This window comes from Equus asinus, chromosome X, assembly GCF_041296235.1.
Source record: "Equus asinus isolate D_3611 breed Donkey chromosome X, EquAss-T2T_v2, whole genome shotgun sequence".
In the NCBI taxonomy this organism is placed as follows: Eukaryota; Metazoa; Chordata; class Mammalia; order Perissodactyla; family Equidae; genus Equus; species Equus asinus.
In genome coordinates, this window is record NC_091820.1 from 4885801 (window position 1) to 5174158 (window position 288358).

Sequence of the window (288358 nt, forward strand, 5' to 3'; positions counted from 1 at the left end):
CCGTCACTGAGCCTCACAAGGCCAGTATTCTGTGTCTGGTCCTGTGTGTGAGTCACTCCAGCTCTAGACACATCTGTACACACCTGTTCAGTGCTGGTGACATACCTTAGCATGGACGCATTATTTGAATGATGTTAAAGCAGTGAATCTTTCCCAAACCTGGCAGGACATCCCAGTTAGCCAGGCATCTTTAGAAAAATTCTGATTCCATTGCTCCACTCCAGGGGTAATGCAGTCAGATCACTGAGCAGAATCCCAAATCTGAATATGTAGACAAGGACCAGTGTGGCATTTGGAAGCTGGCTGTGATATAACTCATCCTTTCATTTCAACAACCTCCTCCATCCATATTGGTTGTTACCCCTTATCTAATCAATTTCCATAATCGATACATCGGCTGAAAGGATTGGAAGACTATTCCAGGTTTCCAGTCACTGTGTGCATTAGAATGTGGTTGGGCAGCCATCTCCTGGAAAAGATGGAGCGATATCCCCAGTGACAGGAGATAGCTGGACGTGTTACAAGACCCTGGGCTTTGGGTTCAGACTCCAGTTCCAGTCCTGACTGTGTGTCCTTCTGCAAGGAAGTTAACTTCCCACTTGTTTCATCTACAAATTACATCTAACCTCAGCATGTTTCTGTGAAGATGAAATGTGCAATAAATGTAAAATGTTTTTCACAGAATCCACTCAATAAATATTAGTGCCTCACAAATCTCCATCAGAGACCCGGGGAAAATTAGCAGATACCCTCTATTCATTTTTTTATTACAAGAAAAAATGAAATTGAGCATATAGTTTACTTCTTAAGCAGAAAAAAAAATAGGGGAGACTTCAAAGTCTGGATCTTATACACAGACTATTTCTAGAAGTATTTAAATATGCTCAGTTGGAGTCTGAGTCTCTGTAATGACCCACCTAACACGTTTGAATATTTAAGAATCAGTGTTGATTATTGGTTGATCAATTCAACTGTTGGGAATGGTGGTCCTACAGGCAGACATGCTGTTCATGAAACCCTCTCTCCTGAACTACTCTTGAAAGCCTGTTTGTGTCAAGAATCCTACCCTGACCTCTGCATTCACAAGTCCATCCTACAAGGCATGTGTGCACAGGCACACAGGCACGCACATACATATTCACACAGTTTTTACTCATGTAGAGCTATGAGTAAACAGTTTTAATCAGTGCTGAAGGCTCTTTTATAAAATTCTAAAAGATGACATTAATGAAACCTCCTGGTAATTAACTAGTTTCCGGTCTTGTGATTTTAGCTTATATAGTTCTGGATGACAAATATGCTTTCCCTTCATTTGTTTTATACACTATTCTGTTTTCTGTGCTTCAGGAAAAATGCCAACTGAGTTTATTTTTATTTCCTTCTGTGAAGAATTTTTGCAGAGCTACGAAGGAAATATAGAAAATAAAAGATAAGCTACTGCATGGAATAAAATTCATAAAAAAGCCCTTCCCTAGTATTTCTCCAAGTAGCATCAGCTGCATCTTTCTGCAAAGTGTTAAGTTTCTCTCTTTGATGATTCAGGGGTACAAGCCACCCTCCAGTTTCATCCTGCAGATGCAGGGCAGTTTACTTTTCAAGTAGGTCATAAAACACACCATTTATAAAGCACTTAGCTGCAGTGCGCTACACAAAGAGCAACAAGCCAAAGCACAGAGAAGCCTTTCTTAAGGAATTTGATGTTTAAAGCATCACACTCCATCCATTCATTCTCAAAGCCTGCCTTGCAGAATTCATGGTTTAGATGAAAGACCAGTCTCGTGGAGGAGCGCTCCACAGTTTGCCAAATTTGGGGGACTTCTGCTGTCACATTTGATCTGATAATAGAACTAAACACAGAGCTGGCTATTTGCTATTCCATGTCACACTTAAACGAAGCCATTAGCAACACTGTGCTCAACAAGACTGTTTCCACATATATTAATATATTACATAGTTACATATTACGTAATATTTTTCCATTCAATAATTACTCATCAGTCAAGTACGGCACAGTCACTTTTACGGTGTGCTAGTGAACAGCAGATGTACCAGGCATGCTTGGAGCAAGAGCCTCCCTGAGGATTTCTCAACCTCAGCACCATTGACATTCGGGGCTGGACACTGCTTTTTCATGGGGCTGTTCTGTGTGTTGCAAGATGTTGAGCTGCATCCCTGGCCTCTCCCTTTTCTATGTCAGTAACCACTTACCCCTGCCTACGTTGTAATAACCAAAAAGATCTCCAGATTTTGCCAAATATCCACCGGGAAACAAAATTGCCCTGGTTAAGAATCACTGTAATTCTCAATTTGCTGGTTTTTAAATTAGTATGTGAAAGCACTCCAGGGGGTTCCAATTTGCAGCCACGTTTGCAAATCAGAGGTCTATTCCTTTGCAGCTTGCAGTCTGGTCCGCAAAGCAGGGGCATCGGCATCACCTGGGAGCTTGTTAGAAATCTATATTCTCAGACCAACAGAAGCAGCATCTGCATTTGACCAAGCCCCCAGGGCATTCCTATGCACACCAAGTTTTAGAAGCGCCACCCTCTCTTCGCTGAGAAGTCCCCATAACTCCCATGTCCTACTGAATGGGCATTCCAAGCAAACTACCCTCAGAGAAGGTGGGATTGGGAAGACACCTGGCCTAGGGGTGGGTGGTGGGGTGGGATCCAATTGCTAGGTCGAGGCAAATCATATTTTCTCTGGAGTTTATGTTACCGTAAAGGGCTCAAGAGATTGTGTTGGTTCTTGTTGGAAAACAACAAGGAAAGGATGCTTTGGGCAAAGCTGAGTGAATGAACTGAGAGATGATGATGGAGGAACCCCTCTGCTCAGCCCTGGAGATCTCTCAGGCCCTCCCTTTCTTCCTTCCTTTTCTTCCTAGCTCTGCATTACAGACCTTCCTTGGCCTCCAGCTGCGGGTGTCCAGTGAATCAGTGGTTCTTGAGTTAGTCTGACAGGGTTTCTCCCCTGGCAACCAGTGATACCCAACAAAAGAATGAGAATCTGTTTTACTTCAGTAAAGTTGGGTGGGAGGGATATAAAATAATGGTAATACACTATGCCATTAAGTTTATAATGAAAATTCTATCATCACACATTGTTTATTGGTCAAACTCTTCTGAAGGGCCATTTAATAAGGATGACTAAAGACGAATAAAAATGAATACCTGCTTTACTCTCCAATATTGTTTTTAAAGATATGTATTTGGAAATAATCCAAAAGAGGGAAGAGGAGAATTCAAAACAACTCAAGTGTTAGTAGGTATGTGAGTAAAAACCCCCGATGTTTTGTAAACTGATAGAAATATCACACAGCCACTAAAATGATAATCCCTAATTTGTGTAACAACATTGAAAATGTTTGTGTCAATTACATGACAAAGACGGGGGCCGGCCCGTGGCTGAGTGGTTAAGTTTGCCCACTCCACTCCACTTTGGTGGCCCAGGGTTTTGTGGGTTCAGATCCTGGGCGCAGACCTAGCACTGCTCATCAAGCCATGCTGAGGGGGCGTCCCACATGGTAGAACTAGAAGGACCTGTAACTAGAATATACAACTATGTACTAGGGGGCTTGGGGAGAAGAAAATAAAAGATTGGCAACAGATGTTAGCTCAGGGCAACCTTTAAGAAAAATAAAAATAATAAAAATAAATGACAAAGACAAAGCCAAAATTGCATTTCTGGGAAGACTGCAGCTGTAAAATGTGTGGCTGCACAAGGAGGAGATGTGAATGCAACACGAAGAATAAACATTGATTTAAAAAGAGAGTGTGCGCATTTTTAGATTTTTGTTTTCATAAACATAGACAGATATAAATGTGTATGTGGATCCGGCCCCGTGGCATAGTGGTTAACTTCTTAAATTTGGTGTGCTCCACTTTGGCAGCCCAGTTCAAGGGTTCGGATCCTGAGTGCGGACCTATACCTGTCAGCAGCCATGCTGTGGTGTGGCGAACCACAGACGAAATAGGGGAAGATGGGCACAGATGTGAGCTCAGTGACAATCTTCCTCAAGCAAAAAGAGGAAGATTGGCAACAGATGTTAGCTCAGGGCCAATCTCCCTCAATAAAAACAACAACAACAAAAATATGCTTGTGTTTCTATCATTTCTATGTAGGTTGAAAAATCCAGGAGACCACAGATACGCTGTAATGTTAAATAAGGATTAGATGGCACAAGTTTTAGCTGTTATCTTCTCTTAACTAATTATTTTTTAGTCCACTATAGAGAAAAATACAAAGAGTTGGTTTCAAGTGCACCTCGGTGCAAGAAATATGAAATAATTACTTTGTCTATGGAACTGGAAGTGTTTGGGAGCAGTTTTTAAGCTTTAATTTTTTTCTTTTTTGATTAGCTAAAGTAGGGATGTGGATAACTTGGTTGTGGCTGCCTTCAAAACCTCGCTGCAGTTAATCTGACTGTTGTGACTATATAAACTCTCTAAGTCTCTACTTCCTTATCTGTAAAATGGGAATGGCTATAACAGTACAGACACCAAGGGTGGTTTTTTAAATTAAAGGAGCCATTTATATACAAAGCTTAGTGCAGTGCCTGGCAAATCATTACCATTAATGGATATCAGTTGTCATTGTTATTATTGTTTCCATGGTATGTCAACAGCAAGTCCATGTGGGGAGAAGATAATTATATGGTCCCTGCCTTGTATTTTACTGTATTTTCAATTTTAGTTTTTTATTATGATATATAATCATTAATATTTGTCTATTGATTAATATATTAAGTGTCAGTGCATACTTAATAAACTTCAGTTTATAAAGATGATTTAATGGAAATAATGGAAGAAGGTCCGTTGATACTTGAATTTGTGTCTAAAATTCTGACTTGACTGGACACACACAGACAAAACTATTTGTTAAGAACAGGCCTAACTGAACAGTACATCTGTACAACCCACTTTTCATTAATTTAGACTAAATTTTTTCTCTGAATTTTTTTTACTGCTATTACATTTCAATGATCTAACCTACTGAAATTACTTATTAACTCCAGCAATCCATATCCTTCATAACTTTCAGATGCTATTTTTTTTCCCCCTAGAAATGTGTTACTCGGAAGATAAAGCCACCACACTAGTGGTCAATATCACCACACATCTTGGTCTCTGGTCAGCTAGTATCTTACAATCAGCATCTTAGTAGTAATTGCAGCATCTCAGTCAAAATCTGTTTTGAATATTGTTAATATATTCTTGATAAAGTTAGTGAGAAAGTTATACTTCTTTCTTTAAAGATTTGATTTTAAACAAAGCTACTGTAAAAAGTGATTCAATTAGATAAAAATATTAACTTTCCCTGGTATTTAAGTGTATCCCTGAGTTTCTCACTGAAGTTAGCAGGGAAAAAATGCTCAGCTAACTGAAATTTGATTTAGCAGCACCTGGTGGAAATGCCATCACATTGATGAATGAACACTTTTTGTGCTACTTCTTAGGCAATAGTTCCCACTGAGTCTGTCTCATTTTGGTGTGCCTTGTGAGTGAGATGCTATCTACTATTTGTTCTAGAGTATCTTTTCGAGAATGTTTGTACAGTGAACACCTTTGGAAAGATAGAGAATAGTGTCTTCCTCCAGAGCAAAGGGCAAGAATGTCTACTGCCTGTGATAAAAGATGCAGGTTCCTCTGCTCAGGATTCCTCTCCTGTAACAGAACCCACAGCACGTGTAGGCGTCCATCTGAGCCTTGTCGCTGCACCCCCTGGCACGTGGGGCAAGAGGGACTGATGAAAATATGATGATGCTCCTGCTCTGTGCTGTGTCTTGAATAACAATCTGTCTTTCGTCTCTGATCCAGGATCTCGTGTCTTCTGCCAACATCCGTGGAACTTTGGCAGGCTATCTTGTTGACTTGCAAGTAGGGAAAACTCTCAGATCCTTCAGAGTTCTTAATGTGTACAGGTGTCGGCATCCTTAGATACTGAGTATGAGATGCTTGTATGGCACTTGTGGATAAAAATTCTTAGAATTTAAAAGTTCCACTTTGTCACCATAGTGTTTGTGTTCTTTTTGCCAAGATTTTCAAATCCACTCAATCCATGTAGTTTCATATTACAGTCATGTGTTTAACAATGGGGATACCTTCTGAGAAATGTGTTGTTAGGCAATTTCACCATTGTGCACACATCAGAGAGTGCACTTACACAAACCTAGATGGCATAGCCTACTACACACCTAGGCTATATGGTACTAATCTTATGGGACCACTATCATATATGCGGCCTGTCATTGACTGGAATGTTGTTATGCAATGCGTGACTGTAGTCACATTTTTAGCTCTAACATCCATGATCAGTTTTTTGGTTCTCTGCAAAGAATTATGTGTGTGTGTATAAATAAATATGTATGTATGTGTACATATACGCACACAGATAAATTTTTGTATTTTGTATATTTTATATTTCGGATCCCAGGTGCAGACATGGCACCACTTGGCAAGCCATGCTCTGGTAGGCATCCCACATATAAAGTAGAGGAAGATGGGCACGGATGTTAGCTCAGGGCCAGTCTTCCTCAGCAAAACGAGGAAGATTGGCAGCAGATGTTAGCTCAGGGCTAATCTTCCTCAAAAAAAAAAAAAAAATACCGTTGTTTCCCTAGACTAACTATATCAAAATCTCTAATGAAATTTTTTTTTTCTTAAAGATTGGCACCTGAGCTAACAACTGTTGCCAATCTTCTTTTTTTTTTTTTCTGCTTTATCTTCCCAAAGCCCCTGTACATAGTTGTATATCTTAGTTGCAGGTCCTTCTAGCTGTGGGATGCGGGACGCTGCCTCAACGTAGCCTGACTAGCGCTGCCACGTCTGTGCCCAGGATCCGAACCCTGGGCCGCCGCAGTGGAGCACGCGAACTTAACCACTCGGCCATGGAGCTGGCCCCTCTAATGCAATTTTTAGTGCATTGCAGAATATGAGAACCATTGGACTAAATTTACAAAATGGGATGTCCTCGCCATGCTTCAGTTCAGTGCTTCTCAAACTTTAAGATGCATACGAATCACCTGGGGGTCTTTTTAGAGTTCAGACTCATTTGGTTGGTCAGGAGGAGGGACTGGTAATCTGCATTTACAACAGGCTCACTGTAGCAGCCATTGCTCCAGCTCCAAGGTCGAAACTTTGAAAAGCAAAGTCACAGTGGTTATTCCTGCCAAAGAAAGCAAAGCAAAACAAAACAAAGCTCAACCCAAGCATCAAGTATTTCCCCTATTGAGATGTAGAACATGCTCTGAAAACGACCTTTCTTGATAAGAGTTGTGGGCTAAAGACTGAGGTCTAAGAAAAGGAGAGCCCAGCTAAGCCAGGGAATCCACAAACTCTGTCACTCTTTTTCCAATGCGCTGATTTTTGCACCTAAGTCAACGTCTGCTACGGTCTAGAGCCCGCGCAAATAGAAAGTTTGAACCAGCCGAGGCCCCCCTGCCTTGCCTTGGCATTTATGTAGCTGAAGGGGGCCATCAGTCTAGGAAAATGCTCTCTTTCTGCGGCGAGTTCTTCATTAGGACAACATTGTCACTTCACTCATATCCCTTTAGTACACGATCCTGGAGTGACAAACATGTCAAATGAATTGTACCATCACACTCTTACCATGGAGGTCATTACAAATTGTCTTATCGTGGTTTAAAAGCAGAATAATTGAAGGAGGGGAACAGTGTGAGCTCTAGAAGTACATTCTCTATGGATTTTTACCCTAAGTGGTGAGATGAGTTCCAAAGGCGATGAAAACATTGAGCACAGAAATGAGACTACTGTATGTTGTGGCTTAAATCCTACGCACACACACTCACTCACTCACACACTCATGTTCACATCTATTCCCCTTTCTGGCAGGGGTAAAAATTGGGATGCTATTGTTAGATGAAGGTAACTGAGAAGTCAGGCAGATCACCAAGGGTTCATTGCACATACAGCCTCATTCTTTTTTCACGAGCTGGCAGAGTGTGTGCAATATGAAATGAAGGATGAGACAGCATCTCTCCTGCAGACCGGAAAGGTCATGGGGAACTGAGACAGTGGAGGAAATGCTCAATAGTTTTCAGCCAAAAACAAACAAACAAAGCATAGAAAATAAATATGGAAGCACAACTGTAGCATTAGGTAGGGTTATGCCGAAACACAGGGAGTAAATAACAAACTAGGCATATTAACAGCAAAACATGCATGCATGTGTCCCCAAGGGTGTAATGTGACCCAAACTTGAGATATAGCAGTGGCAGACGATGTGTTGTCTAAAAGATAGATGTAACGTAAGATGTTGATGTCAGGCTGTACATTCAGAAGCCCTAAAAGTTATATAAACCTGTGAACCTGAGATGGAAAGTACAACGCAACCCGTTAGAATGGAAATAATTGGAGAATTGACCAAGTTGGTGTGATGGGAGCATGTGCCACAGATCATCATCCAGGGAGGAAACGAGGAAAACGTTTTCCAAACAAAATATCACGAGAGACCTTCACCACAATGATCAGCAATAGAAGGGCTACTTCCTGTGACTGACAGAGCGTAAGAGAGCTTGACTTGCTGAGAATTTGACAAAAGAAAATGAAATGAATTAATATTACTTGAATATGTATATATGTGTGTGTTTATGTAGGTAAATATATATATATGTATATATATTTATATATCTACACATATGTGTATATATACACACACACATATTTATTTATTTATATACACGTATGTATATATATATTTACCTACATAAACACATGTATACATCTTTGTGTATCTGTGTGTGTGTTTATCCATATCTATCTATCTGTGTAGATGTATCAGGTTTATGTATACCATGTGTGGTATGTACATATGTATCAGGAGTTTTTACATGTGCAACCTTTGAATTTTCACAAGACCCTGTGAAACACTCTGTTTATAGAGCTCAGACAAGGGAGACTCTGAGAGCTTAAATAATTTGTAAGATGTCACCCAGCTAGTAAGCAACAGAGCTGGAAATCAACCCCAAAGTTGTCTTGAAAAGTGTATTAAGTGAATTTACCCATAAATACTCCTTGATTACACCAAGAATGGGTTCCTAAACCCTGGCTGGCTTTATGGCATTAATTAGTGTGCAAAAGGGAACGATAATAGTTAACAAAAGAAGAAGAAAAAGGAAACGCCAGTCTCTGGAACTTACACCAAATGAGCAGCGCTGCCCTTACGGAGAAACGGCCTCTTGTCGAGAACTGGGTCTATGAGGGGGACATGTCTCTAATCCTACAGACAGTGCTCAAAGTGGTGTATGGTTGTTCTCAGTTTGCACATGAGGAAGCTGAGGCTGGGAGAGCTTAAGTTGCCCCCGGTCCCACAGCTAGCAAATGGCAGAGCCCCCTCCCCTGCTGCCAGCTGGAGGGTCTGTGTCCCGCAGAGAACACACCTGCTCCCAAATCATCCATTGGCCTTGCCCCTGCCCTAGTTTATTCCTCATCTCCGTTCCCCGTCTCCAGCTCTGCACATGGATTCAGATGTTTCTCTGTCTGCTACACTATCACTTTCCTTCCCCCTTTAGTCACCCTAACTGAGTTTGCAAGGAAACAATTGCTTTGGGACCCTGCAGTCATCCATCCTCTCCAAAGGGCTGGTGGATCCAGAGCCTCAGCTGTAATCAGAGCAAAACGCCCGGGCTCAGCATCCTCTTTTTTCTCCAGCCACATGGTGCCACTCAGAGGAGTTATCTATAAGAAGGAAGATACGATGCCTGTGGCAGGTTGAGCCTTTAAACTGGTTAGATGCTCTTAAGTGGACAATTCATCTGGCCAGGAGCCGCAGCCCTCGCTGTGCCACCCTCTGCTCGGTGGACTCATAAAGGATCCCTTACTTTCTAGCGGGCACCTTTCTCTTTCATTTTTCTTTTTATCAGACTGTAATATCGGGCTGACTTGGAAAGTGGTCTATAATTCTGTTAGTGATCCTTCTGTGCTTCTAGACAAGACATTCATGCCCAGCAGCCCCTGAATTGAGATATTGCGGCTGATCATAATAGAAGAATCCCCAGGGACCTGAAAATGGAGCAAATAATCAGTTACCAAGCTTGGTCCTGCACCAAAGACTTTGACGTTGTCAGGGAGGGAAAAATGCCCCCCTTCTACCCTCCTAGTGTTCTTACTGCTGGACTAATAATAAAATTGGCACAACACCAGATTAACAGGAGAAAAATGCAGTTTAACAAGTATGAATTGGAGATCACAGAGAGATGATGCTCATAAAGTGAACAAAACAGGCAGTATATATATGTTCTACACAAAGAAACAAATTTGTGAGGAATGATAGGACAAAGAAACTTAGGTTTGGGGTATGTAATTACTGAGGAATTTAAGCAGAGTCTAGACTTGAGGTAGTAAATTAGCAAGGTTTGTTTATTCAGGTTTCTCAGCCCAGAATCCTCAGCTCTGGCGATGAGGATGCCAGAAGGGCACCTTTCACAGGGGAGATCGATTTCTTGCTTCCAGGGGAACAGAGACAGAGGGGCAGAATGCCCTATTTGCTTCTCAAGTAACTCTACTTCAAAATAATAAATATGCCATTGTGGGGTATTTTGGGGTGGTCTGCCCTGGGTCCCAACAACCTCAACTAGCCTATAATGTAATCCTATTTGAGAATTTTCATTGGAAGGGGTTCTTCTGCAGGTGTGAGGAACAACATGGAATATTGTTTTACTGCCCCAGTTGGTACATATTTCTTAGACATGGCTCAGTTATTAAATATAAAAGAGTGGAGAAGGAATAAAAATGAAATTGGTTAGAAACTCTAGAAGTGTTCTTCTACCCAGAGATTCTCTTTGCACTCTTGCTAAGTAAAATGTGAATGACAAAGACATTATTTTTGTTTTCAATAATCTTCAATTCTCAGATGACTTGAGTAAAAACTGACAATAGTAATGCCTGGCCAAGTGATGCTTCCTCAATGGTGTGGTGAGGACTTCTGCTCTTGTCCTAGTCCCTTTGGGCTGCTACCACAGAATACCATAGACTAGGTGGCTTATAAACAACAGAAATTCATTTCTCACAGTTCTGGAGGCTGGAAGACCCATCAAGATGCCGGCAGATTTGGTGTCTGCTGAGAGCCCACTTCCTGGTATGTAGACGGTCATCTCTTGTGCTCATGTGGTGGAAAGGGTGAGGGAGCTCTCTGAAGTCTCTTTTATAAGGATGCTAATCCCATTCTGAGGGTTCCACTCTCATAACCTAATCACCTCCGAAAGGCCCCGCTTCTAAATACCATCACATTGGAGAAAATGTTTCAACATAAGAATTTTGGGGGGTCACAAACAGTCTTATCGCAATCCTTATGGCTGAGTTAGTTTCTTGGCACCATCTTGAAGGAGGATATGACATAGTGGAAGTCAATGCCAGATAGGAAATGAAAAAGGAAGGCTGCCCCTTCTGTCCTGGTGGACTGTGAACAAGAGTGGTGGGACAGAGAGAGCATGTAGTGATCAGAAACCAAAATCCTCATTTCCCCCCAACTGCTTTAGGATGGAGCTACATAAACATTGAGATAGTATGGAAATGCCCCGGAATGTTAGAACCTGTCTCCCTGGTCTCTGCTGGGGACATGACAAGTCTCTCAGAGAAAGCGAATTCTTGCAATAGCTTGTGGTCTCACATGGTTCGAGAAGGATAGGGAGATATTGTCTGAGGGATGTGTCTTGATATGTTGGAGATAAGGCTTGTGGCTCACCTGAGCCTTTTGTGACAAGTAGGAGATCTGGAATTTTACATACATGTACTTTAACGAGAAGGTATGGAGGTGCTGAGAAGGCTAGGAGTCAACAGAGGCTGAGGAGAGGAAGGAAATGTTGTCATGTACATACTTGGAGACTAGGTAGGGACACATGGCTGGTACCATGGGCTCCAGGGCATACCATCCCAGCAGGATGGATTATATAGATCTAACCAAGTCCAGGAACCAGACCACACAGATCCTTCTACAGCAGAGCAGAGTGAGGATTCTGGGCTGCCCCCATGGGTCTAAGTCTCCCTCCTCCCAAGCACCATGAGGTTATTGTGTGCCTCTACACGTGGATGTCATCATGGGGCAGTGGAAATAGGAAAGCATTTACACAGGACACCAAGCCATTCAAGAAACTAAACAGAAGAAACTGTCATCATACTCGGAATTGATGGGTTGGATGTTTGTGATCATCTCCCACTCTCAATGAAGTGAGCAAGGTTAGAACTACTTTTCAACAAATAAAGACGACATAACATGTTTTCACATGTGCGAGAATAAAATGAGAACACTTTCAAGTGGAGAAGAGCAAAATGGGATGTAGGTACCTAATCTCAGTCTCTGAGATTATGCAAGTTTGCAACATATGAATCAACAAATGGCTTTTCACTGCAGCCCACAAAGTAACACCGGCATTTGGATCACTTCCAGTGAGAGGTTGAAGAGAATTCAAAGTTTAGTCATACACCACCATTACAGGGGAAGAAGGGCGACCCTCAAGATGCCCACAGGAATATTTCTTTCTAGGCTGAGAAGTGAGTTGCAGGCTTCCATTAGCGGTGTTTACAGCGCGCTTGCCTTCCGGCTAGCTCTGGGCAATGCGGCTCCCATGCAGTCTTTATGGGAGAAACACCGCAGAGCTAAGTATCAGAGTGAACACTTAGGGTTGCATTATTAAAAACATATTTTTGCTGGAGAGTTTTACCACAACAAAATGTCTTGCTCCTATTGATCTTAGCCGAGATCTGGCTAGTTGAAAACATCACGACTACAGAACTTTGGGAACTCAGTCATATCAGCAGAGCTTGCACACAGATTTCTTTCCTATGGTGTCCTTTAAAAATGCATACCTCGTATTCAAAAATCATCTTTTGCAAGACTTCTCCAAGTATTTGGCTTAAACATATGATGATTTGGGAGTTGTTTTTCATTTTCCTAATGGTTTAATTGCTAAAGGAATCTTTCATCCTCCACATCATAGTTACAAACACAAGCCCTTTGTCTTCCCAGAACCGTGCTAGAGAAATATTCCATTTTAACCGCATCCCATCGAGAGGGGGAATCATAAAGGCCGTGGGCAATTTTAAGATTTAATAATTTTAGATTAACACAGGACTGATGCAAATGCCTTAATATTGTTCATTCATCAACACCCAGTTCTTTGGAGGAACTCAGGGTCAAGTTCATAAACTCAGTATGCAAAATTGTTCAGCAGCATCCAGAGAGCATTTTCACTAAGTTAGAAATTTGTAAACCTGAAACTTGGAAATTTCAGAAGAATGAGTAATGTATCACTCTTAACGGAACACACTTTCATGTATAGAAAGAGATTGTTTCCACTATATGCACACATGAGCTTACTAAACCTAAAGGTAACCCAATAACCTAGTAAACACCACAGGCAGAACAATTGATCTATATAATATCTGGGGATGTTTTGAAGGATCAGGTCCAAAAGGCGTGTGGCAAGCATTTTTTGATGGGAATGGAGTAAAGAAGGACTTACTATTAAAGGTTCGAGTATTAAAGTTATATATGGCCAGTCTATATTGACATAATTAATAAATTATTGATAGATATATAATTGATATAAACTAATAAATTATTGCACTAAAAGATTGAATAAATAAGTAAATGGGGGTGAAAATCAAATTCTGGGCAGAAAAATTCCAAATAAGTTCTGTAGATATTTTGTCCTCACTCCAAAAATAAGGCCCCACTCTTTAAGTGTGACCTTCTCCCAAAAAAGACAGCATGGAAAGGGGGAGAAAAGAGTAACTTTACGGTGGGGAAACCTGACAAACACAACCTCAGCCAGGGGCTCAAGGTCACCATGGACAGTGATAAGTAATGTCAGTAGAATGGACCTTTGATAGCATGTGATGAAAATGGCACTTTTCCTCAGTGGTCTTCCTCCCCAAAACCTATCACCTCGACTAATCATGAGAAAAACACCAGACAAACCCAAATTGTCAAACGTTCTCCCAAATACCTGCCCGGTGCTTCTCAAAACTGTCAAGGCGTGAAAAACAAGAAGAGAGCGAGAAACTGTCATAGCCAAAGAGACGTGACAACTAAATTTCATGGGGCATCCTGGATGGGGCATTAGGTAAAGACCAGGGAAATCTGAATAAAGTATGGACTTGGGTTAATAATTTATCTACATTGGTTTAGCAATTGTGACGAATGTACTAGACTAGTATAAGATGTTAAGAATGGGAAATTGAGTGCTGGGTGCATGGGAACTCTGTACTATCTTTGCAGTTTTTCTGTAAATCTAAAACCATTCTAAAATAAAAGTGCATTAAAAAGATAAAAAAATTTGAAAGTTGTATGTTGTCAAATGATAAAATAAAAATAAATATTTCCTGCAAGGAGGGCTCAGTTTGATGTCCGCCATTTCACAATGCGTTCTCTCCCTTCCGGAGAAGATCACAAACATCCTGCAGTGTCTCTTGCGTTACTGCCCAGAGCTCTTTTTATTGAACTGTTGTGTTGTTAGCTGCTTGTCGTGGGTAGCTCCTGTCTCCTCTGCCACATGGGATACTACTCCCATGCATCTTTCATAAACACCGTCTTCATTTGAGTTTCTGCAGCATTCTTATCGACGCCTCTGTTTTGTATTGTTTTCGGCCCTACATCACACCCTGTATGTACAGAAACCTCTCTCCTACCACTTTTGTAAGGGTTGAGAGAGACACAGTAATGCTCATCTTTCTGATTTCCACAGTGCTTCGCCTAATGTGTAGCGGACAGCCCATAGTGGGCACTCTAAAAAGTTTGTTAAAGGAATGTGCACAGTTAACTTGAGGATCTCAAACCATGTACAACAAAGAATGGCAGTTCTGAACCCTCAGATATTGCTTAGTTCTTCTTTATTTTTCCAGGTTATACTTCTAGAGCTCTTTCAGGGAGCTAGATAACTGTCAACTCATTCTTAAAGATTCCCAAGGAGGACAGTTCTACAAGATTCTGCAGGACTCCATTTCAAAATGTTAAAACTGAGACATATCCAAAGGAGCTTGTCTTCCTCCCTAGCACTTCTTTTTGTTTTTTAAAGATTGGCACCTGAGCTGACAACTGTTGAACTGTTGCCAATCTTCCTTTTTTTTTCTGCTTTTTCTCCCCAAGCTCCCCCAGTATATAGTTGTGTGTTTTAGTTGTGGTATGTGGGACGCTGCCTCAATGTGGCCTGACAGGCAGTGCCATGTCCGGGCCCAGGATCCGAACCAGTGAGACCCTGGGCTGCCACAACAGATTGCGCGAGCTTAGCCACTTGGCCACGGGGCCAACCCCTACCCTAGCACTTTTTTGAGGCTTTAGGTTCATGAGCCAGTAGATGCAGCAGCAGGAGATGGTACCTAGGAAACCTGAAGACCTGTTCTTGAGCACACCTGAGCCAGCACCTGGGCGCTTCACCAAGGTACCTGGGGGACTCCTTGAGAGAGGCTGATTTCCAGCAGCGGGGCTGGTGGGAAGCTAAACCATCATAATCAGGGTATTAGAAATCCAGTTAGCTGTGTCGCCATGGGCTAATGCTTCCTGTGGCACATTTATCAAGAGATATTCTCAGTCTTGCCATTGGTGGTACATTTATTAAGATGTCTTCTTGCCATCTTTTTAGCATTTCAGTGATTTTTATTTTTATATTTGTATGATATTCAATACCGTGGGTGTTAAACATAAAGATAAAATACACGTGTGTGATCCTACTACCCAACCTGCCAACGATTGCATTACCACTATTCACGTAATGTTGCATCTCCCTGGCCAGTCCTTCACTAGAGCATCCGTCTACGTCTTCTACCCATCTCTAGAAATCGGCAGGCACACTACGTTCTATGCTTATCATTTACATAATTTACCTTAGTGGTTTCATCAGGATATGTAGGTAAAACTAGACAAGCTATTGGTTTTCTTGCTCTTGAACTTTATGGAAATATCATATTGTACGTGCTCTTCTATGATTTTCTTTTGCACTTGGTGGTCTTCAGTTCCTCTCTTTTGTTAGTGTGCTGATAGTTCATTTATTTTCATTGCTGTCAAATATTCCATCGTATTCATATGTAATAATTTGTTTTTCCTAGTCCTGTTGATGGCCATTTGGGTTTTTCCATATTTTTCCTACTCTAATGCTGATATAAACATTCTTATTCATGTCTCCTGGTGTGCATGTGCAAACATTTATAGGAGGTATGTTCCTCTTGGGAGTGGAATTGCTGAGTCACCAGTGTGTGACTGTTAAGGAGTTCTTTATATATCTTGGTTACTTACCTAGTGTATTTGAGCTGCAAATACCCTCTTTCAGTTTGTGGCTTTCCTCTCCTCTGCACTTTCTTTAGGGTGCTGTTAATGAACAGAAATTCTTCATTTTAATGTGGTTGAATTTATGAATCCTTTTATTTATAGTTTTTGCTTTTTGTGTCCTTAAAACATATTTTCCCTACCCAGGGAAAGATTATAGTATCTTTTCTTATAAAAAAGTTTCTTAGAGGTTTCTCTTTCATTTTCATGTCCTTAATCTATCAGTAATGAAGGTTTGGGTTCAAGTTCTTTATTTTTTCTATTGATCACCCCTCATTCCATCACATTAATTGATGAGTCCATCCATTAGTGGAGGATCTTTAATGCTACTTCTGTATTATATCAACTTCCCATACATATATTTTTGTGTTTCTGATCAATCTGTTCATTGTGTTCCAATGATGAATTTGTTCATTTTTTTTTAAAGATTTTTATTTTTTTCCTTTTTCTCCCCAAAGACCCCCACTACGTAGTTGTATATTCTTTGTTGTGGATCGTTCTAGTTGTGGCATGTGGGACGCTGCCTCAGCGTGGTTTAATGAGCAGTGCCATGTCCGCGCCCAGGATTCGAACCAACGAAACACTGGACCACCTGTAGCGGAGCGCGCGAACTTAACCACTCGGCCACGGGGCCAGCCCCGAATTTGTTCATTTTTGAGCCAACAATTTTAATTGACCATAGAATGTACTTAATGTTTCCTTAATATGTTTCTCTATATACTTCTTGCATGTTTATTTTAACTTTATTTGTTACTAGATAGCATATATTTATGATAAACCATAACTTAAAAAAATCTTTTTTTCTAAGTTGTTTCTAATAAGTTCAAACACAACGGAACTTTTCTATTGATCTTGTGATAGGCTAACTTGGTAAATTCTTGTATTTGTTTGATAAGTGGCCTGTGGATTATTTGGGGTTTCCCATGTAGCAATCATTTCAGCCATAAACCATGATATTTGTTTTTCTTTCCAATGCCTATCCTTTTACTTTATGCATGCATTTATTTATTATTACAGAGGATATGGCCTTCAGTGCAGAATAGGCTAGAAATGGTTCTTCTCTTGCACTTGCTCTGAACTGTAGGTTTGTAGCAGTTTATTAGGTAAAGATGTTTACTTCTATTCCTGTTTCACTAAGGGTCTGTATCATGAATAAGTGTTGAGTTAAATGTTTAACAAATTTTCTTTAAAGAGACTCTGACTTTTTTCCTTAAAAAAAATCAAATTTGTAACATCTTACCAATAATAAGATAGATGTGTAACATTGTGAGTTCATTCCAGCCCTTGTGAAGACTAAAATTACCCTGTTCATAAGAAGATACTATCAAATAGATAGAAAAGCAATTTGGCAATAAATCCTTATAAAGTATGGTGTACTTCATAGTTTATCAGGCCACATTATTGATAATTTAATATTGAATTATGAGACATAATGTTTCCATATTATAGTTCATAATACTGAAATAGATTGGCTGTTAGTGATAGGACTAAGATCACATTATGTGTAACAGTTTATTTATCTAATATCTTGAATGATATATATTTAATATCAGTTGGTAGACTCACAAAATTTTGAAAAAGGGGTTTTTTATATAAATTTGCTAAAATATAATGTTACTGCAGTGTTCACACAAACGACTCGGCTTTCCCGAGAGGCACCTGTACCATAAAGTTAGTGAGAGCCCCAAGATGCTGCTCCAGAGGGAAACATTGGACGTGGCACAGACCAGAATATCTGTCCTTGGACTGAATCAGGTGGCTTTCTCCGTGTAGAGCCATAGCATGAATAAGCTTGACCTTCAAGGCTGGGGACCAAACACAGTCTCTGGTTGAGCCTGCTAGATGCTTTCTAGTTTACCTTGGGACCACTAGTCCATATTTCTTCTCTAGCATTTATAGCCCTGCTGCAACATACTTTGGTGGCTACTGTGAGAGGATATAATCATCTGCATGGGAGAAGCTCTCCAGGTGACTTTCAAAAAAGAACACACGAATTCAGATCAGATGGGCAAGGATCGTTTCCCAGCATGCCCTCTGTTTCATGTGATGTATCACATTTAAGATGAATGGCACGAGTACCTTTCCATCTTCACAGGGAGAATGTGATCTCCAAACAGGGTTTGGGTAATCACAGTCTGCAGTCCTCTGTCATGAAATGGTCAGCCTGTCTCTCATCAGGTACCCACTCAAGTAGTATATTTACTGGACATTTTAATATCTCTGTGTTTTGTTTGACTCAAAAATAGCCAAGTCTTCTCCAAAACGACATGAGAACTTTAAATGAGGATCCATTTGTGCAATATCTTTCTCTCTACTAATTAGCAATGAGAACTCTCTGTTCATTTGTAATAGTAAATTATTTATTTCCGAGAATTGAGGTCATGTTCTTTCCAATTTGCATCATCTTGTGATGAGGAATGGAAATGTGGCATTTAGACAGGGATAGTGCACCCAGTCTACTCATGCCTTTTTGCATCCTGAAAGATGTTACCATAGTGTATATTTCAGGGAAAAGGTGTGTGTGACCATTCCCTTGGGAAGAGAAGTGTCTGTTTATTTTGTACAGAAAGAGGCTGAAATATAGATTCCATTAACTCTCCTTTGTCAATGTAAAGCCTTTGTTTTAAAATAAAATAAGTATTCAAGAAAAGAAGAATTGAGTTAAAACCTAATTCTCCCATGGATTTCCTGAAGTTCTGAATTTAAAAGATTCCTAAGAAGAGTGGTGGGGTCAGGTGCTTGGTATTTTCCTTTGATCATATAGTTTAAAATGAGAGCCTCAGCTTCCGGTGAGAATGGATGTTTACCTGTCCTCACTCCTCATTTTCAAGGCCTGTCCTTTTAAAATATTTCATAAGTTTGTGTCCTGGGAATCCTGCACTGAAGATAACAGAAGCCGTGGATGGAGAACCTCTGCATATTGACCATGGTACCAACAGTTTCCAGAGTAAATTAGCATTTGGGGGCTAAAACATCACTTGTGGATAATTTCCCCCAAATGCTTTTCCAAGGAGAAACAGAAAAAAGACAGAAAACATCTTAGGTTTATGTCCTAAGAGCTTTACTTTAATTAGTGCCACCTCCTCTTTGACCGTGAACCCAAGCTTTGGGACTTGTATGTGTACAATTTCCTCGTAAAGCCTGTTTCATTAGGCTTACCAGCAGGCACAGAGGTTTTTCTACTCCTATAGGTTAATAAGAAGTGGTGATAGGATGCCACAGAAGTAATTCCTCTCAGAGCTGAGAGAGAGGCAGAAAGACAGACAGGGACAGAGACAGAGAGAGAGACAGTTTTCTCTTTTTTTGCCAGTGTGCCAGGAGCTCAGGACCAAGTTTTGTATGTAATTGTAGATTCATTAGCTTCATTTTTTTAATTCTCCTCTCTTATTTTAACTCCTTGATTTTTGCCTCCTTAGTCAATTCTTAGTGGTTTGGGATTTCCTTTATCCAAATCATTTGCTATTGAGCACTGTCAAATATTTGGATCATAAAATATTAGAGTAAAATGAGATCACTTGACAGTTTTTAAACTTCATCTAACCTTCAAGCATTGAAGAGTTCTAGACCAGGCATCAGCAAATATCTACCACAGAGGGCCAGATAGTAAGTATTTTTTACTTTGGGGCCCCTATGGTCCCTGTTGCAACTACCTAGCTCGGCTGTTGTAGAGGGAATCAGCCACGGACAACACACAAATGAGCAGGCCTGGCTGTGTTCAATGAAACTTGAGGTATAGACACTGCAATTTGAATTTCATACAATTTTCACAGGCCATGATATATTATTCTTCTTTCAATTTTTTCCCCAATGATTTAAAAATGTAAAACCCATTCTTAGCTTGCAGGCTGTCCAAAGACAGGCGGTGGGCAGGGAGCAGCGGTTGCCAGCGTCCGTTCTACATCAGACCTGGTACCTAACTTGAAGAGGTGCCCCTACAATCCTGTAGCCCCAGCTCGAGTTTCGCAGGGTTCTAAACAAGCCCGAGAGAGGCATCCACGGTGTCCCGCGTATTTAGATTGGTGGGCTATTTCTGTTGGCTTGTAAGAGGTGGAGAGTGTGGGGGTTATTTACACTAGGATTCAAGAACAGGTTGGGGAAAGATAAATCACATATGAACTAACACAGGCAGATGCCTCATATTGAGTATGCATCGCTAAACTGGTTTTCAGGAACACCAAAGGGCAGCCTGGTGATTTATTAAGGTGATGACTTTTCTTATAAAACCAACTAAGAAATCATTTACATTTACTTAATGAAAGGCTCATTCTGCCTTTTTTTGTTTTTTAAACATATAAGCTTTGTCACGAATATATTGCTTTTGCACATTTTTCTGGAAATTTTTCAACAGCCTTGGTATAAAAATTGAATTCCATCAGACCCAAAATAACAAAGTTCCCAACTTAACATTTACTCTGCCATAACCAGAAATTTGCCTCTCCTCTTAGCACTGCCATGATACTCTCCTCAAATACCACCAAAGAGTTCTTCATGACGAAATTCCACAGTAGCTTCTTAATTCTCAACATATATAACGGAATGATACAGGCGGGCCCATGACTGCAATGAGGAGTTGAGGTTAGGGATACTGTTACTCTAAGTCCTGATTGGAAAGGCTGCTATAACTTTCTCAAATAATTGCCTTTGATCATCAAATTCATTGTTTAAAGCCTCATTTACCTACTTAATGAACATGTATTGATTAATCACTGTATGCTAGACGTTGTGCCTGGCCCTATGGAAACAAATATTTTTCCTGTCCTTTCACACTTAAATAATTAATATGGAAAATAATCTCTTCATTTATTTGGATTTCATCTTAAAATGTGTTAAGTAAGCTACTAAGTCCTATTTTACCATTATGCTAAAATTGTTTAGATCAATAGCAGTCCAGATCTGCCATATTCAGATGCCACGGTGAACACCTAGATTTAAATGTCAAGGTTTTTGAAACTCTCCAAATTATATGTTCAACATTGCTTTAGCAAAAATGCATTTTAAAGTTATATTTTACCATACATATCCAAATTGTGAAATATGTTAACTGCACACGCTTTCAATTAACTTACCACTTAAAGTGTGACTATAAGATGAAATAAATGAAAGCTGATTATTTCAGCATGTATTTTTCAATGTGACTGTAACCATGGCATTTAGACCCAGGTAACAGACAGTTAAATACCAAAACATCATGACTACCGCGTGCATTTAAGCTTTAAAATTAACTCACAGAGGATGGCTTCCAATGATGATTGCATCATCTGGGAATGACTGTAATCCAACTCCATCAATATTGGTGCATTTCCCAAGTTTGAAATCATACTATTGAATTTTACTACATTCCATTTGCGTTTCTAAAATTGAAATTCTTCTCTGGAACTTGGGAAAGTTCCTTTATTAAAGTGCCCACACAGATCACACGCAGTCATCTAGGTGACAGAAAGAGCAGACTGCTGGAGAGAAGTCTCCAATCGCATTTAGCTTGGGCTGTCTCCGAAGTATGCCTGAAAACTCTGCCTTTTGACAGAGCCCCCAGACATAGCCTGGGACACTTATTTCCTGTGAGGACACAATCAGCATTCAGAAGGAAATTTGGTCATATTAAAATAGCAATCTACTTGTCACAGAATGTCAGAACTGCTCCCAAGAAAGTTTATCCCGAGGGATGAATTGGAGCTTCACAAATTCCTGGAGTCTGAAGAGCAGGGGGCATCATCGGCATGGCCTCTAAGTCCAAACAAGCAAGAGGTTATTTTCACGGGCAGCAGAGCTAGGTGAAGAAGGTCGTTTTCCTCTCGTGTGACTTTAAGAGCAGCCGTCTGTGGGCTGTGAAGGGTCGGGTTGGTCAGTTTGTGCACATGGGACGGAAGGGCTCACGGAGCCTGCACTTGGTTTACAGATGCATTCCAAAGCTGGAGAGCTATCACACGAGCACTGCCGAAAGTTTTTTGGGGGACTCTAAAGGTAGGAAAGTGTCACTTGTATAGTGACTTTAGTTCTGCAGATATTAGACAATTACTGTGTACTGCCATTTTGCTCAGAAGAATTACTCCAGGAAACGGGAAGTATAACAGAATGCTTTTTTTTTTTTTAACTTGACAAAAGGGCTCAGGGATTTTTAATAATGTTCTTAGGTGGACCCCCCCCCCCACCATGGGCATCCATTTATGTATATAGATGTGCCATGACAAAGAGCTTCGGATTCATATCTCTTCCCTTTGAGCTTTAAAGCTATTAGAGATTTTGTATAGACTTGAGCATAAACTATACATTACAGTCTAAGCTGGATGAATTCAGCCCAGTGGACGTCCATGGGCCAGTCAGCAGCCAACAAGGGGCCTGCTCCCACCCAGCCATCTGACCCAGACTTTCCCTGGAATGAGGCAGCTCTCTGAGTGTCTAGAAAGAATAATAACCGTTGAAAGATGTAACAGAAGAAACTCAAGCCAGTTTAAGCCAAATACTTAACCCTGGGAGAAAGAATGTCATACCTGATACCCCGTAGCAACAAGAAGGAGGCCTGGGTCCAAGAAGGTCCAGGCTGGGGAGGACACCATTTGATTGTGAGAACTCCCCTAACAATTTTGGACAAAGTCTTGGATGGATTCCTGGGAGGGGAGATTGGCAAGGCTAGACCTTCTGCTGATCCAGATATGGAGCTCCACTTGTACTTTGGGACATCAATGTGGAACACAGCAGATGCTGGTGTCATCCAACCCATATACACACCATCCCTCAAGGCCACCCCATTGGCTATTCTCTGACTCCAGGAAGGGGCAGACTGGAAGCACTGGGCAATTACTTTGCCAGTGACCTTCATCTGGTGAGAGTTAGAGTTGGTGTAAAACATCCCATCTTCTTGTCTCCTCAGCTGGTTAACTCTGAGGCGTGTTCTGCAGTCTCTTGAGGGATAGCCCCTTGTTAACTCATCCTTTATTGGCTTCTCTCTCTTTCCTGTCTCATCTCTGCACGTCCTCCATGGGAAGAATCATCTCCCAAATAAATGATGCATGTCAGGGCCTGGCCCTGTGGCCGAGTGGTTATGTTCGCACTCTGCTTTGGCAGCCCGGGGTTTGCTGGTCTGGATCCTGGGCACGGATCTAGCACCGCTCAGTAGGCCATGCTTTGCTGGCATCCCATGTGGAAGAACTAGAGTGACTTCCAACTAGGATATACAACTATATACTGGGGCTTTAGGGAGGAAAAAAAAAAAAAGGAAGATTGGCAACAGATGTTAGCTCAGGGCCAATCTTCCTCACCAAAAAAAAAAAAAGAAAGAAAGAAGGAAAGAAATGATGCACATCCTATGCCCTGCCTCAGAGGAGAGAGTCTTCTGTTGGGAAAGTGCCCACGATCGAGAAGCAAGACACTTTGGATTCATTGAATCAGTGATCACATCTACCAAGTGCTAATAATGCCATCTGGTAACTTTCAAATTAACACTCAGCTGACAAATGCATTTGATTAATTGAGTCACAGATTGTTGTCCATTAAACTGGTGATTCAAAATAATATGTAGAATTATTCCCCCTTGGGCACTGAGTTTTATGAGTTTTGATTCAAGCCTCTGTGTTATCGCTTAACACACACACACACATTTATCCACTGATTTGCTCCACCGAGTAGCAGCTGTGTTATCTAACTTCAGGTTCCAGGTATCTGTTGGTGAAAGAGTAGGTTGCACGCTTCTGGTTGAAATATTGATTGTATCATGTTCTGATTCTGTGGACCAAACAAAGGAGATCAATAATTTTCTATGTGGGTTTCAAAGATACTGCTTTGGCTCACAGTCTCTAAAAGTCGACTGCTTACTTACTTATCAAGAAACCTCTCAAAATCCTCCGTGATTCTGCCTCCCTGGGTGAATTTAGGTCTCGTCAGACTTGCGGGGAATGTTCACAACAGCCCTTACGGTCTATGAGTCAGCTCATTGTTCTAATGCTGAACTGCAAGGGCTACACAGCCAAAGTTGAGGATTTCCCTTGGGTCTTAAGCTAACGTTCTTGGTAAAATGAGATTTAAAAGTAAAAAACAAGTCAACAACAACAATAATGACAAAAAAAATGACTTGGGCGTTGAGAGAATAAGGGAAAATGCCTCTCAGACTCAAATTCATGCAGAGCCTAGCAGGAGACTATGGTGGATCTGACACGACCCCAGAAGGAAATTGGGGAAAACCATTTTCTGGGTGTAGGTGATTAGGGAACACACTCCGTGCAGCAGTGGGGGCTATCAAGAAGCAGGTGACACACAGATCAGGCCACTGTGCTACAAGTCTAGGTTTTAACATCACACTGAACTTTCTCTCATTGAAAAAAAAAGATTTACATTACATTTTAATTGCCTCTTTGCTTGTAGCTGTCACTTGCAAAGCTCCTAGCTCCTGACTGGAGTCAGTCAATGAATAGATAGTTTTTGAGAGAATGAATACCGCCGTGTGTGTGTGTGTGTGTGTGTGTGTGTGTGTGTGTGTGTGTGTGTGTGTGTTTTATTCATTTGGTAACTTTTTGCTAATCCCCGATTACTCCGTTGTACATACACTTCCCTTTTACTTGGTCCTAGTGATAAAGCACAAATGAACCTACTGCATTTGCCTAACAACAGCACAACAATAGCACCACCACCACTAACAAAACACTAAAAACGGTGAACATGTGCTTTTGTGCTCTGTTGGGGGAGTATTTAAGGAGGCCTTGTCATACAGAGATCTATATATAAAGAACACAATTTGGAAACTCGTGGACTCATTTTGACACCTCCGATGCTTCCTCCTCACCATACTCCAGCTTTCACCTAAACAAATGCCGGACAGAATAACACACAGTGTTCCACGCAATGCCCTCTTCGAGACTTGAAACTGAGCTTTTAATAAATAAAGTAAAATTAACAATTGCTGGCTGTAAAGGCTTATGAGAGATAATGATTTAAATATGGATACCCAGTGCTGTCATGGAAAGGAGTTTGATGACAATACACTGAAATATTTGGGTGCTTAAACTCAAGTATTTACATATTCTGTCATCACTAACACATAACTGGTATGTGACAGTACTTCATTTGTACTTTTCCTTCAGTTTTTCATCAGGAATTTCCCACATTTCCATTTCTCTAAACCTGCCATGGATCCTTTAATTTCTGTAGTTTATTGGAAGAAAATACAACTACCTTTCTAGTAAACCTCAATGACAACTCTGATGACACTATATGTTGCCATTGGTGTTTGGAATCAGCTAAAACAATATTCCAGGTCTTCTGATAAATACACAGTATTTGGATATGGCATATCTGACTTGAAATTCCTCCAAATGATTTTAATTACCCAGGGCACTTTATTAAAATGACATTCTTATCTAGGGGCAGTTCCACGACACAGAATCCAAAAGATAAAGTGATAACCTTTAGTGAACTTCATTATCGTTCAAGTCTATCCATTAAAAAAATAGCTGACTTAAAACTTATCAATTATTTTTCATTTTTCGGCTGCTGTGAGACTACCTAATTCCCAAGCTCTCAAATATGATTGTAAAAATTGTTTGTTTCTTCTGGTAATTCTTTTTCCATCCCAAAGCCTCCTTATAACAATCAATTTTATATAAAAGAAATGATGACTTAAGTGGTTTTTAAAATGAAGTATTGAATCTCTTTTACTACCTTTTACGACCAAGAATCCTTGGTTAATGCTTAATAACTTTTACTGTCAAGACATTCCTTTTAAGCTCTAACCTAACCTTCCTTTGTTGGCATTTAAATCCATTTATTCTTACTCTGTGAAGATTAAGAAGAGTTGGCCTGAGTTCTCTCCATGATGACCCTGCACATACTTGGTGACAATTACCGAGTGACCCTTCAGAGTAAATGTCTCCAAACCTTTTTGTCTGTGCTCGTTCCCATGTTTACTCTTCTCATATATGTTCTCCTCCATGCAGTGACGTTATAAAAGCAGGGGGTGAATTGGCTGTAACCTCCCATTGGAGGGCTTCCTGCTCCTTCCCTGGAAGTGGCCTCCTAGAGAGGTGGGCCCCAGTGGCCATGCCCAGCTGCAGGAGCACTTGCTCCGTTGGTTGTAGACTGATCCCAGGATACACAGCTAATTCAGATTGGACCATCATTAAACTCATCAGGAGATGGAAATTGGGACTGAGATTTGAGACTGGGAATTTTGGGGCCTGAGCTGTATTCCTGGCCGCTCTGAGGCCGTGTGCAATCTCCTTCAACAGAGGTCTCTGGAGTAGGTGCCCTTGTTCCAGAGCTTCTGAGTTTCTTTTTCTTTTTTTCTTTTCTTTTCTTTTTTTTTTTTAGCTCTTTCTGTTAGCGAGAAACCTAATTATCCTAATAAATTCCCATTTCAGGCAGAAATTGATGTCGGCTCCTTGATGCTAGTACATCTTTCAATGACTCACCTCTGAAAGACAAAATATTCTGCCCAGGGTTCTCATGGAGCCATTAGGTGACCACACAAAATATTTCATGTTACACGTCTTTCTGTTCTCCTGGATGGAGAGATGGGACTACGCACGCCACTTTTCGTGAATCAGAGGTGTAAACATTGGAGGTGACACAGACGACAACTGACTTAAGTCACTTGTTTGCACACTGCTGTCTCTTGTCCTGTGAAGCTTCTGAAGGAAAGGACAGGGGCTTATGCAGTTCTGTTTTGCATCACTCTCCACTGGGACGGGGCGACAGCAGGTTTCCAACACATGTTTATTAAATGAAAGCTTTAACAAGTCAAAGTTAGTGAGCCCCTTTCTAGAGCCATATGGGGGTCCTGTCCTTTACCAAGAAAAGAGGAATCCAGGCCCTCTGACTGAAAGCCCCTATCCAGAAGAAGGACTAGCCCAGTGTGTGGGGCATGAAAGATATGCGGAGGTCTCAGTAACAGCTATTGAGAACCTACAATAAGGAATGAACCATGCTATATGCATTTTATGCATTATCCCTTTAGGAATGAGAACAAAAGTACAAATATGACCAAAACAACTAATCCATCTGGATGCGTTTGTATGGAGGAAGGAGAGGAAAAGTGTTGGTTCGGAATAGTCATGAAAGAGAGGACAGAGTGGGATCTTTTCATGCCCCTCCTCATTCTTATCCCTCTTGCTGCTTTATTACTATTAGTTTTTAGCACACGTCACAGTCTAACACACTGCAATGTACAAATTCACCTGGTTTATTTTCTGTCTCTCCGCGCCTCGTGGGACTCGGGAGGCCTGGAGCCTTCTCTACTTTCTTCCCTCTTCTATCCACAGAACCAGAATGGCTCCCGGCACATAGTGGGACCCCACAGCACTTGTTGAATGTTTTATGTTGAACGAAAGGTCAGTGCAGGAGGAGTAAGGATGCTGTCCTCAGAGCTTTGTCTACTCACAGACTTTTGCAAGAAAGGAGTGAGATTCATGTCATGGATGAGGTCCCTGAACTGAGAAAATGGGCTTTTTCTCTTTCTTCTTTTTTTCGATTTTTTTTTAATTGCAGTAACATTGGTTTATAACATTTTATAAATTTCAGGTGTACATCATTATATTTCGATTTCTGTATAGATTACATCATGTTCACTGCCCAAAGACTAATTATTATCTGTCACCACACACATGTGCCCTATGGCCCCTTTCGCCCCCCTCCCACCCTCCTTCTGGGGAAATAGGCTTCTCAGTCTGCAATTTCCTGCAGTCCTTCAGCAGCTGCAGCAAAACCACCTTGTTTCCCCCCACCCCCACCCCAGGAGAAAATGGGTTGGCCAAGTGGGAAGGAGGAAGAGAAAAACTCCTTCAGTACTTTTGTCCTCTCTACCCAATCCCCTTGGAAGAAACGAAACAGGTTCACCTTCAGGACCACTGCAAAGACCCAGAGAACTAGAAGGATCTCTCTAGCCCTCAGCATTCCTACCCGCCCCCAACCCCAGCTGCTTTGAGGTATCTGATGTTCCCTTGACAAGGAGTTTTATTTGGGGAGGTTTAGACAGAACTGCTCTTTTGCCATAGGACATAATAACCTTAAATTAAAAAGGTCTTCATGAGATAACACCTGCACGCATATGTTGTAATTAAGTTGTGATCAGATCAGTCACGAATAATAAAAAGATACCAGAACGTTCACCCTTTGAATCCGAGCAGGAAATAAAGATAGAAAGGAGGCCAGCTTCTGGAGCTGGGGGAGGGGGTCACCTCCAAGGTGGGGAATGCTGCAGAAGCTCCGAAAGTCAGGGAGTGCCTCTTACAGACACGACTACACGGTGATGAGCGGGACTGTGAGGTCAAGGGCGACAGCAGTGAAGCAGCGCTGTGAGACCAAAGCGCACACAGGCATGCCCACCTCAGATAACTGGCGAGGATCATTTCTTTTCAAATAACTGATTCCTATTGGGAGCTTCTTTCCCAAAAGATGGTTAATTGTAGCATCTTTGTACTCACAGGGAATAATGTTTAGGAGTTGACTTTATGACATAAGTATCACAATTCGTAAGCTTTCACTAATGAAGAGACAACTCAGAAGATGAAGTTAGCAGAGAGTGACGTGGAATTGGAGGTACCCTATCAAAGGCGGCAGATATTTTAAAAATAAAATCGTTCAACTTAGCCATTTTTATTCAGGCAAAATGTGTTCTGCCTGATGTAAAGAAAACAGAAAGGGTACATGAATAAAAAATATTTTAAAAACATAAAATGATGATGGATGTTAGCTGGACCTATTGTAATCGTTTCACAATATATGTAACTCAAGTCATCACCCTGCACGCCTTAAACTTATACAGTGATGTATGGCAATTATTTCTCAATGAAACTGAAAAAAATCCAAAAAAAAATTTTTCTTTTTCCATTTGGGACGGCTAAGGATGGAATAGGAAGACAAAGGAGTGAAAAGTAGAGAAAGTGTGAGGGAAGAAAATAGTGATGGAACAAGTAGATGAAGGAAGATGGGGGGAGGAGAAGAGGACACAACAGACGCAGAATGGAGGCCACTCAGCTGTAACAATGACAGACAGGCAGACACGCACAGCCACACCTACAGCCACTAAGAAAGATGTCCAGGTACAGGGAACGAACAGTCACAGACAGAGCAAGACCAGGGATGGAAAGCTCAGGGACGCAGAGGCATGAACACAGCTGAACCCACTCAGGGTTAGTGAGTATTTTGGAGGGAAGGCAAAGCAGCATAGAGGTTAAGAGTTTCGGCTGTAAGGGCAAATAGACCTAAGTTCAAATCCTGGCCGGGCCAATTGGGGTAGCTTTGAGTGCGTTTCATCAGATCTCCTGAAGCGTTTCATTGGATCTACTTAAGCTTTAGTCTTCTCATTTATAAAATGTTTATTTAAAAGGCATCTATTTATAGGATGTCATGGATTAAATGAAATAATGAGCATGAAGCCCTCATTCTAATGGTAGACACATCCCAAGCCAAGAGACAGACTCTCAGATGCCTGCAGGTCTGACTTGAAATAGCAGAGCTGAGGGAGGTTTCGGTGAAGCAGAGTGGCCACTCCTTCAAGAGGGGAACTGCTGTCAGCTCCAACCGTTGGGCCACGCAGGAGACATCCAGGTATTGCCAGAGCTTCAGACGGTTTTCCAAAAGAAGCTGCAGCACATTCTGACTGTTATTTCAGTGTTTAAATGCTTGCGGCTGATGCAGTTTTTAAAAACACTGTGCAGGGCAGGTGAATACATCTAGGGGCTGTGAACATCCTTCTGGCCACCAGCTGAGGATCTCTGTATTACAAAGTATTTTCTCTTGTGATCGTTGTTACCCTGCCAGCCCACTATGATGGTGAATATAGTTATGATTATTTTGCCTTTCTTTTGGGTGCAAGTCACTGCTTTGGTGCTATAGAAAGTATAGGAGAGGAAATATAATATATGCCATCTTAGAAACTTTAATCTAGAAAATAAGTTAATACACACAAATATGTACAAATAAGTACTCCACGAGATACAAATATTTTAAAAATTACTGTGACTGAAGGGAATTTCCTTTTTGTTTTAAACACAACTATGGTGTGTGTTTTCTAAAGAGCTGCACAGTCATGGTGGTCACATCTGAAATGGATTTCAGACTGAATTAAGTAATGCCCCTAGAGAGCTTGATACACGCCATTATGTATCAATGTCATTATCGTCACCATTACTTTACATGTAATCAGACAGCTACCCTAGTTGTGTACATCATCTTAAAGCCTGCTTGAAGTATTTCACATTTCCTCAAGGTTAATGAACTTGACACTAAATATGCAAATTAAAAGTTGTTAGGCATTTGAACAAATGAACAAAGATATTATGTCCAAGGAAGCTTGTTGCAAGGAGAGAATAAAGGAAAGATGCTAAATGTCCATCAATAGGGCAATTGTTCAGTGATGTCTATAAAATATGGTGCTGTTGTTAAAAAGACTAAGTTAATGACAGTTACCAGTTACATAGCATTTGTTGCATGGGTAACTACTCTTCCACTTTCTACATGGTTTAAGCCGTGCAATCCTCATACTCACCTTATAAAGCCAGTGATATTTTGTGCTCATTTTACACAAAATGAACTGAGGCATAGAAAAGTTATGAAATTTACCCAAAGTCTCACAGATAGGAAGTGGGAGGAGATAGAATTTGAACCCAAGTAGTCAAGACTCAGGGTCAACGCTATTAACCATGCTCATAAATTGGTTTTCTAGAACTTTTCATACTGGTACATTACTGACTCTTCAAGCATAGTAGTCAAAGTTGCAAGATGAAGAATGATATGCATAGCACAATTTACCTTATTTAAATCATACGGTAATTCCTCATACATATTTATGTGCATATTATCTGTCTGGAAGGATGCCTAATGGACTCAACTTCAGGAGCTATCTTTCATGTATCTTACCTTCTCACTTTTGATTTTTGTTTCCTTTTTTCCTGTTAGGACAATTTCTTTAGCATGGTTATTCAGTTCTCAGCAGTTCTCTTTCTCAGAGCCTACTTGTTTATTTATTTAGGAGCTCATTATTTTAGAGCCAGGCAGCTTATGTCATTTGCTAATTATAACTTCTTTAAAAATCTAACTCTTGTGAAGTTTTTTTCCTGTATCTCCCATTATTTCAACTTGTCTCTGGCCGTGGGGCTCAGCCTGATTCCTATGGATTACACCATCCCCCTAAAGGAAACGCACTGCTTTTTTGCCTTCTTATGAAAGAGGACATCTTGGCCCCTATTCGTGCCAGCCTGTTGGTAACTCAGGTGGCTGTGGATGGCAAGGAAGGTTTTCATTTTCTTATGGTCTAGCTCTAAGCGAGGTGAAAACTGTGGTGTATCTCCTCTGGTTATGTGCTGGGAGATGTCTTCTGTGCTGCTTTGGACATGAGAAGGTCCAAGGTCTATTCACACTCACAATCGGCTTGCATGCCTCCTTAGTGCTCTGGTACAGAGTGGAGACTATGCAGAAGCATCCTATCGGAGAAGAGAATCTGATGCCTTTTCCCTGGATAGCAAGGATGTATGATTTTCTTCTAATTCACTGGTTTCAGGCTTTTGCCTAGAAGCACAGATCATAAACCTCCACCCACCACTCCCAAACCTAGAGACCTCAAGACAATTTGAGTTCTAGGACACATACTTTTCCAACATGCTCCACAGGCATGATGTTGCTAAAGTGGCAGAGATGGGAAAGGCTGCCTTCCTTCCATAACCCGAGGCACAACATTGTCAAGTGGCTACATTGTCTTCATAATACTCCACCAAATTAACGTCCCATGATTTGTTTATGCTGGCAATTTTCACCACACGAACATTCTTATCCAACAGTTTTTATTATGTTTTGGATATGCTTAGGATGAATTCATACCAATATGAACACTGAATCAAAGGATATAGGATTTTATACATTTGGACACTTATTTCCAAATCAGTTTCAGAGAGCTGTGCTAATTTACGGGACCTCCAGCCATGCCCAGTTCCTGCCGCGGTTAATCTTGCCCATTACAGCATACGATTCCTTGTAAGCTTCAATAAAAAAAAAAAGATTTACAGCTGGGGCCTTTTTCCTTTTTTCCTTTGTAAAATCCCCTATTGTTCCTCATAAAGTTTGATGGATCCTTATAATAAAAAAAGGTTAAAGTGGGGAAAGTGCATGAGCAATTCTCTTCAGGCAAAGACTTCCCTTTTGATCTCTTTCATCCGCCTCAAGATCTTTAAAGACTTTGCCTCCCCTGGGCTTCGCTGGGTTCTGTTTTCCCCTGGTGATTTCTAGATTCCTTAGGGTACAGTTATTTCTCCCACTACAGAGCCAACAGGCAATTGCTTTCTCCAGGGAACTGGCCCAATTCTCCAATACCTTTCAGAAGTGTGAAGGCACTTCAAGTCTTGAGGCTGATTTGGGAAAAAGAGGCCCCATTTTCATTTTTAGCACACTTGCAGACGAAATTAGAAGAGCGGTGTTTTGCTCTAGGAGGTTTCCTCAGCAGCTGAGTTTACAGCTAAAAGTGATTAAATGCCACCTGAAGAAATTGAATGAATTTTGGACATTGCATTTGACTGCTCTACTCATATTGATGATCCTCATGGTGTTGAAAAGGAAAACCTAATCAGGTGACGCGTGCTAACAGGTGAAAATATGTTCCCTCTGGACACATTTAACCATCTTTGTTTCTGATTTAAATTAGACTTGTAGTCATTCTTGTTCCCAGGCCACTAAATTTCAATGATGAGAAAGAATTTGATGCTAATTTGGGCCCTGTGTAAATCTTCTTTCTGAGATTCCTTAGTAGCTTGAGAAAGCGCCCCCCCATATAAAACTGCTGATTCTCTGTGTATGTAAGATTCCTCTATCAGAGACCCAAAGTTCTCTATAATCGCTTTCTTCTGTCTGTTGTATTTCCTCTCTCTATTGCCTCTCCTGAAATATTGAATGCCACGCATTTTTTTCACAGTGGCAAAGCATACCACAAAAACAAAAGAGAGATGGAAAAGAATTATAGAATTGTGGCAGAATGGTCATTGGTAATTTCATCAGTGAAATAGGCATCCCTCTGTATTATGACGTACAGGTTCTGCTTTACTCTCCAAGAAATCCTAGACCTCTTCGCCCTCCCTCTGCGGGGTGTCTCTTGGCCTGCAATACAAATATTTGTGAAAGTGCCCTGTCATATTTCCCTACACAGCTGGCCTCACCCAAAACCTAACTAGAAAGCATAGATTTTACTCGCGTGGCCCCAGATGGTTTCTTACCAGTAAGTCTCATCTTCTGAGCCAATTCTCCAAACTGGCGTGAAAATAATATTTATGATCTTCTTAATCTTCAACCAAGCTGATGGACTACCCTGGCACTACTCCCAGCGTCAGTAGAATGATTAGTGCACCTCAATCTGATGGGCACGCATCAGCAGATTTTATTTATAGTCATTTTATTATCTGTTGTTCACACTCTAAGGGAAAGGGTAAGTAAACATTCCATCTGAAGTGCTCTTTGTATTCTTGCTAGACAGCACTCCAAAACTCCCAAGAGGCAGATTTAATATTACCTTGGTTGAGCACAGCGGTTTCTTTCTCTTTGTCAGAAATTGTGACAGGAAGTGGGCCTCTCAGCCCAACTGCTCTCCAAAATGCAAGAGAAGTTTGGAGAGGCTGAAATCCCAAGCATCAGTTTCACCTCGTCTCCCTTTACAGCAGGGTTTCTCCACCTTGACACTATGACACGGGCGGCTGAATAATTCTTTGTTGGGGTTAGGGAGGGGGTGCCTTGTGCATTATAATGTTTTTTTTTTTTTATTGAGTTATTGATAGGTTACAATCTTGTGAAATTTCAATTGTACTTTAATGTTTGTCAGTCATGTTGTAGGTGCACCTCTTCACCCTTTGTGCCCACCCCCCACCCCACCTTTCCCCTGGTATCCACTAAACTGTTCTTAGTCCATAATTTTAAATTCCTCATATGAGTGGAGTCATACACAGATTGTCCTTCTCTCGCTGGCTTATTTCACTTAACATAATTCTCTCAAGGTCCATCCATGTTGTTGCAAATGGAATGATTTTGTTCTGTTTTGCAGCTGAGTAGTATTCCATTGTATATATGTACCACATCTTCTTTATCCATTCGTCTGTTGCTGGACACTTAGGTTGCTTCCACATCTTGGCTATTGTAAACAGTGCTGCAATAAACATTGGGGTGCATAGGACTTTTGGGATTGCTGACTTCAAGCTCTTTGGATAAATACCCAGTAGCGGGATGGCTGGATCGTATGGTAGTTCTATTTTTAATTTTTTGAGGAATCTCCATACTGTTTTCCATAGAGGCTGCACCAGTTTGCATTCCCACCAGCAGTGTATGAGGGTTCCTTTTTCTCCGCAACCTCTCCAACATTTGTTGCTATTAGTTTTAGATATTTTTGTCATTCTAACGGGTATAAGGTGATATCTTAGTGTAGTTTTGATTTGCATTTCCCTGATGATCAGCCATGATGAGCATCTTTTCATGTGCCTATTGGCCATCCGTATATCTTCTTTGGAGAAATGTCTGTTCATGTCTCCAGCCCATTTTTTGATTGGGTTGTTTGATGTTTTGTTGTTGAGTTGTGAGAGTTCTTTATATATTATGGATATTAAGCCTTTGTCAGATATATGACTTGCAAATATTTTTTCCCAGTTAGTGGGTTGTTTTTTTGTTTCAATCCTGTTTTCATTTGCCTTGAAGAAGCTCTTTAATCTGATGAAGTCCCATTTGTTTATTCTTTCTATTGTTTCCCTTCTCTGAGAAGGCATGGTGTCTGAAAAGATCCTTTTAATACTGATGTCAAGGAGCGTACTGCCTACGTTTTCTTCCAGAAGCCTTATGGTTTCAGGTCTCACCTTTAGGTCTTTGATCCATTTTGCATTTATTTTGGTGAATGGTGAAAAAGAATGGTCAATTTTCATTCTTTTACATGTGGCTTTCCAGTTTTCCCAGCACCATTTGTTGAAAAGACTTTCTTTTCTCCATTGTATGCCCTCAGCTCCTTTGTCAAAGATAAGCTGTCCATAGATGTGTGGTTTTATTTCTGGGCTTTCAATTCTGTTCCATTGATCTGTGCACCTGTTTTTGTACCAGTACCATGCTGTTTTGATTACTGTAGCTTTGTAGTATGTTTTGAAGTCAGGGATTGTGATGCCTCCCATTTTGTTCTTTTTTATCAGGATTGCTTTAGAAATTCGGGGTCTTTTCTTGGCCCATATGAATTTTAGGATTCTTTGTTCTAATTCTGTAAAGAATGTCAGTGGGATCCTGATTGGGGTGGCGTTGAATCTGTAGATTGCTTTAGGTAGAACGGACATTTTACCTATGTTTATTCTTCCAATCCATGTACATGGAATGTCTTTCCATCTCCTTATGTCATCATCCAATTCTCTCAGAAAGGCCTTGTAATTTTCATTATATAGGTCCTTCACTTCCTTAGTTAAATTTACCCCAAGGTATTTTATTCTTTTTGTTGTGATTGTGAATGGTATTGTATTCTTGAGTTCTTTTTCTGTTGGTTCATTACTGGAGTATAGAAATGCTACTGATTTATGCAAATTGATTTTGTACCCTGCAACTTTGCTGTAGTTGTTGATTACTTCTAACAGTTTTCCAATGGATTCTTTGGGGTTTTCTATATATAAGATCATGTCGTCTGCAAACAGTGAGAGTTTCACTTCTTCCCTCCCTATTTGGATTCCTTTTATTCCCTTTTCTTGCCTGATTGCTCTGGCCAGGACCTCCAGTACTATGTTAAATAAGAGTGGTGATAGAGGGCATCCTTGTCTCGTTCCTGTTTTCAGGGGGATGGCATTCAGTTTTTGCCCATTGAGTATGATGTTGGCTGTGGGTTTGTCATATATGGCCTTTATTATGTTGAGGTAGTTTCCTTCTATGCCCATTTTGTTCAGAGTTTTTATCATAAATGGCTGTTGGATCTTGTCAAATGCCTTCTCTGCATCTATTGAGATGATCATGTGGTTTTTATTCCTCAGTTTGTTGATGTGGTGTATCACGTTGATTGATTTGCAGGTGTTGAACCATCCCTGTGTCCCTGGTATGAATCCCACCTGATCATGATGTATGATTCTTTTGATGAATTGCTGAATTCTGGTGGCCAAAATTTTGTTGAGAATTTTTGCATCTATGTTCATCAGTGATATTGGCCTGTAGTTCTCTTTTTTCATGGTGTCATTGTGAGGTTTTGGTATCAGCGTGATGTTGGCCTCATAGAATGTGTTAGGAAGTGTTCCATCCTCCCTAATTTTTTGGAATAGCTTGAAAAGGATAGGTATTAAATCCTCTCTGAAAGTTTGGTAGAATTCCCCAGGAAAGACATCTGGTCCTGGGGTTTTATTCTTTGGGATGTTTTTGATTGCTGTTTCAATCTCTTTCCTTGTGATTGGTCTGTTCAAATTGTCTGCGTCTTCTTGAGTGAGCTTTGGGAGATTGTAGGAGCACAAGAATTTATCCATTTCCTCTAGGTTATCCATTCTGTTAGCATAGAGTTTTTCGTAGTAATCTCTTATAATCCATTGTATTTCTGCAGAGTCTATTGTTATTTCTCCTCTTTCATTTCTGATTTTGTTTATTTGAGCTTTCTCCCTTTTTTTCTTTGTAAGTCTGGCTAGGGGTTTGTCAATTTTATTTATCTTCTCAAAGAACCAGCTCTTTGTTTCATTGATCCTTTCTACCACCTTTTTCGTTTCAATAATATTTATTTCTGCTCTGATTTTTATTATTTCTCTCCTTCTGCTGACTTTGGGCTTCATTTGTTCTTTTTTCTCTAGTTCAGTTAGGTGCGCTTTAAGGTTGCTTATTTGGGAGTTTTCTTGTTTGTTAAGATGTGCCTGTGTTGCGATGAATTTTCCTCTTAATACAGCTTTTGCTGTATCACATATGAGTTGGTATGGCATGCTATTATTTTCATTTGTTTCCAGGTATTTTTTGATTTCTTCTTTAATTTCTTCAATGATCCATTGCTTGTTCAGTAGTGTGTTGTTTAGTCTCCACATCTTTGTGCCTTTCTCAGCTTTTTTCTTGTAATTAATTTCTAGCCTTATAGCACTATGATCTGAGAAGATGCTTGTTATTATTTCAAATTTTTTAATTTTGTAGAGGCTTGCCTTGTTTCCCAACATATGGTCTATCCTAGAGAATGTTCCATGTGCACTTGAGAAGAATGTGTATTCAGCTCTTTCAGGGTGAAGTGATCTATACATGTCTATTAAGTCCAATTGTTTTAGTTTTTCATTTAGCTCCACTATTTCCTTGTTGATTTTCTGTCTGGATGATCTGTCCATTGATGTGAGTGGGGTGTTGAGGTCCCCTACTATTACTGTGTTGTTTTTAAAATCTTCCTTTAGGTCTGTTAATAGTTGCTTTATGAATCTTGGTGCTCCTGTGTTGGGTGCATAGATATTTATAAGCGTCATTTCTTCTTGATGAAGTGTCCCTTTGATCATTATATATTGTCCCTCTGTATCTCTCTTTACCTGTCTTATTTTGAAATCCACTTGGTCTGATATGAGAATTGCAACACCTGCCTTTTTTTCCTTGCTATTTGCTTGAAGTATGGTCCTCCACCCCTTCACCCTGAGTCTGTGTTTGTCCTTGGGGCTGAGGTGTGTTTCCTGGAGGCAACAAATTGTTGGATCATGTTCTTTAATCCATTTTGCCACTCTGTGTCTTTTTATTGGAGAGTTCAATCCGTTCACATTGAGAGTGATTATTGATGCATGTGGACTTAGTGCTGTTAATCTGTCACTCATTATCTTGTTTTCCTGCATTTCTTTTCCTGTTTGCTTTAGACTACCCATTTAATACTGCAATTTCTTATGCTGGGTTTCTTAGATTTTTCCTTATTTATGATTTGTGACTCTGTTCTGTACTTTATTTTAGTGTCTACCTTGAAGTTTGTATTTAGAATCTCGTGTATAATATAGTCTATCCTCTGGTGGTCTCTTACTTACTTGACCAATACTGATTTAGACCCTTTGCTCTTCCCTTCCTAAATAATTATTTTCATTTTTTATTCCAACTCGTCTTATTCATTTGTAGTTAGAGTGCTAAGATCATCCTTGTTTTGGTAGTTTCCTTACCTTTACCCTAATGCTATAATTGAATATTTGCTATCCTATTCTGGTTCTATCCATCCGTCTCCCTAGTCTGTGGATTGTGTACCCTTTCTCCCTTTTTTCTTTTTTCAGGTATGAGAGCCTTCTTGAGGATTTCTTGTAGTGGAGGGCTTTTAGTTACAAATTCCCTTAACTTTTGTTTGTCTGGAAAAGATTTAATTTCTCCCTCATATCTGAAGGAAATTCTTGCTGGATAGAGTATTCTTGGCTGAAGATTTTTATCCTTTAAAGCTTTGAATATGTCACTCCATTCTCTCCTAGCTTATAGGGTTTCTGTAGAGAAATCTGCTGACAGTCTGATATGGGCTCCTTTATAGGTTATTCTCTTTTTTTTCCTTACTTCCCTGAGTATTCTTTCCTTATCATTCCTATTTGCCAACTTTACTACTACGTGCCTTGGGGTAGCTCTTTTTACATTGACAAATCTAGGAGATCTAAAACCCTCCTCTACACACATTTCTCCGTCGATCCCTAGATTTGGGAAGTTCTCTTCAATAATTTCGTTAAGCACACTTTCTGCTCCATTTTCCTTTTCCATCTTCTCGGGAATTCCTATGATCCTTATGTTCTTACTCCTCATTGAATCCATTATCTCTCAGAGATTTTCCTCAGTTTTTTAAATTCTTAGTTCTCTTTCTTCCTCTGTCTGGCGCCATTCAGCCTGTCTATCTTCGATTATGCTAATTTTCTCCTCTATGTTGTCTACATGGGCATTCAGGGAATCCGTATTCTGTTTTATCTGGTCCATTGTGTTTTTCATCTCAAGTAATTCTGTTTGATTTTTCTTTACGATTTCAATCTCTTTTGTGAAGTAACTCCAGAACTCGGCTTGTTTCTCTATCTTTCTCTCTACCTCATTGAGTGTTTTGATTATAGCTGCTCTGAACTCATTATCACTTAGTTTACCTAATTCCAAGTCCTCAGGACTTAATTCTATGTTTTTATTGTTTTCCTTCTGGTCTGGGGCTTTTATAAATTGCTGGATGGTAGAGGAGCGGTTTTTTCTCATGGTGGTAGAATTCGGTTGCAGTTACAGCCTGTGGCCACTAGATGGGGGTCGAGAGCGGCGTGTTAGCTCTCCGCCTTGGGGCAAGATGGCTGCGCCCACTGGCTTTGCCGTGGGGGGAGGGGCTGTTACTCACCCGCGCCGGTCTGGGTTCAGATCAGTTCTGTTCTCTGGTCTCCCAAGGCCCTTGATTTATGGGGTCCCCATGGATGGAAGCTTTCCCCCTGTCAGCGGGTCTCCACTGCATCAGCGGCAGGAGTCCTGGATGATCCCCTGGTCGTGCGGCCCCTCCCCCACTCCTTCCCAACCCGCACCGCAGCGATCGCAGACTCTAGGGGAGGGAGCGATGTTCTCTCCTACCGTTCCAGCACCTCCAAAGGTGTAAGCAAGTTTTATGATCTCCGCCTTCTTGGTATTGTAGGTCTCTAACGAGCTGGCATTATGTTTATTCTCTGAAATTCAGTTCTTCCAATCTTTTGTTGTATTTTGGAGGGGAGAGAATCCCGGGTCAGCTAACCCCGTCATTTTGCTCCGCCCCTTCCTCTCTTGTGCATTATACTTTGTTGACCAGCGTCCATGGCTCCCACCCACTGGATGCTATTAGCACCTTAGCACCCTCTCCCACTTGTGACAAACCAAAATATCTTTAGACATTGCAGATTGTCCCCTGAGTGGCGGCGGGGTGGAGTAAAATAGCTCCTGGTTGAGAACCACAGCTTTAGTATGTGCTTCTTCAAGAACCTCACTAGCTACCCATCGGGACTTTACAGGAAATCTAGCTATGTATACTTGTGTTTAATCATTTTCTTCTTGGTTATCTATAACTATGCTATCCAATATGGTGGCCACCAGCCACCATAATTCAAATCAATTAAAATTAACTACAATTAAAATTCAATTCCTCAGCCACATGTGGCTACTGTTTATCATATATTGTACACTGTTTCCTTCAGCACAGCAAGTTCTATTGGACAGTGCTGATCTGGAGCAAATATCGCAGTGGGAGAGCTCACATGCAAGGGAGGAAACGAGGATTCTTGGGGAGGAAGGCATCCCAGGCATTATTTATAGAGAACAGATATACACACAGCACATAAATATGTAAACAGTAGATGTATATACAGCATATCTGTGGTAGTAAAATACGTATAATGTGGGTGAGATTAGGGAAAATGAGGTCTCAAAAGCCTCCTTAGGTTATTAAGACAATAACCGAAAAAAGGAGGGGGAGTGAGAAACTGATCTGGAGTATTTTTTTCTCTTTTCAGATGTGTGATGTGGAATTTGAAGTGCTAGATTTGAGAATGCAGAAGAGCAGCTTTTAGGTAACTCTATGATAAGGCGCTCGTCTTATTTGCTCTTGTACTTAACGGCTTTCAAGTCATTCAAGGTAACTGAACATATGGTTTTCACTTAAAAACAAGCCAAGAAGCCAGTGAAATTTTGCAGAAGAGAATTTTATGAGTTATTAGAAACTCCTCTAACTGCATGGTTATCAACCAAAAGGACCCTATTTGAAAACCTTAGATGTATTTTATATAACATTAATACAGTATTTTTAACATTTTTAATTTAATAAGAAGAAAAGAATGTTATAAATGAAGTAATGTTTTGATGATGAATTAATTAATACATATGATTTAAACAGAAAAGAAAGTACCCAGCTTGTTCACCAGAGCAGGGTATTGTAACGGACACGTGTAATTACTTGCCCACTCGACACTGGAAGCCCTTTGTGGGTTTGGGGAGACTGTTAGTTATGAGGCTTAAGGGGAAGCAGAGCTCTGCTATTTGCTAGCAAGCAACAAGGTCATGTTCTGGCTCTCCCTGGCCCCGTCAGTCCCAGACCCATGACCTAAGGTTCACCGCTCAGATGTTCCTGTCCATGACTTTATATCTGGAGCAGTCAACACCAAGTGTGTCAGGCAGCTTAGAATTTTGGTCAGTCACATCATTTCTTTTAATAAACCCCCTGGCTTCTTACGTTCACCAGCACTGGTACCTATATTTTGTGTCCAAGATTCTTATTTGATAGAAGTATTTTCCATAAGACCCATCTCCAGGAGGAGTTTTAGAGCTCTTTTCCAGTGGAGCCCCATGCTTTCTGGAACTCTGCCCTGCAACTTCTTGCCACCTCAGCTTCTCTGAACTTGATCTTCTCAACTCAGCAAGAGTGCCTTCCTCTGTTTTACAGCCTGGAATGTTCCTCTGGACACAAAATTAGGGCAACTGTCAGACTTGTCTTATTTGTTTTCTTCTCTCAGAGATCACATTTCTATCCCGACCACTGTGCAATATCTGAATGCAATTGCTTCACATATTTTCTCCTTCTTCTGATAGTTTACTGTTTATTCCTTTTTGACCTAAAGTATAAATTCCACCAATCCTCATAGACATTCAATATACAGATATACATGCTCAGCATCAGGATTGATGTGTCTGAGTGTCATCTCATTTTTTCCTATCGTATCTAAAGCAGCCACACCAATTACTCTGTAGCTCTTCACTCTGTTCCTTTTCTTTTTATAAAATTTCACAATACAGAAGTACCATCTTTCTTACTTATCGGTTCATGTATTTATTATATATCTTCCCCTCAGGGCGCATTACTTTGCACATAGTAGATGCCCTAAAAGTGTGGTAATTCTCTACTTGAAATAATCTCACTAATTTGTGGAATGATCACTCTATAATTAAACTTGTAAATTTAACCCTATAGTTTTTAAAAATACCATCTCTTTAAGGATTTTCCTAGCTGTAATTTTGACAAGGGGATAATTCCATATTACTTACTTAAAAATAAAAAATACAGGTAAGGTTTATGCCTCAGAAAACTTTTACAGATTACATTATAGTCATTGCAATAATCCCACAGACAGCCAATTCAGTCTTCAGTAAGCGCTCGATGTGGTTTTTTGTCTGTGCATAGTACTATATAGGTGCTTAGGGGAAGCAGATATGAAAGTGTTGGACCCGTTCTCTGCTCTCAATGAGCAAATAATCCAGAAGCATGATCTACTATAGGGAGAGAATTTATGGAAATTGAGATTTTTTTGGTCAAAACTGGGAATGATTTCTTTTTTTTTAAAGATTGGCACCTGGGCTAACATCTGTTGCCAATCTTCTTTTTCTTCTTTTTTTAAATTCTCCCCAAAGCCCCCCAGTAGATAGTTGTATATTCTAGTTGTGAGTGCCTCTGGTTGTGCTATGTGGGACACTGCCTCAGCAATGGCCTAATGAGTGTTGCCATGTCTGTGCCATGATCCAAACTCATGAAACCCTGGGCCGCCAAAGCAGAGCACGCGAACTGAGCCACTCGGCCATGGGGCTGGCCCCGGGGATGATTTTAAATCATAATAATATAATAACAGATTGATTTTGAGTTAGGTAGAAAGAGACCAGAAAAATAGGCTGAGTCCAGATGATCAAAGTCTTTTACTGTCTTGGTAATAAATGCTACAGTTATTTTAAAGGCAGAGAATCTATTGGTAGTGTTAAGTAGGAAAAGAGTAAAATGAGAATTTCCTTTGAAATTGTAGTGGGGAAATGATTGGTAAGGGGGAAACGCATTAGGAGCCTCTAGTGGTAGCATGATGACAGATAACCATGGCTTAGTTTTGGCTGATGTTGGTAGGATCGTGATTAATGGAAGGAAGGCTGAAAAACAGACTGAAAAAGAAAAATAAATGCACTTGATTACATGTCAGATATAGAGAACCAGAGGAAGGATCTTTAGTTCAAGTTCCTAGTTCAAGACGTTGGAAATTAATGACATCATTAAACGGAATAGGGAAGTCAGACCCAGAGGCAGTTTGGGGAAAAGAGAGTAGTTCAGTATTCAACACACTAAGATGTCAAAAATAGCAAGACACTCAAGTGTGAGCAGCAGAAGATAGCTGGGGGTACGTTTCTGGATCACAAGGGGATTTGGTTAGGACCAGAATCAGATTTGAGAGCGATCTCATAGATCTCACAAAGATCACTTTTATAAATTCTTCTTCTTCATAACATAGTGAGCTGATCCTCAGCGGCATGGAAGTGATAAGACACAGACATTCATGGCACAATACACATATAAAAGTGAATTAAAATGTATATGTCTGAAATTGTTGGCTTGCTGAATGACATACCACCTTTCCAGCTTTATGATCAGGGTGTTACCATTAATTTACATCTACTTTCCTCGCTTATTCCTTGGACTATAGCAGTATTTACCTTGTCCTGAGGCCATCAATATGCTACATTTCCCAACATGGCATTTTAGAGCGATGATTGGATGCTTCTGATCACGAGCCTTGACATTTGTGCTTATTCTTATTCAGTAGCCACAGTCGAACTTCATAAAGTAGTGGGTTAGCCCAGAGGGATAGACAGACTGGGCTGTTTATCAAGATTTGATCCCAAACATAACTGAAGTATATCCTTAACTGACTTTTAAAACCTACTTGAAGTTCAGGGCCACAAAACATATTTATTTTTGATGCAGTTTGAAATAAGAAAGCCTATGGAAAATGAAAAGATTACTGCAGCTATTTTTCAAATCCTAAAACTTTAGATTATCCTATAAATGTTGAATTCAAGAAGAAGCTGGGAAATAGGTTACAAAAATAAGTCTCATGTCTAGAGTTGCCTTTTGAAATACTGTCCTAAGAAAATATTATGGATGTAATTGTTATTTCTTTTGCATGGGCATGCTGATGTTTTAGATATATTCCTCTTTTGAAATGCATGGAAGTCTTCCGGAAATAGATACAGCATAGCAGAAAGAAAGATGCATCTAAAACTATGGTTTCACAATTTGGCACAGGGTGATGCCAGCTCTATTTCTTTTTGGCAAATTAGATTGAGGGTAAGGGATAGCACCTCCCTTGCTCCTCATGTGGGTCACACTAAGTTTGAGCATGGAGGGGGCAACAGGCTGTTCTTTCGGGATAAGTGGCAGGAAAGGCCTGGGAGCAGAGACTACAAGTCTTGGGAATAAGGAGGGATGACAGAGGAGAACAAAGGCTTAGACACCATTGATTAGGAGACCTTGAAGATCTGATACTCAAAATTTCTATGCTCCAGTCGGGGACCCATGGCTAACCCTTCCTGGCATTCCCCTGGGTATTGACAGTGCCCACTTTGTATTGTCTCCTGTCTCAAAGCAGACCCACCAACTTCCTGCATTGTGTCTGCATTGTGTAGGCTGGCTCTTCAGCTCCTAAGCATCATCACCCTCAGTCATTCTTCCTCCAGGCACGTCTTGATATCAGAACTGGCACAGAAAAGTAAGTTTCCATACTTGGCCAGTCCCATCAGCGGTTCTCTGTGGGCACGGAAGATTGAGAAAATCATTTGAATGAAATGATTTTGTAACTCCATAGCTGAGACTAATTAGAGTTACTCAACTGAAGGTCCAGCCAAGGGAATTTATTGTATTTTAACAGAATTAATTTAGTTGTTTGATGAACTATCAGTGGTTTGTAAAAACAAAGTTCATGGTTAGACACTGGAATCAGACATCAAGAGAGCTTAACTGGGGCAAACTGTGAAAATCTTTTTTAAGGACTGGCACGCAATTGTCTTAGATAGACATGAGAGCAAGGCTTCTCAGCTAGGGGCTAGTTTCCCTCCAGGAGACATTTGGCAATGTAGGGAGGCATTTTTGCTTGTGATAGCTGGAGGCTTCCGTGGGTAGAGGCCAGGGATGTGGCTAAACAACACACAGTGCACAGGACAGCCCCACCCCAGGCATGATCCAACTGACAGAATGTCAGTGATGCCAAGGTTGAGAAAGCACTCAGTAGACAATTCAGTGGCAAGAAAACAAAACTATAAATGACCTCAATTCCCTTCCAGAAAACCATGGCGTATCATTATAGTTACCCATTAAAGCATAATTAAGACAGCAAAAATGAGTTTAAATATTCCTAATATTTAATCCAGATTCTCCCTACACTCACTTCTCACTTCCTATAATTTATTAATTTAAGTGACTTTCATAATTTCTACATTCTCTGGACCGAGTTTTCTTGAAAGGCCTTTTCTTCTGAGAGAATCTTATTATATATTTTTAATCCTTGGCTCTCTGAGCTAAAAAGTATCCCATTGATTTCTAGTTGCAAGGTGAATGTTTCTCGTTTCCATTTGTATTCATGTGTGCATGCCATAGCTCACACTACATGATCCTCAGGGAAATTCTGGCTCCTCCTCCACTTGTCCAAATGGCATCCAAGTCTGTCTCTTCCTGAGAATTCCACGAAACTTCGAGCCTTACCCTCTCGCAGAACTCCCCAGCGTTTTTTCTACTCCATGTACTGGACATGTCTTGTTCCGTACCTTGGACTGTCTGACTTATCAATTACATGGCTCCGTAAGCAGACATTACATACCTTCACCAGCTTTCCTTCTAACTGACTGAGTTTCTGCCATGTGTGAGTCAAGGAGCTTTGAGAAAAGGGATCACAGATGGTCATCATTTGCATCTCCCACAGGAACTAGTACAACTTCAGGCACATAGTAGTAGTCTGAGTCGAGGCACACTTGTGGACAAGTAAGAGATACTCCTCCAAGCATTCTTTGGCCAAAGTTTTACTCTATGGTACATAATACACATATCATATCATATACATATTACAGGTTACATATATCATAGTTATATATATGATAAGTATAAAGTATGTATGTTTACCATCTATATACCATACGTATAGTATATATCTGTAAGATACATATGTATGCCACATATCTTTATATATACACCTATTTATTTATCATAGGTGTGCATATATGTATGTATTATATATACATATATGAATGTTATATAAGTATAGATAGATGGCATACATGTATCTATATATATACACGCATCCCTGATATATAGGTATATGAGGACAGGAATCACAACACAACCTCGGGGGAGGATGAAGCCTCGAACCTGTAAGCTCTCAGGAGTAGTGGAGCAGGTGGTTTTGTTCACGACCCTGGTTGGCTTTAAGGGGCCTGTGTTTTCCCTTTCCTTTTCTCTTCACTTTGCCTCATTTTTCCCTCTCTTTGGATGTTCTCTGCTTCTCCATTCTTACAGTCCACATATGGCTGCCCAGATTCCACATACGTCTTGGCAGCTCTGACCCACAGACTAGTGTCCCAGGTGAGCTAACGTACCTGATGTTGAACATTTCTATTGCTCAGCATTCATACCTGAGGAGCAGGAACTAATGTGGGCTTATGGCATGGTGAAAGAGTATATTGAAGAGCTACTGAGCACCTCACAGAACCATCAGGAAAACTGGAGAACCATGTTTGGAATGTGGGTAAGAATAATGGGGATCCTTGGGAGATAGGTCTAGCAGAGGTGGCCACTGACAAAATCACACCAGAGTCTGATGAGGACACCACTGTCTTCTGCACAAGGGGCTGATGATGCAGCTGTACCTCCATCCAAGAAGCATGGACACATGGTCTGCTGGCCACTGGAAACTGGATGTTGTGGCCACCACATCCATGCCTAGCAGGAATTCTCCAACATCCACTACTTTTTGGATCACTGTTGACAAACTCAGCATCCTCGTGGGAGGTGTCTGGTCACAGATTCATGCCTAACTATTTGAGAGGCTGAGAAAATGAACACAGGGTCTTTTGTTTTCTGTAGTAAGAGGTAGACTCTGCTACCATGGCAACCAGCATGATGAGTGTGTTCCAATATGAGAAAGGAATTTCATGATAAGTGATTCCATTTGGCACACCCAGAAAATTGAGGATAACCTTCCTGTCTCAAAGTCATCTGATTATCAGCCTTAAATCCATGTGCAACCTTAACTGTCCCTTGCCAGATAATGTATCATATTCATAAGTACTGCGAATCAGAATGTAGACATCTTTGGGGGGCATTCTTCTGCCTACCACAGTGACTTATCTAGCAAGTGTGGACATGAAATGATATTTTGTTTAAGGGTCCTAGATGTGGAGTCAGAAGAATGGTCTTGCATGCTGACTCCAATATTTACTAGTCATGATCTTGGACAATGACTAAATTTCTCAATTAATTTCTTCAATTATAAGATGAGAATCGCAGCACCTCTTCCAAAGTTCTTTTGCTAATCTTAAACTCGGTAGTTTCTGCAGAAGGAATGCAAAGCTTGTGTGGAGGTTATACATGATGCTATAGGAACAAGAGAGATCTTGCTTTGAATTGTGGCTCTCCCTCTTTCTAATTAAGGTAATTAACTTCCTGAACTTCTCATTCTCCATTTTCTCATCTGAAAAAATGGGCACAACCTCATAAAAAGTTGTGAGAATTAAATGAGGCAATTTAAATAGTCTATGTGTTGTGCCTGGTTTATAGTGAAAACCAAACACCAGCTAACACCCTAGTTTCTTTTAGACCAGGATTTCTCAGAATTTGCATTATGAATATTTGAAGCTAGGTAATTGTTTTTTGTTGGGTTCAGGGGACAGTCCTATGCATTGTGGGAGGTTTAGCAGCATCCCTGGTCTCTTCACATTAGATGCCAGTAGCCTCCTCCCCGCTAAGGTGTGACAACCAAAATATCTCCAGATGTTGCCAAATGTCCCCTGGGGGAAAGATCACCTTCCCTTTGAGGATCGCTTATTTAAACAAATATCTATTGGATGACTATGTGTTCTTTACAATATTTAATTGTAAGTTACATATTTAACTCATATATAAAAACAAAAGCACTCATATATGTACCTGCTGTCTTATAAATGTATAATACATGACCACCTCCTCTCCATTCCTGGAGTAGGGAGAAGGAGCGAGTGTGCCTCTTTGTTTTAACTTTGTTGTCGGCAGCAGAGAAATATCTGATTTATTCTAGACCAAAGAGCCCATGTTTAACATCCCATTTAGTTTGAGATATTTGTCCTTTTTTTACTTGTATACATTCATTTTGAGGCAATTACCACAATACACTTATCAGTTTAACTTAATCAAATGTGTACACTCCTATTTTGTTAGAGTACAAATCCAAAATAACAAGTGAGTGGGAAAGCTTATCGTTTTCACTAAAACCTATTATTTCTGTTATTATAAAGAAGCCTCAAGCTGTGTCTGTCTAAATGCAAAATGCACAGGAAAGCTCAAGCAGGCTCAATATTTTAATTAGAGTTAGGCCTGGGGAGTGGGGTGATAATGATCCCAGCTTTACCCTTTGACCTGAAGCAAGATGTAAATTAAGTGCTCTGGCAGGTGAGAAAGGGTCAGCATAGGGAGCGCCCCGACTAAATTTCACAAAATTATACAGATTATTGATTAGGTTCACAGCATGAAATATTCCAGAAAATTCGCCTTCCAGATGGGGAAATTTTTTCAACAGTGAGGTAGACATTGAAATCATCACTTTGCTGACTGTCCATTTATACTGATCGAGAAAGTCTTTCCCATAACCCAGAGCCCAATGGATTAAAAGGCAGAGGTGAGAATGTAGATCCCACTGGAATTTATGGCACAATCATCAGAGTTAAGGAATGGCCAGCTGCATATACGGTGTCCAAACATTGGCTGGGAGGCTGGGACACATCTCACATCAAAATTGGGTGGGCCAATTAGCTGCAGAAGTACAGAGAGCTTCCAGAAAATACTAGACTCTTCAGGGTTTCTCCAGAAATTTGTTTAATGACTAGACCAGGGTCATAGGGCAACATGAAATGGATAAAGCTGAGCAGGAAGCTTCAAGGACGTCCAACCCAGAGCATAAAAGGTGACTCAGCCAGTGGGTGGATTGTGGGCTCAGGGCACTGAGACACAGGTGACGCCTGACAGAGCACGCTGAGAAGTTTCTGAACGACCAGGTCATAATCCAGGAAAATTACATCTATCTCAGGGGAATGTAATCGGGAGCCTCTGAGAGGAAGGCCATGTCCTAGGAGAAGAGATGGACCCTGAGAAGGTTACTAAAAATGGATACAAGCCCAGGGGAACGTGAAGTAACGACCCATGAGAACCAGGCCACCAGGGGTCAGCTGGACTCAGGAGTCAGAAGTCTGGTTCTGAGACCTGGGAGATTAGAGAATTCAGGGAATTGCTCAATTTATCCTCAAGATGGCGCTTAGCCAACTTCCAGAATTTTGTCTTGGGAGCTGTCCTGTGGTCAAAGTCATCGTATGGACAGCATGAACTGACTGTGCGTTTTGATCACAGTCCAGAGACTTGAAAATCAGTCAGCTAACAACGCTAGCCTACTAATGGTTCCATATTTAATGAAGGGTCTGCTATTACCTTCAGAAGATGGAGCCATTGCTTTCTCATCTAATTTCTATGTGTATTTACTTTCTAAGACATACATAGCCTCGGGTAAGCTTCTATTTTTAGTACCATCAAGACTCAAGATAAAGCATTCCTCTGCGCAGGAATATAAAAATAGAGAAATCCATATCAGTGCTGGAATTTTTGTCAGTTAAATTATTAGTATTATTCTCATCTCTCAAATAGGGAAGTCTGGAATTGTAAATAGGCCAGAGTCGCTAAACCACAAAATACATTCCGAATGAAAATAACCTTTAGTATCTTGCCAGAGGAAAGTAACAATAATTAGTATATGAGTATTCGTCAAGTATAGCCTGTAAAGGGTCTCTAGACCAGCCTAATAATAACAGAGCAGAAAATTAGAAATGAAGAGGTTAAAGTGATAACCAACAGAGGAGGAAAACAGTGTAAACTCCATTAGCTTGGAACAAAGCAGATAACTACATGTTGTCCCTAATACACTTACTTGGTAAGCTAACCCTGCATTTTATCTGCTGAAGATTACATTGTGACTAAGCAGCTCCAAGCTTCAAACTAGCAGATGTGGGCTTCAAAGAGGAAAGAAAAATGCTCCAAATCTCCAGCTTTTCCCAGTGGCTAAATAAAATGACGGCTGCTGGCAGCTGATGGGAAGAGTTGAAAGGCAACATAGACAGGACAAATAAAATTAGGTCAGATTCGACATCTGCCTGACCCTTGGCTAAGGTTGGGTGAGGGAATTCCCAAAGGACGAAGCTGGTGATGTAGGGAGATGCAATCCCCAAAGGGGCATCCTCACTCACTCCCAGGGTGGCAGGGCATGCACTCACTGCAGTAGTTTCTCAAGGTCAAGGTAATTTTTCCAAAAAAGCAATATTTTTAAACCTATGTTCATGGGTTCATCAAGGCAACAATTTTCTTGGGCAATGGAAAACCATGCAAGATTTAAGTTAAACACAGAGGGCAAGAGAGAGCAGTCAAGGTTAGTTCTCTGACCTTGTGACATTCCACTGGGCCAGGGGTTCCCAGTCCTCCTCAGGTCAGGTTGTGGAGTCCTTAGTGTCTTGGCAATTTCTTTATGATGCCTCTAGGGCAAAAGAAAGACCTAGCAGTTTTGGTCCAAACAACTTAAGAAGAATGTATACACTAACATTTTAGTAAACATTCTTAAAAATAATATATATGAAATGGAAAGGAAAAAAGCATACTTTTATTTCATTTTTTTGTGTGTGTGCGCTGAGGAAGTTTCGCCCTGAGCTAATATCTGTTGCTAATCTTTCCTATTTTTGTATGTGAGCTGCCACCACAGCATGGCCAGTGACAGACGAGTGGTGTAGGTCCATGTGCGGGAACTGAACCCAGGCCACTGAAGCAGAGCATGCCACACTCAACCACTAGGCCACCGGGGCTGGCCCTATTTCATTCTTTAATGACCGTGACTACTTACTAAAAGGATGTGTATGCCTGTTGGGCACTGCATGACTTCATAACCCTTGGAATCAGACTGCACTCGCCCACCGTCGTGTCTTGTTCCAAGTTGATTTTTCACACAGCAAGTGCCCAGTGCTCAGCTTTGCAAAGCTCTGACACCACTGAAAGGAAGGTAGCATGACTCAATGTTGAAACTCGGAACAACCGCCAGCAAGGAGTTTGCTGGCGTCTGACAGAGATCAAGTATTTCTGTGTTTCCCTCAAAAATATAAAATACCTTATGATGCCTCTGTGGGTTATATAGTTTCTGTTGATGTAACTACTTGACTCTGTTGTGGTGTGAAAGTGCTATAAACAATACATGAACCAATGGATGTGGCTGTGTCCCAATAAAACGGTATTTGTAAATATGCCCACATTTTGTTAAAACAGGTGGTAAGTGTGATTAATTTGGTTCACAGGCCATAGTTTGTCAACATTTGTGCAAACACTTTCTATGCTGTATTGTATTTGACTGTCTTGAAAGTGGACATAGCCATAAATCTTCATTGTTTCATTTAATTCCCATAATAATCCATGTGTTACAATATCTCCGTTCTAGATGAAGGATTTGGTTTCAGAGATGTAACTTGCTGAAGGTCAAATGGTTAGCCGTGCAGTGGGGCTGATACTTGGTTCAAACAGATTCTGGCAAATCAACAAAGCCCCAGCGCTTTCTACACCACCATATTGAAATTGAGTCTGGATCCAGCCTCCCAATAATTTGCTCTTAAACTTTGTCATGAACATTAGCTTCCCTGGGGTACGTTGAATTAATAATTTAAGCAAAGCTATAAATTATTTCCCTATATCCTTCCAGGCACTATCCAGCTACAAAAGGGTCATGGATGGGAAAGATTCTAGAAAAGCGATGGTCTTCTAGATTGTAAGTTTCTTCCTCTCAACAATGACATCTTCCTTCCTTTTTGCTTACCCACGTGGGTTTTTGCACAGTACTGCCCGTGCCCAATACATTTTGCGAACTCTTGTTGAAGGAATGCTCAATGTTATTCGTATTCACATCTTAACATCTCTTCTTTCTCCACAGCACCAACAAGTTTATTGATTCCTTGTCATGTCTAAATTCTTCATTTTTTGAATACCACAAATGCTTCTCCTGGGCCCTTTTACTTCTCTGATCATGGCTTGACATATAGGGATTAAGTAAGCGATTGCTCTTTTATAGACAAAACAATTTTCTACTTCAGAAAATATTCCTTTTCTTTTAGTTTGCTCTCACAATCATTTTTTTTAATTGCTCAGAATGTTAGAGGCATAGAACTGAAAGAAAATACCAGAGATGGTCAATTCCAAGATAAGAAAGCCAAAAAACCCACACATAAACCCAATTAACGTTTTGGTTTTATAACAAAATGATTGGGGAGACTATTGTAATACTTTTTATTTATAATGCTCCTTTCAACTTGGAATATATATAAAATGAATATTGTTATAAGCATAGACCAGATATAATTAGAGAGGTTTCAGTGTTCTGTCTTCAAATGCCGTTATTTGTGTCTACATCCATTAATAGTAACTGTTGAATTCACATCCTTGTCCAGTTCCTTTTATAACTCCTATCTAAGTACGAAAGAATGAATGTAAATGTTCTGGAGCAGTGATACAAACATGTAGAGCTCCCCCCTAAAGAAAACAAGAATAAGAATAAGGAGGAGGAGGAAGAGGAAGAGAAACAATCTCTGTTGAAAACCAAAGAAAACAGGAACAAGGGGATGTAATGGTAAATTAGTGTCCACTTTGATCCAGTCTGATTTCCATCAGATACATTGCCCCCAATTTGTTCAAAATGACTTGATTTCTTCAAAATATTGTGGGCATTGGCCAGTGCCAATGTTCACTGCTAAATTAAAATCTGACCTTGGTCGCGTTTCCACCATACAAGGCTTGCTCAGTTTGGGGTAAGCGCTAAGGGGTGCCGGGCATCTTCAGGCAGCATTGGTCCTCAGCAGTCTCGCCCACAGCACCCTTTGAAGACTGAACTTGTAAGTCAAAAGGCTACTCAGAAATGAAACGCCCTTTGAATTTATCTCCTTTTGTGGGGATAGAAATGCCTACTATAGAGAAATGGACCTTCATGCTGATGCCACCCACCATTATAATAATTTGGATCAAGAGATCTAAAAAAAGATCAACCTTAACTTTACTTCTCTGAGATCATGCTAATAGAACAGGTAAGTATAAATGATAAATCTCAAAATTGGTTTGAGAAGAAATTTATAAATGACAGTGTAGGAGGTAAAATTATTTCATCATTATAAAAGAATATTCATTTACCAGCTTTTCTAGAATATTAAGGGATGGAAAAAAAGAGGAAATATACTTCTCCATCATGCAGACAAGTGAGCAATGTGATAGGTACACTCCTTCTACAGACTTGTACTAAACGTGTAGCACGTCAGCCTCTGCCCACAGACAGACATGGAAGACCCAATTCTCGGCTTCAAGGAGCTCTGTCCTGTTAGGAAATAGACAAGAAAATACGCAAATATAATACAGCTTGGGAAGAACTATGATAAAGAATTAAACAGGGCTACTGTGAGAGCATGATGGAGGGGCACAAAAGAGGTAGTCTGGAGATTTCTAGGGGAGGGTCCGTTGGACTGAGGCTTGAAAAACCACAGTTTAACCAGTAAAGCAGAATTAGAAGAGGTTCACAGAGTAGTAACAACAATTAGAAGAGGTCTTATTTTTAGGGAAGAGAGGGGTTTGGATTCATGAAAATTTCCAAGCATACAGAAAAAATTAGAGCATTGTATATTAAAGCCCCATTATTAAATTATTATCCCCCATGTGTTATTGCTCACAATGCCACTCATCCCAGTATCCATGCTCCTTGCCATATGATTTTGTAGGTTTTTCCACCAGAGGCAAAGTCTATTTCCCCATTCCACTGACCTTGGGCTTGGTCATGTCACTTGTCTTGGCCAATAGGAGAGGCTTGTGACATGTTTGTATGATGAGGTGAGCCTGCTTCAGCTTCTGCCATAGTTGTAAGAAGAAAGTGGCCCAGCTACACGGCTCATCCAAAGACTGTGTGAAATATATAGAGTCATGCCAAGGGAAGTGCAGTCTAGGCCAGCTGGTCACCAGATGACCCACAGACACCTGAGAGAGAAGAAACTATTAGTCTCTTAAGTCACTCAGCATTGGGGAGGTTTGTTACACAGCAAATGCTGACTCATACACTCATGTGTGCATCACCTAGATTTAACCAATATTAGCACTTTTTACATATTGTGTTCTAGGTTTTAATTAATTTTTTGAATTACAGACATCATGACATTTCATTCCAAAAATATCTTTAAAAAATTAAGGGTATCTTGACCAAAATCACGTTACTATTTTTATGTCTAATGGTGAAATAGTTTCCGGAATATCATCTGGTACACAGGCCATATTTAAATTCTCCCAATTGTCCTCCAAGTAGAGGGTTTATAGATGGTCTGTTCAAATCAGGATTTATTCAAGGTTGTCTCTTTAGGTCTACATCAGTACCCCCAACCTCACCATTTTTTTTTTTTTTTGAGGAAGACTGGCCCTTAGCTAACGTCCATGCTCATCTTCCTCTACTTTATATGTGGGACGTCTACCACAGCTGACTTGCCAAGCGGTGCCATGTCCACACCCGGGATCCAAACTGGCAAACCCCGGGCCACCAAAGTGGAACATGCGCACTTAACCCCTGTGCCCCTGGGCCGGCCCCTTTCTCACCATTTTTTTTAGTGATACTGACTTGGTGAAAAAAAAAAATCAGTTGTGTGCTAGAGTGTTTTGGATTTGTCTGATTGTTTTCTCATGGTATGTTAAGTTGCCCTCTGTCTCCCATATTTCCTGTCACCTGGAAGTAGTTCTAAAGACTTTATAGATTCAGTGTAAACATTTCGGTCATGAACCTTTTCTAAGTATTGTGTGGATTCAGTATATTAAGTGATCCATGGTGTTTGGGTGTCTCCCATGGAGATGCTGAGATTGACCCCTCAGTTAAGATGGTGGGAGCCTGATCGCTCCATGATATGTTTATATTCCCCACACCTGGACACCAGCAATTTTGCAGGGTGGCATTTTGGCACCATGTGAATATCCAGTTCCCTTTAAACCTTTTTTAAAAAATGAGCTTTCTTATTTCAGAAAACTTTTAAATTTACAGAAAAGTTACAAAGATATACAGACAGTTCCCACATATGCTACATCCCATTTCCCACATTATTAACAACTTGCATTAGTAGGGCACATTTCTCACAATTAATGCACCACTATCAATAAAGTCCATACACTTTTCAGATTTCCTTAGTGTTTCCCTAATGTCCTTTTTCTGTTCCAGGATCCTGTCCAAACACTACATTAGATTTAGTTGTCATGTCTCCTTAGGCTCCTTTTGGCTGTGACAGTTTTTCAGACTTTCCTTGCTTTTGATGGCCTTGACAGCTCTGAGGAGTGCTAGCCAGCTATTTTGTAAAATGTGTGTCAATTTGAATTTGTCTGATGTTTTTCTCTTGTTGAGGCTGGGGTTATGGGTTCGGGAGAGGAAGACCTGTGTGCCACATCACCATACCACGTCAAGGGTGCACACATGACTTACTCGTGTTGAAGTTGACCTTGGTCACTGGCTGGGATGGTGTTTATCAGGTTTCTCTACTGTAAAGTGACTTTTCTTTTTTTTGAGGAAGATTAGCCCTGAGCTAACATCTGCTACCAATCCTCCTCTTTTTGCTGAGGAAGACTGGCCCTGAGCTAACATCCATGCCCAACTTCCTCTATTTTATATGTGGGATGCCTACCACAGCATGGCTTGCCAAGTGGTGCCATATCTGCCACCAGGCCAGCCCCAACTTTTTTTTTTAAACTCTTACCCATACTGTACTCTCTGGAAGGAAGTCACACTTAGGGAGTGGGGAGTTATTCTCCACCTCCCTGAGGATAGAGTAAGACAAATTATTTGGAATTCTTCTGCATGGGAAATTTGTCTATTCTTATCTATTTATCAAGCATTTCATTCATACTGCACATGGACTCATGGATATTTATTTAATAATTTCAGTTATAATCCAATACTACTTTATTCAATTTGCCCATTAAATTTTCACATAATGGTTTACCACCCCTTGATCTTTGCTTGATATATATTTTTATTAGGAATTTACAAAATTCTCCTCAGGGGAACTCTTTTTCAAGAAGGTGGGAAGGAATTTTAATTTTTTCTAGCTATGTGAGAGAATTTTTTTCTTTGTCAGGCCTTAACAAATGTAAGTGCATTTGAGACTGCAAAACATACCAGGAAATAGGTAAAGCTCCAGGCAAACCCAATTTTGGGAACACGTGTCCACCTATAAAACACGGGCACTAGAAACAGCAGGTCAAGCCTGCGGTCTGGTAACTGCACCTGTGGTTGCCTTTGCTTTCTAATAGCTTTGTACAAAACTGCATGCTGCAAGATCTGTGCACATTTATACAAAATCAGAATAGCAATTTTCTTATTCTCCCTGTTATTCCCTTTTCTCTCATGGAAAGGAATTGTTTACTAAACATTTGCTTTTCCATCTCCATGTGAATTGCTTTCCTCCCCTCTCAAGTCCCAAACCACTGCCCCCAACATCCTCCTTTGTCTTTAGCTGAAGATAGTACTTAAAATGGTGGCTTCAGCTATTTTGGTGAGTTAGTTCATTTTCCTGGGTTTCTCCCACGTATGCATGTTATTAAATTTGTTCGATTTTCTCCTGTTATTCTATCTCATGCCAGTTTAATTCTTAGACCAGACAGAAGAAGCTAGAGGGTAGAGGAATAGTTTTTCCTCCCCTTCAGTTTCTTACGTCGTCTGGAAAACTGACCCTTGTGTTTCCTTAGCAGGTGCTTTGGTTGGTGGGGAGGGGAGGTTTAACCAATAATTGAGCTCCAGGGAGCACCGGCTTGTTATAGCAGTGCAGCAGGAGAGACCTGAATCCCCAGACAATATGATAATGCAGACAACTTTTTGGAATTTGGGATCCTTTAAGAACAGGAATCAGTAAAACCTTCTTCCCTGGTGATGTTGAGACAATAGATTAACGTCACAGCTGACTAACTACCCTTGGTGGAGTAGAAGGTAAAGGAGAAAGGGCCACATTTACTAGCCCTTGCTTATCTACTTCCACTTACATGTCATAGATTATTTCTGCTATAAAAATATAGTAAAATGTGGATTTCCAATTAAAAGTAAAAAAAGGCAGACTCAATAAAAGTTAATCTGTTTCTCAGTTCCTGATGGATTAGATAGGGAATGGAATAGGTTTAATTTTTGAACGAAATAATCTGCCCTGTTTACTTTTCCAGGTCATCGATTCCATCCTAAGAGTGCCTTGGGTTTGTATGGTAACAGAGTATTCCATTTAATGGAAATAGGCAGAATTGGGCACACAAAACTATCTCATTTAATATTTCCATTGCTCCTTTCCTTTTCCCCAAATTTCTGCCCATCACCCATTCCAGTTGACCATTTACCTGCATTATTTATTGGGGTACAAAGGGAATGTGCCCTTGGTTCTTGTGAACTTTCTTCCTACTGTGGTTTTCACAGGACAATGAAGTCCACCTACGTACATTGTAAAGACGCAGTTTTGGCTGCAGTGTAGGTTAAGTTATCTCCTCTCAATTGCTGCCTTATTCATCTGGAAACACTTCATCAAACTGGAGACTGTTCTGGTGGTTGAAAACCCAGGTACTTTAGAAACTCTGTATTTATCACCAGTGGATCTTTGAACTCAAAGAAGTCATCTGACCTCTTTGCCTACATTGCCCATCCTACCACCAGTACCTCGGCCTCACAGGTTGTGAGAAGACTGTTCATTCCAGGTACATCTGTGCATCTTCTCAGACACTCTCCTCCACTGCCTCTCAATATTAGAGTGTCAGAGATGATAATCCACATAGTAAATATATATTTGAAAATGTGAGCCACCATTTTATGGCAGTTGAGCTAATGAAACAGTTGTTCAATTAATATGATTTAATATCAGTAGAACTCTGGGTGGATGTCTTTTTCAGAAATATGGGAGAAAATCCAGTTTGTAACTTAAATATTCATTAACAGACTGATCACCCCAATGCAAAATCACAATTAGTTTGATTCAATGCCTAAAACAAAATTTTTGTACGGTATATTAAAAATAATTGGGCTGCAAGATGTTGAGGGGGCCGGCCTGGTGGCACAGCGGTTAAGTGCACACGTTCTGCTTCGGCAGCCCAGGGTTCACCAGTTCAGATCCCTAGTGCGGACATGGCACTGCTTGGCAAGCCATGCTGTGGTAGGCGTCCCACATATAAAGTAGAGGAAGATGGGCACAGATGTTAGCTCAGGGCCAGTCTTCCTCAGCAAAAAAAAGGAGGATTGGCAGCAGATGTTAGCTCAGGGCTAATCTTCCTCAAATAAAAAGAGGAAAGATGTTGAAATCACTTCCCAGCATTATTTTAACACACCATTGTTTTCATTAGAAAAATTTAAAAATGTAAAATCCATAATAACTCTAACTGGACATTATGTAATGCTCTTCACTATATATAATATTACTGTGAGAGACTGGAGATGGGTGAGAAATGAGAAGGAAGATGAATATAAAGTAATTTTCTGAGGACCTGTCTTCAAAGAATACACTGGTGGCTAAGGAGAGATAATGGAATATTTCGCTTTAGACAAGCAAATAGTTTTCCAGTTAGGAGCAAAATATCCTTTCACTGCTCATTTTCAGTGAAAATTTGTTAATTCTAATTTGCAAATGTAGATACTTGATAGTGTCCCTAACAAACCTGGGGGTTTCACCTAGGTTTCAACAGAGCTTCAGTAGACCTTGAGTCTGAATCCACATTTACAATAATCAGCAGTTTTCCAAAGTAATCTACAGGGGAGTTTTTAGAATAGTATGAAACTTCAGTTTGAATAATTGGACAAAATGACCTTCATAAAAAATAGATGAATCAAGAACAATATTACTGAGCGAGAGAGTTCATGTTTGTTACTTTTTCATAGAAATTCTCAATACTATAATACACAGGAGTTCTCTCACTTGTAGAATGTACTCAGGGAATTATTTATTTAATCTCCACTCAATTCATGCCCTAAATCCATCCTGACTTTACATAATCTATACGCACATATGGCATAATGTGATATGGGTGGGTAATATAGACAGTAAAGGAAAGTTTTACCATCTTGAAACTATATTCTAGGCTCCAACACATTTTTCTTTTAATCAGAATTATTTGATTTACTAAGTATATGCACCATAGAATTTACTCTGTGAACATAAAAATCTTCGGTTAAATCATCTACTGTTTGCTGAGTGGATCGTCACAAAAGTGAGGAAGCCAAATTCCCAGCAATACCATCAGTATTTTTCTTTGGCGACTGGCTTATTTCACTGAGCATAACATCCTCAAGGTTCATCCATGCTGTAGCAGGAGTCAGAATTTCCTTCCTTCTTGAGGCTGAATAATATTCTCTGAGGCTCTCTCCTAATTTTTAACCGAAGAGGCACATGCTGGGATCAGTATTTTGTAACAGAGGTGTTTCCTCAGGACTCCACCTGGTGGAAGGTTTTCTTTACTCAGCACCCTCGATTGAACACACCTCCAGTCCACACCATGGCATTCCTTTGCACGTCACTTCTCTCTATTCTCCCAGCTTTTGTCTAAATCAACTTCTATAACCTAACATTTTCTTCCAGTTTCTTGACCATTTTACTTGATCACTTTTGGCTTGCCATGAACCCTGGGTAACTAAATTCCTGGTTCCTTTTATTCGCTCCTGGTTCCCATATCTATGATTTGCAGAAATCCTGGACTTCTGCACACACAGCTTTGTTACTCACTTTTGTTCCACCATGGAAATCACATCTAGTAGAGAATATTGCACCATGATTTTTCCCCTTGCTGTCTTCATGTGAGTCCAGCACCGTGCCACATAGATCCTGAAGCAGGATTGCACATTTGGAGGATAACAGGTTAAGAGGTACAAACATAATCTCTGTTAGAATTAACTCCCAGAAACTTCATTCCCAACACACTGCATCCACTCCATTGATGTTTTTATGCACACTTTTTATCCTTCCCTATGGTGACTAAACAAGTGGATTCCAAGAAACTTTTGGTACATTCCTCTAAACTTCTGGTATATTTTACATGTATGTACAATGTTATCTCTCACCGAGGAAATAAACAGTCTGATAAGAACATAGAATGGTGGCAGAAACAATTTTAGATCTGTTCTGCACACTCTTAATTTTCTCACAAGAGAATGAAGAGACCAGAGGACTGAAACAACTAGCCAAGCTAACCAAGATCCTGTGATTCCCAATGTAAATCCTGTGTTCGTGCTCCAATGACTATTTCCACGGTGGCTGTTTCCAGGCACGTGTGTGTTGCAATATAACAAGTCTATTGAGTAAGTGGCTCGCTTGGTATGTGTGACAGTGGTGCCTTATTTAAAGAAGGACAATCCAAACACAAAAACTCACTAAAAAGGAATTCCATTCTTTATGTCTCTCCGAGAATATTAAAAAGAATCCAATTCATGGTCTTTAGGAACACTTTTATTTCCTCAGTTCTGCCCCATTCCATATTCTGGACCCTCTGTTTCACCAACCTTCTCCCCAAACCATTCCTTCTTTCTCCCATAACACTTAAATGCTGCTCTCTTCTCCCAGTTCGAAAATCTACTGATGCACAAGAGATGAACACATCTCTGTATCTTTTTATTGGAATCCTAATGGACCATTTTTGGCCTAGTTTTACTTGTGTTAGATCCCCGTGCTTGAAGTTGGAGCTTAAAATCTGCTTCCCTGAAATCTGCCCCTGCTCTTTTATTGCAAATTGTCAGGGAAAAGATGAGAAGAGATGAGCTACATTAAGCAAACGAATAGCTCTCTAAACAATTAGCCTAAAGGGTGTCTTTGAATGGACCAACACACCAGTAGGGGAAGTCTTGATATCAGGGTCTCTAGTCCTGACATAATTAGCAATTTTTCAAATGAAAGGACATGAGGCATGATCAAGAGCTTTCACATGATCTGAGACTTAGAGGGATCACAAATATCCTAGTGAATTGAATCAGGATTGAAATAGCTTCCTACCAGCTGGAATCACTACCAAGTCATAAGGTCCACTAGAAAAGAGTCAAAGACATATTCAAAACAAGTACAAGATGGCCTGAAAGCCAGGAAGGAAACTTTGCAGTCCAATGAGAAGTGCCTTTCAACCACAGGGGCCCCAGAGAGAGAACACCAGAGACCCAGCGGTGATGCTAGGCAAAGGTTGTCCCAGAGCTGCAGAGAGGAGAGGAAGCAGGTCTAGAAGGCACTGAGCTTGAACAAATATAGAAGCAGTGCCAAGTCAAGTTCACCTCAGCAAAGAAGGTTATGCCTTTGTTTAGAGGCAAAACAAAGGCACCCGGGGCTAGACGCTCGCAAACGTCGCCGACCAAAATACATTTTAGCTCAATGTCAGTTGAAGTTAGGATCAGAAACAGGAACTACGTTACTCTGTAAACATTTTTTTATTTCTAGTTCTCTGTGGAGTGTTTCATGTTTACCCTTAGTTGTCTGATAAAAGCTCTGTTTGGACATTTCCAATCTTTTCTCTCTCATCCACTCGTCAAAATCCAAAAAATATTGACAGATGAACTATGAATCTACTCTTCCAAGATAAGTGTTGATGGTGTCACCCACCTTTGCTCAGGTGACCCAAGGAGAATTTTAAAAGAAATTAGATTGTGGATCTGTAGCACAGAATAAGAAAAAACAAAACAAAAAACAAAAAAACCTCTCAAGTATCTTATTATTTAGTAAGTTAAAGATACAAAGTGACTACAAATATAGCTAGGATAGGATCTTAGGCTTCATTCCTAGAGAATAGTGTCTGGAATGAAGGAGGTGATGGCCAGGTTGCAGTCTGTGCAGGCTGCAACACACCTGTGGGGCTGGAGTCAATCACTTGGCCAAGGGCCGAGACACACTTGAAGGTATTGAAGAGACATTGACTCCGTGGGATACTGGAGTAGCTAACCATGGTGATACTGAAAGATCTTATACGACCTGATGAGGTGGAAAAGCTCTTTCCTACTAGGCTTTGAGGTAAGAAAGCAGCCTCTTAGAGGGAAGAAGGATGTGTTGAGGGTCCCCAAGACCACCTCTTGCTTCAGAGATTCACTAGAAGAACTCACAAGACTCAGAAGTAGTTACACTCATGGTTACGGTTTGTGCAAAGCAAAATCAGTAGAGGAAAAGATGCATGGGGTCAAGTCCAGAGGAAACTAGGCACAAGCTTCCACAAGCCCCTCTAGGGGTCTGGGCTTTAGAAGGGCTTTAGAAATTGTGTTCCCATGTGCCTATGTGACAGACCCTTGATAAAAATGCCTCGGGTCAGTCACATAAGCACATGGGAACACAATTTCTAAAGCCCAGAACCCTAGAGGGAGATCAGATGTTCACCATAAATCACACCACTTACACTATCTAGACGATCTTGTAAGTATCAAGATCCCAAGCATGAAAAGCTCTCTTATCAGTTGGAACTCCCCAAGAGCTTAATTCACAGGAGCCAGCCAAGGGCCAGCCACCAAAATGGGCATTTCTTGGGAATGTGCAAGGTTTGAACAACCCAGGCCTGCTGAGTTAACTCTTTTCCTGCACAGGGGGTCAGGTTAGTGAGTCCACTGCAGGGTTTTCGTGTATAAAAACCAGTTCCCCTTGACTGAAGCCTCCTTTTGTCTGGCTCATTGTGGAACAGTCAGGGGGAATGCAGTGAGAGTCACTTGGAGTTAAAATCCTTGCTCTGTCCCTTTGAAGTCTGTTAATTTAAACAAATTATGCAATCTTAATTTGAGCAAACTGCTCAACCTAATATACTTTGGCGAACCTTAAAAAGAAATAACTAGCCTTGTTTATAAAGTGTGCCTAATAAATCAACGGCATAGGGTAGATGCTGTAGGAACATGCGTTTCCTTCTCCCCTGTGTTGAGGAAGATGGGAGTTCAAATGACCGATTACGGTTAGGCCTCGTTCTTCTATTTCTGCGGCCTTCTCAAACTTTATGTACACACGAATCAACTGGGGATGTTTACAGCATGCACAGTAGGACTCACTGGCTTTGGAGATGGACCTGTTCAAAGAGCTACCTGGCTTCCCAGTTAAAAGTGCAGACTCTGGGCCCCACCCCACTGTGTTTCAGTCTGAGAAGCTGCTCAGGAATTTGCTCTTTTGTTGTTTTTAAAGGAGAACTCTGTGTCATCTGATTTAGGTAGTGGAGACACCAGGATTTCTATATGAAGGAGCTTAGGAATGTCAACGTGACAGAAGTGAGGACGTGGAGGTTGTTTAGAAACTGAGTTTGTGCAAGAAGCACCTCATTTTTGATGGCCAAGAGTGTGTATTTGTTTGTGTGACGTTGAGGGAGTTGACGGAGGTTTTGGGGTCTCTAAAACCCTTCCAAGCCACTCTTTGGTGCAGCCTCTGGAGGGACACAATTCGTGAACCACACACGAAGAAGAAGCAAGGCCCCTAATCAAGTTCTTTAACTTCCGAAAGCCTGGTTTGTCTCATCAGGTGCAAGGAGAACACCAACGCTTACCTTACATGGGGTTTCATACCACAGAGCTCAGAGGACACACCCAGGACATTGTCCTTTTGATTGGTTCTCTCCTACCTGAATTGAGTAGGGACTTTCTCAGTACTGAGTTTCTTCTCTTTACCTGCTTCAAAATTACCCAGGGAGGGTTTAACAGTGAACCTGAGGAGAGAATGGAAGCTCTGGCCTTATGATTACATTCGACCTTCTCCTAGCAGCTCATACAATGTAGCCACCAGAATGGATTAAAAGGAGACTGCTCCAGGGCCATGTCAACCTGGGGTGGAAAATTCTTGTTTAGATTTCTAGTTACAGGGCCCACTGCATCTCCACATTAAGAGGGGCACTTTGGCCCTGGATCCTGAAATGGAAGGGATCTTGAAGGTCCCAATCCCAGTCCTTTGCTTGTACAGTCGAGGAGACTGAGATAAGGAAAGCTTTGATGGTGGTCTTGGTGGCAGTATTAGGACTTCAAACTCTACCCCTTATCTCCCAGACAATTGTTTTGGTCACTGCACTATCTGTTCCCCTACAGATAGAAACAAATTAGCTTCTTCCAAAACAGGATACCTCGTGGGAAATGGACCTGAGGCTCAATAATACGTATTTGTATTGACTTAAGGCATAGCAGAGCTGCTGAAAGGGTCGATGCTAGCTTTCTTCCCTGGACATATTTATTAATAATTTAGGCAATGGGGAAAATAGGATGCCTTCTGGAATTGATATTAGTTGTAAAGTGTCACATATTGGCAAGGAAAGTGAGACTAAGCCAGGAGACCAAAATGTTAGATTGTGACATTTAAATAATGCTAGATACATCTTAGATGGGCAAATATGCAAGGTGTGCATATAATGAGATACCTGTATCATTGATTTATGGTGGTTATGATTTTTTAAACTTTTTATTGAGATTATGATAGTTTACACCCTTGTGAAGGTTCAGTTGTACATTATTGTTTGTGAGTCATGTTGTAGGTGCACCACTTTACCCTTTGTGGCCACTCCACACCCCCTCCCCCTTTCCCCTGGTAACCACTAATCTGTTCTCTTTGTCTACATGTTTAACTTCCACATATGAGTGGAGTTATACAGAGATGGTCTTTCTCTAGTGGTTATGATTTTTTAATTGTTTTTAAAAAATGATACCAAAACTCCTCTATCCAAATGAACATTTCCCTTCAAAGTAGTCAACTTGTAAGGCCACATACTTATTCCAGTGAGGTTGATGCTACTTAAAATGTTTTTTAAAATGCCTCCTTTAGAACCTAAGGCATTTTCTTCAAATATTCTTATTAAGAGTAGATTGTCCCATGGGGTCTAGGTTGATGTTTAGGATGATGCAAAAAAATGTTTATTCAGGAAAAAAAAAAAATGTGTGCTTCTATAAATGACGTGGAAGGTTGAGAAAATCATTTGGAGTCCAAAGCAAAAAGGAGCGGATGACCCCAAATATGGCTGGTGTCTTCTAAATCGATCCATGTGTTCTGAAGGTACAGTGAGATAACAAATGTGAAGGGAGGACTCGCCCTGCAGATGTGTCATTGTCTGTGATGGGATCTATCCAGAGGACTTTACCTTAGTTTGAATGCAAAACAGTCCTAAAGGTGAACATGTTCTGGGCTGCATTAGTCAAACATTTAGCCAGCATTCTCCATGAAATGATGTCTCTATTTTCTGTCTCAGTCAAAGTTACTTCATTCCAGTGACTTGCTCTATTTTTATGTATATATAAACTCAGGTAAGAGCTGAGTCATTCCACTCTTGTTGTGATGATCATATATGGAAAGCAGTGCTAGATGAGTTGAGCCAACATGAAGACAGGCAAAGGATGTCTGATGATCTGTCTATTACACATAGCACTCTCCCTTATATTTGATGCAAAGAAGAGGAAAGGGAGAGACTTTAGACCCCAAGACAAGTCAGAGAGACAGATAGAGGCTTCCTGGGATTTCTCTGACTCAGGCTGATGAACTGAGTCCCTGGTCTTCTACAATTGGCCCAATGCAAGAAACTACAGGGATGGGGAAGGGATGCATAGCAGCAGCTGTACCTGCAGAATAAGCCCAGAGGAGAGAATTTTTGAAGCATCTGCTCTTTTCTGTATTCGAAAAATTCAACCTTTTGGTGCCTTTGGTGCTGCAAAGCATGTCTGTCCCAAGGACTGAGGGGCTTCATCATTTTCCAGGAAGCAGTTGGCTTCAGCCCCATCGAGAGACTCTGGGTCAAGGCCAGGTTTAAAGAAAGCTTACTTTTGTGGTCTTCATGCAGAAGAGAAAGAAAGGAGAAAGCTGAGCAAGTGTTGAGAGCTCACAGGCAAAACTCCTATTTCCCACGCCAGCTTTCTTCAAGTTGACTATGGCGTGATGACTCACATCCGGGGCTTCCATCTGAATAAGTTCACAGTATTTCATCTTTTATTTCCAATTGCTCTTATCTTTGTTCAGTGTTCTCCATCTTCACCATCATATATTTCTTTTCTCTCCTGGTCTGTTTGCTTTCTGCTGTAATATTTCATTGGCAATCCTACATTCTTTTAATTATTTCAACAGGCTTGTCCAATATAACATTCCTACAAAAAAATCACTATTTACCAGTCACTTTAATATGGCAATTAAGAAGCATGATTTCCTGTGATACTAGGAGGTGAACACACATTTTGGAGATAATAGATTCAGGTGAAAATCATGTCGAGTGAAATTAATTAATTATGCAATTAATATCAGCACATGGTTTGTATGTCTATCAGTCTACTACCAATCTCTCAAACAGCTAGCCAGGCATGAATACTAACGGACTTGCCTTATTTAAAATAGTAATGCCTAATCATTGTTTTATTTTAAATTTCATTTGTACCTTTGGATTACAAACCCAACTGTTAACTCAGAAAGTGAATGTTTACAAAGCAACATAGCTCTATTATTTCATCAAAGGTCACTCAATAAAATTTAATAGAGGTTTGGTGCCAGAAAATCTCTTTACACAAAACATAGCTCTTGCAATTTATGATGTGAAAACAAAACCAATTAACTGTTTTAATCTCTAGAAACGTCTTACGTTATTTTTATGCAATATTCCATAGCTAAAAATCTTTACCTTTTTTCTGTTCAGTTTGTGTGTGCTCTTTAAGTATTAAATGGAAAAAACAGATTCCTAGGAGAGAAAGAAATATATAAAAGGATATGTGAATATTTAATAATAAAAGTAGAAAATACATTACAAAATAAAGTAAGAAATTTTATTCTTTCCTTGAGTGTCCTTTTTCTTTTAAAATATTTTTTGTAAATTATTTTTCCTGGTTCCCTGAACTGCTTAAATTTTCTCTAATGTCTTTGCAATGATATTGCTCTGCAGATACCTGAATTATGTCAGATCTACAGATCACATGAGTATGTAGCCATAGCAACAGACAGGCCAGGTAATGGTTCTGATTTTATATAGTTTCACGAGCCCTTAAAATTAGGCCCTTTCCGTTATAAGAAAAAAAGACAAACATCTCTACCTTTAAGAATTAGGTATACGGAATATTTTTACCCATTACAATCATATATACAAATGATTGCTTCAAAATTTATATGAGTAATTAAGATGTAGTGAATAAAATATAGAGTCTATTTTGAAAATGTGAGAACTGTAAATTGTACATTGAAATAGAAAAATCCATAAACCTCACTACTTCACCTAAGTGGAAAGAATAGTCTAAATTATATCACAATTTGAAAGTATATACATGTTTACTACTTTAAGAACTTCCACAATATATGAAGGAGAGCTTTGCTTTGCAAAGATAACATTTTGCTAGGTGATGTCTAAATCTTTATGAATTCTCAATTAATGAGTGCAGCTTAATCTGGTATTTACAGAAGTGGCTTTTAATCAGGTGTGGAATGTGGATTAACAGCTGATTTTCCTCTACCTACACCATGCTTTCTGACATTCAGGAAACTCTCCAGTATGACAGATGCAAATTAGAAGGAGCTGATGTAAACTTTTGAGGCCATATATTATGGTGCACATTTTCCAAGGTAATAGTTAAAAATTTTAGCATCGATAAACTCTTTTCTTGCTGTGACCAACTCATTTTCCTCCTTAAAAATTGTCAACTAATCTTCATAATAAATGACATTTAATTTTGAAATCCTCCACCGGTTCATTCCAGTCTAAATTATTTTCATCACACCTTCCTTTTGACCCATCCATTACTTTTAAGAATCAGTATTCATGGAGGAACCCTAAATGCTTATTACTAAGTGAAAGAGGCCAATCTGAGAAGGCTACATACTGTATGATTCCAACCATAAGACATTCAACAAAGGCAAAACTATGGAGACACTAAAAAGATCAATAGTTGCCAGGGATGGGGTCGGGGATGAATAGGTGGAGCAGAGAGGATTTTGGGGGTGGCAAAGATACTCTGTATGATACTGTAACGGTGGACATATGTCATTATACGTTTGTCTAAACCCATAGAATGCATAACTCCAAGAGGGAAGCCTAATGTAAACTATGGACTTTGAGTGATGATGATGTGTCCATGTAGGTTCAACGTTGGTAACAAATATACTGTTCTGGTGAGTGATGTTGCTAATGGGGAGGCGGTGCATGTGGAGGGCTGAGGAGTATATGGGAAAGCTCTACATCTTCTCCTCAATTTTGTTGTAGACCTAAAACTGCTCTAAAAAATTGTCTTAAAAAAATTTCAGTTCCCCTTCCTTCCTCACTGTTCTGTATATTCCAAGGACACTTCTCAGTTTCTGTGCCCCTAGGACTCCTCAAAGCAAATGGACAAGAGAGTCTGTCAAACCTCTCAGCAGATAGTCCACCCTGCTTCTTCCCTTTCTCCTTCTCTATCTGTCACTTACAATGTGAAGCCTGCTAAGGATGATGTCACACATCGGTTGCAGCTCTTATGTGGGAAGATCTAAGTTCTGTGCATTTCTTCCCTTTCAGCCCTTTCTGTAAAGTCTCTACACAGTGTTGCCCCACTGTATTCTTGCCTCTTGGATACGGTAATAGTGACTGTGTCACTAGCTGAGTGTGTTCCATGGACCAGCCATTTCACAAGGTCTTTGAAAATATATTTCATCTGCATGTCACAAATATGCTGCAAGGGCAGTATTTCCATCTTCCCCATTTTAAAGATGATGGAGCTGAGGACTGTTGATGTTCAGTGGCCAGACACAGTCCCTCAGCAGGAATTTTAGAACTTTATTCTACATAATGTCCTAGGGTCCTTCCAGCTCTGAAATTTGATATCTAAATTTGTCATAGAAGTAAAGTAAAATGAATCTCAGTGAAAGAATAGGGGAAGGGTATTTCCTGGGTCAAGAAAGACCTGTCCCTGAGTTCCTAGCTGACCTTACAGAGGGAAGGATCCAGGACTTTCTATCAAGGAAGCGAGGAATGCCTGAAGAAAGGCCTTGAATTCACTCCAAGATTTCTGCCTCACGAGCTTGTGTTGGGGTCTAAGTTCTACCATTGAAGAGGAATCCAGTGGCATTAAACAGCCTTTTCCCAACGGATCAGTCACAGAGTCTCGTTTTCACAGGATGCTGATTTTGATGCTTTGAAAAATAATTGTTTAATGAGCAAATAAATTTGGGAGTCTTGGATTAAACAAATTTAAAAGGGCTTTATTTTTTCTGTATTTGTTTTGTTTGTATGATTTTAAAGCATGACTTCCTAGAGCATTTGTCATACTCAGTTCCATCTTTGAGAGGGTGACATAATATGTGTCAATTCACAAATTTGTTGGACGGCAGAACCCTGCTTTTCTGGACTCACTCAATACCTCTTAATACATTTCAAGAGAGTTTTCTTCTAAGGAACTGCTGTGGTAAGACATTATTTTTTCTTTTTGAATGCCCTAGTATACGCGTAAATACCCCTGAAATGCTGATAGAATGAGCCAATGGCCAGCTCTTAGACCAGAATTGTTTGCGGCACAGTGAAACCAGCAGGGGAATTTAAAGAAGATTCTTGCCAGATTCTGATTTAATTGGTCTGGAGAGACACTAGAATTTTTGAAAGCTGCTGGATTATTCTGGTGCGCAGCCAGGGCTGAGAACCAAGGGCTTAGGACTTAGTACCAAATCAGGTTATCTGATTGCCTTGAAATAGTGCTTCCGCTTTGTGGGTAGGTTTTGGGGAGGTGAGACTGAGGTAAAAGGAAATAGCGATGGGTAAATGGGTGAAGCGTATGTCCAGAGCCTGGAGAAGCAGCCATTAGGGAAAAGTTAAAACCCTACGTGGGCTTTAGGAGGATCTGAGGCTTCTAAGATTGGTGTGAGCAGTAATGTAAGAGAGAAACTTAAAAAAAGATAGAATACACTTTTCTCCTGCATTTTATGCTTTTGCTTTCTGCCAGTTCTGGCTACTTGGGGACATGGAGTGAGGCGGATACTTACCTTTCAGTGCGAAGAGCTGGAGAGCAGAGTGATGGATTCTTTTTTTGTGTGCCTTATATTGTGCCTATCACTTGTCAGTATCAATAAACATTCATCAAGGTAAACACGGACTCCTAATTTTTAAATTCTAAATTACCACTTGACATAAACCCCATTCATCAAGAATCAGCAGTGTGCTAGTCACGGTAATTGTTGAACCAATTCCAAATTATAGATTTTACTCCTATGAAATTGCCTATCTCTAGTGGTGTGTGCAAGCTACAAATAATACGCTCTCTCTCTGCGTGTGCACAGTTACATTCATTAAAATGCATTCAATTTCTCTTTAATTCGTAAACTGAAGCAAGCAGTCAATAAGTTTCCCTGGAACCTGTTTATTCACTTGCCTTTGTAGCTAGTATGCAATGCCATCTCTCTACAGGAAATGGATATTTCTTCTCCACTCTTAAATAATTAACCAGTGTGATTTTCCACCCTCTTCTAATTGCCTCAGCACATTCCAATTGTGAGCATCCATTTTGTTTTCTATTATTTCACTTCCATCCTCTATTTCTTCATACGATGAAAATCCCATGTGCAAGTACATTTCAAAAGTATATGGTAAGATTTATTTTAAAACCCTGTCTACTTTCAGAGAAAAAGCTTCAGACTATAAATATATTTGAGGGAGAAAATGTAAAACCTATTTTTTTCTTTTGGCTTGTATGCTTCAAATCTAAAAGTCATTCATTTTTAATTTTCATCCTGAAAGCATTTTCTTTTCCACCTATACAATGCTCAAGCATATCAGGGAAGTTTAAGCAATAAGGACAGAAAGTTTTTTGTTTCTTTTTTTATTCTTTTAATAACATTGAGTTGAAAATATCTGGGTAAAGAAAGGCTTTGGGAAATATCACACTGCGTACTGAGCTCACGGCTCTGCTTGCTATGTCTTATTTAGTGTATCCTATATGGGAAAATGCACTCTGCACCTGGGGTTTTGAAAGAAATGTTTTCAAAAGGACGTTTTGAGTCTGAGTCCTGCTTTTACCAGATCACATTTGCAACGATGCGTGTCCCCAGGTCCCCCAAGCGCAGCTTCTATCTCATGCACATAAGTGCTCTTGGTTTGATGCTCCGAGCATGTCCCACTTGTTAGCCCCGAGTCCCCTAACTTCAGAGGGCTCTGCATCTCCAAACGAATATCAATGGAGAAGGAGAGCAGTGACCAGATTTGGGAACACACAGCTTAGCAGAAAGGCGGGCTTGGGTAAAATCCAAGCGAAATGAGGAAGTAGCTGCCTTGCCTCTGGCATTCACCCTGTCTCCATTAGTTTGCTCTTTTTCCAGCCACATTCCTGGAGCGCTCCTCAGAGTCCAGGGTGCTGGAAGACAAGTCCTGCACTATCCCCGTCCTGATCTGAGATGCCATGCCTGAGCTTCCTGCCTCCAGTGCACATTCCCCGCCGAATCCCCTCTGCCTCATTGCCCTCCCTTTCCCATCATAATGCTTCCATCAGGCTAAACTTTAACCAATTGAGATGACTGAAATAACTAATGTAAAAGAGACAAGTCTTACAAATTAGAATAAAAGCACATAGCATAACAATTGGCTTAACTGTTAATGTGATTTCAGACCATTTCTTGCCACTTGACTATCTCTTCTTTCCAGGCTGGGTTCGAAGGCCACTCTCCTCACATCGCCTGCTGCCTTGCACCCCATTTCATGGCCCACCCTTGTGCAATGAATCTCTTCTTATTTAGCACAATAATGGTTTTGTGGGGTTTTTTCAAACTTCCATGGTGCATTTCATTCCGCCTAGTAGAGTTAGTTGTTTGCATGTCCTGATTTATATAAGCTACTTGAGGGCAGAGGGACACTTGCACATTATCTTGTCCTGTCCCAACAATTCTGGTAGAAACGAAAACTCCCTTCTTTGGGCAGAGATTTCTATTTTAAAACTCATAACACTCACCCCAACCGTACCTCCATCCTTTGCTCTCCCTCTTCCACTGAGGTAAAGACTGGACTTTGTTAATGCTTGCATCCCCAGACATATAGATCTGAATGAAAAATATGTTGATGTTGTGCATTTGTGTGTGAGCTGACTTTTTTTTAGTGCACGGTTCTTGAATTAAACATTTGCAGTTTAATGAAACTCTAAAGTTTGTGAAGTCATTGTCATCCATGCGGAGGGATATAATAACACAAAGAAAAATGTCCACTTAGAACTTACGCTTATCTAAAAATTATATTTGGGGCCACTATGTCATATAAACAGACTGAAATAGGGTAGCATAGTTCTGCAAAAACAAGGATTTTTATTCTTTACAGCAACTTTAGTAGGTAGATTTTTCTTAATCAGTTGACTGATTTATGCTGTTTTCTACTTTTTTGTTGTTATTAACTGAGTCATATTTGGCTATTTTTAACTCCTTTTAAGTTTATGCAGAAACCCTAAAAATGGGAAAGAAAAGCATTATATTAGCAATGTCTATTTTCCCACAATGAAAGGAAACTTTTGCTTGTAGAATTTTAATTTGCAGGGCACAATTTATAACACTACAAAGAGACATTTCTCTTGAAACCAAGAGCCCTATCATTCCTTTTCTCATTCGACATCTGCAATGCGAGAGTAAATATTTCTTAATTTAGAGGAAGGTAAGGCTATTTTTCAAGTGAATCTCCTAAATTAATCCACTGGAGTAGGCGTTATTTCCTCCATCACACGTCTGCCTTAAATATAGTACCTGCACAGATGAAGCAACCGCAAAAATAGCTGAAGATTTAAATAGGTGATATTGTCTCATATAGAAAAGATGAGTCCCATTGATGACATAAAAGTAGCTGTTTTTTATACTTCTAGGTTTTCAGTGACTTTATTTTTTCATCTAGTTCTTATATTTTGGATGTAATTAATGGAAAGGTTTAGCTTTGTCCTTCAAAAGCTTTTCATTTTCCTCATAAGATTGACTCACTTGCTAATAAGGGACTAGCGCAATATTTTTGGCAACCTATCCATCTATTTTCCATCTAAATCATTGATATATCTATAGCCTGCCTTGTTCCAGAAGCTTCTAAGGTGATAATATGTATTAGGAAATGTTATCCTTATCATGTATTATCCTCAACTTGAAGATATTAGAACTCTGGCATATGCAGGTTAAAAGGTCAAGGAATGATTCTAGATTAGAAATCTGATTCTGGTAATGTATTCAGCAAAATATGGACCATCAAATATTTCAATTAAATTTACATGTTATTATAGGCACAAACATGCATTTATACATATTGATATCAAGTCCTCTGATCCAGCCTACACTGGCTCACTCAGATGCAGTTATCTGGCCTATTTGGCGGAGGGATCGTGTCTCTTGTTGCTTCCTGTCTTCACCAAATATCCTAGACTCAACAATAGAAACTTGTTTTCTCACAGTTCTGGAGGCTGGAAGTCCGAGATCAGGGTGCCAGCACGGCTGAAGTCTTAGACAATTCAGGCTGCTACAACAAAATAGCACAGACTGGGTGGCTTATAAACTACAGCAATTTATTTCTCATGATTCTAGAGGCTGGGAAGTCCAAGAACAACGTGTCAGCAGATTCAGTGTGTGGTGAGAGTCTGGTTCCTGGTTCACAGATGGCAGTCTTGTTGCTGTGTCCTCACATGGCAGAAGGGAAGAGGGAGCTCTGGGAGGTCTCTTTCATAAGGGCACTAAATGCAGTCAAGAGGGCCCCACCCTCATGCCCTAATCACCTCCCACAGGCCACACTTTCAAATACAATCACACTGGGAATCAGGATTTAACATAGGAATTTTGGAGGGACAGAAATATTCAGTCCATGGCAGCTGAGTTCTGGTGAGGGCCCTCTTCCTGGCTTGCAGACTGCTGCCTTCTTGCTGTGTCCTTGTGTGGTGGAGAGAGGAAGCTCTGGCATCTGTTCCTCTTATAAGGACATTAATCCCATCATGAAGGCTCATCCTCATGACCTCATCTAAACCTTATCACGCCCCAATGGCCCCATCTTCAAATACCATCACACTGGGGGTTAGAGCTCCAAACTATGAATTTTGGGGGTGCACAATTCAGTCCATAGCACCTCCTATTCTAGACGAAATTTTTTTCTTTTAGTAAATTTTTTTTTTTTTTAAGATTGGCACCTGAGCTAACAACCATTGCCAATCTTCTTTTTTTTTTTTTCTGCTTTTTCTCCCCAAATTCCCCCAGTTCATAGTTGTATATTTTAGTTGTGAGTCCTAGTTGTGGCATGTGGGACACCGCCTCAGCGTGGCCTGATGAGTGGTGCCATGTCCGCGTGCAGGATCCAAACCAACAAAGCCCTGGGTCCCCGAAGCAGAGCGTGCGAACTTAACCACTCGGCCACGGGGCCAGCCCCTCTAGATGAAATTTTAAACTCACACTTTGAGGTCTCTTTTTTGCTTTTAACATGGATTGAGAGATAAAACACAAAAGGTGAAAACTGAAGAATGATAAGCCAAACTCCCAAAGAAGGAAATCATGTCCTTGGAACAGAGACCAAATAGGACCTCCAAGCAGCAGGGGATCAGGGCTGTTGCACGCTAAGTCAGGGAGACGCGAGGTTAACTCCTGCCAAATAATGGAAGGTGCCCCCATGACTCTGTGAAACTGAGTCGGTCCTTTTCTGAAACAAGAATATTCACGTCCAATGTTTCTTCTTTCAATTCTGTTGGAATTTCACCCTCTCCTTTAATATTTTTTTAATATTCATCTATGTACTGATTTATTTTACCTTTACCCAGGGTGGCTTTTGATAATTAAACAAAAGAAGTTGGAGGAAAAATTCAAATGACATCAATTATTCAAAACTATTTACCCCTTCAAAAATAATTGTCTACACAAGCAGAATTAAAGTGCGGTTTCCTACAATAATAAAATCTTCTTTTCTTGGGAAGGAAGTCTATTGGGTCTTTTTTCCAGTTCTCACTGCTGCTGATAGCAGGCGGGTGCTATCTAGCTTGCAGCTACCCCTGATAATGTAGGCAAGTAAAACTTGGGAAAGAACAGACAAGCCCTCCTTTTGATCCCGGATTCAAAAGGCCTCTGCAGATATAGATATTTCGTTTTGTAATCCGTTCTGCTGTGTCTGAGAGCAATTTCTTTATTTGACCTCCTCTCCCAGTGACAGGAAGGGTCCGGTTTCCCAGCTGCAGCACGTGAAGTGTCTGTCTGCGGAACGTGCGCGCTCCGGTGCCAGGCAACAGTTCAGGTCATTGCACGTTTTGTGCAATGCTCTTACTCAGATGCATTTTTTTATTCTCTTATTGTTTCTTGTACAGTTGCTCTTGAGCTGAGTATTACAGTCCTATGTTAAAAACTTAACTGAGGACTCTACTGTTGAGATAAAATACTTAGAAATATACTATTCTATAAATATACCATAGTATTTAATTTTTCATAGAAAATACAACATCACACATTCAGTTAATAAATAAAACAACTGCACCATAGAAGGAAAGACCAGAGGAAGATTGGAAAAGGATTAAGTAGGTTCATTTCTCCATTTATGAGGCTCAAAACCAGCAAATGTTCTTTCACCATTCTGCTATCACATCCTATTTATGAACATACCAATACATTAGTTGGATAAGTGCGGTCACAAGAGAATGACAAGGATGAAATGCTTTTAAAAAAAAAAAACCAAGGGCATTTCTTAGGGAAATCCATGCCTACCATGCATGTTGAGAGCCTCTTCTAGCTGTTAGTACAGCTGAATAACACACAAATCTGTAACTCATGATACTCAAAAGGGAAAATGAGAAAAATAATATTATCATGCACAAACCTTGCCCTTCAGAGGGAAAATGCACCTATGCTGTTTTTATCACTTTGACAGAGTGACAAAAATTACCACCATTCCACACAATATTACTCAGGTGAAATGACTTAGAGGGGGACAATGCTGGAATGGTTTGTGAAGATGTGTGATGTTGCAAGGGAGAAAGATTCATGTGTAACCAAAGGCACAGATACAGGAGTTAGCACCAAAACCATCAGCTCAACAGGACGGCCATTCACTGACCATCCCCTAATAGTGCCTGTCAGTCCAGACTCATTTGAATTTGGAACTGAAAAAATGCTAGTCAATCTTGGCTTAACCAATGGTACCTTTGAAGAATGACAGGTACAATTCCTAATCCAGTTATCTGCCTTGTCCTTCAAATAAACGTTATTGCCCCCAAGTCCCTGCCTTTGAAGCACTTTACACAGTCAAAGGAATTCACCATAAAAGAACAAAAACATTAACCATTATATTGCTTATTCATCTAACATAAAGAAAGACACTGCCTAAAATGTCTCCATCTTGATTTGAAATCCATGGCAATGCCCATTTCTAGGAGAAACAAAGCATGTCCATTCCCTTAGCTTATGGTCCTGAGATGAGGTGAGAAGTTGATTCCTACTCCGTTTAGCCCAGTAGCATGTGCCACCATGTGGCAAAGCACACCTCCAGGACAGCACATCATGCACCTAACAGAGCAGAGAAAACCAGAGCTGGACCCCATGCTCCGGCTCTCTCACTCCTTTCCTTTCCTTTCCTGCCTACTGAGGCCAGCTATGTGTTGAAATATAAGAGTGTAAGTTTTCACATCAGACAGACTTGGTTTTATTCTTGGTCCTACCTCTTATCACTGTGGCAATCGACTCAATCTCTCAGGCCCGGTGTTCTCCTTTGTAAAATGGATGTGTTAATGTCCACCTCACAGGGTAACTGCGAAGATTCACCAGTGGACATGCATGAAAAGCCAAGCAGAATGTCTGCATTGAAAAGGTCTGCTATACTCAGAAGTGCTTTTTGTCAGGGGTCTCCCACTCGGGCATGGCCACTTTGTCGAGCCTTCCCCGACAAGCACCAGGTAAGTGGCATCCCCCAGATGGTCTAGAATCAGAACAGTGTTGGTAGAGCCGAAAAGCAGTGGCACTTGGCTTTGTTATTTGACTGCACAGAGGAGCTTGGAAACATAATTGTTTCAAACCAACAGGAGATATACTTTGTTTTGACATGATTCCAAAGCCCTCTCACCCCAATAAGCAGCAAATCTTTAGATGCATGAACTGCCCACGGGGATACAATGACCTGTCTCTCACCCCTTCATCCTCACAGCTTTCCTTCAAAGGAAAATCCTCCAGCAAGGGAGTGGTACCTCTGGAGGGAAAAAAACAAACATGAGGCCTGCATCTGTATAGATCCGAGAAATGATGCTGGATCTCTGCTTAGCTCACCTCTGTCTCTGTGGCCAAGTGTCTTCACAGTGTATTACGTTTGCATTAGCTGCCTATTTTGGTTCAAAATCATATAAAAACCACAAAAGAAATAAGATGTGGGTCTGAGCCTTTCAAATACGCTAGGGCAGGGGGACTGGAAAAGAAAGTGCCAATTTACACTGTCTGCTTTCTAGCCTGTTGTCAGGAGGTGATTTTGTTCTCGCTCATCTAGTGACCAGGTGAAATCATGATGGCTCATTAGCATCTGCAGCCCCATATGCCACTTTAAGTGTGACAAACATAAGCATGCTAATTTTCTTAAAGAAAGCAAGATTAAACTATATTTCCTGCTGAAGGTGGGAAACAGGTGGTCTCACGAAACCTTATGGTTTCCAAATTTAAACCACCTTGTGAGGACTGTGAAGGGCTGTGGAATGTGGACCTATTTAGGCAACACATCATTCACTCCCTTATTCTGTCCTCCATGATTAAAGCAAAAGTCAAGCTTTTCTGGGATTTTTGAGCCAAGGTTAAAGAGAGGGAGAGTGGAGGAGAAACTATACTTTTTGGAAGGAATACCAGCCAGGCTTCAGATGGCTCTTCTCTAAATCCAGCTATTTCTTTTCTCCCGAAGCAAATTTTATTCTTTGTCTGTTCCCATCTCCTACCTCAAGATCCAGAACACTTATGGTTCTTCTATGACCTTGATTTATAAAACTGCACGCATTCCTTAACCACATTCCCCCAACTGAAATTTCCAAATTGATGCAATCGGAATGATTTTATTTAACAAAACTCATAGTCTTTTCTGACTGCTGGGCCGTGTGTTAAATGCTTAAAATGCATGAATTCTTTCCATCTGTATGACAACCACGTGTTGTAGGCACTCATGTTGCCCCCATCTGCAAATGAAGAAATCGAGGTACAGGTTGGTTAAGTGACTTGTCAGGAATACTGCTTGGATGGTTATAGTCAGGTCTGTCTTCCCAAACCCGGACTCTGAACACTTACTCCCTTCCTATCCCCTGCATAAAAGTGTTAGGACAATTAAGCAAAACAATGGGTGCAAAGTATCCAGCAATCACAAAATGGAAGTTATCTATTTTCCTGAAAAAGTATTATTTCTGTGACCTAGTCTCTGTCCCCCATGATTCATCCCTTTCGCTACAGGACTTGTGTGTTCTTTAAATTCCATTTAGGCAATCACATTACCATCTCTCACAGTCATATGCAAAATCTTCCATATTCTTCACCCACGAGCCTCCATCTACCACCATCCTTCCTCAGGCAAGCCTTATTCCTAATCACTCCATCCCTCGAGGCTCGTAGGCTGCTTGGAAGAAGGAGCTCGATACCTGAAGGGTTACACTGGGTGTACTGACCCAACGTCAATTATGGATTGAACACTCGCCTTCTACAGGGAAGATTCGGACACTGAGAGGTGTTGAGCCTTTGGCAGGTTTTGCTTAGGTATGATCCCGTCTCCAACCCAACCCTCTGCTTTCTCTTCCTCACAGCATGGGTTAATCGGGTGTGAGATACAAACCTATTTCAAGGCAGAGACAAATATAGTCCTTCAAAATGTTTTTCTAATTTTGTGTGAGTTATCTATAGAAGCGTAAGTGGTTCATAGCAAGGAAATGCATTTCAGAGAAGTACATGTAAGATACAGAAATCTCTAGGTTTACCTGTACCTTAACTTTGAAAAGAGAAACATTTAAAAGGTAAGTAATTTTTTCCTAAAGAGAAATTTTTATCATTTTGGATAATGTTCTAGATCTTCCTGGTACACAATCAGCTTTTTGAGGAATTGGGATTATTTTGAAATGATAATTTGGGGGTTCATTTTATTCTTTCAGTATTGCAAATATAAAGGCATTCATGGAGTATAAGAAGACACAGGATAAGATGAACACAGATATGACTTTAAAAAGAAGAAAAAACCAGAAACCCCAAGCTCAATGACTAAATTTAAATTTGCATTGAAGTTATTAAGGAATGGAGCTGACACGAAAAAATAATCAATTTTCTGGCATGTAAAAACATGGGACATTTTCCCAGAATGTAGAAAAATAGATTTAAATGGAAAGAGATTAAAATTATAAATGACAAAGAAAAGAATCAACTTATAATTAGTGTTTTTGAAGATGATTTGAAAGCAAGTGGGGCAGAAATAATAGCCAAGGTTTGTGACAAAAGAAAACTTTACTAAAGTGAGAAAACAACATGATTCCAGTTTGAATGGGTTCACTGGGGTTTCAGGCAAAGTTAATAAAAATAGAACCAAACTGAGACATGCTGTGCCATCATAATTTAAATAAAAGTGAAATAACATCTATAACTACCCTGGAAAACAAAGCAGGTAACACAGAAAAGAAGGTAGACTGGGCTGGTCTCAAGCTTCTCTGGAACACCAAATGGTGAAAGAGCAAGTGAAAGCCACGCATGCTGAGGGGCTAGTTAGTACTGGTGACCTAAGAATTCCACCCAACAAGATTTTCCCCAAGTGTGAAGGCAACAGAAGGATACTCTCAGGCACACAATGGTATATGCACAGTATATATCATACAAATAGCTTTTCTGAAAAAAAAAATTGCTTCAAAATATATTCCAATTTACCAAGATAGAGATTAGAATAATGAATAGAAAATTGTTCCTAATGATGAGCCACTGATTAAATTATTGGTTCAGCTTTCTAGACAATTGTTGAAAATGTGATTGTAATTGAAAGAATGGACTCAATGTAATTTTTGAAGAGGATTAAGTGGGAAAAATAATTATTGTAGTAACTACTGTTGATTATATTCCTTTTAGATGCTACTCACTGTATCTTGGGATTCATAGAAGTCATCATAGGAGTTGTATATTATAGCCCAAATACATAGAGAAAAAAAACAGAGTTAGATGACATTATGTACCCAAGATGATATGGGAATTTTGTAAGAAGTACATTCAGGATTACAACAAATGTGATGCTAATTAACTATAATACATTAGTCCCCCAATTTAGCAAAAATCTAGACTGGCAGTTTCCAAATGCACCTGCACATTGGAATTACCTGGGGAATGCCAAAAGTTAGTGATACCTATGTGTCACCCTCAGAGAGTCTGCTTTTATTTTCCGGGGTGTCACCTGGTCTTAGGAGTTTTTAAAAATCATCGGAAGATTCTAATGTGCGTACAAATTTGGGAACCACTAATCTAGACAATAACATCTGATTTCCTTTACAAAGACCTGGAAATTATGTGAGAGGAACAGAAAGAAGTTTAACTCTGTCATTATTCCTATGGAATAATACAGTTATTGGTGTGTTTTTCATTTTGATAATTAAAGATTGACTGAAGAGCACTTAATTCACTTCAAGGAACTCAGTGGTAAGAAATATTGGAAGACTCTAAAGGGAGACATTCCTATGGAATGGGGTTGAGCTAGGCCAATGGTGCTCAAGTAGGGGGAGACTGTGCCCCTAGCAGATCCTTGGCAATGTCTGCAGGCATTTTTGGCTGTCATGATTGAGAAGTGAGGAGGGGGTTGGAGGGTGGCTACTGGCATCTAGTAGGTAGAAGCCAGAGATGCTGATAAAAATTTGGAGGGAAGGCATGAGAGTTCTTGCTGGAGAGAATGTGATATAAACCCTAAAGATACATGTAATGGTTAATTTTACATGTCAGTTTGACTGGGCCATGGAGCACCCAGTTAGCTAGTTAAACATTATTTCTGGGTGTGTCTGTGAGTGTGTTTCCAAATGAGATTAGCATGTGAATTGGTAAACTAGGTAAAGCAGATGGCCCTCCCCAAAGTGGGTGGGCATCATCCAATCCATTGACGGCATGAACAGAACAAAAAGGGGGAGGAAGAGAGAATTCTCTGTCTTAGCCTGATTGCATTAGCTGACCATCAGTCTTTTCCTGCCCTTGGACTAGCACATATACCATCAGCTCTCCAGTTCCACACCAGCTTTCATGGTTCTCCAGCTTCCAGATGGCAGACTGTGGGACTTCTCAGCTTCCATAATCACGTGAGCCAATTCCTTATAATAAACCACACATATATATATGTGGACTGGTTGTTGTGTTAAGGAAACAACATGGTGAGAACTTCATAACTGGCTTTAAAAGGACCCTTCTGTAAATATATGGTAACCATGTTTCATTCACAGGTAAATGAAGCCAAAAACTCTACTCAAAAGGTTATGGAAAAAGAGACAACTAATGCTCACACAATTTAACAGTCAGTAACTGGATAAGAAATACTTTATCTGGAAAACCTTTGTTGGAGCTGTGTTCTCTACTAAGCATTGTAAACACTCAATATTTGGTGGCAATTGTGCACAATTATCCTATCATAAAATTGTAAGATAATTTATTCTGATGAAAGAAATCCGTAGGCATTATCCTTAGCATTGACAGACCAACTGTTCAGAGAAACTCTTTCCCAAAACAATCAGTCATTTTCTATACACCAGTGATGGATCTAAAAGAAAATAGTATCAGAAATCTTTCAGAGAATGTATCAAAAGAAAAAAGATGTCAGTTGAAAGTACAAACTGATTTTCAGAATAAATTGTTAGCCAGTTGCCACTTTTAATCAGCAAAGGTTTAAGTCCACTCATTCAATTAGCATAATGTCCTCCAGGTCCATCCATGTTTCCTTCCTATTAAGGCTAGGATTCCTTCCTTTTTAAGGGTAAATAATATTCCATTGTATGTCTATACTTTTTCTTTACTTTTCTTTACTTGTATGTCTATACTTTTTCTTTATCCATTCATCTGTGATGGACACTTGATTTGTTTCCTTATCTTGGTTGTTGTAAATAATGCTGCAATGAACATGGAGTGCAGATATCTCATCAAGGTTCTGATTTCAATTCTTTTAGATATTAACCAGGAGTGGGATTGCTGGATCATATGGCAGTTCTATGTTTAACTGTTTGAGAAACCTCTATACTGTTGTCCATAGTTCTCCACCATTTACATTCCCACCAACAGCATGGAAGGGTTCCAATTTCTCCACATCCTCACTAACACTTGTCTATTGTTTTGTTTTGTTTTTGATAATTGCCATCTTAACAAGAGTGAGGTGATAGCTCACTGCAGTTTGGATTCACATTTCCACGATAATTATTGATGTTGAGCATCTTTTCATGTACTTCTTAGCCATTTGTATGTCTTCTTTGGAGAAATGTCTGTTCAAGTGAAATAAGTCAGTTACAGAAGGACAAATACTGCAAGATTCCACTTAAATGAGGTAAAAAAGAAAGTCAAACTCATAGAAGCAAGAATACAATAGTGGTTGCCAGGGATGGAGGGAGGGAGAAATGGGGAGTTGTTGTTCAGTGGGTATAAAGTTTCAGTTATGCTAGATGAATAAGTTCTAGAGATCTGCTGTAAAACATAGTACCCATAATTAACCATATGGAATTGTGCACTTCAAAGTTGTTAAGAAGGTAAATCTCATGTTAAGTTTTTTTTAACCACAAAAACCAACAAAGGGACAAAAGGAAACTCTGGGAGGTGTTGGATATGTCTATTACCTTGATTGTGTGAATGATATCACGGGTGTTTGCATAAGTCTAAACTCATCAAATTATACACATTAAAAAAGTGCAGTTCTTTGTATATCAGCTATACCTCAGTAAAGCTGAAAAAAAAATTAAAAAAATAAAGTCCAGGTACTTTGAGGAGTGACATCAGCATGATGGTGGAGGAAGTTCTTCCAGTAATCTCTCCCCTCCAACATACAACGAAAAGGACATTCATACTCCAAGAAAGAGAGGACATCCTAACACAACACAAAAATGTTGGAGACACCCATACAACCATATGACAGAGGGTGCAGAGGCTGGAGCCCCCCTTGGAGGTGGTGGAAAGGGGTAAGAGAAAACTTCACTCCCTCCCCTAAAGACTGTGATCTGGGACCACAGGTGGCCTCTGAGAGGGAAGGAACAGAGGATGGAACGTTCATTGATGGGAACATCAAGGATCCCCTAGGGCCTTTGCAGCCTAAAGGGAAGCCCTCTTCTGGGGTGAAAGCTTTCATGGGGAGTGACCTTATCAAGCCAAAATCGCAGGAGAGCACATAGTGAGAGCAGAGCTAGAAAACCCTGAGAGTATGCAGGAGAAAGCACCCCTTCCCCCACCAGCCCAGTGTGGCTCCAGCGCCAGGGATCTCAGCTGAAGGCAGAGGGCTCAGAATACGTGGCCCTTGACCCCCACCCAGTGGTGATAGACAATAACCGTGACAAAATAACACCAGGATGTGAAAAAACAGAGCCACTCCCTATAGCAATATCACGCATTATATTAGATCTCCAGACCAGAGAGAAAATGACAAGTACCCAGAAATCAGTCCTGAGGACACAGAAATATGTGATATAAATGACAAAGAATTCAAACTAGCTATCGTCAAAAAACTCAACGAGTTAAAAGAGAATGTAGTGAAACAATGTAATGAGTTCAGGAGCTACTTTACAAAAGAGATTGAAAATATAAAGAAGAATCAATCAGAAATATTAGACATGAAAGACATAATGGAAGAAATAAAACAAAGTATGGATTCCCTGAATGCTCGAGCGGACATCATAGAGGAGCGTATCAGCATAATCGAAGACAGACATGTTGAAATGCTCCAGATAGAGGAGGAGAGAGAACTAAGACTAAAAAGAAATGAAGAAAGTCTCCAAGAAATAGCCAACTCAATTAGGAAATGCAACATAAGAATTTATAGGTATCCAAGAAGAAGAGAAGGAGAGTGGAGCAGAAAGCTTGTTCAAAGAAATAATAGCAGATAACTTCCCAAATCTAGGGAAGGAGATAGAAATCCATGTGGAAAAGGCTATCAGATCTCCTAAATATGTCAATGTAAAAAGACCAACTGCAAGGCATATAGTAGTGAAACTGGCAAAAGTGAATGACAAAGAAAGAATACTAAGGGCAGCAAGACAGAAGAAAATAACCTACAAAGGAACCCCTGTCAGGCTTTCAGTGGATTTCTCTGTAGAAACCTTACAGGCTAGGAGAGATTGGAATGACATATTCAAATCTTTGAAGGACAAAAACTTTCAGCCAAGAATACTCTATCCAGTGAAAATATCCTACAGATATGATGGAGAAATAAAATCTTTCTCAAACAAAAATAAGCTAAGGGAGTTTGCAGCCAAGAGATTCCCCCCCCCCCCCACACACACACAAGAAATTCTCAAGAAGGATTCTCAAGAAGGCCCTCATACCTGAAAAAAAAAATGGAGAAAGAGGTTACAAAGCATGGAGTAGGGAGATAAATAGGTAGACAGAATCAGAGCAGGATAGCAAATACTCAAGTATAGCATTAAAGACAAAGGGAAGGAAAACACCAAAAACAAAGATAATCTTGGCATTTTTAACCAGAAGCCTGTAACACAAGATGGAATAAGATGTGAGAAAAACAACTTAGGGGGGGAAGAGGAAAGGGACTGAATCGGTTTAGCCTAAGGAAAGAAGAGGTCATCAGAAAAGGGACTATCTTATCCAGGAGATTTTGAATACAAACCTCATAGTAAACAGTAAACAAAAAAGCAGAACGGAAACACAAATAAACAAGGAGAAAACAAAGAAACACAACATAAAAAACTACATAACTTGACTGGTAGACCAAAATACACAGGACAAGCAACAAAGGAAATGCAGGAGAACCAGAAAATGAGTGATAGAATGGCAGCATTAAGCCCTCATATATCGATAATCACCCTAAACATAAATGGATTGAATTCTCCAATAAAAACACATGGAATGGCGAGATGGATTAAAGAACAAGATCCAACAATATGCTGCCTCCAGGAAACATATCTCAGCTCCAATGACAAACACAGGCTCAGAGTGAAAGGATGGAAGATGATACTCCAAGCTAATGGCAAACAAAAGAAAGCACGTGTTGCAATACTTATATCAGACAAAGTAGACTTCAAGATAAGACAGTAATAATAACACGATAATAGTAGGGGACCTCAACACTCCACTCACATCAATGGATAGATCATCCAGACAGAAAATTGACATGGAAACAGTGGAATTAAATGAAAAGCTAAACCAGTTAGACTTAATAGACATATATAGAACACTCCATCCAAAAACAGCAGACTACACATTCTTCTCAAGTGTGCCTGGAGCATTCTCAAGGATAGACCATATGTTGGGAAACAAGGCAAGCCTCAATAAATTTAAGAAGCTTGAAATAATAACAAGTATCTTTTCCAATCACAATGCTATAAAGCTAGAAATTAATTACAAGATAAAAACTGAGAAAGGGACAAAGATGTGGAGACTAAAAAACATGCTATTGAACAAGCAATGGATCATTGAAGAAATTAAAGGAGAAATAAAAAAAGTCTGGAGACAGGTGAAATTGATAACGTACCATATCAACTCATATGGGATACAGCAAAAGCTGTATTAAGAGGGAAATTCATTGCAACACAGGCTCACCTTAACAAACAAGAAAAATCCCAAATAAGCAATCTCAAACTACACCTAATTGAATTAGGAAAAGAAGAACAAACAAAGCCCAAAGTCAGCAGAAGGAGAGAAATAAAAATCACAGCAGAAATGAATGTTATTGAAACAAAAAAGGCAGTAGAAAGGATCAATGAGACAAAGAGCTGGCTCCTTGAGAAGGTAAATTAAAGTGACAAACCCCTAGACAGACTTACAAAAAAAAAAAAAAAGAGAGAGAAAGCTCAGATAAATAAAATTAGAAATGAAAGAGGAGAAATAACAATGGATACCACAGAAATACAATGGATTATAAGAGAATACTATGAAAAACTACATGCCAATAAATGGACAATCTAGAGGAAATGGATAAATTCTTAGATTCTTACAACCTCCCAAAGCTGAATCAAGAAGAAGTAGAGAATCTGAATAGACCAATCACAAGGAAAGAGATTGAAACAGTAGTCAAAAGCATCCCAAAGAATAAAAGCCCAGGACCAGATGGCTTCCCTGAGGAATTCTACCAAACTTTCAGAGAGGATTTAATACCTATCCTTCTCACCCTATTCCAAAAAATTAAGGAAGATGGAACACTTCCTAACACATTCTATGAGGCCAATATCACCCTGAAACCAAAGCCTAACAAGGACAGCACAAAAAAGGAAAACTACAGGCCAATATTGCTGATGAACATAGATGCAAAAATCCTCAAGAAAATATTGGCAACCTGAATACAGCAATACATCAAAAAGATCATACACCATGATCAAGTGGGATTTATGCCAGGGACACAGGGATGGTCTGCAAATCAATGTGATGCACCACATCAACAAAATGAGGAATAAAAACCACATGATCATCTCAATAGATGCAGAGCAAGCATTTGACAAGATCCAACAGCCATTTATGATAAAAACTCTTAACAAAATGGGGATAGAAGGAAATTACCTCAACATAAAAAAGGCCATATATGACAAACACACAGCCAACATCATACTCAATGGGGGAAAACTGAACGCCATCCCTCTGAGAACAGGAACAAGACTAGGATGCCCATCATCACCACTCCTATTCAACACAATACTGGAGGTCTTGGCCAGAACCATTAGGCAAGAGAAAGAAATAAAATGAATCCAAATAGGGAGTGAAGAAGTGAAACTCTCATTGTTTGCAGATGACATGATCTTATATATAGAAAACACTAAAGAATCCATTGGAAAACTATTAGAAATAATTAACAGCTACAGTAAAGTTGTGGGGTACAAAATCAACTTACAAAAATTAGTTGCATTTCTGTACTCTAATAACGAACTTACAGAAAGAGAACTCAAGAATACAATTCCATTTACAACTGCAACAAAGGGAATAAAGTACCTAGGAATAAATTTAACTAAGGAGGTGAAGAACTTATACAATAAAAACTATAAGACATCACTGAAAGAAACAGATAATGACATAGAGGGAAAGAGATTCTATGTGCATGGATTGGAAGAATAAACATAGTTAAAATGTCCATACTACCCAAAGCAGTCTGCAGATTCAATGCAATCCCAATCAGAATCCCAATAACATTCTTCATGGAAATAAAACAATGAATCCTAAAATTCATATGGGGCAACAAATGACCCTGAATTGCTAAAGTGATACTGAGAAAAAAGAACAAAGCTGGAGGCATCAAAATCCCTGACTTCAAAATGTACTACAAAGCCATAGTGATCAAAACAGCATGGTACTGGTACAAAAACAGACACACAGATCAATGGAACAGTACTGAAAGACTAGAAATAAAACCACATATCTATGGACAGCTAATCTTCAACAAAGGTGCCAAGAACATACAATGGAAAAAAGACAGTCCCTTCAATAAATGGTGTTGGGAAAACTGGACAGCCACATGCAAAAGAATGAAAGTACACCACTATCTTATGCCATACACAAAAATAAATTCAAAATGGATCAAAGACTTGAAGATAAGTCCTGAAACCATAAAATTCCTGGAAGATAATATTGACAGTACACTCTTTGGCATCAAACTTGAAAGGATCTTTTCGCATACTGTGTCTTCTCAGACAAGGGAAAGAAAAGAAAACATAAACAAGTCAGAGTTCATCAGACTAAAGAGCTTCTGCAAGGCAAAAGAAAGGATCACAACAAAAAGACAATTCACCAATTGAGAGAAAATATTCGCAAATCATATATCCGATAAGGGGTTAACCTTCATAATATATAAAGAGCTCACACAACTGAACAACAAAAAAACAAACAGCCAGGGGGCTGGCCCCGTGGCTGAGTGGTTAAGTTCGCGTGCTCCGCTGCAGGCGGCCCAGTGTTTCGTTGGTTCGAATCCTGGGCGCGGACATGGCACTGCTCATCAAACCACGCTGAGGCAGCATCCCACATGCCACAACTAGAAGGACCCACAATGAAAGAATATACAACTATGTACTGGGGGGCTTTGGGGAGAAAAAGGGAAAAAAATAAAATCTTTAAAAAAAAACAAAAAACAAAAAACAAACAGCCTGATCAAAAAATGGGCAGAGAGTATGAACAGACATTTTTCCAAAGAATATATACAGAGGGCCAATAAACACATGAAAAGACGTTCAACATCACTAATCAGGGAAATGCAAATCAAAACTACACTAAGACACCACCTTACACCTGTTAAATTGGCTATAATCACTAAGAGTAAAAGTAACAAATGTTGGAGAGAGTGTGGAGAAAAGCGAACCCTCATACACTGCTGGTGGGAATGGAAACTGGTGCAGCCACTATAGAAAACAGTATGGAGAGTCCTCAAAAAACTAAAAATATAAGTACCATATGACCCAGCTATCCCTCTACTGGGGATCTACTCAAACAACTTGAAATCAAGAATCCAAAGTAACACATGTAGACCTATGTTCACTGCAGCACTATTCACAATAGCCAAGACATGGAAACTACCCAAGTGCCCAACAACTGAAGATTGGATAAAGAAGATGTATATATATACATCTCAGCCATATTAATACTACTCAGCCATAAAAAAGATAAAATCACCCCATTTGCAAGAACATGGATAGACCTGGAGGGAATTATGCTAAGTGAAATAAGCCAGACTGAGAAAGACAAACACCAGATGATTTCACTCATATGTGGAATATAAACAAACACACGGACAAAGAAAACAGTTCAGTGGTTACCAGGGGAAAGGGTTTGCAGGGTGGGCACAGAAGGTGAAGGGGAGCAATTATGTGGTGACAGACAAGAAATAATGTACAACTGAAATTTCACAATGATGTAAGCTATTATGAACTCAAATAAAAAAAATAAAAAATAAAGTCCACTCACTGAAAACATTTTCAGTATCAAAAGTAGAATTAGGAGAAAAATCATGCTAAATTCAAGGCAAAGAAGACACCACACAGTTTATTTGAAAATCAATAGTGTGACTTATTTTTTCATTTCTGGGAGCTATAATATGATACATCAAGGGAAAATTGAGCAAAGCACTTTAATAAAAAAAGCTTGCCTGTTTATAAAGTCACAACTAGATAATGGGAAATTTTTACATTTAAAAATTGTTAATCTGTATTAAAGGAGTCCTGCCAAAAAAGAACTGGGAATCTTTCATGAATTTATAGGCACCGTTTGCCAACCTGATCCAATTTTTCTCTTGTTGAAACTGCTTCATTAATTTAATGTGCAAGAAATAAATATTTGATGTGCAATTAGTTGGAGATTATTATGGCCATAATGGAGCCTTTCCAAATAAACAGCTGCTCCAGCACTTTAAATGCATGAAAAGCAAAGCACAAAATGGAAAATATAATGACACACCAGCTCTACAGAGGAAAAAAGTTAAAATATTCAATTAGTGAGTAAGATGGCTGCTCATTTAGAAGTTTGGTGATGGTTTATCAAAGCATAACAGTAAAAAAGACTGCTGCACTTTTAGCCAAATATGCACCTACCTGAATCGTCATGGAAACATTTGTCTGCAGATGTCATACATTCTCACCTGAGAAGAAAATATTATGGAAATAGATATTGACTAATTCTGCCAATTCTTTCAGGTTATTCTGAAATAATATATAGAGATATATTATATATTAAATATACAGATGTATATCAATGTATATTTGTTGACTTTTGATTATTCCATATTAGCATTTGTATGCATGGCGTGTCTATTTTCATATCCACATATGAACTGTAATGATTCTGCTTCAGGAAGGAATGGTGTCTATCTGAAGAGCTCAATGTTGACTGGGCTGTTTTAATTTTGAATAAGCCTTTTAGGTTTCTTAGCACATTTTCAGACCCTGTGAAGGAACTCATATCACTCAAGCACTTAAATTCCCTTTGAGTTTTGCAAAATTGTACCTTCCTTTTGAGACAGATCATAAGAACTGAAGTTAGTTGTTTCTCTCCCCTACTGCACCAGGAACCACCTGAGGGTAGAGATTGTGACAAATATCCCAGTATCTCCAAATCCTGGTATAGTTCCAGACACAGAGCAGTTCAGTCATGTTCACTGAACGGATGCCTGAAGCAATTTTCAATACAGAAAGAGAAAGAGATAAACAACAACAGGCGAGCATTATCAGCTCCACAGAAAATTGTTCACTAAAAGTAAATAGATGAGGTCTTTTATTAAGAGGGGAGCAAGAGAAAGCATTCTCTGCCATTTTCCTCCATTTGGGGAGACAGCAAAAGGGCAAAGGGAGTTCTTGTAATTGGTAAAAGTCTGGCTTGTGATTACAGATTTGAATATCAAAACAGTCAGTGAGAACTGCTTACAATAACCAATGTTCTGGTATACTCTTCTAGAAAACCAACTTGGGGCAAATTTATTATTTATTGGGGGTGTGTTCCCTTTTTAGATTAAACTCTGTAATCCATTGCATTTTATCCTTACTCTTTGCTCTAAAAACCCATTGGTTGGAGTGACGTCAGCATCACGGCTGAGTGAGTTGTTCCGTTTGTGTCTCCCCACTAAGTTACAAGTAAACGTACATTAACCAACAGAGGATTACCTACAAAGTACAATAGGACACCTGAGTGATCCATGTAGCCATACATCTGAAGGTGGGGGTACTGGACCCCCCAGAAGCAGTGGAAGAAGGTGAGCATATCCCTCCCCCTCCCTGGCAGCAGTGATCTAGGTCATGGGTCCTCATACAGCAGCCAGCACATGATTGTAAGAGGAGATGGAAGGGGGCGGGGGTTGTGGGATGGCAGTCAGGCCTGTATCCCAATGCTTTCACTTTTCAAGTTGCTGCCTGGCCCATGGGAGTGCCCACCATGCCGTGGTGGCACCACTCACCCACGGGAACACTCCACATTGAGTGGCATGGCTCAGCTACTGTGTGGGCAACCCCACCAAGTGCAGCAGCCCAGGAGAACTGCTCATGAGTGCAGAGTAGGCCTGCATGCACAAGAGAAAGTGCCCCTCCCCTCCCACCTAGAGCACGAGCTCAGCTGGTCCTGGCCAAGGTAGTGGTCCTGCAACAGAGCGCCTGTGTGTGTATGTGACCCTCTAAGCAGCTATGGCCAGGGGAGAATGCAGAGAAGCCCTCCTGGCACAACTTCCAGCAGACATGGCAGGTTCAGAAAACACAGCTTCAGTCCCCCTACACCCCTACCCCAAGAGGTGGCAGATGGAATCTGGGACCTAATACTATTACAAATGCCTTGGCCAAGGATAAGTTCATCAAACACCATGAAGAAGTACAGTAACACTTCAGAGTAGAAGGAAAATGACAAGTATCCAGAAACTAATCCTGAAATCACAGAAATTTACAATCTAAATGACAGAGAATTCAAAATATTTGTCATAAACTCAACGAGTTACAAGAAAACTCAGAAAGACAGTTCAATGAGCTCAGAAATAAAATTAATGAGCAGAAGGAATAGTTCTGAAAAAGAAAACCAAACAGAAATTCTGGTGATGAAGAACACAATGAATGAGATTAAAAAAACAATCTAGAATCCTTAAAAAACAGATCTGACATATGGAGGACAGAATTAGTGATTTACATGACAGAAATATAGAAATGCTTCAGGTCGAGGAGAGAGAACTAAGACCTTAAAAAAAAAATGAAGAAGTTCTTCGAGAAATATCCAACTCAACTAGGAAATGCAACACAAGGATTATAGGTATTCAAGAGGGAGAAGTGAGGGAGCAAGTAGCAGAGAGCCTGTTCAAAGAAATAACAGCTGAGAACTTCCCAAACCTGGGGAAGAAACTGGACTTACAAGTACATTAAGTCAATAGAACTCCTAATTACATCAATGCAAAAAAAATTTTTTTAAATTTAAAAAAATAAAAACCCATTTGTCCAAGGGAGGTGAGATTCTGTTACTTTTTTTCTCGGTTTCCCTGCTGCCTCCATGAGCAACACACACAAACAAGAACCACAAGTGCTATAGAGAAAAAAATGAAGGAGTAAAAGTATCAATTTAATACCATTTTGTCCTGATGGAATTGCACTGTCTTGTTATATTGAGGCAGATCCTCCCATGAATAGTGAGGGGAAATGTTCCCTCTCCTGGGATCTGGGTGGGTCTATGATGTGACTAGGGCAGAAGGATGCTGTGTGTCTCCAAAGCCTAGGTACTCAAAAGTAATAGAGCTTCTTTCTAGTGCTTGTGCATTCTCCCCTTGGGACCAGCTACCGTGCTTTGGGGGAGCCAGGGAGCCACACAGAGAGGGAACATGCTAGTGCACTGCCAACCGCCCAGCTGAGGTCCCAGGCAGTGGCCAGCATCATTCCCCGACATGTGAAGGAGTCACCCTTCAGGTGATTCGGCCCCCAGCCATCCTCCCAGCAAGCCAGCTGTCACCACATAAAACAGAAACAAGCTGTGCCCACTGAGACTGGCCCAAACTGCAAATTTGTAAAAAATAGAAAACAAATGATTGCTGTTGATTTTAGACAGTAAGTATTGGAGTCATTTGTTAGGAAGCAAAACATAACTGAAATACACATGCACCAGAACTGGAGCCACTTATTCATAAATGTATTTTTACCTTCTAACATACAAAAGCTATTCAAATGTATGGCATTGTTGCTACTCATATCCCGCTAACCCCCATTACACAGTAGGGAAAGGAGATTTAGTATAAACATCTTCCTGTGAAACCAGAACTTAAGTCATTTCTGCTGACCAGGAGCTTACGTTATTATGGGGAAAATGGAGATGAACACAAATTAGTACCATAAAAGAGTACACAGGATACTTTGCAAGTTGTTCATGCAACACTTGTGTATTGAGAACTACCGTGTGCCAGGAACATCGCTCTCTGCACTATAAATACAACAGGGATGACAAGGATTCTGTTATCAGGGATCTTAGATTCGTGTAGGCGTAGATAACTAACACACTAACAAATGAATGAGATGGTTTCACATAAACAGAAATGCAGAATGCAACCAGGTGGAGGAACTCAGGAAGCCATGACCTTAGATAGAGTAACAGGGAATTCTTCGATCAAATGGCATTTAAGCTGAGGCCTTGTGATGAAAGGTGGCTGCCATGTCAACATGAGAAGAAAGAGTGAGGGAAGCGAGTGGAAAGACTGTTTGAGGGAGACTGAGAAACAGAAAATCAGAATGTTAGGAGCAAAGGAGAAGCAGTGAAAAGAAAATCTTTTGGGTCCTTGCAGGCCATGGAAAGGTGCTCGAATTGCACCTTTCTGACAGCAATGGGAATCTGCTGGGTGGTGTTAAGCAGAAAAGTTTACTAATTATTATTATTAAAGTATATTATTATTAAAGTATAATAATTATTAATGTATATTGCTTACAAATCACTCTGACTGCTGTGTGCTGGCTGGGCCAGTCTAGAAAGGAGAGACCAGTGAGCAGGCTGCAGTCCCTCCACACTATTCGTGGATTCCGTTGCAAATTCATTTGCTCACTACGATCTATTTGTAACCCTCAAATCCATACTCACAGTACTTTCGGCATCATTCGCTGACACGTGCAGAGCTGTGACAAATTCAACATGTTATTAGCTGGGGTTGAACAAGGAAACACCCTGCCTTCTTGTTACAGCTCTCAGGTGTAATCAAGTATCCTTTTCGTGGTCTATTTAGTATCACGTTTTTCATATTTCTGTGCCTTTTGTTGGTGATGTCGATGTTGAAAATGACCCCCAAGCATAGCGCTGAAGTGCTGTGTGGTGTTCCTAAGCACAAGAAGGCTGGGGTGTGTCTTAGGGAGAAAATACATGAGTTAGATAAGTGTCTTGCAGGCATGTGTTGCAGTGCTGTTGGCTGTGAGCTCAACGTGAAAGAATCAACAAGATATATTCAGTAAGGTGTCTTTAAACAGAAACACACTTAAAACTAGATTATATACTGATCGGTTGATGAAAATGTGGTGACCAGAGGCTCACAGGAGCCTAACCCTGTATTTCCCTAGAAGCAAGGGTTCCATATTGACTAATTCAGTGTTCACTGCGACTTTATAGAACATAACTACCGCCAATAACAGAATCGACTATTTCAGTAGGTCCAGGCGGGAGACAGAGGTTGTGGGGGTGAGCAGTGGCCGAGCTTGGTCAAGTGACAGGGTTTGAGAGTGACCTGGATGTCAGGCATAAGAAATCCAGCAACATTCCCAGGTTTTGAGGCTGAGTGCAGAGCTAGGAAAGGATTCTTCCAATGGAGAAGAAGAGGGTCATGTGAGAGTTTATGAAGACGGCAGCATTGTTGAGGAAGGCAGCATTTGAACTGCACCTTGAAAGAATGGGCTAATGTATGTGAAGTTTATTTATTTATCGCATATACACGTCTTTACATGGGAATTAGGTACTCACATGGCACAGGAGACTGCAGCTCAGAAAACTTATGAGCAAATTAGAGTCATTTCCTACAGTATTTTTAAGGGATATATTTTGTTTGTACATATCAGGAACCCCAACACTTATCCACAGCATACAAATATACTAACTCAAAATAAATCACAGATGCATGAAATAAAAACGGCCCTCAGATTAAAAAAAAAAACTATGGAAATGTAATAAATGCATTTCTCTTTGTGAAACAAAAAACATAGAAATGAAGGTTCTGACACAGTAGCAAAGTCAGACTGCAGAAGATAAGGTGATTTAAGCTATCAGCCACTAGAGGAAATCTAAATAAGAGAGACCTGTTATTTTATGAATGAATAAAACACTTCCCTCCCTCCTTCCTTCTCTCTCTCCTTCCACAAAATTTTCAATATTCATTGAACTCTTCTGATGTTTCGGAGAATGCTCTAGACTCTAGGAATAGTACAGAACTTACGTTCTACTGAGGTGAGGGGCAGAGAATTATTAAGCAAAAATACAGTTCACAAGGTTATTGCTTTAAACAGGGTTAAATGGTATGAAGAAAAAAATAGAGTTACATATTACAGGTTGGAAGTGGGTAAGGGAAAGTGTGGGCAATTTTATATAAGATGGTTCGAGAAGCAAACCCAGCATAATGTTATTTATGGCTAGAAAAATAAAATTAATGGAAGTATCGTTGCATACTAGATTGTAAATTGCTGTACAATCTCTACCTCTAAATATATAGGTGTAGAGCATTTGTCCTTAACCAATATTTAGCTCTTATTTTAACAACGATTTTGTTTCCTGGAGAATGGAGACTTAGTTGAAGGCGAGTTGAGGGAAACGTCAGTTAGGAAGCGGTGGTACCTCTGGGTGTTGGGAGACACTCTGTATCACTCGCTACCTGATTCGGTGGTTTTCAATATGGTGTCCTCAGGCCACATGCATCAGAACCACTGGGGATCTTATTTAAAGGGCAGGCTCCTGAGACCTGCCTCCAGGCAATCTTGTCATTAACAAGCACAGGGGTGATTATTTGCCACCTTAAAGTGTTAACGTCACTGACTACCTGGTTGCAAATTCCAAAATTCTGGCATAAGGTTGAGGGGGACGTATTCTGGGTGCAACAGACATACCCCGTCTTTATGATAATGAGCCACACTGGACTTCATCACTTCGTTCAGGAACATCTTAGGCTCTCCAAACTCCCAAGTTCTTGCCTTTCCAGAAGTCTGAGATGTGAATGTTAAACCACAGGGCCAGAAGCTCTGGGCAGGTTTAAGCTCTGCTGATGCAGGAAAAGCCTCTTAACTTCCCAGAGTCCCAGTTTGCAGACTGGAGTGGAGGGTCAAAGGGACAGTAAATGCAAAACCATATTGTGTCCTCTCAATGCCACTGGGGTCATACAATGAGACTGTGGGTCATACACATACATCAAATGTTGATGCTGCGTTTCCATCAAGGAAAGAGGACTGAAAGTGACTGAGTGCCTACTATGTGTCAAGACTTCTTAAAATATCTCAAATTAGAATAAATTGATGAAATTCTCCCCAAAGCAGTTTAGGGATAGCATTGCTTTCTACATTCTACAGGGAGAAACAACTTGCTGAACGGAAGAACAGAAATGCAAACCCAAAGCTTGCCTTGGCCATAGTTTCAAGTGAACTCTAAAAACATTATTTATTTTTTTCTAAATTCCTTTTTTTAAAAAACTTAAGAGCATTTCATCTGCTCCTCATACGCATCAGCCAAGAAAGATTTTAATTTGGCTTTCCTTAAATAATCCATCATCCTCCCTCATACTGTTTAATAATATGTTCTAATATTACGATATCATGGCTGAGTTCTACAAATGCATTTCCTAACATATGGTGGCTTATCAGTGGCAGCAGGCTTAAAATAAACAAGAGTTACAGATACTTGTCTCAGTATTTAGCCATGTTTTTATTATTGATGACCTTAAAACTGGTAGACAACTTTTTGCCTAATCATATTTCAAGTACAGTGTTCAATGAAAAAATATATATGTTTTTAGCCATGGAAACATTAGCAACACAGAAAAGTACATATGAATAGAACTTTTGATTTTTGTAATCTAGGGAAGAAAATAGAATATACTATTTCCTATTTGGTTTCTCTGCTCAAGACACGTTAAAAATCCCACGCCAAAGATAATTCATAGTACTTAATCATATACTATCTGATGAGCCTGTCAAAGCACTGTCGTAACTCCCTCTATTGACTTATGTCTTGTGTGCTTATTATTAAAATATCTGTCTTGTGCCCGAGAGTAAGGAATCTGGCCTTATTTCTATTAATTCATTGTGATGTATGTTTTCAGAATCAACGTATTAAATAGACCTATATTGAATATTTACTAGTTTGTAATAAAACCATATTTAAATATATATGTAACACAGCATTCTGCACATAGTATATGATTTAATGGTTCAAATGTGTAGATGTGTGTGTGTGCATACATATATATACATGTATGTACATAAAACATTGTTTTTTTTTATGTAGAAGAATTTATTTTTTAAAACTATTTTATTGAGGTCATGCTGGCTAAGAACATTGTGTAAATTTCAGGTGTACGCTGTTATATATTTAATATATATATATGATTTTTAAAGTTATGCTCCACCAGGAAGCTAAAACCAGTATTTGTATGTCATCTAAAGGATTAAATTCATTTATACTGCATATATGATAATTCACTTAAAAATGTGCCATTTAAAATCAATAAACAGTCAGCACATTGCAGTCACAAAATTTAAAAGTTCTCTATAATTTTGAACATTAATTCCCTTATTACACAGCAAGCATCCACTGGAGAAAGTTTAGTACTACTGTGGTTAACTGGACAATTTTTTAAATCCAATAAAACAATAAAATAGTATCCTACAAACGAGAGAATTAATTTCTGTTAACTATTTATCTGTTTGTATAGTCCCTGGCTCATCATAAGCCAAATCAAAGCCTCATACCCTGGAGCAGAGAAGGACACATAATATACCCATCCTAATGCAATATTTACTACCTGCCTCTTCCCGGAGGAATACAGTGAGAAAATTAATGAAATCTGCTTTTATTACGGATTCATTGCATTTAAAATGGAGAAGCAACTCTGGATATTCAAGGATTTAAACTGAAAGTAGACTAGGAATTCTAAAGTCAGTTCAAGAGAAGGGACAGGTGAAGACAAAAGAAGGGGTGGTTCCTGATGGTGGTGATTTTCAAGAAAGGGGTGCCTGGGCCATGGGGACTGGGGAAGGTTTGTAACTAAGGCATAAAAACCTTCAACCTGATATATTTGGCATGAAGTCCAGGATGGCTGTGGGAAACCCAAGTCTGCTAAATACAGAGTTGTAAATTGAAGGCTGCTACCAACACGAGCCTTGAGCCCCCAAGGGCATCCTACAAAATGGGATAGCAGTCTAGACCCTTGCAGAATTGGGGCGAGGGTGAGTGGACTGCAGCTTGTCAAATGGTTTCACGTATTGATGTTGCATTCCCTTCAATGGTTGCGTTTGAAGTCTCTCCGGCAAGGCCACTGCTTTGAGAGGCTCTCCTTGTGGCCGACGATGTGCGAGTTACTGGAGTTTCCATCTCTCTGCCCAGGATTTAGCTTTACCTGAGATATTTCTCAGCAAGAGAGAGCAGCACTGGACAGAAGAGCAATAGGTTTCCATTGAAAACTTTGTTTTGTGTGCAGAGGGGAGGTGAACAGGGGCTGGAAGTTGTACAGTGTTATTTGGGTTTTATGTGAGTCCTCCAGGCTTATTGAGACTTCTGAATTTAATGTCTTTCCTGCTAAAGAATAAATGCTGAGAGGGCAAGTACTGGGTCTGCTTGTGAAACAGCACACCATCTGACATAAAAAGGCACTTGATGGATATTTGTTGGAAAAATGAATGGGAGTGAGTGAATATATTGAATGGTGGGATGGATGCATGGATGGATGGTTCATGGAGTGCGAAGGAGGGAGGAAAAAGAAGAAGTCTCTTATTACAGTCTTCGGAAGTTATTCAAAAATAAAACAGGAAAGTCCCTTCAAAGAAATACTAGATTGGATGAAGCCTCTGGTATCAGGTCTATGCTCCTTGATCCCTTGAATAAGCTGCTGGACAAGAACCTTCTCTGTACATAGAACATCAAGACAAACTCTAGACGATTTAATATCTATCTCTGTGAGGTGACTTGAGGGCCAAGAACACTCTCTGCTTAGCAATCTCTCCCTCTCTCTTTCTCTTCTTGTTTGAAATTTATCCACTTTAAATTTAGGCAAGAATGTGCTTGGTTAAAATGTAAAAGTTATAAAACCTCTTTTAAATTAGTTTATTTTATTTTGTTTTTACTACCTGACAGTGAATCTAGCAAAACACTGTATTCAACCCCATATCACAAAAATCTTAAATGTTGCACAGGGGGGATCCCTGAGGCACTTGGAACTTGATGAGAGCATTGAAGAAACAGGTTATTGGGTAGCACTGAGAGGTGAGAAAAGCTGTTGGAGATACTGTAACATTTCACCTGTATCATCTCGCCTACGACCATCCCTGATCATGGTAAAAGTCATAAATATTAATTAAATCTTCAAAATAAGGTGCATGCACAGATGGAAAAGTGAACTTCCCAGGCCAACGTCTTCAAGGAGGTCCCTAGTTACAGAGCTAAGAGAAGGAAGAACCATTACATGAAACCAAAGGAGTATTTAGAAGGATAAAAGATGATTCTGTAAAGGATGTGTCTCATCAATGAAAATTAAAATCTCTGAAGGTAGAGCAATGGGTCAGACTGACTGAAAAGAGGCCAGGAAGACAAGGAGGCTTAGGATGGAGTGGACGTGCTTGAAATGACTCTAAGACAAGTTTTGCTCCAGCAGCTAAAATGGATATTTTCCAAGTGTGAGATAATAAATGCAGGGGAAGTTTACAGCATATATTATCATGATCTAAAGGGACTGCAGTGGAAATAAAGTTTCCATTACACACGGTGGCATGAATGTATCTTTAGAGATGGGGATCAGAGAATTCTGGAACAGCCTGTCATAAAAAGTAGCACAATTTTTATCATCATAAAATAGTACCAGTAGGTGCCTTCTCCATGAAAGTTACTACAATGACCTGAAGTTGAGATGCTCTTCAATTGTCATATTCACGCACAAACTCACACCAGTGAGCTATAGGGAAACACCTGAAAGAGTCCAGACAACTGTCTATTGATGAAGGGCTTTAAATATCTCATGTTAAGATAGTGCTTACAGATTAAAATGTCTTTTCACATAGATTTACTCCTTTAAATCCCCCAACAGGTAGCAATACTTATATCAGACAAAATAGACTTTAAAACAAAAACTGTAACAAGACACAAAGACGGGCACTACATAATGATAAAGGGAACAATCCAACAAGAAAATATAACACTTGTAAATATCTATGCACCCAACAAAGCAGCACCTAAATATATAAAGCAATTATTAACAGACATAAAAGGAGAAATAGACAGTAACACAATAATAGTAGGGGACTTTAACACTCCACTTACCCCAATGGATAGATCATCCAAACAGAAGATCAATAAGGAAACACTGGCCTTAAATGACACATTAGACTAGATGGACTTAGTAGATATATATAGAACATTCCATCCAAAAACCACAGAATACACATTCTTTTCAAATGCACATGGAACATTCTCTAGGATTGATCACGTATTAGGCCACAAAACGAGTCTCAATAAATTTAAGAAGATTGAAATAATACCATGCATCATTTCTGACCACAAAGGTATGAAACTAGAAATCAACTACAGGAAGAAAACCAGAAAAGCCACAAAAATGTGGAGATTAAACAAAATGCTACTGAACAACGACTGGGTCAATGAAGAAATCAAAGGAGAAATCAAAAAATTCATGGAGACAAATGAAAATGAAAATACAATATGCCAAAATCTGTGGGGTACAGCAAAAGTGGTTCTAAGAGGGAAGTTCATAGCAATTCAGGCCTACCTCAACAAAGAAGAAAAATCCCAAATAAGCAATCTAAAAGCACATCTAAAGTTAATGGAAAAAGAAGAATAAACAAAACCCAAAATCAGCAGAAAGAAGGAAATAATAAAAATCAGAGCAGAAATAAATGAAATAGAGACTAAAAAACAATAGAAAAAATTAATGAAACCAAGAGCTGGTTCTTTGAAAAGATAAACAAAACTGACAAACCCTTAGCTAGACTCACCAACAAAAAAAGAGAGAAGGCTCAAATAAATAAAATCAGAAATGAAAGAGGAGAGATTACGATGGACACCTCAGAAATACAAAAGATAATATGAGAATACTATGAAAAGCTTTATGCCAACAAATTGGATAATCTAGAAGAAATGGATAAAAATGGATAGAAATGTTCTTAGAAACATACAACCTTTCAAAACTGGACCAAGAAGAATTAGAGAATTTGAATAGACCAATCACCAGTGAGGAGATCAAAACAGTAATCAAAAACCTCACAAAAAATAAAAGTCCAGGACCAGATGGCTTCCCTGGTGAATTCTACCAAACATTCAAAGAAGACTTAATACCTATCCTTCTCAAACTCTTCTGAAAAATTGAAGAGGAGGGGAGGCTTCCTAACTCATTCTATGAAGCCAACATTATCCTGATACCAAAACCAGACAAGGTCAACACAAAAAAAGAAAATTACAGGCCAATATCACTGATGAACATTGATGCAAAAATCCTCAACAAAATACTAGCAAATCAAATACAACAATACCTTAAAAAGATCATACACCATGATCAAGTGGGTTTCATTCCAGGGATGCAGGGATGGTTCAATATCTGCAAATCTATCAACGTGATACACCACATTAACAAAATGAAGAATGAAAATCACATGATCATCTCAATAGATGCAGAGAAAGCATTTGACAAGATACAGCACCCATTTATGATAAAAACTCTAAATAAAATGGGTATAGAAGGAAAATGCCTCAACATAATAAAGGCCATATATGACAAACCCACAGCAAATATCATTCTCGATGGAGAAAAACTGAAAGCTATCCCTCTAAGAACAGGAACCAGACAAGGACGCCCACTGTCACCACTCTTATTTAACATAGTATTGGAAGTCCTAGCCAGAGCAATCAGGCAAGAAAAAGAAATAAAAGGGATCCACAGTGGAAAAGAAGAAGTGAAACTGCCACCCTTTGCAGATGACATGATTTTATATGTAGAAAACCCTAAAGAATCCACTAAAAAACTTTTAGAAACAATAAATGAATACAGTCAAGTCGTGGGATACAAAATCAACATACAAAAATCGGTTGTGTTTCTATACACTAACGATGAAGTAGCAGAAAGAGAAATTAAGAATACAATCCCATTTACAATTGCAACAAAAAGAATAAAATACCTAGGAATAAACTTAACCAAAGAGGTGAAAGATCTATACACTGAAAACTATAAAACGTTGAAAGAAATTGAAGAAGGAACAAAGAAATGGAAAGATATTCTGTGCTCTTGGATTAGAAGAATTAACATCATTAAAATGTCCATACTTCCTAAAGAAATCTATAGATTCAACGCAATCCCTATCAAAGTTCCAACAACATTTTTCACAAAAATAGAACAAAGAATCCTAAAATTTATATGGAATATCAAAAGACCCCGAATAGCCAAACAATTCCTGAGAAAAAAGAACAAAGCTGGAGGTACCACACTCCCTGATTTCAAAATATACTACAAAGCCACAGTAATGAAAACAGCATGGTACTGGCACAAAAACAGACACACAGATCAATGGAAGAGAATCGAGAGCCCAGAAATAAACCCAGACACTTATGGACAGCTAATATTCGACAAGGGAGCCAAGAGCATACAATGGAGAAAGGAGTCTCTTCAGTAAGTGGTGTTGGGAGAACTGGACAGCCACATGCAAAGGAATGAAAGTAGACCATTACCTTACACCATGCACAAAAATCAACTCAAAATGGATTAAAGAGTTGAATGTAAGACCCGAAACCATGAAACTTCTAGAAGAAAACATAGGCAGTATGCTCTTTGACATCAGTCTTAGCAGCATATTTTCAAGTACCATGTCTGACAAGGCCAGGGAAACAAAAGAAAAAAATGAACAAATGGGACTACATCAAACTAAAAAGCTTCTGCACAGCAAAGGAAACCATCAACAAAAGGAAAAGGCAACCTAACAATTGGGAGAAGCTATTTGCAAACCATATATCTGATAAGGGGTTAACATCCAAAATATACACAGAACTCATACATCTCAACAACAAGAAAACCAACGACCCAATTAAAAAATGGGCTAAAGATCTGAACAGAGATTTCTCCAAAGAAGATATATGGATGGCCAACAGGCATATGAAAAGATGCTCAACATCATTAGCTATCAGGGAAATGCAAATCAAAACGACAATGAGGTATCACCTCACTCCCGTCAGAATGGCTATAATTAACAAGACAGGAAACAAGTGTTGGAGAGGATGTGGAGAGAAGGGAACCCTCGTACACTGCTGGTGGGAGTGCAAACTGGTGCAGCCACTATGGAAAGCAGTATGGAGTATCCTCAGAAAATTAAGAATAGATCTACCATATGATCCAGCTATCCCACTGCTGGGTATTTATCCAAAGAACTTGAAAACGCAAAGACATAAAGATGCTTGCACCCCTATGTTCATTGCAGCATTATACACAATAGCCAAGACTTGGAAGTAACCTAGATGCCCATCAAGGGACGAATGGATAAAGAAGATGTGGTATATTTACACAATGGAATACTACTCAGCCATAAGAAATGATGAAATCCTGCCATTTGTGACAACATGGATGGTCCTTGAAGGTATTATGCTGAGTGAAATAAGTCAGAGGGAGAAAGTCAAATACCATATGATCTCACTCGTAAGTAGAAGATAACAACGATGAACAAACACATAGCAGTGGAGATTGGATTGGTCGTTACCATAGGGGAAGAGGTGGGGAGGGCAAAAGGGGTGATTAGGCTCACATATGAGGGGATGGACTATAATTAGTTTTTGGATGGTGAACATGATGTAATCTACACAGAATTCGAAATATATTACAATGTACATCTGAAAGCTATATATTGTTATAATCCAACAGTACTGCAATTAAAAAGTAATAATAAAAAATTTTTTAAAAATTAAAAAAAATAAATCCCCCAACATTATGTGTGCCCGGTGCCAATCCCATTTTACAAGGAGAAGATCTAGAGTCAGAGAGGCTGAGAGACTTACCTAATAAAGGGCAGAGTTGTCTTTATGTCAACTATGTCAAGCGCCATTTATGTCTTTTGACTCCATATTGAGCGCCCTTTCTCCTTTTCTATAACTGTGGAAAGACAGAAGCTATATCCCAAAATGTCTTCTGTAAAATCAGTCCCGCAAGGTGCACTTACATATGTATCCCAGAAGTGAAAGTGCAACCGTGGAAATTAACTTTTCTGTTCTCCAGCTGTCCCATCTACAAAACACTAATAAGAAGAAAAACACCTCTGCTATCGGGTGCTATGAGAATTAAGTAAATGAACACACGTACCCTTTCTAGAAGAGTGCTTGGCAAACACAAGCACACAGCGGATGTCTGCTATTATTGCTGTTGTCGATATTGTATCATTACGGTTGAGATGAAAAGTACACATTTCCTTCGGGGAAGCCACTTGCTCACTTGAGAGGCCTCTCCAATCAGTAATGAAGAGTTCTGTTGGCTCTCATTGAAGCAGGCAAATATTCGAATTGGTGAGCGGGGATGAAAGTCCACTTAACCTGCCTGCCCCTGACCTCATGCTCTCAGGCTCTCCTCCATCAGCAGCAAATACACACATGCTCACACTCTCTCACACACTCTCTCACACACATTCATTCACACACTTATACCCACATTCACACACATTCGCGCACACACACTCACCACCACAGACCAGGAGGGATACGTACTACAGCCAGGGACACCATCCTCTTGGCAACACTGGAAAGGAAGCAGGAGGTCCTCTCAGCTCTGCCAGGACTATTCCTTCAGAGCCACACTTTGGCAGTGCAGCATTTGGTGCATCCACTTGGAGGGCATCATGCCCTGAGAACCACTTTTCCTGTTGGCATCTCATCAACATGGTGTCAGTAATCTCTTAACAGGGAATTGGGTAAAGAGTATTCAGATAAATGACCACTTACAGGTTCTGAGTGAGTGAGTAAATGTTGGTATTAGCTTAGGATGGCCAATAGAAACTGCTGGCAGATTGGCAGGGGCCAGGATGAAGGATGTGGGGGAGTAGGCTGCTGGCCATAGCAGCCACCTCACAATAGCCTCTGACCTCACAGAGAGGGCAGTGTCAACAAGGGTAAAACTGCACCATAGCAACATGGGCTCCTCTAACTCTGCTTTGCTGCCTTCCTACTTGCCTGCTTCTTGAAGGCACCAAGGAATGGATTCATATATTAACTCAATAAATATTTAAAGAATGCCTGTTGGCTGCTAAGCAGTTTTAGTTGCTGGAAAGAGAATAGCGAGGAAGATCCACCAGACTCCTTTTCACCTGGGGCTGACATTTGAATGGATGTGGCACAGATACTACACAAACACAAAAACAAATGAGAGAATGATGGTTGAAATTAGGGACAATGAAGGAGGGTAATGGAGAAGGTCAGCTGCTGTGAAGAAAGTGAAAGAGAGCAATGGACTAGGGGGTCATTGTGGGCAGGCATGGCTACTTCAGTTCACAGCTGTGACATTTGAACCGAGAATTGAATGATTAGAAGGAACCAACCATGAAAAAGAAATGTAGGGAGTGTGTATTTCTGGCAGGAGGACCAGGAACGGCCACAGTGCTGAGGTAAAGAGTTTGGGAGGCTCCAGAAAGGTCCAGAGTGTCCACAGCATAATGAACGAGAGGAGAGAATGTTGTAGGAGTTGTGCTCAGAGAGGTAGAGAGACGCTGGTTCGGTTAGCGCAGTGCCATGGGGAGAAGTTGGGTTTTATTCAAATCAGGAATGGAAAGCCACTGGAGGGTTAATAGCAGACCCATAAAATGACCCGATTTATAATCTTATAGGATCATTCTGGCTGCTGAGTGGAAGGTGGACTGGAGGTGGGGCCATTGTGAGGGAAGCAGCAGGACCCAAGGGGCCAGGCACAGTCACTCAGACAAGAGTGCAATAGGTGGACCTGGCAAGAAGCCACTGGATTCATAATCCATTGAGGAGATACCGATGAAAACTTGCTCTTGGATGGGATAAAGGATGTGAGTAGATTATTTGGAGAAGTACTCCTCCAAAAGAAGTATACAATAAAATACAAGTAACTGAACACCTTATAAAACCCAGTCCTAAGCTATAGCCAGCATCAGGGCTCACAACTCCAAGTGGAACCATCATCACCCCTCACCCCCCATGAAAGGCCTTAAATCTGAAACATCACTACTGAATAGGATAAAGCATGGGGGCTATTCAAAGAGAAACTTATCCTGGGAATGTTTCATATCATGCTTTGCTAAAATTGCTTCTTTGTTTAAATTTTTAAAGATCACACTGTTTAAAAGATGGATGCAATTGAAAATTCAAATCCAGGGGCTGGCTCCATGGTATAGTGATCAAATTTGGTGTGCTCTGCTTTCATGACCTGGGTTCACTGGTCCAGATCCTGGGCGTGGACCTACACCACTCATCAGCCATGCTGTGGCAGTGACCCACATATAAAGTGGAGGAAGATTGGCAACAGATGTTAGCTCAGGGCTAATCTTCCTCAGCAAGGAAAAAAAAAAGAAACTTCATATCCAGAAATTTTATTGACATGGCAAAACAGGGTGATATTTTTCTTCTTTCTTTTCTTTGCCTGAACGCAATCAGTTTACTCTGCCTTGTCATAGATGAACAGATCATATTGCAACACTGGCTTGCCACTGCCCTTTCTTTCCATATTGCAAAGGTTATCTTTCCTATTCCACTTCCAAAGAATGGCTTACTATTACCACAAATTTTAAATTGTGTCCTTCCCCTCCACTTTTTATTTTCTCAGAGTCATTACATAGCAGTATCATTTCACTTCCTGGAGGGGCTCAAGTCCCAGTTCTTATTTCTCATTCGTGATTCCCAGCTCCACATTTTATATTGTTCTATTTTGTGCATTCAACTACTGTAAAATGATTGCCTATTGCCTAGTTTGGGGGCAGAGATTTGTAGCAATTTTGCCTTTTTTTTTTAATCGGTTCTTCCCAGAAGGCAGTTTGCTGACATTTATAGTTTGGTCTATTGTGGAGAGTAAGATGTGCTTTGCATAAGGATATTACTATCCTTGTTCTGGAAGTCAATGCTGTGTAGGCTCCAGTGGCCATGCCGAAATGGAGCGTGAGGTATCAGTCATTTCCATTTTGATTTTTTTCAATGTATCAAAAGAGGACAAGGAAGTATTGCTGTGCTGCTGATGCGACCAGAAAGTTTTTCAGATGATGATGATGAGAATGTCCTGATTATGTTCTGCATTCAGAGAGAGGGGACGTTTTTGGGTAAATATCATTAATCCTCTATCCGTGACAGGGAATATCGGTTGTAGAAGGAAGGGCAGGCACTGAGGAGGAAGGCAACCCCTCCTGCAGTCACAGGCAGTTGTCAAGAATGAGTCACCCAGCCAACTCCTCAGATGGAGCCTCTTAGTAGGGGATATTAAAAACGGAAAGAGACACTCAAAAGCTGTGCTGTCATTTTCCTTCCTCCCTGGCAGACTGCACCCCCAAATACCAGGGAGAGAAGGCTCTGAAAAGCAGCAAGATCGAGGCCTGTTGTTGCGAAGGAAACATTGTTCCTGCTTGGACAGAAATGTCTGGAGACTCAAAAAAAAAGGCAAAGTGCCTCATGAGAGATTGTTGATGCTTGAGCGCAAGTTGTGTGAAATCTTTCTGGAGTCGACAGCGTTTATTGGGGTATTACAGACACACACTTCCTGGGCCTTCAAGAATGTGTTAATTGAGAGACAATCTGATATTATATCCTGTCTTTTCTAGAGAGTATCTTAGAGAGATGCCTATTTGAGTATAGTTTTTGTAATTTTGCAAATGAATTATTGCACATATCATCTACCGTCACTTATAAAAGCCCACACAATAAAACATTCCTTGACTTTTAGTTTGAGGGGTGGCAGGAGGTGGAACAGATTTGTCCTTACAAATAAATGAGTATGCTTTCTCTTACCGGTGAAAGAAAATATTAGACCAATGAATCTCTCTTTAGCTTCTCTCTTAACAAATGTCAACCTAAACTCATGCACTTTGCAGACTACCCATTTTGAGTTTTTAGGAGCTCCACATTCCTCAGGGTTTTCTGAAGGACTGTATCCTGATTTATTCTTTATGTTTTTATTTTGTGCTTTGTTTTCATCAAGAAGTTGCATCACAATCTTATGGTTGTCAGCAGATACAGACATCAAACGAATGAACAGGATTGTCTTTTGCTGAGGCTGTTTATGCCTCATCTCTCTGAGCATCTCAAGTTTCTTGGGGTGTCCAGAAGTCCTTTTCTTGGTTATGTTGAACACATGACTCTGAGACCTAAGGCAGCCTAACTGCCAAACCCATCTTTGGGCATCCCACAATGGACCGTATTTCTTTTCCAGACAATACAGCCAAAGGGGAGACATCTACATAACACAGCATCACATGGATAAATGACACACTTCATCTATGAAGAAAAATGACACATAGTAAAAACATAAACAAATGCAAAAACTATATTCTGAATCATTTGGGTTGGTGGAGGTTGATAATTAAACGACGAACTCACTTAATGAGTTGCAAAAAACAGTATTGCTGAACAACTCATAGATAACTCAGAAATAGACTGCAGACGACAAGCTCGCCAGGTCACAGAACCTGAATTTCTCATCTCCCCAACTTCTAACCAAGCCTCACCATTTTTTCATGCAACAGATCTTTCTCTCAATCATAGACAACTCTCATCCTGATTGTCACCATCTATATTGGGTTAAGATGATGACAGCTCTTCAAGACTTTTTTTTCAGACTAAATACTGCTTTAAAAATGATCATGCATATCTGTTCAAAACATGTATTTGAAGTCACGCTACATAACCCATCTGATTTGGACACCAATTAATGAAAAGGATCGAAGTACCCAATGTAGAAGAAGTTAAATAAATCATAGCACCTGTAGGAAATGGAGTAAACGCAACTGTCAAGGATCAAGTTTGCAATGCATTTAAGTTCATGGGTAAAGGTTCAAAAATAGAATATTAATTGGCAAATATAGGCTACAACACTATCTATATAGAATTAATTAAATTTTGAAAGATCTGTCTATCGATACATCTAGGGCTAGGAGGCCTATATATACCCCCATTTACACCCCTTTATGTACATCCCCACCACACTGAACAGGAAGAGAGACAGAGAAACAGAGTGAGGAAGAAAGAGAAAGGAGGAGGGGGAGGAAAGGAAAAACATTCAGAATCTTGAGAGATGTTAACAGATGACTCTCTCTGCTAAAGACATTAAAGTTTCCTTTTACTTTCTTCTTTGCCTTTCAGGATTTTGAAAATACAATGAAATATTATCCCAACTTGCTTTTGTGTAAAATTAAAAGTATATGACAATGCTGAAACTCCACATTTTGTGGAAAGCATGACATACAGGATTCAAAACCTGCTGAGGAAAAGGAAGGACTGGCCCAAGTGTGACACAATGAGAGTGTCGGTGTTTTCTGATCGATGTGACACTGGAGACTCTGGGGATCGGACGTGAGATTCTGCCCTTGCTTTTGGTTATAGAGGGCAGGATAATGCGCACATCTAAGAATCAAGATTAGGGACTAAGATGCTTCTTTTCAACAAGTCCACGGGCCCAGCATGGCCAAGGCCTCCTCAGCAAGTTGCCTTTATTTAACCTTGAGGCATGAAAGTGTCACAACATAACCTAGCCAGCCGTGGCTCAATGTAGAGCAGGAAATCTGGTGTCTTCAGAAGGAAGAGAGCATTTCTCCAGAGGTGAGCACTCTGCAGACGGATGACGTGGTGTCTCATTATGTCTTCCCCAGAAATGACTTTTGCTCTGTTGGTCAGGGAGAACAGAAATGTGCACTTTGGACACATATGAGGAAAATAAAAATCGTTAAATCTGTGGCTTAACTGCACGTGCAAAGAGCTCTGCTTTTACACAACTAACACTAATAAACAGAACTTTCTTATTCCAAAGTAGTGTTTTAGTAGGAAACTTAGATGATCTTGATTACGCTTCAGCAAATGCATAATCACCAGGTAGGCGCTGTTCTGACCTCTCTGGGATGTCTCACAGCTGGCTGAGCTACCACCTGGCATTCATTTGAGATGGTCACCTGGGAAACCTAAATTATCAAAACATCTATGAATCAGGTAATCAGGTACCATCATTTATCAGGTAGCCACTTTGGGTTTGAACCAAAGAAAGATTAACTTGAAAGGTGTAGAGATGCAGTAGTGACACTTTAAAGACCTTGCCCTTGATCTACTTCTATCAGCTCGAGTAAGAGAGACATTTCTTAACTTAGATCTCTCTTTGGACCAACTATCGGTAAAATTAAACTCCTCACACTGCATGATAAAGATTTCTTTTAAAAATTTAAAATAGCTGAGATTCCTTTCTTTGACACACACATAAACAAGAATATAAGATAAAGGGTTGCAAATATTTTAATGTTGTAATTTTGATTGCTATTAAGTTAAATCTGGGGAATTTTTAAAAAATTTTTATTGAGTTTATGATAGTTTACAATCTTGTGAAATTTCAGTTGTACATTATTGTTTGTCAGTCATGTTGTAGGTGCACCCTTCACCCTTTGTGCCCACCCTCATCCCCCCTTTCCCCTGGTAGCCACTAATCTGTTCTCTTTGTCCACATGTTTAAATTCCTCATATGAGTGGAGTCATACAGAGATTGTCCTTCTCTATCGGGCTTATTTCACTTAACATAATTCCCTCTAGGTCCATCCATCCTGTTGTGAATGAGACGATTTTATTCTTTTTTTTATGGCTAAGTAATATTCCATTGTACATATATACCATATCTTCTTTATCCACTCATCAGTTGATGGGCACTTAGGTTGCTTCCCTGTCTTGGCTATTGTGAATAATGCTGCAGTGAACATAGGGGTGCATGGGACTTTTGGGATTGCTCACTTCAAGCTCTTTGGATAGATACCCAGTAGTGGGATGGCTGGGTCATATGGTATTTCTATTTTTAATTTTTTGAGAAATCTCCATACTGTTTTCCATAGTGGCTGCACCAGTTTGCACACCCACCAACAGTGTATGAGGGCTCCTTTTTCTCCACAATCTCTCCAACACTTGTTACTTTTTGTTTTGGTTATTTTTGCCATTCTAATGGGTGTAAGGTGATATCTTAGTGTAGTTTTGATTTGCATTTCCCTGATGATCAGCGATGATGAGCATCTTTTCATGTTCTTATTGGCCATCCATATATCTTCTTTTTAGAAATGTCTGTTCATGTCTCCTACCCATTTTTTGATCAGGTTGTTTGTTTTTTTGCTGTTGAGCTTTGTGAGTTCTTTATATATTATGGAGATTAACCCTTTGTTGGATATATGACTTGCTAATATTTTTTCCCAATTAGTGGGTTGTTTTTTTTGTTTCAATCCTGTTTTTCCTTGCCTTGAAGAAGCTGTTTCGTTTGATGAGGTCCCATTTGTTTATTCTTTCTATTGTTTCCCTTGTCTGAGAAGACATGGTGTCTGAAAAGATCCTTTTAATACTGATGTCAAAGAGTGTACTACCTACATTTTCCTCTAGAAGCCTTATGGTGGGGAATTTTTTAAAGTGCATTTTAAATTCTTTAGCTGTGATTCTTAAGTTTTAATCCTTTTTTTCATTAAACCATTTCCATTGTAAACACATTTTCTTATCTCTGATGATAGCACACACTTACACAATTTTTCTCATTTTCTTTGCCATCTCTTGTTCAACTTCTAAATGGTAGACTCTCCCAGGACTCTATCCTCGGCCCCCTGTTTTCCTCCAGCTGTTCTGTCTCCACAGGCAATGTTATTTATTCCCATGGTCATATATAGCATTTATACCATGCTGACCCCCAAATTCTTGTCTGCAGCTCTGACCTCTTCCCTAAAATCCTAAATCCAATTACCTAATTGATATCTACACTTGGATGCCAACAAGGCAACTCAAAATTAACCCATCAAAAATAAAGCCATCGATTCTAGATCCCACCCAAACTCAAACTCTCTTCCCAAGTTTCTCCATCTCAGGAAACAGTATGCGAACCCAGATCTACACACTTGATTCCTCTCTTTTCTATTCCCACATCCATTAACAGACTATATTAATAAGCCTGTCAACTCTACTTTTAAATTATATTCCAAACCTGTCTGATTTTCTTCATTTCTACTACTGCCACCTTACTCCAGGCTGCCCCAGCATCTTTCATCTTTGCTGTTGCCAGAGCTTCTGCGTGGTCTCTCAGCCACCTTCTTAGTCTTACAAAATCCAGGAACTATTTAACCACCAACTTCACAGTTCTGGTTATAAATTACCACTCTTGCTCAAAACTCCCCAGTGCTTCCAATCACACTTAAAATGGAAGCGAAACTCCTAGCTTAGCCTAAAAGACCTTACATGACTCTCCTTTACTTACCTCTCCAAGCTCATCCCCCATCACTAGCCCTCAAACATGATGTTTCAGCTACACTGGCTGATTCTTCAGTTCCTCAAACATGCTAAGCTAATCCCAGCCTACACTGGGTGCTTCCTTTACATGGCATAATCTTCCTCAGTATGTTCGCAAGTGTGAATCCTTCTTAACTTTTAGGTTTCAGTTTATATATCCACTCCAAACAAGCCAGCCCTGACCCAACAATATGACGTAATCTGCCACCCAGTCTCCATAGCATTTCCCTGATTATTTTCTTCATACCACTAATTACTTACTACTTATTTGACTTTGAACAAGTGATATTTTTACACCTGATGTTCTTGGTCCATAAAAAGGGCATAATATTCCAGAAAGTTGTCTTCAAGATTAAAGGAGTTAATACACGTCAAGGACTTAGAGAAATATTCACACAGGCAATAATGAATTTCTTTTTGCACCCAGCATTCAATAAATATTAGCTGGCTAATATTAACTGTGAAATTATCTAGGATATGAACTAACTTGTTTTAAATAGCAAGTAATAACTAGGTAATAATTCTGCCATACAGTGCTCATAACCAATTTCTGAATCATCACTGCTGCCCCCAAATTCAAGCAGGTCAAATAGCAAAGGCCTTAATTTTATCCTCAAAAGTCCTTAGCTTAGGAATGCTACCGAGTGGCACTATAACCATTCTTGCACATGTCTTTTAGTGAACACACATACATACATATGTTGGATATTTACCCAGGAGTAGAAATGGTGGGTCATAGAATAAGCATTTATTCAGCTTTGTTACCACCAAACAGTTTTCCAACTTCTTTTTCCAGATTACACATTTACACTATTTTTTAGGTCCGGTCAAATAGTTTTCAAATGAGCTACACTGAAAAATAATTCTTCTAGAATATAATCCATATGACAAAATGTATTCTTATTAGCTCAAAAGATTATTATAATTAGGAAGAAACATATCAGCATAAAAATGATATAGGAATTACAAATTACCTATCACTCTGCGTTTGTATTGCATCTATCATTATTTGGAATATCTCATTATTTTAATTGCAACCAATTACTCCAGTTGGAATAGTCACAGCAAGCAGTATTATATATTTTAGGAATAAATTAAATATATCATCTAATAGCTCATCCTAACACGCTGCTTTTGCATTCATTAAAGGATCAAAGTTTCCATTAATGCTCATAGGAATTTTGAATCCACATAAATATATCATTAGGCTGAAGATGAACATCTTTAAGGTGGATTTACTAGCAGGCTGGAATGTGAACACGACAGCTAATGTGGATTTTTACTTTTAATTTATCACATGCAGTTATGGTTCTGTTGCAATAGTCATGTCGATTGTACCATCTGTAAGGTTAAAGATAACTACACATGAAGATGATATTCTGTAATTGTTTTATTGGGTTTTTATTGTATGTAAATCCAATATTGTCTTCATTTGGCTTCATTATTGATTCCTTAGGAAAATAATGTCCCAATTTCTTAAAGTAGACCACTACATTTATTCAATAAGAGAAATGAATATTTTGAAAACAATTTTGAATCATAATATCCTGTGTTTAAGACAGAATTTCAAAGATTGTGGCATGAAACTTGAATCTAATAATGTGCCTTTCCACTGGTCTTTCCTCTGTCTGCCGAAACAAAAAGCCTTGGAGTTGACCTTCTATGGTTTGGAGCTAGTGTTATTACAAATTTTGGTACTTTGTCTTATTTCTGATGCTTCTTCCCACTCCACCAGCACAACATATTTAATCTGAGTTGTATGCAGTGTTGTGTGGTTAATTCATTGCCCTGGTTAAAGCGCAAGTTTGCTAATTATTTTTAATTTGGCATTTCAGTTTTGCTGTTTAACCAGATTCTCACTACATAAACTGCCAACTTTTAGTTATATTCATTCTCTTCCTGTGTTTTCCAACTGCTTTTACATTGGTTTCCTCCTTTCTTTGTATCGTTTCTTGTGTATTTTTAAATTGTTGTTGTTGCTGCCCCTGAGTGGATTCCAACTTCTAGGGACCCTGTGGACAGCAGAGCGGAACCCTGCCTGGTCTTTCTGGGCCATCCTCTCACCTTCCAGTGCTTGACCAGACAATGCTCTGCTGTAACTGCTATTCACAGGGTTTTCATGGCCCATGTTTTCAGAAGTAGTTGGCCAGGTCCTTCTTCCTAGTCTGTCTTAGTCTGGAAACTCTGCTGGAACTTGTCCACCATGGCTGATAGGGCTGGTATTTGAAATACCTGTGACATAGCTTTCAGCATCACAGCAACACAAAGTCACTACAGTATGACAACTGACAGACGGGTGGTGTGGTTCCCTGACAGGGACATGAAGCCAGGCCTCAGCAGTGAGAGTGCTGTATCTTAACCACTAGACCACTACAGCTGGCTATCTTTTAATTGGGACTCATTAATTTACATAGATTAAGAAATAAGTCCTATAAAAATAAAAAGACATTTAGTACAGCCTCAATATTGGGGAAACTAACTGATTTAGCTTCATTTTCTGGAATTTGTGCTTTTCTTTTCCAATATGGATTTAGAAATGGATAGAAAATAAATCCATTTGGAGCATGCACTAAGCTCAGTGTTAGTCTAAACTTCTTCACAGGTTGTTTGTATCCTAATCCATCAAAACCACAAACCCATTGTCTTAGTTCACTCAGGCTGCTATAACAAAATATCATAGACTGAGTGCTTAGAAACAATAGAAATTTCTCACATTTCTAGAAGCTGGGAAGTCCAAGATTACGGTGTCAACAGATTTAGTGCCTAGAGAGATCTCACTTCCTGCTTCACAGTCTTCTCACTGTGTCGTCTCTCTGGGGTCTCTTATAAAAGCACTAACCCCATTCATGAGGGCTCCACCCTTAGGACCTAATCACCTCCCAAAGGCCCCACTTCCTAATACCATCAGATGGAGAGTTAGGATTTCAACATATGAATTTGCAGGGGACACATTCAGTCCATAGCACACATTTTAATAACATAAAGCATTATTATGAAGGAATCAGAAGGCCAGGGCTATATTCATTTCCCCATAACATCGTCATTTCTTAGAGGAATACAAACAATAATATTTTATAAGATTTTTATATAAAATAGCTATCTCTAAAATAGGTGTCAGTTCTAGTGTCTAGTCCTTGCATTCTAAGAAGGTCCCATTTTTATATAAGCAAAACTCAAGCACCAGAACATTGTGTAATTTATATTTACATCTTGGCTTTGGAGGGAGGGAGGTACAACAGAAAGAACAAGGGTTTGGGAGCCTGGAAATGTGAGCTCAAAACGAAGCTCTGACGTGACTTTAAGTTGACCGCCTTACCTCTCTAAGCTGGTATTCATTGCCTGTGGGATAGAGATAATACCTTCAAAAAAAAAAAAACAGTTATAAAGCACTTAGCAGCAAATTGCCCTTCAAAATGGTTGTAGCAATTTACAACCTTCCAGCGCCATGTGAGAATGCCACTGAGTTCTCTCCCATACGGCCCAAACCTAACCAGCTGCTAAGGTCCTACTATTTGATCTGGAATAGAGTCAAGAATGGCTTAGAGTGCCCAGGTGGGAAGGTGAGTAGGTGATGAGAGACCATGCTGGGAGTCTGGCAGCATCTAGTTCACGGAGAACCCAAGGGTTGTATTCAATTAAAGTTGGTCTTTATCCTCAGGGGTAAGACCTTTGAACACATTCTTTCCCTTGTCTGGATGTCTCTCTTTGGTCTTCGCCCACTCCTTCCTATTGCCTCCAGATTGTCACATGCCTAATGCAAATTCCTATTTCAAATCTTAATTAAACATCATCTTCCCCAAGATGGAAACTCTTTATTTTCTCTCTGACACACTTTATCTAGTCCTTTTCAAATTCCTGGTTCATCATAGATGTAACAGTCTCCAAAAAGCTTGACTTGTACCTGTAATTGACTTGTGTGAACTCACATATACTTGAATTCAGACATTCATCACACTACACTGCAATAGCCTTGTAAAAATGTGTCTCTTTCTCCCATACGGCTGGCATCTTGAAGAGGATGGGAACACCTTCTCCCATGCTCACCATCCTTTTCCCACTCCTCCATCACTCTCTCCACTTAATCCTTCTCCCTTCACTCCCTTCCAAGACCCGCATTCCACCAGCCTTGGACTTTCTCTTGACTAACTCACTCTCCTATTTGAGGACTCAAGTATCAGTCTTTACAGGAAGAAGACAAATACTGACTGAATTACACAAGAATGTGAGAAATATAAAGGATGCAGGGCTGTTCTTGCCATGCCTCGAACGAGCTGTGTTTATAACTTAATCTATCGTTGTTTCTGCCACTCCTGCTTAGAATTTGCTTCCTTTTCCTTTCATTTCCTTTTTAGTGAGTTTTCTAGTTTCCCCTAAAGACTTATTTAATCACAGATATTGTAGGACTTAATTAATTTCTATTGAGTATGGTCTCAAAATATCTAACACTTAAATGCAGGGTTTACTGTTTTCCATCAATGACTTCCCTGGCAAATATTAAGTTATTTACCCACAGAGTAGGAAATATACACAGTCTCATTAATCTCTACTCTGTCTAATCCAAAGTCTCCCTCTTCCCAGACCTTAATGTGAAACATACTGCGTACTCAGACTCATGTATTATTTAGCGAGTACCATTGATTTATACAACTTTTCCTGGGTCCAATGTCTGCTGATTCATTGGCCCCATATTCAATTTGACTGCAGGAAGACCTACCGTTTGCGAGAATACTATTTCCTAGTGCATGAAACTGTTGTAGTGGGTTTCATGTAGGTTAGCCAAGTAAGAACTCTCCATTGGTATAACAACCTGAGACATATACGTACTGTTTGGGGAATAAATTTTCTAAATATAGTGTAAAAAAAAATTACAGTAACTGTTAAAGTGAAAAGGCTTACGCAGAATCAGAAATTATCCCACCAACAATGTGTAGTGAAGAATTTTGAAGAAAATATGGATTATTTCCAGACCTTTCCACAGTGTGATGAACAAAGAAAGAAGATGTGTCCAGAACTAGCTCCCGTTTTTTAAATCACTTTTGTATTAGACAAACATCTATTCCTTGCTAAGAAGTCCACAGCAAACTTCTATCATTGCTTTCTTGTGCACGCCTTAAAATATTGACATTGGCTCATCTAACTTCCTAAAGTTATCTGAACATTCGAATCTCAGCTCATTCTCAGTATTTTTTAATGTTTGAAAAAATTTTTAAATAAATAAAATAAAAACAGTTTGGAAAAAAACCTAATGTCAAAATCTTAACAGTCTTGGCAAAAAAAGGTTAGAGGCAATTGAGAATCCATTCTCTCCTTTTACTGGGGACACTGAGAAAAAGAAAGACAGGTGACCAGGGCAATTCCCCCTGTGAGCATGTCAATGTCAGACCCCTTGGCAAACACTGTAACAGCATAGCCTAGTGGGAGAGTCCACATCTTATGATCCACTTTTAGCAGAATGTAACTGGCCTGGCAAGTATCATTTGTGGATTTAGAGACATGGCTCCCTGGCAAATGTTACATGAGCTATGCAACTATCTGTGCAGTATAAAAGATGTTCCCACAAGCATCGCTTAGAGACCTCATATGTTAAACCAGGACCAGAGAAACAAGGAAGGATTTGAGAAGTGCTGATGATCCCAGACATTCCTTTGCCTGTGTTAATAAAGCTGGATACTGCATAAGCTTTCAGAGAGAGTCTCATTTGATAATCTAATGTGTCTTGTCTCTATGTTGATTTTATTTTAGTGGATACTTCTCACCTTTGTCCTTAAAAATAAATATGTCGTATTTTAATATTTTATACATAATGTTCAATTAGCTCTGTCATATTTGTAAAGAAGAAAGGCTCGAAATTAATGCACAAAGCATCCAACTTTAGAGGACAAAAGAAGAAACAGAAGAGATATGTTTCTTTAAGGATAATTTTCCATTTCCTCTGAGTTTCTTATTTATCTTCTTTTTGTTTGATTTGGTATATATATCATGTTAAAATTTATGCTATCTGGTCATCATGGACTGTGCAATCCATTTTAAGAGTGACACACTAAAATGCCAGCTGGCAGATTTTCTTTCCCATTAGTGGACTTCACAATAGAATAACTCAGTAGAGACCATGATCTTTTACTGGAGGACCACCCTTTACAGCATCTGAAGTTCTTTTCCCTTGTGCTGGTCAATTGCTAGAGAGAGGAATTCTGGCTGTCAGCAGTTGGTGGACAGATGGGGAAAAGGCTGCGCAATTAATGAAGAATTTAGCCTACTTCACAGTTTTCAAGGTCAAGGAACTCTACCTTGACATAAAGTAATCAATAATCATGTTGGAACTTTGCAACAGGAATTCTTGAGACTAGAAGCCAATGGAACAATGCCTTCAAAAACCCATGGGAAAATTATTCTCCACCTAGAATCCTATACCAAGCAAAATTATCAATCAAGGATGAGCATAAAATGCAAATATTTGCAGATATTCAAAGAAGTCAAAGAAATTCCCAGAGTGATGATGAAGAGAAATCTCAGTATGGGAGCTGCATAGCATGTCTGGAGGCAAGCAGTTCAAGATGACACAGATGTGTCTGAACACTTTTGAGAAGACATGTATGCTTCTGTGGGAGAGGTGGACGATAACTCAGTAATAAGTAAATAAAAATTATGCAAGCAAATAAGAGGCAATTACTAACTCCAGGGAAAACCAAAGAGAATGAGAATGTAATCATTATGCATTACGTGGTTTGACTGTGAATAATAGGTATACAGCCTTAATAATATAAACAAAGTATACTGATTTAGCCAAAATTTGTGATCATTATACGAGGGTGGGGAGTAAGAGAAGAAAAGTGTTTGAGTAGAAGTAGCAAGAGACAAATCAATAAATAATAGATGGACAATCTCTAAAACCAACAGATTCAAAAATAGCATATGCCTGCTATTTTAAAAATAGGAAGTAAATATCTGAAGAAACAACCAAAGTAGTTTAAAATGCACACCTGTGGAGTTCCAAGCATGGGGAAAAGCGGTGCAAAGGACTGCTGTTTTTCATTATAGTGCAAGCAAGATGATTTTATTAAAAATATATATAACTTTAATGCCTGTTTGAATTAAATATTTTTACAAAATAAAAAGGTTGAGACATTCCTGCTGTCCAGAAACACTCTCAATTTCCAACTCCTGGCTTTTCTGCCACAAGCACTCAAACAATTCCCAGTTTATGAAATGGCTCACAGATGGGTGTAATCACTTTTGGGCACCATCTAACAGTGTTTTTCTCTTACTGATTTTTTCTGTGAAGTAGGCGCCAAACTCAGATTTTTTTCCATACTGTTAAAGGAATACATGCATTGTTCCATGTAAATGTAATAGTTTAATTTGCATAATATTTAAAATTTTGTACCTTCTAAATTTTGGTGCCATTGGGCAAAGCTGTGTCCCTTTGTTCTAGCTAAAGTTCTCTATTGGGGAACAAAGTGTGTCAAAATCTGGCCTTACTCTTTCTCAGGTTTCATTTGTTCCAGCCCCTCTCATTGTCTCCATCTTAGTCATGTTGAAACTGCCCCCAAGCTTTTCCATACTCTGCACCTTTTAACATTATATTCCTTACTCACCCCAAGAGAATGAAAAACTTACTCTTTTAAAAGTTTTTAATTCTTCAAGACCTATTAAAACCAAGACTCCCTTCAGATGAGTCTGGTTGATCCAGCCCTCCCTCCCCTGTCCACAATACTGTCATTCCATTCTCTCTCACTTCCTCTGAGGAATTAATACTTTATTCACATGTTTTCCTTTCTGAACTGAGATCCTCAAAGGTACAGACTGTGTCTTAATCATCTTTCTATTCCCAAGGTCAGCCTAGCACTGTAGCAGACACTTAGCAGAAGTGCAGTCAGTGACCATATAGTGAATAAGTCAGTGGATGAATGACCAGCCTACACGTAGTGTAAGGAGAGAGGGGTCATTGTTCCTCTTCTACACGTAAAATTTTCCTCAGGCACTACCGTCTGCACAAAACAAGAAAAACAAACCTACAGTGACGCAAACAAACCATTGTTCAAAGACTGTTTTTATAAACACAGAAATTACTTAGCTCCTTTATCAGTTCTCAAAACATCCAATTTTATGCTAAAATACAATGCCATTTTAATGAGGTGGTTGTCATAGTTGAAGTAATTGTGTCTATTGGCAGAATAAAATTGTTTCTATAATGGAAATCAAACAAAATACCACAAGATATGCTTGTGTTCACTCAGACGAACTTCCTGAAATTCTTTTCTTGAGATATCATTGATGTTTCACACTTTATCTGTCTTCGCCACATAATTGCACATTATGCAGAAGAAATATCAGCGACAGAAATCGCTTCTGAATGTTACAGTGAAATTGTGTGCAGAGTCTTTAGAGTTGATGGTGAGCTACTGTTGAACTTGTCCTGATTTTTAATGTGTGGAAGGGAATGTTGAGTATTTAGTATTCCCTAGACAAAGCTCACATGTTCACAGGGAGCTTTGTGCTTGTCCACATCTTAGCAATCGACACTGAACTGGCACCTTCTGTCTGCCCTCTCTTTCACTCACCTCCATGTAAATTCACTGACCACAGTGGCTGAGTCTCCACTTATTTTTATCTACTCAGCATCCAATACACTGCTTGTTTATTGCATAGTATACGCTTAATAATTTTTTTTTTACTGAATCAATGTAGGGAAGATAAATGTAATCTCTAAAGAGGGAGAAAACATAAATATACTAACAGTTTACTAGTGATAAATTAGGAGTAGGGAGAACACAAGATTTTTTCTTCTTTTCATGTTTTAGCATTTCTCTATATTTCTAAAGGCTAAAAGAATCCTCTAAGGACCCTCTCTTACAGTTGTAACCCACAGACCAGCTGCATCATGGACACACCGGGAGCCTCTTAGAAATGCAAATCCTTGGTCCTCTCTCCAGAGCTACTGAATCTGAATTCGCAGTTTAACAAGATCCCCAGGTGTTTCATATGCACATTTAAGTTTGAGAAGCACCATTGTAAAAGATTTTGTCTTAATATCTTGCAAATGGATGTCTTCCCATTTTTTAGAAAATGTACTTGATATTGTCAATAACGCTTTCAGTTTTCTTTTTTTTTTAAAGATTGGCACCTGGGCTAACAACTCTTGCCAATCTTCCTTTTTTTTTTTTAAGGATTGGCACCTGGGCTAACAACTGCTGCCAATCTTTTTTTTTTTTTTCTGCTTTATCTCCCCAAACCCTCCCTGTACACAGTTGTATATCTTAGTTGCAGGTCCTTCTAGTTGTGGGATGTGGGACGCCGCCTCAACGTGGCCTGACTAGCGGTGCCATGTCCGCGCCCAGGATCCAAACCCTGGGCCACTGCAGTGGAGTGCGCGAACTTAACCACTCGGCCACGGAGCCGGCCCCCTCAGTTTTCTTAATATAAATTAAAAATATTGAGAAATACTTGGTGAAATATACCACTGCCTACTTTACTGGGCCATGGAGAAGGTCACATTTCAGACAACCTAGAAGGTGGTGAAGAAGCAAGCTACATGGCTATATGAGGAAGAGCATTCTGAGGAGAAGCAGGCTTGTCCATGCCTTTGAAAGGTGACTGAAGTGTTCAAGGGTCAGCAAGGTGCTTATGTGGCCCCTTGGAATGAGTGGAATGAGCAAGAGGGGAAGAGTAATAAGTCATGGAAGGGGGTCATGTAAGGCCTTGCAGACTTTTGTAAGGACATAGGTGTTTACTGGCAGGGAAATGATGAACTATTGAAAGGTTAGAGCAGAGGCTGGCAGTACCTGTCCTATGTGTGTCTCTGCCTATTGTGTTAGTAGTAGTCTCTAGGAGGGAAAGTCTGAAATCAGGAATCCAGTTAGAATGTGACTGCTATACCCCAGGAGAGCAATGATGGTGGCCTAGAACAGGTAGTAGAGGATTGGAAGAAGTGGTCAGATTCTGCTTGTACTTGGAAGATGGATACTATAGGACTTCAGGAAACAACGGATGAAAGGCTATGAAGGAAAGAAAGGGCTCAAAGACAATTCCTGAGGCTTCATCTGAGTAGAGACAACATTAAGTTGGAGAGGACTGCAAGGGAGGCAAGCATCTTCTCTTTTTCCTTTTTTTTGGTTATGGCATTGGAGGAGGAGTGATGAGGACTTCAGATTTTGAAATGTTAAAACTGAGATGAGTATTTCCTTCTTTCTTGTGGCTGAATCGGCCATTTGTGACAACATGGATGGCCCTTGAGGGCATTATGCTAAGTGAAATAAGTCAGATAGAGAAAGACAAACAGTGTATGATCTCACTTATATGTGGAATCTAAAGAAGCCAAACTCACAGAAACAGAGAATAGAAAGGTGGTTACTAGGGGCTAAGGGGTTGGGCAAATGGGGAGATGTTGGTCAAAAGGTACATACTTCCAGTTATAAGATGAATAAGTTCTGGGAATCTAATGTACAGCATGGTGACTGTAATTAATAATACCATATTGTATACTTGAAAGTTGCTCAGAGAGAAAAGCTTAAATGTTCTCACCACTAAAAAGAAATGGTAATTATGTAAGGTGATGGAGGTGTTAACTAAAGCTGCTGTGGTAATCATAATGCAACATACAAGTGTATCAAATCAACACGCTGTACACCTTCAACTTACACAATGTTATATGTCAATTATATCTCAGTAAAGGAAAAAAAAGATTGAGATGAGTATGAGTCATCCACGTAGAACTACTAAGGGAGAGTTGAATGCTGGAATGCAGAGTTCAAGGGAGAGAGACAAACTGGAGATAGAAATGTTGTTATCAACACAGAGGTGGGGTTTCAAGCCATTAGGCTAGATGACATCTTGGAGGGAGGACACATAGATAAGAAAATAGAAACATCTGAAGACTAAGACTGCACCACTACAATGCTTAAAGGTTGTGTAGGTGAAGATAACAGGCAACGGAGCCTGGGAAGAAACAGTCAGTGAAGTAGGGAGGAAAAGAACAGGAGAGAGTGAGTTGTCCATGTGAGGAAAGCTTCCCAAGGCGGGGAAAGTGATGATTATGTCAAATGATGCTGGTGGGTCCAGTCAGCTGAGGGCTGAGTTTGGCATTGCATACAGCGGCATGGAGGTTATTGGTGACCTTGAAACGGACCATTTTCACTGGGAGAGGTGTGTAGAAAGCCTTGTTCAAAGAAAAATGGAAGGGAGAAATTGGAAGATGTCAAAATAAATCATTTTTTTCTGAGATGTTTTAATGTCAGGAGAGAGCTATGGGGCAGTTCCTGAAGGAGGAAACAGGGGTAAGAAGAGAGGTGTTTTATTTTTTCCTTTTTAAATTTTTTATTCTTTTTGGTTATGATGGGAAAGTCATAGCCTGCTGCTGAATGGAGTGATCTAGTCGAGCGTGACGATCTGATAATGACCGAGAGAGAGGGAGAATTGTGGGAGTGATAGAGAAGTCCTCTCTGGTGTACAATTGGGGGTGTTTTCATTGGATGGGAGCATGGATGGACTGAGGTCACAAGAGGGAAGGGTGGAATGTGTGGGCATTAAGGTGGGTAGGTGGATAGATTGGAAAGCAGAGCTGGTGGAACCTCTCTACTGATGGTTTGGATTTTCCCAGTGAAATGGGAAGAAGGTCATGAACTAAGAGCAAGGATGGGGAGAAGGTATTGGACTATATCACACTGGAGGGGGGAGGAGAGGGTAGGATGTTCTAGATCCCCGCCATTCAGGGTGTGGTCAGCAGACCAGCAGCAGCATGATCCAGGAGTTACTTACTTATTACCAACCTCTCCAGTACTGAACGAACCAGAATCTGCAATTTTCCAAGATCTCTAGGTGATTTCTAAGCCAGTTGGTCTCAAATTCACACACTGGAATTAACCAGGAAGATTTGAAAAGTCTGGATGCCTAGGTCACATTCAAGACTAATCCCATCGGAAGGTTTTGGTGGTGAGATCTTAGCATGAGTATTCTTTAAAACTACCCAGATGATTCTAGTAAGGAGCCAATTTTGATGACTGAGTGTTCTGGGTGTATAGGCAAATGAATGAACTTGGGAAAGCCCCACGGAAGTTAATAATCCTGTGTTTAAAGAGACCATTCTGCTGGGCTGTGAGTTCTTCTCCAGCTATGTACAGCTGCACAAGTGCAGATGTGGAATACACAATCAGGTGGATTTAACAAGGGCTGGGGGTTAGCCAAGCACCTCAGAACAGCAGGTGATGTTCCGCTTGCTATCTCTCTCCCACTTTTCTCCCTCTCTCCCTTTCCAACCAGATCAGCTCAATTTGTAGCTGTTCTACATTTTAGTTTTCTGAAAAAGACTTAAAAGGAAGGTTTTTTTCTTTTGGTGAGGAAGATTAGCCCTGAGCTAACATTTGTTGCCAATCTTCCTCTTTTTTTTCCTTGAGGAAGATTAGCCCTGAGCTAACATCTCTGCCAACCTTCCCCTACTTTGTATGTGGGATGCCTCCACAACATGGCTGATGAATGGTGTAGGTCCATGCCTGGGATCCAGGCCTGCGAACCTGGGCCACTGAAGTGGAGCATGTGGAATTTTAACCCCTCAGCCATGGGGCTGGTCCCCTAAAATGAAGTTTTTAAGAGTTGAATGCATTGGTGTGTACTGTGCTTTTTTCCCCCATATCCATCAGATTTTCCCATCTAAGTTATACAAGCATCTGATAATACACTGGATTTCCGTTTTGTGTGTGTGTGTGCATATGTGTGGGACTGGTTTTATTTTATGGTTTGAGCTTGAATAAACTCATCAGTAAATCCACGTGACCTCAGAGTCTTGACTATCATTTACTTTTTTTTTTTTGCTTTCCTTCCCTCTTTTTCTTTTATTGATTTATACAGATTTCCAACTTCCTCTAGAATTCTTGATTTAATTTTGGTAATTTAAATTTTCCAAGGACAGTCTCCACTTCTTTAAAATTTTCCAATTTTTCTGCAGGGATTTGTACATAGCGTTGCCTTATAAGGGTTTAATCTCTTCTCTGTGTCTGCCACGTCTAATTTTGTTGATTTCCTTTTCTGCCTTTTTCCTGCTTTTTCATTATACTTTACAGAGTTTCGTCTATTTTACTAATTCACTCAAAGACAAATATTCTGAGTTTATTTATAATCATTGTTTTTCTTTTCTATGAAATTAAAATATATGTTTAAATAACTAATGTGTTTATAGCAGACAAATTAGACTGTACATGTAGGAAAAGGGAAGAAAAAAACCCATGTGACACGTGACAGGTCTCTGCAAGGACACTTCCCACGCATGTATGTGCAGACACCGTCTGCCTCCATGTGTTCCTTCTGGCCTCACAGTATAGTCTCCATCATCTGCTCTGTTTGCTTATTCTGTTTGATAGTAGAGAAAGCGATGAAATTGGAAATGGAGTTATGGAGCCTGGAATTCAAATTCTCAGCCTGTCACTTGACTTTGTAAGAAGAAGCACATTTCTTATGCACTCTGCAAAGCTTCCTCCTCAAGTATTCTCTGTGGAAAGCAGAGATCATCACACCTACCCCACAGAGTGGAGGAGAGGGAGTTGGGGGGGGGGGCCTGAGTCTGTAGGGCACTGCCTCCACTACTGCCTATTTCCTTGTGGCCTCAGGTGCCACTGCGTTTAGGAGGCCAGAGGCATGTGGGTGCCTTCATTGCTGCTGCTGGGTTCTCTAGGGCTGAGGGTGCTTTCCTTCCCCACCATGGCTGGGGCACCAGAATTATGGACACCACCTCCACTGTTCCCCTGGTTTGCCTCCTCTTTGTGCTCCAATCCACTCACCTTTATATGTACCAATGTGTGATCTCTCTGGTACCCTGATGTGTTAGGCAATGCAGCCTTTGCGGAGCTACAGATGTTTTACTCATTGTAGACTGGAAGGAGAGACAAAGGGATGATCTCACGCTGCCATGGTGATGACCACCCCTTCACTGTATCCTCTTATATGAAAACTGTGCTATGGGTCAATACTATAGGGATATTTTGACAAAACATCCTAAATCATTAGTTTCCCCAATGAGTAGGATTGGATTGACAGCATAATAGCAAGTATTGATTATTCCTCATAAACTGAACAAAAACTTGTTTTTTATTACATTGATTATTTTCTTCACAGTGATCCTTGTAAATATCAAGGGTCTGTTTGTGTCCCATAAAATTTTCCTCTCAATAAATGAGATATTTATATATTTTATTTCAACAAAAAGAAAAGCTGAGTTGATATAAGAATCAAAATCAGATTGTTTTATCTAAAGAATTCTAAACATTTAATAATCTCTGAAAATATCCCAGTTTCATTTTGAAGAGTCAGTTGGGAATAACTGAAAAGAATTGCTGACATTATAATGTGAAAGTCTTTTTACATTTTAGTCATAGTTTTTTATTTTCTTTTTGGAGTTTTGCATTCTTTGGCATTAGATGAAATGCAAAAAGACTTTCACATTATAACGGATCTTTAATATTTTCTTGAATAAAACTTTCTTAGTATTACTTTTCTTACAATGTTCTTTACCTACTTGTTTCTAAAACTGTACATGATAGGATTCAGGAAAGGAGAAACTATGGTATAAAATACAGAAATAGTTTTGGAGTTTACCAAAGGCCTTAGGTACATATAAGTGATAGACTGAGGAAGACATACATCACAAGGATGCGAGGAACACAGGTGGAAAAGGCCTTTTCCCCACTTTTTGGTTGACAGGTTAAGCACAGTAGAAAATATGTGTACATGGACATGGTGATAAAGACAAAGCAGCCATCACAAACAGTGATTATGAGCAGTTGCCACCTCAGTAAGCAACCATCAGTGTCAATGGCTGTTTCGCAAGCATCCCTTGTTATACATTAGCTTGCTTCAATCTTGATTATTATAAGCAGATTACCTTCAAATCCTTCAATATGCATTTTGTGTATTTATCTGACAATGTCTACATTTTCTGGAAGTACAACTGGTGGATAAGAGGACCGAAAGTGTTTTAAGTAAATAACCCTTTGGAAAAATTCAACAGTTGATATGATAAATAATACTTGATATTATAATACCAAATTTTCATAGATGAAAAAAATCCTGTTGTTTTCATGTGAGTTCTTTTGAATACTGTAGGGTTAAACATCTGTTCTTCAACAATATTGAAGAAGACTAAACCCATGGAAAGTGAGTCCACAAATCCCTTTCCAACCCAGACTCTGAGAGAATTAGGCCCAAGGGTAATGACTTTTCCTCTGTGAATCTACATTACTACTAGTTCTAAGACAACGGTCACTGAAATCATTCTTTATATTCTGTGGTTCAGATAAACAACCCTGGTTGAGAAAGAATTAATAGGAAACATTAATTCAAATACATTTACTATATTTAAGATGAATTTTCCTTAAAAATGACTGGCAAATTGAGTATATTCAAAAGTAATAAATTGCCTTAGAAGAACTGGTTTTCAATAATTTGGCATTAGACGAATTAAACTGTGAAAAATCAGTTGTTTAATAAGCAGACCTGGAGCCACACAGCTTCATATACAGTGACTAATTCAATCTTATTATTTGATTATTCACATTTTCCTTGTTTATTTTTGCCTTTTAATCTGTCAAGAGCAGAAAAATAGGTTACATCTTCAACTGTCGTGTTTCTGTTAATTTGCCAATTATTGTGTTTTTTTGTAGAGTCACACATTTCCTAACTCATTAGTTCTCACTTTTATCTATACTTAGTTCACTGTGTTTTTCAGTTCTGTTCACTTTTATTTTCCTTTAAGTTAAAATATTAGTGAATATATTTTTGGTTTTCTGTCTGTTTGCTTAATGTGGAAAAGTTCTATGAGTGTGAACTTGCTTCTAAGTATTCCTTTGACCAAATCCCATGTTTCAATACTTAGCCATTCCTGATCACCAGCGCCACCAACTGCCACTCTCCTGCTTGTCCATCATGTTCCAGTCACATTGTGCTTCCAAATGACATGAACGAATGAATGTAACTGATATTTTGTTTTCCTCTTTAACCCAACTTATCCAATCTAAGGGTATTTATTAATGCATTGTTGAACAACACAGGTAAGACTGGAGAAAAAGCCAATATATAAGTAAGCACATGAATAAAAAGATACTTCTTCATCAAGATAGCATGGTAATGTGATCCAGCTATTCCACTTCTGGGTATTTATCTAAAGAACACGAAAACATGAATGCAAAAAGATATTTGCACCCGTAGGTTCATTGCAGCATTATTCACAATAGCCAAAACTTGGAAACAACCTAAGTGCCCATCAATGGATAAATGGATAAAGAAAATGTGGTACATATATACAACAGAATACTACCCAGCCATTAAAAAAAATGAAACTGTGCCATTTGTGACAACATGGATGGACTTTGAGGGTATTATGCTAAGCAAAATAAGTCAAATGAAGAAAGTCAAATACCATATGATTTCACTCAGAAGTGGAAGACAAAAACAACCACCCCATCACCAACCACAGAGACACAGAGATTAGACTGGTGGTTACTAGAAGGGAAGGAGTGAGGGAGGAGGCAGAAAGGAGTGACAGGGCACATGTGTAATGTGACGGATGGTAACTAGTCTCTGGGTGGTGAACATGATGCAGTCTACACAGAAATCAAAATATAATGATGTACACCCGAAATTTATATAATGTTATAAACCAATGTTACCTTAATAAAAAAAAAGAAAAAAATTAATTCAACAAAAAAAAAGACAGCATGGTATTGGTAAAAGAATGACAAAGGAAATACAATGGAAAAAAGACAGTCTTTTCAACAAATGGTGCTGGAACATCCACACGTAAACAAATGAATCTAGACACAGACCTTACATCCTTTACAAAATTAACTCAAATGCATCATAGACCTAAGTGTAAAATGCAAAACTATAAACTTCCTAGATGACAACATAGGATAAAATGTAGATGGCCTGGGATTTGGTGATGATATTTTAGATACAACACCAATCCATGAAAGAAATAATTGATAAGCTGGACTTTATTAAAATTAAAAACTTCTGCAAGAGAATGAGAAGACACGCCAGAGGCTGGAGGAAATATTTGCAAAAGATATATCTGATAAAGAACTGTTATCCAAAATATATAAAGAACTCTTAAAACTCAACAACAAGAAAACAAACGAGTCAATTAAAAAATGGGCAAAGTGTCTGAACAGACACCTCAATGAAGAAGATATACAAATGGCAAAAAGTATGAAAAGATGCTCTACATCATATGTCATTAGGGAATTGCAAATTAAAACAACAATGAGATACCACTATACAGCTATTAGAATGGTGAAAATCCAAAACACTGACAATACCAAATGCTGGCAAGGATGTGGAGCAACAGGAACTCTCATTCATTGCTTGTGGGAACGAAAAATGGTACAGTCAATTTGGAAGACAGTTTGGCAGTTTCTCACAAAACTAAACTTATTTTTATCATATGATCCAGCATTCATGCTTCTTGGTGTCTACCCAAGAAAGTTGAAGACATGTCCACACAAAAACCTGCATATGGATGTTTATAGCAGCTTTATTCATAATTGCCAAAACTTGGAAGCAACCAAGATATCCTTCAGTAGGTGAATGGAAAAATAAAGTGTTGTACACCCAGACAATGAAATATTATTCAGCACAAAAATGAAATGAGCTATCAAGCCATGAAAAGACATGGAGGAACCTGAAATGCATATCACTAAATGAAAGAAGTCAAACTGAAAAGGCTACATATTGTATGATTCCAACTCTATGACATTCTGGAAAAGACAAAACTATGGAGATAGTAAAAAGGTCAGTGGTTTCCAGGGTTTAGGGGGAAGGAGAGATGAATGGGCAGAGCACAGAGGGTTCTTATGGCAGTGAATCTACTCTGTTTGATACTATAATGGTGGGTACATGCCATTTTATGCAGTTGTCAAAACCCACAGAATGTATACCACTAAGAGTGAACCCTAATGTAAAGCATGGACTTTGGGTAGTAACAACATGTCAATATAGGTTGGTGGGTTGTAACAAATGTGCCACTCTTGCCACTCTTGTGCGAGATGTCGATCGCAGGGTAGGTCGTGCATGTGTGGGGGCAGAGGGTATGTGGGAAGTCTGTATTTTCTGCTCAACTTTACTGTGAACCCAAAACTGCTCTAAAAAATAAAGTCTACTGAAAAAACAACAACAGATACTTCAGGTAAGTGTTTTGAAGAGCATGCCTGAAGGTAGTATGATAGGGAGTAAGTAGAGGGGCAAATTTTGATGGGCTATGGGTGTCCTCTCTGTGGGAATTTACACTTGATCTTAGCCAAAAGGCCGAGAAGTAATCTGTGGGAATTTAAACTCCTCTTTTTTGAGTGAGGTGGGCTGTCTAATTTCCCAGGGTTTGCTGCTGCTGTTGTGATGAGGAGAGTATTGTTATTACCGTATTGTTATTAAAGTGTGTGTGTGTTCAGGTCCAAGAATATTTTCGGCATTATTTCTTTTTTGAAAGTTTAGTATAATATTGTTTATCACCTAACATATGATCTTTTTGGTATGCTTTCAAAAACAGAAAGGGCAGTCTCTGCTTCTAGGACTCACAGTTTATCTATTAACCAACATTATTGATCACATTGTGCATATTCTCTACATTTACATTTATTTATTTCCATTGACTTATTTTGTCAAAGACTGGAAAAGTGTGTCAAACCTTCCCCAAACAATTTCATATCTTTGCATTTCAAAATACATTTTATTAGTACATCTCAAATATATCTGGATGCTATGTCATTCACTTCATAAATATTCATGACTATAATACCTCCATTGACATTTTACCTTAATTGATGAGTGCTTTCACATTTCGTCCTTGACATATTTTAGTATCAAATGTTTGAGCAAGTCAAACTTTGTTCCATCTTAGAGTTGTTGTTATTTTAAACTTATTTTTGTGCAGATGAATTGGGTAAAGACTGTGAACATTCATTTTTTATATGGATTTTGAAAAAGATAAAACTACATAGAATTCTTTAAAATCAATTTCAGATGATTAAAAATAGAGAAAAATGAAAAGTAGAGAGATACTTTTCACTAACCTTTCCTAGGGTGATTAAAACAAGTAAAATATCAACCAAAACACTAAATGTGGTCATCATTCAATATATACTAATTTTGAAAGGAAGTAGATAAGAGTCCAGTCCAAATTTAAAAAAAAGAGAGAACTAAATAGTAAAACACACTGGCATACAATGTTCCTTGGTTAAGACATTGGTACTTTATTTTTATTCAAAGTGCTTTCAAGTACCTGATCAAATCTTGATTTCCATTTTACTATCTGATGTAATTCAACCTTAGAGATGGTTGCACCATGACATGCCTTGTTTTGTTGCATTATGTATTTCACTTGGCAAATTGGTAAGCGTTAATATTTATATTCTTAGGGCTTTAAAATAAATGCGTGAGATTTCAATGTTTTAAGGTTTAGAATGTTTGTGCAAAAGGCACACAGAAGATTTCATTTAACAACCATTATCATATTGGAAATATATGTCCAAATTATATAGACATATACAGAAGACAAGAGCATAGTTTTATAACAGTCAGTATCACATGGTTTCAGTATTAAATTCTAAATTTTATCCCTTAAACATCAGTTATATAAACTCTTTGTACTTCAGTTTTAAATTTGTGAAATAAAAAGAATCAGATAATTGCTACTGGAGGCAAAATAATGCCCCTTCCCACAAAGATTTCCATGTCCTAATTCCCAGAACCTGTGAGTATGTTACCTTAGATGGCAAAGGAGAATTAAAGTTGCAGGTGGAATTAAGGCTGCTAATTAGCAGACCTTGAAATTAGAGGATTATACTGGGTTATCCAGGTGGACCAATGTAATTGTAAAGGTCCTTAAAAGTGGAAGTGGGAGGTAGTGTCAGGTTAGAGTGAGGTGACATCAGGGGACTCATGAGTCATTGCTGGCTTTGAAGATGGAAGGGGCCACAGGCCAAAGAATGTGGTCAACCTCCAGAAGATGGAGAAGGCAAGAAAAGATGTTCTTCCCTAGAGCCTCCAGAAAGGACTGTAGCTTTGCTGACATCTTGATTTTTAGCCCTGAGAAACCCATTACCCACTTCTAAACTTCAGAACTGTAAGATTATCTGTAAGTTCATAATGTTTGTATCGTTTTTTAATTTGCATTTACTAGATGCAAATTAAAATCCAAATGTTTGCCTACAAGCCAAAAGACTTCTTGTTTGTCAAGAGTTGATAAACTCTGTCCACACAGCAACACAGTGATTAATGATCAAGTCAAAAAATGGTTCACTGGGAGGGGGTCGTCATTTGCACCACAAAGCTTTATTGGAACTTCTTTCAAACTCACCATGCTGAGCTCAGATAATTCATGTTTTTAAAGGTAACGTTCCAGTTTTGCAAGCTCAAGGTTTTAGAGCTTAATTGGAAATGGTTTGAGTTCTACTCATTGTTTATTGTCATTGCTGGCTCACGTCCATGCCATGGCTAGATTGCAATAGAAGGATAAGAGCTTACTTATTCTGCTGTTTATTTTATTATTTTCTTTTAATTAGCAGCAATGAAATGAAGCACACGTCTGAAGTTAGGAGAAAGACTCCTTGATAATGACTTCCTTTAGGCATCATTGAATTTTCTCATTTAATCAATAATTTCATTATTTTATGTGGGGCTTTGTAAAGCTCCCCTTTCTGTGTGTGTGTGTGTGTGTACACAACCAGTCTTGTTGTTTAAAACATTAGTTCCTGTCAAAACTACTCATATAATTTTAAAACATTATAAATCTCCAAGTGTATTTCCTACCAGCTTGCTGTCTTGATTATATTATGGAATATCATTATTTGGGTCTGAAATTTTGACAAATGACCACAACAAATCTATTGATTCATTCCATTCCATTATAGGAAAAGTCTTTATTGATGGCAATGCTGCTGACCTCAAAACAGCGTTCTCTTCAGCAAATACAAGTCCCGGCTTTTTCTGTACCTCTGTTTTAGCACCTGGTGTCAGATATAACAAAGATTGGTGCAACTATATAGGGCTACAGAATGACAGCAAAGATCAAGGAGATTATACAGGGACCTTTTCCACACTACTTATCACTAATATCCACCTAAACGTAATGAAAGGAAATTCACAGATAATGTGGAATCTCCGCTTGTGAAATTTAAGAATTTTTTTTAGGGGAAACAGTGTGCTTTTAGTTTCTCTGGCTTTTGTAAGAAACATTCCACCGAAGTAAAGCTGACCATCACTTTTACTCCTTGAAACATTCCTTCTATTTATATAAACTAGATTCCGGGTAGTTCCATTTCCCTCCTGAAGTAACATCTGAAGATGTTCATTCCCCTGTTTTTGTAAGCACGTAACTATGCTATCTCTCTGTGACAATCCCATGTACCTCCTGTTGACGCATATATCTTTTTAAAACAAACGAAGGCTTCAGAGTTTTGCAAGCTCAGAAAAACCTCTTCCATTACAAATCATCTTATACTTAATGGAATTTTAAACCAATTTTTCAGTTCAGTTATTCTCTGATGCTTCCTATGTCAAGGTGACCTCAAGAGTGAGATCTGTAGAGCTGATTAGTTTCTGCAACAGAGGAAATGTTGATTGGTGTTTTGGTCCCCAGATGTCCAGATGTCATTTTCCATTGAGAAATCATCAAGGCACTGATATATATATTTAGGATTAGGGAAAAAGGAAACCAGGTCTGCCCTGGTGGTATTCCTGCTTTGAAGAGGAGGCTGCATATATTATTTTTACAGGAAAGGTAACAAACATTTGTTGAGCTGCCATCATTTCCCATGCATGTAATCCTCATAACAACTTCAAAAAAAGTCCTGTATTCACTTGATAGATGAATACATTTTGGTTCAGGAGATTAAGTGATTTATAAGAAGCTGAGAGAGGATTAGAATTTGGTTTTGTCTGTCTGTAAAGTCCGGGCTCGTGGGACTGCCTTCTCTCTTATTTTCTGTCAGAGAATAGACATGCTTAAGGGGCAATTCATGTCACCAGACTGTTCGTAAGTATTCACAGACAAACCCCTGAAACATCTCTCTTTGTCCAGGAAAACTAGAGAGGATGGAGTTAAACAGACAAAAATAGCACAGTCATTTTAGAAATCTAGATTTAAAGGAGGAATAGACTCACGAGGCAAGATGAAGTTTGATTACGATACATAATGGATTCCTGAAACGCTTGAATGTAATTAAAGATATAAAAAGGGTAGAGGGAAACGTAAAATGTTATGAATATACAGCACTGTAATTAGTTGCTTTTTTGAGACATAGCACTAGTTGCAGACTCTTGTCCGTTAAAAAAAGACAGAGAGGCAGTTTAGGAAGACAGAGATGATGTAAATGTACAGCAGGGCAGGTGGCGGTGATTGAGGGAGCCAGGGAAACGGGAAGGAGAAGAGAGAAGTAAATAAAGTTAGGGCAGCCTGGAAGAATATCCTCTGAATGATAAAAACATCGTCTAGAGTGCTAGGTAAAATTCACAATTTCACTGGCAATTTAATAAAACTTAATACAATTCAGTTGCAGTCTATATCCTTGAGATTTAGTATATTTGATTCTAATTTGCAGAGAGTAATGAATCTGGAATTTATGTTCGGCAGTCCCCTCAAGAAAGCAACATTTCTCTTGGTCCATCTGCTCTGATAATTTGCTCATTTGACCACACAAATGAGACTGCAACTGATAGGAGATTCCAGTTATGCTGGAGTAAAGATTCCAACACCACAGGGAGCCCAGAACCTTCCAAGACTTTCTCCTGCTTTCAGAGGTCACAAATGCAGATTACTAAGGGCATTTCTGAAAAAGAGTGTCTTGGTATTGGTCAACTTTCAGTTAAATGATGGTGGTGGTCAGTACTGTGAGATTTTGAAAGTCACATTCTTTCCTCAAGAAAACATTTTGTGAAAGGACACCAGATTATTGCATATGGTAAGAAAAAAATTCTTAAAGGTATACTCCTTCTCTTTTGAGGAAAAAAATGCAATTTTTAGTTTTAAAAACACTATTGGGGGGCCAGCCTGGTGGCATAGTCGTTAAGTTCGCATGCTCCGCCTTGCAGCCTGGAGTTCACGGGTTCAGATCCTAGGTGCAGACCTACACACCACCTATCAAGCCATGCTGGGGCAGCATCCCACATAAAAAATAGAGGAAGATTGGCATAGATGTTAGCTCAGCGACAATCTGCCTTAAGCAAAAAAGAGGAAGATTGGCAACAGATGTCAGCTCAGGGGCAATCTTCCTCCCCAGAAAAAAAAAACCACTATTGGAATTCTAAAGCAATGATGACATCTTTCATGTATGTCTATCAGTGAAAGCAAATAAGTATAAAAGGATATTATACACATATAATAATTCTATCATTAGAGCAGGGTTTGTTGACCTCAGCACTGCCAACATCTGTGTCTGGACACTTCTTTGTGGCGGGGGCTGTCCTGTGCACTGCAGGGTGTTGAACAGCACCCCTGGCTTCTACCTACCAGATGCAGTAGTAGCTGCCTCCACATGTCACACCAAAAATGACTCCAAACATTGTCGATGTCCCCTAGGGAGCAACACTGCCCCAATTGAGAACCACTGTGTTAGAGAGAGAAAGTTGTTTCTTATAACTCTGCAGTTAGGGAGATTTGTTTTCCTTTTCTCATATTTCTTATCATCTGAAATCTTCCTACCCTCACCTCCCAGAAAACGTAAGCTCCATGAAAACAGAGATCTTGTGCATCTTGCTTAGCATACCCAGAGTCTAGCAGTTTTAATAAATACTTCTTGAATAAATGAATACAAACATAATCAGAATAAATCTGCTCATGCTTTATTGAGTGGATAAAAGAAATGATTTCATTAATGATATGTTTAAATCTATGTGAGTTCTTCTTAAGCTTTGTAGTAAATGGAATTTTATTGACCTCGGATTAGTGAATTTTACAAGTAATGTAAATCTTTCACTTCTGCCCAGTCTCCTCTCTCCTAATTGGGTTAGAAATTCAACTAATAGCTATTGTATGCAAGGCTGTGAAGAAATAAGTAAGAAACAAATCAGATATTTTGATTACTTTGTAATTTATAAACGGGGAAAAACTCTGCAAATGTCAAGACATCTTGTCTATTGAAAAGGAGAAAGCAACGCGCATAGGTAAACTGGTTGTTCGGCTTTGCTTACTTCTCAGTGGGAGGTCCTGGGGAAGGAAATGATGTGTTCAAACTTGCAGGAGGAAATTAATGCTGGACAAGCTCAGAGACATCAAGAAGAAATGAAATAATTAGGGCAGCTGCAGGAGAGGCTACCCAAGAAAGCTGGAGAGTCGAGAATGGAAGCAAAATGAGGGCTCTACTATCACTAAAGCAGGTGCATAAGGATGTGAGGATGTGAGTTCTCAGCTCAGTCCGAAGATAGACGCAGGCAGGATTCAAAGGCCGAAATCCCAACAATATCTGAAATCGAATGTGTTTATTCAAGAAAGGGTGGATTAGGAGCTGGCAGATTTGGAAACACCAGACAACTAGCAAAGTCATAGAAAGCAGGCAGCTATTGTTGGGGATTCCCAACAGCTGACTAAGAGGAACCCCACCCCAGGCTGGAGCACAGGGTTTGGGGCAGGAATTCAGCCTTCTCAGGTGTCAGAGCTTAAACGTGCATGAGGATATGGGGGCTAAGAGTCCTGTTGAAACAGAGGGCTACGAAGGGCTGACGATACTATGTTCTGAGACCCTCAGATATCTTGTTTGGGGGGTTGCTTATTACCTCTGAAGACTTCGCCAACTGAGTTTGTAGAAGAGCCACAAAGTGAGAAACGCCTGGGGCTGCAGTGGCCAGTAGGCACACTCCGGCCCGTGTATATTGGGCCATCTCCCTTCCATCTCATTGTGGGGTCAGAGACGACATGTGCCTTCTGCTGTTGTTGGAGGACTAAAGGGTAACTTGTCCTGTTGTACTGAAAGGAAGGAGGAATGGGGAGGAAGGGAGGGAAGAAAGGAAGAAGGGAGGGAGGGGGGGAAGGAGGGAGGGAAGAAAGGAAGGATAGAAAGAAAGAATATAATTTATATAACAATCTTAGATTATTTATGTATTTTACGCTTAAGTTAAATGTATAGATTACACAGTTGCAAATCCAAAGCGTGTGCAAAGTGATTTCCTTAATTCTTTTGCAGATTCCATAATGTTCTGAGTCAAAGAGCCTTCCCAGAATTTTTCAGACAGAATTCCCTAGACAGAGCATGCTTCATTTGCCTGTTGTCGTCAGTACTCTAGTTCCTGGAACAGACAAAACCTGATGAGCAGCTCTTACGGAATGCCATTTAATAAGAATTATTCCTAGGCAGGATGTGCCGGTAGGGAGCTTTCTACAAATGTAAGCTACTGTCAGTCTTCTTTGACTACCAACATCCTCAGGTGCACTTTGTGGGGAACGATTCTTCCCCAAATATGCCCTCAAGATGGAACTTTTCTTTTTTTTTTTTTTAAGATTTATTTTTTCCTTTTTCTCCCCAAAGCCCCCCGGTACATAGTTGTGCATTCTTCGTTGTGGGTTCCTCTAGTTGTGGCATGTGGGACGCTGCCTCAGCGTGGTCTGACGAGCAGTGCCACGTCCGCGCCCAGGATTCGAACCGACGAAACACTGGGCCGCCTGCAGCGGAGCGCGCGAACTTAACCACTCGGCCACGGGGCCAGCCCAAGATGGAACTTTTCTGCCACCATAGTTCACTGCTAAACAGCTCAACCGAGAGTTTCCCCTTGCCATATCTATTTAATTCTTACCTTTACCTTTTTCCTCCTCTAAAACCCGCTTCCTTCTCCCAGGGCTTTCCTGAAGCCGCTCTCTCTGGGGTAACTTATGAATTTCTGCTCCTCACATCATTCTCCTGTACTTGACCTCCCTGAGGAACTGGCTGCCGCTATTCCCTCCACGTTGGGATCACAGGAGCCTAAGCGATTTTCCTGCTGCTTCTCTTATTATGTAGCTGACATTGCTGATTTCCTTGGATCCCTTGAACCTGGGCTTTATGCCTGTACCCCAGCTGCTGTAGGCTCCCTCGACTGCCCCCTCCAGAAGATACCAGAGTTACCTGATTCCTTTCCTTCCATTTTCCTCGGCCCCTTAATGGTTTCTCATGAGGACACCTTCTTAATGCATCCTTTGCACATGAATCTTTGGCTTGGGGCTGGTTCATGGGAGAATCTGCTACACTCTGCTCTTTATCTTCCATCTTTGCACCCATTATCGCATCTTTGGATCTCTTCCTCTCCTCCTGAGCACCTCCCACCACTCCTTTTGAAATCTCACCCACTCCCATCCTTCCATCACCTCCATGGCAACACATCCCAAAGAGTAATCCTCAAATCCAACCTTTCTCCCAAAGCTCCCAACTGGGCTATTTTCAACAGGATGTCTACAGTTCCACATTTAATATGTACAAAAGCCAAGCCATCCCGTCTAGACCACACTTTCTCAAGGATGGACTTTTTCTTGTTGTTAATCATTTTCTTCCTTTTCTCCTCTGCTCAGGGCTAAGACGGCCTTCTCTGCAGTGCTGACGTTGGGGTGGGATTCGGCTGGTTTAGTTCTGGTTTGCATTTATGTGAGGCTCCACCTTAAAGATGAGAGCATCTCCTGTGAGACTCCAGACCTTGGGAAGCCCTGCCCCCAGATGCCTGTCCCCTTTGCAGGGAAAGGGATCCATCCAAATCCAAACCCAAATTCATAGTAATTAGCCAATTGTCTCTGAGCCAGAGCAGCTTGAAAAGCCCAATATTCACCTGATTTCTCTGGGTTTAGGCTTTTCCCCAAAACTACTGGTCTAGCAATTCCATAGAGTCTTTGCAGCATCTTTGATGCTTTTAAGCAGTATTTAAAAGATTATTTTATCCAGATTAAAAAAAAATTATTTTCACTCAGGGTGGATTGATTTGAATGACCCAAGTAGCTCTATTGGTAAAGGAAATTCAATGATTTCTCTTTTGTCCATTATACTTTAATTCAGACTCCTCTAATCCAGTCACAGAATTGTAATCATCTCTAAAACTGGTTACTTAAGTCTTTCCTCGTTCCCACTCAGTGATGTCAGGTTTATCTTCCTGAAATACAATGATGATGCCTTCCTCCTTTCACACTCAGAAGTCATCAGTGTCTTTCGACTGTCCAAGGAGTCATTACCCACCCATTAGGCAGGCCAAGACAAGTTTGTTTCCAGGATATGCCCTACTCTTAGCTCCCACTCTCCGCCATTCTGCATTTAGAGGATGCCTCAAATAAACGAATTACACATTAGCATGCCTCCTGGTTCCAAGTGTCTTGTACACCCTCTTTCATCTGCCCAGAGAGATCTTCCTACTTCTTCACCAGCCAGGCTGCGCCACAAAACATTCCTTGAGCCCCCTGTAGGAAAGCTCTCCCTGCTTGCTTTTCCCAAGCCTTTTTTATCTCCCATGATGCTTCTACCTAACAACTTGTATTCTGGGACTCTTTTTAATGTAGACATCATCTCCTTGAGTACTGGAGGTGTGTATCACCATTTGGGTACCCCTCTTCTCACTCAACCACACGTGGCACAGTGCATAATACACATACAGTAATTTATCCTTAATTTTAAGATTTCTTTGTTTGTTTGTTTACCATTCTGGTATATATGGATTAATGTATGTATGCCTTTTTAGCAATGAGGAGAATTTCAATGCAGTTGGGTGTCACTGTTACCATGGTTAATTAGGCATTAACCTAATTAAAGGGCAACCAAACCAGGTACTTAAAAATCATAAGGAGGGGTGTAAGGGATAACAGAGAAGCCTGAACAGAAGTGGGCTTTTAGACTAAACCTTCAGAGAGGTGTCAGATGCTGAGGGAAAGTAAATCCAGGTCTTAGAACTCTCTTCCTACATCTGTTAGGAGGGGAATGCTCAGATCCAAATAAGAGGGACTGAGAATGTGTGTGGTCAGCACAAAATTATCATTGGCAGAGCTAAGACTATACTGCTAATTGGGGTTGCAAGCTGAGTAGGTTAAAGAGTTTGCATTTGGATGTTTGTCCATTTTAAGCATCCAAAGAACTCTGTTCTTCTGGGACAGTGGTGGGAGCTAGCAGACAATGCTTAATAACTGCAAGTCATAAACTCAGAAAGACAAGGGACTTCTGGTTCAAGGAAAAACAGAAAAAATTGTGTCCCTCAAAATGAGCATCATTCACCATAAAGGACACTAACTTCTAAGCATTAACTTAAAGCTACAGGGAAGGAAAATCCTGAAAGAGATCTCGTGAGTGAGAGATGGCAAATGGTAATCAATTGTGGAATTCCCCTTATTTCTAAGTTAATATCATTAAGATGTTCTGAAGGTAGTAAGGTGTTCTCTTGTTTTATTTTAATGAAAAATTGTAATTATCTGATTTACTTGCCACCTTGGTCCCTCTAACTGTTTTCCTATAAGGTCTTAAACTTTGCATCCAAGAAGTATTCCATTTGTTTCTATGTTGTACTTGGGGTTGCACTGCTGTGCTGGCACTTAACCAATGGATAGCGAATGAATAAATGACTGATGGAATGTTCTATGAACATCTCTTGGTTGTATTTCTTCCTCCTCAGATCCTACCTACACTTTGAAGAATATTTAAATTAGCAGAGAAACTTGATTTATTATCTTCTTGGATATAATATGGCCTTCCAAGTCTCTTCATAAGTTTCTCAGTGAGTAGTTAATTTTAGAAGCACCCTAAACAAATATCTCATTGTTAGGCTGATTATTTATAATGTTGATTAAAATTTAAACACATATTTATAAAGTTTATCTGTGTGTTATTAGATAGAGTTTATTTGGATAGATGTGAATGAAGGAATAAGAAAGAGGTAGATGCAAGTACCCACTGCTTTTTAACCATGGAGCAGACGTTTTCTTCTCAATGGAAATAGGATAGAGAATAATAAGACACAACCCAGCCCCTGCCCCACCCTCACTCCCACCCCCACCACTACCAAGAAGCAAAGAAACATACTAATAAGGAACTCAAATAGTAAATATAGCTTAAGGCATGAGTTTCTGAATATGGGCAAAATTGATCCTTACCATGATAAAACCAACCCAGTTGAAGATTAATAAGTTCTCTAAATTAAAACAAGGTACACTTCCTGTTCGTTTATTTTTGTCGACCTGATCACCAAAATTTGAAAAGATTGATACTATCCGTCGTTAGTGCAAGTGGAGAGAAAAATGTTCTCAGGAACTATTGAGAGAGTGTATCTTGGTACAACTCATTTTGAAGGGCAATTTGCCTAGAACCTTTCAGAATTTTAATTGTGTGTTCTCCTTGAGCCAGCAATTCTAGCTGTAGGGGTTTGTCCTATGGAAATATTTGCAGTGTGCAAAGATAGATGCACAGAGATCAAAGAGAATGTAAAAAGTGACCACAGGTAGGAAATGATCATGCGAGTTTTGGTCTACTCAGACAAGGGCAACTTAAAAGCATAAGTTAAGGCGAGAGAATGATTCCCGTGACATGCTACTGGATGGGGCAAAAACAAAAGAAAGTTGCAGAAGAATATATACTCTATAGAAAGCATGAACCAAATCTATTTTTGTACTAAAAAAAAAGATGTACTTTTGTGTCTGTATATCTACACACAAAGAAACAAATATATACCAAACAGATAATAATTACTATTCCTAATGTATGGATATGGGGGTAATTTGACGATGTTTTTCTTTTGTTTTTTAATGTGTAAATGCTTTTCCCCCATGTGCATATACCATTTTGAATTAAAACAGACACACAATATTCAAGTAAGATTTACTGCCAGATGCAAAGTTTCTAAAAACATTCAGAATCCGTGTAGTAGAAGGCAGCTGGGCATCTGACTGCTGTTCATGGAAAATTTGTGGTTTGACAGCCTCAGAGTTTTTCTGTTTTGTATTTTAATACGTATCCTGACTTGTGTGGAGGAAGTAAACCCACCTGAAACTAACATGTCACATGCTGTCAGGCTCAGAAACTTTTCCATCTTCAAAGTAACCCTGAAGGGAAAATACTTCAGCCCAAATAATAACATACTGGTAATGCTTTGCATGTAGAAAGTGATTGTAAAAATAAGTGACTTTTTCCTTCACAAAATTTCAGGAATATAATATTTCTGTGAATATTGTTGCAGATTATCTGGCATCAGGAAAGGTGAAAGAATAAGGCTCCTGATCACAAAAATCTGCAGAATGTAGGCAGAGCTTTAAATGAGAGTATTCATCAAAAGTACAAAGACATCATTTGAACAAATGCTGTCACAATCAAAAAACATTAGCAAGTACAAAACAAAGAGTAATATAAATGTTAATAACTGCGTATCATAATTCAGTACTTCCCATTAGCTCTGCTTTGTGTCTTTCTATATTCATCGATTTTCTACATTTCATTATACTGTAAATAGAAATTTGTTTCTTTCTCATGCCTGTTCTCCCATAAATAACCTTCCACAGATAGTTGTAGATTATTCAGGAAGAACAAGATAATGGGAACTAAAATAAGTAGGTAAGGAGTATTTTTCTTTATTCTAAGCATTCCATCTGTCTAACTATATTTATGCTATGTAAAACACCTGTTTTTATTTCCAAGGGACCAATCTGGTTCTGAAGTCACAGCTGGTGATAGTCTGTGAGGGTGTTCAGATACTATTTCTCGAGCAAGGCAGATGGCTATCAAAAGCAACTTCATCATTTTGTTTTTTTACCACCATCCAAAAATGTAGACAAACTCATGGGGACAGAACTGACAATCCTTCAACTTGAAGGGTGCAGGACACGTGGTCAGTGTGTAGGCGTGAGGGACAAGCATCAGCATGTAAGAGCTGAAGGGACCAGACACCGAGAATGACAATCTCAATAATAATGGTAATAGAATCCAATACCCAGGACTAACTGGTGGATGAGCAACAAGAGTAGTAACTTCCACGAGCCGCATTGACCTAAACTTTCAGATGTAACTGGACTTGAGCAGGGCCCCTTCAGAACAAGCACTGGCAGAGAAGGCCCAGCCTGGTCTGTAAAATGAAGGCAAAGTTGCACAAGAATAAGCTTATAATGAATGTAGTAAGAAGTTGAGATGCTCAGATTAAGTGAGATTTGGGAATTAAAGGTAGGCTTACCAAAAAATAAAACTGACAAACTGTCGGAAGCAGTGATTTGGACAATTTCTTATGGAAAGGACAAAAGTTAACTATAAGAGCTGGACTTCTTCTGTTAAGGAATCAACTCTGGTAAAATCAACTTGGAAGGTGCAAAAAGATCTCATGACCTAGACCAGGAATACACTGGTTAATAAACCAGATCCTTCAACTGTGGGAAGTCTGGAATGTTCTTTCTTTATCTTTAGGGTGTGTGAGATTATTGAAACACTGGACATGTGCACAATTGGTAAAACTGATGAAATGCAAGAAAGACAACCCTAAAAATGCATGAGAGGGAATAAGAATATAGATAATAAAGAAACACCATTAAATTTAAGTTATTAGCACTTTTGACCTGATTAGCTTAAGTGAAGCAATCCAATTTTCAACAAATTGTGTGCTTATTGTATTTGCTTTATATAGTGCTTAAAACAGTTCAGAAAATCAGATATATCAGACTGTGATTTGAATTCAACGATTAGAAAAATTTCATTTGGTGTGCAATCAATGTTTAAATGTCTATGGAAATCCAATTTGTCAAGTTAATAAGCTTTACCTTTACTGGTTATACAAATAAAATACAAATATTAGAAGAATGCTATATAAATATAAATTGGATATCAAAGTAAAATAGTGGTACTCCTCATGCACATAAACTTCTTGGATATTAAGGACTCTATCAACATTAAAAAGGGCAGATGCATCAATATCTCACGTTGTTTATAGCTAGTAGAAATGGTTAAGACTGAAATTAAACTCTAGAAATACCTGCTGGTAAAGGAGAGATGAAACTAAGGATACAATGCCCTCTGGAATGTGGTAAACAAGATCCTGTAAATACAGAGGATATAATCCTAATTGAGAACAATGTGACTTAAAATATTTCAAGTAATAGGAAGCAAAGAAGATCACTCCAAGGAGGGATTTGTTGGCTATTTATAGAATTAATTTTTTTTTTCTGGGAAAGATTTGCCCTGAGCTAACATCTGTTGCCAATCATCCTTTTTTTTTTGCTCCCCAAAGCCCCAGTACACAGTTGTATATCCTAGTTGTAAGTCCTTCTAGTTCTGCTGTGTGAGCCACCGCCACAGCACAGCTACTGACACACTAGTGATGTGGTTCTGCGCATGGGAACTGAACCCAGGCCGCCAAAGCAGAGAGCACCAAACTTTAACCACTAGGCCATCAGGGCTGGCTCTAGAATTAATTCGTAATAGAGATGTTCAGCATTGAAAGGAAAGTATGTGATATAATTTAGCAGTTAAAAGAATAAGATGAAAGAATTAAAAGCTAAAGGATAGTAAGTAAAACTGAAAGCTGTATACACATAATCCTACATCTGGATCGGAGATGGGGACCACCAAAGAAAGAAGACCATAATTGAGGGTTTCAGAGTGAGAGTCGGGATGAGACTGAGAGTTTGGTTAAAGATATGTCAAGTGTGTAGGTACCTCAGAGACCACCAAGTTGAGGCATTCAGTAGGCAGTCGGATAAATGGGTCTGGGGACCATACAGTGGGAAGTCTGGATCAGGGCTGGATCCTAGGACTCATCAGCTGATGGGCTGCATTTGAAGACCCATTAACCAGCTGAGAAGAATGAGCAGGAAAGCCTGAGGGCTCGCAAGATGATCTGAGGAGCCCCAACCTTGAGAGGTTGTGGTGAAGGAAGAAGCTGACACAGGACGCTAAGAAAAACCGACAGGGACCCAGGTGGAAAACTGCCAGAGAGCGTGAATGTTTGGGTAACCTGTCAAATTCTGCCTAGACATCAAGGAAGATAAGCCACGAGAAACGCCCCTGTGTTTGTCTACTTCCACCCCCTGGGAGCTTAGCAGGAGCAGTCTGGATGGTGGGGTGGGGGCAGAAGCCAGACCAGGATGGAAGAGGGTTTACAGGAAGTGGGTGATGGAGGTGGCAGTGGTACAACCCTGGAAATTTGGCTCTGAAGGTGAGTGGAGAGAGATGGCGGTGTCTCAAGGGGGAAGTGGGGCATGGGGGAACTTTTAATTTTTAATACGGGAGATAATGAAGTCTGTTGGTGATGGAAAGTATGAGAAAGGGAGAGGCTGACGATGTAGGAGAGAGCAGATAAATGATGGAAAGAGCTCCCTGAAAATATGACGTGACAGGCTAGAAAGTCAATGCGCACATTTTGGTCTAGGAGTGGGGAGAGACATTCTCTCCATTTTAGCAAGAAGGAAGGAAGGGAAGATGGGAGTGAGTCAAGGAAGATTAATAAACTGATTCTGAGAAGGAGATGGAATTCCCTTCGGATGCATTTTATTTCCTCCATGGTGCAGAAGGCGAGGTAAATAGGCTGATTCTGAGAGGAACTGAGGAAACGTGATGTCTAAGCAGAAGAGAGAAGGAACAAAAGTGTGCGGTAGGAGAGGAGTGAGTTTAGCAGATAGTAGAGGCGTGAACTGACCAGCAAACATTTGCTATTGGCTCTTTTTAAACATTAAAATTAATTTAATAGAACTTGAAAACTAAGATTTTTGCAAAATCTGGGTATAATAGAAATATAACATATAAACTATTTTATAAAGTCTTAAACTTTAAATTATTAAGTGAACTCCTAAAGTGATTCCAACATTGGAGGTAGAAAGACAAATATTGTCACCACTAATCATTAAAATAAGTTACTGTAGAACATCCTCTCACTTATTAATAGGCTTTTTTTTCCTCAAATGGTAATGGAATTTGGATATTCATTTTCCACTACTGTCAAAGGTAAGGCCATTTTCTCTGGTGAGTTTAGAAACTTGCTCACCAACACTACAGTTCTATGGACAGAATGTTTCATGCAATTTCGCATCAGAAACAAAATACCTTGCAATTGTGGTATTTCTGTGTTTCTCTCTCAGACTCTCGCATCTCATTTCTTCCAAGTCCCCAACTAACAATCATATCTATCCATACATCTCATTTTCAAGTTTACTGTCCCCTTTCCATCCCTTTAATATCAGACATCTTGGAAAAATCTGTCTGTAAAATATGGCAATCTTGTCTGTAGAATCTGCCATTTATTACCCTCCTAGAACAATTTCTTGTTCCCATCACTCTGGAAAGCGCCATCTAAGCAGCACTTCTCAAAACTTAATGGATCACTTGGGAACATAGTTAAATGCAGATTCTCTGTTCGTTAGGTTGGGAATGAAGCCTGAGATTCTGCATTTCTAATAAGTTCCCCAGCAATGCCCCAGTATTGATTCACTGACCACAATTAGAAATCAAGGACCTAAATTGTCATCATTCAAGGACTTCTCAATTTTTTTGCAAGCCATCATGTGAAAACTAAAGACTTGGGCCGGCCCCGTGGCCGAGTGGTTGAGTTCGCGCACTCTGCTTCAGTGGCCCAGGGTTTCACCGATTCAGATCCTGGGCGTGGACATGGCACCACTCATTAGGCCATGCTGAGCTGGCATCCCACATGCCACAACTAGAAGGACCCACAACTAAAATATACAACTATATACTGGGGGGATTTGGGGAGAAAAAGCAGAACAAAAAAAAGATTGGCAACAGTTGTTAGCTCAGGCGCCAATCTTTAAAAAGCAAACTAAAGACTAGAATCTTGTCTGCATAGTTTCATTTAATGTCACTCTTCAACTCAGTGTTCTTTGTTTCCCAAGCCCATTGCTCCACAAAATCGGCTTTCACTGACGGTCACCGTGGCGTCACATCCAATGGCTTTTCCATCCTTATCTTACTGGCTTTCTCTGCTGAATTCAACAGTAGACAACTCACACGATGAAACTATACAACTTTGGCTTCCCTAGAGGAAGAGATTCTTTTAATAGCATTACTCTGCAAACATCAATTTTATTCTTTAGAGAAAGCCAGTAATAAAAATATTTCTGTATTTATCTCTTTGCATATTGTTTGGGCCTCAGGCCAAAGAGGTGAACATGGGCTTCGAGCATGAACCGTCAGAATACACACTCCCCAAGCCCACAGGAGGTCAGAGATGGCACATGACTCAGTCAAGCCCAATCAGAATTTTCTCTTGGACTTTTCTGTTAGGCCTATTAAAAAAATAATAAAAACTCCTCCCTATGCCCCGTGGCCGCTTATGTGGTAAAATATGAGTTCTGCTCAGAGAGCAGCCACCTTAACCACCATCTGGAGAGAAGCTGTTCTGGTGATAGATGATATCTGATGCTTCATTTGAGCAGCTGTGTCCAGGTGTGCCCGATACACCCTGGATGCACAGCCGAATGTACCAGTCATTCCTTCCCCTTTCTTTTATCCTGCTTTGCCTTAAGATAATTTGGATTGGGTTTTCTTCACATGCAACAAAAACTTCTGTAATTAACTATCCTAAAAATGATCTCTTTATTCAGCTTCCCTTAAATAAGAAACATCTCTAAAGGCTCCTTCGAAAAATAGATAAAAGACATTAAGAGAAAATTCACCAAAGAAATTAAGAAAGTTAAGGTTAGGAAATTACTTAACCTTTCTTGGCTGTCATTGAACATTTATTCTGCCAGTTGAACTTTAACATCTATTTGTCACATTTGGAAAACAAAAATGCCGAGAGTGTGACTGAAATTTGTAAAATTTGTGGTTTAATATGAGGAGACTAGATGCCACACAGCATTTAGTCTTCCCAATCGGGAACATTGTATGTCATTATCGCACACGCAGGTAAATGTGTAGAGTTTTCATATGTCTCTTGCACATCTTTTAGATGTAATACATATTTTTTGCTATTGTGAATGCACTGTTCCACTTTCTAAATTCTGCTGGTATGAAAGTACTATTAATTTTCATATATTACTATAGACATTTTAATGAATTCTTTAACTTCTTATAATATTTTTTCAGTTGATTATCTTGCATTTTTAAGTCCTGAGTCATTCACTTATTCCTCGACTATCAAGGACCAACCGTGTGTTAGGTCATGTTCATGGTGCTAGACACAACTTACAAATGATAATGGTTTTGCTATTTTTCCATTTTTTAAGCTTTTATCTACCTTTGTTCCTGTATTTTCTAGAGCTTCCAGAACTATTTGTATAAGGGCATAGATGTCAGACATACTTGTCTTATTCTTGATTTAATGGGAATATCTTTCACGCTTAATTACTAGGCATGAGGGTTGTCATTTGTGAATAATTTTTTTGAATATTTTTAATTGAAACTTCTTTTATTCTTAATTGAGTGTTGCTATTTTATTAATCTAGCATGCATATTGAAAGTTATCAAATTACTATAATGCATCTGACAACAATGTTTTTCCTTTAGGCAATTTGCATAGTGACTTAATTTAGGATTTTATTGTTGAGTTATCAGAATACAATTACTGAATGATGGACAGACAGACAGATATCACAACCAAGTAGGCAAGCAAGGAAAGAGTAGATATGTACATTCTATCAATGTGTAATCTATTGCATTAGCAGAATAAGAAAGCCATCACTATATGTAGAAAATACAAAGTATATCATTCATCAATGATAAGTCAAACAAAATCCCCTAAATAGACTCAAAAAGGTTAACTTCATTAAGTTGATTAGAATATTTAAGTTAAAGTAAACAGTAAATTTACTGACAAAGCTTTGGAACTGCTTCCTTCAAAACAGGAAAAGACAAGAATGACTTGATTGCTAGTTCAGTATAACGCTGAGATAGAGGGCATAGAAAGAGAAGAGTTAGGTGGTCTAATTATTAAAAAGGAACAAAGGCTGCTCTTACAACTCATACTCGATATGAGCGTCTAGGTGGACTACCCAAAAGAATCTATTAATTACAACTAAAGATGGAGTTGAGTAAGTGTGATCGTTATGCAACTACTATCAGCATTTCTACGCACTAGCCAAAGCTATAAAATATATTTTAGGAAATGAATTTAATTCAAAATAAGCACAAGAATAAACCTAATAAAAGGTGTAATGCAAAAGCAAGACGGAGAAAATATAAAAAACTCCTACAAGTTAAGAAGAACAAGACAGCTCAATATAGAAATCAGCAAAAGATACAAAAGCTAATGCATGTAAGAGGAAACATTAAATGGTCAATAAACTTTCTTCAAAGAATACTCATCAAGGATGGCAACTTGGCATGGAGAGTCAGACCAGAGCTGAGCGAGCATGTCGTCCTCCAGGGGTGAGAGCAGCAGTGAAAGTGGCAGATCAGTTACATTAAGGGATTGATCGAAAATAAATATATTAACCATAACTGAAGACAGGCAGAAAGGGATGAACCCTGGAATTGGATGTGTCTGTGTGAACTCTTGGTTTTTCATAGATGATGAATTGATGGATAGACACATAAATAAATATAAATGTAAATGTTAGCACATGCGTGCACACATACACACGCATACAAATTCACCAGCTCCATCTACTGAGAGGATCTGGGAGCAGGATCACACCAATAACACTGTTGTTTGGCTAATTAATTTGGTTTATACATACCATAAATATAAATACCATTTTCTAGTAAAAAGAACTACAATCCTTGGAGAAATGGCTGATTCCAGAGCTGGGGCAGAGAAGGTACAAGATGAGCCTGGAGCAAGGTGTTCCAGAAAGCAAGGAATTGCTCAGAGAATGATGAAGATCTGTTAAAAGTACACAGGAGTCTGGGGCTGGCCCCGTGGCCGAGTGGTTGGGTTCGCGCGCTCTGCTGCAGGCGGCCCAGTGTTTCGTTGGTTCGAATCCTGGGCGCGGACATGACACTGCTCATCAAACCACGCTGGGGCAGCGTCCCACATGCCACAACTAGAAGGACCCACAGCGAAGAATATGCAACTATGTACCAGGGGGCTTTGGGGAGAAAAAGGAAAAAAATAAAATCTTTAAAAAAAAAAGCACACAGAAGTCAGCCCAAACAGGCTCCCATTGATCAAGTTGAGGACAACTATCATCAAAATAAATGATAATAGCAGGTTATAGTTCATTGAGTAAAATAAGAAACCATGAGTCCATACAGACATAAAAAAACAATTGAAAGCTTGATGAGGAACAAGATAGTTATATAATTTTGAAAATACTTCCCCAGAAGCTGCTTGATTATCAAGGGGAATAGAGTAACTTTACAGGGACACCTGGCAGACACCACCTTAACTAAGGCTAAATCGTGTGCCATCTGATAAGATGCAATGAGAAGAAGGCAGCACCACACCTGTGATCTCCCTGCCAATCAAGAGGAAACATCAGATCAACCCAAATTGAGGGGAATCCTATAAAATAACTGTACTAGGTTAAATAGTATCCCCCTAAAATTCACATCCACCCAGAATCTCAAAATGTGACTTTATTTGGAAATAGGTCTCTGCAAATATAATTTGCTAAGGATCTCAAGATGAGATCATCCTGGATTTGGAGTGGGCCCTAAACCCAATGACTGGTGTTCTTATAAGAATATAAAAGTGTACAAACACACACAAGGAAGAAGCCCTTGTGAAGACAGAGGCAGATATGGAAGTGATGCTGCCACAAGCCAAGAAAAACCAAGGATTATGGGCAACCACCATAAGTTGGGAGAGAGACACAGAATAGATTTTTCTTCAGAGCCTCCAGAAGGAACCAACCCTTCCAACATCTTGATTTTTGGACTTCTGGCCTACTGAGCTGTGGAAGAATAATTTTCTGCTGTTTTAAGCCGCTCAGTTTGCGGTACTTGTTACAGCAGCCCTAGGAAACTAATCCAAAAACAGACCCATAATCTTCCAAACTCCCAGTGCCATGAAGCTGAATAAAGGCTGAAGAAATGGTCCTGACTGAAGGAGACAGAAGAGACATGAACACTGAGCGGAGCATGTGATTCTCACCTGGATTCTTGTCACAAGAGACACTCTTGGGACAACTGATGAAATTCGAATGGGGTCTGCGGATTCAACCAATGTATCAATGTTAATTTCTGGATTTTGATTATAATATTGTGTTTACATAGGAGAACTTTCTCATTTATCAGAAATACACACAAAAGTACTTCGGGGTCAGTGGGACATCAGGTTCGGGAACTGACTCACAAGTGATTCAGGAAAACTTTTTTTACTGAACATCCAATATTTATGACTATTAAAAAAAAGTTGTTATTGTTTAAAAATGTCCACCTTTCTAGTAATCAGGCAAATGTAAAGTAAAACAAAAGTAAGATTAGAAAAAATTAATAAATCAGAGGAAACCAGGCCTAGGTAAACACGAGGAGTGACAGGAATTCTGGCTCAGGGCTGCGTGTGTGAAACAGGTGCCTCTGGCTTGGAGAGGTGTTTGCAGTATCTACTCAAGTTGAAGATACGTGTAACTTGTGATGACCCCGCATTCCACCTGTGCATAGACACCCTAGAGTTTGGCCCACAAATGGCACAAGGAAACATGTTTGAGATGGGCATATCAACCAACATTATTTGTCAGGGTGGAAAACTTGAAATGACTTAAATGTCCATCCAACAGAAATATGGATAAAGAAATTTTGATACATTGATATAACAACTGAAATGAGTGAGGCTGACCTCCATGTATCAGCAAGGATCAACTGAAAATATAAGGTCGAGTGAGAAAAATGAATTACAAAAGGATACCCGCTGAATGATGACATTACATAAATTTTGAAAGGCACGCAAACACACTCTATTTTGTTATATATGTATGTGTGTGTATATGTGCAGATATGTATTTGTTTATTACAGGCCAATTTCAGTATAATTATTACCTTTGGGAAAAGGAAAAGGGAGAGAATAAGTGCAGAGGAGCTTTAGCTTTAAAATCTAATATTTTTGTTATTTTTTAAATGTCTGAAGAAAATAAGCTAATTGCCAACAAATTATGGAATATGAGGTTGTCCCTTCTAATATTTTCTGTATTTTTCTTTTGCTAGTATTTAAAAATATTGTACAATTAAATAGAAGAATATTTTCAAAAAGAAAGAACTATATGGATATGGATGCCTCTCTCTCTGATAAAGCACTCCGAACATTCCAAACCACCGTCACAACAAAAAAAGAATATTTTTCATTATTCACGATTCTATTGCATTATCTGTGCCAAAGCTTCTTAAGCTAATCCAAGAGGAAAAGCATCGAAAAAAGGATCACAACCATCACAACAGCATCACCACCAACAGAAGAAACAAAACTACCAAGAACTGGTATCTCTAACAATGTCTTCAAAAGGGCAGCCATATATGGTTAGGCAGGCGTTAGTCACATCAAAGACGCTGAAGATTGGCATTACAATGACAAAAATACAATAATTTCCCAGCAAATGGAAATACAACATCTTGAGGAAATGGAACTACTTTTTGAACTCAGAGGAAGGTGCCAGTGGGAGTAACCGTGACGATGATCTTGAGACACTTTATCTGAGGCCACTCCCGTTACTCTACAGCACAATATTCTATTTACTTTTGTAATTTAATACAGTCTGCATTTTTAAAACCTCGCTTATTTACTCATTTACTTGTTACTATCTACTCACCCAGTGAAACAAATATTCCATGAAGTCAGGGACCAACCCTATTTATTCATTTCTACATCTCAAGCATGTAGCACAGATTCTGACACACACTAAATTCTCAATAAAAATTGATGCGATAGACCAGAAAGCAACAGATGAAACATCTTCTCTCCAGTCCTTCTAATGCACGTAAACATTTTGTAAATCACTGGTATTTTGAAATGTACATTAAAACTACATTGGTGCCATTTTGATCTTCCTGGTAATAGCCACTACTTAAATGACACTTAAAATGATATATGGATGCCCACCAATGAATTATTGCCTCTAAGCAAATGTGAGAGATCAGTATAAAACCTGAATTATAGAAAGATTTTTAAGCAAAGTATTTTATAGTACTGCATATGGAGTTGATTCTGACTCTATATGCATTCATTTTTAATAGTAAATTGATTACATTTTACTGACAAGGAGAGTGCAGGCATTGCAAAACACAACAAACAAATATATTGTACACTGTTGGTATATAAAATAATAACAAATAACAATGAAATCACTTGTACTTTTTCATACAATTAGCCTAGAATACTAAATTACTCAAGAGAGAATCTAGCCAACTGATTACATAATCTGTTGAAAGGAGCCCAGGGCCTACATAAGACATGATGTATTTACATATTTAAAGCTATATTCACTTTGCTATTTGAAAACCTATAATGTAGCTGAAAAATAAAAATATGTTCTGGTTTATATAATTAATTGATTAATGATTTCTAATATGGAATTACTATCATCATTTTAGTGTATTTACATAGATAAAATGCACATAAACTAAGGAATTTTTATTTATAGCTCTCTTACAGCGGGTAGCAAAATACTATATTAATAGAAAACAATTGGGTTTTGGGGTCGAAATTATTTCTGTGAGATACTCTATAGCCATAAAATTAGATAAACTATACCTAAGAATTATGCTGACAGGACAAATAAAAAGAAAATTATTTCAAATACACTACTCATTATTCTACAAAGCCATATTTGAAAGCTGTTTTTAAAAAAAAGATAAAGGCATTTTAAATACAGATTGAGAAGTTCAGTGCCTGTAATGTTCTAAAATTGGTTTGAACAGTGTTTTCAAACTGTAGATCATGACTCATTAGCAGCTGTGAAATCATTTAAATATTTCATTACAATATTTGTTAATAAAATGGAATAAAAATGTCAAAAGCATTACACATGAGTATGAGTATTGTTTTATGAAAAATTCTTTTTATTCATAGATATGTAAAATATATACATTTATGTATTGGGTCACCATATAAAGTAGGTCACAGTCAAAATTTGGAAGTCACAGAAGAAAATGGCATACCAAACATCACAATATATAGCTGGTTATAATCAAATAACCTAACCAAATAACCTAACTTTGTTAGGAGAAAACTTTTCAGATTGTAAAACCAGGAAACCAGTTTAAATTCATTTATGTATTTAGTTCTCAGTGTGCTAAGAGAGGATTTGTGAGCTACTGAGCTGACAACAATATTATGAAATATGAGGAATGATAATAGAGCAACTCATATGATCTTCAGCTCCTTCCTTCAGTTTCGGAGTGTTAAACATATCATACTTGGGGCTGGTCGGTGGTGTAGCAGTTGGGTTCGTGTGCTCCACTTCAGTGGCCCAGGGTTTGTGGGTCTGGATACCGGGCGTGGACCTACACACCACTCATCAAGCCATGCTGTGGTGGCATCCCACATACAAAATAGAGGAAGACTGGCACAGATGTTAGCTCAGGGCCAATCTTCACCAAAAAAAAAAAAAAAAAAATCCATACTGAAATGATGATTCTCCAGGGAAGCACCAAGCTCCCCATTTGGAGACAAACGGTGGATCTCCATCTCCGTAACTGACAACCTAATTGAAACCCTTTTGTGCTTACCAACCTTTTCAGGCTTTAGGAAGAAAGAGAGCGTTACTCTGAAACATGCGCAATAGGGCTTTCTTTCATGAGGCTTTTTAAACATGAGAAATAGAAAAATAATTTGTAAGGCCTTGTCTACTTTTCCCTAGGTATCAGGCAGGTATTTACGTATTTTAACTAAATCAATGAGGGATCCTCCAGTAGCAAGGAACAGACACTGGTCTGACTGTCTTCAAGCCACAGAGAGAACGCACTCAGGATACGTGGTGGGCTCCCACAGCTGGCAGCAGCTGAAGACCGCATTTCAAAACAGTGCAAAGTCTTCACTGTCGGCATCAGGTTGGCCGTCCCTGGGCACTGCTCCTGTCCTGTGGTGACAGGACACCCGGCCTGTGGCTCTCACTGCTCCTGAGTTAATACTGACTTTCTTCCTTCATTCTCCCTTCCACACTCCCTTTGCTTTCAGCCACACTTCAAGAGATCAGAGCCCATTCTCCAGTGGAATAACCCACATCTTCAGTCCTGAGTGATCTGTACCCTTGCTCCTGCCAGATAAGGTCAAGAAGTCTTCCACTAACTAGTCCACTAGTGATGGCAGTAGAGGGGATAACCAAGGGAATTATAAGGTCACGGTAGTTTTCCATTAACTAATCCACTAGTGATAGTAGTAGAGGCGAAACCAAGGGAATCACTTATGTTTCATGCCCATTCCTCCCTCCCTTCATTCTATAGCAGCAACTCTATCTCCCTTTGTGCTACAGACTGAATGTTTGTGTCCCCCACAAATTCATATATGTTGAAATTCTAACCCAATATGATGGTATCAGGAGGTGGGGCCTTTGGGAGATGATTAGACCATGAGGGTGGAGCCCTCACGAATGTGATTAGTGCGTTATAGAAGTCACCCCAGAGAGCTCCCTCACCCCTCCCACCATGTGAGTATACAATGAAAAGGCAGATGTCTATGAACCAGGAAATTGGTTCGCAGCAGACTCTGAATCTGCAAGCACCTTGATCTTGGACTTGCCAGCATCCAGAACTGTGAGAAATAAATTTCTGTAGTTTATAAGCCACCCAGTCTATGGTATTTTGTGATAGCAGCCTGAACAGACTAAGATACCTTGATATGGACAATAACATCATTCACTACCAGGATTCTGTTCAGCCAGTGGAAGGAGCAATGTGAAGTGGAAAAGTGAAAAGGATCCTTCCCTCTTTCAGGGGAATTGATGCTGGTAACTCCCTTGAATGTGAAATCACTGTCAGGTATTTATGCTTCAGGCTGGTCAGCACAGCTTCATTTCCCAGTCCCATATTCTTGCCAGGAGCTAAGTTTTGGGGGGGCTGTGAAATGTGCCCTATGTCAAAGTGTCCCTGATGTCAGTAAGTCCAGTGATCGATCACTCCTTTGGCAAATTTTGTCCTTTCACGAAGCAACTTTTGGATTTGAACAGGCATCATCGTGAGCCTGTGGGCCGCTCTGGTCCAGGTGAGTGATGGCTTTGGGGGTGAAGGTGGAGCTCTGAGCTTGGCTAGCAATGGATACCGGTACGTCTCAATGGTCTCTTCTTGCTTTGTGACTAAAGGAGAGGCAGCCCCCTGCATCTCTGGCCTTCTGCCTCTTTCACACTTCTTGTGTGGCCTGAATTATCCACATCTTGGTTTGCTTAGTTGCTCAGGTGAGCTCCACTAGGGCAGGAACCTACATGTGTGTCCTAGTGAATCTTTGTATGGCTCAAATCCATTCTCAAGGCCAAATGAGGGAGAGTATGTCATTTGGCCTGAACCTTCTAGCACAGGATTGGGCACAGTTCTCAATCCATGAAGCTTCTTGGCCTACAGATCATAGCCTATGAACCAGTGACCCATCTGGAGGGCCTTGAGCTTGCCCATAGCTGTAAGGTCACATGGCAAAGCTGTTGAACCCACCAGGAGAGGGCTGATGCTCTTGGACTGGCTAGAACTGTACAGTTTTCCAGAAGCTGGTAATATATACCGATTTGCACTTTACTTGGTCTGCCCACAAAAGTGAATTTGAATCTATATGGTTTAAAGAACACCTGTAAACACAATGAAAGTGAGCATTAAGTGAATGCTTCATCTCTGCACAGCTAAAATGTACATGCCATGACCTGTTGTACCTAGCTATACGTGTACATGCATACATATGTATGTTTAAGTATGTGTGTCTGTATTCATGTTTTCAACAAAGTAACTTCACCTTATTTCAAGATTAAGTTGGACATGCTATTATGGGTTGTACAGGACTGCATATTTAGAAATGCTTTCTATAACATGGAAAAAATTGAACCATATTTTTGTCCCTCTTTAAGTCAGTCAAGAACAGGAAAAATTATCCTGAGGGGACATATGTGAAGACTACATAAATATATGTATTAGACTTGAGTAAGCAAAGCTTTGAGTTGTGGCACCAGAGGCAAAATTAAGTGCAGAGCTGAGCAATTACGTGGGGAATTCGGCCCAACTAAATTGTCAGTCTGCAGATAGTAATACTAATAACTACTATTAGTATTATTGTTTAAAAATTTATCCACTTTTCTTGATCTGCAATAATTGCTTTTCCTCCTGTTTTAAGTTATATAATTCAACTTTCAATTTTATTTTGCTATAGTGTAGACATTGCTTAGACAAGAAAAACCTCAAAACCCTGAGCTTCCCTAATTATTGGTTCCTCAACTGTAAAACTAGCGGACTGGATCCAAAAACCTTCATGACTAATATTTATAAATATAAAAAGAGAAGTAATCATATCTATCTGTTTTAAAAACCAGAAAAAATTAAAATCAGAATACCTGAAATCTGTCCATTTTAAGTGCTTATGTCTGCTTAAAATCATATTCAACGCCCAGGGCCGTACGGCTGTTTCCTTACAAGCTTCTGGTACGCACGCGATACGTCCGATATTGTGAATCCAGAATGAAACAGAGGTTTTTTTTTTAATATACTGCTTGCTCCTTTGAGCATTATTTAACTTCAGAACCAAATCTGTTTTCTCTAATTGTCAACGGAAGCAGTGGGTTACCATAGTTACAAAGTAAAGAGCGTTACTGAAAAAAAGAAAAAAAAGACTAATGAGATTTTAAATGACAGATTCAAAGAGATCAGGAAATTGCCCCAACAGGGAACTGGGAACTTATCAAGCCGCCAATCACAGTAATTACCCTGTAAACGTATCAGTATCTGGGCCAGAAAGTCTCTTCAGGTTTTCCATATATCAGTTCTTCGAAATGCTGATCCCAGCAATATGGCGGAGCCTATTGTTCATGCCTCTCTTCCATTAGTCTAGGTGTGTGAGGATGCACTTTACCCACCACAGAGCATGTTCTCTGACTTGCCTCATATAAGAATTGAGTAGAGCACCCCTGGAGAACAAATGCCAAATGCATTCAAATTATGGGCTTCATTACATTGCAGTATTTTCTCATGGTAGAAAGATGCTGCACTGCAGACCCATCTGTCAGTGACCTTACAATGTTTTACAAGGAAAGTGCCATCCACCAACATGGTCAAAGACATATGTGGTCGATAGAAAATACTTTCATAATGTCTAATATATTAAGATTTGTTTTTGCTTGGAAGAAGCATCAGTAAAGAATTTATTGAACTATCATATGAATAGAATATTCACATGAAATGATAAAAAGTAAGGAGAAAAATCTAGTGAATAAACAGACCTAAGAATGAATTGAGAATTCATCCACTTCACATCACTTATTAAAACAACATATTAAGATTTAACTACATGCTTACTAGAGCAGGAAAAAACACATACCCCAGGAGCATCACTACAATAAGTCTGCACAACTCATAAGAAACGAGGCAATAGTTGGTGTTTATATGCTAAAAATTGTGTACTTGGGGCTTTTAAGAACCACAAAATTGATTTAAAGAATGGTTTCAAATGGTAAAAAGAGAAATGTATAACAAAGACATGCAATTAAACTGGTTTGTTTCTAACTGCTTCTTAGTAATTAAGAGTTCATGCTTGGCAAAGCCCCATAAAAACAGATTTAACACAGTGTATGTGAATTAGTATAAACCCACATACAAGTCCTCAAAGCAAAAGAACAACTACTTAAAAACTGGGATCGGTATAACATGATTTAAAAATGATAAGTGAATGATTATTCTGGATTCGATTCTTATTTACCAGGCTACTTGGTTGACTTGGTTCTTTGTGTTTAGCAGTATTTTATCTATTTAAGTTCCTAGAGCAGATATATCCAGTATATAGACTAACAGCTGAACATCTGGTGAAGTATGGCCTTGTAGGAACAGAGAGACAGAGAAACTGACATGTAGAGAGAGAGAATATGAATGACAGGCTGGGTTTTAGAACAGGGAAGCATCAAAATAGCCTGATCATCACTTCAGTTGAGGGTCGAGGTTTGGAGGGAGGAAGCTGGGGAGGGGTAAACTTCTACTGAAGAATGAGGAAAATATATCTAGTTTCAAAATCTCCTGGGCTTCTGGTCTACCCTCTTCTGGCCACCCTCTACCTCCTTACGAGGAGCAACTGTGTGCGCCTGTGCAAAGCAGACCTCTGTTCCTACACCCTTCTCAAAGGCCTTTAGTGATGCTGACTATTTCTCCGATCCTTCCTCTCTCATCAGCACCCTGGACAGTGGTGCTCAGCCCAGATCAGCCTGAGAACATGGTTCCTTCTGTTCTAGAACTACGGGACACCTGAAACACCCATGCTTTATGGCAAAAGGGTGCTGCCACACCCTCTGTAGAGAGGATGCACACATGGCAGCCCTCCATTTTCAACATTCTATGGTTTACCCAAAGAGCCTACCCTGCTAAAGTTTAAACAGGCTTTTCAAAGGACATGATCGTTCTCTGAAAAGGACTCCTCATCACCTGAGTGTATCCTTCTTGAAGATGCTGCCAAATTCTAATAAAATGCCTCTTATTCCCTTGCACCAAGTAATAATCTAAGTATTAAAACCAATTACAAATATTAAAAACTAAAAATAAAATTGACAGAGTTCTGATATTTTTTTTAAAAGAAGGATTTAATTAGAAACTTCCACCAAAAACTCTCTGAAATGTGTTTTGCCTTATAAACTTTTAAGCATTCTATTCAAACCAATTTTCTTTAAGTAAAAACTGAATGGTATCATCAAAGCCACGTTGATACAATGATTCCATTTTCCTCTTGCCTGGTGGGAAAAGGGCTTGGTTAAGCCTCACCAAATTTGCCACAGACAACTAGGATAGAAAGACAAAATGAAGCTATAGGATATTACAGTACAGGTAATGTATGTTATTTCTGTAACCTAAGTTTTCTTATCACAGATACAATTAGCTATAAAAAAATCAGAAGGAAAAATTAAACTGAAAAAGTTAACCCCACCCATAGACTATATGAGGGTTTATCAGCCTTGGTACTTTCAACATTTTAGGCCAGGTACTTTGCGGTGAGGCTGTCTCATGCATTGTAGGATGCTGAGCAGCATCCCTGGTCTCCACCCACTAGATGCTGGTAGCATCTTCTAGATGTGACAACCAAAAATGTCTCCAGACATTGCTAAATGTCTCCTGCATATAATATAATTTCCTGTTGAGAATTATTAGATTGCATTAAGGGAACCAATATTTTTACGTAAATTATTCAGTTGAGTCCCTAAGGTTTTCTCCAATATTTCTGCATACTTAATTATTGCCATCTTTTTAAACAAATAAATGATCTAATTTAAAATTGTACTGAAATCCTGCCAGTTTATTAACCTGAAAAAGAAATGAAGAAACAGAAAACATTTCACAAATAGACAGTTAATCAATAGTAGAAGGATTGCACACTCCCAGTCTATAGGTGCCCAGATCCATATGCATGATGACATATGTTGTAAAGTACTAAAACACATACACTGAGAAGATTCAACCTGTACATAAAATTATCGATGAGCTTCCAAAGTTTTGGAAGCATGTGGAAAATTTTAGAAGATTAAGACACTTCAAATATCAGTGAACGTAATTACTCACCATTATATCCTGATTGGTGATAGTAACATACAGATCCAGCTGCCCTTTGTCCTGCGGGGAGATGTCCAATCGTCCACTGAAGGGTGAGATGGTCACTGTCCGGCCTACAGGCAGGATGGGAAGGCTATTGGTGAGGCCTCCATCCACCCACTTCTGTGGAAAGAAACACCCCTTGTCAGCACGTGTCAACGACATACTTCCCACGTGAAGAGAATGAGCATGGATTTCTCAACAGCACTCTTTCCTTCTAACACAATCCAGGCCTTGGATATGCTCTTAAATTACTATTTATGAGGACTAATTTGATTGGGGATTTGTTTTGGAAGCAAATCAATTTTTGTACACATATCATGTACCCATATAAGAACTTGACAGAATCAAGAAACTCTTCAATTGTTTAAAAGCTTTAACTTGGGGCCAGCCCAGTGGCGCAGCAGTTAAGTGCGCACGTTCCACTTCTGGGTGGCCCAGGGTTCGCTGGTTCAGATCCCGGATGTGGACATGGCACCACTTGGCACGCCATGCTGTGGTAGGCGTCCCACATATAAAGTAGAGGAAGACGGGCACAGATGTTAGCTCAGGGCCAGGCTTCCTCAGCAAAAAGAGGAGGATTGGCAGATGTTAGCTTAGAGCTAAACTTCCTTGGAAAAAAAAATAAATAAAATAATGAAAGCTTTAACTAGATTATTTTACATAAGATGTAGCTAAATTTTTACTGATGACAGTGCACTTGTACAAAGATGTGTAATTACGTTGGGATTTGTTATCTAATCAAAGTGGAAAGCCAAGTTTACTGTTGACACTGAACAAAGCATCCACCACCACAGGACATTCCATTTTTGTTATAAGAACCAGAAATTGGCATTTTATGCAGCAAACTTAAAAATAAATAGACCAACCAGAAATCTTTCTATTTCCAAAGTGGCTCCTGAGATCCATGCCCAAAGGAGAGGGATGGAGAGAGCAGATTGGAGAAGCTTCTAGAAGCTTCTGCTGACCTGTATGCTGAGGAAGGACTGAAGAAGCACAAACACAATATTCCTTATGCTATTTCAAGGCAAAAGAGTCTCAATCCCTCCTTGAACTGACATATTAACATAATGAGCTCTAACAATAAACAAACACACATGATGAATCTGTCATTGGAAATATCCTTCAGTTGATAAGCATAGACAAAAGAGAAAAAGTCTGGCAATGGCTGAGCACCCCACAGACAGGAATCTTTAGTGGAGAAGTCTGTACACTGAGTTTCACCTGAACATTTGTTTAAAATGTAATGTAGAAAAAACAAAGCTGAGCTGTGGAGCACAAAAGTGGAGTGAGGAGGGAGAAACGGGTTAGGATAAAATGTCCTTAACTTAGTTAAGACAATTCATTCATTTTTTTCTAAGGGGTCTTTTTTTTTTTAATCTCTCTTGTTTTTATTTCTAAAGCTGGTGACCAAAGGATCAGACTACATTGTTTACAATACCCTTGGCCAGACACCAACTCCCTCAAAGGGAACAAAAGTAAATAAATAAAAAGTGAAAATTTCTTTTGAGGGAATTACATTTTGGTGGAGGAGAAAACATAACTAGATTGGATTAAAATAGAACCAAGCTGGATAATTTGCATATTGTCATTATTTTTGAAAGAACAAACACACATTATTATATAATCATATTATGTGTACTATATGGACACATACATAGTCATGTGTTTGTGTATATGTATATGAGTATATATGCTTATATATGGCTATATAAACACAGTTTAAAAGGGGAGGTTTGCAGTAAGAAGGCCCTAAAATACCTGGTTCTGTGCCTTATCGTCCCAGGGCTTTTTTTTCCAATTGCTTTGGGTATGGATAACAATTTCTGTAACCGGTTAATATTTAGAGAAGAAAAGACACCTTCCGAAATTATCTTTCATATTCTCAACAGAATATCTCACCAATGACGTAAAAATTCATTTAGGTTTCATCAAGGGAAACTAAGAATATGTACCATGTGTCATATAACTTTAAGTAAGAGCCCATCTGACTTATTCAACTTAAGGAAAAGAAGGGCAATCTGGCTCATTAAATTGCAAAGTGTTCTCATTTACCATGGGGTTAATGACTGCTGTTTCAGAGAATTGAAAATCCTTTTTCCAAATTTTGTTCGCTCTTGTTAGTTTATTCTGATTGGATAAACGACTACGGAAAACATACAGCTTATCAAATGAGTTGATTAAATTTGCAATGTTACTAGCACCTCTGTAACCATAACCCCACCTGCTCAGATATTCTAAACGCAGTGAGTGCATCTTATTCCTGATTTATGCTCTCATGAGCTGCATCGCTCCCAAACAACCACACATGCATTCAGGCATGCTGATTCTAGCAAAATTTCTGGAAACAACAGCAGCAGCAAACATTCTTCAACCTCCAAATTAAAATGAAAACATTTTACATCTTGTGTGCTACTGAAAGTGTAAAATTCTGTATCTTAAAGACTGTCCATGAATTCTCTGGCTGTTTGCCACATGTTCCTGCAAGTCCTGCCCACATTCGACCTCGTGGGTAACATTCCCTAAGCTGGCAGCTACTGCCATGAGCTTCTATGATTCCAAAATCTTCCTCAAGAGAAACAACTCTGCTGGTTCTTCCCAGGACGGTTCTGCCTGGAGTTTGTTAGTTTTCTGCACATGGCACCATAATCCTCAAAGGAATGGGAAGGCCAAACACAGAACAAATTCCTGAGCAGTATGTGTTGCAAAAACAAACTTGCTGCTGGCCCTACAGTACTGTCACTTGTCCTAATACCCTTTCTTCCAACCTCTGACCATATTCCAAGCATGCTCCACATTAAAGTCAACTGCCTGCGGCCAAAGAGCTATGAATAAACAAGTGTTCAACAGAAAATCAAATCGCATGCCCCATGGTGGGGTGGGGGCCTACTGGGACTCTTCTCTAAGGGTTACAGCGCTGAAAGCCAGAAGTAATGGAATCACTTCTAACGGGACAGCAGCACCTTTACTCCCAAACAGGCCAGGCTATTCATCTGTCCGTACTGGTCAAATTTTGCCCTACAAGCTGATGTGTTATGGGACATGTAAAGAACATCCACTGAGGTTTATAAATTCAAACAACTCCTGTCATATAATTTAAGGGGAAACTTGAAAAACAACCTGATGAGGTATTCTCTACTGAAAGAGCCTAGTTATTCATTAGGCAAGAACTTCCACAGCATCCAGTGTGTGCCCGGATATGCGTCAGACACTGGCATGTTTGTGACAGAACCCCAATATAGGGCTAAATTTCCTTCAGGTGTACTGTGCTCAAAAAACAAGTGAATAAAAAATGCTTTGTTGGGAGAATGAATGAGATGTTGATATCTACAATTATTATAAATACCATGGCACAGGGCGTAATGGTTTATAAAACAACTTCTTATGTATCATTTAATTGACCTTTATAGGAATATTGCTAGTATATTGTTTCCTCATTTTACAGAAAAGGCCATTGAGGCTTGCAGGCTTACTTGCTCTAGGTCAGGGGTTGCCAAACTACGGCTCACCATCTGCTTCTATGAATAAAGTTCTATTGGCACACAGCCATACCCTTTCATTTACGTATTTATTGCCTGTGGCTGCTTTCCCACCGCAACAGCACAGTTGAGTAGTGTGTCTGTTGACAGAGACTGTATTTCCCACAATGCTAAAAGTATTTACTATCTGATACTTTACAGAAAATATTTGCCAACCCCTGCTGTGGAGTATGCAGGCAAGAGGAGTGGAGCTGGTCTATTTACTTCAATTCAGTGTTGTTTCTCATACACTGTAAAATACTGCAATGCGTGATGGAGGTAGGGCAAATCAGAATTGTTTTCTTCAGGGTCAGGGACAAGTGGGCCAGGGGAAGTAAATGTGCTTTGAAAAATAATTTTGTAGTTGCAAAGATATCTTCTTTGCTTTCATGCTATAGAGAACAAATAGTCATGTCCAACAGAACGTTCTTTGTTAGTGATTCTCAAAATAGAGGAGAGAGAAAGAGAGAAAAGGAGATACCTAGCCCCCAGGACATAGGTCAGAATCTCCCATTTGGGGTGAGGAAACACAGGAGGGGAGGAGAGACATATGAGATTTTTTCATCAAAGGGAGACAGGTTAAAATAAAATTTTGAAAAAGAAGTTGAGAAACCCTGCCATACTGACTTCCACTAATGATTCTTGGTACATTGCTGTCTTTCTTAATTTTTGGATTTCTGAAGATTACTCAAAAACAGTGACTCTAGGTATCCAATTTTGAGAAACCTCTAAAGAAATATTTAGAGATGACATTCTATAAACGCTATGTAGTAAATATTACCTGGAAGACTAACCTATTTTTTCAAAACTGAAAAAGACAAGGCAAAAAAAAGTTTAAAAAGCTGCTGAAAAATAATGATTTTCTATTTCAGAGTAACTGTAAATTGATAACCAGATTTCCATCAAGTTCAATCCAGCTGGCAGCCAGGCCAGCTGTCACTGTTTGCTATGATGGAGACTGGGCTACGCATCCACGTGAAATGTCTAATTCATGAAGAAACAGAAGCCTAAGGACCACAGAAATAATTTTATATAAATACATGGTAATGAAGAGTATTCCACAATTTTGTTTCACACAGATAAGTCAATAATGACAGGATTAATAATCCATCACCCACGCAAAAGGCTCGATGGACTAGAGTAATATAATGATAAACTTTCTCTATATAATACAGAGTCAAAATATTACTTGAATTCTAACTCAGACCAAAAAAAAAAAACCTACAACTTTTCTTGTGATCTTCATATATCAGTTCTAGAGATTATCTCATTCTGTTATTCTGATATTGTAGTCAATACTGCTTCTATCAGTTAAAAAAAACCCCAACAGGGGCTGGCCCCGTGGCCGAGTGGTTAAGTTCGCGTGCTCCGCTGCAGGCGGCCCAGTGTTTCGTTGGTTCGAATCCTGGGCGCGGACATGGCACTGCTCATCAAACCACGCTGAGGCAGCGTCCCACATGCCACAACTAGAAGGACTCACAACGAAGAATATACAACTATGTACTGGGGGGCTTTGGGGAGAAAAAGGAAAAAATAAAATCTTAAAAAAAAAACAAAAAAAACCCCAACAACTTATTAGTTAGGAATTCCTCTTAAAATTCCTCATTCTTGTTCCAAACTGATGACAAGCACCTGTGAAAATGTGGCCTGACAGTATGCTTAGCTTATTTGATCACTGGAAGGAGGCCATATGCACTGAAAGAAAATTCATTAGACAAAAATATAAGACTGAACTTCCATTAATTTCTGTTCATTTATTCAACTGTTAATGAAGATTTAATATTAGCAGGGTGCTAAACATGGCCTTATAAGATGAAGCCAGGAAAGCTACAAAAACTTTTAAAAAATTTTAGAAAAATGAAGCAGTTTTCAAAGATGTCACAACACTTTAAATAACTGGGAGACAGTTTAGGAAGGAATCATACTGTTATTTGCTGTGGTTTAAGTTAACCTTAAGCCTTATGAAAGTATGAAACATTTAAGTGATTAATAATAAAAGATATTTTAAAAATAAAAATATTAGGTTCACAAATAAATGTGAGTACGATCCAGGCTGTTCGATACCTAGGCGGACACAAGGAGATCTGTGTACTGAGTAAGGGTGGCAGGGTGGAGCTGGACTCACCCTGTCTCAGCCGGGCCACACGGCCACCAGGCACTCCTCAGCCTCCCACGGCACCCCAGGGCACATGCAAGGAATGCCAGCTCCCTCTGTACCTCCTGCCGCGTGACCTCCAGCGCTGCAGAAAAACACCCAAAGCCAACGAACAAAACAAAACCGGAGCTCCGCGAAAACACTAAAACCTAGGAGAGGTGTTTTCAGCATGACGGCAAGTTTGTGTAATTTAAATTGTATGAAAAGCTCACACCCACAGTAAGCACTGCATTTAAAACAAAGTTCACATTTCCCTGAAAACAGAAAGAGTCTAGAAAATAACTTGGCCTAGAAAGCCTATTAAAGTGTGGGAGGAGATCAGGCTGATAGAGAGTCAGTAATAAGCAGAGAACGACACAGGCAAATGGTGGTTTTGTGGCTGCATAACTGAAGCTAGGTCTCGGAGCGCCCTGTCAATCACTGTGTGCATGGGGCTGCCCTTCTTCGCCTTCCTTCAACAACCAGGAAAATCGACTGCTTTCAGGAGACATTAGGTTCCATCCAACAACTAAGTCTGATGCGTCTACTATGCACAGATACGAGTAATCAGCAAGACCTTGTCAACCTGCCCAAGGTCAAGGGACTCAGGGTGACGGCCTCCATCTTTCTCACAGCTCTGGGCACTGTATTCCCTGCTGTTGATTGTGGCTGTCCTTCTATGCTCATGTCCAAGTATTCAATCATATAATGGGAAATTCAACTGAGGACATCTGACCCATTAACCATTCCTAGTTTGCAGGCCACACACCCAAGAAGTAGGGGTGGGGACAGATGGAAATAAAATGAGGGAGATACTTTTGAAAGGAATGAACAAGGCAAGGCAGGGCAAGAGGTACAGCAGAGATACAAACATTAGAGAGCATCCTGGGAAAGTCGCCCCCTTACTAGCTAGGTGACCTCAGTGAAATAGATGAACATCTCTGCATCTCAATTTCCTCATCTGCAAAATACAGGTAACAATCCCTACAACAGATAGGAGAGGATTCTGATAGAAAACAATAACAACAGAAGTTTTACTTCTTTTTCTGCAAAAAGGAATATGGACAGTGGATTGGTAAGCCACCCCCCCCAAGCCCCCACCAAATCATTCAGGGCCCACATCTTTCTAGCTCATAATTTGGCCATCATCAGGGTGTGATTTGTGATCTCATGAGCCACAATGGCTGCTGGGGCTCAAGTCATCACCTCTAAGTTCTGGGCAGCAAGAAGGAAAGAAAGGCATATAACCTCCCTTCCTGTAAATCCCACAGTAATTCGGTGTATATTTCATTGGCCAGCACTTAAATGGCTGGCCACACCTAGCTACAAGGGAAGCAGGGAAATGTCGCCTTTTAACTATACAGCACTAGATCCAGCTAAAAATTGGGGTTCTGTTACTAAGGAAGGAAAGGAAAGTATATGTTGGAAGAAAACTAGGAGCTTCCACCACCTGCACCTCTTTCATAATATAGTTATTAGTATTTAAACAAGGGAAATGTTTGGCATAGTCTTAGAGCATACGGGGCTCCTGGGACTCAGCTCTGTTCTAATCTTGACTCCAGCCTCCCTTTCCCCACATCCCACCTCTTACTATCACTTCAGATTCCACCTACATTCCACCTTCTCGGTCACTACCTCTTAATTATGGATTACATCAACAATTCTGACGACTCGAATTCTGAACTCCCTTTTCACGATAACATATAATCTCATGAAATTAGCTTTTTTTTTTTTTTTACCATTTAGCCATTTCTGTCATTATGGTATATTATAAAGCAATAATTTGAAGTAAAATCACTACATTTCAGATCATTATAAAATTAAAGTTCATAACATAAGGTTGATTTGATGGTATCTTTATTCAAAATTAATGTGTAAAAATAAATGTTGACTTTCACTCATACAGTAAGAGGGAAAATGCTACTTACTTTACAATAATTATGTAAAATGCAATGCCTCTCAAATAAATTTTTAAATGACAACATAGATCATGATCCTTGGGAACTAAAGATCTGTTAGCTCTGAGAGACAGTATCAAAAATAAGAAAAAACCCTGCTTTCCAGGGGCTGATGTTTAAATTATTTTATGTTGCTCTTAAAAAAAAACCAATGTATATTTTCTTTCTATCTGGTCACAAAGAGGGTTTTAGCCTACTGTACGTGAGCACATCACTGTGAACAATATATTGTATACATATGGCTAACAGACAGAGTTCAGATTGGACATAACAGTCACTCGCAGACTTTCCATCTCCGTCGTCTACACGGCCGCGCCAGTTGCTTACCCTCTCTTTACCTCACCCTCCTCAACTGTCCTTTTAGACATCATCCTGGGGCAGACCAGTTTGGGCCCAGAATCACACGGGAAACACAGAAGACTGGAAAGACCAGGAAAGCTCAAAGAAAGAAAATCGCAAGGACTGACAAGATCAGAACCCAGACAGGTCCCCCATCATATTAGGTGAGGGATGCAAAAACCAATTCCTTGTTTGTGAGACCATCGAGTCTTTGAGCACAGGCACAGTGCTGGACCCTCAAAGTGAATGAATGCATGAATGACAGACATGAAACCCTTCTCATGTACTCATTTATGAATAAATAAAGACGTATTATATATATAAACAACAAATGGCATTTATTCATCCATGAATATGTGTCTGATCTTGGGTATGTGCTAAACAGAGACTGTATTTGATTATAACATGCACATCTCTGATATGTATTAAATAGAGATTGTATTTGATCATACAAAGCATATCTCGGGCATGTGTTAGATAGTATATTTGATTACAAAATGCACATCTCTGGTATGTGTTAAATAGAGATTGTATTTGATCATAGAAAGCAGGCATGTGTTAGATACTGTATCTGATTATAAAATGCACATCTCTGGTATGTATTAAAGTGCGTGCAGGTGTGGGGGAGCGGCTAGAGTAGGTGGTGAACATTTCGTACAAACATGGTGAGAAGGCAGACGGGAGCTGGCTGAAATGTCCTTGGGCAGCACTGAGAGCAGACTGCAGGTGGACGCTCGCCTCTAAACGTCTCGGGGGAAAAAGCTGGCTTCCGGCCTGGAGGGCCAGCCCCAAGTGAGGGAAGCTCTCCTGGAATGAAGGCTGTTTCCCCTCCTCCTTGACAAACATCCTGGTGAGAGGAGGACCTGGGAGGGGGCTTGTGGCGCAGCAGGGTGTCTGACATAGGATGGGATGAAGTCTCGGGCTCTGTTTGGGAGGGTAGGTGTGAGGCACCCTGATCCTTTCCTTCTCCCACTCTGACAGTGCGGTTCCGTTTCTAGCTGTTTATGGAGGGGCTGTGAATAGGACTTTATCAGGAAAAAAAAAGTCTTTTACTCTTTTTTTTAAAAAAGTAAAGGGTTTAGATGGGATGAAAAAAGGAGCCTCCCAGTCAATCATTGTCAACTGCAAGACCTTGCCAATAAGGTACCACGGCCCCATAACTTGATTTTTTTTCTGTTGAGCAGAAACAAAACTACATATGAAAAGAAAATTACGTAAACTGATTAGGAGCCACCAGAATAATTATAAAATCGGCTCTTTCAAAGGAAACATATTGAACCGGGAACGCCTTGTAATTCTTCAGTGAGAGCAACATTACCTGCCCTCTGTATTCCACTGGATTCAGTCCCGCGTAAATAGGCACGAAGCTGCTGGCTAAGAGAACCTAGACGGATAAGAGAAAGACACAGTCAGGAGCATGGGCATTAACGCTCGCACGACAGATTTGATACAGTATTTACTGTAAAATTTTAAATTTTTTAAAAAATTAAAAAATCTACTCTGAAAAATTAAGTTCCATATATTTCAAGTGCACCATGGGACACACTTAAACAGAAGATAACATTTCAATATCTGAAAAGACCCTAGAGAGATGTGTACAACGCAATGTTCTCTGACTCAGTGGACTTCACCTGAGTGAAATCGGCATTTCAATCATAGACAACCAAGGTGTTATGAAATTAAAGCCCAGGTAAGTCTACATTCTGGAGTATGTACAGGGTGCAAATAAATTATTTACAATGTTCTATCATACACTGCAAAAATGGTTTTAAAGTTGCGCTCGTATTTTCCCGAGGAACAAACTCCTCTGGTTATTACAGAGGAGATTAGCCTGCAGCTCAGGGATGTTCGAATTTATGTCACCAGGATGTCACCAAGGGAGCAACACATTTTATGTGCTAGCGACATGGTCTGGATATACAACGAGACAGTGGCAGGGAGAGACACCAATTATACTTCATCTTCCATTTAAAAAGTCAAAAAAGATTGCTGTTTAAAATATGACCATTTCTTCCAACAGAAGAAGTCGGGGTCCGGGAGCTTTTCTGACATGCCCATGTTTTGTTCTGCAGTGGAGTTTCCAAATCCCTAGTCTTTATTTGGAAAGAGACAGCATTAGATACTGAATGTTTAAGCTATACTGTTTCAACCGAGAAGCAAAGACTCCATGGTTGGTTGTTGTCAAAGATTGCATGAGATTTCCTTTTTTTGGCATATATTATTCAGAAATGGACTGTGGCCCAAAAACTGATTTGTAAATCATCCATTTAGAATTATTTAAAACTAAGAGGGCATTTTCCCCAAAGAAGCTATTTCATAGATATGATTTCTGAGGTCAGCTCTCAAAGGCCAATTTGTTCTGAATTGCGACTAAATGATAGAGCCAGTCACCAGCATAACATGATTTCTACAGGAAAAATCCTCTCAGGTTGCCACTGGACACAGCTGGAACCCATTTATTTCTGCGCCATGTCCCTGGGACTTGGCACAGCTTTCTCACGCAGTGCTTCCTCCTCTACCACGTCTCCTGGCTCCTCACGGCCAAAAAGCCCGCTGCAGGGAGGGGTCTGCATCTCCTTCACGGAGCTGATACCCAACACATCCCTGCTGGCGGCTCTCCCTTCCCCGAGGTAGGAGTGAGGACCTCCTGTGCTTCCCCCCACTCTCAACAGTGGGAGAAACAAGGACTCCTCCATGTTGTTGGTGGCATGTTGGGTGCATGGGAGAGGTCCTGACTGTAACAGCTCCCACAGTAACGGGCTCCTGACGGGTGGCCCAGAAGCATCTGGGGCGTCAGATTTGGGTAGTGGCAAATTCATTGGTGTAAGGGCACAACAGGGGGACTCCAGCAGGAAAGAAGCAAGGAAGTGACAGGTGTTACATGTGCCTGTTGTGCCAGACTGGTGCTAAGTACCAGAACCAGGTACATAATTTGTGGGCCCAGAGTGAAATGAAAACACAGGTATTAAGAATTGCAAGATGTCGACAGTGCGGCATTAAACCAAGGCACAATGACACCCTTGCACAAGAGTCTTCAGAAGAAAAGTCAAACAGACATGCCACTAGCAAGGCATTCATCTCAAAATCTCAGAGGTCAATGCGCAGCATGACAGAAGAGTATGCCGTTACGTTAACCATGCCCGTTCCACAACAGGCAAAGCAGGAGTGAGCATCACCTGATCTCGGGTGATCCGTGGAAGATCACTTAAATCGGTGGGCAGACAGGGGGGAACCAAGCGCATTCAGGCCCAACCTTCCCAGCCCTCGGGGAGCGGTGACGTCAGTAGTTGGGTTTTTTTCAGAGAAAGGCTGTTTACAGTTACGGTGTCTGAGTGCACTGGAACTAAATTTGGCCCTATCATCAATTGGCTACTCCTTTAAAAAACACAATTACAGACTCTAGGTATGTTTTGCAAGCACAATGCAGCTATTTAATGAAGTTATTCGGCAAACTGCGACATTGCACCGTAGCAATAACTGGAACAATTTGTGGATAGTGCACATATCAGGAAATTACAGTACTTAGAGGTCTTTAAAGAACCAAAGAGGCTCTATAAATACAACGATTTATTTCACTATGCTGCACAGACATATGTGCCCTGCGGGGGGAAAAAAATCACTACCCTTACAGCCAGAATTATGTGGCTTTTTTCCCCCTGTGTCAAAGTATAATGTGAAGTTCACAAGTTAATGTTTGGAACTCTTTTGAGGTGTTTGGATGAAAAATGCTATCCAATTACTTTGCTACAGATAATAACAGTAAGAATCCTCCTAAATGATATGAAGAGTGCAATGAACTGGAAAATACCTGTCACTCCTCCAAATCAATGTATTTGTTCTGTCATAGCCTCTCTCCCTTTATATGGGCTGGTGATCTGTATATCAAACTACATTTAGTGGAAAATTAGCTTTTGATAGTTAAGAACTAAGCGGCTTTTCTTACTTGGAGTCAGCGTATTGCCATTTTATTACAAGCAAATAGGATCTTCTAAGGAAGGAGACAAAGGCTGACATTCTAAGGCCACTTAATAAAATATTATGCCTAACCATGTGCTTTTACTGTGTCTGACCTCATTGTTTTCCCAGTAAAACTTCTCTCACCAATAAATCTCAATACATCTAGAGCAGTGGTTCTCAACCAGGGGGTCTTAGCCCCCTGGGGACATTTAGCAATATCTGGAGACAGTTTTGTTTCACACTCTGTGTGGGGGTGGTCCTACTGGCATCTATTGAGTAGAGGCCGGGGTGCTTCTAAACATCCCACAATGTGCAGGACAGCCACCACCACAAAGAAGTATCGGATCCCAAGTGTCACGAGCACCACGGTTTGGAGCACTGAGACAGAAATCAGGGACCTCCCATTCAGACTCCATCACTGGCCCCAGCACCTTAAGCCTTACATGTAGCTTAAACCATTGATTTGGTTTTTGTTTCATTCTTACTAAATATACAATGATCAAAAGAAAAGTCAGTGACTTCCTGCAGCAACCGTATAAAACATTGCCAAGTGCATATTCAATACACGTTCTGACTGCTCTTTTCATTTTACATTTTATAGAAAAGGGGTGTTTACAAAATTATGTGGCCTGGCTTCCTTAGAGAATAAATTCTCAACAAGTTTCATTTATGCCTAAAGTTTACTGTGGAGTTTAATGAGAATCTGGCTGTTTATTCAGAACCTGCTGGTGTAGTTGAAATTCAAAGACAGATTCAAATTTATCTTCCCAAGTCTTCCCAAGATAATGACCAATCTTAAATTCAGTCCTTATTTCACCTTCCCATGGCTAAATGTGAGATCTTGCTGTAAGAGCATTCTCGCTAAGTACAAGGAAATTTAGGACATCATAGCAATGGAGACAGGGTGGCTCTTCCCAAGAGGGACAAGGTTCTGCAGGAAAGCTTTCCTTGGTACATATATCAAAGAGCATTCATGTATGACAAGACCATTTCAGATCATATATGTGCATCAGTCTTAAACACAAAGAATTCAATGATTTGTACTAATTCAGACAAGTGGTGGAACACCACCACTCTGCAGCATAGTTAATTTCAAAATCAGTTCTGGTCAGCTGTGGAGGTGACATGACTTTCTTTTAAACAAAGGATTTACCTCCCTAATTATGCTTTCCTGTAGGCTACTATTAAAATGTGCTTGGATTTCCTGATTGCATGTTTCGTTCTGAAGAAACATAGCCCAGAATAAAATCTGGCACTTGAAATGAATGAGTTGATTTGCAAAATGTATACATTTGGACATTCAGGGGATAATGCGTAGAGAGGCCCAGAAGTAAACGAATCGTGAAGCACCCATGATAAACATGAAGAGTTGGCAGCGATGAGACTCAGGAGAGCAAGGACCCCTGAAGGTTAGCAGGTGTACTTGGTAAGTACCCAAGAGTTGACGAAGCCCTTTTGCACATATTATTTCACTTGATCTTCGTAGCAGTTTGTGGGGTAGTTGGGACAGTGTGGATTCTATCTTACGGATGAAGAAACTAAGGTACTGACAAGTTGAGACTTGCCAAGGATCCCACAGTTCGTCAGCACAAGGCCTGGGCTTTTCCATCCCCAAAGTACCATCTGCCTTCGCAGAAACTATCTCACGTTGGCATTGATCTGTTGAAAGCAACTGGCCTGCAGGCATAAATGATCAGTGGATTTGATCCTCCGTGGGGACATTTTTACGTGTGCCCCCTCACCCCCAAAAAGGGTGTGGCATCCAAAATGAATCTCTGGTTGATGGGAAATAAAGGTGAGCTGTTTGGAGGAGGGAGTCTCCTGGGGCTCTGGTTTAACTATATAAAGGACTCTCCCCTCTGTAGGTCATCTCATAGCTGGTGGCAGCCGACATCACATATGTTTCCCTATCTCAGCACAGTCACTATTGGGGAGGAGGGGAGTGGTTGGCACAGATAAATTCTGGACAAATACCTGAAGATCACGTCTGTCTTATAATGGTATATAAAGAATCGAAAAAACTGAGGTTCTTAGTCCACTCAGGCTGCTATAACAAAATACCATAAACTGGGTGACTTAAAAAACAATAGTCATTTATTTCTCACAGTTCTGGAGACTGGGAAGTTGAAGATCAAGGTGCCTGCATATTTGGTGTCTGGTAATAGTCTGATTCCTGGTTCATAGACAGTGGTCTTCTCACTGTGTCCTCACATGGCGGAAGGGCCAGGGAGCTCCCCGGGGTCTCCTATAAGGGCACTGATCTCATTCCTGAAGGCTGCACCCTCATGACCCAAGCACCTCCCAAAGGCCACACCTCCTAATACCACCACAATGGGGGTTAGGATTTTAACATGAATTTTGGGGTGACACAAACATTCAGACCATAGCATTCAACCTCTGCTCCCCAAGATCCATGTCCTTGTTGCATGCAAAATACATTCATTCCATCCCAATAGCCAAAAAAGTCTTAACTTGTTCCGGCATCAACTCAAAAATTTAAAGTCCAAAGTCTCATGTAAATATCACCACGGTCAGGTAGGGGTGAGCCTCAAGGTGCCATTCATCCTGAGACAAAGTGCTCTCCAGGTGTGAACCTGTGAAATCAATCATGTTATGTGCTTCCCACTACAACGGCAGGACGGGCATAGGATGGACATTACCATTCCAAAAGAGAGAAATAGGAAAGAAAAAAGGGCAACAGGTCCTCTGCAACCCAATGGGGCAAATTCCATCAGACCCTAAGGTTGGAGAACAATCCTCCTAGGCTTGAGGCTTTGCCCTCCAGGCCCCTGGGGCAGGGGTCCTGCCCCTGCAGCTTTGCAGGGCAGCCCTGCCCCTACAGCAGCTCTGTGGCTGGTTCCCGCTCCACGGCAGTTCTCTACAGTGGCCCCAGCTCTGCACAGCTCTGTGACTGGGTCTCATGCCAGAAGCTTCCCAGAGTTGGTACCACCTCATGCCGATTGCTCTACAATCTGGGGTCTCAGTGGTAGCCTCGCCCCCGTGGCTCTGCCAGCATTGCCCTAGTGGGGGTGTCTGCAGGTCTTTCTTCCACTATCTTGGACAATGGTCCTGCTTCTGTTCTGAAGACTGATTAATCTCCTCATCAGATGGTTGTTTTGTGTCCATGTCCCATCCCCCGCTCCACCCGGCCTTTCTGTTCTGTTCTGAAGAAGCTCTCTCATTCTTTTCAACAAGGATAGGCTGAGAATGTTCCAAATCTTCAGTTCTGCTTCACTTTTGATGAACAATCCCATGTTGAAGTCATTTCTCTCCTCTTGCATTTTACTGTAAGCAGTCAAGAGAAACCAGGTCACTCCTTCAACACTTTGCTTAGAAATTGCCTCATCGAATATCCAGGTTCATTGCTCACAAGTTCTACCTTCCACAGAAGACTAGGGCTTGAAGACAATTCAGCCAGTTCTTTGCCACTTTATAACAAGGATGGCCTTTCCTCCGTTGTCCAATAACATTTCCTCATTTTCGTTTGAGACCTTATCAGAATGGCCTTTACCATCCATATTTCTACCCACATTCTGCTCACAACCACTTAGCAATCTCCAGGAAGATGGAGGCTGTTTCTCCAGCTCTCCTCTTTTCTTTGTGAGGACTCACCAGAATCATCTTTAAAGGTCTGTTCACGGCAATGCAGGCTTTCTCTAGTATGCATCTCAAAACTTCCAGCCTCAGCCCACTACCCAGTTCCAAAGCCTCTTCCACTCTTCTGGGTATTTGTGACAGAAGCAGCCCCACTTCTCAGTACCAATTTCCTGTCTTATTCCTTTGGGTTATAACAAAATACTATAAACTGGGTGGCCTATAAACAATAGACATTTACGTCTCACAGTTCTGGAGGCTCAGAATTCCAAGATTAAGGCACTGGTAGATTCAGTGCCCGGTGAGAACTCGCTTCTCACTGTGTCTTCACGTGGAAGAAGGAGTGAAGGAGCTCCCTGGTGTCTCTTGTATAAGGACACTAATCTCATTCATGAGGGCTCTGCCCTCGTGACCTAATCACCTTCTAAAGGTTCTACTTCCTAATACCATCACATCGGGGATTAGGATTTCAACATTTGAATCTTGCGTGGACACAAATATTCAGCCCATAGCACTGAGTTAAATCACCATGGACACAAAATTCAGAATACTATGGAAATCTAATCCCAAATAAAATGAATCTTTGGACCACACCATTGGTCAACAGAGGTTCTCAGAAAATAATCAACTATCATTGTACCTATCAAATGAAAGGACAATTTTTTCATTCACTAAAAACAATTTAAGTATGAATCATCACACTAAAGCAAATTTTTAAAAAAGAAGGCCAGTGGTGAAGAGGTGTAAAACCAATGACTTCAGGTGGCAAAACTTGGTAGTATTCCATTTCCTGAGATGTTATAGATGTAGGTTAGCACATTGTTCATGAACAAAGATGGGGAAAAAGGATTTAAAGAAGAAAATTTGTAAGAAAGGGTGAATCCTACTGAGTCTGCAGAAAAGGAAGTTGTGATTGAACACACAGTTTCATGACAGACTCAAATGGGGTGATGACCAACAATGTGTGTGGCTTATTATCTTAATCATTCATTATTTACTAAATATTGGCTGTATTCAACATGCATTTAGGGCTTTACTGTTTAAAACACACTTTTACATGCTCACGGTTGAGAACTGGGCTCAAACATAATTACAGCCACGTACTGCATAACAATGATTCAGTCAACGATAGACTACATATATGGCAGTGGGCCCATAACATTAGTACCATACAGCCTAGGTGTGTAGTAGGCTATACCATCTAGGTTTGTGTAAGTACTCTCTATGATGTTCACACAATGACAAAATCTCCTAACAATGCATTTCTCAGAACATATCCTTGTCATTAAGCAACACAAGACTGTAGTCCGTGAGGTCACTGTCAGGAAATGACTGACCTAGAGATGAACACTGGGAGATGTCCACAAAACAAGTAATAATCCAAGAGAGCATTTCAAAAGGACTTAAAGTACACACACACACGTAAGCTACAGGTTTCTAGCTGGATTTTCAGGCACCTAGACACCCTACCTGTAACACAAGGTAGCAGTCAGCCAACGGATAATGAAGACCCTGGCATTTTTTAAAAATCTAACTATTATGTAAAAGAATAAATGAGTTGATAAAAATCACCAATATTTAGTCCTCTCCCACATTCCTTACTGGCTACCAATTGCTATTTGGCATACTCTACCTCTGGTTTCTGTTTCTCTCATCTAGAGAATTTCCAGATAGTTGAAAGTAAACCCAGGCCTGTGTGATCAGAGCCAGGTATGTAAAGCTCCCAGAGACTCAAGTTCCACATTGCAGGCCTACTTCTACTCTCGGCTTGGGGAACCCCCCGTCTCTACCGGAGGGAAGTGGAAGGACGGGCAGGCGGCTTTCTTCTCTCCCTCCCCACTGACCAGATGGTCAGAACGACCACCGCACACGATACCACCCCAGACAATGTTCTCCCACTGGCCTCTTCTTTCATCAGAACACATAAGCTTGATAACGTCACTACCCAGAAGGGGGATTTCTTTCGTTTTCCTTCCACGCCTTTTCCTTTTCCCTGGTCTAGTTCTCACCCAGTTTTACTCCTTTGAACTAAATGTTTCATGAGTATTCCAGGAAGATATTTCAGACATTTTAACAGCCACCATCTGCTATCAACCAACTATCTATCTTTCCTTTTTTGGTTCTGTAAAAGGTTAGAGAATTCTACTAAACATTTAAAATGCTTTCTGTATAACCTAGGAAAGATGCAATTATTCTCCTTACGAGGTATTACACATTTGTGTCAACTATTTCTCTTCTGTTCAGTGAACTCAAGTAATTACACCAATCTCTGAATAGTTATTATCAAAAACAAAGCAAATTGAAAAAAATCATGTTTACTACTGCAACAGTTTTCTATTGCTGCTACAGCAAATTACCACAAACTTAGAGGCTTAAAACAACATAGATTGATGACCATGTGGTCTAGAGGTCAGCATCTGGCACGGGTCTCACCAGGGCAAACCGGGGTGTTGGCAGGGCTGCCTTCCTTTTGGGAGGTGCTGGAGGAGAATCCGTTTCCTGCTCATTCAGACATTGGCAGGATTCAGTTCCATCCAGCTGTAGGACTGCGTGCCCTCTGCCTTGCTAGCTGTCAGAGGGGAGCAGTCCTTGGCTCCTAGAAGCCTCCGTGCTCTCCTCGCAGGAGAGCTCTACATCTCAGAACCAGCAACGGTGCATGGAATCCAGGAAAAGTCTTCACTTTTAAGGACTCCCATGCTTAGCGTCGGTCCACTCAGATGATCCAGGATCATCTCTCCATCTAAGACCCTTACCTAAATCTGATCTCTAAAATTCCTTTTACCATGTAAGGGAGCATAGCCATAGGTGCTGGGGATTTGGGTGTGGACAATTTGGGGGCCGTTTTCAGCTGACCACATTTCCACATAAAAGGAACTGAGAGGAGAGTAATGTTATCCAGCCTGCGGTGTAATCAAGCACAATGTTAGAGACCCGGACTGTAGTCCCAGCTGGGCCACTAACCAGCTAAATTATTTTGTCCAGGTTATCGAGTGTGTGGGATCCAGATTCTTTGTTCTTTTGTTTTAATAGATGCCACCTGACTTCATTTAATTATTCTTTGTATTCATTGATTGAACGAATATTGATGGGGTTGGCATTGTGCCAGGTGCTGGCACTAAAGCAGTGGACAAAACAGAGTAATCTCTGCCCCTTTGGTGCTTACGTTCTAGTGAAGGAGAGCAGACAACAAAAACTAAATAAATTAAAGCAGTAAAATACAGAGTATGCTGAACAGGAGGGGAGCAAGGAAACACCAGGGCTCCAACGCTGCAGATGGAGTAGCTAAGGGCAGACTCAATGAGAAGGCACTGCTGTGGGGAGAATTCCCCTCTTGTTTAAGGACACGATGAAAGGTAGTCTTGTTCCCATACAAACCAGAAGGGGTATTCCATCCCATCGCGAGCCTTATGTATCTATATTGGGCATTGACAATTTGTAACAATTCAGGCATGGACTGACCACCTTCTCCCTTCATATTTTGCAAGTCTACATAAGATTATAGAAAAATGCCTTTTTCTAACACACACTATTAATTTATAAGTGAGAGACTGGCGTAATCAGTATACTGAGTAAAAATATTCTAATCTGTTAAGTCACAAAGTAATTTTACTTGTCAGTTCAACATTTCATTAGGTATTTCAAATTATATCATTCAAATGTGAAATTTGAACAGTAAGATTCACTAGTAAAAATCAATGCATTTATCATCTCATTCAGGTGGAACTTTTACCACTCATTTTCAACCCACCACCGTCTGCTGTATCCAAACATGCATTCTCCACATTACGTGAAGCTCGCAATGATTCCTACACAAGGAAAAAGAAAGAAAAAATTGTCTGGCTTTTCTAAGAAAAGCACAGCCTTCCCAATTTACAAATCTGTCATGTATTACCTTAGAAAGCGCATTGTTATATGCGAGTGATTCTGCTCAAGTATTTCCCAGGGATAATGAATTCTCAACCAACCAACTTTCAAATGTGTTTGGATAGAAAGGTCTCAAAACAAAATGGAAGAAATGAAATGGAACATGAGATTGAAAAGTTAAGAGACCTGGGTTCCAGAGTCGGTTCCCACTGGCAATCAGTACCACTTGGGCATGCCACAGGAAATCTTTCTATCTGTCTCTTCTGTTAAAAAAACAATAAAAGGGCAGTGGTCACACCTGTCCTACCTGATTTCCAGCAGGATTGTGGAAGGACTGAATAAGATGGCATGTGTACAAAGTCTTACATGAACCGCAAAGTGTTAGCTCCATAAGTTTAAGGAAGTGTTACTGTCACTAAACCGCATCAGTGACCTGCTTCACGGATCAGCACGAACATCACAAGAAAAACACTGAGCAAGCACGGGAGGCCTCTGGAGCTGCGTGGCTTGAGGTGGCCTTGGAGGGATGCTGGTTGATCCATTCAGCAAACAGTTTACTGAGCACTTATCATCTTGATAAGTGCTTGATACGAAACACCAGATCAAAGGAACGTGGTGATGCTCGTTGCTTGTGAGAAGTATTTAAATCAGCATGAGCTGACTCCTTCAAAAGTGAAATGCGGCCGTGTTACCTTAATGAGGTCTTCCCTGGAGGAAAAACTTGAGACTAAGTAATTTTCTCTGGTCTTGGTGTTGGTGATGGATACGTGCAGTCGGTTGTGGGCCAGCTCGTGAGCGTTGTGGGGGAGAATCGACTCCATTCCACCTCTAAAGAAGAAAAAGTGACCCGTATTATTCACCTTTAATTATTGAACACCTTGTAAATATTTTAGAAGAGAGAATGCTGAGCTGAGTTTGCCACAGTTTATATAGAGTCTCCTCAGCATGCTGTCTTCACGTGCTTTGGGGGAATGTACAATATACGTACCTCAATCGGGCCATGAAATCATAGCCGGGTGTTACTGCCCCGAAAGACTGCCTTCGGACTTCTTCAGCAAACTTGTAGGTGAATTCATTACATTCCTGAAACAGAAAATGAATAGGTGACCCTACGTTTTGTCAAAAACATTTCATTCTGGGGCTGGCCCCGTGGCCGAGTGGTTAAGTTCGCGCGCTCCGCTGCAGGCAGCCCAGTGTTTCGTTAGTTCGAATCCTGGGCGAAGACATGGCACTGCTCGTCAGACCACGCTGAGGCAGCGTCCCACATGCCACAACTAGAAGAACCCACAACGAAGAATACACAACTATGTACTGGGGGGCTTTGGGGAGAAAAAGGAAAAAATAAAATTTAAAAAAAAAAAAAAAAATTTCATTCTGGTTGCAGAACTCTGTGCTGATCACACAAGCCACCTGGACTCTAAAAACCCAAGGCCAGACTTTGGATGCCACACTCCACAGGTGCAGGAATCCCCACCTGGCCTGGTCCTCAGCCACCACTCCTGGTCCCCAGGCAAGCTATGTGTTCTTCCAGTTCCACTCTCATTTTTGCTTTTAAAATCCCTTCAAATGGCATTGCCCACATTTGGAAAATCCTTGAAGGCTCCGTTCTAATTCTAATTTAGCATATTCTTCTACAGATTTCTTCGATTAACCTCTTCTCCCACCCCAATGCTGTGCCCTCAGAAACATTTCAATCGCAGCTCTGCAACAGTGCTGATTAGTAATGACGACACCAACATTAGAGAAAGGAGTCATAATGACCACTGTTTGCAAGCACTGCATCAGTCTCTGGAGATCAGTCTTGGGCACGAGTATTTCGTAAAAGTCCCCCAGGCAGGTCTAATGGACAGCCAGGGCTGGGATCCAGTGATGAGGCCCCTGTCAGCTCATCTTCACATAACCCCGCAAGAAGGGTGTGATCACCCACTTGACAGGTAAGAAAACTGAGGCTTGGAGAGATTAAGAGTCTTTCCCAATATCTCATCAAAAATCAGTGTCAGAGGCAGGATTTGAACCCAGGTCTGTCTTTCATTTATTAATGAATTCATTCAGCAACCTCCCAGCACCAGACCCTGGGCTGGGCACTAGGACTTGGCCAAGAATGAGATACGAAGAGCTCCTGCCCTCATGGGGCTTAGGAGTGCCTCAATGAGTAGATCACAGAGAGCTAGGAGAGCATCCATGTGAGAGGCAGAATCAAGCCCCACCTTCCCCCAAACACACCAACATTCCAGTGCCTAGAACCCATGAATACGTTCCCTACATGACAAAAGGGACTTTGCAGGTATGATCAAGTCAAGGATTTTGAGATGGGGAGATGATCCTGGATTATCCAGGGCCCCATGTAATCACGGGGGTCCCTATAAGTGAAAAAGGGAGGCAGGAGCGTGGAGTCAGAGAGAATGTGAAGATGCTGTGGGGGTCAGAATAGGCCACCCCAAAATGTATCCCTTTGGCTTGATTATTTTTAAGGACAAAAGACTCTAAAAGAAACTTTGACCTGCCCCTTAACTGCCTAAAAGAATTTAAGATAGAAGACCTGTTCCAGGAAGGAGCTAACACCATAGATAACTATAGTATAACATAAACTAGGTGTGGTAGACAGGGAGGAACCTTCAAGGGCTTTTTAATCAAAGTCCTCTCCACTCTCATTGTCTTCGCAAGGCATGATCCACATTTGTTTACCAGACATTTGCTTTTCCGTCTCCATGTAAATTGCCTTCCTCCCCTTGGAAGTCCCAAACCAATACCCCCAACACCCTCCTTTTGTCTTTGCTGAAGATGTTTAAGGTGGTGGGTTCCACCATTTTGGTGAGTTACTCAGTTTTCCTGGGTCTCTCCCATGTATTCATGCTATTAAACTTTGTTTGATTTTCTCCTGTTATTCTGTCTCATGTGAATTTAATTTTTAGATCAGCCCAAGGACCTAGAGGGTAGAGGACTAGTTCTTCCTCCTTAGAATGCTATAGTTAGGCCTTTAAAGATGGAGGAAGGTGCCATGAGCCAGGGAATGCAGGCAGCCTCTAGAATCTGGAAAAGGCAAGGAAACTGATTCTCCCCGAGAGCCTCCAGAGGGAGCATGGACGTGCTGACACTTTGATTTTAGTCACTGAGAACTTCTCAGTACCCCAGAATTGTAAGAAAATAAATGTGCATTGTGTGAAGCCACTAAGTTTATGGTCATTTATTGCAGAAGCAACGAGAAATAATACTGAGTCAACCTCCAACTTCAGGGGTCACAAAGGATTTGCTCCAACATGACATCTGGGCTGAGACCTACAATATGAACAGGAGTTGGACAGGAGACAGAGGTGGAAGATGATGACAGGCAAAGACAACAGCGAGGACTACCCAGAGAGGAGCACAGACTAGAAAGGCATCATCAGCAAGCCATGAGAGCGCTCAGTCACACAGCCCATGAGGCAGGCTGAGAAATCCCGACCCCATCCTAAATCAGCAAGGAGCCCCCGGGGTGTGGGAGGGGGAAGTGCGGGGGTGAGCATCAGACATGTGCTCGGGTAAACTCAGTCTAAGTGCTGTCAGGTGGGTGGTTTGTAGGCCACAGGAGTGGAGGCAGGAAGGAAGCCACTGTAGGCTTCTAGGTGACAGAAGGGGGTCGCCCCCCAAATATGTGCTCTTTCTCCTAAGCTAGACTGCCCACTGAGCTTCTTTTCTTGTATTAATTTTAGTTACACACACACACACACCTCTGACCAGACTGAAAACTTATTAAGGAATGGCCTTACTCATCTTTGAGCTCCCCACTCTGTGTAGCCATGCCCTGCTAATTGTGAGGGCTGAGGAAAGGCCCACAGCACTGAGCTCGGAACATGTCAATATCTAAATTCACCCACCACCTAAAATACACCCGGCGTCAGGTGCTCCTCTTAATTATACATGCATAAGCTCAGAACTAGATTAATTACTCCCATATTTGTCACAACACCACAAAGTTCGAGGAACTTACACCATGAGCGAGAACTGAGCTAACGGGGATTCAAGTAGGTAGAAAATAGTTTGCTAGAAAGACTCAAAATGATCCTACGAGTGGTATATTTCAAATGCTACAAAGAAATAACCTCAAGTCAAATGGCTGAAAATTTATTTCAAAAAAGGAGAAATGTGGATGTCCTAGGTAAATACAGAGAATCATTTTCCATCTTCCAATGTGAGCACCCAATAGACTTACCCTCTCCAGTTTATTGAAAAAATAAATAAGAACGGGTAATCTGACTTGAAAATATGGTGATTTCAAGTGTAAATTCAAGTAAACCATTCAATGTCTGAACACCACAGTTTTCAGTTAAGTGGCTGTATTATAGTATTTCCAAATCACATTAATTCTAAATCACACTTAATACATTTCTACGTCTGCTGAGGATTCGAAACCAAGTCTACTCAACTCCAAAGTTCAGGATTTGCTCCCACCTAAGGGAAAGACTGCAACAAACAGGAGTCAACGGCCCCTTAGTAGCTCCTGCTTCTGAAAGGAAACAAACTTGAGAAGGAGCTAGCTTGCAACTCAAACACAGGATTCTGCTAGTTTGGGGGGAGTTTTCACACTGTTTTATAGTTTCCCTGATTTCCAGTTCTCACGCTGTACAAGCTCTAAAGTTTTTAATCACTTTTCTAGTTCCTTATGAAGCAACCACACAGACTGGAAGAAAAGAGGAGTGGATTTTTGAATAACTGGGCTCAAACCCAGTTTCTCTTCCATAAGCAGATTTGAGAACGAGATTTTGGATGGTTAAAATTTTGCAGTTTTGAAATTTTAAATGTGACAAATTCACTCTTGGGAATGAATGTGTTAATCATTATTTGATTATTGTTCTAAGACACTAGAGTACTAGAGTATGTAAGTAATTAACAAATATATTTTCCACCTACAGGAGCCAGCTCTCACAGTCAGCAAATGCATAATCACTGTCTAGAAGCAGAAAACAGATTTTTAAAACATAAATTGCATTAAATAAAATACTTAATGAAGGCTTATTTTTATTATATCTGGATAAACTGGAATTCAGGGCTTCTTGCTATGAGAATGAAAAACAAATTCTAATATCATTCTACTTGATAGAAATTATGGGCCCACATTTTAATGTATAAACCTATTTGTAAATAGGAGCGAGCAAAGAGTCATTGGCCACATGTTCAAGGCCTTGAAAAGAGGCCTTGTGTCCTTGTCATGATCAGATAAGGAAGAAATATCCTTTGCTTGAGAGAAACACAGCTGGAATCATAAGACTAAATAAACTCTCAAGAGTAAAATAAGGCATTTTATTTCTTTGTCTCCTGTCACCAAAAATAATCTTCTTTTCCAAAGCCAGAGCACAGATCCCTAATGATTAAATTTTAAAAGAAAAGCATTCACCTTTTCTGTTTCCCAGGCAAAGGATTATTTCTCTGCAGTTAACTTAGTAGAGCTAACATTCATCTTTGCTGTTTGATCTTAATTTCTCGATGAGGAACACAGCCTAGTTACTACTTAATTACCTCTATTTTTTCTGGTGCTGTTAGCAGGACAGAAGCAACCAAGGATCCCGCAGAGGCGCCGGCAAAGGCCTTGACATCCTTCAGGAGCTTTTTGCCATGCCTGCATAGTGCAGATGCTGCCCCCAAGTGGTAAATGCCCAGAAATCCACACGCTGCAAACGACAAGTTGATGTGCTTCATTCTAGCTGCAAAACTGGCCATACAAAAACCCAAAAATGCTGTAAGTTGGTATAATGTATTCCACATGCTGTGTAGTCTTATCATCATTCCAAGCCTGTCTTCTAATAGATAATTCTTTGTTCTAAGCACAGTATTTTCAATTAAAGTCTAATTAAACACCCAAACCTTTCAAGGAAACTTTTTTCCCTCTCTCACCTTGACTCAATATAGTTTTATTAACTAAAAAAAGTGACATTCCATATATATATAGATTATGCAATGTATTATTTAATTACTGGACAAAAGAAAAGATGGATAAATTCTATTCGGCAAGGCATTTGGTCTTTTTTCTTGTCCTTTTGAAACCTTTGGGGGGTGGGCTACTATTGTGGAAAGGTGAAATCATTACAGACTGTAGCAAATTCCAAATGAAGGACACCTTTGCTCCTTGCAAGTGCATCAGTACATTTCAAACAGAAGTGCTCGCCTCCACCCCACATTTCCATTGCGAGCATCCAGAATTTTTTAAAAAACTGATGCCCACAATTATTCAATAATGCAATAAGCAATTACCCAACAATGCAATATATTATACAGCCAAGTTTCTCAACACAAACTGAGGTCATGACTGGCAAGGGCAATTGAAGGCTTAAGGAAACGTTATCCGCACCACTTGATGTTTGCCCAAGCCTCAGTGGGCAGGATTTCACCACGTGGATGAATTCCTGGCCCCACAACGCTGCTCACTTGGACGCCCTCAGGGCTTCCCCGAGTCTCCGGGACCCCGATTCCGAGACCTTCAGATTAAGCATAGACCCCAGCTTCGATTCTAGGAACCTAAAGCCATTGTTTCATGCACGAAGCCGGGCCCTGCGCGGGAGGAAGCTGAGCCCCTGCAGCCGAGCCCCGGTTTTGGTTTAATTTCTGCAGATCGGAGGGAGGGGCGAGGTCGGGCGCTTAGTGCCCAAGTAGCGGGCCCAGCCCGCGCAGGCCCGGTGCCCGCCCGCGGCCTGGCGGCGGCAGGGTACAAGTCACTGCCGCACCAGCCCCGGAAGGTCCCGCCCCGAGGGCGGCCTCGGGGGGCCGAAACCCACCGCCCGCCCGCCCGGCGCTCCGCCCTACCAAAGCAGGCCTGAGGCACTTCCGTGTTGAACGCCCTCCCCCCCGCCCACTTAACCGGAAGGCGGGACCGGGCTGTCACTCAACACGGCCCCACCTATCAGGGCCAGACCACGCCCATTCACCGGGCGCCCGCCCAGGAAGGTCCCGCGGAAGGGGTTGGGGGCCGGCCTACCTGCGCGGGTGTGTGACATCACCAAGCCAACGCGGGCGTACTCTCGGCCCCGCCTTCTCTATTTAAACCGCTGAACTCAATATGGCGGCGCGCACTCGGCGGCATGACCCGGGTGTCCCGAGTGCGGGTAAGGGACAGAACTTTCTTGACTCCAGTCATGCTGTTTTCCGATACCTAGAGATGCGTTTTCGTCCCTGTGCACCTTTTAGCGCCCTCTGCGGGCCAGTCCTCACCTGCGAGTCCGCTGACCCTGAACGACTTTCATTTGTTGCGCACCAGAAGTGCTTAGCCCTTTTCAAGTCTGTTTCCGGAAGTGGTTCCTCTTTCCCCACCCTCGGGGCGGTTCAGGTGTAGCTAAGGGCGGGATCCAATGGTTGGGTTGGGCTGGGTGGTCCGGCAGCTTGTCAAGACCCACCTGTGATTTTTTCCCTAAGTAGTGTTGGAATGGCGGGACTGTGGCTTTGGGCCCGTTCATCTCAGTGAACCTTAGGCTGTGTGACTTTGAGCATGTTGCATAATCTCTCAGCTTTCCAGGTGACTCAGCTGCAACATGGGATGGTAAAATCCGAGTTGCCACTGAATTGTAAAAGCGCATGTTGCAAAGCGGGCCCTGAACACACAGGCACTGTTTCGTCTGGTCACCACGGCTCTGGACAGACCTGAGAAGCAGCTTTAAATGGTGGCCAAGCCAGCCGACATCCCCATGCAGATTCAACGGACTCAGACAATTTTTTCTCTCCCTTAAACAATGTCTTCCCTGTGTAATCCTAAAAGCAAGCCTGGAGAACTCTCAGATTTCCTGGTTGAAGGTTCTCCAAGTTCCCTTGTTTAAGGACAGATTTACTCTCACTGAATCTACAGAAGAGAATTTGAAAAATGCAAGTGTCTCTACCTTAAGCAAAGCAGAGAGGAAGGGGGAGCTCTTCAGATGACCCTCACCTTGGGCCTTTTCTTTCTCCCTATTTGGAGTGCCAGGCACCTAGGTTCTGGCTGGCAGCACTCTGCAAGTGGGAGCTTTGGATGTGATGACTAAGGAAGAGATGTTGTTTGTCATTCTTATAAATAGCTTTCTGAGACAGCTGATCTGGAAGACAACTGAATGCTTGAACCCAGCACAACTCCATTACTCTGTGAATTCTTTTCTGCCATTAGGATTTAGTGAAGGGAAGGTGAAGTGCACATCAAGGAAATAGAGAGGGACAAGCTCTTCATTCTTTCATCCTTCCACTGTCCTCTAACTGTGGGAGTGTGTGAGCTCCCTGTGACAGCATCCTCCAGGAAGCTTATTAGGAAAGAACAATCCCAGGCCTCATATCAGATCTCCTGAAGCAGAATCTCATTTTTTTTTTTTTTGTGAGTGAAATTGGCCCTGAGCTAACAACTGTGCCAATCTTCCTCTATTTTATGTAGGACACCGCCACAGCATGGCTTGACAAGCTGTGCTAGGTCTGTGCCTGGGATCTGAACCTGCAAACCCTGGGCTGCCAAACTGGAGCATGCAAACTTAACCACTACACCCGGGCCGGCCCCCAGAATCTCCGTTTTAACAGAATCCCCAGGGATTGCCATGTGTACTAAAGTTGGTGGAGCTTTGGTCTAACTCATCGTGGGGCCGTCTGGTTTAAAGTGGTATTGCAGCATTGAAAGTTTAAGGAGAGACAAGGTCCATGAGCCAGAATCTGGTATGGTGGTGGCAGAGTGACTGTTTCCTGTATTTGGGCACTGCCAGCAGCTTGATTCAGAAGACAGATGACAAATTTGTCACCGGGCTGCCTGGATAAACACCAAGACCATGGGATCATTTGCTTAAAGGAAAGGTAAGATCATCCATTGTTACCACACCTGCTGATAAGTGAGATACCACCAAATTTAAGTCTCATGGGAAAGTGTTGAAAAGCCTCCTTAATTTAATTCTTCACACTTTAATCTCTTTCCTCCTTTCTCCCTTCTACCTCGTATCGTATTTACATGCAACTAATTAAAAAGTTCAGCTCCCTAAGGTGAGGAAGAATATCAGATTCATTCACATTTGTCTTTGTAACCTCAGTGCCAAGCATAACACTTGGTGCATAGTATATGATTAATAAATATTTGTTTTGGGTGTTGGATTCGGGTAAATTATTCTTGTGATGTGAGTATGTAGTAATTTAATTATCCTTTAAGAAAAATTTTCGTTTGCCACAACTAGAAGGACCTGCAACTAAGATATACAACTATGTACAAGGGGGGTTTTGGGGAGATAAAGCAGAAAAAAAAAAAGAAAAAGAAAAATTTTCAGTAATTAATTTGCTTGTTTTTGCTTCTCTATTTTGCTTAGTAATTTGGTTCTGAACTGGTTTATTGAGCCGTTTATCAAACATTTATTAAGCATCTATTGTATAACAAACACTGTGCTGGTAACAGGGCATATAAAGTTGACAAGGATTCAGTTCCTCCTCATCGGAGTTGTAGAAGGTAGTGGGCAGGGAGACATCTGATGTATAGTTACAGAGGGGTGATCCTGTGCTAGTACAAAGCCACACGCAGGTGCTCTGGGTGTGCACACTGAGCTAGAGGGTGGGAAGCTCTTGGCTCTAGTAGGCACCTACAAGAGCACCTGGCACAAAAACAGAGTCCCCAAGCCTGGCTGCCCTTTTCCCTATCCCCAGCTTCTTCCCTCAAGGTTTTGTAATGTATCCCATCAAGAAGGAGAAAGGTACAGGAAAAGGGACACTTGTCACACCTCTGCCCCAAGGACAGGGCCTTATCTCAGAATCTCTGAGTCTAATCTCTCTTCCAGTCTACTCTTTAAGTAGTGTGGTTTTACTTCCCAATCTTGGCCTCTTAGCACGTGTTAATGCCTCTCTGGAGCATGCCATCATTGCCCCTGCCACACCCTCGTCCTCCCTCCTGCTTGCTGGCTCCTCATCTCCATCACCTCCTCCCAGAGTCTTGCCTGCTGATCCTGATGAACTGTAAAGACAAGACGCAGGCACTTTAAATTTCAGGGGAATGTGGCCTCGCTGTTGGAGCACAGCGCAGCGCCCTTTCCACAGCGCCATGGAGGTAATGACTCATGTTGGCCTGCCCTCTGTGCCTCCTTGAAGCATCCCCTTGTTTTGAGACCACCATAGAATTCTGAGAATTCTGTTGCAATGATGGAGCAGAACATCCATCTGAACCTGTAGAGAAAGAAGCTGCATCCCTTCCCACGGATCACAGTCTCTAAGGACAAAGCACAAGCAGTCATCAGTGAACGCCACTACGTGGAGAGGGAGGGAGCCAGCCTCCAAATGAAGGCAGCTTAGAGGGAGTAAGGACTGAGAGAGAGAGAGGGAGAAGCAGGCCTACATGTGGTGGCATTTCTGGAGCCTGTGCATGTAGCTGTACCCATCCCTGACTCACTCCCCCACTGCATGCACCCTTTTCTGTTTGTTTTGCTTAAACTAGTTAGAACTGAGTTTCTAAATCTTGCAAGCAAAACAGTTCTCACTAATATGAGTGCTTTTTCCATTGCACCTGACTGATTTCTCTCTGTAGTCATGTATCGCTTAACGACAGGGACACGTTCTGAGAAATGCTCATTAGGTGATTTTGTCATTATGTGAACATCGTAGAGTGTACTTACACAAACCTGGATGGTATAGCCTACCGCACACCTAGGCTGTATGGTACTGATCTTACGGGACCACCATCGTGTATGCAGTCCATCATTGATCAAAACATCATACGCAGCTCATGACTGTATTAGAAATATGCTAAGAGAATCCACTATGTAAGGAACATTGGGTGAATCCTTTCTAAATGGAAGAATATTTCTTTAAAAAATATGGATTATATATGTAATATATATATTTGTTATATATACGTATATATATATATATATATATATATAGCTCAAAAGACTGGTAATGTCTGAAAACAATTCAAAATAGTCATCCTTAAGAAATGTATTTATAGGGGCTGGCCCCGTGGCTGAGTGGTTAAGTTCACACGCTCCGCTTCAACGGCCCAGGGTTTGCCGGTTCGGATCCTGGGTGTGGACATGGCACCACTCAGTTGAGGCAGTGTCCCACATGCCACAACTAGGAGGACCCACAGCTAAAAATACACAACTATGTGCTGGGGGGATTTGGGGAGAAAAAGGCAGGGAAAAAAAAAAAAGATTGTCAATGGTTGTTAGCTCAGGTGCCAATCTTTAAAAAAAAAAAAGAAATGTATTTATTTATGATTGGATATATCAGAGAATGCATAATAATCTATAGGTCTTCTTAACATGACATAGAAACTAAATATCAAGTTATGCCTATTAAAGAGAAACATCTTTTAAATGTAACATTTATTTATAAGCTTTATTTTAACATGTGAAAGTTTCCAAATATAATATTATACATTGAGCTGAAAAATAGAGATGTTAAAGATTTTCTTGAGTGTTTCTTTTCTTGTATTAGAATTAATTAATTACAGTGCTTGCAATTGATATTCTATATAAGTGTAAGATAGAACAGATAAGCTTTCAAAATGTTCATACTTAAAAAATATATTTTATAGAAAAGGGGTTCAGATCTTTGGTAGCCAGGTGGTGATGTTGTGGGGTGGTGGTGGGAGTGGGGTACCAAATGCATTATGGAGTCCTAAATATTTTTAAAAGCCCAATAAAAGAAAATCTGTGTTCTCCACCCTGTATACCTTGTTGTAAAACAACTTTGCCCTTGAGCTGGCTGCTCATGGTCCACAATTGTACAGATGGATGGAAATAGTCCTTGTTATCCTTCAAATAATTTTCTTACAGTGGAGGGGATTATTGCAGAAATAATATCGGTGTCAAATAAGTGATATTGTTGAGTGATAAACAGAATGTCAGCTTTGTGCCTTATGCATCATCAAATTCACCAAAATAATCTCTTTTAATTTGCAGTACAGGATTTAATCATTACTGATACTGTTGTCAAAAGAAACACCCTAATTGCTAAAACATCCAATTATCTAATCACCTCAGTTCAAGGACACAAAGTAAGGATTTTGGTCTATTTTGTTTTTGCATCCACTCCTATTTACTGGAATCTTATTATTAATAATTACTGCTTGTTGGCTGTCCATTACATGCCAGTCCTTTATACACATTGTCTCATAAAGCTTTTACAACAATGATGAGAGGTAGGGCGATGCAATAGATGAGAATTTAGAGTTAAAACAATTTTCCCACAGCCACACAGAGGCAGAGATTATCAGCCCAGGTCTCCCTAATCCCAGCCTGTACACAGCCTTCCTTCCCTACACTGGTTCAAAGTGAATTCATGAAATGGTAACCTGTTACTAACTGCTGAGCGGTGTGCTATTTGGCCACCATGAGTCTCAGAACCTTGTTATTCCTTCACTTTCGTCAGAATTTATAATTGGTGTTCCTGTTTAGATATTTGTAACTTTACTAAAAAGAAATGATGACAGTCCTTAATAAATGTGATGTATGTATTTATTTATAGCATTTAGGGAACTTGGTCACATCTGGAAAGGAAAGTAATTCTAGCAATTAATTAAAGCTGCCCTTTCTCCATTTGTCAATTACAGCAGGAACTCTTTTTGATTACTCCTTTTCCTGGAAGCTATGTCATAAAGTAGGTTATTGTAAAGAGAAGGCAATTTCCGTTAGGAGCAATGTCATAGAAGGGGATCAACGTCATTGACCAAGGTCTTAACGCCAAATAAATCATCTAATCATTTGTCTTCATGCCTTTGCTCACTCTTTAAATAAACCTTATTTAGTGTCTAATATATGACAAAGACTGGACTAGGCATCGGAAAATTAAAAAAAAATCTTAAGTTAAACTGTCCATTTTTAGATCATTGTTTTTTCTTGCTAGAATGTACTGTCACATTTTTCTCTTCTATTAAGCCCTACTTATTCTTCAAGGCCTAAGTCAGACTCAGCTCCTTCGGTATATCCTTTTGGATCACGTTTAACCACCTTCTGTCAATATTAAGCACACCCTCCTCTTGGTTACCATGCATGAGGCATTGTGATAGCATTTATGACCTTTTATTTCCGTTGAGATGCGGTTGCCTCCACTTTCTGTGTTTAGAATTCATTTGGGGCAGGGGCTGTCTTGTACTTGGTTTTCACCAGCATCTAGAAGGTAGCTCAAGCATAGTAAATATCTGTAAGAGATGGGAATCTTTAGTGTGCTTATTTCAAATATCTAACTGGCTTAAGCAAAAATAAATTGATAGTTCAAGTAATCGAGAAATTTAGAGGTAGGGCAGATATGGCTAGATCAGGCACAGGATGGGTGCTGTCAGGCTACCATTGTGCCATTTCCTAATTTTCTCTTCTTAGTTTCATTCTTCAGGCAGGACATCCCTGGAGGCTGCTGGCAGCCCCACATCCTCTTAGCATATCAGTAGAAAAGTTCTTTCATTGCCTACCTCCCAAACTTAGAAAAAGACTCCTGCTGGTTCTGTTTTTATCGCATGCATGTCCCTGGAAGTGTCAGTGTGAACAGCAAATTGTGATACAATGATGTGAGCCCATGGTGGGATGAGTGTATGTTATGCAGGCATGGACAAAAATGAATGGAAGCATTGCCAAGTCCAGATGGAGTTAGTTGGGAAGCCTCCCCAGGAAGAGATCTGGCAGTCTAAGTCAACATTTCTCCTACAGTATCCGATAAATATTTGTTGAATTAAACAAGCAAAAATGCAGTTCCAATCTCTATATAAAACATGAAAATTTCCTTTAGTCCTTTAGATATATAAAACTGCATAATACATATTCATCTGGTGAGCATTCCCCCAAACAAATAAGGACACAACTGTGATGTTTGGTGCATTGAAAAGTTAGTTGTAATATTAGATATGTTTAGATGAACAGTAAATATTGTTTGGCATAAACGTTCAGCATGAAATTCACAATAGTTTTGTCTGGTTTTTTTTGCATTCTATGGGCTATTTGGGATGTTAGAGATGGTACAAGACTCTTGCTCACCAAGTCAGTGTAAAGGGGTGAGAGGTTTCTCTGTGATAAATTTCCCTGTAGGAAGCTGTGGTACCCAGAGTCATAGCAAGAATCTTATCTTACGCGTAGGGTCAGAAGAATAGATGCTAGTAAATGTTTGTTTTTGACAGCAGTGACAATAATGACAATGCCCTTCTACCAAAAACATTTTGTAGAGTCTTTCCATCATCTCTCACGTCAAAGCATTTTGGAAAAGAGTATAGTCACCATTTAGTGAGTGTCCACTAACGTGTCTCATATTTTGTTTTAAAACCATAAATAAATACACCATTAATACAAACTTTCAAAATTATTCTTTGCAACATGTTCACTAAATTTCTAAGACACAAATGACGTAATATCCCAAATTATATAGGTGTGTTCCCTATTTGGAAAACTACAAAATGAACAGGAAAAATGGGTCAGAAGTCTGAAATGGAAGTCAAAGTGAAATTTTGAAAGGATCCAGGCTGACATGTAAAAGACATCTGTAGTTTCAGGATCTCCTATTATGGCTTGAATTCTCAGAAAACTAGCAGCAATGTAGGGGCTATTAGAATGTGATTGTACTAAGGGGCAATATTTTTTGAAATGTATGTACTGATTTGATTTTTCCTGGGGAAAAAAATTCCCAAGTTCTGATGAACTGTCCTAGGTCCCTATAGGCGGATATATTTACAATAATGAAAACATAGGATTCATTCTCTGTGAGTGAAAGAGATGGCAAGTTCAAAGTCATTCCAACAGCATCTGTTGCTTGCGGAAGCCTATCTCCAGATGCACCTGCCTACTATTAGTTTTGCATTCTAAGTTCCCACATGGAAGCCAATTATCCCTATTGATGTTGTCATTTTAAGTACTAAGCTTTCTTTCCAGTACTGTATTTTATTCTCTCTCTCCTCACCTTGGGGGAGCATGACCCCACTCTTAGCATGCTTTTGAAGTGCCGTCTTGAGAAAGTAAACTTGTCACAATATAGTCCTTTGAGTGGCTGCATATTCACATCTCACTTAAAAGGCAACTATAAAGATGGATCACACCCTAAATGTACCGTAAGTTTAACAGTCTCCAGAGGGCTCTTTGTAATTCTGAAATTTAAGTTTTCTATATCTTCATGTACACATACTCCAAATTTTAGAAAATTAGGTTGACACCAAAGATGACCACGTTTTTCTAGTTTTATCATAGAAAAAATTCCGATTCTGCAGGGTATAGAAGCATTCATAAGATAACATTTAAAATGTAACTAAACTTAATCTCACCATTCTATGAACATAGGCAGACGTTAAAGGTCATTTTCCTTCTGTTAGAAAAGAAACTAACATAACATTTTGCTTAAAGTTAAAAGAGAGATACCTTTGTAACAACAGAGACAAGCACTTCAGTTCAATGACCCCATTTTTTCTCATACTTAACATCTACCCAAGCTTTATTTTTGTTAGATGTTGACATGTAATTGTTGAAATCATGGGTCGTTTCCTTCATTTACACATTTTTCCTGACATTTGGTTCTTGCCTCATTTTTTTTTTTTTTACTTTCTATGCTAGAATGTCAAATCATTGTGATACCTTATGCAGCATAAAAACTCTGTATGTGCTTTTTATTTGATTTATATTTCACGTTGTTAGAGGGAAGAAATGAAGTCAAATTTTTATTTATTTAATATGCATCTGCATGGTGTTTACTATTAGCCTCTTCTAAGCACCTTAGAAATATCAATGCATTTAATATTCCTAAGAACCCTGTGAGGTTGGTACCTCCAGCAGCACTCATGTTTTAAGGATGGCTAAACGAGGCACAAAGAGGCTAAGTAACTTTCTCGAGATGACACAGCTGGTCATTCACAGAGCCAGGATTCATTTCCTGACCACTTTCCTATGCTGCCTCCCCAGGGCCAGGGTCAAAAGTAGATGTACATTCACAGGATGTTTACAGCAGTCTTTTTCATACAGACGTTGATAAGCGAAGCGAGAAATGGTCCTGTCCAGCTGTACCTTCCCAGGAGTTGTAGAGGCTTATCCTCTACCCAGCCATCAAACATTGGAATTCTCAAGACGTAGACTTGGGGTCTCTTCCCTTCTCTCTCTACATGTTCAGACTAGATGACACCATTCATGCCCAAAGCTTTGATGCAGCCCCTAGGCCTATGGACTCCACATCAGCTGGTGTGATGGCATGAGGACTACTAATTTGGATTGGCTACCTATGGATTGAGGGAACTCAGGATGTAATTTAGGGAAAGTCCCTACCTAAGCGAAGGAGAAAAACCCATCCGTCCCACTAGCACAGTTGAGGATCGGGAGGAGGAAGGAGGAACACAGAGAGAAAACCAGCATGCTAATTCTTCCACTTCTCATGGTTGAGGGGAGGGGGCTTGTAGACACCTGCAGAGATAAGGGCACGCCCACTCTCCCAGATATAGCCTTGGGAAGCTCAGATACCCTAGTGCGGTGGTTCTTAATTCTGCTGCTTTTGATTAATCTGGGATGGAGCTCAGCCATCAATATTAGGAAACAAACAAACAAACTCCCAGCTGACTCTAATGTGTTGAGAACCACAATTCCTGGAGAAGTTTTCAGTTTGGCCAATGTGGTAGTAGAGACATAATGCAGGTTTGGGAGAGGGAGGTGCCTAGATAGAGAAGCTGAGCTAAAATAAGCCTCAGGCTGGTGATCAGGGGATCTAGAAGATTCTGCACAGCCTGACAAGCAGTCATAGAGAGGCTGTGGGATTCAGGGCCGCCCTGAGATTGGGATACAGAACCTGCAGTCTTGGTAGAATTTGAGAACCGAGGCAAAAGACCAGGACCGTGGACTCTAGCATCAGGAACAAACCTGGTAGTCCACAATGCCAGATGACATCTCAGTGAATGCCAGTCCAGGAACCGAGCCAGGCCAACAGAGACCAGCACAGGGCCTGTTTGCTACTTGATCAGAAGTCCCACCTCCACCTGTGCCACAATGTCCCAGGAACAGTGCTGGATACCCAGTCTGCAGGGTCTAATGCAAAAGGAAAATGCAAGGACCCTTGTTCAAAAAGCAGGGGGGAGAAAGTGCCACTAAAAGCTTTTTCTTTACTTCCATGGTCTGTCTCTCTCAACTTGTTGTAGAGTTTGTTATCTGCTATTTCATGGCTTTCAAAGTAAAGAAAAATTAAAATTTTAAATTATTGGCATGAATTTTACCATTCATGTTGACATTGCATAATGCCCTTTTCGGAGAGAAATATCAGACCATTTAATTAGGATCTAGAATCCCCCAAATCACACAATTCATAACTTGTAGCTCATACATGTATATATGTTTTGTTTTTACCAGAACAGTGAGGATGCTGTGCAGAACTAACCCACTGTATTCATTTCACTCCTCCATATGCACACATTTCACCAACACTCTCTACCTGATGACCACAGAAGGACTGAAAGGAAAAGGGACTATGAGTTACTCTATCTTTTGCTTTTCTTCGTGTCATCACTTTCAGCTTAAGTAGTTGGATAATACAGGGAAGTGACATGAGGAAGAAAGGGTGTAATAGGGTTCTATATTGGTTGTTTGTGTTTGTTACTACACCCGTTCCTTCCTTCTGCATTTGAAGAAAGTTCTGGTTGGGCCAAGATAACATGTCCTCTTGAAGCTAGCAGCGCCCCTGCTGACTCAGTCCTAGATGTAACTTACTCACCTTGTGCTTGCTTTCAGATTAGCTGATCTTACACACATTGCGGGTCTACCCTAATACTGTGCTCATGGGGCATTGCAGACCCTATACATGAAAGGGGTGGCAAGGAAAAGCAGATATGCACATTGCATATGTCCCCTCTGCTCATTCTTGTGTATACGTTAGTGTCCCTTTGAACTTCACTTATAAAACACAAGTTCAAAGATAAAATTATTACGAATTTCAAGATGTCAGCAGCAGACTATTAAACTAAGTGTTGGGTCCTTCTGAGCCTAGGGCCCACCAAACCAGCCCTGCTTAGAAGTATTCTCCCTGGGACCGGCCTCGTGGCTCAGCGATTAAGTTCATGTGCTCCCCGTCGGTGGCCCAGGGTTCACTGGTTCAGATCCCAGGTGCAGACCTACATACCAGTTATCAAGCCATACTGTGGCAGGTGTCCCACATATAAAATAGAGAGAGAGATGGGCACAGATATTAGCTCAAGGCCAATCTTCCTCAGCAAAAAAAAAAAAAAAAAGGATTGGCAGTGGATGTTAGTTCAGAGCTAATCTTCCTCAAAGAAAAGAAAAGAATGGAAAGAAAAAAATAAATATTCTCCCATATACCCAGATATTATCTTGGAGGAAAAGGGGAGAGAAGAAATTTTCTACTGTGCCTGGAATGTCATAGCAGAAATCATATGTCTTGATTATTGGATTCTACTTATAAAATGAAAAAATAATTAACTCTTTTTTTAAAAAAAGTATGTTCCTAAGATTCATTGCCTTAGTTAAGACTCCCTTGGTTGCTGAGAGAAAAGGCAAAAATCATTGTATGTGGATAAAAAAATTGTTAGAATGTAGAACCCAGGTAGGGATGGAAGCCTGGAGGATTGGCCTAGGAGGTGGAAAGCCTTCAGAAATCGTGCTTCTGCTTTGGATTTCCTGGGTCTTGTGGATTCTTATCTAGCATCTCTTATTTCCCTTTCCTCTCAGGAGATCTGCTTTCTCTGATTCTCAAGGTGCGTGTGACCAAGTGTGGGATCCCCTCAGTTCAGCCAAACAGCACAAAGAATGTAGCATCTCTTTCCCCCTAGGCCATATTTCTGGTCGGGAAAAGATGTGATTGGCCAGATGTGTATCAGGATCTATTCCTGGTCCAACCAATGATGAATGACTAGGGGTGGGTGCCAAGGCCTGGAAGCTCATGGGCTGGACAAATACTCCTGAGTTTTCTGCTGTACTTCTTGTACTTGATTAAATGTCCTGTGCTTATGTTTTTTATAGAACAATAATTAATAATAATCAGGTCACAGTTACTGAGCCCATACTGTGCCAGAGTTTTTGCTGGTCATGTTCTGTTCCTCATCGCAGTCTCCACAATAAACGCTCTGAAGGAGGTAAAGAAAGTGGCTTCACACACATTAAGACACTTTCCCCTGATGACCTGGCCAATAAGGGAGCAAAGGAAGGAATCCCAGGTTCATCAGCACTCAGAGCTGTACTCTTAAATGCATTATGGGAAACAATCAACAAAGGCTGGTTATAGTATGTACTCTGTTGAGAGACTGTGATCATTATCCATTTCCCCATGGTTATTTGTTGACTGCTCTTGCAGTTGAGAAAACTTCTGATCCTTGATTTTATTCAAGGAACCCAATTAAAAGGATAGCAATTAAGCACAGCAGATTCTCAGAAATATTTGCCCTTTGTTAACGAGTGGCTTTCAGAAGAGTGGTCATCTGTCCTCTGAGATGATGTGCATAATCCCACAAAAATTGATGCCAGATGGATCCGACCTGCCTGCGCAAATAGGTTTCCTCCGTCTTCAAGATGTTTGTTGTCTATAACTATTTCCAGCGTGCCCCCTGCTGGCTCATGGGAACTGGACATCGCAAATCACAGAGGATGCTGCCAGCCGGAAGCCCCAATTCCCAGGGTTGAGAGAACCTAGGAGGTCTCGCTGTCATGTGGCCTTAGTCCAGTTAGAAACCAGATAACCCTCCACTATCTGCATTTTACTTTTCCCAGATCACCTCTAGAGAGAAGCGGAAAGTTTTCAAATCAAATTTTTATCATCTACTTGAATCTACACGTGCTGCACTGAAAGGACGGCTTTGTGTTGCTTACTTGAGTCATGACCGAAATCTCGATATAAAATTAAATATATAAACATCTAAGAGAGGATAACTTAGATTAATGATGGTCATTTTTGGCTCTCTCTTTCCTTCTTTACCTTTACTCTGTGGAATTCTTATTGATTTCAGAGATAGATGAATTAGATTCTGTCCTGAATAAAAGTCAAATGGGTATAGAGTATAGTTGCTTGTTTAGACTGTTTTTAATGTTTATTTTTATTTAAAATGTTCACTGAAGTACCAAATAGCCATTACTTTACTAAGTCCACTTTATGAGCTCATTTTTTTAGTGAAGAAAACTAAATTTAAAAAATAAGCATAAGATAATTTCTATGTTAACTAGGATAATTATCTGTTCATCAGCTCTCATAATTAGAGCTACTGCTAGCATAACCTCTAGGACGTGAAAATAGGTTTTAAAACTATGTGTGTAGATGTGTGCACACACTTAAAGGGAAATAATTATTTCACAAAAAAAGTGTAAATTCTTTCTGTTAGAATTTAGTTTTTTAAGAAATAAAATATTTTTCTTATTTCCAAAGAAACACATATTCGTCATAGAAAATCTAGAGAATACAAACAAATACAAATTTAGAGAAACAAAACGTTGACTACCCATGTAAAATTAATGTGCATGATATATATCACATACACATAAGTAAATACGATGTGTAATTTGCTTTTAGAGATTTCTGTCCTAAATTTTAATACAAAGCATTATATAAAAAGCCATCAGGGTGAGAGGACCTAACCAGGTAACTGCCAATAACTTAATTGATTATATAGTCAATGACCTAATATTTTTAAATGTACATTGGACTCCTTTTTGCATATCTTGCTTCCAGACATCTTATCAATAACCCAGACTCAGGAATATCATTTTAGCACGTAATGATGCCCACTTGTGAATGATAAGAGGACAAAGATTATATTAGATATTGATGTTTGATTATTTACTAGGGTTTGTCAGCACCTAAATGACATCTTCCCACCAGTTTTAACAACCAAGCTGCTTGAATTTGTGTGTTAATAAATGTATAAATTATGACATGCCATGGGCCTCAATGGTAGAAGTATTTAATGCATGAAGAGCAAGGATGTCTATAAAGTAATATGATAGATTGTTTTTAAACACACCTATGAGAACTCATACTTTCAGGTATTGGAAGTATTTTATTCAACATCGTCATGTTAAGAGCTTATGAATTGCCTCCATTATCTATGACTGTATTTCTCTGAATGTATTCACCCAGCACTATTGATGGTGAGTGCTCTGTGTGCTAGCATTTTCACAGGCCCTGTGGATGTCATAATGAATGAGACAGGTAGGCTGCCACCTACTGAGGGAGAAAGATGATGCAAGCTGTTGTAAGACAGGAGCTTAAGCCTTTAATGGAGGGTGGCACAGGGTAATATGGGATCCTACCCTCCCCAGTCCCTGGGGTCAGGTCTTCTGTAAAAACAACAGGACTCTAAGCTGAATACTGGCTAATGGAACTCCAGGGTATGGGTGAAGAATTTAGAAAGCGTGTTAATCGGAACGAGATCATAGTCGGGAAAAGGAGAGAGCTCTTTTGGAATTGTCTTCAAAGGTTTAGGATATTATATTGACTAACCCATAGAGAGGCAAATGATAAACATTTGATGTAAATTGGATTCTTTTTCTCTAGGCTACAGTCAAGACAGTGAATGCCTGCTAGTTCAGTAGAGTAGTAGAGTCTAATTACCTTTTAAAAGCCCCAGGATTTAGCAGAGGGAGTGGTATGCAGTAGGTGCTCAAAGAATGCTTGCTGATAATCGACTACAAGAGGTCTGACAAAATGGTTGATGCACAACTGGAAAATTCTAGGTCTCGTTTAAAACCAGGTAAGTCTGGGTGCTGAGACTGATTTTTTTGTGTAGCTAATTTATTATATTGCTTCCAGGAGCTCGTCAGCGATATGAGACTCATTTGAACAAGAGAGTCCAGGCTACCACATCATACCAAATGTGCCTTGAATAGTCAGGGTGAGTACTTTGATAAGGACCGTATGTATGTATTTGGGTTTTAAACTTCAGATACATTTGTTTAAGTCCAATCAGTCCGATTTAAAATTACTCAGTTTGCATGTGCATTGATACATTTACATACATACACATACTCACAGACTAGAAGTTTAATTGACATGGCTTGAGATAAGTCAGCATTTGTTTTTCCTGGTTCATGCAGACCATCTAGTTCAAATCCAGGCTATACCACTTATAGATTTGTGATTTGGGGAAGGTTACTGAACCTCTCTGTTCCTAAATTCCTTAGTCTATACATTATGGATAATGACTACACCTAAATTATAGAATGTGTATGAGACTAAATGATTAATGTATGTAAGGAGCATAGAATACTGTTTGTCACATCGTAAGAACTGTTTATCATATTGTTATTATCCTAAACCATAGCACTATTAACATTAAAAACATTTAATTTACCAGATCAAAATAATCTATAAGATGTTTGTTAATATATACAAGAAGATAATGATTATACTTAAAATTATAAATGTTTCTGAAGCCAAATGAGTTAATATATGCAAAGAGCATAGAATACTATTTGTCACATTAGTATCCTTAACCATAATAATATTAATATTAAAAACAGATTACTAGATCAAACTAATATTTTAAAATAGTTTACCATTTAGCATGAAGCTTTTGATTATTTTTAATGTTTTAAATATGTTGGAAAATATGAATTACTAAAATGAGAATGAAATTAAATGGTTAAAATAGAAAAGCCGTAATTTAGAATACCTTTTCTCTCTTTAGATGAAAAATATACCCTCAAGAAATCCAATTCCTTGAAACTGAATACATTTTAAAATTCTAATTCATTTTTCTTGCAACTTATAGATCTGGCATTATTAAAATATTCATATCTTTGAGCTAATGTGGCATAACAAATTTAATTTGCAAAACAAAGATGATATGAATAGAACATGATCCATAATCACTTTTTTTCCTTAAGCTGCATGTTGTAGGCACTCCATTAGAAAGATAGACGTCAGCCAATTTTATAACTCCACAGAACTTTCCAAATAAATAAACTCTTAGAAACTCATAAAATAATAGAATTTTGGAACAAAACACTTCCTCAGAATTTATCTTTTTCATTGTTTCCCAGTTGAGTAGGTACAACCCCACTGCCCTTGGTAAGGTTGTTTGAAATGTATGGGGGTGCTTTGAGCTGTTATTTTTCGGCCGGGGAAGTCCTCACAGCACCGTGTAACCTGATACCTGTGAAAGGGTGGGGGAGCGGAGGAGGACAAGGTGGGAAGAGCCACAGATTGCATTGCTGGTCCACGGGGAGCTCCAGTGCAAAGATTGCCCCATAGAGTAGCAGTACATTGGGCAGAAACGGCCAGACCGTAGTGCTGATGACCATATTCCACCACTGGCTGGCAGCTTCCCCAAGAAGAGTGTGGCCTCAATTTGAACACGGCAGCGGATCCTCAGGTGCTGCAGTTGGAGGCAGCCTGCCAACTGCACTCCTTGCAGCTGACCAACAACTTCTTTCTGGAAGGCAGATCCAAGCAGCACATCCCCAAGGCTGCTAGTCACCCATGTTTCTAAATCCAGCTGAGCATCTTCCCAGAGTCTGATTGTTTACTGTATAGACCAAGGAGGACCAGAGTTCAATGGTAGTACCTTTCTGGGGTGTCTGATTGCATATGGGGTGTTATTTGAAGGTTATTCATGTTTCATTTTGTTTTTTTGGGAGATTGTGTGGGAAGAGGGTAAAGATTAGCTCAAAGGGTTTTATTGTAATTAAGCTTGTCTATGTGAAGGACCATTTACTCTGCCTATAACAGGGATTATTATTATTAATTCTAGTCGTAGGAGTAGTTATGGTAATAAAGGGAGGGGGAAGAGGAGAAGAAGAGTAATAGTAGTAATAATAATTAATAATAATAATGTTAATATTTATTGGGTATAGTGCTAAGGCCTGCCATGTAAAATCTCATGCAATACTTAACAACACTACAAAGCAAGTATCAGTATTGTTCTGATTTTGGAGATAATATATAGAGAGGTTAAGCAACTCATCTGAGCTCATCAAGCTGATAAGGATCACCGTGGAGTTCAAACCTATGTAGTAGGAATCCCATGCACCTGCTGCTGTCTGCTACAGTTTGCAGTCAAGACATGGGCTTGACTGTTCCATGTGCTCATTGTGTATATGACTTGTAACAATATATTTAACCTTTTAAGCCTCAATTTCCTCACCTATGGAAAGTCAATAATAATAATAACCAACCCGACTTTCTTATGGGGTTAATGTGAGGAAAAAATCCCCATGATGTTGAGAAAGTGTTTGGTAAACTGTAAACTCTTCATAAATGTTGGTTATTATCTTACTGGCGTTAAAGATTTTGTGTTCTAGAAATGAGAGTAGTGTGCACTTATATAACTGACAATAGCAAGTACTGTAAATTTATTCTCAGGAATTATGATCCCAGAATTTGAGAGCTGGAAAAGGTTTTGGAGATTATGCAGTTCAGTGCTTCTCAACCCAGATGCACATTTATATCACTTGGGGGAGCTTTAAAAAATTTTGATGCCCGAGATTCACTCCACTTTCAGAAATTTTATTGAATTGGTCTGGAGTAGGGGTTAGGCATCTAAGTATACATATATAGATAAGCATCTGTATTTATCCATGTAAATGTGTGTATGTGCATATAGGCTTATGTATGTGCTTTTGTGTGTGTGTGTATTCTCCCAAGATGATACTAATGTGTAGTCGGGGCAAAAATGACTGAATTGGACCAACAAACTTCTTTCCGATAATTGGAGTAACCACGTGTTTACCTTGGACAGTTCCTCCGTAGCCCATCTGATTAGCCCGCCCCCTTTCACTCTCAGGTGTTGCGGTTTGGGTGATAAATTATGTTGTCTTCCAGTTGATGAGGAACTTTGGGAGGCTCTTTTCCTGCTACAAAGGAGCTGAGTGTAGTGTCCGCTCTGGGCTTTCAGGGAGTGCTTTAGAGTCCTGTTGGACACCATGCAAGTAAGCAGGATGCTGCTTGAGATTCTTAAGCTGAGAAAATTTCCTAATTTTTCTGTGATGAAAAGACCTCTTTTTTTTCCCTTTTCTTCTTCTCCCCAAAGCCCCCCAGTTGTATTCTAGTTGTGAGTGCCTCCGATTGTGCTATGTGGGACACCGCCTCAGCATGGCCTGACGAGCGGTGCCATGTCCACGCCCAGGATCCGAACCGGTGAAACCCTGGGCCACTGAAGCAGAGCGTGCAAACTTAACCACTCAGCTACGGGGCCGGCCCCAATCAATATGTTTTAATGACTCTACTGCAGATGCTGAAACAGTCATACTCATCGAAGTTCATTTTGAGTCAATCAGATCAGTGTGGAATGTCTTTCAACATGGAAATGGCCAAAGCTTCATGGATGCACTTTCTGGAATAACGTGATCATGAGCTCAACCAAGGATGACCTATTGCAAAGATTTTAAGAAGTCCTAGAAAATTCTGGCTCAATATCTGGGTGACAGTCACAGCATGCATAAAAAATGAAAGTGAATCGCTACTGCCACTGTCACCTACTTAGAATGCCTCATCAGTGACTGCCCTTTTCAAAGAGGCTGTTCAGTTGTCAACTCCAAAATATAGGAACTCTCAGCCTTCCTGAGTCCATTAGACTTTCTGTTTTTCTTTTATGAAGGGATCCATTTCTGAGTCACTGTGTCACGTTCATGGTAAAGAAAAAGAGCAGTATGTATAGAGAGTTGGACTCCTGAACAGGAAGGTGCCTTTTGTGATATCAAGCAGATACTGGTTTCCCTGTGTGGGTCCAAAAGAGTCTGTACCACCTGGCTGGGTTCAGTTGTGCCTATCCATAAAGCGCCAGATGGCCCCCAGACGCCAGCCTTGCTTACTCATCAAAAGCGGTGTCATCTCTATACCAGCATGATGCACACATTGATAAAGTTATGCGGTTATCAGGGGACTGGGGACATTTTATAAACACACCAGCTTCTACGCCTTTACCATTCATAATGTTTGCAGACCACTTTGGGGATTTTTCTCCAAGGATAAATCAACCCCTTTAATCTTGGTATCAGCCATACATCACTGAGGTATTTCGCTCTGTTGTTTTTTCGGTTTACAAGATGAATGAAACGCTTCCTTTTGGATCTCCAGCCAGCATATGATGCAAGAACCACTTGGCAACCTCAGACTCCTGGGAGCCCCATTACACAGCTAGCTCTCTGACTCCCAAACCATCAACATTGTTGTTTTTAATTAATAGAGATTTGGAACTACGTTTCTGTTCAAAAACCAGATTTTAGAGAAAAATCTCCCTGAAATTAGCCCTGGGCAAGGTCCAGAATTGACTAACCCACCTCACATTTCTTCAGAGATCTTTTCTTCGCCTTTCTGCTTGAAGAAGGGGAGTGATATCCACTGGTCTCCACCACCCCCTGTAAAGAAAATCTTGCAAATAACTCACTTTACAATTTACCAATAGCAGTAGCTATTTCATATGACTTGAATAAAGGTGATTATATTTCTGTTTTTCAAAATAAATTTCATCTGAATAATCTTTATTCCATTATTTCTGTATTTCAGTCCTTCATATTTTTTAATCACAAAAAAATGATGCATTTTAGATTCAGGTGGCTCTGCCATTGTCCAGTTCTAATTTTCCAAACAGACATTTCTGAGATGATTAAAAAAAAGTCATACATTTTGGCTTTTGCACAAGCAATTGAATTACATTTCCCAAGAATAAAACTTTTTTTCAATAAAATCTATACTATAATAGCCATGATACAATCAATTCCAGGTTTCAAAATGATGAGGAAATCAGTATATTCAGTTAATTTTGAGAAGTGTCACTTTGAGAGCTGCCTGCCGCTCTAGCGATAGTGATGGTGCATACCTTTCTTCAGTGGGGAACTTGTTAGAATCAGTTTTTTAAATGGCTTGATATGGAGTCTATGGTGAGTGCAAGACCTGAGAATTCATTTGTTTCTTCAGCCTTTTTGTAAGATTCTAGTAGAGATGTGGCTTCCTTCTCCTAGAAAACTGGATTCTCACAATAATCGTGAATATTCTTTTGTATTTCATAGACCTGTATGCTCTGCTAAGTTCAAGATTTCAGATAAAGCTTAATAAAATTTGTTGCAGGGTTTAGTGACTCTGGGGCTATATTGGTTTGTCCTTGTCCAAACTGTCAAGTAACCATCATAGCCTCTTTAAATCAGGGTGCTGCCCTCACTCCATGCAGGTGGCAGCTCCTCTCTGGTGTGGTATCTGATTTTATTGCCCTTCTCTGGGCAGAAGGTCCACCTGCTTTCAAATCCCATTAACCTCAAAGTTGTAAGGAAAGCAAAATTATGTGACTGTAAACACAGTGTCTTACCTTTCATATCTATCCAGAACCTCTGTTACACTGCAAGGATCTCCATTCGTTAAAACTAGTAGAGTATAGAGGGTAAACAAACATTTGAAAAGATGCTCCACATCATGTGTCATCAGGGACATGCAAATTAAAACGACAATGAGATGCCACTACACGACTGTTAGCGTGGTGGGAATCCAAAACACTAACAGTGCCAAATGCTGGTGAGAAGGTAGAGCAAAGGGAACTCTCATTCATTACTGGTGGGAATGCAAAATGGATCAGCCACTTTGGAAGAGAGTTTGGTGGTTTCTTACAGAATTAAACATACTCTCACCATACGATCCAGCAATCATGCTGCTTGGTATTTGTGCAAAGGCGTTGAAGATTTATGTCTACACAAAAACCTGCTCATAGATGTTTGTAGCAGCTTCATTCGTAATTGCCAAAACTGGAAGCCAACCAAGATGTCCTTCAGTAGGTGAATGGATAAATAAACCATGGTACATCCAGACTATAGAATATTATTCAGTGCTAAAAAGTAACAAACTATCAAGCCATGGAAATACATGGGGGAAACTGAAATGCATATTACCAGCTGAAAGAAGCTAATCTGAAAAGGGTACACACTGTATGATTTCAACTCTGTGATATTCTGGAAGAGGCAAAACTATGGAGATAGTAAAAAGATCAGTGGTTGCCAGGGGTTGTGGGGAGAGAGGGATGAATAGGTGGAGCAGAGGATTTTTAGGGCAGTGAGGCTAGTCTGCATGATACCATAATGATGGATGCGCGTGATTCTACATTTGCCGGAGCCCATAGAATGTACAGCACCAAGAGGGAACCCTAGTGTAAACTATGGACTCTGGGTGATAAAGATGTGTCACTGTAGATTCATTGATTGTAACAAATGTACCGCTCTGGTTGGTAACTGGGGAGGCTGTGCATGTGTGGGAGTGGAGTGTCTATGGGAAATCTCTGTACCTTCCTCTCAGTTTTACTCTGAACCCAAAACTGCTCTAAAAAATTGTCTTAATAAAAACAAAAACAAAAAAACCAAGTAGAATAATCACATTTTGGTGTAATGTGATGGATGATTTTTAGAGATTAGAACCTTAATTTATTGTATTTAAATGTAATTTAATCCTCTGGTTGTTTTAAAATGACAAACACTCTGTACTCTCTATCTTGGCCGACTGCATAGTTTCTTTGTAGCCACTGGCTGTAAGCCCTTGTATCCTGGATCCAGAAATGTGCTTCCTGCCCTGGCCTTCCAGACTGCACGTCTGGCCTTTGTGTTGCTTTTAAACTACGAGCCCGCCCCTTCCTGTGTGCTGGCACAGGTCGGTCACCTACTTGGATGCTGCACCTTGCCAGGTGCCTCTAACTTGAACTCATGCTCTAGAATACACAGGAACCCATACTTCCCTCTTTTTGTCCAAATGTGTAGAGTTTTAATAGTTTTAGGAATGATTGACTAAGCACTCACTTTGAGCCAGGTATTCCACTAAACACTAGACATCGTGATATCCTTTACTCTGCCCAACAGCTTAGGTGAGAGTTGGTGGACATTTTATCTCTTTTTTGATGTCAGGAACCTGAAGTTTGCTGAAGTTAAGTAACTCTCCCAAGGTTATGCAGCTCGTAATTGGACAGTCAGAATCAAAGAGCTGTATAATCCGAACACCCATACTTTTATTCACCATGATGCCTCCTGGTCGAGAACTTTGCTTTCATCACTTGCTGTCTACCAGTTCTAGTTGAGTCTGATGAGCCTTGGCCTCTGGCCACATTTTCAGCAGCAGCATCCGGTGCTTCTGTCCCTGTGCCCTGAGTTTCAGTCAGTTATTTACTCTTCCTCCATGGCCTCGGTCTTTCATGAATTCCTTATTTGCACATGTGGTTCCCTTGGTTTTAACTGCCTGTTTCCCACTCCTCTTTCCATTTTGTTAACTCCTCACCCTACAGCACCCACTTCGCACATGATGTCTTCTGCCAGGCTTCCTCATTCTAAGCTCTGTGATGTCACTCCATGCATGGAATGTGGTTGCTTTCTGGTATGAATCTCTGTTATACTGTAAGTTCCTTAAAGACAGGCTCAGGTTGCATCCATCTCTGTATCTCCAAGATCTCATGCAGTGGTAAGACTTTGATAATGATGTAATCGATATTTGCTCAAGTTATTCGAATTCGCATTTCCTGCCACTTTGCTCCCCCAGCCCTATTTGACTCTGATTCTTACTGTCACATCACTGCAAGATCGTAGCATCTAAGGGCATCCTTCCGCTACATCTCCACTCTCTTAAAATTGATCAACTCCACATCTCATCACTTCTGGTGTAGGTCATGGGCACCTTAGGAGCAGTTTGTCCTCAGGGCTTTTGCTCAGCTAATTTTCCTTGTCTAGAAACCCCTGCCCCCCACCCCAGCTTACCCTCCATCAGATTCCATGTGTCCAGATTCCAATAAGTACTTCCTTTTCCATCAGTGTCTCCCTTGGCACCCGTCTTTGCCTGGTGCTTCTCTGGGGTCTTTCTCAGTGATGCTTGTACCCTGTGGAATGATCTCACTGGCATGGCCATAAGACCAGATTGTGTTTAGTCACCTGTATTTCCAGAGAGAGATCAGGAACACCTGTCTCTCCTTCACCTCTTGGTGGAGTCTTTATCAGTGATGGTGAGGTGCCCCATGTTACTCTGTCTGTAAACCCCAGTAACCTTGTATTCAGCATCTGGTGATCTTGTTAGAAGATCTCTGTCATTCTTTCTCTCTCCTTCCCTCTTTCCCTCTGCCTTTCCCCATCCCTCCTTCTTCCTTTCTCTCTCTCTCTTTAAATGTTGATCTTTGATCTTCAAATTAAAAGATAAAAATAAATAAGTAGAAATTAAAAATTAACTAAAATAAATAATTAAAAGATAGTAATAATAATATAATAATAAAAGGATAGCCATTGGTGGGCACTTATAAGAAGAGCCCCTTTTTATATGTCCTTCCTTGACTATCAGCATCTCTCTTCACCTGCCACCCTCCTATGTGTCAAGCACCTAATCAATTTGCCTTCTCCATTTTCAAGGATTGTGAGTTTTCTTGTGCCTCTCTGCCTTTGCACAAACTGTTTGCTTCTCTGAGCATGCCCTCCGTTCTCCCCTGTCTTATTTGCCTAGAATTTCCCCACTGGTGCTTTAGACCAGCTAAAGTCGCCCTTCCTTTGCGTTGGCATCTCAAATTGTGTCCTTACTAGTTGAGGCAGACATAGATGCTCCCTCCTTCCTGTCTTCTTGATCCTCCATTATAAAATGTATCAACTGGTTCATCACTACTTATTTACATCAATATATTTATGTATATCACTGCTTGTCTACATACAGATTTTGGATTTTATCCTGTTCCTCTGTGTATCCTAATACCTTGTAATGTGCCTACTACATCTCGGCCAGGAAATAGTTACTGAAAGCTCCTTTCAACTGCAGACAGACTTTAAAGACTTGACTACTTGTTCAGCCTTGGGCTATCTTTTGAAGGAAAAGAGGTGACTTTCTTTCATGAACAATAAGCACAAACATCAACATCTATAATTTTTGCTTCAATATTGAATTACTTATTTCTAAAAAAAAACTTTCCCATTTTTATGAGTTTGCAAGAGCATGTAAATGAGTTAGTGACTTTCACCCAAACTATAATGAGAGAGCTGGTAATTTTCTTTAGGTGTGCATTGATAGAATTTCACTGGATGGGGGTATATGGTTCTTTAAAAAAGCATGTATTTTAAAGTGCCGTGGAGGGTTCTGGTTTGAGCAGTTCCTGAGTGGCATGATTTAGTGGAAACACACTAGGCTGGCTTTCCTGAGACTGAAGTTGATGTCTCAGTTTTGCCTTCCATCGGATGTGTGACCTGGGCATGTCCCTTAAGTGTAAAGCTCCCTCACTTGTAAAATATGCTATCTCATGTTGTAATTTCACAAGAGATCATTTGAAGATGCTTTATAAACATAAAGTAGCAGGGCCGGCCTGGTGACGTAGTGGTTAAGTTTGTGCTCTCCACTTCAGGGGCTTGGGGTTCATGGGTTCAGATCCCAGGTGTGGACATACACACCACTCATCAAATCATTCTGTGGTGGTGTCCCACATACAAAATAGAGGAAGATTGGCACAGGTGTCAGCTCAGGGACAATCTTCCTCAAGCGAAAAGAGGAAGATTGGCAACAGATGTTAGCTCAGGGCCAATCTTCATCACCCCCCCAAAAAAAAAAAGAGAGAGAGAGAAACCAAAACATAAAGTAGCTTAAAAACAACAGGGTTTAATAATGTCTAGTTACTTAAATTTATTTCACTGCAGTTTCACTGTATGCACATGTATACTTCAGCTGCTTATGATTATTACTTTATTGTATTTTTATTTCTTCTTCCTCTTCTTTCCATCTCCTCTTCTCCTCCTCCCCCTTCCCCTTCCCCCTCTTTCTCCTCCTCCTCCTTCTTATTTTCCTCCTCCTCCTCCTTCTTCTCCCCCTACTCCTTCTCCTTCTTCTTGTCTTCTCCAAGTGATGCCTTCTAGTGACCTGTGCTCACCTGGGTATGAGGTTTTTGTTCTACAGCTCATTAAGATGCTCCCTACAGTAGGAAACTTTAGGAATTTTTGTTTGAATACATTTTTCTCTAGAAGGGAACAATGATAGATAAAATGAAAGGCAAATATTGACAGGGCAGCTCTCCCTCTCAGCAGGAGGCGTTCCTGCTGCTTTCCACCCAGCAATTCACTGCACCCTCTCAGCAGCCCTCAGGGTGGACACAACCAGCTTCACTTTACGGGGAGGAACACAGCCAGTGCGCCACCCTGTGCCTGTCACGCCTAAAGCCCGTGCAGAAGACTGTAATGCCTGCCTTTGATACACTTAACCGTTCAGTCATACTCGGAGAGCAGTTTGGGGACCCTGGTCAAAAAAATAAAAACGAAACCCAGTCTTCACAGATGGACATCTCCCCCAAATCTTTACATGGGATTCATACCTGTATGCGACCTTGCTGCCTCCCAGGCTCTGTTCTGGACTTCTGTGTCCAAGTAATTTATTCTGGCACCCCATCTTGTTGTTCTTGACAAGCTTAGTACTTAATGCAAATAATAAAAAATTCTTCACAGAGAAAAGTATGGCTGACAGTAGGCACACTAATTCACATTGTTTCCTTTTTAATATCTTTGTTTTGGCACTGACATTTTCCTATGAAATATTCTTCTGTCTAAAATAAAGTACCTCTATTTAATTTCCTTCAGGATAATGAATTCTTTACAAGGAAGTGCTATCTTCTGTGGGGCCTTATATCTGTTCTGTTACCTCGCCACTGCATTCTAATTTATTTATAGTTCTATTCTGTGTTTGAGAATACTGCTTTGCCATATGTTTTCAACTTTTTTTTCCCGTCAGATGGCTTTTCCCCCTTTTGTGTAATTTCTCTGTGACAAATGTGCTCCATGCATTTTCGCGTGCATCTTGTTGTCATTCCATGAAAGCTCATAAACCATGATTTGTGTCACACTGAGCACAGTCATCAGATGAACATGCTGAATCTCCTTCTTGCATCATGCATGTGTACACCCACATGGGAATTCTGTGGAATGTCTGACACTGGTGCGGTTGGTCAGCACCCCAACATTGGTTTCCAATTTTTTTTCTAAGTGTTTCCAAAAACTCATAAAAAACATTCATGCATAGCATCATCTTTTTTTTTCCTTAAAAAGATTTTCTTGTCTATTTGATGGGACACATGTCCTTGTGAGTCAGTTTCTTGTGTTTGGGTCTTTCATAACATTTGTTTCAAAAATAAAATTGGCAAACTTTTATAGATGTTGGTTGGAGAATAAAGCCCTTCATTTAACAAAGATATTGCAAAAATGTGAGCATTTGAAATATTGATAGTTGGCTGCAAAGAGCAGTAGTTCTAAATTTTACCAGTTCACTGATCACATTTTTTTCCTCTGATTTCAAGCTACGTCTGCTTATCTAATCCTCCTCTAAGGGCAATCAATAAAGTAGACAACTTTGAAAAATTATTTCCCCAGCAAGCAAGTGGGAAATATATATATATATGTGTGTGTGTGTGTGTGTATGTATATGTATACATGTATACATATATATGTATGTATATATACACACACATATACATACATAGTTATATATGTAGGTATATATACATATATACACATACATATCCATACCTATTTATGTATAAACAGATATGTATATATATGATAGTAATGTATAGTTCAGTTGCAATTTAACTAATTTAGTTGACAGTAGGATTTGTATAGAAGTGAGGAAGAACAGAAGGTTAGTAGGCCAGAGAAGTCCCTGTCATCATACCCGTTTCTAGTTAATTCTAGGACAGGACAGAGTATAGACCTAGACTTTGTGGCTGTAGGTAACCAGGGCTTTTTGGTAGCTTCAGTGGTAGGAGTTGCCATTGAAGATTAGGGAAATCCATAAGGTTCAGGCAAGAGAAGGTAGAAATTGAGTCCATCTGGGAGATGGAGAGAAATGTGAGCAGGAATAGTCCCCATGGGTCACTGTCCAAACCAACCAGCCTGGAATTGGGGTTTACGCCCTATTCCCAGTAAGGAACTGAATTGGAAAGCAGAAATTAGAGCAGAAGTCAACAGGAAGGCTCAGTTGTAAGTGGGCCCGTACCTCAGCAGTTTCCAAACTTTCTTGTTATCAAAAAAATACGTATTCACTGATAAAAACACTTTTCATAAATGCAGATAACAAAAAAGAAAGTAACACCCAAGTAATTACCAAGATTCACACTGCAGTTTTATTTTCTGTTAGTTGGGGGTGAACTGGCATTTCTCTGTGAGATCATTGTAGACATGCTGTATCACAAAATCACGGTTGTTCACCATGGAGGGAGAGCTCATTGGTCTGCAGGATGTGGGGTGAAATGAGACCCACAGAAAATCAGGTTGAAGCATTTGGACTGTGCTTGTGGGCAGTGGAGAGACATATGACTTGGATGAGGAAGGTGGGAACAGGGAGAGGTGAACTGAAAAACATTAATTATGTTGAGGTGTCAAGAATTCTGTGAAGGTGGAAATGAAAGGACATGTAGATGACATGTTGGAAGATGGTTCTGGGCTGGGGATTGCTACAAGCAGCTGAAGTAGGATGATGAAGGTAGAAATGAAGAGTAAAGAAAGGTTTGAGCACTCTGGGTACAGAATGGACATAACGTGGCATTTGATGAGAGCTGGTGGGTGAAGAAGGACCAAGACTGAGAGAAGTGGTTCTGTGCCCCAGTGACCACAACTACTAGAAGCTGACACTATTCACATGGATTTGGCTGAAAGGCAATCATGGATCTCGGTGTCTGGAATTCAGGGGAAAGGAGGAGAAATAGGAACAAACTGGGCCAGGGTACGGAACTAACTTCGTTTAGGAAATGGCCTCATGGAGGGTAGCCTGCAGCCTAAATTCCTATTGTTTATACAGGTACCACTGCTTCATTTCTAAATATTCTTTATGATCAAAGAAGACCAGGGCTCATGTCAAAGTCATGATCTGATGCATGAATGATACCTATATTTTAATGGAGTCCTTTGCCATCTTTCTTGAGTTCAAGATTCTTAGTGCAGTGTCCCAAAGTCCAACGTGGGGATTCCCACTCATCAGTGACAACTGGCACAACAGCTACACTCCAGTCACCTAGAATGATGAGCAGGTTAGAAGCTAAGAGAGAGCCAGAAAATGTCAAGCGGGGCAGATCAATGTGCTTAAATACAACATTAAGATACATTCTGCATGATACTTCAGAAAGAGCACCCAGAAGTAACAGATGGCTTGTATGAGGGAATTATACAAGAGAAGTACCTAAGTCATTTTCAGCATTGGTGTACAGGGAGTTTTGAGTCATTGGTCATAAATCTTATTACATTATGATGACCATAATCTCTAGTATCAAGCATGATGCTAGAATGAAATTTAAAAGAAGCTCCTTCATTTCAATCCTTTACCTTTAGACCCTGGCCATACCATTGAGACAGGACTTCAAAGTAACCACTGAATCCAACCTGCTTTCTTACTCAAGCCATGTAAAAACATGATCCATCTTCCAGTCCCACTGAGGCAATATAGAAAATGTTGCAGATCCTGAAATACCAAAGTAGCAATGCTCCATGACTTCCGTGTTTTATGCTTTGATGACGCTCAACACTACCCTGACAACTTACCCACCTCGACTTTCTCTCTCTTGCATTATACATGTATCTTTAGTTAGGCAGACGTGACAATATCAGCCTAGACTTCTGAAAACTCGGAGGATAGCAAGGACAAAAATTGACAGCTATTTGTAAAGTAGATTGCAAATACAATCAAATACAAAATCATTACATCAAATCATTGTACTTTTAGCATTAGCATATAAGTGAACTAGCCATCGTGTTTTGTAGTTAATTCAAATAAACATTTTATGAACCTGAAAATTATAAAAGTCTTTACAGTGACAGAGATAATTTGGTCTTACATATTTTCCACAAGAGAAATTCTTTGTAAAAAATTTAAAATGCTGTATGAAGGGCATAAGATTTTGAATTAGAAGTCTTGGGTTTGGGTTCTTGGTTGAACATTTTAATTCTTCATCCTCAGCAAGTTCATTTTCATGTAGGACCTTCAACTAAATGTCTTCCATTGGGTTGCTTCTGTAAGAGCACAGATAGCTAATATATGTGAAGATACATGTGAAGGAATGTGGTCAGCTGCAGAGTTCAGTGCAAATTTAGAGATATCATAAAAGTACATAGTTCTTGCCTCAAATAGCAATATATATACATTTTTCTTTTAGAACTTTATTCATAAGAAATTAGGTACTTCTCAAATAGTAATTCTAATTCCTTGAGTAGTAAAACTAGGGTAATTTCTTTTCCTGTAATATGCCATTTGATAGCAAGACAATAATGTTTAAGGCTTTCATAGGTTTAACAGATAATGGAGATTAGAACTCTTTAAAAATGATGAAATTTGTCCTGGAATAAAAAGGCATTGCAGTCAAATTAGCATTCATTTGGCTTGTTTTATCCCAACTTTCTGAGCTGTTTCCTAAAGAATCACTGACTATTTATACCTCTTTTGAAATTCACAAAATGGTTATTTGGGGAAGAGTTCTGTTTTAGAAAAATACAAGGTAAGCCACATTGAATGAGTTCCTATGATATGCAGAATATCTAGAAAATATTGTATAGCAGGAGTTCTGATGAGGCTCAAAATGAGAATACCATGGAACTTTCTGGTGAAGCTCAGTAAAGCTTTGCCCTCTCCACCCACCTTGATTTCACTTGTATGAACTGATTTATTTGGGAGCCCGATAACACCAGGGACTGGGCAGGAAGCCTCAAACAGTATCAACATTACAACACACAGATACATGTCTAGTGGACTGCAGGGTGGGGGTGGGAGAGGATGGGAAGGACGGATTGAGACACCTTCAAGAGCCAAATGCCCAAAGTGAACGATGTGGCCCCAAGGTTACACTCATAATAAAGGGAGGAAGCATTCAGTGACTTGGTGGGAATGTTGGAAGGGCAATCATGTTCCAGGTTCACCCACCATCCTGGTGACATGTGAAGGTTTTTCGAAGAAAAACTCAATAAGAGATAAAACAGCTATTTCTGGGAAAAAGAGCTTCTAGAAGGCAATAGTCCCCTTCCCCTGGATATGAGCCAGTCTTCAGTGGCATATAGAGCTGCAGTAGCTTCTCTTGTGCCATGAAGGACAAGGGATGTCTTTGAGCTGCTGCAGTTTCATTTCCTGTTAGACAAAATAATAATTTCCCTCATTATAAAAGCCCTTTGGGAGTTAAGACTTCTTGACCTACAGCTGAAATAGTCCCAAATTATAAAAGTCTTTTCTCCTGGAAAAAGAGTGGGTTATTAGAAGACTCAGGGAGAAACAACCATGATAATTTGAACACACATGGCTTGTCTCCTCTCCACCACTTTGTGTATTTTACGAGAGACTGAGGAGAAGGGGAAAGAAGAATTAAGACATTGCTTCTCCTTGCTTTTCTTTGATCAGCTCCTATTCCTTCCTTCATTCTGCATCATATCCCCATTCCAAAGGTAAGCAGTATATGACTTGATGATAGTTTGTCCTATTGCAAACCTTAGTTAATTAATAATACATATGCAGAGAGAATCCGTTCCATGCGGTGTAAAGCTCTGGGTTGCTGGCGAACCATAAATCAATGGGTAGATGTCGTGTCTTCAACCAAAAAGCTTAAAGGAAAAATAAAACAGAAATCTCAACTGGATGAGGATATTCTTCCTCAACCATTCTTATTCTCAAAGGATTTTCGGAAAAGGGTGGGTAAGAAAAGCATGTCATGCATATTGCTGGTACGTGCTCAGAGACAGGGGAGGAAAATGAGAAATCCTGGGAGGACTGGGTTCCTGTAACTTCACACTAATTCTGCTGGCTGGGAGTTTACGCACTTCATGTTAAAAATAAAGACAGTCTTTGTCTCAAACACAGTGTAAAGCATTGCCAGGCGTCCTGGGCTACCTTAGAACTTGGACTTCCTGGAAATGATTTCTTGAGTTTTCATCCAATGCTGTGACTCTCTGCTCCACTCTAGTTTTGGGAGAACTTTTACCTAAGCCTGTGGTGTTGGAATTAAGCTCAGAGCTGGGATGTTTGCCTTCCAGGAAGTCACTGGCAAACACCCACTCTTGGTTTTCAGATTTGTCACTTGGCTGATCTCCAAGCTTGGCGATCAGCCAGAAGGCGTGAATCCTACAAATCACAACTGGAGTCCATGGCTGGAACAAAGCTGAGCTGCCAATTTCAGAAGATAAAGTGTGCGCCACTCAGGAATCACGTTTAATTATGCAGAATTTATGTGGGGTTTTTTTCCTGTAGGTCTTGAGTGGTAAACCATAAATGTGAGCTAGTGAGAGGTAATGCGTGGAAAATACCTAACAGGGTTAGGCGGATAGTAGACATGTAAAATAGAGTCCTTCTCTTTCTCTTGCACTTCTCTCGCTTTCCAAGAGGAAAAATAACTTGTTGGAGGTGGTTAACTAATATAAGCTTCTGAATACAAAATGGTGCACACATGATGATAGATAGTAGGGTAAGATTAGACTGTCTAATGATATGTTTTATAGTAGCCAAGGTTAAGCTATACAGAATAATAATGGCATTCTAATTATAAGAATGCAATATGTTTTGTTAATTGAAGTATAACTCGCTGCTTACAGTAATGCTACACTGAAGTCTGATAACTACTCTGTTTCAAATACAATTTAAGAACTATCTTAGGAACATCCAAAGTGCATGAGGAACAAATATGGAAACTATGAAGATGCATTGAACATCTCCACGACTCTACAACCACCAGTCTATAGGTTTGGAATACAACGAACAGCTCCACCAGTGCTTGAAACTTCCTCCCATTGGAGATTTTCCCCTGCTCTCATTTGGAATATAGAAACTGCTCCTATTGTTAGGACTAAGGAAAAAATAGATAAATAAATAATATAAGCTAAATATAATGCATGACATATTGCATAGAGATGAGAGTACGTATGTGATGCCTTTGTATTATTTTAGCCATATTTGTATTTACTTGAACTTTTTTTCAATTGATAATTTGATAAATGAGACAAGGAGATCTTTAAAGAGAAAATACTGGGATTTAGGACACATGTTCTATATCCTCCGTGTACTGTGATATTTCTGGATCCAAAATCATTTAATTTTGCAATGTGCAGTAAATTAGAACCGTCGTTTCTGTGGTGCATGGCAGAAAAGGAGCAGAGGCAAAGTTCAATGGGATGTCATTAATTTCTGAAAGCGGTTTCAAGTATAAAGTTAATAATTCCGTCATCACTTAACCTGCCTGCTGAAGAACATTGCTAGATCTTATGCAAGTGGGATTCAGAGAAAAGTGGGTTGTCTATGATTGGAGTTACTTGTTGTAGGGGAGCAGAATTTGCCACCTCAAGATGTTTCTCTTTGGCATGAGGATTATTTGGGCTAGTTGTTTTTAAAAACTGAAGACATGGAGAAGCTCTGGAAACCAAGTAGAAGTTACCTTTGTAAGAGACATTTACATCTGTAAGGGAAATCTCCATCTGTAAAGATGTCTCCCTCTCTGTACCAGGAAGAAGGGAGGATGACCTTATCTCTAGAAGCTCTGATCAATGCAGAAGGTAAGGCCTTAAATCTGCATAATAAACTTACTCTTGTTTACTGTCCTTTTCGGGTAATGTCCCGTAAATGAGCCCCCTCACCCCCAACATCCTCCTTTGTCTTTAGCTGAAGATGGTATTTAAGATAAAAACCTTGGCCATTCAAGTGAGTTACTTAATTTTTCTGGGTTTCTCCCATGTATACATGTTATTAAACTTTGTTCGATTTTCCCCCATTATTCTGTCTATGTCAATTTAATTCTTAGACCAGCCAGAAGGACCTAGAGGGTAGAGGAATTGTCATCCTTCTCTACATTGTCAAGCTAGCCTTAAGAATGTGTGATTTTGAGATTTTTCCCAGTGACCACCAAGAAAGATGCAATGCCCAATCAAAGAAGGCACATGTTAAATAGAATGAAATACATTGTCTGCAAATCAATAAGACCAAGTTAGAATAGCACAGTGTAGCCTCACTTAGTATTTGATTTAAAAGCTTTGTGACACAAACAGCGTGAAGAAGATTGGGAGACAGACATTGCAAATGCTAGAGGGTGGTTTTGGTGGAGATTACTAGAGAGCTGTACTAATTCAAGACATATGATTGTTTAAACATAAAATGTATGGAAATAAAAATATTGGGAATAAACTTCTTAGTGATGCTTTCTACATGGCTTTGTGTGACTTCATTAAAACAGATTGCTAGAGATATTGTAAACTAGAAAGGACAGAATCATCTAGACAAAAGCTGAAGGAAGCATTTTAAGTGCATAATTCACTTAAATTAGATCAAGACCTAGGGACACTGTTTAGAGAATTTAACAGCATTTTCTCATCACCTGGGTTGTTGCCCAGTGATGAACATTGAAGCTTCCTGAGGCTAGGACTTCTCTTTCAATTCTTTCTACCCTTTCCTCTTGGAACCCAGCCCACATGACTTGATGTTTTGCACATAGTGACCACTCAACAAATTGGATTAAATCTTTAAGAATCAGATACAATAATTTCATAGACTCTAAAACTAGAAGATATTTTAGTTATCATCCTTTTCAAACTCCCTACTCAGCAGACCAAGTACGATATAGGAAAGAAAACCTATCTTTTGCCTCTACCCTTCTAAGTTCTCGGCTGGGACTCCTGTAACAAAAGGCAGATTAACAAGAGAAAAGTATACAGGATTATTTAGTATAGGTTTTACGTGGCACAGGAACCTTCATAAGGAAACGAAGACCTGAAGAAATGGTTAAATTTGAGTGTTTTTATGCTGGATTTGATGGAGATTGGGAAGCCATGGACAGATATGATAGGACAAAGGTGAGCTAAGTGGAGCAAACTGGGGGAAACTTAGCAAGGCCCCTTCATTCAGATTCCTCTGTGAGCCTTCATTTTCGGAGGTAAAGATGTTCCTTTCCTCCTGGTGTAGGGAGGGCACCTCACACATGAGGGTTTTCTGACCTCCTTCAGGGGAAGATCAGCAAGTCCTTCCTGCACGTGCCATTTCTCAAATTCCATCAGCTAGAAATATTCAATATGCCAAGATGTGTGTGTCCTGAACCCCATCAACTGAACCCAAGACAGATCAAGTGATTAGAATCCCATCCTTACTGTCAACACAGTGCTCTTGACTATACAATACCATTCCCCATAATACAGTTTTTACATTCTCTGACTTGATTTAACTATTATCCATGTTCAACTAGAAAGATCAAAATCTTATGTTTAAATATTTAATAGGAAAAAAGTGATATTTTCTTAAACTTAAATCCTGGTGTGTTTTTTTGTTATGGTGCTGAAATATATTCTACAAGAGTCTGCATTTATTTCTATAAAGGAATTCTGCCAAGGCATGTTACATCAGTTAACATATTATTTTAGCTCAATAGCTTGGGAACACATCTGTTCCATAAATTAAGGTAAATTGTACTCACTATGGTTTCCTATTTTATTTGGTCACATGACAATTGTGACTTTTATGGACTTATTTTTAATTCTTTTCGTATTTCTTATTAGGAATTGCATATTTCAGAATGTTAATTTCAATGACATTTGTTGAATACTTAATATTATTAAGCAGGTATTAGAGGGGGCCAGCAAAATAAACAAGACTGTTACAGGTACAAGGAATCACAGAGCATTTAACTTGGAAAGAGCGAAATATAAACCACGTGGGGAAAATGAAATAGGAATAGGCTGTGTAAAATGCCCTGATCCCCCTTTTCCTGAGCTCTGTATTCATTGTCCGTCTTTATCTTTTTCTTTGTTTTCATAAGACAGGGTATAATTAATTTGACTTTGTTTTCTTGGTTTCACTCACGTTCTGCCTCCAGGAAATTAAATCTGAGCATCTTGGTTGCAAGATGCATTATATCCCCTTTAGTCACACATTGACGAAATGTATCTTGATTCATTGCAACATTGGTTAGTCTACTTCAGAATACGTGTGGACTGCAATCATTTAATTTATGAGGGGTCGCTGTGTTTCCCTCATTTCCGGTGTCTCATTGTCTCCAAGTACCAGGCTCAAAGAGGAACTGCCTGAGAGCCCAGGTTTTGAGGCTCTTGCTCCCATTATTTTCTTTGTCACCTTCCCTCCTATCTCTACTCTCCAGCATCCTCCTCATCCCCAGAAGTCTCATTCAAATCCTCAGCTATGCCCATCTCTCTTATTCCTCACATCCCTTCATCTATTTGTGATGGTGTCACTCCCTACCCTCATTGATGTAATTTGTATTTGTGCTGAGGGTGATATTTTTTGAAAAATATTCCTGTGCTCTTGCTTGCCCTTGAGCATAACCTCCCCCCAGTGAAGTAGAATCATCCGTTATCTAAAATGCCGATAAGGATTTCTAAAGCAGAAAAGAGAGGAAGAAATAATGAGGTCATTGTTCACCTCTCTCCCAAAGCCCACTCTTTTTTGAGAACCTGAAGTGAATCAGCCAATTTTGAAAGTCAGGCTTTATCAGGGAGAAAGGGGATTTATAGCCAGCTTTACATATCAAAAGGAAAGCTGGGCAGCCTGAAGGTCAGTCTTACCTAAGTCCTAGAATCAAGAGAGTAGAGGGGAAGACTTTAGGCAGGTATCAGCAAACTTTTTGTGTAATGCTTCAGATAGTAAATATTTTAGGCTTTGCAACTACTCAGCTCGGCCATTGTGGTGCAAAAGTATCCACAGACAAGACTTAAATGAGTGTGGCTCTGTTCCAATACAATATTATTTAGAGTACTGAAATTTGAATTTAAGTAATTTTCATGTGCACAAAATCTTCTTTTGATTTTTTTTCAACCATTAATAAAGATTTTTTAAAACCTTTTTTAAGACCATTAAAAATCATTCTTGGGCCGGCCCTGTGGCATGGTGGTTGAGTTCAGCATGCCCAGGTTCGTGGGTTCAGATCCCAGGCATGGACCTACACCACTTGTCGGTCTTGCTGTGGTGGTGACCCACATGCAAAGTAGAGGAAGATTGGCACAGATGTTAGCTCAGGGCTAATCTTCCTCAAGTGAAAAAAAGAGGAACATTGGCAGCTGATGTTAGCTCAGGGTGAATCTTCCTCAGGAAAAAAGAAGTCATTCTTATCTCTTAAGACCATTAAAAATCATTCTTATCTCTTGGGCCATAAAAAAACAGGACATGGGCTGGATTTGTTCCTCCTCAGGCTGTAGTTTCTAGACTTTTGACTTAAATGAAGATTCTGGTCCCCTAAAACACTTTAGGTAGGTACAGGAGGCAAAAAAGGAAATACTGTAGCTGTTTGAATGGGGCGGTAGCAAATCTTGATCCTCCTTTGGAGTTACCTGCAAAGGGAAAGGGCAACACAGAGACTGATGGGAAGGGAAGTCAAACACAGAGGGGCGTTTACCCTGCTTTCAGTCTGAAGGTCTGGAAGAGAACTGTTTAGAGATTGCCTCACACTAACATGGGGGGAGGGAAGCTTCATTCTTGGTGGGGAGGAGGGCTGGACTTCCCACTTAGGAGCCTGCCTCTGCTCTGTGCTGGCAAGAAGGGGACCCAATTGGTCATAGGGACCCCCTATGGGGGGCACAGGAAGTGGCTACTGGTGGTGACTTTTAGGGTTTGTGGCAAGGGATGAGGTGACATCAAAGCAGAGGCAGTGGGTGGAAAGTAGATGACATTTGGGGCAGGAGGAAGGGAAGAAGAGAAAATAGTCCCCATAGGAGTTGAGTTATAGAAACAGGAATATATTTCATGCATTTTCTCCTAAACTACATCAATATCATTATTTATTATTTATCTCCCTTCGACACTGGGAGTTCCTTGAAAATATAGTCCATTTCTTAACCCCCTTTGTCACTACAAAATCTAGCCTCACTGCTTTGGAAATAACAGATGCTTGGTGATTATTTGTCCAATTAGGATGTTATGCTAGATTATAGACACGTCTAATATATTATAAAGAAACTAAAGAGCCAAACTCAATGTTTCCCATTGAGCCTCTACTATGGAATTATTTTATAGGTATGTCTCTTCTTCATTGTCATTAATGCTTATAAATTCCCTCACAAGAATATTTGATAATATGTATTGATAAAATTTGCATTCTATTATAACAAACTTTGACAACATTAATATTTATCTTCCTCTTTTTTCTAATTTTTCTATGAATCTTTAAATAGTAGTGTTCTTTGTCAATGTACTATGTAAAAACTGACACTTTCTCCTTTCTCATTTTCTCTCTTTCTCTCCTCTTTCTTCCTTTCATTCTTCAAGCGAGCTGACACTTATAGCATGGGTGGTAAATTGATTTGTCAAGAACAGGGTTTGTGGCAGGAAGTTTCATAGTAAAATATCTTGAAAGACAGCACTTACCTAGATTTCATTTGTTCAAATACATCTTATTTGGGACAGAATTTCATGTTGTTGAAATTTTGGCACGTTGGAATATATGTAAGGGAAGTTTGATTATTTTTCTTAAATCTGCATTGAATTGGAGGATAAGAAGAAATCTGGCAGAGATTTCAATGTTCCATTTGTTACCACCCAAGGAGGGGTCATCTGCTCACCACAAGACATGCCAATAGTCAAGAGGCAAGGTTGTAGGAATGAAGGGGTTTTATTACAGCTTGCTTGCAAGGGAGAAGATGGCTGACTAATGTCCCAAAGAACCATCTTCCAGAACAAAGACTACAGGCCAGTTATATAGGGGGCTGGTGTCCTGGTGGGCAAGGCATCTGGTCTCTGGGTTGGGGCATCCATCTGATCTCCAGATTGGGGCAGACATCTGGTCTTAGTTACTGATAATCTTTTGTTTTACTAGATGTGCATCAGAGACTGGAGCAATGCCCTATAGCCACATCTTTCAGTTGTCATTGATGATGGCTATCAGCATAGACTCTCTGCCTGGGGGGCCATCATGTTCCTAAGGAACTCAAAAGAACAAAGTTATCAACTTATTGCAGCTGAAAGGGGCTATAAACTCTACAGAACACGTATATCTCCTTAAGTGTGCATATCCAGCTGGGTTAGTTAATCAGGTCATTCAAAGTTACAATATAATTTCTTTTCTACAACATGGCTTTTCTTATGTCAACTTTGTATTGAGCCAGTATCACATTCAGTGAAATACGTGAATGCACATTAGGAATATTCTGTACTCTGACTATAATACAGGGGTGAGCCTTGTTAACTTCCTTATGGAAAATAAGATGACTATACTATCACAAATAATGATTATAATTTCTTGAAATATATATTTTTTTTTCTGGGAAGTTGTTATAGCCTGAACTGTGTCCCCTCTCAAAATTCATATGCTGAAACCCCAACCCCTGGTACCTCAGAATGTGACCATCTTTGGAGATGGGGTCTTTAAAGAGGTAATTAAGGTAAAATGGAGTCATTGGGGTAGACTCTAATCAATCTGACTGTGTCCTGATAAGAAGAGAGGAGGACACAGACACACACAGAGGGAAAACCTTCTGAGGACACAGGGAGGAGACAGCCATCTATGATGTGGATCAAGCCTGCCCCAGGTAGAGAAGCCCAAGGTGACCTGGCCTACATGCCGATCTATATGACCCAATGGATTTTATGGTGTGGATTAAGGCTGCCCCAGGGAGAGAAGCCCAGGGCATCCTCACCTACATGCCAATCTATATGACCAGATTCATATCTAAAGTTATACGACCACACAATAACCAGACCCCATCTGCACTGAAACCATTTAATGACTTTTTACATCATCTTTTCGTTTTCCAGTAAAAGTAAGTCACGTACCCATGCCTTATAAATTTAGCCCTAACCCTCAACACATTGCAGCAGCAGCTCTGACTGCCCATGGGTCCTGTCCCCATGCAGCAGTGGCAGCAACTCTTTACTGCCCATGGGTCCTGTCCCCATGCTATTCCACACTATTCTCTAAATAAAAGAACACTATTGCCAGAGCTTGAGAGTCCAAGAAATCTTTCTTTCGACTCTTTGGCTCGCCGGCCCCACATCAATCTACAGGCCTCAGAGAGAGGCTTCGGGAGAAACCAACTCTGCCCACACCTTGATCTCAGACTTCAAGCTTCTAGAACTGTGAGAGATACATCTCTATTCTTTAAGCCCCCCAGTCTATGGTGCTTTGTTATGGCAGCCCGAGCAAGCTAATGCAGAGGCATTTGGTGATTTCTAGGTCCCAGGAGATTTGGATGACTAACCTAGATATTATTATAATATCCTTTCTCTTGCTGGGTGTCTTCTAGCTCATGACCTAGCTTTATTAAGAGAGGTATACACCTAGCAACAGTTCAAGCACACAGAACAGCAGGCCTGAGTTGGGCTCATTTGGACAATGTTTTGATGTTGAGGTGTCACCAGGGGATGGCCAGCTGGTTGGTCCCAAAGGCTCTCAGGTACAATTGACTTTAGTGCGTACTGGAAGTCCAGGGTTTCATCCTTAGCTTTGAAGCTTCAGAAACTTGATTCAATTGGAACCCAGCTGGGGGTGGATTTAGTTTAGGTTTGATAACAGTCAGCAAGATCAGTCGATCAATCAATCAGATTTTGGTCCTCTCATCTGCCTCTTTAAAGGGACTTTGAACATCATTATTCTAAACATGATGTGTTGGTTTCGTTCAACATTCAGAGGGCTATAGACATTCAAGTGCTTTAACAGCCCTTGAAAAGCTCTCTTTCTGCCAGGAAGACTGCTCTGCATGCGTGTTAGTCAATTACTTGCCATTATTTGGATGCTGTTCTTGGTAATGTTATGGAGATGAATAGCCCAAATTACCAAATATCTCCTAAAGGCCATTCACCACAACAGCTGATGAATTGTGGGGTTTGGGAGGGCTGGGGGAATACAGGAGAAATACTGCAAATATTTGGGAAGTATATATCAAAGAAAGTTAATAAAAACTAGCTTACAAGGAGGCTGGATCCCAGTAGTCTACTTAGAAATTAATTTGTAATTTTGTTGTTCCTTTGGATACAAATTATAAATGGAAGTTATGTTCCTGGTCAGTTTGCAAAAATCTATTTAAACACATGGAAGTAGTAAGTAATTCAACTGCATTTGTTTGATTTAAACATACCTGTATTTGGAAGTCAAGCTACCATTTATAATTGTGCTTTTTTTGGTGCTATGAAGTAAAGATGTTCTGCACATTGACCAAAGAACAAGGCAGCACAGAAATCGTCCTTTTCACTCGCTCCATATTGCCAACGTAGACATTTTCTCTGGCTTCTATGCTTGGCCCACAGGAATCAGGCGATAGCTGATTGTTTAGTTATGGAAAGTGGGGCCAGCTGCCACCATACCCACGTACCTGTAACACTTAGCTCTTCTGGAAACATTTTGAAATTTGGGGCGAACAACTTTGTTCTTCAAAAGAAAAGCTCTCTATTTCAACTTTGCACATTTACAGAGATCAAAACCAGAGGATGGAGCAAGTTAGTTCTTTACTTTTTCTAGGTTACTTATCAGTCTATGAGGATCCAACAGACTTTTTTATTCTTTAATATCTTTCCTTCAGGGTCGGCCCGGTGGCTGAGTGGTTAAGTGCACGTGCTCCGCTCCGGCGGCCTTAGGGTTTCACCGGTTTCGGATCCTGGGCACTGACATGGCACCGCTCAGGCCATGCTGAGGCAGTGTCCCACATAGCACAGCCAGAAGGAGCTACAACTAGAATATACAGCTGTGTACTAGGAGGCTGGAGAGAAGAAGAAGAAGAAAAATATCCTTCCTTCAGCTCAGCATCCCCAGTGATCCTTTTACAGCTCAGAACTGGAAACCCCTCCGTAAGTTGGGCAAGAGCGTGAGGAAAAACTCCTTTCTGCATCATGCCTTGTTCATCTTGGCTGTAGAGCTGATTCCCCAAGGCTCCGAGGCCTGGGCAGGAAGGGTATCTGAGCACTTGTGTGGTTCTCTTACTCTTAGCCCTGCCTGTCAGCATTCACCAAGGAGACTACTGAGGGAGAAGGATATGGAGAAATGGAATCACTCAGGGAGCTGCTGATGCGCAGAGGCCAAGCAGAAAGAGTGAGAAGAGCAGTGGTAGTAAAGGCTGAGAGTCAGGGCAGCATTGCATAGGCAGCCCGGGAAGATTCATGGTGGGAGGGGAGGGGGAGTGAAATCGATCCACCATCTCAAAGTATGCACATGCCCCCAGAGCAAAGGGATTCATACGGGTAAACACCAGTGTGATTGGGTAAAGTTGATTTTCTCAGCCTGCAAAGGAAGCACATGAAAATATCCATGGCTACACTTTAACAGAGATATCATACGGGTGCGGTGACAAGTTCAATATCTCATGTATTGCAAATATATTGAGGATTATTATGAAGGGTGTGTGGTGTCTTCAACAGTGAAAAGTTGGGAGAGGAGAATGGTAATTGATTTTATTTGGATTCCAATTAGAATGATATTGCCGATCACTTTTATGATAGAAGAGATTTGCAAAGACTGCACTCGTGGTAGACTTTCTAGCACACTGTTTAGATATAAGAATGAGAGACAGAAGGAGCAGGGCTGACCTCCAGCAAGAGCTCACACTCTCTCCAAGCATGTGTGCAGGAGAAAGCTGGAGTGAAGACGAGTGAGCCAGCACAAGAAAGGATTGCCATCGGCCTGCTCTGTATTCTCGGATACTTTTACATCGTCTTAAATGAAGAAGCTCTTACCAAGAGGGAGAGAGTCTCCCCTTGGTCTTTCGGGGAGAGATAACTGTCAGACCCAAGATGTATTAAAAACTTACTCTGGCTTAACCGAGTTTTCCAATGTGACCGGGCCCTCTTGGGGCATTTATAGGAGGTGTAGAAGTCCAGTATCCAGGGAGAACACAAAGTGATTTGGGGGGGCCACTTATTCATAACAGTTTTATCATGCTCCCAAACTTGTAGCAACCTCTTGTCCTGCTAGGTGTTTGCCATGAACACCTCCAAAACATCCTGTCTTCTTAGTTGAGAGAGAGTGATAGAGGATCGTCAACACCTGGCCACTTTCCTGCCCTCAGTTCCTTGGGTACCCAGGTACAAGAGGCTTAAACTTGACCAGTGGATGAGAAAGAGGGATAGAGAGACAGCATCTCCCTGCCATCTGGCTTAGCGAGCTGAAGAGTGAGATAGAAGGTCTTGTACAGCATTGAACATCTGACATAGCCTGTGGGCTCATCTGGAGAGAGAACACTGCAATAGGACATGCATCAAAACCACTCCAGTCGTTCTCATTAGTTTTCTGTGGCTCAGCTCAAGCTGGACATCTTCATGTACAAGATGTCCTGGGCTGGGTGTTCTCAAGTTGGGAAGCTGCTGCCGTGATTATGTCCTTGTGTCAATAGTGATGATAGAATATGTCTAGCATGCCCTAGAATAATGACTTATATGTGCTTAAGATGAAAATGAAATCAGCACATGTGAGATGGAGGTCACTGCCAAGAGTTTCCTCTTTAGGCCGCCACCGTAAGGCATCTGACCCTCAGCGCTTGCTTGTGCCTAACACATGAGGGCCACCAAACCATCTCAGATAAGAAGGATCTTCTTGGATTTTAACCTTATTTAGCTACTTGTTAGATGTTATTATTATTAACATTATTATTACTATTATTATTTATTAATCCATTTTTCTTTTCATGTATTATTTTAATGATTTTTAGTATTAACTCCATTCCGTTGCTGTGTATTTCATCTTCAAGAGATGAAACCATTGTCGAGCCATTGCATATCCTTAATATAATCTTAAAGGAATAAAACACATGCCAATAGAATGGAGCAATACTAATAATTGTAATTCAAGAATATTTTCTTGCAATAAAAGATGATTTGAATCTCCACACTGAACAGCACACTCAATAACTAGGAAATCAACCCAAAATGATAATCAAGATATATTCTAACAGAATTATCAGACCTTAAAGAAACTGGGGAAAAAAACTTTCCCAAAAGCTTCCATAAAGGAATGTAGCCCTCTTTGCTTTTAGGACCATAAGATCTTTTTGGACTTCTGATCCCCAGAACTGTAAGATAATAAACTCATGTTGTTTTAAACCACTAAATTTGTGGTCAGTTGGTATAGCAGCAATGGGAAACCAGTACAGTGTCCATTTTATTTTCAGTTGCTCTCTCTATTTTCACAAAAGGATTTATGGATATTTAAAAAACCCCACTACTGTCCTCATGCCTTTGAGATGCCATTTTCTAAATGATGATGTATTTAAACTTTAGGGCATAGGACTAAGTTGAATGCAAATTATTAAATAATGTTTTCTTCCCCAAAACCATGATTGGAAGCAATATTTTATGGGTGAGAACATGGTATTCATGATACTGCCTTTTAAATAAAATGTCTGTTTTTATAGAAAATATTCTGGGCTTACTCGTTGTTTACAGCAAGGGAAAAGGAAATTTGTGTTCAGTTTTTCACTCCCTTTTACCAACACACTTGTTATGGATATTGAAATCATTCCTGCATGTCTTCCCTGTAGGTAACACATTTGTGCTTTTCAAAAACCATTCTAGAGATATCAAAGCTATGAGCTAGTGACAACCATCTGTTTGTAGCCGAAAAGGAATGAACCACAATTGCCCCCATCTTTAGGGACTGCAAATATATGTGAACCATCGATTAGAAACTGTATTAAGAGATGAATAAATACAAGGATTTTTTGAAAACGTCCTTTCAAATGTAGTAAATGTAGATGCTCGATTGGTGATGTGACAAATAGACTCACATTATAAAGACGTGAGGTAATTAAATATGTGAAATTGACTGTGGCGTAGACAATAGACGAAATGTTCCTTTCTAAGTTCTTCTTAACCTCTTTTATTTTGTCAAGGCTTTTTGCTTAAGATTAAAACAAAATCCCAAACTCTGTAACCCACCTTCTTATTTGCCATAATCAGACACTGTCTCCGCCATACTCTCTCAGAGTTCTGGTGCCCTAGAGAATTTTCGTGAAAGGATAGTCTGGTGTCCCTGATCTTCATTTGTGACTCTCACTGAAAGCTGTGGTTGTCAGTGTTACATAACTTACAGTAATAGTCATCTGGAACTTGGAACTCTTTTGTACAGCATAGGTCACTTTTCTTATTATGATAGAACTCTTATATGTGCATCAGAGGAATAACTTTAGGACATGATCCTTTAGGGATGCTGAGCCTTGATTCTAAAGTCGTATGTCAAAGCAAATCAAATGCAGCTTTGAGACTGGGTACAGATTAACTTGCTCAGTAGAGCAAGTTTTGGCAAACAGTTAGTGGTGAAGAGTCAATGACTCCTGAAGTGCTTTCTCCTGAGTCCAGTGTCCAAAGTACTCTCAGATTTTGGACGTTAATGTGAAACATCCCTCTGTCTCTTTCTTTTTCACACTGCATATATTTTTTCAAAGATCTCTAAACTCCTCCAAATAGTATTTCATTAATCTTCTTTCCATCAGTCCAATGGTCTAGGCATGCAAAGACATCTTATTTTGATAGAGATTGGAGAAAGATGGTCCAGAAAGGGTTCAGAGTTACACTGCTGTAAATTAGTGATGGCGTGATTGAAGACACATGGGGCTGATTTTCCTCAGTCCCCTGCAGAACAATACAACCTTTCTCACTATCAAAATCATAGCTTTTTATTTCTGCCGTAAGTTTAGGGTAATATTAGTAATTATAAATCAGTAAAATAGACAATTGCCCAGGAGACCCTCCCTTTGACTCACCTGTCTGTCATTCTTTCTCCATCCCTCATCCCATTCTCTATGCCATCCAGCTCTTTCCAACTCATCTTCTTTCCTGCTTCTGGCTCCAGTCTCTCTCCCGACAACGAGTTGAAGCTTCCTCAGGGCATGCCAGAGTGTATGTGTAGGGGAATAGTCTGACTGCTGAGTCCTCCCCTAGCACAACTCATTGATCCCCATCCCACACATTGCTAATCGTGACTTAGTGTGCATAGGGCATCTCTGGAAAGAAGCTTATTGTAAAATATTTGAGGGCTGGTCTGTGTCTCAAATTTCAATGTACCCTCATAGCTTATCCATATGATACCTTGAGTCTAATAGAAGTTTAAAGAATATATATTAGTTAATAGGTTCATTGAATTAACATAGCTAAGTTGTGGATACCAGAGGAAACTTCATCATTTCATCAGACATTGGTGTCTCCGTCCTACCAGATACTCTTTAATTGTGGAGATCTTCTTGGGTTATCATCTGCAACTTTTGCCGTTTTATAGTTCATACTGCATACCTTTAGACATAGGTGCCTAAATTCAATGTGGATATTATTAGGATTTTATAACCAAATTTAATGGGGAAAAAATCTTAAAGGCAAACACTTCACTTATTTTATGAGAAAGGTATAACTGTTTTAGAATTGATTGGTCTGGTCAATAAGCATAGAAGAGATTGGAGAAGGATGGCTATTTGTAGAAAATCATTGTGATAAGTACAAGGTGAACAGCATTATTATTAATCTGCTAAAAAAGGTAAGCACCAGAAGGTGAAGGAAACCAGGATCAAAATGAAAAAACAACCCACCAACTGGGAGAAAATATTTGCAAATCATATATCCAACAAGGGGTTAATCTCCATAATATATAAAGAACTCATACAAGTGTACTACAAAAAAAAAAAACCCAATTAAAAAGTGGGCAGAGGATATTAACAGACCTTTTTCCAAAGAAGATATACAGATGGCTAATAGGCACTTGAAAAGATGCTCAACATCACTAATCATCAGGGAGCTGCAAATCAAAACTATACTTAGATATTATCTCACACCCATTAGAAGGGCTGTAATCACAAAGACAAAAAATAACAAATGTTGGAGAGGATGTGGAGAAAAGGGAACCCTCATACACTGCTGGTAGGAATGCAAACTGGTGCAACCACTATGGAAAACAGTATGGAGATTTCTCAAAAAATTAAAAATAGAAATACTATATGACCCAGCTATCCCACTACTGGGTATCTATCCAAAGAACCTGAAATCAACAATACAAAGAGACTTATGCACCCCTGTGTTCATTGCAGCGTTATTCACAATAACCAAGATACGGAAGCAAGCCAAGTGCCCATCAATTGATGATTGGATAAAGAAGATGTAGAATATATATACAATGGAATACTAGTCAGCCATAAAAAAAGACAAATTCATCCCAGTCACAACCACATGGATGAACCCTGAGGGTATTATGTTAAGTGAAAGAAGTCAGACAGAGAAAGGCAAACACCATATGATTTCTCTCATTTGTGAAAGATTAACACACAGACAGTTTAGTGGTTACCAGGGGGAAGGGAGGTGAGGGGTGGGCACAAGTGGTGAAGGGGCACATTTATATGGTGTCTGACAAGTAAGAATGTACAACTGAAATTTCACAATGTTATAAACTATTATAACCACAATAAAAAAAACAGGTAAGCACCTACAAACTTTGGGCAGAGGTTTCCCCCTTTGTCTTCGCATGTGATGCCCATAAACACTATGTAGGATATAATTATACGGTATTATTACATTCACACTGCAGCTGACAGAATGCCACTCAGAGGTTGCCTCGCATGAGGCAATGCCATTAATAAATGGTAGAACCAGGATCGTCACCAAGTCTTTTGAATCCAAATCCAGGGTATGTCCTATTTCACTCTCACTACCAAATTCTAAAATCCATGGAATCTCCCCAAATCTATGGATGGGCTCTACGGGGGGTCGTGAACAGCTGAAAGCTATCTGTCCATGTCCATAATTACATTTTCTCAGGGAAAGCACCTCAATATTTCAAGTTTCTCAAAAGGTTTTATAACCCTTACAAACCATCAGAGAGAAAAAGCGTAGGAAATGGAAACTATGAAACTTAAAGAGAGGCAGTTTCCTGCCTTTTCTGTTTAAAAAAATGTGCTCATCACTCCCACAGAATGGACCTTCTGAAAAACTGTTTTTTTCACGCTAGTGGCATATTGACTTTTTATGATGGCAATGGAGATAATGATAATTAAAGGTAATGTGGTTTCTTCAGTTATATGCAAATATAATACAAAAATTGTGTAGCATTTCCAGTAGTCAAATATCAGATAACTGTTTGTTCCAATAAAAATTACTAACATTCATTTCCTTCCCTCCAAACGCCAGTCTTTCAATATAAAAAGGCATCTCTGAGCCATTGTTATAGACTTGGAGATGTTCTTTTTATTCAATAGGGACGCCTTTTGGCTGTGTCCTGAAAAAACTGCCGCTCCAAAGGGAACTGTTCTGAGAGTAATACTTTATAAAGTGCGCCCCCTGGTGTTGGGCAGTGCAGAATTGCACAACTTCCTGCAGTGGCCCTGATTCTATGAGCAAAAATGGAAAACAGTGTCAGGGCAGGAATCTGAGAATAGGCGAGCTCAGGAATAAGAAGGTAAGCACTGACCAGATATCAGATAGAAACTGGACAATACACAGATGTCAAAGGACAAGATAAATTAATGGCTGACAAATTAGGCAGCAGTCGGGCCGCCTGTGAAGATGGCATGCTATCCTTCAGTGTGTAGGATGCACATTGAGTCAGACTGAATGGGGTACCAGTCTCCAATGAGAAGATTACATAGGTCCTGAAACCAGGAGGTAAACGTAGGAAGGTTGCCTCTCAGCATCACTCCTACTAACCCATCGCGGGACTTGATGCTTCCTGTCCCTGCAGCTCTCAGCTTGGCAGGATTAGAGGTGCTGGTCCCCAAAGGCAGTACACATTTGCCAGGGAACAAGAAAGAATCCCATGGAACTATAAACTACAGTGGCTGCCTGGGAATTTGAGGCTCTGTATCCAACTGGCAAGAAAAAGACGAATCACCATTTTGACCTTCATCATCAGAAGAGATAGGGATGCAGTTACATAATGAGGGCAGAGAGGAAGAGTCATGTCAACCAAGTGCCATACTTTCAGCAGAGCGAACAGGTGCAACAAGTATGCATTTAGAAGAGCATCGTGTCTGGGCTCAGATCCCTCAGAAATGAGGACTTGTACCCTCCATCAGGGAAGCCAACAAGTCAGCTGAGATGGTAGCGAGGGTGGGGCTATCTAGAGTGAGATGCAGCGCTGTGGCTGCAATTTGTCCTGTTAACCTCTCTGTACTAAATTTGCCCCAGGAGGAGAAGCCAGGATCCTAGAAGAGATACGGATAGGGATGTTATCCATCCTTGGATAGGGATGGATAACAGAGGTCCACTGTGGTGGCCTCATGACATGCTAGCCAGACACCCTTCCAGGAAGGTCTTGCAGCCCAGCTAGGGGAGGGTTGTCAGGACACAGTTCCTTCAGAGTTGCTTCAGCTGCAGGGAGTTCCTTTGTCCGGGGGCGTATCTTTCCCAGGGTGGCCCACTTCCAAAGAATGCTTAAGGTAGAGCTAGATGGCCCAGTGATTCTAATCCAACCCAGGACAACTCTAACAGGCATTTTGCTCTCGAGCTCCTGAGAGGTTGGCCCGGGCTTTGTCAGGGCTGCATTGCTGTTCAGCTCTTCCCCTCCACCAAGTCCTGTTTCCTCCTCCTCCTTTCCACATGTATTGATTCATAGCAAATGCCCTCCTCCAGCGCCCATCTCAGTGTCTGCTTCCAGAGGACCCAATCTGTGGCACAGACAGTCTCTAAAAATAATTTTTTTCAGAAGAAGTGTTTCTGGTGATTATTTTATCCTCAATCTGTTTTCTCAAACCCGCTTTTTCAGAATTTAACTACACTTACCAAGAATAGAGTAGATTTGTGGAATTACTTTGTTTACAATAAATGGAATGTATGATAGTTCACTGATAAACATATGATTAGATAAAGTGTTATTTTAAAGCAAGAACATAGATGCAAAAATACACTGATATATTTTTTTTTTTTTAGATTTTATTTTTCCTTTTTCTCCCAAAGCCCCCTGGTACATAGTTGTGTATTTTTAGTTGTGGGTCCTTCTAGGTGTGGTATGTGGGATGCCACCTCAGCATGGCTTGACAAGTGGTGCCATGTCCGCGCCTAGGATTCGAACTGGTGAAACCCTGGGCTGCTGAAGCAAAGGGCGCGAATTAACCGTTCGGCCATGGGGTTGGCCCCAGCTGTGATATATTTTAATTAGTTCTCTGACTGTGGGATTCATTTCCTCATTGCACAATGAAGAGAAATGGCATACGCTGGTGAACTTTAGCTTGTATTTTTTATTTCTTTAAAGGTTATTTGTGTCTATTTATTAAACTTGGTTGGCAAACAGCTTCCCTTTGTGGAAATTTTTATAGTATTTTAATTTTTCTTTAATAATTTAATATTTTGTTTTAATGTTTGATATTTTATTCTTAAGAAGAATTGAACGATTTATTTTTGCACATTGTATGTCATCTGAATTAGTGCTACTAACACTGCGATTTCACTATGGAGTAGCCTAACAGACTTCTCATCTGTGTGTTACTTTACCAAGTAACCAAATCTAAGCAAGAAAGTTAAAGATTGCTGAAAACCTTTACTCTGACATGAAGAACATTAGTTCTTCCTGCAGGGGGCACTGTCCTACAATAAAAGAAGACCAGACTATGCACTGGTCCTCTCGATTTTGCCCTCTTGTTGCAAGTTTATTCTTAGGCTTTGTGATTTAATGTTTAAAAAATATATTTTCCATAGTGTGACAACAAACATGCTTGTTTGTGGTAATATTTACTAGCAAATGATCTTGGTCCTTTATTTAAAAAATATATATATAGTTTGAACTTCTGCTGTTGAACATCTGATTCTTATGTTTAGTACATTTTTTAAAAAATGTATCCAAATAATAATGCCTTAGCTTTCTGGAGTTCGTTTATTACTATTTTTATTAGTTTTACAAAACCAATAAGCTAAAAGTTTTGTTGAATCATCCTGAATGTATCTACATTTTTAGTTTCTAGATAAAGAACCAGCTCAAGTATGTCTGATCCTTGATCATCTGTGGTTCTGACAGAATCACACCAGCGCTTTTTTGAAAAGCATCAGGGCTTTTCTTGAGTCAGCTAGAAGAGGAAATGCCTTGGCAAATTGTTCACTCTGTAGCACCTCGCAGGATTTAGGAACTTAATCCTATGCCTGAAACCTTGGAGTCTGTCCCTTGGAAAGACCAGAAGTTGGAATATTGTTGCTAACTTGAATTTCCACTTGAAGTGCAAAAAAATGCTTGCCGTTTTCAGTCTCCTCTGTTGGGATTCGAATGTAAATAGGACTTTGCCCACCCAACCAAAGTAGACGGAATGAGCTCTTAGAATCCTGAGGTCCCAAGAACTGGGGAGCCCTTCATTTTACTGACTCTCTTTTCACTCCTTCCTCATATATAAGTCACTCTGTGCAAGGATGGTTAATGTACACCCTCAGCAAACCAGCCCGAAAATCAGGCATCTGATGGTTTTCTGCTCCGCCCTCTGTTGCCTTTTTACAACTGTGTCAACCCAAGGCTTCACCCAGGCCCCTTCTGTCCTCATCTCAGTGCCCACCCTGAGCACCTAAGCCTCTGTGGTGGGTTTCTTGCCCTTTTTGTGGAAGTCTCTGTAGCAGTAGCATCAGTCAGGATCCATCACCCAAGTTGTTCACGTGTCTAGGCTGTTTGTGCATTTCAGTTACTCTCCTAGCCCTCTTCTGCAATTTCTTTTGACAATACAGACTCTCTGAATTTAATGTATAGCATACCCACATGAGCCTTGTGAAGACCGTGTCTTTAAGGGGTGCTTCTCACTTGATTTGCTCGTCTTTTTTTTCAGCTTTTTTGAGGTACAATTGACAAATAAAATTGTAAGATATTTAAAGGGTCCAGCGAGATCATTTGATAGACATCTACATTGTGGAAGAATTCCCCCATAGAGTTAATTAACACATCCATTACTTCACATATTTACCTTTTTTTTTTTTTTTGGTGAGACCATTTAAGTTCTACTGTTAGCAAATTTCAGTTATCAATACAGTGTTATCAATCGTAGTCACCATGTTATACATTAGATCCTCAGGCCTTATTCATGTTATAACTGAAAGATTGTACCCTTTTACCATTCTCTCTAATTTCCTCACCCTCCAGCCCCTGCCAACCCCTTTTCTACAATCTGTTGCTTTGAGGTCAACTTTTTTTTAGATTTCACATATAAGTGGTACTATGTAGTATTTGTCTTTCCCTGTCTGTTTTATTTCACTTAGCATAATGCCCTCAAGGTCCATCCATGTTGTTGCAAATGACAGGATTTCCTTCTTTTTAAAGGCTGAATAATATTTCTATTTCTAGATGATTTAGTCTTAGTAGGTTGTATATTTCTAGGAATTTATCCATTTCTTCTTGGTTGTCTAATTTGTTGGCATATAATTGTTCTTGGCTTGTTCTTTTGAGTATTAGAATCTTGCCTCCAATTGTTAGGGAGGTTCATTTCTTTCTCAAGTAATTCTCTATATGACAATTTAAAGAGAATTGTTTTAAAATCTAGATTTACAAATATGATGGAAAAATATTCTGATGATAACAAAACCTGCATTCTGTGGTAAAACTCTACAGCTGTTAAGTGAATATTCAAACATTTACATATATATTTTCTATATATGTAGTGGATTCTATAAGTTACACAGGGAGTTCAGTATAAGACTCCAGGTTCCACTTACTGTAGAGATGGAGACAATCTGTGCCAAGGAAGCTTGCTGTTTGGGTGTGAGTTAATGTTGGAGCTCCTATTTGCATTGCATCAAGACTTCTTGCAAAATATCTTTAAATGTCCTCTAGCGAGCCAGCCCTGATGGCCTACTGGTTAAATTTCAGTGTGCTCTGCTTAGGCGGTCCAAGGTTCAATTCAGTTCCCAGGCACAGAACCACACCACTCGTCTGTCAGTAGCCATGCTGTGGCAGTGGCTCATAGAAGAACTAGAAGGACTTACAACTAGAATATACAGCTATGTATTGGGGAAGGAAAAAAAAAAGAGAGGAAGATTGGCAACAGAGGTTACAGTGAATCTCTCCCAGCCAACAAAAAAAGAAATATATTGAAAGAAAAATTCCTCTAGCAATAGTAGCTCTATTTTAATTTTTCAATTTGCTCAATATCCTTTGGGTTATAAAGAAAGACACTCAACATCCACACCTATCATGTACTAGGCAATTTCTGTGCAGAGGTTATTCAAAGGACCCATTCACCCTCATTGGTAACATACAAGAGGGAAGTGTACCTCATCCTCCTCAACCACTTCCTCATGGAACCACAAAAAGACTTTCATTCACCCAGAAATGAAAAAATTCAGAATAATAAGCATATATGTGGTGCCTCAATTCAGACCCTTATAGAACCATGTATAGCATGTGGCAGGAGGGAGCCTGTGTTCAGGGTTAGAAAGGAAATAGAATCTCACAAATAAGACCCTTACATTTTTTATTTTCCTCCAGGATAGGAGGTGGAAAAAAACCACAGAATAAAGAAATGAAAAAGATTGGAGATTGCATAATAGTTTAGGAAGACACTTCTCCAAGTACAGTCTGTAGACACTTGAGGTGCAATGAGCTGAACTTTCAACGTGGCTGTAACTGCCCTCTCTGGATTGCACAATGAGCAATTTGGGATCCAGAGGCTCCTTCCCTGAGTTGCCAGAAACTCAGCTCTTCATGCCAGGAGGGGCTGTAAGAACCTAGCGGGTTCCAAAGTGTCCAGGCTCCCAGCAGCTGTGAATGGCTGGTGCCCAGTTCTGACTACCAAGCAGCCAAGAAGTCTGTGTGTCACTTCATTGATACGGTTGTTGTTATGATTGTCCTACAAAGGAGAGCGATCAGGTGACAGCATGTGTAGCTTAGACCCACACTGTGTCCAGCCATGCTGACTCGTGTGTACCTCTCTGTAGGATGATGAGTGGATGGGAGCAATGGCTTCTCTTCTCTCACTGCCCTTGGCTTTTGAATTTTCCCCATTCCCCAGTGAATCCCATTTCCTAACCCATGCTGTGACATTGTGACATTTCTCATAAATGCTGATACATCAGAGAGTGACCATGAAGATGCTCACCATGCCCACAATGACCTAAGTTAGAAGCACCTGGAGCTCTTCTAAAACCTCAGATTTCTGGAGCCCAAACACAACCTATTGAATCAGGATGTAGCCTGCATTTTAAACAAGTTCCCAGGTGATTTCTACACACACTTGACTTTGAGAACTAATGATCCAAGACATTGCTTCTCAAACCTTAGAGTTCATCAGATGACCTGGTGGGCTTATGAAAACACAGATTGCTCAACTCCACTTCCAAGAGTTTCTGATTCAGTTGATCTGGGGTGGGGCTCAATGATTTGCATTTCTATGAAGCTTCAGGGCGAGGCTGTTGCTGCTGCTCTGAACACTAGATGTAGAGAACCACTAGTTTAAATCCTAGACTTTCAGAGAAAAATGACACTAACTTGGTCATAGTAGCCTTTGAGGAAGCTAAAACAAATTTTTCTGGAGACTACATTCTTAAAATAAGAGAAGAAAAAACAAATTCCAAAGAAACATACTTCTGATATCCTCATTAGAGTATCTGAAAAAATGGGGGAAGAGAAACAAAGAAGGGGAGAGTGAAAGAAAGAATGACATAGACAACAGTTTTTGGCAGAATGTGACAATTTGATATCATAACCACTACAACTGAATATTTTTGTGTACACGTAGCATAAAATAAAGGCAAAGTGCTACTTAGTAGATTTCCAAACTTTCGTACCCTGAGAATGTATAAATATTGTTAAACCACAATTTAAAGGCACATGTTGTTTAGTTGAACACACAAAGCTGTCCCTCTTCAATAAATAGAGATCTAAATGCGAATGTGAATGTCAGAGATTGTGAGCATAATCCATATACGTGATTCCCTTTTCATTTGCTCGCTCACATCAGTGAACCTTGGTGTGCATAACTTTTAAACACATGGATAATGATATAGGAAGGAATCTCTGATAGCCAATTTGCTGTGTCTGTTCTTACTCAAGTTTGAGTTCATCGACATTCAGTGGCAAGATATTTGCTGAATAAATGAACAAATGAATAAATAGAGTACATTATGTACTTGATGAAATTTTTAGGAATAAGAGGGAAGAAAAATAGTACCTGACTCTATTTAAAAATAGCTTTATTGAGATATATTTCATACACCATAAAACTCACTCACTTCAAGTGTACAATTCAATGGTTTTTAATATATTCACAGGTATGTGCAATCTTTACCACAGTCATTCTTGGAATATTTTTGTCACCTCAAAAAGAAATCTCGTATCCTTTAGCTGTGACCTGCAGAGCCCCCAGCTCCCTCCTGGCTCTAAGCAACCACTAATCTACTTTCTGTTTGTATTGATTTTCCTATTTTGGATATTTCTTATGAATGGAATCATATATGTGGCCTTTTCGTGTCTTGCTTCTTTCACTTAGCATAATGTTTTCAAGGTTCATCCATGTTATGGCATGTATCAGAAGTCCATTCCTTTTTATGGCTGAAAAATACTGATTGTGTGGATATATCCCATTTCATTATTCCATGCATGAGTTGATGGGCAGTTGGGTTGTTTTTACCTACTGGCTATTATAAAGTACCTGCCATGTTCAATGGTGGGTAAGATATTCTTATGAGAGTAATTTTAAATGAACACATTTCATATCAGTTTCTAAACTTTCTGGTGTGGATAATTTAAACATAGTTTTCTGTAGTAATGTGGCTTCAGTGGGGTTGAGTTGGTACCAACTTAAAGATATATATACAAAATTTTGAAACAATAATTTGTAAATTTATGTAATTTTGAGATAAAATATTACACATATATTGTTTTGAAACATCACCAACTTATAGAAAAGTTGTGAGTAGAGTACAAAGAACTTTCTTTTTTGCCCGAAACACTTGAAGGTAAGTTACCGATCTGATGCCTCAGACCCGACTCTGGCTAGTTTAGTTTAGTGTGCATGTGTGTATATAGACACGTACAGAGATCAGAACCAGAAAGTTAACAGTGATATATTACTGCCTTCTAATGAACAGACCCCATTCAAGTGTAACCAGTTGTCCTAATGATGTCCTTTATAGCCAGAGGAGGTGGTTATCATGCACTGCCATGGGTTGTCCTGTCTCTTTGGTCTCCTTTAGTCTGGTTCCTCATGTTTCTTTGACTTTCCTGATCTTGGTACAATTGAAATTTACAAGCCAATTATTTCATAGAATGCCCCTCAATTTGAGTTTATCCGATATTTCCTCATGATTATATTTAGACAGCACATCTTTGCCGGGAGCAGCACGGAAGTGACATTCTGTTCTTCTCGTCGTGTTCTGTCACAGGGCACACTACTTTGATTAGTCTCATTACTAATGATGATTTGATTAAGGTGGTCTCCAATTCTAACTCTCTTATTTTGAATAAGGTGATATCTTTACTTGATGCTAGCTCAATAAGCAACCAGGATTAGAGTCTATAATGAAATAGTTCTATCAAAGTTTTAGAGATGAGAAACATCAATTCCTCTTTTAATATTTGATACATACCCTTAATATCAAGAATATAGAATGGCTACTTATATGTGATGTAGATTTCACCTTTAATTTTGAAATCCATGTGGCATTTTAAAAGAAATTGAACAAAAGTTGAATGTTTCTGATTAAATTTCACTTAACTCTTCAATCTTTTTTCTGGAAAACTCATCAAACTGAGATGGCTTTGGAATATGAACTTCCTAAGTGTTTCTTTGGGAAAACGGGAAGCCGCATTTTGCAAAAGAATACAAAGAATCTTACTTTCCAGAAGACTATTTCCTATCCCATATCTAGTTTATTCATATTTATGTAAAAAAATCTCAGAATAAGTAATATTTAATTTAAAAAATATATTCCATAAGGTATTTTCTTGGGTTTCAAACTTGCTTTATCAAGAGAAGATATGCGCACAAAGTAAACCATGGTCTCTCAGTCTTTGCACTATTATCATTTGGGCTGCATAGTTTGTTGCGGGGACTTTCCTGTGCATTGTAGGATGTTCAGCAGCATCCCTGGACTCTATGCGCTAGATACCAGTGGCATCTCCAAATCTTGACATCCAAAAATATCTCCAAACATTGTAAAGTCCCTTTCTGGGGAACCAAAGGGTAGAGAAACAAAACTGCCTCTGGTTGAGAACTACTGAAGCATTTATAGAATTTTTATTTAATTTCTAGAAATTTCCATTAGGAAACTATGGAAGTAATTATAGATTATCATTGAGATTTCTATTCAAGTAGAATTTTCAACATTTACATTGTTAAATATATTGGGTTTTAAATATAAATTTCAAGAGAAAAGAATACCAGATAGGGCTAAAATTTAAGTATTTCCAGAGATGTATTTTTGCAGTATAATACATATTAAAAGAGATGCTATAGGAATGACACTTATTGTTTTGTTAAATTTCATTAAAGTTTGGGCAAAAAATCATCCTTTTTCATGTCAATTAAGAAAGTTATCTATGAATAGACATTGATAGAATTTCTTGTCAAATACAAGGATGAATTCGCTGGAACTGCAGGCATCAAAATGATGCTTTGGTGCTTGTGACTGGTCAACAGAGCACCCATTCCTGATAAGAATTTAGGTGGAATATTTTTCCCGAGGCAGTTGCAGTCAAATCAAGACCTGCTCTAATGCTTTTCAGTGTTGCCAACTTTCTGCTTTTTTCAATCCTTTTCCATCAGATTGTCACTGTGAGTATTAAGTTGCAAGGAACTGCAAACAGTTTGAAATGGGTGTGTATTAACTACACCTTTTTTTGGCAGAGGAAATATTTTTACTAAATTTACTGTATGTGGTAGGGAGGAGTTGGGGAACAAATAATTTCAGCCAATATCGGCTGAGTTCTTGGGTGGGTCAGAAATGAAGCGTGAGCAACCACAGGTGCTCAGAAAGGAATGCAAAAATATTTCTGATGTGTTGTCTGCCCAGAATGCAAGTATTTGTTTTATTGCAGTTATTGAAATACCTTTACAAGTATTTTCTGGCAAAGCAAGCATTTATTTTGGGAGCATTTACTTGCCTTTTAAACTTGCTATTATTCCATTGTTTGCTCAATAGAGGAAAAAAATGTCTGGGAAATGCTTTTCAAGTTAGTTGTTGCCTAACGGCTCTTTTATTCACTTCAAGAAGAAATCTTTGGGGTTATGTGAGTGTTAAAGTGGTCCACGAATCAAAGAAATACCCGAGGAAGTCAGAATAAGCCAATCTGATTGTTACACGAAGATCACAACCCTTGGCAGAGGGTTAAGCATTAAAAAAAAGAAAATACAAGAAACCTGAAGATAAAAACTGGAGGAAAAACCAGAGACAATATGAGACCACTAGATAGCAACAGAAAGAGCTTCCAGGGAATAAGGAATTTCACTTTGTTCTGAGTTTCTTTTTTCTACATTTCCTATCTTCCTATCAGAAGGTGTCATGGAAAGTTAGTAGGTAAGAGTAGGATGCCAGCTTTAGCTGGGTGTGAGTATAAGTTTCCGCTAAACTAGATTTATGAACAAAAGAGACTATGTCCTAAAGACTGGAACACAGTAATTTAATAGTGAGATTCCATGGGACATCTTTGGTAAGGAAAAAGGAAAGATGACTCAGCAGTTGGTATCGGTATCGGTCAAGACATGGGGAGCTGAGGTAAGAGCAGTGGCCTGACACTCATGTGTGAGGTAAAGGTGTTGGCAGTCCCCAGTGGACAAGGAGGATGGAGTGATGAATTCTGAGTGACAAAGACTGGGAGAGTTTGCCATTTGTAGTTGCATTTTTGTTTCCGCTGCTACATAATTTCTCCTATGATATAATCAAGGCATATGGAGCAACAAAACTCAGTACAACAAAGACCATGAGAGAAATATTTCATCTGGAGATAGATTGCAGAGACATGGGGACAAATAAAAATAGCTTTATTAGTAATTTACATTTCTAAGGCAATTGCTTCAGAAAAATTGCCGGATCATCTCCTACCCACAGTATCTCAGCGTCAGTTCTTAGAGTGTGGCAAAGAATGCCCTCTTATATCCAAGTTGGGAGTCCAATACCTGTAGATTTTATTAGCTTTATTCAGAAAGCCAACAAATAACACTTCCACTTCTAGAAACTTCCCTCCTATGACCTGGAGAGACATAAATATAACCAGTCATTTTTGTTTCCAAAGCAAAGTTGGATGTACTGCTTTTACCCCTTCTTCTCCAAGAGCCGTCTGCTTATCCCTGCTCTTCTCTCCTCTGTGCCACTTTGAATCCCCTCTTCCGCCCCGGATGTCAGATGTCTCTGACCCGAAGCTCATCCCTCTTCTTTCTCATTGGGCTGGAGATCCCATTTCAGGTCTCTGCTTCATGGCCTCCTTATGGTTCTGACTTTGTTTACGGCTCTCAATTAGCTGGGTCACCCTCCCTGTCTGTGCCCAGGAGATATAGATATAGATATATAGAGATATATATATATTTGCTCTTTTCCTGGTCACTTACCATTTCCTCAACCCTTTTCTCTTTGGCCACCTCAGATGCATGGCTGCATACAAGGGGAGCTGCTTGTGAAAGAAGAGGTGATCCCAAGTCATGTGCCCTTCATTGTGGGAAAAGTAATATTGACAAGAAGGTTAGATTAAGTGATATTTGAGACCCCAATGCTCCTCACTGGCACAAATTGGATTAGATTATTGACACTGGCTCAAGCTCATTCTTTCCAAACCTGTAACCACTGCCCCTGGGTTTAGCTAAAGGCAGTGTTGCTAGGCTCCAGATAGTATATGAACAGCCACATGCTTGACCCACGTGTCCTAAGACTTTCAGCTGATGTATTTAACTTTTTTACTGGGTGATAAAACATATGACTCTAGAAATACAGAGGGAAGGCGCTTCTTTACCTCCTTTTTTCCCTTTAATCTCTTAATCAGGCTGCCTCGTTTGTGGCACCTGAAAAACTTTTATTTTGCAGTCATTGTCAGTGCCTCTTTTTTTTCAGATGTATCATGATATACCTGCTGGAAGGGGCCAATCAAAAGTGGCTGTGACCATGAGTAGAGAGAAGTCATTCCTTCTGTTCTTTCTTATGCAACTCAGCAGAGGTAGTACCAGCTTCCATTTGAAGGGGCTCTCATTTCTTTCTGCCAGAGGAGTGGAAATACTCTGATGAGTAATGGCCAGAGTGGCTTCTTGTGCATAGCAATGTGCATGATCATTGTATGTCCATTTTTGTATTTCCAGAGCCTTTGCGCAATGCCTTGCACAAATGGATAGCACTCAATAAATATTTACTGAAACAAAGTTAAACTAAGATCAAATTATTCTCCATAAGGCTCATGGTATAGCCAAAATTTGGGGTATGGGAGAATGGGCGGCATCTGTCATCATATAGATAAGTATTTCTAATAAAGTTTACACTCTTGAGGAACTTATCTTCATTCCAAGCCTCCTATTAGGACTCATTCATAGGGTGGGAGAAGTTGAGAAGTCTTGTCAACACCACATCAGTGGGAATGTAGATGAATTCTTTCCACCCTGAAATATTATACGTGGCCACAGCAATAATACGTGGCTAGAGCTATCTAGGAGCATTTGAACCCCAGGGTTAGAGTTATCCAATACACCCCTGATAGCATCAGAATTTTATTACAGAATTTCCATCCTGGCAATACTATCACCCCAAGCAAGTACTGCAACAGCAACCTATTTCTTGGATGAATAAAAACAAGTTCATTCATAGGAGTAGCTAAGTGCTTTATGCAAGTAGAACACAAATAGCTAATGCTTTAAGTTCAACGTTTCTGTATAATGACTGAATATTCTGGCAATTCTGATATCTAAAAGTATTGAATAATGTATTATGGCACTTAAGTTTTTTTTAAGATATCTTTATTGCTGTCATTTTATGTTAAATAAACAAAATATGTGAGCTTAACATTTTGCATTTCTTAAGTTTTCATCAATTGAATTTCCTTTATTCTTTCCACCGAAATCCTTCAAACTAAACTGATATTAACTTGGCTAATAAAAATATCACCTATATTTCTTGCTTAAGAAATGTAGCTACATGTGTTACAAAAAATGGAGTTCATTTGTAAATAATAATCCATACAAAGGTAAACACAGGTGTAGATGAATGACTTATATGAGGAGGGGGAAGCTAAGAATGTGAACAAGTTGTGTTTCAAAATGGTACCAATAAATGAGAAAGAAAGACCAGAGCAAATAGCAAAATTCTGAAATAGTATTCAAAGTTGATGCTAAGAGAGACACCTGTAAAGAGTGGAAGGAGAATCAGTGGTTTTTCAAATGGGCTGTCACTCCTTCCTATGGGGTATTTTTGAAATTGGGAGGGAGCATGTTTTTGTTGTCACAATTGTAGGGAGGCTTCTACAGGCACCATAATGCATGGGAGGGTTCTGCTTGGTAGAAAAGCACCCCATGTCACATGCAACTTTGGAATGACCCACAGGAGAAATGTGTATATTATTCTCCAAAGTTAAACACTAACTTCATTACACATAACAATCCAAGGTGTTCTCTTTCTGGTTTTAATATGTACTGAGTATTCGAGGAATGCAACCAGCAGATAGCTTGAAGAAATAATTTTACTTTGTTTTGTTCAGAAAATCACTAAGAATTGTTCACAGCTTGAAAAAAATCACATCACTTTTGACAATGTCCCTTGCTATCTAAGGTATTGGTAGATACTCATGGATCAGGCTGTATGTGATATTTATGTATTTATGATAGATCTAAGACTGTGCACAGATATGCTTATCTGTTTTCAAAATATAAATTTTTTTAAAAAAGTATTATTATTCAGTTGATCAATGTCTTCTCTTATATCTAAGGTTCTTCTTCATGAATAGAAGCAAGCATATAACAGCCTCATTCTGCATTCTGTTGTCACTGTGCCCAAGCATTTATTTACATGTTTAAAGAGATAATTTATTATAAGTTAGCTTGTCTTTATTTATGCTTTATATTGCAATAGGCATTGTCTCCTATAATGTTTATAATAATATATGTGGGTAGACTAAGCTACCTGTGAAACTGATCTCAGGAGAGTTGAAAAGGTCCAATGATGAAGTATTTCTGGTAAAGAGGAGCATGGTAAAGAGAAGAGGATCAGTGATAGGAAGGCATGCAGGACTTGGGAGGAAGTGTAGGATAGGGAAAGTGAAAAATTTTTAGTGAAGCTCCAGAAAAAGCAGTACAGTTTAGGCTTTAAAAAAAAATCCCTAAATAAGTGTAGAAAGGAGGTTCTACTTATTAAGGCCAAGGAGATTCCAGGAAAGCATAGGAATGGAGTCACTCTGAGATGGACTGTTAGCAAGATGTTGAACATAAATTAAAAATAAATATATAGGGTTTTTTCTAAACCCAAATAAAACTCACCTGTTAGTTACAAAGCTGTGTCCTGTGGAGTAGACAAAGTGACTACAGCAGTTCCTACTTAGGAGGAGTTTACATCCTAGTTTGAGTGAAAATACATGGATATCTACATAGGAGAAGACTACTGATCCAAAAGTTTAAGAATGGGATTTAAGTTTGTAAGAAACATGGCTAGTAATGTTGCTAAAGAAGCTAATTCTTGAAGGATTAAGATAACCTTTATAAATTTCTAAAAAACTTATAATTAAATTTATATAATATATAATTATATATATTTATAATTATGTTTATAATTATTACATATATCATTATAAGAGGAAATGAGTCTTTTCCTCCACTACTTGAAAGTTTAGAAATTATTCACCTTGAGAAGATAAAACACTCAGCTGTGTTTTCTTCTTGAAGTTTCATAGTTTAAATTCTCTAAATCAATCAGGATTGAAATTAGAGTTTGATAAGATATAAAACTCTAAATCTTTTTATTTTACCCAAATTGCTAACCAGTTGTCCTGGCACCATTGATTGCACAATTCTCTTTCTCTCTTGACTCGGGTAGCTCTGGGTTATTAATCCCCCTTTTCCCCCCATGGAGTAATGTTTAATGTCTACTGCCAGTTTCAACTCAGGAACATTATACCAACAAAAGCCTCATTAAAGTCCTAACAATAGAATATGCATGGCTTTATTTCCATGATCCCTCACACACACTGCTTATTTCCCATTTTATTAGAACTTATTGAATTTGGTGGATGAGAAATAGCTCATTATTTTGATTAGTAATATTGAGATTAAAATATTTTAAATAGATATTGATACCTTTTGGGGACTACAAAGTTTTATAACATTTCCATAGTGAGTTTTGAATATTCTTTGCTTATTAAAGATGTTTTAACATCTGTCTTAGTCAGCTTGGACTGCTATAGCAAAACACCACAGACTGGATGGTGTAAAAACCAGAAATTTATTTCCCACAGTTCTGGAAGCTGGAAGTCCTAGATCAAGCTGCCAGCATGGTCAGGTTCTTGGAGAGGGCTCTCTTCCTGGCTTTCAGGTGGCCACCTTCTCCCTGTGTCATCACATGGTAGAGAGAGAGAGAGAGCACTGGTGTCCTTCTTGAAAGGACGCTAATCCCCTCATTGGTGCTTCACTCTCATGACCTTATCTAAAGCTAATTACCCCAAAGGCCCCACCTCCTAATATCATCACATTGGATTTGGGGGGTCACAAGCATTCAGTTCATAACAACATCCCTTCATCCTTTCCACTACACGTATTGCAATTGTTTTTCCATATATTTAATGAGTAATTCTCCTTTTTCCATGTGTTTGTTAAAATGCAAAAAAATTAAATTTATATATAGTCAAAATTTTAAATTATTTTGTTTCTTTTCTGTTTATAAAGATCATTGTGGGGCTGGCCCGGTGGCACAGCAGTTAAGTTCGCACGTTCCACTTCTCAGTGGCTCAGGGTTTGCCGGTTTGGATCCCGGGTGCGGACATGCACCACTTGGCAAAAAGCCAGCTGTGGTAGGCGTCCCATGTATAAAGTAGAGGAAGATGGGCATGGATGTTAGCTCAGAGCCAGTCTTCCTCAAAAAAAAAAAAAAATCATTGTGTATTGCACATCGGGTAAATATCCACTCATATTTTCATCTAGTTCTCCAAAATCTTTTATATTTAATTTCTCAACTATCTCAAAATGAATTTGTTCTATCCATGAGCTAAAAAATGTATTTTTCAAGAAATATCAATGAATAATATAGTCTTCCTTAGCTCATTATCTTGAATGGAATGCTTAAATTTGGATCCTCCACAACAATATTTTTTATCTATTGATACTAAATTTAAACTATTCATATGAGTTGGTGTAAATACATTATTATAATGATTGCATCTTTATAGTACCCTTAATGTATGATGGTACATGTCCTGTGTTACCTTTTTGTGAAAAATTTCAAGGGTATTTTCAAATATTTACTTTTCCCAATTTTTTTGTTACAATTTATAGTTCTTTTTTAATGTGTTCATCACATTCTTGAGATTTTTTCATAGTAACTATTTATTCTATTATTATCATTTTATTGTAATTATTAGATTTACCTTTATTTGCCTGTTAGGTAAGATAAGAAATTCTCAATATCTATATATTTATTTTAGAGTCACCTTTCTTATTTGTGACTTTTAATAGTACGGAGTTAGGAACTTTAAAACCTATTCTGATAGCCTATATGTGCAATCTTAATTCTATCATCTTTTTGCATGTATTTTTTTTCATTATTATGGTTCCTTGTTGTGTGTCTGTCTGTGTTTATGTCCCCATTCCCCCATATGTACTGTATTTTTTTGTTGTTCTTCATCTTTGTATAGAATTCTAGAAGATGTATAGTTCTTATGATCTTTCTACTGAAGATTGCCTTTATAGTTTAAAGAATACACTTTAATCCAGTTGTCTTCAGTCATCATCATAATTAGCAAAATTTTATTTTTCAATGTCCTTATATTTTTTCACTCTTCCCAATTCTAGTTATCGTTTTCATTCTGTAAAATTTTGCATCTGAATTCTTATTAAATTATATTTTACATTGATTTTCAAGAATTATTTGTACACTTTTAGTAAGTTTTATAACTCTATAAGTAACATTTGTGGGTTTTGTTACAAGTTTTTCTACTTGCCACAACTGCTTTCATCTTCAACTTTTATGTTCTTGATGTCAGGTTTTTTACCACTATGGTTAGTGTAACATACTTTCCATGGATGATATACTCCCTGATCCCTTGTGTGTCCTGAGATCATCTTTTGGTTGTTCCCATTCCCTGAATGACAAGTTAGATAGGCAGAAAATTCTTGGATCATGAACTTTTTTCCTTAAGAGCTTATTACCTTGGCTCACGTGTTTTTGGTACTTAATATGGTGGGGGAGTTTGAACCAGTCTGACTGTTCTTTTGATGCACTTAATTTTTTTTGACTAGTTCTGACTGAAAGTTTTTTTGTTTTTTAATGGAAGTGGGGTCTGTCATCTTTAGAACACACATGTTTTTGGGGGATAGGTGGAGGTGTGGGTCTCGTGATCGTTTTCTGCATGAAATGAGCCTTACAATCTCCACACCATTCTAAATTCCAACTCAAGAAATTCCACAATTCCCACCTCAGCCCTGTCTTCTCTTCACCTTCCTTCTTTTTGGAGAGATTTTATATACTTGTCATATCCCCGCTATCCTGAGAGGGTTTCTAAAGTTTGACCTCTCTCTCTATAACTCACTTTTTTGCATCGTGAGTTCTGCCTTGTGTTCCTGTGTCACAATCCCCGTGGATGTAGAAGGACTGGGGAAGGGCGAGGGGCTTCGATCGGCACAGGGCACTACACAGCCTGCTTCCTCCCAGCATTTTGACCTAGCTGAATAACTGGAGTTGACTCCAGGAACTACAGATAATGCAGTGGCTCAGCAAGGTCCTTTGATTTATGGCTCATGTACAAGAATTCCCAGAATTGAATTAAGCTGAAGACCAGCCAGGTAACTCTCCAGGATACCAGCCTCTAAGCAAAACACCACCATTGGATTAAATTAGTCAGTTAATTCCTGCTTTTACACATAGCCTCTTAAGTGACTGGAGAAGTGTAACTGGTTACTTCCATCAAGTAGATACAGTGTCTTCCAAGTGGAGACACCAAAAAAGAAACACTCCTTCTATTAAAAAAAGACTCCTATTAAACAGAGACTTCTGGCTGACCTTCAAACTCTGAGGCAGTTGACAGTCAACTGAAATATTCTGTTTCAATCATCTGAAATTCTGCAAATTAATAATACATGGGACAGTGTGATAAACTAGAAACAGACTTTGTAATTCTATCCGCAGAGGCTAAACTCTATCCTTAATGAGGGTGAGTGGGTAACTTCACCTAATATGACCCTGCCAAAGAAGTTAAGATGTTATGTTGCATGCCTGAAATACATTTCTTACATCAAACACAGAATAATATGTCTATAGTTATTTGTATTAAGAATATTTATCCTCCTCCTCCATTTAATAAATAGTGCACAGATATAGATATTTAGGGGGTGTATGTTATAAATATCCCAAATTATTAGATTATCCATGGTAACCACATACCTCGATTTGGCTTTGGGTAACTCCTTACTGTTTTTTCTTACTCAGCTCCATCATCTTTATTGCGAGTAGAGGTTCTCGCCTGTCCTGAGAACAGGGGTGGTCAGATGGCTTTCAGTGGTAGTTAGAGAGATTTTGTCTTTCTTTTTCTCAAAGGTATTTCAGTGGGAAGAAATCACAGGAGTCACATTTCCAAGCCTGGCTACATTCTCCGATAGCTCTGTGCCTTTGGGCACGTTCCTTTCCCAGCCTTGTTTCTATGTATGTGAATAAGAAGTAGTAATATCCACATCCTGTGGTTACTAGCACGCTCTCTGGCACTTGTAAGCATTCAATGAATAGTAGCTGCTATTGGTATTTTGCAAAGTAGGAAAAAGGTGAGTCAGAGACTAAGAGCCAGCTATTCTTTTCTGCAAGAACTCTCCCACAGGTGCTTCAATAAATAACTGTTAAATGAATGGTAAATGGACGAATGAGTGGACACCTTAATAAACAAACACAGGTAACACATGACAAGGCATAGTCCTGGTTGGGCTAGAACTGCCCACCTTCCCTGGGCCATCTGACTTTTCTAAGTGTCTTGCAACTTCTTATTCATAAGCTGAATTTCAGATGTGCAGTCTACTTAAAGTCAGTTTTCCTGGAAGATTCTTCTTCTCCACCACTTCTTTTCCTCTCAACCCTTCTCAACCAGGTCTTGAATCTCTGGTCCAAAATTTCCTGCCTTAAACCTGCATTGAGTCTTTGAGTTTGGCTGTAACCCTTGTGGTTCTCCATGATCTGAAATACAATTAATGATTCCGCTGAAATATCTGAGATTGAATTTGTTTCAGGAGAACAGTATGTCCAAGTTAGAGACCTTGAACTTTGATACATAGGTTATGATGTTTAATGTAGGAATGATAGTATTATAAGAAATAAATGAATTTTAAAAGTACTCTATGTGTTAAAAACTTATTTCACACAAATTTAAGATAGAAATCAAAGGCAGCATAATTCATTATTTTGGATCAAGTAAATAGAGCTGGGGTTGCCTGAAAATGGGAAAATTAATAAACTATTAAAATCCTATTTATTGACAAATAAATAATGAATTCATTTTACTGATTGTCCTACCCCTACATCAGAATATGCAGGGGGCCGGCCCCATAGCCGAGTGGTTAAGTGCGCGCGCTCCGCTTTGGTGGCCCAGGGTTTTGCCGGTTTGAATCCTGGGCGCAGACATGGCACCGCTCATCAGGTCATGCTGAGGTGGCATCCCACATGCCACAACTAGAAGGACCCACAACTAAAAATACACAACTGTGTACTGGGGGGCTTTGGGGAGAAAAAGGAAAAATAAAATCTTTAAAAAGAGAAAAGAGTATGCAGCACGTGTGCTTTTCTTAAAAACTGTCAAAAGGGAACCACCTTGCAATAATAACAATATCCAAGAAATTATTGTTTGCCCAGAAATCTTAGCTGATGTGTAGACAGGAGTGCAGCCAAGTCTCCTGTCCTCAAGATTTGTTGTCACAGCTTACACTTCCACAGCTCTTCAGAAAATGCCCATCAGTGTTTTCTGCCTAATTTCACTGTGTCTTCTTTTCAAATCTCTCTCTGTGCCTTTGTATCCAGAGTAATTCTTGCTCAGTAGCACATGACCTCTGGTTCATGAAGTGCATGATATGGTCACAACCTGAGAAACTTCTTTCTATCTTCCTTTGAGATCTGCATCACTCTGTAGACTGAAGACTATGAGGCTGCGGCATCATTTGCGTTCAGTGTCCAAAAGATCATGTTGTCAATTACTGTGTGCACTGTAGAAAATTAATTTTCAATAATTATAAAAACATGATTTTTGAAAGGATTATCAAAACTAATATCCTTTTAGAATACCTCTGCAGTATTCTGATTTGTTCAAATCATTCCCTATTCCCCTCTGAGTCTCTTGGAATCTACTTCTGATCCAGTCTCTTTGTGGGTATCCCAGTGGGACCAAACCATACTACGTCCCTTCTCTCAAAGGGAGTGGTTTGCATGAGAACCTCAGTCAATGGTTCTTAGCTTCTGCACTATGGATGTTCAGAGCTGGGTAATTCTCTGTGATGGGGGCATTGTCCTGTGTACTGTAGGATGTTTAACAGCATCCCTGGCCTCACCCACTAGATGCCAGTAACGCTCACACCCCAGTGTGATAAACAAAATGTCTCCAGATATTTCCTAATGTCCCCTGGAAGACAAAATCACCCCCAGTTGAGCACCACTGAGCTGGATTAATGTCCTCCTTGTACCAAGGCTTGTCACTAAGCCCCTTAGTGTGGGAGACTTGGTGGACTCTAGCATACCAATGGATAGAAGCTATGGATAGACCAGTCACTCTAACATAACTTTTGCTGCTCAATTAAAAACCCCTCCAGGTGTTACTACAGATAGCCATCTGGACTGTTTGAACTCTACCTCACTAGGCACTCAAAATTAATGTGCCTCGGGATTTTGTGGTCAAGGTATGCAACAATCATTAATGTAAAACTATTTGGACTGGAATAATATGTGTTCCATACATACACACATCAATTTAAAACATCAGCTTAATCAGATAGAACAGCCTAGCTGTGAAAAATATTTTTAAAGAAGATAATGGTACCTGCAATATAGCTATCCTTGGCTTTTAAAAAACATTCAATTAAAAAAAATCAAAGGTATTTTTACTCTAAAATAATATTTCTTCATTCATATTCCTTAGGAAATCCAGGGTCTTTGAATACCAAGTATTTTTATTCTGCAGAAGTAAAGCTTTACTTATTTCCCATGTTATTCCTAGTGACTGAGAATGTGTATTCTCACCAATGTATTAGCAAAATATTTCTAATTATTCAAAACTAATTTTTTGGAGACCTTTAAAGTTCCCACTGGTTTGAAAGAAATTTAATCTGTGTATAGTGCTTTCTATTTTTTATTTCAAAATCATCTTAAACTTATGCATAGTTGTAAAAAAATTCCAAGAACTTTTATTTTTTCTAAACCATTTGAAGCCAGCTGTTGACATGATAACTTATGTGTGCATTTCCTGCAAAGAAGGGCATTCCCCTATATAATCACAGTACAGCCATAAAAATCAGGAAATTAATGTTGGCACATGACAACCACAGACCCCATTCAAGTTTTGCCAGTTGTCCTAATAATGTTCTTATAGCAAAAAGATTCAGTACAGAAGCATGCATCACATTTAGTCTTCATATTTCCGTAGTCTCTTTGAATCTGAAATAGTCCCTCAGCCTTTCTTTAACTTTTGTGACCTTGATATTTTTGAAAGTTAAATGCCAGTTACTTTGTCTACTGGGCCTCGGTGAGAATTTGTCTTGTGTTTCCTCATGAGTAGATTTGGGTTATGCATGTTTAGCAGGAATACCACCAACACGATGCTCTGTTCTTCCCCTTGTATCTTCTGGAGCTGGGTTTGTCTCATTACTTGTGATTTTTAACCTTGTGATTAAGGAGGAGGCTTTGAGGTTTTTCCATTGTAATCAGTAAGTATTTTGTGCTGAGGTATTTTGAGACAATGTAAATATTCTTCTGTTCCTCATTAAATTTGCACCCACTGGTTTTATTATCCATTGATATTTCTTGAATGAATCAATTATTACCATGATGGTTGCCAAATAGTGATGTCCTATTTCCATCATTTCTTCTACTTTTGTCAGTTGACATTATACTGTAAGGAAGAGCTTTCTTTTGCTATTTATTTATTTATCAACATGGACTCAGATTGCTATTTTATTTGATAGATTATAGGCTATTTTGTCATTATTTTTTTGATGCTTATCTCCCACTGAATCCAACAATGTATTCATTCGTTCTTTCATGAATTAATTCTTTTTTAGGCAGTGCCTTTCTTAGATTTTTTTCTCTTTTTTAGTCTGTACTTGTCTTTTCTACATTTTACAGTGGTACGCCCTGCAAGATAGATGCAACGAATCCTTTAAATTCCATCAGTCTTTCTTGTTTTAACTTGAGTGAATAAATGATCCACACTCCACCTGGGTTCTCCTGGAGCCATATGGCGCCATATTCAGAACTGTCTCATGACTTCATGATCCACAGCTTCAGCATCTCAGGAAAGTCCCAAGACAAGCATGCCAGTTCTCACCTTGCTGTGTTCTGATTTCTCCTGCCCTTTGGCCCTCAGAGCATTCAAGCAACCAGACTGTCACTGTCAAGGGGAATCCAGCATTCTCTGCAATCACACACTCACTCTACCCAGGCTGACCTAGAGTTCTCTTCGTTGCTACGTTAACGAGGAACTTGATGATGGCTGCCATTCTCCTAACTAAGGAAATTAATGTTGGTATGTGACAACCACAGACTCCCTTCTTCTCCCTGTACCCAGAGTGTTTCTGCAACCCCAATAGGATTCATTTCAACTTTCCTCTCTGTTTTCCCTCTCATTCCCTCAGAACCGTGTTCTGGGCATGTTTCCCTCCAGTTTCCTCACATCATCCTTTTCTTTCCACCCCACATGTCACTACGGATATAAGGCTAAAGGGCTTATGGGAGATCTGTGGATTCAGTTATTGTTCATTAAAGTGCTATTGATCACTATCTTTTCCAGCAACTGCTCAACAAAAAGTGAAAATAAGTGCATACATGTATGCGTAAACTGTAATGGATAAACTTCTTAATATTTTGTTTGACTTGAGGGATATTTTAACCACCACTGGCATACTTGTCTATCACTGGTTCTAAACTTGCCCCCAGGGGGCATGCTGATGGTATCTGGTCTAGGCCATGGATGTTGCTAGACAGTTCCTTGTAGCAAAAAATTATCCCAAATGTTAATTGTTTCGAGTTTCAGAAACCCTCTTCAATATAAGTAGTATTGTCTTGAGATAATTTTACATTGCATAGTTCTTTTCATGGTCCCGAAGCTTTTCAAAGCTGATTTTCTTACTTGATTACTTACTATGCTTTCAAGATTCAGTTTGTTCCAGACTTAATTCAACCTTCTATAGCTCACCGTTTATTTTATCATTTCTGACATTCACCAATTCCCCCAGGTTCAAGTTGGGAAAGTGCAAGAGAGTCCAAAATTTGTTTTGGGTAACTGCTAAGAATGGAGGCCTGAGTCTAATTATTATCATTATATTATTATCTAATTATTATCAGCTTAGGTTGTAAAAAATAGCTGTTGTATTGACACAAGCTATATTTATTTTATTTAGTTATTTTGGAATGTATAAATATTATGCAGTTTATATGTATCATAAGACTATTTTCTTTCACTTTACTTTTTTATTTTTTAAAAATTTTTTAGCTGAGGAAGATTGACCCTGAGCTAGCATCTGTTGTCAATCTTCCTCTTTTTGCTTGAGGAAGATTCACCTTGAGCTAACATCTGTGCCAATCCTCTTCTATTTTGTATGTGGGTCACCACCACAGCATGGCTGCCAACGAATGATATAGGTCTATGCCTGGGAACCAAACCTGGGCTGCTGGAACACAGTGCACTGAACTTAACCACTAGGCCATGGGGCCAGCCCCTCACTTTTTTTAAAAAAGAATAGAACTAGAAGTTGATGTTTCAGCTTTCTGTGTTGTCTAGTTTGTGGACAATTGACAATAATCAAATATGAAGAGTTGTCCTCTGAAGTGAAGAATAGCTACAGCCAAACTAGGAGAGAAAGCAAGTCTCATAGTGGAATACTCTCATGCTGCTTTTACAAGGCATATCAGTGCATTATGTATAGAGATGTATCATACCATAAATGCACTTTATGACTTCTTTTGTTACTCTAAGAGGACGTTATCACTTTATTGTTTTCTACTTAATTGTGAAGACATTGTATGCCTTTGGGTGTGTTTTACCCACAATGTGGGCTGGATTGTTTTCCAAAATATTCATATAGTCATTGCTAATTATAAGAACTCAGAAACTTTTTATTCTTTATGTTTTTTTAAGATTGGTACCTGAGCTAGCATCTATTGCCAATCTTTTTTTTCCTTCTTCTTCTTCTTTTCCCCAAAGTCCCCCAGTGCATAGTTGTATATTCTAGTTGTAGGCCCTCCTGGTTGTGCTATGTGGGATGCCACCTCAGCATGGTGCCATGTCCACGTCCAGGATCCGAACCGGTGAAACCCAGGGCTGCCAAAGCAGAGCGCGTGAACTTAACCACTCAGCCACGGGGCTGGTCCCTCAGGAACTGTTTAAAACAAACATAGACACTTGAGTTTAAGAAAAAATAAAAAGCGGATTAGAAATAGATCCACATTTAGATCTCAGTACAGTTGTCAAAATCCATGGGTTTGGGCTGATTTATATAGCATAGCATTGTAGAATGGCAATTTCCTGTTTTCTGGCTTCCCACAGTGCACCAATTAATAATTCATAACATCCCCAGGCAGTGAAGATCCTTACCTAAACTATTAGCTTTAGCAACTTTTTCTCCTGTTCTTGTTTAAACAGGTGCCATGAATTGGTCTTGAAGACGTAAAGACAGCTAGAATTCCTTCCTTCAGATATTTAAAACAAAAATCAGTATAATATATTTGTCAATTGGATCTGACTTTGCCAATTTTGAGCAACCCAAAAACTCTCATGTGAGAGTCTTGGCTAATATCTGAAGATGTTTGAGATTCCAGTAAGAGATTATGACAGATCAAGATGCCAGGTAACTCTTAGTTTTTCCTAACATGTATATAATACCTTGCATTTGTATACATAGTTTACACTTTATTTAATATGTTGTATCACTTCATTTGATTCTTCAAACAACCACAGTGCATTACAATTATAATTTGAACATGGAGGAAATATAGTGCAGACGGGTTAAATCAAATAATTGGGAAGTGGCCGTGCGAGCCCTATAACTCATGTTCTCCACTCCAACTCCAATGCACTTTCTCTATATCTCACCTCCTTCATCCCTGAATTTTGTCTAACATATGAGGCACACATTAACTATTTTTTGAATGAATGTGTGCTTGTGCTTGGAAGCAAGGAATACCGCAATTTTGTTGTTTTAATAGTAGTTGGTTTTGTTTATAACATAGACAAGTAGACAAGAAGTATTAAACTAGGTTTCAAATCAGATTTAAATCCCAATTCTGTTGTTGAAATTGTGCCCACCAGAAATTCTCTTTAATTTCTTTGGCACACGCATTTCTTATTTTTGGAAAAATAATCTGGAGGAGGGAATTTGAATAGATATTATGTAGGATCATTTTCTTGTATAAATGTCTAGGCTTTTAAATTTAACTGAATAGAATGAATCTTTAATTCAAAAGTTTTCTGTAAAGTTATTGAAAGGTAATACAATTTTAATTGGGTTTGTAATTTTGTTCTTGTTTACAATAACTAAAATATTTACTTAAAAATATCACATGGCTGTGGAACAGTTATTCTTAGTAAAATTAGAAATAGTTCTTCTTTATGTAAAGCTCCCAGGATTAACACTGTGCAGTTAATGATCTATCTGGTATAGGAATTATGTCAGATAATATTGCAACTTTCTTAGGAACACTTGTTTATGTATTTCTGGTAGTTCTGTTTGATTGGCTTTACGTTTAAAGTCCAACATATTCACTTAGGTCTTAGAAGGATTTGACTATGGAGGAGCAATGTACACCTTATCATTTGACTCACGGTTATGCAAAATTTCGTTTACACTATGTGTTCAAACATCTCTTGAGTGTCTACGCGGGCCTGACACTGCATGAGCTAGGTGTGGCCTCTGACCTCCAGAAGTTGCAAAGAATGGAGAGGTCACTTCTATGTGGCGCTTGAGGAGATGCTTAGGAAATTTGAACTGTGTCTTAACAGGTTATGTTTGAACTGGGTAAGGGTATTCCAGGCAGCAAGGAAACAGGTAGTTTTGGTACAGATAACAATAAGAACAATGGCATGGATACAGGACACAATTGTGACTTTGGGCAAATGGAAGTCATCAGTTTGTCACCAGCATCAATGAGTAAGTGTCCATTGCAAGAGAGGACGCTGTAGAACCTGGTAGGGACAGACAATAGAGGGCTCTGAATGCCGTGTTTTGTATGCTATTAAGTAGACCCTGGGGAGCTATGCAAGAGATGAAGTTGGGGAGTTCCGTGTCAGGGTTGTGATTTAGAAAACCCCTCTATTGGCAGTGTGGAAAAATGTAGGGTGTGAGGGGAGATATGATGTGTAGGACTCTGCTGCCACCATCCATGAAGGAGATTTTCCATACAAGAGCTAGCATAACAGTAGGATTGGAACCAATGGATGATGAAGGCACATGTTAAAGAAAGTATATGGGCCTGTTTACCAACTGGAGGTGAGGTTTCAGGAGAGGGAAGCGAGATAGCCAAGGTTTTGATTTGAGTGGCTAGGAAGAGAGGGAGAGAAGGATATCACACAGGGGAAGTTAATGATTTTAATTTGGGGATATCCTCAGTTTGGGGCATAGCAGGACATTTCTTTGGATAAATCTGGTGGGTAGGTGCAAATACATAAGACAAGAGCTTAGATAAATCCAGTGGATAGTTGAATACACGCTTGAGCAGGACATGCAGACTTCCAATTCTTCAGGACATTGATGGAGCTGGGGTGACACCACCAAGCCTTACCAATGAGGATTTAAGAAGGCACCAGGGACAGAGTGTTGGAGCATTGAGGGCAGTATGGGAAGAGCTCACAAAGGACATTGCATTTAATATTTAGAACCTATATTATGTTTTGTGAGCATATAGGTGGAAGGGACTCTCAAGTTGTCAGGAAAAACCCTATGAAGTAACAGCTTCTAGGACTAAAATGCCTGCTCTACAGCTAACTAAATACACATGTGGATTAGAGTAGGAGATGATGGAGAGGTAGACAGGGATGTGGTGAGAGTGGGAGTGGAACCCAGATCTCCCACTTTGAGTTCACACTTCTGATCCAGAACTGGGCTGTGCTTGCCACTGGCCACCAAGTCACCGCTTAGTGTCCATGGCTATGTCCTAGTAGCATCTTCATTTCTGAGGGAGTAAGGACTTGCCTTATCCTAGTCCTGAACTCTGACCCCCAAAATGACCCAGTTATGCCAGGAAATCTACTGTGTGCTGTTTTGAAGCTAGGCACTGTCAGCTCGCAGGTGTCGTCAATTAAACCACCGGCTGACATCCCTGATGTTGTGTGGCTTCCTAGTTATTCACTTCTGCTATGAGTGGAAATAGACTGCATTGTGTCCCACCTCTCTACTTTGGCCCTCCTTGGGATGGTTTGTCCTACTACCAATCAAGCCTTTGTTTCCGACATTATGCCCATAGCTCTGAATTCTTTAGCTCTACAATGCTATAATCTGCACAGCTTATTGATATTTATCATCTACCACTTTATTACGTTATCCATTTTTTTAAAGAATGCCCTTATCTTTAATCTCAAAGACCTATGAAGTCAGAGACTGTGAATTGTAACTCAAATCACACTCTCTATATAGTATTTGCCAAATGCAGGTTAATGTAAGGCTGATCCAGAAGCTGATGGCAGGATGAATTATTTATGGTCCTATCTGAAAACAGAGGTAGGAACAAGATTCACTTCTGTACTAATGAATGAAGAACTTTTGAGCTCCTACTATAGGTATAGGAGAGTGCTGGGCACTGTGGAAGATTCAAAACTTGATCACATGTGAGCCCTGCTTTAAAGATATTTACTGGCTGGAACTAGTGATTCTTAGGGTAGGAGTGATCCTAGAACATTATAAGCCCCACATTGTTCTCTTTTTTACTTTTTAAAATTTATCTTAAAATTAAAAGAAATTGGGTCGGCCCTGGTGGCCTAGTGGTTAAGTTCGGCACTTTCTACTTCGGCAGAATGGGTTAGGTTCCTGGGCACAGACCTACAACCACTCATCGGCAGCCACGCTGTGATGGTGGCTCACATACAAAAGAGAGGAAGATTGGGAACAGATGTGTTAGCTCAGGACAAATCTTCCTCAGCAAACCTCAGAAAAAAAAGTTATAAAGCAAATTTAAATCCATCTTTGGTTTAAATTTGTAGCCAAAGCAGTAGCTATGGGCTTTAAGCAGCAGTTATTAGGAAACCCTGAAAAGAAAAGGGAATATGCATACACTTGTGCTTTGAGATGGTAACTACATTTTGTCAGACCATCATGGTGAAGGTCAATACATAGTTACACAGTGTTGTTAAAAACTAAAGATACATATACCTTCATTCTGAATTTCATCATCACAAGTTGAAAGTCTGGCTAACAGAGCAGGCATCTTCTCTATAACATTACAAGTTTTTTTTGGTAGTTCCAAAGATCATTGACTTGTAACCTGAAGTCTAGAATTTATTGATTATTGATAGACATTTGCTTCAGAAAACTTTTCTTGTTCACTTAAGATTTCAAAACATGTTTGCTGTAGGAGGTTGAGGTGACCACTAGCCTTAGAGATAATCAATTTTTGACAACTTCACTGAACTAGTTAAACTCAAGTTAGGCAATTTTTTTGGAAAAAATATATTTTTAATAAAATTAAGTGAGTTTAAAAAGTAACTTGCAAATAAAATGCAGAATCTCAGTTCTTCATGTCAAGTCTCAACAACAAATGAAAAGAACTACAGCCACCCAGGTCTTCATTGATTGATCTATCCATCCATCCATCCTTCTTTCTTTCTTTAATTAATTAAAATTTTCAGTAGAGAGAGCACATTTGATTATAGCAGAGTTCCCGGAATTGTGTTAGATTCTGAAAATAGAAAGAAAAGCAAGACATACTATTTTTAGATCAATTGTTTTAAAACTGGTCCCTCAGAGGAGTTTCCATATATCATAAAGATTTCCTCAGTAGAATTTTGAGACTCATTGTGTAATTCCACAAAGAGGCATTTACTAAATCTTCCTAAAATATGAGGATGGCAAGGGTTAATCCACTCACTTGCTTAAGTGTGGAGCTGACTGGATGATAACTGGAAAAGGCGTAAAATGATTCTTTCTTATGTCTTCCTCTGACAACTTTCACTGCTAGGCGGAGCACCTGGGAGGTGTCTGACCCAGGGAAGCTGGAGGCCCCCTAAGTGTTGGAGTGATGTGTTAATGGTTCATAGCTGACAAGTGGGAGACGCACAGAAAGACCAGACAGGTTTCAGTGCAAGCCAAACATGTGACGGGAGTAATGAGGTGTTTAGCATTTGAAGGGGACTGATACAGCCCTCTCCTCAAGCAAGTGGGAAAGAAAAGCTTGTTTTTTATAAAGTTGAGATGGCAAAGTAGCAGGTAGGAGAGGGAAAGCACAGAATGGGGAGCTATGGGGAAAAAAGTGCTGAGAGCTACAGAGAAATTGTATGGAGAACAAAGATAATTCAATCCTTGTAGTGAGTCAGAGCTCTAGTAAAATGATTGAAATTCATCATTCATCCCATTGATAGTTCATTAATTTAACAGATTGAGATCTTAATTGAAAATTATCTTTTTAAGATTAAAAACTTATGCCTATCATGTATTTCTGTCCCTTCTGAAGCCTTTAGAAGAGATACAGGACTGCCTGTATCTGCCAAATACAGTGGCAAATAAATCCTAATCTAGTCATTCAGTAAATTAATCCATTTTAGAAAATTAGGTTTTCAGCATGAAGCATTTATGGATTTGTAAAAATTTCTTGTTCAGCAGCGTTAGTTCTCAGACTGGTGGTTAGGAAACAGTTTCCTGATTTTGATAGGTATGTGCAGGGGTGTTTGGGCTGAGTTTATGAACTTATTCAAATTGTAATTTCAGAAACTATCTTGTGGTTGCTCTCAGTGTTATTTCAGGAAAACATTTCATGATTTTTTTATATTGAAAACTGAATTAACTATCACCTTAGTTGACCATATCTACCAGCCTTTCTTTGCCCAGAATGATTGTTGGCTGCATCTTAAAGTCAAAACTACCATAAAAGATGAAAGATGCACCACCGATAATATTCTAAAAAATGTAGTTCAGATACAAGGACACTGTAACAGAGGAGAGAATCCAAAAATGATTGAGGGAAGGGCAGCGTTATTAAATAAGTAAAGCCTTCACAGTGCCTGCTTAGAAGGATGTGGATGAATTTGGTGCATAAAGTCAGTGTTTCTCTTTGACATCAGTATTAAAAAGACCTTTGTGGACACCATGTCTTCTCAGAGAAGGGAAACAATCGACAGAATAAACAAATGGGACCTCATCAGACTAAAGGGCTTCTTCAAGGCAAATGAAAACAGGATTGAAACAAAAAAACAACCCACTAACTGGGAAAAAATATTTGCAGTCATATATCTGACAAAGGCTTAATATCCATAATATATAATGAACTCTCACAACTCAACAACAAAAAAATCAAACAACCCGATCAAAAAATGGGCTGGAGACATGAACAGACATTTCTCCAAAGAAGATATACAGATGGCTAATAGGCACATGAAAAGATGCTCATCGTCGCTGATCATCAGGGAAATGCAAATCAAAACTACACTGAGATATCACCTTACACCCATTAGAATGAGAAAAATATCTAAATCTAATAGTAACAAATGTTGGAGAGGTTGTGGAGAGAATGGAACCCTCGTACACTGTTGGTGGGAATGCAAACTGGTGCAGCCACTATGGAAAGCAGTATGGAGATCCCTCAAAAAATTAAAAATAGAACTACCATACGATCCAGCCATTCCACTACTGGGTATCTATCCAAAGAGCTTGAAGTCAGCAATTCCAAAAGTCCTATGCACCCCAATGTTCATTGCAGCATCATTTACAATAGCCAAGACATGGAAGCAACGTAAGTGCCCATCAACAGACAAATGGATAAAGAAGATGTGGTATATATATACAATGGAATACTACTCAGCTGCAAAACAGAACAAAATCATCCCATTTGCAACAACATGGATGGACCTTGAGGGAATTATGTTAAGTGAAATAAGCCAGTTAGAGAAGGATAATCTCTGTATGACTCCACTCATATGAGGAGTTTAAAAATGTGGACAAAGAGAACAGAGTGGCTACCAGGGGAAAGGTGGGGTGGGGGGTGGGCACAAAGGGTGAAGTGGTGCACCTACAACACGAATGACAAACATTAATGTACAACTGAAATCACACGAGATTGTAACCTATCAACTCAATAAAAAAAAAAAAGTCAGTGTGTTTGCCAAAAACCCCATCTCCATCTCTACCTTAGAGACACACTCTGTAGTGGTTTAATGTCTTGGGTTGCTGTCATATGATCCTCAGGACATAAGGAACAGCTCTTTTAAAGGCCAACGATACTACTCCCCATTTACCTAGATTCTAATCTCCCCCTCTCCCGTTTCTTGGATGTCCACCCGACTATCTTGAATAGTGCCCATTTGGCTCTGTGCTATCCTATGCCATTATCAGGTGGGAACATCTTCAATTAATGCATGAAGGAAAAAGAGAAAAATTTGTCAGATTGGGTAAATATCCATTTAAATGTTTTTCGAAGTAAACTAATTTTTGAATGTTCTAAATATTCAATACTGACATTTCCTACCTCTACATTACAGAAATAAAAATCATGGTGTGTTTAACAGGGTGCCTCTTGTCAGGTGTCTAGTATTGCATTTGGCTTCATGAAATTTGGAATTTTTATGGCCATCATTATAGCAGGAGATTTCAAGGGAATCATTTTATGGTATATATTTTAGGTCTTACTCATAGTTTGGCTTCTAAGTCTATAACGTTCGCTTTCCTGTAACTTTGTGAATTAAGTTCAAATATTTTCAAAACTCTCTTTGTGTTCTAATTGTTCTTGGCTTCAATAGGTTACAGCAGAGCCAAGTCGAATAGAAAAGTAAGTCTTAAATAAAAGTCAGAAAATATTGGATTTGCCAAATGCTTTACCCTTCATTTAGTTGGGAAATACTCTTGTGTTTTGCCAAAATTTGAAACAAAATTCTACTGTCCTTTAGTACATCTCTTTTTCATCACTTGATTAAATGTCCATGTGCTTTGGAAGAGAGAGAGATGTTTGCATTGTAAAAGTAGAGTTACATACTCCAGTTTCTATACTTTCAAAGAGGTATAGCAACAAGTTATGGAATTTCTGAAGGAGGAAAGTCACGGGTTCTCTTGCTCCATTAAGCCATGATCCTCATGTTTCACAGAGTAAAGTGGGAGGGTAGAGGGAAGGGGGAAGGAGAACAATACAAAAATTCAACTTTTGGAAATTTGGGTCTCATGGGGCTAAAGATTATAGAATGTGATATTGGAAAAGGGGTTAGGTTTTCCAATGCAACCGTCTACTCAGTTCATAGATACTCTCACCAAAAACCCTACAAAGACTTATTAAAGAATGAGGAACTCACCACCTTCTGAGACAACCATCTTTGAAGAGATTTAAAATTCCTACTTGCTCTGAAACAAAAGATCTCTCTGAAGCGCCTCTGCCTTGTTTCTTGGGCAGTCCTTCCCAGCAACACTGAATGGTTTTTAAAGTTTTCTAAATGAAACAACTTCTGATATTTGAGGGTTGTTATCTCAAATATTGTGTCTCCACTCTAGGTCTTTGCTCCATTTTCCCAGCTCTCTTTCCCAATGGAGGGTTCCATGCTCTCATCGTTAGGTTCACCCTTTGGAACATCTCACCAGACTGATTGCTTATGTCAGATTGCTCAGTACTAAGAACAAACCCATGTCAGACTGCTCAGTACTGAGAACGAACACCCTCAGGGTTCTCTAAAGAGATGAAGTAGATTGGAGCTATTATTTATTCATTTATTTTTCTTAGTTCTCTTAATGAAGTCAGAACTGCATTGGCTTTTGAGACAATAATTACACTCTTGATTTATATTTAACTTCTAGCAATGCAACTTTTTAAAGTAATTTTACATACTACCTTCCCATATCTAATATTTATGAATTTTTTTAAAATTATAAATTCAAGACTTCATATATTTTCACCATTATGTTAAAATAATATCTATCTATGAGTAAAATAACATTTATGAAAATCAAGTCAAAAATATTTAAAATATTACTGGGTTGCAAGATTTGGGGTAGACTTCTTTATCCTTTTTATTATTCTTTTTGAGTTTCTGTTAATATTGATATAATATTTGTGCCCTCACGTTAAAAATAAATCATGTTGGTCTTAACAGCTTATTCCAAACTGTCGAGATCCAGATTCTCTTTTCTAACTCATCGACTTTTCTTTCCAAATTATGTCCTTGTGTCCTTGGGAACATCCATATCATCGTCTGAGTGACCAAAAATACTGTCAAAAGGACATTTGATAATGAGAAAATCATTCCCTTCATAATCATCAGAACTTTAAGTCATATATTCTACTAAAAAATCTTAGCTAACAAAGAAATCTTTATTCTCAGATTCCCAGGATCTGCATTGTCATATCCCTTTTGTTTTCTGAAAGAAATCCCCTTCTTTTCAAATGCATACATTATCTTCTTTAGAGTGACTTCCTCTTTGAGTTTGTGATCCCCCAGAAGCAACGCCTGAGACAAGGATTCCTGTGCGAGTAGTTCAGGAGGGCGGCCCAGGGGAGCAGTGGTAGGGGAGTGGGAGCTGAGACAATGGAAGGAGGGCAGCCAATAGGGTATTTGTTATTATGCAGGTTACCCCTTTGGGTGAATGGAGCTTAAACTCCACTGGGAATTCTGGAAGGGAGAGTGGAATATACCACAGAGTTATCCTGCGGATACTGGCTCAACACAAGGTTGACATAAGGGAAGCCATATTGTAGAAAAGAAACCATATAGTAACTTTAAATGATCCCTGATAACCAACCCAGCTGGATATGCACTCTCCAGGAGATCCACCTGCTCTGTAGATTTTATGACCTCTGCTTGGGCATGTACCTCCTAGCTGTGATAAGATGATAATATCATTCTATTGAGTTCCTTAGGACTGTGATGGCCCCTGGACAGAGAGTCTATGCTGATAGCCATCATTGATGACAACTGAAAGATCTGGTGTAGTGACTCCCAGTCTGTAACACCAGAGGGTCAACATTCCTAACCCCCTCTCCTATAACCCACTGGCCTATATAACTGCTTCAAGATTCTGTGCCCCCTTAAGATGGCTCTTTCAGACATTAGTCAGCCATCTTCACCCTTGCTAACAAGCTGTGGTAAATGCCCTTTCTCTGTCACCATCTTGCCTCTTGACAATTGGCTTCTGTCTCGCAGTGAGCAGATCATGTCCTTTGTGTGGTAGCACAACCTGAGGGCAAAGGGAGCTGGAGCATTTATACCAGACTCCACTCTGTCACTCACTGAGAGCTGCTTCTGGATTGTCAGTTCCTCAGCAGGTTCAGACAGATAAAGTGGGCTCTGACTTCAAGAGCGAGCCCCCAGGCAAGGAAATTCAGGTACTAGCGTATGGCCATCTAGTTTTGCAGCAGTAAAGTTCAGGAGGCAAAATGGGTGGGTGCTCACAGCATCACCTCCTCTCCCTTGTTTAAATCTGCTTGCAAATGAAATATGTTTACTTTTAAGATCTAGAACTTGTCTCTTCTATGGATCCCAAAGGAATTTCTGGAAAGTTTTATAGCTTGGGGGTTCCTAAAGAAATTTCTGAAAAGTTCTATCACCTGGGGGTGTGAGTCTTGTGCATGCACATGTATTTTTTTGAAAAGGTGGGAATTTTGATGTGCTAGGGAAGTGAATGTGGGATTTCCAGACCCTGAATGGTGAGCACTTTCCATCTTATTTCTTTGCTTTTAAATTTTTTTATTATTTTTAAATTTTGTTTTGGTGAGGAAGATTAGCCCTAAGCTAATATCTGTTGCCAATCTTGCTCTTTTTGCTTGAGGAAAATTGTCACTGAGCTAACATCTGTGCCAGTCTTCCTCTACTTTGTGTATGGTATGCCACCACAGCGTGGCTTGATGAGCTGTGTGTAGGTCTGCACCCAGGATCTGAACCTGCAAACCCAGGGCCACTGAAGCGGAGCATGCAAACTTAACTACTATGCCACCAGGCTAGCCCCTGCTTTTAAATTTTGAGTCCATTCTCTCTCCCCTGCCCCACAATATGAGCACATGCAATACTTCTCGAATACTTGAAAACCTTCCTTCCTCCTCCTACCCTTCTTTCTCTGTCTTTTCCTGTGCTTTTTTCTCTCTCCTCTTTGCCTCCTTTCCATTCAGTGTCCCTTCTTTATAATTTGTGTTCTTTGATACATCCTGGGATTAGTGGAAATGAGAATCTATGGAACATTGAGCTGAGGAAAGGGGGTGATGGAGTAATTGCAAGATAGCAAGAGTCAGGACCCTGAAGAAGGGACGATATGTGTAGGACAACAGCTTCTCTGAAAACTGGTCAGAACCAGCAAGTAAACAGCCTGGGCGTGAAACTGAGACCGTTTGCTGTGAGTCAGTCAGTTGCACCATCTGGGCTTAGCTAACCATGATCCAGCTAACCATGGTCCTCAGCTCATCTACCCAGCCCAGTCCAAGCTCTGACACCGGTGTGCATTTTGGCTTCACCAAATCTCTGAGGGCCCCTCCTCTGAAGCCCACCCTGCAGAGCCTCCTACCCCCATTCCTCGTTCCTTCCCATCATACTTTCCTTCATCTTCTGAACTCTGACTTCAATCCTTAGGACTCAATTTGCATTGTTTTGTGGGGTTAACTAGAGCTTCTACATAACAAAACTTAAATCTTTCCTTCCTAAGCCATCTTTACTTGTATATAACTGAATAAAAGAATGCTGAGTAGACTCAGTATAAATAACCAGAGTTAAACAGTTTGTTGAAAAAGAATGAGCTGTGACATTATCTGCTTCACACTGTGCATTACATTCTGATGTCTGCCCTGGTCGATACGTATGCAAAGTTTGATGGAAGAATTGGAGGACATCACAATGAGTATAACAAATATATATGAGCTAAACAGAGTACATAAGTTGTATTTAAATACCCAAATTCTTGTTACCTGAAATTCTTACTATCCTAACTCATGAACAGAATTGATTCAGATAATTTTTGAGATGATTATTTGGAGAAAACTTCAAGTATATTTTTCTCTCAGAGAAATACTCGTTGAATAACTGAACCCAGGAACAGAGCAGATTTGGCGAAAACAATTCCTTTCTTTCACCATCCTTTCGAGAGGTACCTTGCACATAAGCAATCATTTGAGAATATAACTTTTTACCACTGTCAGAAGTCATCAAAGGCAACAGCACACAGGTAATCTACTATATAACACTGAGGTGAACTAAAGGATTTGGTAAAATGATAAGGAATAACTTCTTCCCATGGACAGACTAGAAGAATTTGGTTCAGCGAAGGAACTTCAACACCAAAGGCCCCGAGTGTCTGTAATATAAACCAGCCTCTATCTAATAAGGCAGCATGGTCACACTCAATAAAAGGCATTTCTGAGATTTAAGAATCTTGAAAAGTGTTGCTATTCATTTTTATGAGCGCTAGCACGGGAGATTCTGCCAGAATATGTTTCAAGTAGAGAATTCAGCATGTGAGTGATGTTAGTTTTGGCACAAACCTTTGTAGGTCATCAGAAGTGTCTTTTATGGATGTTCCCTCTTTGTTTTGTTTTCAAATCTGTCTTTGGTTTTGGGTGACTAATGAAGAATTGTATTAATTGGATTATAACAATCACAGTCAAGAGGCCATCAACTTTAAAAGCATCCATTAGATACCAATGAAACTTTAGGGGAAAGTTCTTATTCCTATTCCTGACTGTACATCCTTGTATTTCTGACAATTGTGCATTGCATGTTTTTACAATTTCTGATACTTTGGTTTTACCCCCAACAACCGGAACAACAAAAGCATCTATGGTGAGGTTTTACTCGACTAAGAATGCAGCAGGGAGGAAATCATTTTCATCTGATGAAATTATGGGAATTTAATTTCCTAAAATAAGAAGTACATATAAGGACTGCTGTGCCAGGGGCTATTTGAGTGAGAACAAAATGATACTGTCTGTGACTTTGGAGTCAAATGGAGAGGAATCTGCAAGTCAGATCTGTTGCTGTTTAAATGTGTGGGTAACATAAGAAACTTCGCACCAGCTCTACAAACATTCACCAGCTGCTGTTCTTGGGGAGAGCAAACTGATAGAAGGCAACCACGTCATGACATGTGAATTCTTGATTAATACGAGGCGATTTAGAAGGAGCTTGAGCATCCCTCCTCTTTCTGAGCCACTGCTCAAAACCATTTTTGTTCCATTTCACTGAGGTAAATGGCTAGATTCTTTTCCAAATAAAGTTACTTCAAGTTTTTAAGATGAAAATATCCCTGCAATGTACAAATGGAAACATGTAAATACCATGTTTTTCTTGTAATTAAATTAGGTACCTGGGAAAGCATATTAAAACATTTGATCTTTAGAAGACAATTTATGCTGCAATTTAAAAAAAGAAAAAAGACAAACATCTTTGGCCATCCTAGTTTATTCAGCATCATAGGAGAATGACTGAGGCTTTCTATATGTGTAAACTTTATCGAAAACAGAAGCCTTTTAAATCGTGTGTATTTTCTCTATTTTTTTGTGACGAAGATTGGCACTGAGTTAACCTCTGTTGCCAATCTTCCTCTTTTTGCCTGTGGAAGATTGTCGATGAGCTAATATCTGTGCCAGTCTTCCTCTGTTTCGTATGGGGGATGCCATCACAGCATTAAGTCTGCCCCCAGGATCCAAACCCGCGAACCCCAGGCCGACGAAGTGGAGCACACAAACTTAACCACTGTGCCACTGGCTGGCCCCAAACTTTGTGTATTTTTAAAGCATGCTCATCCATTTTTACAGGAAAAAATTACTTACAAAATATATTGCCCATCCCTTTCTCTGCAATAGAATCTACAGACTTTAATTTATGTGGTCAACGATCCAACATCAGCACCGGGAACCTTTAGTTCTCTTTAAGCCTCCAATACAGAGGTCGTCCTCAAGGTAGGTTGGGCTGCAAAGGACTGTTTGCCTTTACACTCAATAGCCCCCAAATGCCTTGTTTGTGGGGTTATTGGTCTTATTTTATAGTTTTCCTGCTTCCTGCTTCATTTTTATTCCAGCAACCACTATGTTTTGGCAGCTGATGGAAGCTGGAAGCCCATGTGACAAATCAACAGTTTCTTTCCCAGTGTTTATCTGAAATTCAAATTTAACTGAGAGTCCTATAATTTACCTGGCAACCTTACCACACCCCTTTTCAGGAAATCTTAAAGATAGGAACCCTGCTTCATTGACAAATCCCAAAGGAAATAGCAGAATGCGTAGAACCTTAGAGAATCCCACAGAAGATTCCTATGCCCAGCACAGAAAAGGCATGGAGTCCTGCGTTCTTCAAGCTATGAACACCAGGAGGAGTGATCCATGCCTGAAGGGGTCATGAGAACAGGGCTCGATTTTTCTGAGAAACCTCCTGGGTGGACCCATGTTTGAGTCCCCACGCTTCTGTATCATTTAGCATTATGTAATAGTTAGACACAAGTAGTAGCAGCTTGAAAAAATAAAAATTCCTCTTAACTCACATAAAGGCTGGTGGAGGCCGTATGAGGATGATATGGTTGCCTAACAGAGTCATCAAAGACACAGGCTTCCTTCTGCCCACCACTCCATCATGCCTCATGCACTAAGATGGCTGCTGGAGCTCTAACTTTCACATACACATTCCAGAAAGCAGAATGGCAGGAGAAAGAGGGAGGGAGCCCATTCCTTCTAACCCTCAAGGGCTGCTATCCAGAAGTAACACTGCTGCTGCTCCTTGGCCAGAACTTAACCACACAGCCACATCCATTTGCAAGGAAGGCCAGGAAATGCAGTGTCTTTGATGGGAAGTTTTATGGGCATGTAGAGATTCTGTTACTAAAATTTGGGGCAAAATTCAAATACATCTCAGATTAAGGATCATGTCTTAGAACTTGAGACTTTTAAAAGCCCTTGTAGTAATTGTTCCCAGAAGTCTTTGCTCCTCCCAGAATTTCCCAGGTTAAATATCATTTTATAAAAGTAAACTTTTGAAAGAAATAATGGGATTTCTAATATCTTAAAATTCTATTTCATGCAGAAAAAAATGAATTAGAGGTACATAAGTGGCTAGTTTTAAAACAAAGTTTTAAAAAATAATTTATGTTTAAGGCAAAATAATGGATTAGGGAAAAGTAAAATATCTTAAAGAATTATTTAGAAGATTAAGACAAAATTGATGAAACTTTGGCAATTATGGGAAACCACATCAAGTCTTTCAAGATTTATGTGAAGGTTTAAAAATGATGCTCATGCTATTAAGCTGGAAATAGAAAAAGGAATCTAGAGAGAACATTGTGCAATATGTTGTGAAATTTTGTATTTCTTAAATGAATTAGCTCTAAGGCAGTTAAGGAGGAAGACGGGCTGTGAATAATATCCCTTTCCCCCTCCCCGTCTCCTTCATCCTCCTCCCTCCTTCTCCAAGTGGTATACATCCTCAAAGAGACAGGCTTCTCAACTGCTTGAAATACTTGTGAAGTCTGGTGTTTTGTCTTCTGAAGTTTGGGGTTTTCTTTTTAATTTGTTTTCTGTAGAGAACTCAACAATCCAAATGCTAGACTAGGAGGTCTTGTATCAAGCTTCCATGCTTTCCTGTCTTCCCTCAATATTGAGGTATGGCTATCATTAACATTTACAAAGGATGTCTGTTTGACAAGAAAGTTGACCACCCAAAGTATGGCAGCCATCAAAAAATACTTAGAGAATAGTAGAATCACTGGAAACCAAATTTGAATTAAATAAGGACTGATGTAGCTAACATAGTCTGAGAAAAAGATCGACTTTAATCTCCTGCTTAAATGTATAGACCCCACATTTATTTATGTCTTGTAAATATACTCAATTTTTTTAAATGACCTAGAGTTCATACATGGTGTGTGCATAGTGGAGGAAGTTTGTCATTTAATATTTGAATATCTGCTATGAAAATGGCTATTGGACATTAGCCCCCTAAGCACTCTAGAAGTCCCTTGTGAAAGCTGAAAAACTGAGTCTCAGGCAGGTTTAGACACGACCAAAGACCAAATGGGATGCATTATGAAAACATGAAAGGACCTCTGTTAATCAGAGTTTCAGTGCCTTACACTTTAAGAACAAAGCAAACTGTGGCTCTGATGTCCCCAGGTGGGAACTCTCCATGAGGGGACGAAAGGAATCTCGCTGCTTGTGTTGGGGATTTGTCTCTGCCATGCACAGCCACCTGTGCACCATGCGATTTGTTACAGCCCATTGGAGCGCTGGGGAATTGTGGGGCTACTAAATTATTTGTCAGGATGAGTAACAGCTACTTAATTACTACCTAGTTAATTAATCCAGTATCAATTAGGAGCTCTACATTTTTGTTATTTTTATTTTCCATTTATAATTGTGAGTCATAACTTGGGTTTTAAGTTTTCACCCCTCTTTCTGCAAATAGAACCTGATGATTTGAACACAGATATCTTTCTTCATTTTTTACATTATTATCCTGGGCACTTTTAATCAAGTTTAACCTTATTTGAAAAAGGTAAATATATACAATGCAATTGACGTTATTTACATTGTACAGGCTCTGTGGCTAATGATAATTCTAACTGTGTCATTTAAAACTAGGCTGATGGTATTCAGAGGCAGAGACCAGAACGTTTCTCATTGTTGTGTGTGTGTTTGTGTGTGTGTGTGAGTTTCTCTTGTTTTCAGAGTCCAGTAGGTGAATGCATGACCTTATTCTCTCATTTATTGGCTTTCTCCTGTTGAGCCTAAAAAGTCGCCTGGATGGTTATGAAGCCATTGACTGAGGCCTGACATGGGCTGCTGCCCCCGTTGAGCCAGGAGCCCACTGCTCAGCAGGTACCATCCTAGCAGAGACTCTTGGTGACAGGTGTGTGGCCAAGCCATGCTTCCTCATAAGGTCCTGCATGAACAGTACTCTTTTTTTGACGGCCCTTATCACACAGGGATCAGTAAACAGGCAGATTCCACGGGCTGAGCTAGATGGATTAAAGGTTCCATTTAAAGAGGACTGATGACACTCACCATCAAAGAGCTCTCCTTGGAAAGATGACAAAAGGATTACATTTCAGAGGTTTGAGGCCCTATAGGGATGTCTTTCATCCCTCCCCAAGTATTCGTCTGTTACACTCAGCAATTCCTGACTGTTGAGAGGAAACCATTGTACATGATAAGAGCAAAGAGCCCTGAGGCCCTCCTTCTGTTTTATCCTGAGTTTGCCGATGGCGAGCTTCCTAAAACTCTCTGTTGCTATCTCATTTGCTGTGACACTCTCCTTAGGAAGCTGCATTGAGAAGAAAGGGGTTATGTCACAGCCTGTCTAGGCAACAACAATCTCATCCACAAACAATTAGGTTGGAGCCTGCACCTAATATGATACTTGCTCTAATTTGACACCCAGTGAGCATGGTTCCTTGTCTAAAGGTAGAGTGAGAGAGGGCACAGAACCATGTCCTCCAGGAAAAGAACATAATGCAAGATGGATTGAAATGAGTAAGCTTAACTGTATTGCCAAAAATGTCCAGAATATTTAAGCTTCAGTGTTTGATAGTGATATATAATGGTTAAATCGGCAATTTGTCCACATAATGTAGCCAAAGTTTGCCATTTCTATAGTTAGCCTAAGGGAGATGCTTAATTTAATGACTCTCATTATTCATAGAAGTCATTCATTAGCTTCTGAACTCTTAGATGTTGGAGAGCTAACACATTTAGAAAAACAAGCTCTAGAGTTGATGGATGAAAATGAGTCTAAAGAAAATAGCCAATTGAGTCTAGAAAAATTAGGTTTATTTAGTTTCTTCTTACTTTTGATATGTCCTTATAATACAATTGGGGATACAATATAAAAAATGCATGAAATTGGTAACAATGCACAATCGTTTTGCAGCACCAGAATGTGTAGTATACCAGCTGTGAGTGACAGCAGAATGAAGCCGTAATGATGTAAAGGAGTAGGCTTTATTTAATTTTTTTTCTCACATAACAAGAACTCTGTATATTGGTAGCCCAGGACTGCTTTGCAGATCAATGACTTGAGGACTTGGACCCTGGGAATTTTACTTCTCTGAATTTGGAATTCTTGCATGATGGCTCCTGCAGCTCCAAGCTTAGGTCTAAGGTGTTGGTGGGAAGAAATGGAAAGACTCAGGAGCAAAAGCATGCAGCAGCGAGTCTACCTTCTTTTTCCCATGGCTACCCCTAGGGGCAAGGGAATCTGGGATAATGAATATTTTCATTGGGTACTCTGTAATCCTCAACATATGTTCTGATAATAAAGAAGAAGGAGAGGGTGGATATCGGGGAGGCAAGCAGTGTGATGGGGAGAGCCATAGGAATGCAATAGGAGCAGAGGAGTTCACTCATAATCCACGAAGACTCCCCTATGATGGTAGAACTTAAAAGGGGGCTTTGGAATATTTACGTAACTTCTGGAGGGAGAGAGATTTTTAAGGGCAGGTGTTATGAGGACAAGCATGTTAGGCAGGAAATCCCTTTACATCAAAGACCAACTTTATAAGAAAGAAGATATCAATGAAGCAACCCCCCCCCCACACACACACAATAAAAATGAAGGATTTGTGTTATAATTGGGAGAAAGCTGTAATTAGAATGGAGGGTACATCAAGAGGATTATGGGGAAATTATTAAAGGACTTGAAAGACAGGCAGGGGCATGGGGCTTCACATAAGAAGAAATGAAGCAAGTGCTGTTTAAAGCTTTCTGTGAGTGGTTGAGGTGGAGCAACAGCATATAGACTAAGGTGAAAAGGATCAGCTGTTTAGATCAATAGAGGAAGGAACACACCAAAAGAGTATTCCAGAAGAATCTTGCATATTGCCTTATATTAATAGGCATGCAGCAAATTTGTGCTAACAGAAGTTAAAGGAAACAGAACCGTCAAAGATAGCCATGCATTCTGTTTTCTAGCAACGTAGCAGAATTGTGGTGTGACCTGCAAGAAAGTTGGAAAGAAGAAACACATCTTGGGGGAAAGCATGGTTCAATGTGATAAAGATAATCAATGAGCTCAAGATGATAAAGAAATAATCGAGCAGGCTGTTGGCACCAAGAATATAAGAACAGAGCACAGATGAGGAATGAGGTCTGCAGATATTTAGATGGGATTTGATATCAGGAGGTTGCGATGGAAGAAGAGAGGGGATTTATTTCTGAAAAGGATGAATATAGGGAACTAGAGAGAATACCAAACTGGAACCTTGGATAAGCTCAGCATTAAGGAGTAGGTTGCCGAAAGTGAAAGACAGCGAGGGGATGGGGGCATGATGCGGGGTCAGCAATGGTGTGATATGACCAATGGGTCGGTGCCAGGAGAGAGTGGGAGTGGATGCCAGCGGAGTTCAATGTGGACGAGGGGTCTGCAGTGATGGGCAATAACAGGCAACTGGATTTCAGCAAAGGAGGCAACTCCTAACTCCAGGAACACGGTGTCAGGAGATGAGAGAGAGAAATTACATTGCAGGCGCCTGAAGAGGGAAGGTGTGGATAGAGAAGCAATAGGCACAGAACGAAAATGCAGAAAACTTGCATCACAGCTTGAAGAAGCAGTGTGGCGTCAGTCTTTTGGGTTTTGCTTTTCCCTTAAAGGGGGTGATCTGAGCAGATGCGAAGACAGAGAACAAGGCCTATATGGATAAACTGAATAGACTTCTAGAGAAATAGTTTCTCTCTGTTTTCTAATAGCCTAGCAGAGGGCGATATACTCATACAGGAACGTAATGCTGGCCCTATGGAATGTCCCGTTCTTATGGCATTATTTTTTAAAAAGGAAGATGAAGTTTTTTCTAAAGACAGGAAATTATAATTTTTGCAGAAATATGTTTTTGCTTTAAAAAAAAGTACCCTCTTCCTGGGAACTTTCATGGTATTCCCTGTGCACAGAACTTAATATTCTTCAACAGTAATACCTGCAAGAGCTAGAAAAATGGCACCATTTAAAAATGTATGCAGGAGCCAGCTCCGTGGCCTAGTGGTTAACTATGCTCCGCTTCGGGATTTTACCGGTTCACATCCTGGCTACGGACCTAGCACTGCTCATCCAGCCGTGCTGAGGCCGCATCCCACATAGCACAACCAGAAGGACCTATAACTAGAATATATAACTATGTACTGGGGGCTTTGGGGAGAAGAAGAAGAAATAAAAAAAAAAAATTGGCAATTGATGTTAGCTCAGATGGCCAATCTTAAAAAAAAAAAAATTCCTTAAAAAAAGTATGCATTATGTGAATGTCTACTTAAAGTAGGCAGAACTCACTCCATGCATGCAAGGGCCCTATTTTTTCCCAGTGGCATGCGAGAGTATTGCAATGCAGTTAGTTTTGCTACGGAGAGGTACAATTCTTAATAGATACTGTCGAATGCTATGGAGTTAGGTTGGAAATGGGCAGGATTTGAGGGTGTTTTGGAGCATCATCCCATCCACTATTTTTGTGGAATGTTCCTCCAATTAGAGGACAAAAGAAGTACTTCATCATTTTCAGAAACTTGATGAGGAAGAGGGCAGATGTAGCAAAGATTAGCTAAGCCCGTGTTTTTAAATATTTTTAGCTCTTAAGCATGTATGTTGTGTGTCAACAACACTAGTTAAATGGAAAAGAATGACCAAATCACTTAGTTGTCTTATTTAGTTGAGGCCAAATCACATTTTTGGCTTATTTTAGTTACCGTAGCAACCTTAATGTTGACTTTGCAAATAGTGTATTTATTTCACAGATCTGTAATGCATAAAGTTTACTGTCAACTTGCTTCAAACCTAGGTGGGAATATAATATGTTCATAAGCCTAGACTAAGAAAAAAATTTAAAAACCCATGAATTGAATTCAAATGAAAACAAATAAAAGCTGAAGATGATCCAAAATTTAGCAGAAAAAGAATCAGGCACCTGAAGACATACACGCTTGCTTTAGTTTTTGCTTCACCACTAAAGGAATATAAAAACTGAGGATTTCGTTTATCTTCTGGGTCCTCATTCTTTTCATCTATAAAATAATTAGCTTGAGAAGATGATCCACAACATCACTTTCAGAGCTAAAATTCTATGATGCTGTGAAAGTAAAGCCATCATTTGATGAATGCTGTCTTCACTAAGCTTCAGAGCCAGAAGAGAAAGATATTGCTGGGATTGATCAGAGTGTTGACTGGAAGATCTGTGGCCTTGCTCTTCATTGAATGCATGACTACAGGTAAACGGCTGAGAACACCATCCCTGGTTACCTCTTATCACCAGCGCACAACTGACTGGACACAATGCCTGAGAATCTAAATCGCTGGCCCTTTTCCAACAGGCTTCATAAGCTGTTACAATTGGGCCTTTAAATTGTTTTGATTTGGTCACAATCTTAATTCAAACTAGGTATACATATATCTAAATATTTAATTCATCCACAATTCTTATTTATTGACTGTCTCTTCTGTACCAAAAGCTTGTGTTATTTGATAGTAGAAACTTAGAAAAGGCACTTATCCAGTAGCAAGGCAAGTTTCTGTAAATACAGAAAAAGGAAGGTTAGGTTACTCAGTGAGCACAATGACAGACATGGGGAGACAAATATCCTCTTGGATCGTGAGAGGCTGACTTCACGTTTGCTTCTTCAAAGAGGAGGGAAGCCTGGTGGGCACCTCCTTTAGGTCGCCTTCTTGCCATCTGCATCTCAGCAGCAGCTGTCAGCTGGATCCTCCTGGTGTAGAATTTCTCCTTAGTGATCTCAAGAGTTATCCTATCCTTTGGACTATAGAATAGGTATTGGGTGAGCACAGTAAAACACAGTTTCTAATGAGCGTACATGTGCATGTCTGCACACGGCTTACGGACAGCAAAAACAGTGTGATTCTTGTGTTCACATTTGAGAATTTACTTTTATTAAGGAATTTAGGAAGGTCTCAGTGAGGTTTGAGGTGGGGACTATTCTACTTATGATGTGCCATACACTAAGCTGTATGAGGGCTGGTTTGGTCACTGCTGCATTTCAGTTCTTAACCCTGTGTCCAGCGCAGAGCAGGCCTTTGGTAAATATCAGTGGAAGGAAAAGGTGGGAGAGAAGCGACAGTACCATCCTCTTTTATCAGTCTACTCCTCTGTGTTGTCAAACCCTTTTCTGGGATCTATGTTTATCCGAGACCCATCATGATCATTATATGTGTCCCTTTGTTATTTCAGGTCAATATAATCATCTCTGAGAATTATCAGTCTCCACTGCTGTTCGGACCCTGAAGTTCAGACTTTTCTCTCACTGCATTTCCGTAGCTCTGTTATATTCCTTTTAGCATCTGTACAAAAACACGTGGTGCAGAACTTAAGGAGACCTGCTATGCATGTGTGCAAAGTTACGCACTCGAGCTACCTGCTGCTCCTAGGGAATATGCCCTGTTGGAAGGTGGAAGAGGAGGTCTAGACAAGGAAGATGGAGGACATAGAGTACCTTTCCTTTTAGATTAGAGGAAACACTTTATAGGTCGAATGTATTTTCCCATCATTCCAACAAATATGTTGCAGGGCTGTTCGTGGTGTCATCCCATTTTAAGTTTCTCCTCTCTTTCCAGCTCCAGCTCTTCCTGCCACATGCCTCTCTTACTGGGTGGGGGTGTTATGAGCAGCAGCAAGAGAAAACCTTAGTTGTTATATCTGAAGAAGAAGTTTAAGGAGTGGATTCACAGCGCTCTGACGATGCATTTTTAATGGATATTAGAGCTTTTAACATCAAAACGTACTAAAGCATGGAGGCAAAGAGCTTGTCAGAAGATATATATGTCTGTGTGCTTTTGAACATACAAGTTTTTATCATGAAGAGAAAAAAATAGGTTTGTTTCTTAAACAATAATAGTAAGTGCCATGTGGTTAGTTTCCTTCATAGCTCCTCAGATCTCCAGTAATGTTGGAAAACATCAGTTTAATGTGACCCAGACATTTGACCCTAAGGGATGACCTCTGTACCTTCATGAAGAGTTTGCATTTCTATGGGACTGAGAGACAAATAATAAGAACACTAACCATAATAAGGCTTAGAATGTCTTAGGAGAGTTGCCCTTTGGCCAAGAAATTGCTTTCTCTTATACAAGGAATTGACATGAAATTTAGGGCTAATTGCAAATGCTCAAAACCACATCTCCCTAAATGAAAGGCCAATTGAAAGAACAAATTAGGTTACCTTTTAAAGTAGCAGCTAAAGCTGGTTGATCAGAACAATGTACGTAGACTGTGCAAACTCATGAAAGAGCATGTTGTATTTATTCTTACCATACTTGTTGACCACCATATGCATACACAGAAGTAACTCCTTGAAAAGTCTGGGAAAGTAGCCAAAGAACATTCCTATCTTGGCACAGAAAGGTAATTGCTTGAGAAAACATCAGAAAAAGTCACCTCCACCACATGCCTGTGGGCTGGGCTTTGAGGTGTAATGGCAAGTTGAATAGGCCCGTCCCAGCCAGACGAGGATGGGCACAAAGAGAGGGATGTTTGGGCAGGGTCATGAGGCTCCCCAAATCTGGGAAGCACCTGATTTAAATTCGTCAGGGATGAAGTGGGGCAAGTGCCCGGGTACCTGGAACTCCAAACCAGTCACTCTGTATCCCTTGCCTGCACAATATGTGCACATTAGGGCTTCTTTTGAGCCTGTCCTGAAAATATAAATTCAAAATAAATGTATATTTATTTTTAAAAAATCTAAAATGCCATTCTGCAGCCTATTAAAATTTTGGAAGAAGGTTCTTTCTGTGCTAGTCCAGGTAAAGACCTTTTCTATTCCTGATTACTCTTGAATTTTGAGGGTATCTGATATCGACTTTATGTGGAATGAAGGAATTCTTTGCAAAAAAAAAAAGTATATATATATATGTATTTACTTTTTTCCTATATATATATATGTACATACAAACACACACACGTAATATATATGATACTCACAATTATGTATGTGTCATTGTTCTCATTATATGCCCCTCCTGCTATGTATCATACGTGTGTATGCGTGTGTGTGTGTGTGTGTATTGTGGTAGCAATTTTAATATAGAAGGAATCCGCACTCCTAAACTACCTCCACTAAGTATACCTATAAGACTCTGATAACTTGTAACCCCACTCTTGTAGGAAACAGGCTTATGAGTCAAGCAGAGTGAAGGCTTAGGGACATGACTCGCCTCCTGTCTAGCTGTGTGATCCTAGTTTAACTTCTGTGAGCTTCAATTTCTTCATCTGGACAACTGAAAAATAGATTATACATGGAGGCTTTGAGATTTAGCAGTGTTCAGTAAATAAATGCTCATTTACTTTATTCCTATATATCTATCAATCATCTATGTATGTATGTATCTATCAATCTATCACGTATCTACTTATTTATGTATCTATCTGTCTATAATGTCTGTATGTATCCACCAGCTATCTGTGGCATTTCTGAAGATGCAGTATGTGATTAAGACATATCCTCAGTAACAGAGGCACAGTCATATATTAGTGTCAGCAGGAAAGTTGTTTATGGATCCAACAATTATTTAGTGAGTATTAACTTTGTGCAAAGCTCATAGCAGAGGTTACTAAAATATTATCCACAATTATTAAGGAATTATAGTGCACATTTCATAAATTTATGCATCCAGAAAGCAGTCCAGATTTTGTCATTGTTTTCCCTGTGTTTTCTTTACATAAATATATTTTATTTGTTAAGGAGCAATTGGGAAAACTAACCTGAGTAGAGGCAAGCCTAAGAGTTATATAAAAGATGGCATCACTCTCTTTTTTTTTTTTCAGGAAAATCCATGCCCCAAATGCAGCCCTAAACATAAATGAAATCACTGTGGTTTCAGAAATTATTTTTCTCAATCAATACGAGCCCTGTTTCGCCTTGTGGTGGTGTTATGTTTCACATTTGTTGAGCAGTGAGTCGTGCTTTTCCTCACGTGCCTGATACCCCTGCTGTTCGTAAAGGTATCCAGGAGAGCAACATGACCTTAAATGTTTCTTCTCCAGAGGGGCTCAAGGGTTCTGCTAAATTAATCTCTTCAAGGCTGATTTGGGGAGGTTGGGGATGCTTTTTTAATCTTTATGCCCTGAACTCTGAGTTCAGGCCTTGCAAACAGCTTCTTTGTGACAAGAAGGCGTCTACCTTTTATTTCTCATTGGAGTAAGCAACCAATGGAAAAAGAGGGCTCAGAGATCCGAGGAGGATTGTTACAGGCGCTGGAAGGCGAGGTCCACTCCTGCTTAACAAGCTGCTGCCGCATTTCCAGCAGGGCTCGTCAATGTCAGAGTCTAATCAGAGCTGCTGCCTCTTAGGAATGCCTCCTAGGTTTACAAAACCTTTGTGTTAAAGGGACATGACATTCCCCAGGTAGCTTATAATTCAAGCCAGTTTGATCCATGAGCTCATTGTGCATTCTTTAATGGAGTCTGCGAAGTATAACATGGGGACAAGAGACGATAAAAATCAGAGCTGGCCTTACTCAAGTTTGGAGCACATAACTACTTTCAAAAAATAAAAATTGTCCTGGTCTGATATTTTTTTTGGTTGAATGTGTTGTGTTCCAGAAAGTACCATGGGGGGATAAAATATTAATTCATTGTAATGCAGTCATTTTCTCCTATTAGCAGAAAAGCATTATCAGAACTGTGAGACTATTATTCTCATTATATGCCCCTCCCCCTATACTGGGGGTTGGCAAACTATAGCCTCTGGGCTGAATCTGGCCCACTGCCTGTTTTGTAAATAAAGTTTTATCGAAAGACAGCCATGGGCACTCATGGGCAGCAGTCTATGAGGGCATTTGTGATACAACAGCAGAGTGGAGTTGTGAAAGAGATTCTTTGGCCCACAGAGCCTAAAATATTTATCTGGTTCTTTACAGGAAAGTTTGCAAAGAAGTCTGGCAATCTCTGGTCACACTGTGATATGCCTTTTCGGTGAAATAGAACACACACACAATTGCAGAAACGTGATTATACTATTTTTGCTTAATGTATATCATATTATTCAGGATTTCAATTTCTTTTTGAGTTTGCCTTAATGTTTTTAAAGGAATGTGTATAATTTAAATTTTGAAATTTTTGGCATAACATTATCTTCCCCAGTTCGTTTCTAGCATCAATTATGTGTGCTTCATTTTTTTCTTTTTTGCTGGGTCAGCTTTCCAGATGGCTATCAATCTTACCTTTCCTTTAAAAGATTCAGTATTTAGCTCTGTTCTACTCTTTTATTTCTCTGTTTTCTGTTTCATTAGTTTGTGCTATCTTTATAATTACCATCCTTGTACTTTTTTGAGTAATTTCTTTGAGTTTATTCTATTTCTTTAACTGCCTGGTTTGAGTTCTTAGCTCAAAAATCTTTAATAATTTTTTTCCTAATATACTCTTTTTATGCTTAAAACTTCTGTCTCATTGCCTTTGATATTATCAGTTTGACTAGCCATGTGATGCGATTTTGTTGTTAATTATCCTGCTTGAGATTGGCTGATGTTTTTGATTCTGAATGTTTATGTCTTTATCAAACCTTGAAAGTTCTCAACAATTTTCTTTTAATATTGCCTCTTCTGCATTTAAAAAAAATCTCCTTGTATTCCATTTAAATATATTTTAGACCTTATCATTTAATCAGTTAAATCTAAAACTTCTATTTAATTTTTCTACTTCTTTACCTCTCTGTTGTCCATTCTGCATTATTTCTACACATATATATTATAATTCACTTCAGCTATCTTAATCTTCCTACAATAATTCTTCCATTGATTTTTAAAATTTTAATTTTTTCTCTCCATTTAAAAATTTCTGCTTAGTAGTCTTTCAGAACTCTGCCTGGCCATTTTTATGTTATCTTAATCCTTAGTCATGTTGTTAATTTCTTTCTTTCTTTCTTTCTTTCTTTCTTTCTTTCTTTCTTCCTTCCTTCCTTCCTTCCTTCCTTCCTTCCTTCCTTCCTTCCTTCTTTCTTTCTTTCTTTCTTTTCTTTCTTCCTTTCCTTTCCTTTCCTTTCCTTTCCTTTCCTTTTAGCAGGGGAAGATTTTCCTTAAGCTAACATCTGTGCCAATCTTCCTCCCTTTTTTTTGGTTTCTCTTTCTCCCCCTCAAAACCCGTGTACATAGTTGTGTATAGCTGTAAGTTCTTCTGGTTCTTCTGTGTGAGCTGCCACCACAGCATGGCTACTAGATGAGTGGTGTGCTTCCACACCAAACTGAGCTGCTAGGCCCGCAGGGCTGGCTCTCTTTTCTTTTTGAAAAAAAATATGTAATATATATTTATTTTATATTCTACATTGACAATTTTAATGTCTGCTATCTTTAGAGATTATAGCCTACTCTTTGATTCTAATGTGTATCACACATGGTGAGGGAAAATCATACGTGTTATGATTTTTTTATTGTAATTTGTTTTCATTTGGATCTGTCTCTGGAATTTCTATGAGGCTTGCATTGAGGGTACTTTCCCGTGGGAGAATTTATGTTTGCTGCTGATGCCTTGGCATCTTTCAGAACCAAGACCTCTTTCAACAAAATTTCTGCTTAGTGCTTCTCTGGCTACTCAATTTTCTGCCTGTTCCTGCTGGGGGTCAGCTTGTCAGGCTTTATACACAAAATCTCAGGGAAGATTTTCTTTTTTGGTGGTCTGTTTATTTGTTTGTCTTTTTGTTTGTTTGTTATTATTGTTCTTGTTGTTATTGACCTTCATGCAGAGCAGAGGGGGCAACTACACAACAGATCAGGAAGAGGCGGCACTGAGGAGGCAGGCGAGCTGTGATGCTAACTATCCCGTACAAAGTTCAGTTCCCTTCTCCTACAAGGCGAAAGACAGGTGTATGAGAAAGTTGTGCTAATCTAAAGAAAACCAAAAGTCCGCCCTCTCAAACACACACACACTCTTATAATTACCTGGCGTGTGTGAGCCCAGCAAATGTTGCTGAATCCATGCATCAGCAATTGAATCAATTCATCTAAAATGGATGCGCTACTGTGTCCTGAATAAATAGCTCAAGGTGAAACTGTTCTAGGGTTTCCGCACAAGTTTTCCAGTATTTGGAAAGGGCAAAATAGTGCATGAGCAGTTTACTGGGTGGGGTAGATTTCATAAAGGTGGCTTTGGACCTTCAAACTGAGAAATCTATTGATAAACTGTACCTGGTTGGGGCAAGGGATCAGATGCGGAGACTGCAAGAAGGGCATCAGTCTGGCACACGTTAAACATCTTCTACTTTGACAATTTTTCTCTAATCAAATGGCATTAGGTTTGTCGAATAAAGAAGTTGACTTTGCTTGTCTGTACAAAAGCAGGTTGTCTTAAAGGTACGTCTTTGGCAGTTGAAACTTTTTATCATCCTCCAGCTTAGAAAGGTATCACATACATTTTTTGGCTGGCACACTTCAAGCCAGGATGTGGATGGACATATGAAATTGTACAAAATGGCCTATACACCAGGGGAGATTTTTTTTCTCCTATGAAGCACTAAAGTCAAGTTACAAAATTAATATATTTGGTCCTTGGAAGTTTGCTAAATTGCAAATGCAACACATGGATGGGCAAATGTCTGTTTCTATCTTCTCTTTGTGTTTTTGGTGAAAGCTAACTCAGGGACCATAGACTAATCTGACAACAGTTTTTTGTGTGTTTCTCTCTCTGCTTGTCCTGAGCTAACACCGATTAGCTGACTGATATACTAAGCAAGCCTGGGGACTAATTCCCTTTACACTTGCTGTAGTGTTCCCATGGTTGATACCTAAGAATCAGTACTTTTCACAAGTTCCCCAAGTGCTTCTTAGCATCAGGCAAGTCATGAAAACACTAATTTAGGGAATTCACTCTCCATTAACCACACACTCGATTTACAAAATTACCTAAGTGCTCATGGAAATAATTTTATTCCCATTAAGCACCAAAGTCAAGATACAAGATAAATATACTTGGCCCTTGGAAATTTGCAAAATTCTCATAGAAAATGAGTTCATAAAGAATCTTCTCATTTTTGTTATAATGTTGCAACTTTTAATATGTTTTTCATTGGTTCCCAGTCATTTGTTCCTAAGCTCTTACCCACATGGGACAAGAAAAGCACCCTAGTAATTAGAATTTTGTTGTCCTTGTAAACCATGTTATTCATTGGCTTAAAAATCTTTGTATACTTGCTGTGTCCAAGACACAGACACTGTGGGTACACAGTGGCGAGGAAGCAATGACTCAGGTCCAGAGTTGTAGATTCTTTGGCTGTTGTGACTCAAATCACTTCCTGGATGAGTCACCTGTATAAGCTCTTGGATCTCATTTCCCTCTTCTGTAAAATGAGGAAATGAGTCCTCTGATCATAATGTGGTGACACTAAAGTAAGAAAATTTACACAAAACCCTTTCCTGCTGTTAAGTATTCAAGAAATGGTACTGTCTCTTAGTGTAATGGTGAGTATTGGTATAATTTTTATGTTGATGATTATTACTTTTATTGTTAGAAGACATGGCAGTTGTCTATGAATATGACAATGGAGAGTCATATATAAAAAATAAATAAAATTTAAGAACAGATTAAATGAAGCTTTTGCACAATGTATTAGGGTAGACAGCAGAGGGACAAATTTATAACATTGGAACCCTTTAAACATCTTACTTCTTCACAGTAGAGAAACTTTGTTCTAACTCACTTTTGATATGTGTTAATTTTGAACAGCAATCAAATAATTTAGTAAACTTCGTTGGTTAATTTATTTAACTAATTTTTTTTTTAAAGATTGGCACCTGGGCTAACAACTGTTGCCAATCTTCTTTTTCTTTTTTCCCAAAGATTGGCACCTGGGCTAACAACTGTTGCCATTCTTTTTTTTTTTTTTTTTTAAAGATTTTATTTTTTCCTTTTTCTCCCCAAAGCCCCCCGGTACATAGTTGTATATTCTTCATTGTGGGTCCTTCTAGTTGTGGCATGTGGGACGCTGCCTCAGCGTGGTTTGATGAGCAGTGTCATGTCCGCGCCCAGGATTCGAACCAACGAAACACTGGGCCGCCTGCAGCGGAGCGCGCGAACTTAACCGCTCGGCCACGGGGCCAGCCCCTGTTGCCATTCTTTTTTATTTTTTCTGCTTTATCTCCCCAACCCCCCCCTGTACACGGTTGTATATCTTAGTTGCATGTCCTTCTAGTTGTGGGATGTGGGACGCCGCCTCAACGTCGCCTGA

General features: G+C 39.7%; 1 protein-coding gene and 2 long non-coding RNA genes across 27 annotated transcripts; 1 reads left to right on the plus strand and 2 right to left on the minus strand.

Annotated features, from left to right (window-relative positions):
- Positions 1-44547: 44547 nt before the first annotated feature.
- LOC139042648 (uncharacterized) lies at positions 44548-50721 on the minus strand. The gene is made up of 3 exons (XR_011499617.1): positions 50585-50721; positions 50115-50232; positions 44548-44668 (listed from the first exon to the last, which is right to left on the minus strand). It is a non-coding gene; the product is annotated as an uncharacterized lncRNA (long non-coding RNA).
- A 1564-nt stretch (positions 50722-52285) lies between these two features.
- Positions 52286-187421, minus strand: PNPLA4 (patatin like phospholipase domain containing 4). 25 transcript variants are annotated; one of them, XR_011499616.1, is made up of 12 exons: positions 186551-186752; positions 185645-185837; positions 181140-181234; positions 180844-180979; positions 170055-170120; positions 160758-160910; positions 157562-157816; positions 66761-66817; positions 65718-66236; positions 59917-60015; positions 53975-54184; positions 52444-53534 (listed from the first exon to the last, which is right to left on the minus strand). XR_011499616.1 is itself a non-coding variant. In XM_070501979.1 (9 exons), the coding sequence occupies exons 2-9, from the start codon at positions 185822-185824 to the stop codon at positions 53520-53522; spliced, it is 954 nt and encodes a 317-aa protein (XP_070358080.1). In that variant the 5' UTR covers positions 185825-185837; positions 187098-187421; the 3' UTR covers positions 52443-53519. The 25 variants fall into 25 exon arrangements, 20 of the variants coding, with proteins under 20 accessions (XP_044624112.2, XP_044624108.2, XP_070358080.1 ...); XR_011499613.1 differs by lacking the exons at positions 65718-66236; positions 157562-157816 and adding an exon at positions 89718-89764 and having other exon boundaries at positions 52450-53534; positions 186551-186863; XR_011499615.1 differs by lacking the exons at positions 59917-60015; positions 65718-66236; positions 157562-157816 and having other exon boundaries at positions 52438-53534; positions 186551-186808.
- LOC106821791 (uncharacterized) lies at positions 187087-206500 on the plus strand. The gene is made up of 4 exons (XR_001395773.3): positions 187087-187224; positions 188508-188914; positions 201785-201866; positions 205005-206500. It is a non-coding gene; the product is annotated as an uncharacterized lncRNA (long non-coding RNA).
- The last annotated feature ends 81858 nt before the right edge of the window (positions 206501-288358 follow it).

Excerpts from the sequence above, each read along its gene's own strand:
- PNPLA4 (XM_070501977.1), bottom strand. The coding sequence starts at position 186,615 with ATGCTTAATCTGAAGGTCTCGGAATCGGGGTCCCGGAGACTCGGGGAA. Across the intron at positions 181,235-185,644 it reads CAGCACCAGAAAAAATAGAG|GAATGTAATGAATTCACCTA; the intron begins GTAATTAAGTAG and ends TTTCTGTTTCAG. Across the intron at positions 54,185-59,916 it reads ATTTCCATGGTGGAACAAAA|GTGTCTGTGGGTCATCTGGT; the intron begins GTGAGTAACAAA and ends CTTCTCTCTCAG.